The 288,358-nt window shown below is 45.9% G+C and overlaps 1 protein-coding gene across 1 annotated transcript; it reads left to right on the plus strand.

Annotated features, from left to right (window-relative positions):
* Positions 1–6,555: 6,555 nt before the first annotated feature.
* On the plus strand, positions 6,556–212,652 carry LOC144783972 (uncharacterized). The gene is made up of 2 exons (XM_078662709.1): positions 6,556–6,656; positions 207,328–212,652. Exon 2 carries the CDS (start codon positions 207,994–207,996, stop codon positions 209,557–209,559), a length of 1,566 nt encoding a protein of 521 aa, XP_078518835.1. The 5' UTR covers positions 6,556–6,656; positions 207,328–207,993; the 3' UTR covers positions 209,560–212,652.
* Positions 212,653–288,358: the final 75,706 nt, after the last annotated feature.

The following is a 288,358-nucleotide window of genomic DNA, read 5'->3' on the forward strand; positions in this document are numbered from 1 at the left end:
GTCTCGGGGCAGGATATGCAGCAGGATATCAATGTAAGCATTTTTAAGTATATTTTAGCTATTTATTTTTAATATTTTTTTAATTTTACATTAATTTTAAGAGAATCCATATTTTTATAATGTATATATATATAAACAATATTTTGGGGTCGATATTTTGGTACTTACCTGTTTGTAGATAGGAATTCGATATTTTGTCTGTCGATAGTTTGGAATCTATATTTTGGGTAGTCTATATTTTGTCCCTCGATATTTAGTGGTCCACTTTTTAGGTCTAGTGTGATGGTGCTGCCGTTTGTTCACCTATTGTTATCAAGTTGTGCATAGATTGAGCTTTGGCTCCACCCAGAAGAGAATTACCCTCTCACCTCATGCTATTTGGTGTTGTTATTCCTCCTCATATGGAATATTTGCTTTCGAATGCATAACAATCTATTTCACACCTAAAAAGTATACTGAATTATCATGTTATTTTTTTTATCTCATAGATGCATTCTGCACTAAAAGCAATCATTGTTTTGTTATTCTTTTCCCTCCAGAAGGCTTTACTTTAATGTGTTAGCCAGGACACAAAATGCAAGCAAGGCCTATTGACTTTACCAAAGATTGTTTTGAATTGATATACATTTGTTAGGTAGTTTTTGAGAAATTAAAATTTAAAAGGTAGTTAGTTATATGTGGACGGTTGATCTGGTGGAAGTACTCGGAAATTTTTAAAAACATTATAATTCAACTTGAGACTAGTCCAGCGGGAGCGAGCGATGTGACTGTGTGGCTGCAACCTCAAGACACATATTGTGGCTGCCCTTACAGGACATGGAGACTTAGTCCCTGTGTCCTGCATTTCACAAACAATAGTACATAAAGAGGCAGAGTTAGGATACCCTAATCCCCCACACCCTGCCCGGGGCCAATAAAAAAAAAATTGGGCTGTCATTCGAGATGTCTTTAATGAAGTCATTTTAACATGTCATGAGTGATGTAATGTATGAGGTCTTAACCTGTGATTGGTGGGGCGCAAGTTATGGTTAGCTCAGCAAACTATATCTGGTGAATTTCAGTGTTTTTAAGTATAAAATGTAACATTATAACTCACATTATCATCCACCCATAACTGAAGCATTTGGTTTTTGCACAGTGATCATTTGAGCACTCCAAGTTTACAGTAGTTCGATGTACAATACTCCGGTCACTGTTGATGTCCAAAATGGTCTTTATTACACCTCCAGTCTAGCCAACACGTGGTTTTCTTGATATGACTACATCGAGGCTAGAAAAGCATGCTACATGTACAAAAGTTACCATTAAAATCTGCCAAAAAATTATAGACTAACCATAACAAAAAACAGTCACCAGAACATCCATGCCAAATGATCATTTCCAGGAGTATCTAGTTATTAAATTCAAAAGCATCTACTACCCATCTGTTCACTGGTCAGGTGACATAAAAATAAGTAGAAAATAAAAAATACCTGAAATATGTCACAGCAAACAGTTTCTTTCTCGCCAGGAAGTCTGTTGTATCAAGAACCAAAAAGCCACCCCAAAAAGTGTATAACACCTGGAGCCCATGGGCAAGAAGATCACCACAACATATCCAGCATACGTGTGGAAAACTACCCACCTACAAAACATCCATGTGGCACAATCCTAATCAATTCTATTCAAAATCCATCCTAAAAATCTGTATACCATTCATACCTTTTCAAACTTATAAAACAAATATTTTATACCATGAAATACACAATCACAGTTAAAACTCAACTCCTGAATGAATGTAAGCACTCTTGCACTCTGTATATACATAGGGACTGATTTAAGATCCCCTTGCACCGCCGGTGCGTCACTTTTATGTGACTTACTGGTAGAGTAAAATATACTCCACCCTGCGACATATTTATAAAGTGACGCATCTATGCAGATGTGTCACATTGTAAATGCCTGCGATACATTATACCTGCATCAGGTATAATGTATGCAGGGTGGGCGTTCCCCCACAAACAACGGTCTTAGAAGTGGCGCATTGAAATCTATCAGATTTCACTACGTACTTCTAGGACCCCACTGCATCAAATCCTTACGCCTGCCTAACAGCAGGCGTAAGACTGATGCAGGCCCTTTCACATGGGGCTTGCCCTATGTGAAAGGACACATTTCTGGAGTTACGCCTGTTTTCAGACACACTCCAGCAAAGCATCAATTTTGCACCTACAGATACGCCAGGAATACTGACGTATCTGTAAATCCTTGCGACATGAAGCGCCGTACAGTAAATACGGCGCATCCATGTTGTCGCAACGATGGCGCTATGACAAGTGTTGCATGGCTTGTTCCCCCCAGCGATGCAACACTTTTCATAATTGAGGCCCATAATACCATCTGGGATAGTCACCCCAAACAAATATTATGTAACTGAGTGTTTAAATATTAACTTGTGCATGTGTCAAGCTACCTCTCAAATTCGATCTGAAACAGAACAAACCAACCCAAATATAAAAATTCCTTAAAATGTATAATTCTGTAAATTAAAACAACCAGCCCCCTAGTAATACCGCATTTGTGAGGGGTTCTGGATTGCACACGCAATTTTTAGGGCTCGCCCCTTGTGAAGCAATGCACAGCAGTGCTCGCGCAGGCAAGCCGTTTGTAGGGGGTTTAGAAACGGACCCTGGAATCACACACGCTCGTGTGTGCTTTTCCTTTTGGGTTCCGCGATTGTGCTTTGCGTGCTTGTTTTTTTTTAAACAGAGCACGCAATAGACCAAAGGCGGAAGCATTGCTCCTCCCATGGCCTATTGGTGTCTGTTACACACACCAAAGCCCATATGTCTTCAATTATCGTGCCCAGACACAGGCACGATAATTGAAGACATATGGCTCGCAGTGGCATGCGCGCGCACCACTCACAGCTGTGTTTTATTTTTGTACAATAGAAATCACTTTCAGATAAACAATGTAATGTGTGATGCTGCACCTTTGCTGCAACAGCCCCAAGCATTGCAATGCAAGCACTGCGCGGGAGGCAGCATTGCATTGTCACAGTCCAAGGTATGCACGTGGGTTTGCATGTTTAAATAAATAAACGCAATTCATCGGGTCCGGGGTGAGTGTTTATCAGACAGAAGCACAGCGCTAGGCGGAATTTCTGCTTCTCATTCAATTCAACGTTGTTTGATGCATCCCGGCGTGTAGAAAGGAAGTAAAGCCCACTGTGCCCCGAGCAACAATGCAAAGCTGTTCATGTGAGCACTTGTAAAGCTAGATACAAGGGTTCATCCAAATTACACGTAGTTAGAGCAACCAATAACTCGCGGGAAGGAGAAGCGATTTACACAAGATCACACGATTTGGCAAAATGGAATCGCAAAGATTAAAGCTGCTATTTCTCGGAAGCCCTAAACTTTGCTATTGGACGCGGACCTTGAAGAAAACCTCGTCCCCTCTGATTCCTAAATCCCTAGGGCCTCATTTATGAGAAATGACGCATCGCTGCGTGAAAGCAGCGATGCGTCACTTCTCAGTGCGCATTCCTTGCGACATACCTGATTCGTCATATTTATAATATGACGCAAGGAGTTACAGATACGTCAGTATTTCTGACGTATCTGTAAGCGCAAAAGTGATGCATTTCTGGAGTGTGTCACAAAAGTGACGCAACTCCAGCAATGCGTCATTTCACATGGGGCAAGCCCCATGTGACAGGGCCTGCGTCAGTCTTACGCCTGCTGTGAGGCAGGCGCAAGATTTTGACGCAACAGCGTCCTAGAAGTGACGCAGTGAAATCTCATAGATTTCACTGCGTCACTTCTACGAGGCTTTTTGCGGGGGAACACCCCCCCTGCATACATTATAGCTAACGCAGGTATAATGTAGCGCAGGGGTTTACAAAGTGACGCATCGGCTTAGATGCGTCACTTTGTAAATAGTGCGCAACAGGAGGCATGTTTTACGCCGCCGATGCATCGCAAAAAGTGACGCATCGGAAGCGCAAAACTGACGCCAGGCATCATAAATGAGGCCCCTAGATTCGTCCCCCGCGTGCTCCCAAGTGAGGTGTGTTGTGATTTGCAGATGTTGTCAGCAGGGTCTCGCGCTGCGCAGCCTCTAATTGAATCTGGTTAATTGGGCTTCTGGGCTGCTCCTGTGTTCACAGCCATCGACAGCTGTCGTTAGCGGCAGCTCCACCGTCCTGCTGCGGTAAGTGCTCCTGCCCAGAGAGGAGGGCTGCCCAGGCTCCTGCCCAGAGGTGGCTCTTGGCTGTGGGTAGAAGGGGCCCGCTGTCGATGATCCTGGTCAGACCGAACCAAGGAAAGGTCCCACTAATGGGGGTGGGTACACGGAAAAGGGAAGAAAGCCCTGCTACTGATGAGCCCAGTAAAAAGCAGGTGCTGGGAGTTGCTTTGATTCCATCTGTGTGTAGCAGACCTGCCAACTCTCATCCTTCAATTGTTTCATCTTCTGCGAAACTGACTAACTTTTCATCATCATTGGTTAAGTCAATAATTTTTTGTTGTGACAGTGCCTTTGGTATGTACACTGGTACCAGAAAGTGTTGGTACGGTGAACGGCTTCCTTGGAGTGTGTACAGGTAAAAGTAATCAGCAACACAAAGCCAAAATGGTGCAAAGTAAACAAATCCGGGTTCTGGTTCTGAACGACATGTAGAGACTCGAGAAGATTCTGTACAGACTTGAGCAAGGTAAGGGGGGGTTCACTGCTGGTGTATTTCATGTATTTGTTAGACAGTTGTTCATTCTTGTCATTGTTTGATGTCTGTGCATTGAATGTTGGAGCATTTTATGTCTTTGTCCCCAGTGCTTGAAATGAGAAAATAGAAGGGTTGGCACCCTTTAGTAGAGTGCCTACTAGGTTCTCAGAATATTGCACATCTGCTGAGAAGTGCAGGTACTCTCCTATCAAAATAAAGAAGTGCAGGTACTCTCCTATCAAGATAAAGAAGTGCAGGTACTCTGCACCTGACAGACACAGGCCATTTAAAGCACTGATTGTTCAACAGAAGACATTTCACTGCTGGCGTGTTTCCCTGTAATTGTAAGTCTGCGTGTTTGCTACTGGTGTGTTTCATGTGGAGTCATTGTCTGACATTTCTGCTTTCATTACCGGAATAGTTACGTCTGCACATTCAGTGGTGGGATATTCCATATCACTGTGCATTGTGTAAGAATGTTTACTGCTGGTGGCATGTGTGTATTTAACTCTCCTGTATTTCATTTTACTCTGACTGATGTATATTCATGTATGGTGTATTTTGTGTCATTGCCTGTACATTGACTGCTAAGGCTGTATGATATCCGAGTTCATACATGTTTTTCTGACAGCAGAGCCCGGAAACACCAAGAGGCTCTTTGTTTCCGAGATCTGCTGTGAGCAAAACATGCATTAACTAGGGGATAGTCCCTAGTTAATGTATGTGCTCAAGACACCATAAAGAAGCACACAGACCCAGTCAGCGCACAAATGATTTGTCCCCTGATGTATTTCATGTCCATGTAGGACCTCAGGTCATGAATTGCTGTAGTAAAATTTCCTCAGCACAGGGATTGCTGCTGCATTTGATGTTGTTTCATAGGACGTATGTACATTAGCTTCTGGTGTATTTAATGTCAATAAACGGTGTTAGCACGTAAACTGATGGTGTGTTTAATGCTGGTATATTATGTCTGTATATTCTTTGATGATGTATTTCATGTGTTATGACCTCTGCACTCACTGATCGTGCACTTCATGTCACACAGTATGACTTTTTGTACACCCACTGCGTTTGTATATTAAGTAAGGGTATCCAATCTGTATTTTCGGGATTGGTTTATTTCATAGCTTCCTGTGATGTCTGTCATTGTATGACATTTGTACATGACAGGCACTGACCTTTGACGCAGTGGATGTTTGCAGCAGGTGCCTAAACTGACAGACGCACACATGACAGTCATTAATCTTTCATGGACTTGGGCCTTCTGAATATGTGGTACAGCGTTCACAAGTAGTTGAGAACATTACGGCTTGCCCTAAGCACTCATTGGGTAAGGTTGAAGTTACACTGGTTGCCTCCCCGGCCGGTTAGTATGTACAAAGCTCTGAGACTGACACCTCGAGTCCATGTGCCGCAATGAGAGGATCAGTGGATGTGGTCTGCTCTCAGTCCCCCAATTTAATGCGGCCAACATGAGGAATCGGATTGGGCATCTGAGATCCATCACGGATGAAACAAACAAAAACAAGCATTTGCAATGCAATAGGTCTCGCATTATTAAAGTTTGAGGTATTGGTGTTGCATTATTTAGCAATGCCAATAGCTCAAACTTGGCAACCCTATCTGTCACATATTAAAACCCAGGCCTTTCCTGCAAACGAAAGGCTTATGTTTTGTGAAATGCATTCACGACCGTAGGCAGTTTCTGTCAGTGGACAGCAGAGAGCGCTCCTCTCCTGCTGATGAAATCCACTGAACACATTATAGCGAAGGGAGAAGGGCTTCCTCTTCTGGGTCAGCGGCGGCAGAGACAGCACCAGTGACGGATGCTGACATTACTTTCAGACACTCACAGGCGCCCCTGAGGCTCCGAACCTGCACCTGCCCCGCTCCAGCCCCCGAGGGAGGAGAGAGCCTGGGAATATCTGCACAGGTTTCTGCTCAGGTAGGAGATTGTGAGCACCTTTTGTTGTATTTGCAGAAATAGACTGAATAATCCTGGAGGAAATCTCTACCAGTAACCGGGCTGTGCTAGGCTCTTCTATCCGGAGACCTCTGGGTGAGCTTTCCAAACGGCCCTAGGGGTGTTTGTGTTCATTATTTGTGTTATAGAGGGGATCTGTGCACACTGTACTGCATTTTACTGCCCAGTGAAAAGTCTGCGCACATTGCACTGCATCTTACTGCACTCTGGCAGATCTGTGCACACAGCACTGCTTTATACAGCACTATGAGGAATCTGTGCATGTTGTTCTGCATATTACTGCACTGTGAAAAATCTGTGCATGCTGTACTGATTTTTACTGCACTATGAGGAACCTGTGCACACTGCACAGCTTCTTACTGCCATATGAGTTTTGCACTGCTTTTTATTGTACTATGAGGAACCTGTGCTACTGCAATATGAGTCTTTGCACTGCTTTTTACTGTACTATGAGGAACCTGTGCACACTCAGGGGTGGGGAATTTGTATCGCCCGACGCCCTGGACATGAGGATTCTTGTTGCGGACAAGAAGTTTTATTGCCTGCTTAGTCCTCCGGACAAGTAGACATTCTCTTTAACCCTTGTGCCTCTAATATAATCACAAAGCAGTTATTATCCGATTGGAATATGCAATCTTAGTGAATGCGCCTTTTTTTAGGTAATTATGGTAACTAAAAGCCTGGCTGCAGCTGTGAGAAAGTTTGTGCTGTTGTTTTAATCTCCTCTCTGTTGTTTTATTCTCCCCGTCGGGATGCTCTCCCCTTCGCATCTGCACGCGTATTTAACCTTGCAAGTGCATTTGCAAAAATAAACTTTTGGCATGTCTTTCTGAAAAAGCCAAAAAATACCGTTATTGCTCACTGTATCTGTAAGGTCCGTCAGGGCTGGCTCAAGGGCGGTGCGATCAGTGCCACCGCAAATATATTATGGCTTAAAAACCACCTGCTGCCTCGTTCCTTCCCTCCAGCAATTTTCAGATATCAATAAAAATGTCAAGATTACTCCGGTGATTAATGTTCTTCCTGGAGAGAGAAGGAGTTTTGTCTAGTGGAAGTTTGACTACTCGTAAGTTCGCTCAGAGGGTTACTATGCCTGCTGCTAAAAACGTGTGCCATGCAGATTTCAAAGTGCATGTAATATTAATAGGTAAATAGGTTACTGCTATTGTCAGAGAGATATTTGTTATTTTGCAGTTTATAAGTTAGAATCCTAATAGAGAATAATGAGGTATTAACTGTCATCAAAGGTCTGCATGCAAACTGCAGGGTTTATATTAGACCTACATGTCTTTTTTTGCCCGGCTTTTCCTTAACCTGATCTAGCTGAAAAGGTTCATTTGGGTAGAAATGAATTATTACTATTGAAGAAAACCCCTAACAATTAGTGTTATGTTTTAAATTCTGAATTTGTGCTTTTCCAGACCAAGGACTATATTTGCCAATCAGTAAAGTATGGATGACATGTGACTCTTACATCTTGTCATCCTGTCTTATGTAACGTGTTTCTTACACACTGATTTACACGTGTGATTGTGTATGATGTAAAGTGCTCTGACACCTCACACTGGTATGAGTGGTGCTATAAAACGAAATAAATCTGAGAGACTGGTTATGGAGATTTGAGGGGCACTGTTAGCTGGTGGTAGTGAGGGAATAGGAATCTGTGGTGGAAATGGTCACTCGAGGGCGCCAACAAACATTGTCACACAGGGCGCCACCAATGCTAAAGCCGGCCCTGAGGTCTGTGTTAGAACACCGGTTCCCATATTAGTTATGCTTCCGGGTGCTAAAAGTTGCTGCACATGCGCTCTTAGTTAAACAATAAATATATGTCAATAGTGGTGCTGGGTGGATTCCCCTGCAGTGGTAGATGCCTACGTGAGCGGGGTCAGGGAAGGTGCATGTCGTACGTTATAATTCCTTGAGAGTGTACAGGAATGCTGTGTATGCAAATTCTCGAAAAGAGTAAGAAGTCAGAGGAGCCTTGCGAGCTGAAGTTGAAGGCAAGGAAGCTGAACAAGGAGGATGGGGTGCCACTGGACGCCCTCAATTACATAAAGGGTTACGGATATAAGATGTACTTGTTTGATAAACATACAGATTTCTCACTGCTTAAAAGCCCCTGAAGTCAGCTGTGTGTGAACACCAAAGAGCCTTAAAACCAGTAATGCAGGAAATATTTGATGCACTTGTAGAGAGTTCTGAAGTCCCCGATTCAAGGAACTGCTGGGACATTCCTCTATTTACTGTGCAGAAAGATGCATGCTGCCATTTGTGATGCCATTTTCCACAGGAAAGCAGTTTCTGTCCAGGGGAATAGATAGTCTCATTTGCGTAGGCTCAGTGTCAAGGTTGATAAATATGAAATGCAGGAGCTTCTAGGAGGCACTTACCGAAAGCGCAAAAAACTCCACTAGTGGGAACAAAATCCCAACCAAGAGGCAGGCAGCAAGCAACGGAGTGGGACATTGGTCGTGTTTCAAAATGCTCAATCCTTCTTTTACTACATTGTCTTAAAGGCATATGTTTCTCAATGGAGGTGGTACTGACCTTTCTTCACTGGGAGCTCGCTGTTGGTGGTTAATGCACCCTCTGTGTCCCCTAAGGTGCCCATTCCTCCTTCTCCCTGTCTTCCCCAGTTTTCTAACTTCACTGTTTTCTGTTCCCGTTCAAGTAACCTATCTGATCAGCTGCTACAATTTGTGTTTCACCATAAGTGGCTCACTTACCCTGAGCCCGAGCCTAGACTCTCATGGGGATGATCAGGCTCCCGGGGCGAAACGCTAGTAGTCTGACCCGCTCTGTGCGCTCTCCCCCACTTTCCTCAGGTATTTGGATCCTTTTCTCTAAATACCTCCTTTGTTTAATGCCACACCATAATCATAAATGCCCACCTCAAGCTGTTCTCTAGTGCCCACATATCTGCTTTGAATCCTTCAGTTGCTTGTGCCCAGCCTGTCTCTTCCTCCCACCACATTCACTGAACTTTTAGCACCACATTCTAGTGCTATATCTCAGTCGTTCAGAAGTTCTCCCCTACTAGCCAGTACTTGTTGTTGATATTATAGTGCTTCACACTTCACTCGTGTTCTTTTCAAGCACTATGAAAACAGACTTTACCACTACTTAATCAGATGATAATCAGTGACCTTAGAAGGCTGAATGATGGAGGCTGCCCTGCCAGGGTTTTAATAATCTTCTCTTCCAGCTCGAGCCCAAAACTAAGAGAACATTTAAAGTGCCATCATCCCTCCTTCTGTTCGAGTATAATCCTGGGTGGAAGCTATCTAGATCCTAACACCTAAATGCCACAGTAATGGGACACCTAAATGCCACAGTAATGGGGGAAACAAAGGCACACAGCTTGTTATCACTTAAGTAAAAAAAGCTAAGATTTGGAGGCTGGTTTTTGATTTTCTGTAGCTCCTATATGTAACACATATGCATGCACTGTAAAAATTTCAGCTGTATAAGTACGTATGAGTATTTATAGGAATGACAAAATAAATAGCAATTCCTAACTTTTTTAATTTAATAATTTCATAGCGCTACTTATCCCACTGTAAGGTGCCTGGGCGCTTTACATCTCCAGGGGTGTGGAATTTTAAAAAAAACTGTACTTGTCCAAGGGACAAAGGGATACAATAATCTTCTAGCCCTGTAAAGAAATCCACTAGTCCCACGCACTCTATGAAACCAAAAGCTATACAGACTAGCAAGGACTTTACTAGTCAACTATAAAACCCAAAGTATACATGACTATCTCTGCCTCTTTGCCCTTGCAAACTCTCCTATTATAAAGTATTACCTTCCACACTGTTTTCTTGCTATCAGCAGTAATCATTTGCCTTTGCAATAACTTGCCATAGGGCCCATACCAATTCCACATCTTCATCATAGGGTTCATAACCCGCCTGTTCTCTTTTCTCACAACAAGGGTTTCACACACTTACTGTTAAATTACACCACTCCCTTACTACAAATATACCTTCACACTATATACATTGGAATGGATATCCCTCTGACTACCCATTCCATGACCTTCTCTCCACTCCCTCATCACAGGCTCTGTACCCCTAGCACATTTCACTACAAGTTCTCCTCCCCTCTCATAAGAGGTTTTATTCCATCTCCAGTTTCACCATAGGCTTCATCCCTTCCAAAACCCTCTCTTGTCTACTGTTGCTACCTTGCCTCCACTTATCACAGGCTGCTCAGCCTTCTTTACCCCCTCTGCGATCTCATCTAAGTGCTCTGAGCAACCGTTTTACCTTAACCAGCTCACTTTGCTTCCTGCCTTCCATCAGCCCTGCCAACTGCCTCCACAGAAACAGAGGAAAGAGTCAAAATTGAGAAGCCTGCACAATACAGCTCTGAGAGTGGATAATTCAATAGCATAATACCCGAATCAATGAAGGGAATGTTATGAGACTCACAGATGGCACGGAGGTAGACCTCAAGGGGACCAGGCTGGACTGAGGTGGAGAGAACAGACACCCAAGCTGTGAATTATTGAAAAAATCACCAGGCAATATTCAGTGAGCTATAAACTGGCATCAAGCACCTGCATGTAAACTGCAAGAGACGGGTTATGAACCTTGTTTGTTCTCAATCTGTTATTATAAGGCTGCTAAATAGTTTTTTTGAGCATTATTAATAGACCATCCAGGCAGTGTCATATTTTAAACCCCAACTTTCAATTTCTACCAGCCAAACAATCGTGGCATATAATCCCTACCACTAAAGACTGTTTATGACACTACACACTTGTGTGATTAATAGTCAGTGTATAATGTGTGTGAGATGTAAAGCGCTCAGGCACCTTACAGTGGGATAAGTAGCGCTATGAAAGTATTAAATTAAAAAAGTTAGGAATTGCTATTTATTTTGTCATTCCTATAAATACTCATACGTACTTATTCAGCTGAAATTTTTACAGTGCATGCATATGTATTACATATAGGAGCTACAGAAAATCAAAAACCAGCCTCCAAATCTTAGCTTTTTTTTTACTTAAGTGATAACAAGCTGTGTGCCTTTGTTTCCCCCATTACTGTGGCATTTAGGTGTTAGGATCTAGATAGCTTCCACCCAGGATTATACTCGAACAGAAGGAGGGATGATGGCACTTTAAATGTTCTCTTAGTTTTGGGCTCGAGCTGGAAGAGAAGATTACTAAAACCCTGGCAGGGCAGCCTCCATCATTCAGCCTTCTAAGGTCACTGATTATCATCTGATAAAGTAGAGGTAAAGTCTGTTTTTATAGTGCTTGAAAAGAACACGAGTGAAGTGTGAAGCACTATAATATCAACAACAAGTACTGGCTAGTAGGGGAGAACTTGTGAACGACTGAGATATAGCACTAGAATGTGGTGCTAAAAGTTCAGTGAATGTGGTGGGAGGAAGAGACAGGCTGGGCACAAGCAACTGAAGGATTCAAAGCAGATATGTGGGCACTAGAGAACAGCTTGAGGTGGGCATTTATGATTATGGTGTGGCATTAAACAAAGGAGGTATTTAGAGAAAAGGATCCAAATACCTGAGGAAAGTGGGGGAGAGCGCACAGAGCGGGTCAGACTACTAGCGTTTCGCCCCGGGAGCCTGATCATCCCCATGAGAGTCTAGGCTCGGGCTCAGGGTAAGTGAGCCACGTATGGTGAAACACAAATTGTAGCAGCTGATCAGATAGGTTACTTGAACGGGAACAGAAAACAGTGAAGTTAGAAAACTGGGGAAGACAGGGAGAAGGAGGAATGGGCACCTTAGGGGACACAGAGGGTGCATTAACCACCAACAGCGAGCTCCCAGTGAAGAAAGGTCAGTACCACCTCCATTGGGAAACATATGCCTTTAAGACAATGTAGTAAAAGAAGGATTGAGCATTTTGAAACACGCCCAATGTCCCACTCCGTTGCTTGCTGCCTGCCTCTTGGTTGGGATTTTGTTCCCACTAGTTGAGTTTTTTGCGCTTTCAGTAAGTGCCTCCTAGAAGCTCCTGCATTTCATATTTATCAACTTTGACACTGAGCCTACGCAAATGAGACTATCTATTCCCCTGGACAGAAACTGCTTTCCTGTGGAAAATGGCATCACAAATGGCAGCATGCATCTTTCTGCACAGTAAATAGAGGAATGTCCCAGCAGTTCCTTGAATCGGGGACTTCAGAACTCTCTACAAGTGCATCAAATATTTCCTGCATTACTGGTTTTAAGGCTCTTTGGTGTTCACACACAGCTGACTTCAGGGGCTTTTAAGCAGTGAGAAATCTGTATGTTTATCAAACAAGTACATCTTATATCCGTAACCCTTTATGTAATTGAGGGCGTCCAGTGGCACCCCATCCTCCTTGTTCAGCTTCCTTGCCTTCAACTTCAGCTCGCAAGGCTCATCTGACTTCTTACTCTTTTCGAGAATTTGCATACACAGCATTCCTGTACACTCTCAAGGAATTACAACGTACGACATGCACCTTCCCTGACCCCGCTCACGTAAGCATCTACCACTGCAGGGGAATCCACCCAGCACCACTATTGGCATATCTTTATTGTTTAACTAAGAGCGTATGTGCAGCAACTTTTAGCACCCGGAAGCATAACTAATATGGGAGCCGGTGTTCTAACACAGACCTCAGGGCCGGCTTTAGCATTGGTGGCGCCCTGTGTGACAATGTTTGTTGGCGCCCTCGAGTGACCATTTCCACCACAGATTCCTATTCCCTCACTACCACCAGTTAACGGTGCCCCTCAAATCTCCATAACCAGTCTCTCAGATTTATTTCGTTTTATAGCACCACTCATACCAGTGTGAGGTGTCAGAGCACTTTACATCATACACAATCACACGTGTAAATCAGTGTGTAAGAAACACGTTACATAAGACAGAGGATTACAAGATGTAAGAGTCACATGTCATCCATACTTTACTGATAGGCAAATATAGTCCTTGGTCTGGAAAAGCTCAAATTCAGAATTTAAAACATAACTCTAATTGTTAGGGGTTTTCTTCAATAGTAATAATTCATTTCTACCCAAATGAACCTTTTTAGCTAGATCATGTTAAGGAAAAGCCGGGCAAAAAAAGACATGTAGGTCTAATATAAACCCTGCAGTTTGCATGCAGACCTTTGATGACAGTTAATACCTCATTATTCTCTATTAGGATTCTAACTTATAAACTGCAAAATAACAAATATCTCTCTGACAATAGCAGTAACCTATTTACCTATTAATATTACATGCACTTTGCAATCTGCATGGCACACGTTTTTAGCAGCAGGCATAGTAACCCTCTGAGCTAACTTACGAGTAGTCAAACTTCCACTAGACAAAACTCCTTCTCTCTCCAGGAAGAACATTAATCACCGGAGTAATCTTGACATTTTTATTGATATCTGAAAATTGCTGGAGGGAAGGAACGAGGCAGCAGGTGGTTTTTAAGCCATAATATATTTGCGGTGGCACTGATCGCACCGCCCTTGAGCCAGCCCTGACGGACCTTACAGATACAGTGAGCAATAACGGTATTTTTTGGCTTTTTGGCAGGGCCGGCTGGGGAGCTCAGAAAGACATGCCAAAAGTTTATTTTTGCAAATGCACTTGCAGGGTTAAATACGCGTGCAGATGCGAAGGGGAGAGCATCCCGATGGGGAGAATAAAACAACAGAGGGGAGATTAAAACAACAGCACAAACTTTCCCACAGCTGCAGCCAGGCTTTTAGTTACCATAATTACCTAAAAAAAGGCGCATTCACTAAGATTGCATATTCCAATCGGATAATAACTGCTTTGTGATTATATTAGAGGCACAATGGTTAAAGAGAATGTCTACTTGTCCGGAGGACTAAGCAGACAATAAAACTTCTTGTCCGCAACAAGAATCCTCATGTCCAGGGCGTCGGGCGATACAAATTCCCAACCCCTGCATCTCACACACATTATACACTGACTATTAATCATACAAGTGTGTAGTGTCATAAACAGTCTTTAGTGGTAGGGATTATATGCCACGATTGTTTGGCTGGTAGAAATTGAAAGTTGGGGTTTAAAATATGACACTGCCTGGATGGTCTATTAATAATGCTCAAAAAAACTATTTAGCAGCCTTATAATAACAGATTGAGAACAAACAAGGTTCATAACCCGTCTCTTGCAGTTTACCTGCAGGTGCTTGATGCCAGTTTATAGCTCACTGAATATTGCCTGGTGATTTTTTCAATAATTCACAGCTTGGGTGTCTGTTCTCTCCACCTCAGTCCAGCCTGGTCCCCTTGAGGTCTACCTCCGTGCCATCTGTGAGTCTCATAACATTCCCTTCATTGATTCGGGTTTTATGCTATTGAAATATCCACTCTCAGAGCTGTATTGTGCAGGCTTCTCAATTTTGACTCTTTCCTCTGTTTCTTTGGAGGCAGTTGGCAGGGCTGATGGAAGGCAGGAAGCAAAGTGAGCTGGTTAAGGTAAAACGGTTGCTCAGAGCACTTAGATGAGATTGCAGAGGGGGTAAAGAAGGCTGAGCAGCCTGTGATAAGTGGAGGCAAGGTAGCAACAGTAGACAAGAGAGGGTTTTGGAAGGGATGAAGCCTATGGTGAAACTGGAGATGGAATAAAACCTCTTATGAGAGGGGAGGAGAACTTGTAGTGAAATGTGCTAGGGGTACAGAGCCTGTGATGAGGGAGTGGAGAGAAGGTCATGGAATGGGTAGTCAGAGGGATATCCATTCCAATGTATATAGTGTGAAGGTATATTTGTAGTAAGGGAGTGGTGTAATTTAACAGTAAGTGTGTGAAACCCTTGTTGTGAGAAAAGAGAACAGGCGGGTTATGAACCCTATGATGAAGATGTGGAATTGGTATGGGCCCTATGGCAAGTTATTGCAAAGGCAAATGATTACTGCTGATAGCAAGAAAACAGTGTGGAAGGTAATACTTTATAATAGGAGAGTTTGCAAGTGCAAAGAGGCACGCGGCGGGATGCCTGGCTTTCACCTTGCGGATACCCTGCCGGGGTTATCTCACAGGGGAATACCAGGACGGGTTCCCTAAGCAAGCGCTTAGAAACCGCTTGGTGATTTGCGCTATATAAATTCCTGTACATTTACATTACATTTACAGAGATGGTCATGTATACTTTGGGTTTTATAGTTGACTAGTAAAGTCCTTGCTAGTCTGTATAGCTTTTGGTTTTATAGAGTGTGTGGGACTAGTGGATTTCTTTACAGGGCTAGAAGATTATTGTATCCCTTTGTCCCTTGGACAAGTACAGTTTTTCAAAAATTCCACACCCCTGACACTGCACAGCTGTTTACTACACTGTAAGAAATATGTGCACGCTGCACTGCATCATACTACAATATGAGGGATCTGCACTGAATCTTACATTGGGAAATGTGCACATTCTGCACTACTTTATACTACACTATGAAAATTCTGTGCACCTTGTATCTAATTACACTGAATAATCTGTTCACACCGCACTTTTTTCTGTGTGATTGCAAAATAAGGGATGCACTGCTTTTTCCTGCATTGAAGAATCTGTGTACACTGCATTGTTGTTTACTGCGCTTAGTGTACACACTTTCATTACATTTACTAGACTATGATAAAGCATTGCACGGTGCTTTTTGTTGCACTGTAAGAAGTATGTGCATACTGTTCTACTGTTTACAACAGATTGAGAAATAAGGGCACGCTGCACAGCTTTTTGCTGCACTAGGAGACATCAATGTACACTCCAGTGCTGTTTACTGCACTCTGACGAATCTATACACACTCCAATGCTGTTTAAGTATGAGAAGTATGTGCACTATGGATTGTGCATTCTGAACTCCTGCTTAATGCACTTTGAGAAATCTTTTAACACTGAGATTTTTTCTGCACAGTAAGGAATATGTGCATATCTCATTGTTTTTCTGCTACACTGTTAGAACATTATTAGCACTTCACTCCTTTACATTGTACTCTGAGAAATCTGCACACACTGTACTTCTTTTCACTATAACACGAGAAATATGTCCACTGCACAGCTTCTTCCTGCACTGAGAGTTATTTACAACTTAAACAGGAAATCTGTTTACACTGCACTGCTTTTCACTATAACATGATAAATATGTTCTCTGCACTTGTTCTTCCTGCACTGAGAGGTATTTACAACTTAAACAGTAAATCTGTGCACACTGCACTGCTTTTCACTACACTAAGAAATATGTGCACACTACACTGCATTTACCAAACTAAAAAATCTGTGCACTCTTTACTGCTTTTTACTACACTACAAGGACATACTTAAAGTAAACTTGTTGACTGCACTGCTTTGCTTTTGACCATGATATGATAAATCTGTCACACTGCACTGTTTTTTACTACACTATGAGAAGTGTATGCACACTGCACTGCTTTATACTGCACTGTGAGAAATCTGTGCACACTGACTGCTCCATGAGGGAATTTACAGGGCACTGCTTTTAATAAGCCAGTAAAGGGGGACTTCCAGAAGAAGAAATGTGTGCATGATGCTCTACAATATATTACTACACTATGAAAGATGTTGAAAGAAAAGGTAATCTGTACACAGTGCAGTGCTTTTTCCTCACTTTCTACTTGTAGGTTACAAAAGTGGAAGTATGTGCTGTACGTCAGTCCAATTGGCTTTAGAACCGGCGTGTCATCGGGTGCCCTTGTAACTCCAGTTTGGGCTGGCTTCAGATGCTTCTGTGTTTCAAAATGTCATGATGAAAATGTTCAAGAGCATCTCAAATGTAATAATATTTCAGGATGGCATCTTGATATTTGCTGATACGAAAGAAGTTCATGACAAACATGTTGTAAGAGTGCTGTCCACCTTGGAATCCAGTGGTGTTGTTATCAGGGAAGACAAATGTATCTTTGGAGTATATTACGTTTAGTACCTAGGGGATGTATGACGTTACAACACATGCTTTTACCACGCATGCTGTTACAACGCGAGTTTTACAACGTAAACCTTTACAACGCATAGCGCTTTGGGGTGCTGGATAGTGAATCGTTTAATTTACTATTCCAACTCCAGTCCCCGTGGACACTAGGGAAGGTGTTGGATAATACATTAAATCTATTCCCTATCCTAGAGCGCCCCCCAGCGCAATGCGTTGTAATGGTTTTCGTTGTAAAACCTGCGTTGTAATAGCACTGCGTTGTAAAAGTTTCGTTGTAAAGGATGTTTCCCGTACCTAGGCCATCTGTTGACATCAGAAGTGGTTAAACCCAAACCGAGCGTTATTGATGGTATTGTAAATGCACCACATCCAATGGATAAGGGCATCTCTGTTTTTTTTTTTTTTAGGTCTTTGTGAATTCTATGCAAAGTTTATAAAAAATGTACGGACCTGACTGAATGATTTAGGCAATAGTTAAAAAAAAAATTTGAATTTGAATAGTTTTCAATATGTCAACAAAGTTTTGATTGCATCAAACAAAATATTTTCACTACCTCCCCACTACAGTCTTGTATGGAAGGATGCAAACATTGTGAGAATGTAGCTACTATTGCGTACTGCGTATGGCTGTTTTGCCACATGTGAAGAATGGCAAGGAAGTCACTGTATGGTCTGCTTGCAGAAGGATGAACGGATTAGAAACAAAAAATTCTGTAATAGAAAAAGAAATGTTGGTATGTCTTTGGGGTGTTGACAAGTTTAAGATATATCTCTGGGGTAGAATATCTTGTTTAAAGACAGATCACAGACCACTCGTTGATATTTTGTCTAGAAACAAAATCTAAAAAGCCACGGCCAGATTATCTATCAAAGTATTGAAGTTTAACTTTAGAGTGATTCACATTGCGGAAGGAAAGAACGTTAAAACTAACAAGTAAAGTAAGTAATCGTTTGTAAAGCGCAGCGAATGCCGAAGCGTCTTGGCAGTGAAAGTAGTGTGCACTTCACCTGAGAGAAGCCCAGAGTATAGTTACTGCTTACTTGGACGGTAATAACCAGGTCTTAAGCATCTTCCTGAACAGGAGTCTGTTTGATCGTAATCTAGTTAGAACTGGCAGCGTATTCCAAAGCTTAGCTGCCCTATGGGAGAGACTTCTTCCGCCCCATCTTGCCCTTCAAATTCTAGGGACCTGAACCAGCCCCCTGCTGGCTGATCTGAAGTAGCGCCGCAGGACATGCAAGGAAAAAAGTTTCTGTACCTCCCGAGGCCCTCCCCCATGTAGCGCTTTATGTACCAGACAAGGAGCCTTAAATTCGATTATTTGCTGGACCAGTGGAGGTCCCTAATGCTGTTGGAAATGGGATGACATTTAAGGATGTCCAGCAGCACCTGCACTGCGGCGTTCTGCTCGAACTGAAGTTTTGATAGTAGGCGTTTATCATTGACAAGGAAAAGAGCATTGCAATAGTCAATGCTAGAAAGAATTAGGGCAACTATTACGGTTTGTTTCAGTTCTTCTCTCAATGAAAGGGAGAATCTTACGCAGGGATTTTTAGAAGGAAGAAACATAAGGAGGTGTGGAAGCAAGTTATTGATAACCCACTGGTGCAGGGTCACCCTTTTGTCCACGGGTTCTTAACAAGTAAAGAGGAATCGACACTGGAGCAAAGTCCAAACCATATGTCATTTATTAGCATTCATGAATGGGGCCTCATCCGACAAGCACCATGGAAATACTCAAGGAGCAAGCACCCCGAATGATGGTTACATAGGTTTTTATAGCAAAGATCACAAACAAGGGACGCCCAGAGGTAAATAGAGCTTTGGGAAAAACAAACAAAGGAAGTAAAGGTAAGAATCAACAGCCTTGGTGCCTTGTGCAATTGTCGCGTACTGAAGCTGCACAACAAGATATGCTATCTAGGTAAACTTTACTTGAAGCTTTACCATTCTCTGAAAAACCCCAAGCGGGCGCCAGCTGTTCTTTTGCACTGACTCTGCATGTATACACAGCCTACAATACCCCAATTTAGATTATTTACCAATGTTTATGCAGGTGCGGTATCAAGCAGAAAGCTGAGGCTTAGATCCCAATTCCTTCATTTCTCCTTCTTGGTATCGATACAACTACAGGTCGGAGAGAGATCCAGGCACCACTGAACACGTATCCCCTCTGAATCTAGTTCTACCGATTCTGTGATCCTACCGTGTCACAGCCGAACCGTTGCACTAACTGAAACCAGTCCTCCGGTATCTCGATCTGCTCCTTCCCTTCCTTGGTCGTAAATCGTACCTTGTTGCTGAAGGCGTAGTTGATCAGGAAACAAAATGTCTTCGTTCAGAGGAGCAATACTTTTCTGAGTCTGTAAGTTGTCTTTCAGATTGTTTCTGCCTACTGGATGGAGAACAGTTGCTGGGATTCGCTTGCAGTGTGTAGCATTGATGCAATGGCGTCTGTAGGTGACACGGATAGCAGTTCGTAAGCAAAACTTTCTCTGCGTTCTTCAAGCGAGGTTCCAGATTTTTAGAACGATGGAAAATCTTTATCAAAAAAACTCCCCAGGTTGGAGACCATGAGCCGGACCTTCTGATTTGTATGGAATAGTTCATGCAAAATGTAAATAAATGTAAATGTAGTGCTTTTATATAGCGCACGAATCACCCCCGAAGGGGTCTCAAGGCGCTGTGGACATAGCGCTGTGGAAAACTTCCTGGCCTTTCCTTGTGAAGTGCCCACTCCTGGGCACCCCCAAGGTGAAGTCAGTCATCCTAGCGCTGTTGGAGCCGTTGTGGAGATTAAGCAAGCTATTGCCCAGAGTTGCAGAGTGGGACCCATGATTAGAATAGGCACTGAGGCGAGAATTATCAGGTCTGGGGAAAATGAGCCCAAGACCCGCCGAGGTGGGAATTGAACCCTAGTCCGGGCCAGACCTCTGCATCAGGGTCTGCCGCTCTAACCATTGAGCCACACTTCTCCACGTAAATCAGAGACAGCTTTTCAGTTAAAAAGATTTCAGGTAATCGCTCAAAACAGGGTACCGTATTCCTTTGATTACATTTGGCCTTGTGGGTCCCCATACATTCATAGGCTTACCAAAGACGATCTCGTGGGGAGAAAGTTCATTCCTACTATGTGGAATGGAACGAACAGATAACAATGCTAGAGGCAAGGCATCTGGCAAATTAATGCCCCTTGTTGCTTGTATCTTTGCTAGTTTTAACTTCAATGTGGCATTATACTTTTCAACCAGACCCGCTGCCTGGGGATTATTAGCAGCATGAAACTTCTGCTTTACTCCTTAACACTTCATTAGGTACTCTATTATCTGGCCAGTGAAGTGGGGGCTGTTGTCACTCCATAGGACGCTACAAATTCCGAAGCAGGAAACAAACTCTTCTATCAAGATTTTAGCTGTTGTCTTTGGTGGGATAAGCTTCTACCCACTTACTAAAGGAACAAACCACTACTAGTGCATACTTTAAATTGTTACAGCGTTCTAATTGAATATAATCCATTTGGAGTGCTTCAAAGGGAATCTGAGGTGGGGAAAATCTACCAGTAGGGGTTGATACTCCCATCCTAGTACTGTGCTGTAGACATATCATGCAATGTTTAATTAAGTTCTCAGCCGTTTTCTGAATGTGCTTATTAGACCAAACCTGTTCTAGTTGGGAGACTGTGAGCCCGATTCACAGAACTAACTTAAGACAAAATCCTAAACTTACTACTTTTGGTATTCACAGAAGTTAGGATTTTGTCTTAAGATGGACTTAAGACAGACTTAAGACAGACTTAAGTTAGTATTCTGTCTTAAGTCTGTCTTAAGTCTGTCTTAAGTCTGTCTTAAGACAAAATCCTAACTTCTGTGAATACCAAAAGTAGTAAGTTTAGGAATTTGTCTTAAGTTAGTTCTGTGAATCGGGCCCCAAGTTTTTGGCACGAATGTGAACAGGTCCATGAGCCATAGTCACAAAAGGTAATAAATAAGCATAGGGCAACTTCCATTTAGACATATCTTTTCACCTCCAACATCCCTCGTCATCTAACTTTCCTTCCTTTTGCCATTCTGCCCTTTCTTGTTCAGTGGCTGACTGGTGTATTTCTTTAATGTCTGTATATATGTTTTCCCATCTTTCAGCTTGGGATTGTAGCACATACATTTTACTGGTGGGTGCACTTGCAGTTTCTCGTGTAACTTCGTCAGTGAAAGCATTTCCTTGTCCTACTTTGTCTATAACCTTTTTGTGGGCACTACATTTGATAATGGCGACACTCTTTGCCAATGTCAAGGCAGTAAGAAGACTATTTAGCAATTCGCCATGTTGTATTTTAGAACCGTGGGAGGTTAGGAATCCCCGTTCCTTCCAAAGCTTGCCAAAATTGTGTGCCACACCAAATGCCTACTGGCTATCTGTAAAAATATATTCTGATAATCCCTGACTGAGTTCGCAAGCCCTCAAAAGGGTAATGAGTTCAGCAGCTTGGGCAGATTTTTGTGGTATACAAGCTGTTTCTACCACTGTCTGTAATGTGGTAATGGCATAGCATGCAGAGGTAGTGCCATCAGGTAGTTTTAAACAATTGCCATCCACCCATAGTTCTCCCTCAGGATCTGACAAAGGTGTATCTTTAAGATCTATTCTTCCTTTAGTTTATTCTTCTGTTAGGAAAATACAATCGTGCAACTCATGAATTTGTCAAACATCTCTTGAGTGTCATATGAGGTACCAAAAGCATAATTTCATAGCCTGTGAGCCTAGCGCTAGTCAACTGTTGTGTCTTAGTCTGATTCAGGAGTGCATCTACAGAATGTGGTACCATAGCCATAAGCTTGTTACTTAACACTATCCCCTCAGATTGTCGAGATGGCGGTAGCGGCAACCACTCTAAGACAACCTGGAAGTCCTCTGGCCACTGGGTCTAATACAGCTGAGAAATAAGCACATGGACGATGCTTATTACCATAAGGTTGTGTCAAAACTGACAATGCACATCCTTCTCTCTTGTGTACATACAGTATGAAAGGTTTTGCATAGACTGGAGTGCCTAACACTGGAGCAGAACAAAGGGACGCACCAGCTGCTTATATGCCTCCTGACATTCAGATGTCCATGGTAGAGGAGAGTGTCTTTAGTAACAAGGGACAAAAAAGGTTTAATGATAAGTGAGAAGTTGGGATCCACTGTCTACAGCAGGAAGTAATACCAATAAGTGCCCTGACTTCTTTTTTAGTACTTGCAATAGGAATTTTTAGGTTCGTTTGAATCCTGTCTTTAGTCAGAGTGCGGCCTTTTTTAGACAAGAGGTGACCCAAATAGTTGACCTCAGATTGACAATATTGCAGCTTATTCTTAGAGACTTTATGTCCCTTAACAGCAAGATGATGCAATAGAGAGAGAGTGGCTTCTTTACAGTGGACAACTGTGTCGGCGGCTAGCAAAATGTCATCAACATATTGCACAAGTGTAACTCCTGGTGGCAAAATAAGTTCATCCAACTGTTGTTTAAGTGCCTGACTGTAAATGCTAGGACTTTCTGTATAGCCCTGTGGAGCCCTACAAAATCTAAATGAGCAGCCCCGTAATGAAAACCAAAATAGATATCTACTATTCTCATGTATAGGAATAGAGAAAAAGGCGTTTTGAGGTCAATAAAAGAAAATACAATGGCTGTGGGTGGGATTAATGTCAACAAGGTTGTAATATCAGAGACGACAGGATATTGAGGAATCACTGTTTTGTTGACTTCCCTTAAGTCAATCACGAATCGGTAAACCTTGTCCCCTCTTCCATCGCCCTGTTTTAGGATGGGGAGAATGGGGCTATTGCATACATAAGAGGAAACTTCCTCAACAACTCCTGTACGTATCATGTCGTCAATGATAGATATCAATGCATCCTCACCTTCTGTTGATATTTTAGATTGTGGGACCCTTGGTAAGGAAGCATCCTCCCGAACCTGTATGTGCACTGGGGAAATGTCCATTCTACCCACATATGTATCAGCAGTAGCCCAAACACATAAGGGAATAGAATCAAGATCCGAACATAAAGAAAAATTGTATTGTTTAGGCAATGTATTTTTCCCAAAAATAACACGTACTCCAGATGGGGAACAATGTATAGTAGTATGGAAATATTTCAAAAGATCAAGTCCCATCAAATTATCTGCGGCGTGTGGGGGAAGTAGAAAAGAGGCTGAAGTGATAACATTTTAACCTGCAAAGGTAGTTTCTGAGACACAGGGCTAGGAGTTGGTGTTCCATCAAACCCTATCGATGTAATTACTTGTCCAGACAAGGGTGTCCCAGGGACCAGTTTCTGAGATATCGCTCTACTTGTCGTATCTACTATAAATTTCTGGTCCTGCCCAAGTATGGCTGCTGTTATATATGGCCCTGACTGGTCTACAGGTATCTCAACTGGTCCTTCTTGTGCTACGCTGTCCTAGGCAAAATTGTGTTTCTACAGTTTCCTCTGATTCCCAATCCTCCATAGAATATTGATTATTTCATTGATCAAAGTAATTTCCTGACCTATTTCTCTCTTGAGCTTGAACCTGCTGTGGCTGCTGTCGAGGAGCTGAAGTCCCCCGACTAGCATTCACCTGTCCTCTTCCTCTCCCACCAGCAGCTAAAACTGGGCATTCAGAATGCCAATGTCCTCTTTCCTTGCAATAAGCATATTGATCATCATCCTAATGGAGTCTGTCTACGGGGTGGCCCTACTGGAGGTGTTTGTCTAAAATTCTCACCATAGGTTTGACCACGACCTCGACCTTGGGGTCCATAGGCCTGGGCCATCATTACTTTAGTTTTCAATTCTTTTAGTTTCTCCTTTTTTTCGTTCTTGCTCAGTGGTCACCTGATTCTGATAATACTGAGCCATATTAGCTTTCGGGGTTACTGAAGCACATGTACTTTCAGAATTCTTTAAACGTACCGATATCTCGGGAAGCAAATTTCCCATGAATCGATCTACAAATAAATGTGCACCTGTAGGTAGCTACAGCCTCTCCCTGTTTTTGTTTACAAGCCGTAAGAAGTGCCCAATCTATTTTCCTGGCTGGAACCATCATTTTTAGGTCTTGGCTGGCGTTGGAGCTCGCATTCGTTCCTCGCCTCAAGACTTATAGTAAACAAGAAGGGGACTCGAAGTTCCGCCCCTCATTTCCATTGGGTAGCATCAGCGTTTATGGTAAAAGCTGGCTTCCCATTGGACCGGAGGCTTTTGCGTTGCATCCCTTTGGCTTTTTGTTGGAATGGCTCACCTGATTCACGGCTGTCATGAAGACTTTTCTTATCTGCTTGTTTATTTAACAAGCAGATAAGAAAAGTCTTCACAAAATCTGTGAAGCAGGCACGGAGCTCAGAGTCGCACGGGGTCACGGGGAGGACAAGGCAATGGTGAGCGCTTGTTCCTCTCGTGCTTAGTGTGTCAACAGTGGAAATCGTGTGGAGACCAAAATGAAAGTATCTTATGGCATTCAGCGACTCTTCTGAAGCAACGCTCTGGTATTGTCAGTGAGTGCAAGATAAATTGGTCTATATACTGTCAAGGAAATTGCTGCTGTAGGTTGCAGCACTTCTGACCTAGATGGGAGGCATATGACACCCATGAGCATATTTTGCTGAAATGACATGCAGAGTGTTTTATGATTGCCCTTGTATCGAGGCGCTGACTTCCGAGTCCATGGTTTCGAAACGAGTGTCAGAGTAATAAAAGTTGCGACTGCGGTTGACCTTCAGAAATGTCAGAACACTCAATTTGGAAACAAAAATCATACATAAAAAGGTTTCAATTGGATTGCCCATTACATGAAACCAGTCTTGAAACTCTCCTGTGTGAAATGCCACTGGAGAAAATGGCTGCCGGGCTGCGATTTTATTCTATCTTGCAATTGCAGATAGTATGCGTTTTACTTCTACGGTTGGATATCTTGGGTCCGATTCACAGAACTAACTTAAGACAAAATCCTAAATTTACTACTTTTGGTATTCACAGAAGTTAGGATTTTGTCTTAAGTTTGTCTTAAGACAGACTTAAGTTAGGATTTTGTCTTAAGTCTGTCTTAAGACAAAATCCTAACTTCTGTGAATACCAAAAGTAGTAAGTTTAGGATTGTGTCTTAAGTTAGTTCTGTGAATCGGGCCCCTTGTGGTGGCGGTGCTGACGTGTTTATATGTAACCTCGTAGGGGTTAAATCCCTGCCGTAGAGAGTCATTAGCTCGGCTGCTATTGCTGGCACTTCTCAGATGGCTGCTACGATCTGGTTTGCTATGTTATCAGCAGTTGTTTAGCACCTTCAACAATTAGTATGTATGGCACTTTAGCACTTAACCCCTTAAGCGCTGCCGTCGGCCAACGGTCGTCGCGAGCACTACCTTGCCAGTGCTGCACATGACCGCTGGCCGATGGGCCAGCGCTCGTTATTTGAACGTTCAGCACTGGGTGCTGAACGTTCGACGCAGCTATGAGGTTAAAAGTTTTGGTTGCCATTTTCATAGGTTTCTGGGATTTCATTTCATCAGCTGTGTATGGTTGTTCGGTTGGGTAAAGCTAATATAGTTTATTACATTTTCTTATTTAGTAAAGGGTTGTGTTGTTTGATGTGAGTGTAAAAGGGTTTTGATCCAGCTACTGTTTTTGTAATGTTGTGAGTATGGATGAATGTCGATAATGGTGTTGCGTTTATTGAGATTGATTGCCCCTTGTCCATTACAGTTCCAAACAGATTGTTTCCTAGACTTGATCGTTGGCCAATCAAGTGACTATGATTGATGTGCGCCTCTGGGCACGGCATGTTTAAGTTAACTTTTTCAGAATGTTTCTAAAATGTATGTTGGTGTGGTGCGGGTGGAGGGAGCTCCGTATTGTTGACCTTGCTTTGACAATTGGATTTGGTGCTGAATTGTGTGCTTGACAATTGAGGTAGACTCTCTAGCACGTGGGGGCACTCCCAAACATTTTCCAGGGGCCACAAAGTTTGGTCTGTAGTGTGCCTGAGGGCTGCATTGATGCCAGCATGGTGAACATTGGCTTCAGTAGAATGGGCAAATATCTTTTTGAGACTAGATGAGAATGCAGGTATCAATACATTAAGTAATGAAGGTGCGGAAGATCGAAAACTGGTGCATTTACCCCGTAGCAAGAAGCATAGCAGTACTTCTGAATTCATTGTTTCAATAAATATTAAACATCTTCGTTGCATACTTTTCTAATTTGCACATCTTTCAAAATGCTTACGGGTATACAGTTTGGTATACAAATCGGAGAGGGATTTTGCCTGTTTAATGGAAATTTGAACTGAGTTTATTTAGCAAGAATAATATAGAAAGGGATGCTGGTAAAGAACAGTACCATATCTATGTAGAAAAAAACACAGTAGGATTTCAGTGCGAGGAATACCTCCTCCAGCAGAAACATGCCGATATGTAAACTTTTGTCCTACTGATATCAGAGGCTCGGGTGTCAAGAATACACAAAAAAGTTCTGTCAAGCTTTATAATGGGGAGCTGGGGCTGCAGATAAATATTAAATAGAACGGGACTGTTCGCAGAACCCTGCGGCACCCCATGGATGACTGGTGATTTACTAGAAGTGAATGGAGCTAGTGTTACCACCTGATGTCGTCCAGCTATTTAAGATTGTAACCATTGCAGTGCCCGACCTTTCACTCCTAGCTTCTTTAGTCTTTCCAGTAGGATGAGATTGTTCAACATGTCGAATGCGGCCGACATATCGAGAAGCACTAGCACAGTGGCATTCCCGTTGTCGGCACGCATCCGCAGGTTATCCAACATTGTGACCAGGGCCGACTCCGTCCCATGACCTGGGCGGAAGCCAAACTGATCTTTGTCAAGCAGGGAGTTCTCCTCCAAAAAACGTGACAGTTCCCTACTAACTGTTTTTTCTAGGATTTTCACTGGGTAGGGTAGGAGAGAAATAGGCCTGAAATTAGCCGGTACTGACGGATCCAGGGAAGGCTTTTTAATCAGTGTAGTCACCACCTCCAGTTTCCAATCCTCCGAGACCACTCCTTCCTCCAGGGACTGATTACATATCTGCCTGAACCAAGGAAGAGTGTCTCGGCCAGATGACCTCCATATTCTGGAGGGGAAGGGATCATACGGGGAAACACTCTCCACCAGACTGTCCAATGCAACTTTAGTGAGAGTTTGGAAGTTGTTCAGAGATACCAGTTGTTGTTGATCAGGTTGTTGACCCTGGTCACAGGCCAGGTCGCTCCACCGCCACGTCAGCACCACCCTTGCTGCCACCTTGCTGCCTCTACTTTCCCGCCGGTTTTGCTCCCGCCTCCCGCCGCTGCCTCCCCTGCGGTCCCGCCCCCCGCGCTTGATTGGACCCCCGCTCCCACCTGCTCCTCCCTCCCTTGCCCCCTCTTAATGGAGCATAACAGGGGGTGGTGATGGACAGAGTATCTGAATTAAGCAGAACACTCCTACCCAGTCAAAAGATAAGGGCTTGATCCATCACCGTTTTTTAGCTCACTGCACCATCCCAGTTCAGAACCTGGCTATATGCAAATTAGTCTGGCCCTGGCCCAGTGCATCATGGGAACAGGGCAGACCAAACTACCAAGCCAATTCTTCACTGGAAAGGAAACAAGCTTCCAGGAACCGGTTTCTGGCATTGCAGCCGTCTTCGGCCCGGCTTGCTTGAATCCTGATGGTGCAGTGAGCAATGGACTCACATCTGAGTATACCCTTCCACACTTGTGGTGGCCAAAACGATTCATAACAGGGGGTGGTGATGGACAGAGTATCTGAATTAAGCAGAACACTCCTACCCAGTCAAAAGATCAGGGCTTGATCCATCACCGTTTTTTAGCTCACTGCACCATCCCAGTTCAGAACCTGGCTATATGCAAATTAGTCTGGCCCTGGCCCAGTGCATCATGGGAACAGGGCAGACCAAACTACCAAGCCAATTCTTCACTGGAAAGGAAACAAGCTTCCGGGGACCGGTTTCTGGCATTGCAGCCGTCTTCGGCCCGGCTTGCTTGAATCCTGATGGTGCAGTGAGCAAGGGACTCACATCTGAGTATACCCTTCCACACTTGTGGTGGCCAAAACGATTCATAACAGGGGGTGGTGATGGACAGAGTATCTGAATTAAGCAGAACACTCCTACCTAGTCAAACGATCAGGGCTTGATCCATCACCGTTTTTTAGCTCACTGCACCATCCCAGTTCAGAACCTGGCTATATGCAAATTAGTCTGGCCCTGGCCCAGTGCATCATGGGAACAGGGCAGGCCAAACTACCAAGCCAATTCTTCACTGGAAAGGAAACAAGCTTCCGGGGACCGGTTTCTGGCATTGCAGCCGTCTTCGGCCCGGCTTGCTTGAATCCTGATGGTGCAGTGAGCAAGGGACTCACATCTGAGTATACCCTTCCACACTTGTGGTGGCCAAAACGATTCATAACAGGGGGTGGTGATGGACAGAGTATCTGAATTAAGCAGAACACTCCTACCCAGTCAAAAGATCAGGGCTTGATCCATCACCGTTTTTTAGCTCACTGCACCATCCCAGTTCAGAACCTGGCTATATGCAAATTAGTCTGTCCCTGGCCCAGTGCATCATGGGAACAGGGCAGACCAAACTACCAAGCCAATTCTTCACTGGAAAGGAAACAAGCTTCCGTGGACCGGTTTCTGGCATTGCAGCCGTCTTCGGCCCGGCTTGCTTGAATCCTGATGGTGCAGTGAGCAAGGGACTCACATCTGAGTATACCCTTCCACACTTGTGGTGGCCGAAACGATTCATAACAGGGGGTGGTGATGGACAGAGTATCTGAAATAAGCAGAACACTCCTACCCAGTCAAGAGATCAGGGCTTGATCCATCACCGTTTTTTAGCTCACTGCACCATCCCAGTTCAGAACCTGGCTATATGCAAATTAGTCTGGCCCTGGCCCAATGCATCATGGGAACAGGGCAGACCAAACTACCAAGCCAATTCTTCACTTGAAAGGAAACAAGCTTCCGGGGACCGGTTTCTGGCATTGCAGCCGTCTTGGGCCCGGCTTGCTTGAATCCTGATGGTGCAGTGAGCAAGGGACTCACATCTGAGTATACCCTTCCACACTTGTGGTGGCCAAAACGATTCATAACAGGGGGAGGTGATGGACAGAGTATCTGAATTAAGCAGAACATTCCTACCCAGTCAAAAGATCAGGGCTTGATCCATCACCGTTTTTTAGCTCACTGCACCATCCCAGTTCAGAACCTGGCTATATGCAAATTAGTCTGGCCCTGGCCCAGTGCATCATGGGAACAGGGCAGACCAAACTACCAAGCCAATTCTTCACGTTTTGGCCACTATAGGAGTGGCAGGGTATGCTCAGACATGAGCCCCTTGCTCACTGCACCATCAGGATTCAAGCAAGCCGGGCCGAAGACGGCTGCAATGCCAGAAACCGGTCCCCGGAAGCTTGTTTCCTTTCCAGTAAAGAATTGGCTTGGTAGTTTGGTCTGCCCTGCTCCCATGATGCACTGGGCCAGGGACAGACTAATTTGCATGTAGCCAGGTTCTGAACTGGGATGGTGTAGTGAGCTAAAAAACGGTGATGGATCAAGCCCTGATCTTTTGACTGGGTAGGAGTGTTCTGCTTAATTCAGATGCTCTGTCCATCACCACCCCCTTTCATGAATCGTTTTGGCCACTATAGGAGTGGCAGGGTATGCTCAGACATGAGTCCCTTGCTCACTGCACCATCAGGATTCAAGCAAGCCGGGCCGAAGACGGCTGCAATGCCAGAAACCGGTCCCCGGAAGCTTGTTTCCTTTCCAGTAAAGAATTGGCTTGGTAGTTTGGTCTGCCCTGTTCCCATGATGCACTGGGCCAGGGACAGACTAATTTGCATGTAGCCAGGTTCTGAACTGGGATGGTGTAGTGAGCTAAAAAACGGTGATGGATCAAGCCCTGATCTTTTCACTGGGTAGGAGTGTTCTGCTTAATTTAGCTGCTCTGTCCATCACCACCCCCTTTCATGAATCGTTTTGGCCACTATAGGAGTGGCAGGGTATGCTCAGACATGAGTCCCTTGCTCACTGCACCATCAGGATTCAAGCAAGCCGGGCCGAAGACGGCTGCAATGCCAGAAACCGGTCCCCGGAAGCTTGTTTCCTTTCCAGTAAAGAATTGGCTTGGTAGTTTGGTCTGCCCTGTTCCCATGATGCACTGGGCCAGGGACAGACTAATTGCATGTAGCCAGGTTCTGAACTGGGATGGTGTAGTGAGCTAAAAAACGGTGATGGATCAAGCCCTGATCTTTTGACTGGGTAGGAGTGTTCTGCTTAATTCAGATGCTCTGTCCATCACCACCCCCTTTCATGAATCGTTTTGGCCACTATAGGAGTGGCAGGGTATGCTCAGACATGAGTCCCTTGCTCACTGCACCATCAGGATTCAAGCAAGCCGGGCCGAAGACGGCTGCAATGCCAGAAACCGGTCCCCGGAAGCTTGTTTCCTTTCCAGTAAAGAATTGGCTTGGTAGTTTGGTCTGCCCTGTTCCCATGATGCACTGGGCCAGGGACAGACTAATTTGCATGTAGCCAGGTTCTGAACTGGGATGGTGTAGTGAGCTAAAAAACAGTGATGGATCAAGCCCTGATCTTTTGACTGGGTAGGAGTGTTCTGCTTAATTCAGATGCTCTGTCCATCACCACCCCCTTTCATGAATCGTTTTGGCCACTATAGGAGTGGCAGGGTATGCTCAGACATGAGTCCCTTGCTCACTGCACCATCAGGATTCAAGCAAGCCGGGCCGAAGATGGCTGCAATGCCAGAAACCGGTCCCCGGAAGCTTGTTTCCTTTCCAGTAAAGAATTGGCTTGGTAGTTTGGTCTGCCCTGTTCCCATGATGCACTGGGCCAGGGACAGACTAATTTGCATGTAGCCAGGTTCTGAACTGGGATGGTGTAGTGAGCTAAAAAACGGTGATGGATCAAGCCCTGATCTTTTGACTGGGTAGGAGTGTTCTGCTTAATTCAGATGCTCTGTCCATCACCACCCCCTTTCATGAATCGTTTTGGCCACTATAGGAGTGGCAGGGTATGCTCAGACATGAGTCCCTTGCTCACTGCACCATCAGGATTCAAGCAAGCCGGGCCGAAGACGGCTGCAATGCCAGAAACCGGTCCCCGGAAGCTTGTTTCCTTTCCAGTAAAGAATTGGCTTGGTAGTTTGGTCTGCCCTGTTCCCATGATGCACTGGGCCAGGGACAGACTAATTTGCATGTAGCCAGGTTCTGAACTGGGATGGTGTAGTGAGCTAAAAAACGGTGATGGATCAAGCCCTGATCTTTTGACTGGGTAGGAGTGTCCTGCTTAATTCAGATGCTCTGTCCATCACCACCCCCTTTCATGAATCCCTCTTAATGGAGGCCACTGCGCAGCGGACGCGCGTAGCGGGCGCGCCGCTGGCGCACTAAAAGCGCGCCAAAGGCAAGCCCATCTGTGCCCGTCCGCGCCTGGACCGCGCCCAGCGCCAGAACCCCTGGCCCCCGCCAAAGCCAAGCTGCCCGACTGAGATACGACTCCGCCGCCCTCAACGCACTCAACACCGGACGACCACCCGCCTGCTACCAAGCCACCCCGAAGCGCACCCATTGACCCTTCACCTGCCAAGCCGGCAAATTCACCTGCCTCCATACCTGCACCCCCCCCACCAAATACAGCAACGACAACAACAACCACCTCAAGTGCATCCTGCTCAACACCCGCTCCGTCCACAAACACGCCGTCGAACTCTGGGAACTCCTCAACACAACAGCTCCAGACGTCGCATTCCTCACGGAAACCTGGATGAATGCCTCCTCGGCCCACGACATCGCCATAGCCATCCCGGACGGCTACAAAATCACCCGGAAGGACCGCATCAACAAAACCGGAGAAGTAGTCGCCATCATCTACAGGAACACCATCAGCGTCACGACCAATGCCAAAGACACACTCACCGCCGCCGAACACCTACACTTCCAGATCCACACCGACCCCCAGACCACCCTCAGAGGAACCCTCACCTACCGACCCCCGGGCCCACGAACACAATTCAGCGAGACCATCGCCGACTTCATCCGCCCGGACGCCCTAGCCTCTCCAGAGTACATTCTCCTAGGGGACCTGAACTTCCACCTGGAGAAAAACAACAGCAACACCACCACCCTGCTAGACAACCTCGCCAACCTCGGACTCAAGCAACTAGTGGGCATGCCCACCCACCTCGCCGGCCACACACTCGACCCCATCTTTTCCCCCAGCAACCACGTCTCCTTCAGCCACTCCTCCGGACTACACTGGACCGACCACAGCTGCATCCACTTCACCTTCAAAGAGACCACCAGACACCACAGATCCCCCGCAGATGCAGGAGCAAAGTCGCCACAGACCAACTGACCGCATCGCTGAGCCAGAACCCACCTGCCGACACCCCCGACACCAACGACGCAGCGCACAACCTCGCACAGTGGATCACCAACTGCGCCGACGACCTTGCCCCCAGGCAAGACTAGCAACAGAAAAACCGCATGGTTCACAGACGCCCTCAAAATCGCAAAGAAATCGTGCAGAACCCTCGAAAAAGCCTGGTGCCACAAGCGGACACAAGAAAACATGACAGCCCTCAAAAGCGCCACCCGCGAATACCACCAGATGATCCGCACCACCAAAAGGACATCATTCAAAGAGCGGCTGGACAACAACGCCCACAACAGCAAGGAACTCTTCAGCATCGTCAAAGAGCTCTCCAATCCCAGCGCCAGAAACAACGACATCTCACCGTCACAAGACCTCTGCAACTCCCTCGCCACATTCTTCCACCGCAAGATCACAGACATACACGACAGCTTTGGACCCCAGACCCCGCCCCCAACCACCAAACCAACGACCCCCACCTCCAGCCTCAACGCATGGACCCCCATCAGCACCGAAGACACCACCCGCGTCATGAACAGCATCCACTCCGGCTCCCTCTCCGACCCATGCCCTCATCATATCTTCAACAAAGCCGACACCATCATCGCACCCCACCTCCGGAATGTCATTAACAACTCCCTCACGTCAGCCACATTCCCTGAAAGCTGGAAACAGGCAGAAATCAATGCCCTGCTGAAGAAACCAACAGCGAACCCCAAAGACCTCAAGAACTTCCGCCCCATCTCTCTCCTCCCCTTCCCGGCTAAAGTCATCGAGAAGACCGTCAACAAACAGCTGACAGCATTCCTCGAAGAAAACAACTCGCTCGACTCATCCCAGTCTGGATTCCGAGCCAACCACAGCACCGAGACCGCCCTCATCGCAGCCACAGATGACATCAGGACCCTGATGGACAACGGAAAGACATCCGCCCTCATCCTCCTCGACCTCTCGGCAGCCTTTGACACCGTCTGCCACCGCACCCTAATAACCCGCCTCTACAACACTGGGATCCAAGGAAAGGCCCTAGACTGGATCACATCGTTCCTCTCCGACAGAACCCAGAGAGTCCGCCTCCCACCCTTCCGCTCCGAGGCCTCCAAGATCATCTGCGGCGTACCCCAGGGATCCTCACTCAGCCCTACCCTCTTCAACATCTACATGAGCTCCCTCGCCGCCATCGCACGCAAACACAACATCAACATCATCTCTTACGCCGATGACACCCAACTGATACTCTCCCTCACCAAAGACCCCCTCACCGCCAAAGCCAACTTCCAGGACGGAATGAAAGATGTCGCAGAATGGATGAAGCTCAGCCGTCTGAAGCTCAACTCGAAGAAGACGGAAGTCCTCATCCTCGGACAATCCCCATCCGCCTGGGACGACTCCTGGTGGCCCACGACGCTGGGCACCGCACCGATACCCACGGACCACGCTCGCAACCTGGGATTCATCCTGGACTCCTCCCTCACGATGACCAAGCAAGTCAACGCAGTCTCGTCCTCATGTTTCAACACCCTGCGCATGCTCCGAAAGATCTTCCGGTGGATCCCCACGGAAACCAGAAAGACGGTCACCCAGGCCCTCGTCACCAGCCGGCTGGACTACAAAAACGCCCTATACGCAGGAACCACAGCCAAACTTCAGAAACGCCTTCAGCGCATGCAGAACGCCTCCGCACGACACATCCTAGACATAACTCGCCACATATCTGCCCACCTGAGAAACCTGCACTGGCTCCCCGTCAGCAAGAGGATCACGTTCAGGCTGCTCACCCACGCACACAAAGCGCTCCACGACTCGGGCCCCGAATACCTCAACAACCGCCTGTCGTTCTACACTCCCACCTGCCAGCTCCGCTCCACCAGTCTCGCCCTCGCCACCGTGCCTCGGATTTGCAGAACCACCACCGGAGGGAGATTGTTCTCCTACCTGGCAGCCAAGACATGGAACTCCCTCCCCGCACACCTACGACTGACCCAGGACCATCTCACCTTCAGGAAACGCCTCAAGACCTGGCTATTCGAGCAGTAGCGGCACCCCCCCTTTCCCTTCAGCGCCTTGAGACACTCACGGGTGAGTAGCACGCTTTACAAATTGATTGATTGATTGATTGATCTTCAGCTCCCAACTGCCCAGGATTAAGTTGTTCAGCCTTGTTGTTAACATTGAGAATATCCACGATCTTAGCGATCTTGTCCTGGAAATATATAGCGATTTCGTCGCAAAGTTTTTGAGATGCTGCCACTTTATTGTCCATACATTTAGGGGCAGACAGTGCCTTAATGATTTTAAAGAGCGCTTTTGTCCCGTTTGATGCATGAGCAATTAAACTGGCATAGAAATCTACCTTGGCCTTAAAGATGCTCTCTTTATAGTGCAGTTGTCTCCGTCTTAGTTCAAATTTATCTTCCTCCCCATACCCCTTTCTCCATTTCCTCTCTGCCTTCTTGCGGAGCAAACAAAGCTGTTTCAGCTCCTCATTAAACGAGGGCGCCGTGGCCTTCCTCCTATTTTGTATCTTCTTCATGGGAATTGCCTGGTCTAAGTTGGCAGATACATAGTTAGTGTAGACTTTGTAATTCTCTTCTACAGTTGACATGGGATCAAAGTATGTGGCCTCTGGATCAATTACTGAGGTTCTGGTCTGATCCAGTTTTGCCCATTCCCTACCTATCCTATAGGACCTTTGCTGACCTTCACTGTCCCCCGAGTGCACCATCCTGATGCTGAAAAGGACTAAATAACGGTCCGACCAACTCTGAGGCACTACGTTTAATACCCCCGTTGTGGCCTCATTAGAAAATAGCAGATCAAGGACATGCCCCACTTCATGTGTCGAGCTTTCCAACATCTGAGTAAGATCCATATATGTACAAGTGTGTCTCAAATCTCGCAAATGGCTATTAGCCTTCCCATCTACCCAGAGATCGAAATCTCCAAGAATAATTATTCTAGTGTGAGCCAACGTAAGATTAGTAATAATATAAAAAAAATTCTGATAGTCTGTGGCGCCCCCGGGGGCCTATAGCATAGCAATCCAGTAAGTAGGTTCCCACTTAAGGAATATATAGCTAGATTCATGAAGCCAAATTGTGATCGCAATAGCTGCGAATTAGCAATTGCGATCGCAATTTGAAGGAAAGCAATTCATGATACTGAAATCCCCAAAAATGCGAATTCGCTAAATAAAAATTGCGACTTCGCAAATAAATTCGCAGAATCCTGGAAGATGGCCATTAGCGAAACTGAAATTGTGAGAAACCATGGATTCTGCGAAGTCATTTGCGAAATCGCAAAACATTCGCAATCGCTATTCATGAAAAATCGCAAAATGCGAAAAACCCAAAAATCGCAATTTGCGACGCGCAAATTAAGAAGAACACAAATCAGGTGGTAACCAGTAAAGAATTTTTTTTCTTCCAAAAAACGGTTAACAAACTACCAACAGGTGCAGGCCTGACCAAACACATTTAAGGACATGCAGCTGGAGCCTGAGGACTCTCACAATGCCAGGACTCTACATGGTGGTGAGGCGGCGAAGGCTAGAGCGAGCAGCACGGAACAGACGTAGGATCCAGGAGCGGATATTCCGCCAGCGGGTCACCCTTCTGGGCCAAACCAGGGAGCAAATTTACGCAAAGTACCGCCTGACTGGGGCAATGATCATCAAGCTTATCCGGGACCTAGACCCCCCTGATGCAGCACCCAACAAGGAGGACCAATGCCGTGCCCACACATGTGCAGGTATTGTGCTGCCTGCACCTCCTGGCCTCCGGAAGCTTCCAGGGGATGGTCGCTGTTGCAGGGGGGATATCCCAGCCCACCATGTCCCGCTGCCTAAGGAGTATCCTGGATGCTATGCTGACCCGGCTACACCACTACATCTCATTCCCCACCAGCCAACAGGATCTGAATGAGACCAAGCTACAATTTTACAATGTAGCACAATTTCCACATGTCATAGGATGTATTGACTGTACCCACATCCACATCTTCCCACCTGCAGAAACGGAGTACATGTACCGCAACCGAAAAAACTACCACTCCCTCAACATCCAGATGGTGTGCAATGCAAAAACATTCATTACGGACATTGTGGCACAGTACCCGGGGAGCACACATGACTCCTTCATATTCAGGCACAGTGGCATCCACACACGACTGGCCAGGGGAGACTTTGGGGAAGGACACCTACTAGGTAAGTACACATGCCCCAAAATAGTACACTGTGATCATGTAGCTGCGCAGAACAGGCACTCACCCTCTGCTCCTTTCATTCAGGTGACAGCGGCTACGGTCTCCGTGAGTACCTCCTCACCCCGTACCTCAAACCTGCAACACCACAGCAACGGCGTTACAATGCTGCACACATACGCACAAGAAATTGTATTGAGAGGACATTTGGCCTGTGGAAAAGCAGGTTCCGCATACTTCACAAGACTGGTGGGGCCATGAAATACGAGCCTGAGGTCTGCTGCCGCATCGTGTGTGCTATCCTCCACAACATTGCTACCAAGCGCAGGATACCTGTTGACATCTCTGGCAGTGAGTCGGAAGGGGACAACCGACCACCTGCACATGTGCGTCACGCACGCGGGGAGAATCCTGCAGAGGGACACAGGCGCCGTAACCAAATCTGCATGAACTATTTCTAGTGCACCCACTCCCCACACCCATAACTTCACTCATGCATGACAATAGTAATAATGACATGAGGCAGATTAAGTTAGACAGCATGTATGTTATTGTTACAGCACAATAAAGTGGGGATTTCCCAAACTGTTACATGATTGACATATTTCGTCATATGTCCCATGTTCCTGTGGAGGGCATGCTTGTAGCAGCAGCATGGCCCCTCATGGTAATGTTCAATTGTTCAATGCCGCCTCCGGGCAGATGCTCCCAAACTCCTTTCACCATCCTCCTCCTGATTCGGCCGTGAGGCAGCAGAGGGCCTGCTGCTGCGGCGGGGTGCTACCACCGGTGGCACGGACTGGCTACTATGGCTGGAAGTAGCCTCACTGGTGTCGTCACCCCCCCCCCGCCTGGCCATGGACAGTTGCCTGCATGGCCTGTACTGCTGTTGTCACCTGCTCCAGAGCTCTTGCGACGTCCTGACAACACTGGACCATTTGGACCTGCATGGCCAAGGAGCGTCGCGAGAGCTGGGAGGTCGCATTGCCAATAATGTAATTGGACCGCGTGTATGCTGACAGGCGGGTCAGCAGCTGCCGGTGTCTGCGCCGGTAGAGGTTGCGCTGGCTGTACATGGCCTGGGTGTTGGCCTCCAGAGCAACTGTCATCCTCTCCATGCGGTCAGACATCTGACCGACATTCCTGGCGGTCTTGTTTAATTGGAGGTGTATAGCCGCAAGATGACGGGCTTGGGTTTGATGGACATGAAGCATGCGGCGCTCAATAGAGAGCCCACCTGGTCGCACGTTAGCTCCCCTGCCAGCGCGGGATGTGTTATTGCGCTGGTCCCTCACCAGTCCGCTTGACTGGCTCCTCACAGCCGCAGGGCGGCGGGTTTGTCGGCGTGCTGCTGCTGGTGTTGTCAGCACCACTGGTGGTTGAGTGACACGCTGTGGTACTGCTGCGCCTGTTGGCGCTGAGGTGGCACTGTTCACATGGGCAGGTGGTGGAATGACCGCTGGTGCGGCAGCTTGCCCTGATGGTCCTGGCTGTGGTGATAGATTTGAGTCTCCCTCAGTGTCCTCTGGGATATCCTCGATTTGCAGGGCATCGCTGTCTGAACTGGGGAATGCTGCGCCACCTGTGATGTAAAGTGGACATTGATTAGTGACATGTTTCTTCCACATTTGATCTTCCTACATGCATGCAGGCTACCATTCCCTGACTCACTGTTGGATAGACTCTCACTAAACAGGTCTGGTTCAATGGGGCTAGATGGTAATTGTGGCCAGACTACATCTCCCACAATGCAATAGCGCTTTTGTGGTGTGCTGTGGCTGCATGACTGGGGTTTGAAATGGGATGATCTGGAGTCATGGACATTGTTAGGGGACAGGGGGCCGCAGTCGCATGGCACTTACCTTGTGTATCTTGGGTGGGTCGGGAGGAGTCCAGCTGGGTCACCCCCACGCATGCCTGCGGATGAATGGTGTCCTCGACTCGGTCCTCGAGTGGTGTGTTTGGTGGGACAGTGGGATCCCCTCCACCTGTCGCAGCACTCTTCCCCAACCTCTCTGCAATCTTCTCCTTTACCCGCCCTCTGAGATCGTACCAACGTTTCTTGATCTCGTCAACAGTGCGCTGGGTCACCCCCACAGAGTTCACTCTTGCGCGGATGCGCACCCATATCCGCCTTTTATCGGCTTCAGGCACCCTTCGGGAGTCTTTACCAAAGAGCCGATTATGGTCCTTGCAGACTCCCTCGATCAAATATTCGAGCTCTTGCTCTGAAAATTTAATTTTCCTTTTTCTTCTAGTGGAAGTTTCTCCTGCAGCCTCCTGTGAGATGCTGGGCACTTGGGTGTCTCCTGGTTTTCACCTGTAGGCACTCTGGAGGGGAGCTCTGGCAATGCTGATTCCACTTCAGGCTCTCACTGCTGAATGGGGGTGGAACCTGCCTACTTCCTGGTTGTGATGTCATCACTGTGCTCAGAATGCGACTTCCCGTTTTTGCGATCTCGCAATTAGCGAGATCGCAATTTGCGATATCGGTAATTGCAAAATCGCAATTTCAACACGGGGATCGGCAGATTCTGCGAATTTTTACCGATTTTTGGGAACTCGCAATCGGCGATTGCGGCCGATTGCGATTCTCTTTTTTTATTCGCAATTTATCATGCATGCCATTATGCGATTTCTAAATTGCGATTTGCTTTTTCTCGCAATTTAGAAATCGCAAATTTGGACATTGATGAATCTAGCTGATAGTGAGAACCCCATCACTTCTATACCATCTAATTCATTAATCTGTAGGAGTCTAAAATCCAGCTCCTCTCTAAAGATTACTCCCACTCCCCCTCCTCTGCCCGTGGCTCTAGGCTTATGAAGCATTTTATAGCCACTAGGGCAGACAAATCCCAGTACAACAGTGGACTCTACATTCACCCATGTTTCTGTTAGAAACAGTACATCGAGCCCCATATCCTCAATCAAATCTGAAACCTCTGTAGCGTGCTTCATGATTGAATGGCTATTAATCTGCCCTCCCATAACAGTCTTTCCATCAACTCTCAAGGGGGCCGAGGCAGAAATGCCCTCTGTCTTACCCAGCTCCAAAAGTCGTTCTCTACCATATGTTATCCGCCTTTGGCCAGTTTCCAAACGGGCAGCGATTCCTGCACCGTGCGCCTCTGGGGAGCGGACGGTCGCAGACGGGCTTGCCTCTGGCGCGCCCGCTACGCGCGCGCGCTGTGTGCTTGCATTCCCCCCTTAAGTATGCTGGGCAGTGGGATCCGCCGAGCATCTACAACGACTACCGCACCTCCCAAGATGGCGCCTGCCGATGGCCGTGACCCTGCCTCTCCCTCAACCAAGATGGCGCGGTGCCTGCCTGGGAGTTCGAATCACGCTAAAATAGCGTGTGGTAAGGTGAATTTACATTGTGCAAGTAAGCAAGTAGTTTTAAAAGGCAATACAGTCAACCAGCAATTAAAATAATTCAACTGTGATATTAGTAAAAAAAACGGCGATTTTTCAAAAGAAGTATGCGAGTTCCTGTCTTTCCTCTCAAGTGCAACCTTTGAGATCGCAGTGCGGTTTAAGGTCTGGGGCTGCGCGCTTGCATTCCCCCCTTAAAGTATTGTGGGCAGTGGGATCTGCTGAGCATCTACAACGACTAGCGCCCCTCCCAAGATGGCGCCTGCCGATGGCCGTGACCCTGCCTCTCCCTCAACCAAGATGGCGCGGTGGCTGCCTGGGAGTTCGAATCACGCTAAAATAGCGTGTGGTAAGGTGAATTTTTATTGTGCAAGTAGTTTTAAAAGGCAATACAGTCAACCAGCAATTAAAATAATTCAAAGGTGATATTAGTAAAAAAACTGCGATTTTTAAAAGAAGTATGCGAGTTCCTCTCAAGTGCAACCTGTGAGATCACAGTGCGGTTTAAAGTCAAAGGGACATGAATGGCTCAAGAAAGATTGAAGGAAGATAAACAAACCCCCTTGCTAAGGTCACATCACATCGCTTCGACCCAGAAGGACATTGGTTTAGATTTTATGATGATCTTTGCCTTTTTGTGGAATAGTTGGACGTTCCAAAGCAAAAGAGGGAGGCGTTCTTTTTTTTTTTTAGGGGCATGGAGCAGAAAATGAATTAACCTAGCAAGGTCCAAAATAAAACATTGCTATATGCCCTGTATCCCTGTACATGTTCAGGTTTTCTGACAATCAATCAATCAATCATTGCATTTATAAAGCGTGCTACATACCCGTGAGGGTCTCAAGGCGCTGGGGGGGCTGCTACTGATCGAAGAGCCAGGTCTTGAGTAGTCTTCTGAAGGCCAGCAGGTCCTGGGTCTGTCGTAGGCTGGTAGGGAGGGCATTACAGGTCTTGGCGGCGAGGTAGGAGAAGGATCTGCCACCGGCAGTGGTTTTCCGGATACGAGGAACTGTGGCGAGGGCGAGGTTGGCCGAGCGGAGGTTGGGGTGTGGAAGCTGAGTCGGTCGTTGAGGTATGTGGGTCCGGTGTTGTGTAGTGATTTGTGTGCGTGGATGAGGAGTTTGAAGGTGATCCTCTTGTTGACGGGGAGCCAGTGTAGGCCTCTCAGGTGGGGTGTGATGTGGCTGCATCGGGGGACGTCGAGGATCAGACGTGCCGAGGAGTTCTGTATTCGTTGTAGTCGTCTCAGGAGCTTGGTTGTTGTTCCTGAGTAGAGTGCGTTCCCGTAGGCGAGTCTGCTGGTGATGAGGACCTGGGTGATGGTTTTTCTCGTGTCGGGAGGGATCCATTTGAAGATCCTGCGGAGCATTCGGAGGGTGTTGAAGCAGGACGCGGAGACGGCGTTGACTTGCTTGGTCATGGAGAGGGCAAAGTCGAGGATGAACCCCAGGTTGCGTGCCTGGTGGGTGGGGTCCAGGGGTGTGCCTAGCGATGTGGGCCACCCAGAGTCGTCCCAGGCTGATAGGGAGGGTCCGAGGATGAGGACCTCCATCTTGTCTGAGTCCAGCTTCAGTCTGCTGTCCTTCATCCAGTCGGCGACGGCCTTCATTCCTCTGTGGAGCTGGGTGTCGTTGGCGTAGGAGATGATGTTATGGTTATGTTGTCGTGCTTCCTCCTGGCACTTTCGCATAAACATCCTCATGCCATGTTCTGATAGTTACACAAAGTCACAGTCAAAATTCAAGTTTATTTAGATCATTGATCTTTAAACCTCAAAGAATACACATTTATTTTAAAATTCTTAAAAAAAAGATTACTAAAACCGCATATCGTTTTCATAAGTACTATGAAGTTCCATATCCTCCATCATAGTTATATTAAAAACAATTTCATACAGCAATAAAATATATTCCAACATCCTAAGGGTAAATCGACTTCACTAAAAACCTGTTTTAAAATATTAAAAGAATAAAATGTAATTCTCTATTCCTCGTTACTCGATCTGATCCTCCATTTCCTATTCCATAAACAACTTTTTTAAAGCCTGGATAAACTTTTCCACCGCAATGGCGATATCAAGGTGACACATATCTGTGAGGAGCTCAATTGCTTCCTGACGGGACACAATGCTGTACTTTACAAATATCGGTCGTAAAAACTGTTTTCGCTGGACTACAAATTTTTGACAGTCTATTAATATATGCAAGCAATTACATTTCGTACCAATCCTGCATGTGCATCTACCCTCTGGACCCAACAATTCCTTTTTTATTTTGTCATTTGACCGAGCTGGGTTAATCCCAATTCTCACCCTTAAAAGTTCCATCCTAAGCCCCAGATTTGGCAGGGTGTCTAAGTAAGGGTACTAATTTTATTTCCTCCAGCTATTTATCAAGGGTTGCACAGACTCTTTATTTAACAAATATTGTATATCTTTTGATTTGGACAATTCCTTCCTTAGGAGTTTAAGCTCACTCTTTGACTCTGCAATATACAAAGACTGCGAGTCCATTTCCACTTTTAAATTATCACAGATGGAGTACAGTTTCTTTCTTATTTCATTCGCCCACCTAAGTTCACTCTTCTGAATCTCCTCCATACACCATCGTGACACTTTCATCTCTTCTCCTGTTCCCAGCCGTTTCCAGAACCTTAACAACCCTACTTGTACCTGGACATCCCACGAAGTCACATCTAGCTCTAACCTAATTGACTGTAACATTGATGAGCTAGGAAATGACAATAGTGCTTTTAAACATTTCCCCTCCTCTCTGTTCCAGGTACTTTTCCCTCCTAAGCATAGGATTTCTGCACCATAATGCATTTGTGGGGGGATCATTGCATTAAATGCCTTCAACAGTGCTCTATGGGACATGTCACCATAGCTACTATAGAACTTTTTCAGCCCGCAAACTGAAGCTAGGGCTTTAACTTTCTGGGCCTCCAGGTGCGTAGTCCATTATAGAGACTTTTCGAACCATATCCCAAGATATTTATAATGGTTAACAATTTCTAATTTCGTTTGCCCCAAAGTCCAATTAAATTTTTGATTTTTCTTAGCGAAGCACAGAATTTTTGTTTTATCCTTATTCACTGTAAGGCGTTTAGAGGCACAATATATATTGAACGCAGTTAACTTTCTTTGCAGACCCCATTCCGTTTGGTCTAAAATTACTAAGTCGTTTGGATACCGCAATCATGGTATAGGCTTCCCACCAATTTGTGGGCTTGCACTTCTATCGGTCATCAAGGGCGATGGCAGGTCAGCAAGAAATATCGAAAATAGAAGTGGGGCTAGTACGCAACCCTGTCTAAGGCCATTATTTATAGCTGTTTCCGGGGTCAAACCCCCTCTCATATCTTTATTGACCTGTGCTCAGTTTTGTTCATGCAACACTTGAATTATTGCTAGGAGCTCCTTCGGAATATTATACCCTCTTAATGTTATCCACAAGGTCAAATGCTGCACGAAAATCAACAAAGCAGCAGTATAATCTGCCCTGCTGTTCCATTGATTTACGTGCTAATGCCCATAGGGCAAAGCAATGATCTATAGTTGAGTGCCCCTCTTTGAAGCCTCCTTGTTCGACCGGTACGATCGAATGTGAATCCACCCAGTCTTTTAGTCTTCCCAAAATTATTTTTGAAAATACTTTTACTCCAATATCTAGTAGATTAATTAATCTATAGTTCTTAGGATCATTCCTATCGCCTTTTTGTGCATAGGCCTAATAACGGCTCCCCTCCAGGATTTTGGAATAGTCCCTGACTCCAGAACAGCTAAGAACATCTACACAAAGGGCTACACATGATCTCTGCTTTGGGAAGTTTTTCGATAGTTAATGCCTGCTCTCGATCAAATATCCTTATTAAACATAATGTACAGCTAGCCATCTTTGTATTTCGTGTAAATCACATTTAGCCAAAAATTCTGCTCAATCACCCTTATTTATTTTTCTATAACGTGCTTTTAGGCGAGATTGTTTTTTTTCATATTTGTCTTGTTTTTTACGGCAGTACTTTACTTATCCCCCAACTCAAATTAGAATCATCTACAGATTATTTTCTATGGCCAAAAAAGAACGTTAAAGCAACACACAAATTGCAACAGTTTCCGGAGGCTAACATAAGGGTGTAATAGTATTTTTAGCTTAATAATCCAACTTCCATTTCTTCCCAGTGATCTTCTTTGGGGGTAGCTTTATGCTATAGAATCAATTATCAAAACAGAGCAATAACTTGTAGGTAGCTCTATTAAACCATTTGTAATGATAATGACAATTTCAGTCCAGCCAGTTGATTTGGTATTACTTTGCTTTTCAAAACTGCATTAAAGTTCAGTACGGTATATGGTCGCCAAATCAATGGGTTAGATTTTTAAATGTCACTTGAAGCACTCTCCATCCTAAGCAGTTTCACTTACTTTTGAGAGCCAACAAACAGCAAGGACCGGTTTCTTAGTGAAGACAATTTGGATGGCAGCGCTCACTCCGGGACACCTTGAGTAGTACCAGCCTGGATTATCAAGTGCATTATAATACAAACATGACAAATATTTATAGCAATTTTGAACAATCCCGATTAATAACCAAAATGGAATTTAATTTGTGTGGACCAAAAATCATTTAGATTCGTTGTTACGCCCATTTTAGTCAACCAGGTGAAATTTATTGCGCAGGTAAACATGCCAATATGAATTAAAAACTGTGCAGGTAAGAGAACCCAAACTAAATGAGTTTAGCTTTCTGTGGGACACTCTCTGTTGAACGATGCGGTTCCACCTTATACATAACACTTCATACTTTTCTTCATATTCATTGTCATTTATGAACAACAAAAGAAGAATTTGATGCCTTTCTGAATCACCATTAGCTCACAACCATAGGCAAAATACAATTATACAAACCCAGCAAAGATTGACTTTGGAATCCTTGCCTATACTTCTATGTGGTGCAGAGTATTGTTAGTGGATAACAGTATTTTCAGTGATATGACCACCGAAGGCCCTGATTTTATATTAAAAACAGAGCTTTGGACTACACCATTTCCCGCTCAAAGGCAATATTTCTCTCCATTTTTTCCCATACCTGGCGTATCATGCAGTTTGGTGCTTACGTTCCCTCCATGTTAAACAACAGTAGATGTTTCAGCATCCACGCTAATGTGCTGCATAGCTAAATACGTATAAGGTCCCAAAGGTGAGACCGATGCATTGCAAATGCTTGTTTTACAGGATTGCTGATCAGGTTTAGGATACGCGTCCGGGTAACCTAAGACTTTTTGTGCTTCCACAGTTAAGCAGCAGTTGACCTCGTGAAGCCTTTTATGTTAACCGGTCAGGCAAGAGGGGTTGTTGTAAACCTTTATCCACATTTCTGGTATCCACCTCTGACATCAAATGGACGTCTCATTACAACATTGCTTCAAGATATATCTGTATATATGAACAAGGTGGGAGTTACCACCGTAACGCGTCGTGTCTTGTTGTTTTTGCTGTGAATTAAAAGAATTGACTTCAAATCTCATGGTGCCGGTGCCTGCTTTTGGAATCTGTGAGGAGTGCAACTGATCTATCTATCTATCTATCTATCTATCTATTTATCTATCTATCTATTTATCTATCTATCTATTTATCTATCTATATCTATCTATCTATGCACAACTTTTGAAAAGGCCAATACTTTATCAAATGTTAAATACAATGTTAGAGAGTAAGCCAAGTATTAATAACGGTTTGGATCAAAGTAGAATGGAGGGTTTGTTGGAACAAACCCCCACATGCATCAACCTATTTAGGAAGTGCAAACGGTGCGAATCGGTAAATTCGGCCGTTTGCACTTCCTAAATACGTTTTTGGGATGCATCAAACCGAGTGTCAAAATTCGCTATTTTTTGCATTTCTTAAAAATGCAAATGCAATTAAGGAATCGCATTTGTGCGATTCCTTAAATGCAATGCATCATTTTTTTTAAAATTGCGAATTTTGAAATTGGAAGTGCAAATTAACACGAGGTTGACCCTCGTGTTAATTTGCGAAAAAATTTAAAAAAGCAAAAAAATGCATTTTAAAACTTGCATGTTACAGACACACATGTCCTTAGGACATGTGTGTGTGAAACATGCACTTGAAAATACATTTCAGGGGTGCAATGTATCAACAAATTGCGAGTGCAAAAACAAAAAAATGCAAAACGGCATTGATTCCTATGGGCCTCTAGGCCCATAGGAATCAATGTAATGCCATTCCTTAATTGCGATTCGCAATTAAGGAATCGCATTTTCCGAAAATTAAGAAATCCTAAAAACTTTTAGGATTTCTTGATGCATAGGATTTTGCATTTCCTAAATAGCGATTCCTTAATTTTCGCTATTTAAGAAATGCAAAATCCTAGATTGATGCATGTGGGGGAAAGTGCCCAAAAAAATTACACTGTATTTGTACTTTGCAAATATATGCTTTAACCCCTTCGGGGCTAATGACGAGCTGGGCTCGTCATCGCGCTTACCTGTCCTGCGCGGATGACAAGGCCAGCTCGTCATCAGCTCCACCCTCGGGGGAAGCGCTGGCGCTCCCCCCGAGGCTCTCTGATCCTCGTTGTTTTGCTGGGGGCGGCAGTGGAAGAGCTTCCGCTGCCGCCCCCGCCCCCCCCCATGGTAATCCCTGATGACGTCAGCGCGCACAGCGCGCGCTGACATCATCAGGGATTCCCAGCGCTCAGGAAGCCATTTGCTTCCTGACCGCGCTGGAAGAAGGTAGGTTTCTCGAGGCTGGCGGGGGTTTGGGGGCAGCGAAGAGGCATCAGGGGAGAGGAAAGAGATTTTCCTTTCCCCTGATGTCTCTTTGCAGGGCATTTCTGCCTCACGATCGCGCACAGCGTCGCGATTGTGCGGCGGAAATGCCCCCACTAGACACCAGGGATATACTTTTAGTTTTTAGGAAGTGACCCCTTGGGCAAGGGTCGCTTCCAGGCTGGCTGGCAATATGTTTTCGGCCCGTTTTTTCGGCCGTTTTGCCCCCAGGGGGGGCAGAAATTCCCCACTAGCACCAGGGATATTGATTTTTGCCAAGATGGCGGCCATTGATTTTGTTTACGTTTTTCTGTCCCCCCTGGGGGCAAATCGGCCCATTTTTTTTTGCCGTTTTGCCCCCAGGGGGGACAGAAAATGCCCACTAGACACCAGGGATGTAATTTTAGTTTTTAGGAAGCTTCCAGGCGGGGTCTGAGTATGTTTTCGTTTTTTTCTGCCCCCCCTGGGGGGAAATCGGCCTGTTTTTCGGCCGTTTTGCCCCCAGGGGGGGCAGAAATTACCCACTAGAACCAGGGATTTTTGTTGGGGCAATGTGTTTGTTTTGGGAAGCGACCCCTTGGGTAAGGGTCGCTTCCAGGTGGACATGATTGTGTTTTTGTTTTTCTGTCCACCCTGGGGGCAAATCGGCCTGTTTTTTTTGCCGTTTTGCCCCCAGGGGGGGCGGAAAATGCCCACTAACACAAAGTTTTTAGGAAGCGACCCCTTGGGCATGTTTGCTGGTGGTGTGTGTGGGGAGTGGTACTTGGCTGGATGGTGTGCGTGGAGCGGTGCTTGGCTGGCGGTGTGTGTGGAGTGGTACTTGGCTGTCGGTGTGCGCTGAGTGGTGTTTGGCTGGCGGTGTGCGTGGAGGGGTACTTGGATATCTATGCACGGAGTGGTGCTTGGCTGGCGGTGTGTGTGGAGTGGCGCTTGGCTGGTGGTGTGTGTAGAGTGGTACTTGGCTGTCTGTGCACGGAGTGGTGCTTGGCTGGCGGTGTATGTGGAGTGGCGCTTGGCTGGTGGTGTGCGTGGAGTGCTACTTTGCTGTCTGTGCACGGAGTGCTGCTTGGCTGGTGGTGTGTGTGGAGTGGCGCTTGGCTGGTGGTGTGCGTGGAGTGCCACTTTGCTGTCTGTGCACGGAGTGCTGCTTGGCTGGCGGTGTGTGTGGAGTGGCGCTTGGCTGGTGGTGTGCGTGGAGTGCTACTTTGCTGTCTGTGCACGGAGTGCTGCTTGGCTGGCGGTGTGTGTGGAGTGGCGCTTGGCTGGTGGTGTGCGTGGAGTGCTACTTTGCTGTCTGTGCACGGAGTGCTGCTTGGCTGGCGGTGTGTGTGGAGTGGCGCTTGGCTGGCGGTGTGTGTGGAGTGGCGCTTGGCTGGATGGTGCTTGGCTGGCGGTGAGTGGTGCTTGGCTGGTGGTGCTTGTGGAGTGGCGCTTGGCAGGTGGTGTGCGTGGAGTGCTACTTTGCTGTCTGTGCACGGAGTGGTGCTTGGCTGGCGGTGTGTGTGGAGTGGCGCTTGGCTGGTGGTGTTCGTGGAGTGGTACTTGGCTGTCTGTGCATGGAGTGGTGTTTGGCTGATGGTGTGTGTGGAGTGGTGCTTGGCTGGCGGTGTGTGTGGAGTGGTGCTTGGCTGGCGGTGTGTGTGGAGTGGTGCTTGGCTGGCGGTGTGTGTGGAGTGGTGCTTGGCTGGCGGTGTGCGCTGAGTGGTGTTTGGCTGGCGGTGTGCGTGGAGGGGTACTTGGCTATCTATGCACGGAGTGGTGCTTGGCTGGCGGTGTGTGTGGAGTGGCGCTTGGCTGGTGGTGTGTGTAGAGTGGTACTTGGCTGTCTGTGCACGGAGTGGTGCTTGGCTGGCGGTGTGTGTGGAGTGGCGCTTGGCTGGTGGTGTGCGTGGAGTGCTACTTTGCTGTCTGTGCACGGAGTGCTGCTTGGCTGGTGGTGTGTGTGGAGTGGCGCTTGGCTGGTGGTGTGCGTGGAGTGCCACTTTGCTGTCTGTGCACGGAGTGCTGCTTGGCTGGCGGTGTGTGTGGAGTGGCGCTTGGCTGGTGGTGTGCGTGGAGTGCTACTTTGCTGTCTGTGCACGGAGTGCTGCTTGGCTGGCGGTGTGTGTGGAGTGGCGCTTGGCTGGTGGTGTGCGTGGAGTGCTACTTTGCTGTCTGTGCACGGAGTGCTGCTTGGCTGGCGGTGTGTGTGGAGTGGCGCTTGGCTGGCGGTGTGTGTGGAGTGGCGCTTGGCTGGATGGTGCTTGGCTGGCGGTGAGTGGTGCTTGGCTGGTGGTGCTTGTGGAGTGGCGCTTGGCAGGTGGTGTGCGTGGAGTGCTACTTTGCTGTCTGTGCACGGAGTGGTGCTTGGCTGGCGGTGTGTGTGGAGTGGCGCTTGGCTGTTAGTGTGCGTGGAGTGCTACTTTGCTGTCTGTGCACGGAGTGCTGCTTGGCTGGCGGTGTGTGTGGAGTGGCGCTTGGCTGGTGGTGTGCGTGGAGTGCTACTTTGCTGTCTGTGCACGGAGTGCTGCTTGGCTGGCGGTGTGTGTGGAGTGGCGCTTGGCTGGTGGTGTGCGTGGAGTGCTACTTTGCTGTCTGTGCACGGAGTGCTGCTTGGCTGGCGGTGTGTGTGGAGTGGCGCTTGGCTGGTGGTGTGCGTGGAGTGCTACTTTGCGGTCTGTGCACGGAGTGCTGCTTGGCTGGCGGTGTGTGTGGAGTGGCGCTTGGCTGGTGGTGTGCGTGGAGTGCTACTTTGCTGTCTGTGCACGGAGTGCTGCTTGGCTGGCGGTGTGTGTGGAGTGGCGCTTGGCTGGTGGTGTGCGTGGAGTGCTACTTTGCTGTCTGTGCACGGAGTGCTGCTTGGCTGGCGGTGTGTGTGGAGTGGCGCTTGGCTGGTGGTGTGCGTGGAGTGCTACTTTGCTGTCTGCACGGAGTGCTGCTTGGCTGGCGGTGTGTGTGGAGTGCTGCTTGGCTGGCGGTGTGTGTGGAGTGGCGCTTGGCTGGTGGTGTGCGTGGAGTGCTACTTTGCTGTCTGTGCACGGAGTGCTGCTTGGCTGGCGGTGTGTGTGGAGTGGCGCTTGGCTGGTGGTGTGCGTGGAGTGCTACTTTGCTGTCTGTGCACGGAGTGCTGCTTGGCTGGCGGTGTGTGTGGAGTGGCGCTTGGCTGGTGGTGTGCGTGGAGTGCTACTTTGCTGTCTGTGCACGGAGTGCTGCTTGGCTGGCGGTGTGTGTGGAGTGGCGCTTGGCTGGTGGTGTGCGTGGAGTGCTACTTTGCTGTCTGCACGGAGTGCTGCTTGGCTGGCGGTGTGTGTGGAGTGCTGCTTGGCTGGCGGTGTGTGTGGAGTGGGGCTTGGCTGGTGGTGTGCGTGGAGTGCTACTTTGCTGTCTGTGCACGGAGTGCTGCTTGGCTGGCGGTGTGTGTGGAGTGGCGCTTGGCTGGTGGTGTGCTGGAGTGCTACTTTGCTGTCTGTGCACGGAGTGCTGCTTGGCTGGCGGTGTGTGTGGAGTGGTGTTTGGCTGGCGGTGTGTGGGGAGTGGTGTTTGGCTGGCGGTGTGTGGGGAGTGGTACTTGGCTGGATGGTGTGCGTGGAGTGGTACTTGGCTGTCGGTGTGCGCTGAGTGGGGTTTGGCTGGCGGTGTGCATGGTCTGGTGCTTGGATGGTGGTGTGGGTGGACTGGAACTCTGCTGGCGGTGTGTGAGTAGTTACTTTCTGTTGGTCACTACACACACTGCTAGTTGAGTGACACTCTACGCAGTCCATCATTTTCTGTAGTTGCTATGTCAGATATGTGGGCGTGTGAAAGTGATGGGCGGCTGGCGGTGTGAATGTTTTGTATGTGTCACACGTACAAAAGGTGTATGAATGTCCTTTCTGCCCCTGTGTGATATGGGTACTGGTAGTAGCAAAAGACTGACTGGCACCAAAGTGGTCAGGCACTTTAAAAAAATTCAAAAAATTATCCAGTGTCTTGATGTTAAACCTCATCTAATCTCATTTGGTCTAAGCCCTAATTGATGGCCCATCTGGCCGAATTTTAATTTGGGGGGCAAATTTGTGTGTTGTTTTTTTAATTGTTATATTGTTTGTGAAATGTGGTAGTAATTTTTTTTTCTTCTCTATTTTTGTCTTGTTCCAGGCTTTTGCTGTTTGGATTGTTGTAGGTTGCGTGTCTGTTTGCAGCTTGTGTAGTTGCTTGTGCTTGGTAAGTGAATGTATTTTGTACTACTTCTCCTTGATGTTTGTCTTTTTGAAAAAGGTTGTACTTCTAGCAGTTTGTGTGGCTCTGTGTTTTTTTTTTCAGCATTAGTGTTTGATGTGCACTTTGTTTTCTAATGTCATTTCTTTTTTTCTTTCTAGTGGGATTTCATTTCTTTTCGCTGTGTCTCAACAGAGTAGGTGCTGGTGAGTGTAGCTATATTTTGTAAGAGTGAAATTGTTTTGGATTGTATTTATCTTTTAGTGAAAGCCTTACCTTGTTTACTTCTTACTTTGCACAGTGTAGGTTGTTGTTCACTTGTGTGTGCAGTCTTCTTGCTTTGTAAGGATAATGGCTAGTCGCAGGATTACTGCTCAGCAGGTTCTTGGTTTGCTTTTTGAGTCTTCCTCGGACCATGGTTCAGAGTCTGAGTCCGATTCGGACTCCCAGGAAGCGGCAGAAGATTCAGGCAGTGAGTTTTCTCTTCGCATGGAATCATCATCATCGGATGATGACTCTTCTTCTAGTGCTGATGAAGGGCCTATGGTACAGGAGGACATTGTGTTGCCGGTAGTGGGCCAAGAGGCACCTGTGCTGCTGCCTAGGGCCGCAAGGTTTCCTTTCTTTTTACGTCGGCAAGAGGCATGTGGGCTGGAGCCTGCACCCAAAAGGCTTCACGTTGCTGTGGTGCGCAAAGGGGCATCTGGTGCTTTTCGTCTTCCTGCTCGTGTAGTGCAGCAAGAGGCATCTGGGGCTGTTAGGCTTCCCATTGGTGTAGAGCGGCAAGAGGCATCTGGGCCTGCTGGGTTTCCCGGTGGTGTAGTGCAGCAAGAAGCATCTCAGGCTGCTGGGCTTCCCGTTGGTGTAGTGCAGGAAGAGCCCTCTGGGGATGCTACGTCTTCTGTTGGTGTTGTGCAGCCAGAAGTATCTGTGGCTGTTAGGCTTCCCGTTGGAGAACAGCAGCAAGATGTTTCGGTGCTGCAGGCTGGGGTGGCTGCTCCCCCCGTTGATAGGGATGGCCTCTGGGTTCCCCCTGGCTTGGTGCAGCCGGCATTGCCAGAGTTCACTGGTGTTCCTGGGTGTAGAGTGAATACAGAGAATTTTCTGCCAATTAATTTTTTTCAGTTGTTTTTTGACGATGTGTTTTTGCAAGAGATTGTTGAGCAAACCAATTTATATGCAGAACAATATTTGAGGGCCAACAGTGCCAGCCTTAAGCCCTATTGTAGAGCAATCCGGTGGACTCCCACCAATGTTGAAGAGATGAAGAAGTTTCTGGGATTAACTTTTTTGATGGGCTTGATAAGGAAGTCATCAATTACTTCATATTGGTCCACTAGTCCCTTGATGGTAACAGCTATATTTCCAGCAGTCATAAGTCGTGATCGGTATACGCTTCTTCTTCGGATGATGCATTTTGCTGATAATAGTTTAGCGTTGTCACGCGATCACCCTGATTGTGACCGTTTGTTTAAAATTCGGCCTGTCCTTGATCACTTTGTTGATCGTTTTTCTGAGATTTTTGTCCCTGGTAAAGAAATTGCAGTGGATGAGTCTTTGGTGTTGTTCAAGGGCCGCTTGGTTTTTAGGCAATACATTCCTAGTAAGAGGTCACGCTATGGAATCAAACTGTATATGCTGTGTGACAGTGAGACTGGATATGTCTACAATTTCAGGGTGTACACTGGTAAGGAGTCCCGCATTAACCCTCCTGGTTTCCTTCTACTTTTGGAGTAACTGAGAAAATTGTGTGGGAACTAGGTAGAGGATTATTTAACAAAGGCCATCATTTATATGTAGATAACTTCTACACTGGTGTGCAGTTGTTCAAGGAGTTGGCCAAAGTGGGCACTGTTGCTTGTGGCACAATGCGCAGTAACCGTAAAGGTTTCCCAAAGGAACTTGTTTGCAAAAGGCTTGTGCGGGGACAGTCTACGGCATTGCGATGTGGGGAGCTTTTAGCTGTGAAGTATTCAGACAAGAGAGATGTGTACATGCTGACTACTATCCACGATGAAAGTACTGTACCTGTGCCTGTTTGGGGTCAGGGTGCTGAAGTGCGCAAACCTGTGTGCATTCTAGCTTACAATAAGTTCATGGGTGGTGTTGACAGAGTAGATCAGAGGTTGGAACCTTATGCTGCTCTTCGAAAGGCTTACGTTTGGTACAAGAAGTTGGCTATCCATCTGTTCCACTTGGCATCATTTAATGCTTTCGTTGTGTACCAGAAGTCTTGTCCTGGGACGAAGATGACTTTTCTTAAGTTTCAGGAGTCTATAATAGGCAGCCTTGTACTTGTGCAGCAGGCAAGTGTTCCTAGATTTGGAGTGGTGGAGGAAGTGGCTAGATTGCAAGATCGCCACTTTCCTGAATCTATTCCTTCCACTACTGCTAGAGACTTTCCGACTAGAAGATGCAGAGTCTGTTGGCGAAGAGGCGTGCGGAAGGAGTCTCGTATATACTGTCCTGACTGTCCTTCTAAGCCAGCATTGTGTATGTCAGCTTGTTTTAAATCGTACCACACGCAAAAGAACTATTGGGAGTTTGATTGAGCTGTAAAGTGAATTGCTTGGTCTGCATTCTGTAAAACATTTTTAGTTTGTTTCAAGGATTGGCATTAGTGCAAAGTTTTTATTTTAAGAATTTGTGTTACCTGATTTGTAGGTATTTCCATTTGTTTAGTGTCATTTTCAAAAAAAGAATTCTAAATGTGTTTGTGGTGTGTGCCGGCTGGTGCTTGGCTGGCGGTGTGTGTGGAGTTGCGCTTGGCTGGCGGTGTGTGTGGAGTGGTGCTTGGCTGGCGGTGTGTGTGGAGTGGTGCTTGGCTGGCGGTGTGTGTGGAGTGGTGCTTGGCTGTCTGTGCACGGAGTGGTGCTTTGCTGGCGGTGTGTGTGGAGTGGCGCTTGGCTGGTGGTGTTCGTGGAGTGGTACTTGGCTGTCTGTGCATGGAGTGGTGTTTGGCTGATGGTGTGTGTGGAGTGGTGCTTGGCTGGCGGTGTGTGTGGAGTGGTGCTTGGCTGGCGGTGTGTGTGGAGTGGTGCTTGGCTGGCGGTGTGTGTGGAGTGGTGCTTGGCTGGCGGTGTGTGTGGAGTGGTGCTTGGCTGGCGGTGTGTGTGGAGTGCTGCTTGGCTGGCGGTGTGTGTGGAGTGGTGCTTGGCTGGCAGTGTGTGTGGAATGGTGCTTGGCTGGCAGTGTGTGTGGAGTGGCGCTTGGCTGGTGGTGTTTGTGGAGTGGTACTTGGCTGGAGGGTGTGCGTGGAGCGGTGTTTAGCTGTCTGTGCACGGAGTGGTGCTTGGCTGGCGGTGTGCGTGGAGAGGCGCTTGGCTGGTGGTGTGCGCTGAGTGTTTGGCTGGCGGTGTGCATGGTCTGGTGCTTGGCTGGTGGTGTGGGTGGACTGGCGCTCGGCTGGCGGTGTGTGAGTAGTTACTTTCTGTTGGTCACTGCACACACTGCTTGTTGAGTGACACTCCACGCAGTCCATCAATTTGTGTAGTTCCAGTGTCAGAAATGTGGGCGTGTGAAAGTGATGGGCCCTTGAATGGCGCTGTTTGCTGGTGTGAGTATTGAAATGTGATGGGTCCGCGGCTGGCGGTGTGAATGTTTTGAATGTGTCACACGTACGAAAGGTGTATGAATGGCCTGTAAAGAGGTTGGTGCCTTGACGTGGCTTTACAGCTCACGAGCTGTGAGTCAGTGGTTCAGTTTATCATACTTGCAATTATACACAGTGTATTTCATTTTTGTGAAATTACTTGCGTATACAATTGTATGTACTGAATCATCACTCACCCTCGTGCCAAATCCAACCAGTATGTGTGTGTGCTTGCGGATTAGATGGGTGTGCAGTAATAATTGTTTTTTTTCTCTTTCTGCATTAGGGTGTACCTTGTCCCTTATTGTGATTGTTGTAATGTGTTGCTTTTATTCCAGATGGTGTCAGTGGTCTTGTTTGTATCAGGTATGAAAGGTGCGTGAATGGCCTGTAAAACGGTTGGTGCCTTGTCGTGGCTTTACAGCTCACGAGTTGCGAGTCACTGGTTCGGTTTTTATGCATTTATTTATTGACAGAGCATTTCATTTTTTTGAAATATCTTGTTAATAAAATTTTATATACTGAACCATCACTCGCCCTCGTGCCAAATCCAACCTGTATGTGTGTGTCTTTGAGGAATAGATAGCCGTGCTTGAATGTTTGACTTTTGAGTAACTCTGTTAAGGTGAGGTACCCTTTTACTCGGGAGAACAAGGGGAACGCTGGGTGGTAGGACATTTTTGCCGGCACGGCGATCCCACGGCAAAATTTTTGGAAAAGTGCTATTTTTACCTAATTAAGGTTTGCAAGGAGTTCTGGGTAGGAAAACATTGGGGGACCCACGCATGCCATACCTCCCTGGACTCCCCCGGGTGTCTACTTTTCAGAAATGTGTGGGTTTGGTAGGTTTCCCTAGATGGCTGTCTCGCACGGGGCCAGAAACCCAGGTAACCCCTCTTGCAAAAGCTGGAGAATTCATGTCCACCAGCTTTTGCAAGAGGGGTTACCCGGGTTTTTGGCCCCGTGCGAGACAGCCATCTAGGGAAACCTACCAAACCCACACATTTCTGAAAAGTAGACACCCGGGGGCTTCCAAGGAGGTATGGCTTGCGTGGATCCTCCAACGTTCCTTTACCCAGAATCCCTTGCAAACCTCATTTTTTGCTTGGAAAAAATCATTTTTTTTCACACGTTTTAGTGTGGGAAAGCGTGGCATCACTGGGCTCACACAAATTACCTCCCACCCAGCGTTCCCCAAGGTCTCCCGATAAAAATGGTACCTCACTTGCGTGGGTAGGCATAGCGGCTGCTTTAGGAAAAGGCCCAATTAATACTTTGGAGACGAAAACATTACCTTTAGCCAAATAATCTTATTTTTTGAGGGGGTCACCTGAGCTTTTGGCCCGGGGCTTGGCAGGCATCTTTGGAAACTACCAAACCCAAACAGTTCTGAGAACTAGACACCCGGTGGAGTCCAGGGTGGTATGGCATGCGTGGGTCCCCCAATGTTTTCCTACCCAGAAACCCCTGCAAACCTGAAATTTTGGTCCAAAAACCAACTTTTCCATACTTTTTTGGGTGGGATCTCGCTGCCGGAACAAATGTCCTACCACCCAGCGTTTCCCTTGTTCTCCCGAGTAAAATGATACCTCACTTGTGTGGGTGGGCCAAAGGCAAGTGACTTAGGCTGGGGTGCTTAATTTGTAAAACGTAAATATGAGTAAAAACTACCTTTTTCAAAATTCATTTTTGGGGTGTTCTGCTTTGGGGCACCCACACAAGTGAGGTATCCTTTTACTCGGGAGAACAAGGGGAACGCAGGGTGGTACGACTTTTTTGCCGGCACGGCGATCCCACGCCAAAAAGTTTGGAAAAGTGCAATCTTTACCTAATTTTAAGGTTTGCAGAGAGTTCTGGGTAGGAAAACATTGGGGGACCCATGCATGCCATACCTCCCTGGACTCCCCCGGGTGTCTAGGTTTCAGAACTGTTTGGGTTTGCTACTTTGCAAAGAATACCACCGAGCCCCGGGCCACAAATTCAGATCCCCCCCCCCCAAAATCAAGGTAGTTTTGCAATAAGGTAATGTAAATTCACCACCGTACGATTTGAACCGTTTCCTGTTGCAGCCACTATGTCTACCCACGCAAGTGAGGTACCGTTTTTTTCGGGAGACCTGGGGGCACGCTGGGTGGGTGGAAATTTGTTGATCCACGCAGATTCCAGAACTTTCCACCACAGAAATGTGAGGAAAATGTGTTTTTTTGGTCACATTTTTATGTTTTCAAGGAGTTCTGGGTAGGAAAACATTGGGGGACCCACGCATGCCATACCTCCCTGGACTCCCCCGGGTGTCTACTTTTCAGAAATGTGTGGGTTTGGTAGGTTTCCCTAGATGGCTGTCTCGCACGTGGCCAGAAACCCAGGTAGCCCCTCTTGCAAAAGCTGGAGAATTCATGTCCACCAGCTTTTGCAAGAGGGGTTACCCGGGTTTTTGGCCCCGTGCGAGACAGCCATCTAGGGAAACCTACCAAACCCACACATTTCTGAAAAGTAGACACCCGGGGGCTTCCAAGGAGGTATGGCTTGCGTGGATCCTCCAACGTTCCTTTACCCAGAATCCCTTGCAAACCTCATTTTTTGCTTGGAAAAAATCATTTTTTTTCACACGTTTTAGTGTGGGAAAGCGTGGCATCACTGGGCTCACACAAATTACCTCCCACCCAGCGTTCCCCAAGGTCTCCCGATAAAAATGGTACCTCACTTGCGTGGGTAGGCATAGCGGCTGCTTTAGGAAAAGGCCCAATTAATACTTTGGAGACGAAAACATTACCTTTAGCCAAATAATCTTATTTTTTGAGGGGGTCACCTGAGCTTTTGGCCCGGGGCTTGGCAGGCATCTTTGGAAACTACCAAACCCAAACAGTTCTGAGAACTAGACACCCGGTGGAGTCCAGGGTGGTATGGCATGCGTGGGTCCCCCAATGTTTTCCTACCCAGAAACCCCTGCAAACCTGAAATTTTGGTCCAAAAACCAACTTTTCCATACTTTTTTGGGTGGGATCTCGCTGCCGGAACAAATGTCCTACCACCCAGCGTTTCCCTTGTTCTCCCGAGTAAAATGATACCTCACTTGTGTGGGTGGGCCAAAGGCAAGTGACTTAGGCTGGGGTGCTTAATTTGTAAAACGTAAATATGAGTAAAAACTACCTTTTTCAAAATTCATTTTTGGGGTGTTCTGCTTTGGGGCACCCACACAAGTGAGGTATCCTTTTACTCGGGAGAACAAGGGGAACGCAGGGTGGTACGACTTTTTTGCCGGCACGGCGATCCCACGCCAAAAAGTTTGGAAAAGTGCAATCTTTACCTAATTTTAAGGTTTGCAGAGAGTTCTGGGTAGGAAAACATTGGGGGACCCATGCATGCCATACCTCCCTGGACTCCCCCGGGTGTCTAGGTTTCAGAACTGTTTGGGTTTGCTACTTTGCAAAGAATACCACCGAGCCCCGGGCCACAAATTCAGATCCCCCCCCCCCAAAATCAAGGTAGTTTTGCAATAAGGTAATGTAAATTCACCACCGTACGATTTGAACCGTTTCCTGTTGCAGCCACTATGTCTACCCACGCAAGTGAGGTACCGTTTTTTTCGGGAGACCTGGGGGCACGCTGGGTGGGTGGAAATTTGTTGATCCACGCAGATTCCAGAACTTTCCACCACAGAAATGTGAGGAAAATGTGTTTTTTTGGTCACATTTTTATGTTTTCAAGGAGTTCTGGGTAGGAAAACATTGGGGGACCCACGCATGCCATACCTCCCTGGACTCCCCCGGGTGTCTACTTTTCAGAAATGTGTGGGTTTGGTAGGTTTCCCTAGATGGCTGTCTCGCACGTGGCCAGAAACCCAGGTAGCCCCTCTTGCAAAAGCTGGAGAATTCATGTCCACCAGCTTTTGCAAGAGGGGTTACCCGGGTTTTTGGCCCCGTGCGAGACAGCCATCTAGGGAAACCTACCAAACCCACACATTTCTGAAAAGTAGACACCCGGGGGCTTCCAAGGAGGTATGGCTTGCGTGGATCCTCCAACGTTCCTTTACCCAGAATCCCTTGCAAACCTCATTTTTTGCTTGGAAAAAATCATTTTTTTTCACACGTTTTAGTGTGGGAAAGCGTGGCATCACTGGGCTCACACAAATTACCTCCCACCCAGCGTTCCCCAAGGTCTCCCGATAAAAATGGTACCTCACTTGCGTGGGTAGGCATAGCGGCTGCTTTAGGAAAAGGCCCAATTCATACTGTGGAGACGAAAACATTACCTTTAGCCAAATAATCTTATTTTTTGAGGGGGTCACCTGAGCTTTTGGCCCGGGGCTTGGCAGGCATCTTTGGAAACTACCAAACCCAAACAGTTCTGAGAACTAGACACCCGGGGGAGTCCAGGGTGGTATGGCATGCGTGGGTCCCCCAATGTTTTCCTACCCAGAAACCCCTGCAAACCTGAAATTTTGGTCCAAAAACCAACTTTTCCATACTTTTTTGGGTGGGATCTCGCTGCCGGAACAAATGTCCTACCACCCAGCGTTTCCCTTGTTCTCCCGAGTAAAATGATACCTCACTTGTGTGGGTGGGCCAAAGGCAAGTGACTTAGGCTGGGGTGCTTAATTTGTAAAATGTAAATATGAGTAAAAACTACTTTTTTCAAAATTCATTTTTGGGGTGTTCTGCTTTGGGGCACCCACACAAGTGAGGTATCCTTTTACTCGGGAGAACAAGGGGAACGCAGGGTGGTACGACTTTTTTGCCGGCACGGCGATCCCACGCCAAAAAGTTTGGAAAAGTGCAATTTTTACCTAATTTTAAGGTTTGCAGAGAGTTCTGGGTAGGAAAACATTGGGGGACCCATGCATGCCATACCTCCCTGGACTCCCCCGGGTGTCTAGTTTTCAGAACTGTTTGGGTTTGCTACTTTGCAAAGAATACCACCGAGCCCCCGGCCACAAATTCAGATCCCCCCCCCCAAAATCAAGGTAGTTTTGCAATAAGGTAATGTAAATTCACCACCGTACGATTTGAACCGTTTCCTGTTCAGCCACTATGTCTACCCACGCAAGTGAGGTACCGTTTTTTTCGGGAGACCTGGGGGCACGCTGGGTGAGTGGAAATTTGTTGATCCACGCAGATTCCAGAACTTTCCACCACAGAAATGTGAGGAAAATGTGTTTTTTTGGTCACATTTTTATGTTTTCAAGGGATTCTGGGTAACAAAACCTGGGGGTAGGCAGACGAGTCACCCCATCCTGAATTCCCCTGGGTGTCTAGTTTTCAAAAATGTATAGGTTTGCTAGGTTTCCCTAGGTGCTGGCAGAGCTACGGCGCAAAAACAAAAGGTAGTCTTTTTGTCCGAATCGTGCTAAATTTCACTGGGAAATTGAGGTGCGACCATGCTGCGTTTTGCGCTGTTTTATGTCGCAGCCACTATGCCTACCCACGCAAGTGAGGTACCGTTTTTTTCGGGAGACCTGGGGGCACGCTGGGTGAGTGGAAATTTGTTGATCCACGCAGATTCCAGAACTTTCCACCACAGAAATGTGAGGAAAATGTGTTTTTTTGGTCACATTTTTATGTTTTCAAGGGATTCTGGGTAACAAAACCTGGGGGTAGGCAGACGAGTCACCCCATCCTGAATTCCCCTGGGTGTCTAGTTTTCAAAAATGTATAGGTTTGCTAGGTTTCCCTAGGTGCTGGCAGAGCTACGGCGCAAAAACAAAAGGTAGTCTTTTTGTCCGAATCGTGCTAAATTTCACTGGGAAATTGAGGTGCGACCATGCTGCGTTTTGCGCTGTTTTATGTCGCAGCCACTATGCCTACCCACGCAAGTGAGGTACCATTTTTTTCGGGAGACCTGGGGGCACGCTGGGTGAGTGGAAATTTGTTGATCCACGCAGATTCCAGAACTTTCCACCACAGAAATGTGAGGAAAATGTGTTTTTTTGGTCAAATATTTATGTTTTCAAGGGATTCTGGGTAACAAAACCTGGGGGTAGGCAGACGAGTCACCCCATCCTGAATTACCCTGGGTGTCTAGTTTTCAAAAATGTATAAGTTTGCTAGGTTTCCCTAGGTGCTGGCAGAGCTACGGCGCAAAAACAAAAGGTAGTCTTTTTGTCCGAATCGTGCTAAATTTCACTGGGAAATTGAGGTGCGACCATGCTGCGTTTTGCGCTGTTTTATGTCGCAGCCACTATGCCTACCCACGCAAGTGAGGTACCATTTTTTTCGGGAGACCTGGGGGCACGCTGGGTGAGTGGAAATTTGTTGATCCACGCAGATTCCAGAACTTTCCACCACAGAAATGTGAGGAAAATGTGTTTTTTTGGTCAAATATTTATGTTTTCAAGGGATTCTGGGTAACAAAACCTGGGGGTAGGCAGACGAGTCACCCCATCCTGAATTCCCCTGGGTGTCTAGTTTTCAAAAATGTATAGGTTTGCTAGGTTTCCCTAGGTGCTGGCAGAGCTACGGCGCAAAAACAAAAGGTAGTCTTTTTGTCCGAATCGTGCAAAATTTCACTGGGAAATTGAGGTGCGACCATGCTGCGTTTTGCGCTGTTTCATGTCGCAGCCACTATGCCTACCCACGCAAGTGAGGTACCATTGTTTTCGGGAGACCTGGGGGCACGCTGGGTGGGTGGAAATTTGTTGATCCACGCAGATTCCAGAACTTTCCACCACAGAAATGTGAGGAAAATGTGTTTTTTTGGTCACATTTTTATGTTTGTAAGGGATTCTGGGTAACAAAACCTGGGGGTTGGCAGACGAGTCACCCCATCCTGAATTGCCCTGGGTGTCTAGTTTTCAGAAATGTATAGGTTTGCTAGTTTTCCCTAGGTGCTGGCAGAGCTACGGCGCAAAAACAAAAGGTAGTCTTTTTGTCCGAATCGTGCTAAATTTCACTGGGAAATTGAGGTGCGACCATGCTGCGTTTTGCGCTGTTTTATGTCGCAGCCACTATGCCTACCCACGCAAGTGAGGTACCATTTTTTTCGGGAGACCTGGGGGCACGCTGGGTGAGTGGAAATTTGTTGATCCACGCAGATTCCAGAACTTTCCACCACAGAAATGTGAGGAAAATGTGTTTTTGTGGTCAAATATTTATGTTTTCAAGGGATTCTGGGTAACAAAACCTGGGGGTAGGCAGACCAGTCACCCCATCCTGAATTCCCCTGGGTGTCTAGTTTTCAAAAATGTATAGGTTTGCTAGGTTTCCTTAGGTGCTGGCAGAGCTACGGCGCAAAAACAAAAGGTAGTCTTTTTGTCCGAATCGTGCAAAATTTCACTGGGAAATTGAGGTGCGACCATGCTGCGTTTTGCGCTGTTTCATGTCGCAGCCACTATGCCTACCCACGCAAGTGAGGTACCATTTTTTTCGGGAGACCTGGGGGCACGCTGGGTGGGTGGAAATTTGTTGATCCACGCAGATTCCAGAACTTTCCACCACAGAAATGTGAGGAAAATGTGTTTTTTTGGTCACATTTTTATGTTTGTAAGGGATTCTGGGTAACAAAACCTGGGGGTAGGCAGACGAGTCACCCCATCCTGAATTGCCCTGGGTGTCTAGTTTTCAGAAATGTATAGGTTTGCTAGTTTTCCCTAGGTGCTGGCAGAGCTACGGCGTAAAAACAAAAGGTAGTCTTTTTGTCCGAATCGTGCTAAATTTCACTGGGAAATTGAGGTGCGACCATGCTGCGTTTTGCGCGGTTTCATGTCGCAGCCACTATGCCTACCCACGCAAGTGAGGTACCATTTTTTTCGGGAGACCTGGGGGCACGCTGGGTGGGTGGAAATTTGTTGATCCACGCAGATTCCAGAACTTTCCACCACAGAAATGTGAGGAAAATGTGTTTTTTTGGTCAAATTTTTATGTTTGTAAGGGATTCTGGGTAACAAAACCTGGGGGTAGGCAGACGAGTCACCCCATCCTGAATTGCCCTGGGTGTCTAGTTTTCAGAAATGTATAGGTTTGCTAGGTTTCCCTAGGTGCTGGCAGAGCTACGGCGCAAAAACAAAAGGTAGTCTTTTTGTCTGAATCGTGCTAAATTTCACTGGGAAATTGAGGTGCGATCATGCTGCGTTTTGCGCTGTTTCATGTCGCAGCCACTATGCCTACCCACGCAAGTGAGGTACCATTTTTTTCGGGAGACCTGGGGGCACACTGGATGGATGGAAATTTGTTGATCCACGCAGATTCCAGAACTTTCCACCACAGAAATGTGAGGAAAATGTGTTTTTTTGGTCAAATTTTTTTGTTTGAAAGGGATTCTGGGTAACAAAACCTGGGGGTAGGCAGACGAGTCACCCCATTCTGAATTGCCCTGGGTGTCTAGTTTTCAGAAATGTATAGGTTTGCTAGGTTTCCCTAGGTGCTGGCAGAGCTACGGCGTAAAAACAAAAGGTAGTCTTTTTGTCCGAATCGTGCTAAATTTCACTGGGAAATTGAGGTGCGACCATGCTGCGTTTTGCGCTGTTTCATGTCGCAGCCACTATGCCTACCCACGCAAGTGAGGTACCATTTTTTTCGGGAGACCTGGGGGCACACTGGGTGCATGGAAATTTGTTGATCCACGCAGATTCCAGAACTTTCCACCACAGAAATGTGAGGAAAATGTGTTTTTTTGGTCAAATTTTTTTGTTTGAAAGGGATTCTGGGTAACAAAACCTGGGGGTAGGCAGACGAGTCACCCCATCCTGAATTGCCCTGCGTGTCTAGTTTTCAGAAATGTATAGGTTTGCTAGGTTTCCCTATGTGCTGGCAGAGCTACGGCGCAAAAACAAAAGGTAGTCTTTTTGTCCGAATCGTGCTAAATTTCACTGGGAAATTGAGGTGCGACCATGCTGCGTTTTGCGCTGTTTCATGTCGCAGCCACTATGCCTACCCACGCAAGTGAGGTACCATTTTTTTCGGGAGACCTGGGGGCACACTGGATGGATGGAAATTTGTTGATCCACGCAGATTCCAGAACTTTCCACCACAGAAATGTGAGGAAAATGTGTTTTTTTGGTCAAATGTTTTTGTTTGAAAGGGATTCTGGGTAACAAAACCTGGGGGTAGGCAGACGAGTCACCCCATCCTGAATTGCCCTGGGTGTCTAGTTTTCAGAAATGTATAGGTTTGCTAGGTTTCCCTAGGTGCTGGCAGAGCTACGGCACAAAAAAAAAAGGTAGTCTTTTTGTCCAAATCGTGCAAAATTTCACTGGGAAATTGAGGTGCGACCATGCTGCGTTTTGCGCTGTTTCATGTCGCAGCCACTATGCCTACCCACGCAAGTGGGGTACCATTTTTTTCGGGAGACCTGGGGGCACGCTGGGTGGGTGGAAATTTGTTGATCCACGCAGATTCCAGAACTTTCCACCACAGAAATGTGAGGAAAATGTGTTTTTTTGGTCAAATTTTTTTGTTTGAAAGGGATTCTGGGTAACAAAACCTGGGGGTAGGCAGACGAGTCACCCCATCCTGAATTGCCCTGGTTGTCTAGTTTTCAAAAATGTATACGGTTGCTAGGTTTCCCTAGGTGCTGGCAGAGCTACGGCGCAAAAACAAAAGGTAGTCTTTTTGTCCGAATCGTGCTAAATTTCACTGGGAAATTGAGATGCGACCATGCTGCGTTTTGCGCGGTTTCATGTCGCAGCCACTATGCCTACCCACGCAAGTGAGGTACCATTTTTTTCGGGAGACCTAGGGGCACGCTGGGTGGGTGGAAATTTGTTGATCCACGCAGATTCCAGAACTTTCCACCACAGAAATGTGAGGAAAATGTGTTTTTTTGGTCAAATATTTATGTTTGCAAGGGATTCTGGGTAACAAAACCTGGGGGTAAGCAGACGAGTCACCCCATCCTGAATTGCCCTGGGTGTCTAGTTTTCAAAAATGTATAGGTTTGCTAGGTTTCCCTAGGTGCTGGTTGAGCTACGGCTCAAAAACAAAAGGTAGTCTCTTTGTCCAAAGAGCTTAAGATTTCACTGGGAAATTGAGGAGCGACCACGTTGCATTTTGTGCCGTTTCCCGTCGTAGGCACAAGGCCGACCCACACAAGTGAGGTACCATTGTTTTCGGGAGACCTGGGGGCACGCTGGGTGGGTGGAAATTTGTTGATCCACGCAGATTCCAGAACTTTCCACCACAGAAATGTGAGGAAAATGTGTTTTTTTTGTCAAAATCTGAGCTTTGCAAGGGATTCTGGGTAACAAAACCTGGTGGTAGGCAGTCGAGTCATCCCATCCTGAATTCCCCTGGGTGTCTACTTTTCAAAAATGTATAGGTTTGCTAGGTTTCCCTAGGTGCCGGAAGAACTAGGGTGCAAAAACTACAGGTAGGCACTTTGCCAAAAAAGGGTCAATTTGTAACTGCAAAATTTAGGTGTGACCACGTTGCATTTTGCGCCGTTTCCTGTCGCAGGCACAAGGCCGACCCACACAAGTGAGGTACCGTTTTTATCGGGACACTTGGGGTAATTCAGATTTGTAAATCAACTGTTATTACCAATTGAGCTTTCTTGCATTTCTCCCTTTGAATGAAAGATATTGTGTAGAAAAAAAAACTTTATGAAAAATGACCAATAATTCTCATGCTAGTATGAGTATTCCCAACTTTGAAAATGTGCAATTATATACTGTTTCTGAACTCTATAATTTGTACCCAATTCATACATACATAGGTGTCTTTCGTGCAGATTATTCCATGTGTACATTTTCCAAGACAAAGTGCACTATACCCAGTAAATGAAAAAATACCATTGCAAGTTGCTGCTCAGTTTTTGGATCTGGGTTCGTCGGGTTCTTGGTGAAACTACAAGTCCCATATATCCCCACAACAAGGAAGGTCTAACGGATGTAACGGTATATTGCTTTCCAAGAGCTGTCAAAATTAGAGAAAGTTATAGGTGAAAACGTTGAGACAAAAGGCCGTTGTTTTCAACAAATTTTCAAATATTCCAATATCTAACTGTTAGTTTCTATAACGAAACCTTCATGGATTTAGACAAATGACCCCTTTCTGAATTCAGAATTTTGTCTATTTTTCGGAAATGTAAAGCTTTCCAGGATCCATTATTGCTTTCAAACTCATTTCTACCATTAACTGGAAGGAGGTGGAAAGCTCTAAAAATAGCAAAAATAGGCTATGTCCCAGAAAAATGCCAAAACTGAGTGAAAAATTTCGGTTCTCTGACAAAACACTGTCATTCCCTAAAAGCTGAGAAAATGGAGAATTCAGCCCCACAAACCCTTTTTTTATACCATATTCAGGGAAAAAGCCAGAGGCTTTCATTTGCAGCCCGTTTTTCCCATTTTTCTGAAAAAAACAAAAAAAACACTATATTTTGGTTAATTTCTGGGACCCCTCCAAGGGAATCCACAAACCCTGGGCGCCTTTAGAATCCCCATGATGTTGGAAGAAAAGGACGCAAATTTGGCGCGGATCCCTTATGTGGTCAAAAAGTTACAAGGGCCTAAGCGCGCACTACCCCAAAACACCAAAAAAAGCCTTAGCACAGGAGGGGGAAAAGGCCTAGCAGCGAAGGGGTTAAATCAGTTCTGGCGTTTACATGAGGCACACTGCGTTCTTAGTTTTCAGATTCTTTGTTTTCGTAAATGTCTTCTGCAAAAGTTCATAGAATGCTTTCTACCAGCGAACATGTTTCGCTCTCTGATGGCATGCAGGCCTAAACTTTGTCAATGGTTGGACTTTGTATAGCTTTGTGGCTCTTGTTTGATTGTTTTGGGTCAGTATCCAGAAAATAAATTGGTCAGCATACAACTATTAGTCATAATGCATTCTGTTCCAGGGCGATTTGCAATATATGGCTATAAAAATGGAGCTCAAAGCCATGAGAAAGCCCTAGTCCTGCACGCCATTAGGGGGCGAAACGTCTTGGCTGGCGAAACGCACACCATAAAAATTTGAGGAAGAAATGTACAACTGGACAGTTTCTCAAGCAGCAGAGCCATACTTTGGCCTACAACAGAGAATTCAGAATCGTTTGGAAAGTGACCTTGAGACAACTCAAAGCTTAGCAATTCCAGACCAATGGCAGATTGTGCACTATTCTGATGCAAATAACATAAAATGTCCACCACCACTTCTCAATCATTTCTATCATGATTGGAAGTAGAAGACAGAGGATGACATGCATGACTTGCTATCTAGCCCAGCTGCATTTGCATGTTTGCAACCTCAACCTTATCGCTCATTTTTGGGCGACCTGGTATTTTACTTCAGGATCTCTGGGGAACATGTTATCCATTAATCATCAGGAAGTATCAGTTATTAATTGCTAATTGCTGCAGAGTTCTAGCTTGGAGCACTTTTTAGAATGCAATAGGTTCTTTAGGTCAGAACTCTAAAGCTCTTAAGAGCCCCAACAATCTACTAGCTGTCACCGAAAAACGTTATGCTATTGTATGGAGGCATTCTATTCTCTGTGGATCGTGCGCCCAGCATGGTGATTAATAAAGGCTGTTGCTTCAATCCAGTTACAACAAACAAAATCAACCAATATATTGCAGTTAGGGGCTCCGGCCCATAATTAGAAGTTGCCCTCATCTTTATCCATGTCTACGAATCACTTGTTATGCACGGGATTCTAAACCCTTCTTTTGGCTTCCTTCGACTCCCTCCACTATACCAGTCCAGCTCAACCAATTTCTAAGGCTGAAATAGGGATGTCTTAGTGCTTTTGTGAAGCGAAACATTTTGTATATCAATGGAGATGACCACAGCACCACTTATAGGTGGGTTCTGCGGAATCCCATGGGTGGACATTCTTAGACCCATCTGTTAAATGCGAATATGCCTTATCTTGACAAATCTTTATGCACAGAGTCGAATAATCTAATTAACTACAGGAAGAAGGGGTCTTGCACCCTGATGAGAATGAATTCAAACATAGACATCTTAACATATTCAGCGCCTTCCAGAAAGACAGATTCTTAGAGCTTTTGTGAGGTAACTCCTTAAGGAGGAGCTGACTTACCATATGTGTTATAACCTTCCTTTCCATCACTGTAGAGGGTACATGAAAGAAAATACAACCACTCATTTATTCTGTTTCGATGTGGGATTTCCAGTTAAGAACGGTACTAATAGCCCAGACAGCTTCTATTCTGAGCTAGCAAGGCAAATACACGTGCAGGATAAATACTTGGGGGAAGATTTACAATAAGTGGCGCATCCCTGCATATCAGTAGGGATGCGCCACTTATTGTGCGCCATGCCGCCGCCACCAATGCGGCGCACCAATGGGCAAAAACGGCACAGATGCGTGACGCATCTGTGCCGCAAAAGCGGCGCATTGCTGGAGTTGCGTCGCAAGCGCGACGCAGCTCCAGCAAGGCTCTGGGGGGCCCTATTTTGTTAATGCTGCGTCAATCCTTACGCCTGCTTCAAGCAGGCGCAGGGTTTTGACGCAGCATGGGCCCCAAAGTGACTGAGTGAAATCGTGTTGATTTCTCTCAGCCACTTTTAAGAGGCGTTCCTGCGCCATATGCCCCCCCCTGCGCAGGAACGCCTCTTTCTGGCGCAGGGCTTAACAACGTGACGCATCTCCCAGATGCGTCACGTTGTAAGTACCCCGCACCCTGGTACTTCTTTTGCGCCATCGCTGCGTCACAAAAGTGACGCAACTGCGGTGTAAAAGGGGCGCAAGGGGCTTGTAAATCTACCCCCTAGTGCAGACAGCACCACGGAGACACCGGGTTAAATTCTATCAAAAAAGCTTACTATAATGAACGAACAAAGTCCATGGAAAATGAATCACAAGGAGTTTGGATAGAAAAATAATTCTGCAACCAAATGATACGGATTATAAATATTGTGGTTTACATAAATGAGGTTGAGTGGTATGGACAGTAAAGCGGTAATGAGTGACTTGATCACTTCGAAGTACCAGCCGCTCAGCGATATCCTATCGTCCTGATTAGTTATATGGATTTTATTTCGGAAGCTAAACCCCCATCCATAAATGGTTCCCATGATGGACCCAATGTTATTAATTCTTGCATGTTTAAACGTGTGCTAGCCTATCGATTCGAGTTATTCTAATGTTTTACTGTTTTAGCTAGTACCTTCGTGTCATTCGCTTCTGCTTTACAAAAGTTGCACCATCAAAAACATGCTCGTCACACAGCCCCAATTTTACTGCATCTTTCAGTAGATGTCACCTGTCTTATATACTAGAAAACTCCACATTTTCCACTCCGCTAGACTGGACAGAATGCAAACTTGTAGGTCATTAAATATGGCATTCTGAATATTGTATAGGAAAATGTGATGTAGCAACTGAATTACAACACTCAAGTCAAGCATGCCTCTAAAAACTGCCACTAACCACAAAGACAGGCGTCAACATATCATAAATGTCTGAGAATGACGAGCATCAGTCGACTTCAAAGGATTTGTTTGCTTAAAGATGAATACTTGGAAAGTTGCCCGTTGAACTTTTCAGCTCTTTGTCCATGAATGTTATGGGCTGTGATGGAGAAGTCTGCAAACAGCCCAGATGCCAAATAAAAATAGCATTAACAAACAGTGCATCGGGGAGGAGCTTCGCCTGCAACCATGATGGCCGCCTAGACTCTCGGCTCCGCCGACCTTCGCGCTTTCCTCCGCGATCCTGCAATTTATCCTGCAACTGAGCCCAGCTTGAGCCCAGCTTTGAAACTGGGAACCGATCCTGAGCACAATGGTGTGTTTCCCGGCTCGTTCCAGGCGGTAGCGGCGGCGTTACACCCTCGCTTCTTCCCTGGCCCTGCGCAGCGGATGGTCCGGGTCTTTGTTTGTGCGGCACGGCCGGACCCGACCACGACAACAGCGGACATCGCAGATGAGACGGAGTCGATCGGCCGGTGGGAGACTGTCGCGCTGTGCCTCCCGCTGCAGCGCTTCATCCCGCCCCGCGATCTTGCCCGCCTGGACGCATTGTAACTACGAGACGTACATTGTATTGTCTCCCGGCTTGGAAGCGACCTGTACAGCTCCCTCGTCTGCCCCTGCTCTGTAGTGGAAGCCATTTTATACGCCGCACATACAGCGCTTGAAGGTGGAGACCCTAGACCACGGGCGAGAGTCCGGATCATTGCCGATTTCCTATCAGCCCTGTGTGTGATACCGCGATGCAGTCCGTTGCCCCTATGCCTCTGGCTCGGCTGTACCCTGCAGATTACCGGCGGGGTGGTCAGCTGCTAACGAGTGAAGATGGCGACCGGATTCCGGAGCTGATATACGTCCGTGAGCCCTGGATAAAGAGAACTGCTGCGTCCTCTCTTCCTGGGAAACCCCTGGGGCTCCGCGATATTCTGAGTGCTCTAGAAACTGTACGAGCTGCCTTGCAGGACAATGCCCGGGATCTCGGGAGTCGGCTTGCTGCCATTACTCCAGTTGGCCGTGGTTGTCCTTCGGTGCTGGGCACTGCGCCACACCCTGCGCCGGACCGCGGTGATCTGCTTACCCAGGTGCCTGCGGAAGCGGTGGGGGATCATGTTTTAGGGGCAGCCGATGTTCTGACCGCGGTGGCCCGGAGGGGGGCTGGTGTTCGTGGTTTCGTGCAGTGGTTGGGAGGTCGTCCCCGGGCGCCATATTTGCCAACTCCTTTGTGTTCTGATGGTGTGGCTCTTTCTTCCTTTTTGGAGCTGGTGCTATCGCTCGGGACTGCTGCCTCCGGAGGTCTTCTGCACTACCTTGACCCTTTTTGAGTTGTTCTCGGACGCGCGGAGGTGGTCTGGGCGGACTCTGGTGGACGTCTTCCCAATTTGTATTGGCCATACCGGGCGCCTCTGCCGTCCTTGATAGCGGCTGGACTGCCGGATTCCATCGACCATCTTGATCGCAGGGGGCAAGGTTGAGGATGCTTTTTGAATTGCTAAAGCTTACAGTGCTGGGACTGGGGGGACAAGCGAGACATTGTTTGGAGTCGGATGTTGGTATCTTCTCATCTTCAATTGATCGTGCGGGCCAGGGCTGAGGACGCTTTGGTGCTTTCTGGTGTTTGTCTGACCGGTGACAATGTGGGACACGTTTATAATGGTATCACGACTAGCGTCATGTGGCATTGAATGCCTTGCGTTACTATATATTAATTGTTTCTTATTCCCGAGCTTGATCCGTGTGGAAATTCGCGACAACTCATTAGTGCTTGAAGGGGTCTTTGTGATGGAACATGATGCTTTGAGCTGAACTTGATTGGACATTGAAGCAATGTTTCCTTTGTCTTTGTTGGGTTATATCTATGGGAGCGAGAGCTAGACGTGGTTCTGAGTGTTTGATTTCTTTGTCTGCTGTATGCGGGACGGGTTTGATGCTTCTGTGGGGCCGGGAATCGGGCGGGATGTTCCTTTTTCTGCTTGCTATTCCCCTACGAAATTTATCTTGATTTGCTATAATTTGCTTAACATTCCGCTATGGGGTGTTTGCTCTTGCCGGGGGGGCTGGGAGTCAGGGAGCTCGTATTGATTTGTTGCATTCTCCTCCTCCATCTTTTTCCCTTCCTTGGGGTGTAGTTTAGGGGGCGACAGGCACGCTGCTAGTGGGGTTGGGTCGTAGCCATCGGCAGGGGTGTGGGGTGGGGGGGGGTTATTTTTCATTGTTATTTTCTATGACCATTCTATTTCCCCTTTCCTTTCTTCACAAGAGCTGTGGCGTATTCTCCTGATTCTTATCTATAGCGTATTCGGGTGCCCCATGTTTGCTCCGTATATCCTGTACTTCTGGTGGGCGGGTGTTGGTGGGAGGTGATTGCTGTCATTGCTATCTAATTGCTTGCTTTTGGTTCACGCTGCATTTGAATTTCTGTGGCTTATGGCTGTGCATTATTTCGTCACTTATTTTGCCCGTCCACGGCTGTGCTGTAGTTCGTTTATTGCCACCCGATATGTCTATGTATATTTCTCCTCTTGTGTTATAATAATAAAAAGTTTTCAAAAAAAAACCAAACAGTGCATCTCCTCTCGGTGAGGTAAAATGCCAACCTTCCTTTTTAGGTCTCGGCTGTCGTTGGAGCATGCATGCGCTCCTTGCCTCGAGACTTATAGTAAACAACTCGGTTTGGAGAAGGGAACTTGAGTCCGCCCCTCATTTCCATTGGGTAGCGTGAGCATTTATGGTAAACGCTGGCTTCCCATTGGAAAGGAAGGTTTTTTGTTGCCTCCCTTTGGCTTTTTCTTGGACTGCCTCACCTGATTCACGGCTGTCGTGAAGACTTTTCTTATCTGCCTGTTTATTTAACAAGCTGATAAGAAAAGTCTTCACGACAATCACGGGTCATGTTTTCGAAGGGCGTCTTTTTTTTTTTTGGGCTAACATGTCGCACGCATCACTTGCAGCTATGCTCTGAGACCATCGGTCGCTCAAGTGGATCACTCTCACTCAATAATATGGTTATCGCGGGGATATCTGCCTCGAGGAGAGAAACTCGATACAGCTCCCATGATTTTGTTTGGAAATCGCTGTTTGTGATGCATGCGGTCTTGTAACATTTAGATGGCGCAAGGAAGCTTAGCCTGTTGCCTTCGCTCGCGGCAGAGGCTGAAAGAGCTTCTTCTTTTAAAATCGGGCTATACAGTCGGGATGATAGATCAATACAACATGGGCCCCCTGAACAGAATGTAGGGCAGACTACAGGGGAATATAACACTACTGCACTAGAGAAAGTCAACCCTATCAGTATAATTAGATGGCCCACATGGGTCCGTAATTTTTAAACAAGCAACATAAAGCTCACCAATATGCGACGTGTAGCCCACAGGGTAGAAACAACTACAGATAGAAAGTGTACAAAATCTTTATTTTCTTTTTTCAATTTTCGAAATATATATTAAGTCCAAATATTTGATATTGAAATTCCTAGATTAATTAGTTCATTTAAACAGTACATATATCAATAAATACATTTCATATAAAAACCTCACATCAACCTCTCATCATACACATTCATCTTCTCATCAACACACTCACAAACACCCACTTCAACATAGAACACTATATACACAATCCTCAGCGTAATCCCCAGAGTGACACATGAATAGGGTCCTGCGGGGTCTTCTCAGCAAGTTGCCAGAGAGTCCAGATCGATGTGGCAGGACCCCAGAACGTAACACCAACGCGCGTTTCGGTGCTAGGCCAAGTTCTAAGGCCACACCTTCATCAGGGCTCTCACCCAGAGGGAGTGGGGAAAGCACAGCACATAAGGACCACACCCGTGACCGATCTGTAGTAAAGAAAATTCATTTTTAGAATCTGAAGCTCCATACGATATTAAGTGACTCACTCACTTCAATTAATGCAAAGGAGGTAAATATCCATAAAGTTAAAAATTCAGATCACATTTTATGCAGACGTCATTAAATTAGATAAACAATTACATTTCACTATCCAATTTTTCATCAATGACATCTTGTCTTCAAACATCGCCTTATTGGTAGTGAGCTCAATTGTTGCTAACAAAACAATTTTTAATAATAAACTCAGATTTAAAGCGTAAACAGACAACATCCTGGAAACCCTGGAGGAGACAACAGCATCATATTTCCTTCACAGACATCCATTCAAACACTGTTCTCTCACTGCACGTTCCGAAGGTCATCCGAACTTGGCAAATCTCTTGAAAAACACTCCCCTACTTCAAAACGGGAGGGATAATTTCTTCTATAAAAAAGATTACATTTCCCTAACAACACACTCAAATTATTTTTTTATAAAAACATTCAGCTCAAAACTTTACCTATGTCCCGGGTCTGATGGTCAAGAATATTCTCAGTGGTCTCGAGACTCAAAATCATGGGCTCAGGGGAAACAGCTTGATGGCAGCAATCGTCAAATAGGGGTCAGATTTTATTCTGAGATAAATAAATAACGCGGTCTGGATGGTATCCAAATGGAGAATGTACTCCGTCAAAGAGAAACCCCACTGGTCGAAGTTAAGACTAAAGAGAGACAATCACTCAGTAAACTTACCCGTTACAAAATTCTTTCACGAAGAGCAGGTTTCTTCGTTTCGGGGAAGTCACCGCTTCCTGCTGCTCAACAGTAAGAAATTGCCTGGGCGGAATAAATACAAACAATTCAGAGACGAACACCCTTAAGGGCGTGATGCTAAATAGATTCATGGTGACATCACTCATCGAGCATCAGTTTCCCAGCTCAATGTTGCCTGACTGGTTCACTTTAAAGTGATTACATAGGATTAATAAAAAAGCTTAATATGGGCATCACAATTCGTGTGTTAGTCAAAGGGCCCAATCATACCCGGTCCATAAATTTTAAGGAAATCTCTTGAGTCAGCGAGATCCTGACCCAGGATGCACAATTCCTTAAGGTTCCCAAGGTCGGGACTCAAAGAGAAGGCATACCGTCAAACAACAGGAGCACCGTTTAGCACAGTTCCTGGCGCTGGGTCAAGGTAGTCAGCTATATAATCCGCGCATGGCTGCAGATCCTAAGTATTCTGAAAAACGATCAAAGAAACGCCCATTAAGGCCAGTGTGCGCTAGACGGAAGGGAAATAATCCAAAGTACTAGTACGCATAAATCATAAAACGCGTATCCGTCCTAGTGGCTCATTAGTCAATCCAGCCTTTAGAAACAAAAAATACATGTTTCCACAATAAACGGGACCCTAATTCAGAGATTCAGTAATATTCAAAAAGGGTCAGAATCACATGGGAAACACGGGGTGAACAAGCATCAGCACATCAGTGCTTGCTAGTCCGGACATATGCTCTCCCTTACCTGAAAATGAGATGGCGTGAACGTGACTTCCAACTCGTATTGAGTCCTCACAAATGGTAGAGGTTTCCAACCGACCCCCTAGTCGGCGTTCTTGCGGTTTAAGTAGGCCCGCCTTCAGCCTTCAAGTGAGAGCACCTGGAGTCAGCCCTTCCCGGAATCCCAGGTTAGATGTAAATCCTGGGGTGGAATCGGGTCTAAAGGATCACACAGAGGTGCAATGAATAAATCAGTGCCGCCGTCTAGTGTCATGAATCCATTCTATCCCGATCTTAATTATAAAATGGGTCATAACATCTAGGGTGGTTTGCCGCAAAAGCCGAATACAAAGATCTCAACCCTTTAAACTGAATAAGATAATGAAAAGGACGGGACAAAGGGTACGCAACAAGGTAGGGAGGGGGGGAAGGGGGAAAAAAAGGGGGAAAAGGGGGGGAGGGAGAGAAAGCGACGGGGGGGGAGGGGCCGCGCAGGGGGTGGAAAAAAAGGGGGGAGAGAGAGGGGGGGCGGAAATCATTTCAATAAATCTCATAGAGCAAGAAACTCGGGGATTCTCTAAATGGAAGCTAATATAGCAGATAGAAACCTCCCGAGAGAAGGAAAGGGCGGTACAATCTCAAAGAACCTCACAGGATGGCATTTTCTCATGGGCACAAATCATTCAGGCCGGTTTTAGAGGCATCCAAGAGGAAGATCCAAAAGACCTCTCTTTTTTTAGGTCTCGCTAGACGTAAGCAAAAGCGAAGCTTTTGCTTGCTGTCTATGCGAGACAACTATAGTAGTTACTTTTCGGGGAATGAGGACAGGAAAGTGCCACGCGCATTTGCAGGCCGAGATTCGACCTCGTGAGCGCGCACGTCGTCACTCACGCATGCGCACAAAGAAAGCCATACACACACTGCATATACACACACGCACCCCCCCTTAAACATACACACGCGCACACAGACAGACAGACGCACGCACAAACACACTCAGAGACACACACACGCGTACACCCCACCCCCACTCACCCCTCCTCTCACTCAACACACTCACCTGTTCTGGCGGTGCTCGGCGGCGGATCTGCATCTCGGGTGGCGCTTCACCACATGAGAGCCCCGCCTTCCCCATGCGCCCGGCCGCTCTTCACCCGGTCCCCCATCTCGGGACCGGGACTCAATGCGGAGCCTTCGTGGCTCCTCGGGCAGCTCTCTCTCCCTCTCGCCGCGATAGGCGGGACTTCCGGTTGGGGCCGCGCTGTGATTGGCCGGCTTCCCAACCGCTTCCGGGTCATCGCAGGCAGCGCGGCGGCCCGGCGGGGATTTGTTTTTTCATTTGCAGTTACTTTCGTAAATTTTCATACGCCAAATGAACACTTGTTAATTTAGAAATTAACTAAATCACAGTTGCAAACATTTGCAACGTTGTAGGCATTATGGATATTAGACATTGTTGATGTTACATTTGTGGTGTTGTGTAATAAACAAGCACGTCTGCTGATCAGGAGCCTTGAGCAGTATCCTGGAGAAATTAAATGGCCTTTATTATGTTTGTGATCATCAGTCGTACTTGAAATGCACAAGCACCTAAAACGTCTTTCCCTCAATGAGTGAACGGAGAATGCAACACCTGGCAGTGCAGAACTCTAATATAAAAGAATGAAAATTCGGCGGTATCACTTTAACGTTCAGAAGTTCTGCTGCCATTAACAATACAAGCATTTGCAATGCAATAGGTCTCGCATTTCCTTGAGTTTAAGCTATTGACATTGTAAATGACAATGCCTTTTATTTACGTTTTAGAAAAAAAATAATAGGCATTGTCATTTACAATGCCAATAGCTTAAACTCGCGAAAATGCGAGACCTATTGCATTGCAAATGCTTGTTCCTTACAGCGGAAACATCTTTCCCAGGGATATTGCGAATTTGTTCAAGAACCGACCATCTCAGGTCAGTATCACAATGCTTAGCTGAGTTCCAGTGTGCTACAAGTGGGGCCCCACTCTTGCGGTTGCGAATTTTGGATTTATGCTCACCCATCCTAGTTCTGCACTCACGTCCAGTCTCTCCCACATAGGGGAGCCCACATGGACATATGATGACATAAATAATGTTGGACGTCCAGCAGTTACTCATACCGTTGAGTTTGATAGTCCGATTTCAAATAAGCAGAGTGCCGCCAGTGAGTGCTTGCGGACAGGCATGGCGGTTCCCATAGCGATGGTTGCCTACCACGGGGGGGGGAGACCAAACACTCCCACTTGCTTGGGTTCCCTCGTGGTTTCTACTGTCCCTTTCACCAAGTAATTGCGCAGATTCTTGTTGCGACGAAAGGCGAAAATAGGTCTGGGTATCTGTTCTTCAGATTCGTTCGCATTTAAAATGTGCCAACAAGAGTTGACCACTTGTCGGAGTTTATTGTTCATCACAGAATGTTTTGTAATGCACACCAAACTTTCGGAGTTTGCATTGTCTCGCTCAAGGAACATACTTCCCTGTTGAAATACCTCGCTCTTTTGAACGAGTCCCTGATGAGACGTCGTGGGTATCCTCTTACATTAAACTTCTCCTTCAAGATATCAGACTGCAGGAGAAAATCACTCATCCGGGAGCAATTTCTTCTTAATCTGAGAAATTGACTGAAAGGAATAGAGTCACGCTGACTCCGAGGATGGAAACTTCCATACTCCAGCAGCGTATTCTTGGCAGTGGGTTTGTGTACAAGGAGACATAGTGTGTCTTGTCAGCATGCCTTACCAAGACGTCAAGAAACTCCACTTGCACACAGCTGGCATTTGCAGTAAAACGGAGATTTGGGTTAGCAGCGTTGATCCATACAACGAATTCATCCAACAGTCGGGATGACCAGGGAGGCTAGATGGATGCTTTTTTCTCAGCATCCCTGATTGTTTTGTTTAAATGTGCCTTGATTTTTTTTTCTTCGAGGCAAGTGAGTGACGAGTGGATGCGTTTGTGCGTGCGCCTTTTATCACTGAGGCTGCAGGAGTAGACGGATGGTGGATTTCACGCTCACCAGGCAACCTGGCATGTTTTCCTTCTCGCTGCCTCCCCTGCTGCCACCGCCTCCCCCTCGCCGCCGGGCTGCAGGGAGAGGTACGTGTGCCCCAGACATGCGGCCACGGGAAGGTGATTATTTTTTTTTACCTTAAGCCAGAAAATTTGTTTTTATTTTCCCTGCTCTCCATTGTGCCCAAGTGTCTGCAGCAAGAATGCATCTTCCGATCCCTCCTTGAGAGAGCGCTGATAGAGTTAAATGTAATTTATAGTGCCAATCTGCCCGTTCATTTCCATTGCCTGTCACACTTGTTCCGGAGGAACGCGGCCCGCGCTGCTCGAAACCAAGGTGACATTTCCTTCCCTCTCCCCAGAATTAATAACAGGCCTCGCATTCATGTGATCTTTGCTCCACTGTACACTTCTAAATTGTTAAAGCTACATGTGGTTTTAATTGATGTCGGTACCATATGTGTGTAACTCAGTGGTCGAAGTGGGGAATAAAAAGTAGGGGAACTGTGGGTGGAGAATCAAGGGGCGGGAATAACCGAAGATTGAATCAGTGGGCGGAGTCAGGGGTGTGGCTAGAAATCACAAAACATACCAATTTTAGTATGTTTAGCAATTCATTGACCAGTTACAACTTATAACGTTATTTAATTCAAACAATGGATAAACATGTTTATTTGAGGTTTAATTCAGGAAAAAGCAAATACTCATAGGGCATACAGGTTTATGTAGAGCGTGCAAAATATAAGCAGGAACAATGGCATAGGCGCAAATTCAGGATGGCGAGTTTAAAAATTCAGGACAAGGGGTCAAAATTCAGGACAAAAATTCGGGGCAACAGGTATGCTTTGCAGACACAGCAGTGGATGTCATTCAATAGTAAATAAATAAATAGGCATGAAATATAAGTACAGGTCACTTCTCCTACCCGGTCACCACTCCTTCCCAGTCAGTTCCCCTGTCCCGTAACCACTCCTGCCCGTTCACTGCTCCTGCCCATTCACCGCTCCTCCCCGCTCACCGCTCCTGCCCGATCACTGCTTCTACCCATTCACCACTCCTGCCCAGTCACTTTTCCTGCCAAGTCACTTCTCCTGCCCGTCACTTCTCCTGCCCCATCACCGCTCCTGCCCCGTCAACTCTCCTGTCCCGTCACCGCTTCTGCCCCGTCACCACTCCTGCCCCGTCACCACTCCTCCCAGTCTATCGATCCTGCCCCATACAACGCTCCTATCCATTCACCGCTCCTACCCATTCACCATTCCTGACCTGTCACTTCTCCTGCCCCGTCACTGCTCCTGCCCCGTTCACTGCTCCTGCCCCGTTCACTGCTCCTGCCCCATTCACTGCTCCTGCCCCATTCACTGCTCCTGCCCCGTTCACTGCTCCTGTCCTTTCATTGCTCCCGCCCGGTTACCGCTCCTGCTCATGCCTAATCACCACTCCTGCCCTGTCACCTCTCCTGCCCTGTCACCTCTCCTCCCCTGTCACCTCTCCTGCCCGGTCACCTCTCCTGCCCGGTCACCTCTCCTTTCCTGCTGCCTCTCTTGCCCCGTCACTGCTCCTGTCCCGTCACTGCTCCTGTCCTGTTCACCGCTCCTGCCCCGTTCACTGCTCCTGATCTTTCATTGCTCCCGCCCGATTACCGCTCCTGCTCATACCTAATCACCACTCCTGCCCCGTCACTTCTCCTGCCCCGTCACTTCTCCTGCCCCGTCACCACTCCTGCCCGGTCACCACTCCTGCCCGGTCACCACTCCTGCCCGGTCACCACTCCTGCCCGGTCACCACTCCTGCCATTCGCTGCTCCTGTCAGGTCAGCACTCCTGCCCGGTCAGCACTCCTGCCCGTTCATTGCTCCTGTCTGGTCAGCACTCCTGCCCGATCACTGCTCCTGCCCCATCACTTCTCCTGTCTATCGATTGCTCCCTTTAGGATCTAAAATGATACTTATGAGGTGCAACTTCTGTCCAGGTGTCAACATTATATAAATGACAAAATGGTGAAATAATGCTGCCACAACATGTGTAGCGTTAACATGCATTTTTTGCCTTTTATTTCCACATAAATTAGTTAACTCAATTATAAGATGTCAGCTCATTTTCTATAAATCCATCTTCAGATGCATAATTTACAGATTTCAACAAGTATTTCTAGGTCTATCGGATTAAAAAGATAACAGCTGTTTGGTCTATTTGACGAGGTTGCAATGGCAACAAGTTCAGGTAGGTTTACTTCAGGCCTGTTGAGCATGCAGCAGGGCTATACGCGACTGCCTTGCTTTAAAGTAAGGTTTTCCTAATTGCTGCAAAAAGACATACAGTGGGTGTTAAAGTCCAATCCCCAGACATATGGGATGGTGGTGCTATTTGTTGCGGTAGTGTGCTTCTAGTTTTTTGTGTAACCGGAGGAAGGACAAGCAGCATCAGAGAGCTAGTGAGATTTTCCATATATTTATGGTAGATAATGTTTCATTCTCCAAGTTGCACATGACCAATAACTAGTGCCGAATTTCGCTCAGTAAAAAGACTTCAGAATTGTTAAATCCAGCCCACAAAAATTATAATCTGAATACCACTGCAGACTACTACAACTATTCATATCTATTTCCAGTTATCTTCATTGTTTTTTAAATAACCTACTCACCTCCCAGCACAATGCTGCTTAGGCCTCTATTACGAACAGGTCAGTGTTTTACGACACCTGTGTAAACACATTTGAGAAGGTTGGAAGTTTTGAGCTGGGTGGCATTTACTACATCTGTTAATTAGAGGGTGCGATAAACTCACCATTGCTTAAATGTAGGTAGGGAAAACATGCCTAAATTGAACATAGGAAAATTAAGCTATATAAATTAACATGCAGGTTTGGTGCGGTTTAAGAACCCAATCTGAATGTTACTCCCCAAAAATTTACCAAAAGGTGCTATTTTTCACACCTGACAAATAAATGCGCCGAATGTAAAGACAGATGACACACAGTGGTAAAGAGGAAATGTACATATATGCTTGAACCTGGTATTGGCTTAACACCTATATTTGCTTCTAAAGGCAGAAGGCGGCGCATTGTCATTCCAAAGGGGATAATCGGCCTCAATCGGAATGACAATGGGCCGCCCTCAGTCTTTGCGAGCTCAGGGAGGGGCTGCTGCAGTCTCTGGAGTTCAACAGAGAAGTGCGAGCAGCCCCTGGAAGCAGAAAAAAAAAGTTGTCCTTTTTAAATTGGACTATTCTTTCCGTCCCGGGATGCTTTTTAAAACGAAAGAAGTAGGGGAACGGACCGAAATAATTTTTTTAAGTAGGGTCACGCCGTGCCCTTCCGTCCCCGCCCACTTCTACCACTGGTGTAACTGGGCAGTGTGGTGGTTAGCCTTCCATTAAGCTTGCCACCGCAGGAATCCATGTCTCCAGACCTGGGCTCCTCTTACTCTGAAGTTACTCCAGCTGTTTCAAAGTAAGAAACCCAAGACTACAATTCCCAGAACACAAAGGGTAATACATTAAAAGTCCAGCACTGAAAAAAGGTGACAATGCTTCCTTTCCACTCTCATCTTCATGCAATTACCCCGTGTGGTTTTATAGGACAGAAGGCAGGTATGTAGACAAGTTTTAAACATTGGATGTGACTGTTCTAGCGGCTACGTCGCCACCAACTATGAAATTGATTGAGTTTTAAGTAAACAGCCTTAAGCATACTGGGACTTGTAATTTCAGTTTGTAAATATAGGCCCGTCTGTTGAAAAACTGAGACTGTCTGATGAGTACAGTCTTAACATGGGTCACTCTTGCAACAACGCTGTTCCAAATCATTGCTTTCTAGTCTGCTAGTCCAGTTACTTCAACGGAAGCAACACAAGCTCATAACCCCGAGAATGCATTCGTTTAATCACTCTCTGTATTGCACAGTGAAAGGCCCATCACAAAGATCTAAAGGCCATCTTTCACTGGCTTACTTCTGTATTTGTAAGTTAAACTGGTAAAAACAAGATGACATATTTTTACAGACAGTGTTATTATGTGTAAACATATCAAAGTAATACACTAATACTATCATAAAATGCTCAACATTATGCTGCATCATTTCTATATAATTTTGCCACCTTGCCACATAATTTGGTCCTCCCCTGGCACATAATACCAGTCGCCCTGGTTATTGCTTGGTACTGGTTATTTGAATTTTCTGGTGTCAAGTAAACCATTCCAAACATTTACTCAATTTTCTCTGTGGTAGATTAATTCGAGGGAGTTGTGATCATTAGTGGGGTATGTGAGTTCATATAATGGTTGGTGGGGTGCATGGATAGGCGAGAGGAGATCACATATTGCTAGGTTTCTAGGGTATAGTTTCAGAGAAGGAGGTTGTAATACATGAGGGGTGGTGATGGCAAATTGCAGAAATACAATAACGGAGGACACGTCGTGTTTTCACCGGATTATAATTTCTACTATGGTGTTCAGAATGATGTATTACTGTAATACGTCTCATTACGGGTTGCATCTATATTGCGGGATGTCAGTTAAAGTGCCATGAAGTATGTATACTGCTCACTACACTAACCCTGGACTGCACCACACTGTGCCCTGTTATGCAATAACCAACGTTGGTAGTTGAATATAATGTAAAGGAGGGGGATGTAGGACAGTTAGACAAAAATGTGCTCTAATTGCCAAACGGATACTCATCAGATGGTATTACCTAATCTAAACAGACTGGTACCTGGTCACTCACTTAGCAAGCATTAAAAATGCTATAGGTCTTGTTAGAAATGGGATCCCTGGTTGGCCGAGGCTTGTGCCAAGGCCAGGCAGAAATCACCATTTCTAGTTAGGGTAGGGAAGTCACCCACCAAGACAACCCCTGCTCACCCCCTCGGTAGCTTGGCACGAGCAGTCAGGCCTACCTCGGAGGTCATGTGTAAAGCATTTGCGCGCGCACCCCCAGCAACAACCTCCCGGGCCCCCCCACAAAAGGAACTCCACACAAGATATATATATAAAAATAGCCTTTGTATTGAAGAACACATTTAGACAGGAATACGCAATTTACAAGGTGCCAGGGGCACGGGCAGGGTTTACAAGGGACGATATAGAGGGCAGGGCCATGGGGCCACTGCCGGGAATATGCACATGATGGAACCGGCATTAGAACACGTAACCCCTGGGAGCTTCCTCGAACTAGCACTAGAACACATTACAACCAGGAGCTTAGCATTAGAACACATCACCACCTGGAGCTCAATAGAACTAGCAGTAGAACTCACTCTAACCAGAAGCCATATACATGCGACCTAGGATATCTAGGAGGGAAGGAATGACCAGCACATAACATAACAGAGGCATCATCAGAAGGCAACACGTAATACTTTCAGAATCACATTAACATTAATCGGTACTTCCAACAGGCAATGTCACGATGTTCAGGGCAGGCTGCAGGTAGCCAACAATCAACCTAAACGGGGCAGCTGCCCACGAAGTGCTGGGCAGCTGTGGGGCAAGGATGGGGCCATTGTGGGAGCCTCGCAGGCTCGGAAGAAAAAGGCGCCAAACGGTGGAGCTTCTAGGGCTCGGAAACAACTGGGCGGAGCCTCGCAGGCTCGGAGGGCCAGGGAAACATGGTGGAGCCGCCTCGGGGGTCAGGGAATATAGCTGGAGCCTCTCGGGGCTCAGGGGGCAAGGTCACGGTGGAGCCTCCTCGGGGCTCGGGAGATAAATCATAGAAGGAGCCTCTCGGGGCTCAGGGGCCAGAAATGCGGCTGGAGCCTCTCGGGGGTAAAAATACAGAAGGAGCCTCTCGGGGCTCAGGCCAGAGGTGGAGCCTCTCGGGGCTCAGGCCAGAGTTGGAGCCTCTCGGGGCTCAGGGGTCAAGGCGGGGTCCCCCTCGGGGGACCCGGCATCACTGGTGGCCCCACGGGCCATGATGGAGCCTCTCAGGGCTCAGGGGTCACGGCTGCGGCAGGCGGGGCCCCCGGCATCACTGGGGGCCCCGCGGGCCTCTGACCACATGTCTACCCACGCGGGAGTGGAGGGGCGGCCACCGGCAATGTGGCCCGATGCCCCGCCTCCCCTCCTGCATCACTCACCGGTCGGCGAGCGCGCCGGTCTCTCTCGCTCTCCGGGGCTCCCTCTCGCTCCCGGGGGGCTCTGGGGGGGAAGCGGCAGTTGTCTTGGGGGACGCAGGGGCGCGGAGTAGGCTCCCGCCGCTCCCTGCATGCTCGGCTCTCCGTCTCTCCAGCTCCCCGGGCCGCCGGCCAATCAGAGCGCGGCCCGGGGGCGGGCCTCACGAAGGGTCCCGGGCTGCAGCGGTGAACTCGGGGGGAAGTTGACGAGGGCCAGGCTCCCTCGATCAGGCAGCAATGAAGGGGCAAGCGAGGTAGGCACTCGCTGGGGGCTCGGGCCCCCCTCCCACCAACGGGCAAAGGCCGGGTGGGCACCGGCTGGAAGAATTGAGCGCTCCCAGCGCTAGGAGCATAAAGGCAGCGCCTCCAGGCGCTAGGACCGCACGTAAGCGCTCCCAAGCGCGGGAAGCAGGAAGGAAGCGCCCGAAGCGCTAGGGCAGCAAGAATCGGGGGATAAAGCGCCTCCAGGCGCTAGGGTAGCAAAAATCAGCAGAGTCTTGGCAGGGACAAGGACAGCAGTAGTTATGGGGCTGGGCAGGGCTCAGGGAGGCAAGCCTTTCCCCTGAGCCCAAGCAGCAGCATGCCCCTGGCAGGAGTCAGTCAGGACAGGCAGGAAAGAGAGAGAGAAGAGGGCTCACCCTCCTTTTATACATGAGAGTCCTTTGTCTGAAAAGGGGCAGGCAGGGTGAGAACCAGCTAGAACTGGTTATAAGGAATTTCTTGTTACTGGCCAGGCTAGGGACACCAGACGCACCCCCAGGGGGTGGAGCCTGCACTGTGGGGGAAAACCCAGCTCCATCCAGGATGCAGGCACAGCCCCTCCCTCACATCAGCCAATCACGTGCCAGCACACTTACTGCACACACACACCGATGTCTAGAAGTGGCACTTCCCTTCTGGACACACACACGCCGCCTACATCATCTTGCAGCATTCAATCACACGAGTCCACACATACCCGACTCGAGCCTGTACCCCCCACGCACCAGGAACTATCAGGGACACACCCATTCCCCATGCATTCCTATGGGAGGGCAGGCTTCTCTCATCTACATGCACTCAGAGTGGGAATCACCATCCCCAGGACACCTATAGCAAGCAAAAACACCAGGGGGGGACCTGCCAGAAGGGCCCAGTCCAACAGGTCTCGCCTTTCATTAAGTTAAAGCCATTTGCTTTGCCATACAATACCATTAGCAAAGCAAATGGCTTTAACTTAATCAAAGACGAGACCTATTATATTTTCAATGCTTGTTATATAAGTAAGTATGTTACCAGGAAGATCCAGTATAAGCTGACAATGTTTCTGTCCAGGTTATGATGGCAGCCCAGTATCCTCCCAAATCAACAGCATGATCCTGTTTTCGAATAAGTCGCTACATATCCGATGGCAGGATCATACCAAAAAAAAAATCAATATCTGCTAAGGTCATGACACAAGAATCAATGGCTGCCTGTACATCATCATAAAATCCTCTAGGATTTTCTGTATGTCTGGTAAGGAGGCTTTTAAAGTGAGTACATCCGTCCTTTCCAGGGTGTATATATCATATTGTATAAAAAATGGGCTCTAGCATCAGGATTAATAGGGGTCATCATTATCTGCATTCCCTCTTCCAGAAATGAACTGTGGCGTGGCTTCCCTCATAGGTCTTATTCGAGGAGAGAAAGAGAGTTCATTATGATATCCAATTATCATTGCTATGGCAGTGTTAACTCTACTTACAGGGAAGGCTCCTATCTGACACTGTCGATTAATAGCTCTAACATCATCAGGGACATTTTGTCCTGTAGTTATTTCCCATTGGACCATACGTTGATGAGAAAGCTTTTTTATGAGACAAAGTAGCTCGCCCTCAGAAAAATCCTGTATTTGATATATCATTTCTCCCACCTCCATCTAGATCACTCAACCAATTTAACACCATCAACCTTATCGCATCCTGACATGATTGAGATACAGTAGATTGAAGAATTTGAGGCGTCAAGACAGATACAGAATGTGCAGGGTCGTCAGTAATATAGGGTGCAGTGGCCTGGGATTAAGGCGCAGTGGCTTGGGATGGAGGGGGTAAGGGATGTACCGGTAATGGTTGGAAAATAGGGAGCTGGACAACCGCAGGCAAAGGAGGTGTAGCTGAGGGTACAGGGGGAACGACATTTGGTGGTCCAGGGCGAAGAGGTGTTAAAGGTACATATGGGGGCGGGGGTAGTTCGATCAATAGTCCATCAATGTCTGAATCCACATCTTCTTGGTGGACCCGAACTGCTACTGTTGGTCTAACTGTATATTCCTTAGATATTAATAATCTATGCTCTCTATCTAAACATTCCTTTTTCTCCTGAACTTCCTTATCCTTCAATTCCTTATACTTCTGATACTCTGTCTGCCTTTCCTGTTTCCTTTGTACCTTCTCTGCCTTGAGCTGCCGCTCCTTCACTTCTTTCCTCCACATATGCAAACTGTCAAACATAGCTGGTCTAACCTTCTTTAAAAACAATAGTTTCTCTAAATGCTCTAGTTAGTGAGGGTCCATTGATCCCTATAATGGCCTTTGCAACTAGGGATCCCCTTTTGTATATTTGTTCCACAATGCATTATACATGATGGGACAAATACCATATTTGATGTACATCTCAAAATTTGGCCTACCTTATGGTGGCGCAGGCTGACTTGCTTCCAAAATGTTCTGCTTATCGCAGCAGCAGCAACAAAACTTCCAAAGTGTACTAAATAGAGACATGTTTATATAAGAAATAATAAAAACTTATAAACAGAGAGAAATAAACAATATTCTCACATTACCTGTAAAAAAAATGTTAGTCAAAACAAATAGCAAGTTTCCCAAAACAGATTCCATATTCTAAAACAAATTCCAAGCAGATTGCGAATGGATACCAAACAAATGGCAAGCAAATTCCAAACAAATTCCAAGCAAATACCAAACAAATCCTAACCAAATGTACCGGTTCAATACAGATTTACCTTATGTGTAGGCATCAACTCCCACCTGTCGATCCTCCCTGATCCAAAAGAATGACCGTCCGAAGGCCCCAGTCAAGGCCAGCAGCCGCCAGGAAGATCAGAGTCGGAGAGCTGAAAAATCACCTTGAACCACTAGAACACTAGTGTTTTCAGGTGGGGCGCCCCTCAGTGAAGTTCGTCTTACCGACCTGATCTCCTCCCCCTGTCTGACTGCAAGCCCTTGATGGGTAGGGTGACCAGTCATCCCCATTTTGCCAGGACGGTCCCAGTTTTTAACCAGCTATCCCAGCAAATTTTAAGAAATGTAGCTCATGTCCCCGCTTTTAAAGAGGGTCGACTGAAAACGGTGGGAGGTGTTTTTTATGTTTTACAAAGCAGGGATAGTTAGCAGTTGTTTCAAGAAAGCAATTTAATTAACAGGGAAGCTACTGGGTTTAAAAATTGCATTTTATGTATGTTGTTACTGGCTGTTCTGTAATTCTCTGCTGAGGAGCGCTGTGATCGCTTGAAGTAACATTGTAGTCCTTCTTCTATTTTTGTGAAATGTTTCGGTTTTTGGCTTTAAAATTCTGGTCACCCTATTGATGGGGCCCCATGTTGGCAGCTGTTTTTGGAAGCGAGTTACTGATAACCCACTGGGGCAGGGTCACCCTTTTTGTCCACGAGTTCTGAACAAGTAAGAAGGAATCAACACTGGAGCGAAGTACAAACCATAGGTCATTTATTAGCATTCATGAATGGGGACCCATCCGTCTTCTGTAATGGAATTTCTTATGTGATGGTTTGAATAGTATTACAGTTGCAAGCATCTGCCGGGCTCTTCTACACCCATGTTACTGGAACAGCAATTAAACTTCTCAAATGTCTACCCCACCTTGTGGATTGATGTTATTGCCCCATGGTGACTAGGCCTCTGTGTTCCAGGGCTTCTAGCCTGTCCTCCCATAGGCCCTCCACATGTTTGCTGCCACTGCCCCATACAGTAAAAATGTGTTTGAGAGTAGAGCATATTCGTTAATGAGATCCACAAAGTCCCTTATTTTTCCACCTGCCTACCAGTTCCCTAGCACTTTCATACCCCTTCTCTTTCACAACCCAGACCAATATCCCTCATGCTGGACTAGTAATAATGCCGACAGTGGGAGATCCTTCGCATAAGGAACCTTCATGTGTGTTCTCTGCAAGGCCTAGGCCCATACCGATTCAAGAGTATTCAACAGACCAGAATATTCAGCACCTGTTCTAGCATTCCGGCTAATCAGTGTGGCCAATATCAGGGTACGGGTGAGGAGAAAGCATACACCAGTCATTGTTCTCCACCCCCCCTCTCACCCCTCACGTCACCCCCCTGACAATGTCTCCAGTAAGCTACCCATTTCAGTTTTTCTTCAAGGTAATAAAGCTCCAGGTCAGGTACCACCAACCCACCTCCATAAGTGAGGAGCTGCGGTTTGGTTAATGTCAGTCTACGACTTCCCATGCCTTATATGAGGAATATCAATAGGCTTTTCATCTCCTGAAAAATGGATTTTGGGAGTCAAATTGGGCAAGCTGCAAAGTAATACAGAGACTGTGAAGGAAAACCATCTTTGTAGGCATGACCCTGCCCATGACTTATAGAGGAAGTGTTAGCCTGAAACGTATGGAAGTCTGGCCATGAAGTCAGTGCTAGTTGGAAATTGCTCTCAAGGAGATTGGCTAAGTTGTGGTAAATACTAACACCCAGGTAGCAAAATGTAACTGGATTCCAGCAGAGATTCTGACCTATTTCTGGCAGAATTTCACCCATTGTCGCAGCATGTATTGGGAATGCATTTGATTCGTGGTTCAACAACCATGGCAAATAGCACTAGTGATAGCGGACAATCCTATCAGGTCCGGTCTCTGTCTTACAGTGTGCTAATAAGACACCCCGGTTCAGACCCCAAGACAACAGTGGCGAATATAGCAGAAGTGTCCAGGTGAGGAAACTATTCCCTAGTCCCACGCTGGCCAGTGTAGTGTAAAGATAGTCCCAGCGGAGAGAGTCAAAACTTTCTCTGTCAGTGCCGATCGCTACTGCTTTAGGATAGCCCACTAATGGAGTATGGAGCATTTGGTGAAAGTTAGGGATCATACTACGTTTAGGTATAAAGCCTGGATGATCAGTGTGAATAAGATCACTTAGATGGGGGCCCAGTAACCAAAGTTTTACTAAGTATTTTATAATCCACATTTAAAATGCAGAGGGGCCTCTAGGATGTTACCTTCTAACTCTTCCCTTTTTTTGGAGGGGAACAGACCGGTACACTCCATCATTGATGGGAGTTCTCCCCTGTTCTTGCTGCCTTATACAATGTAGTCAAGATTGGGATAAGCGTGTCTACATAACATGCATAAAATTCCAGGAGCAAGCCTTCTGAGCCGGGTACTTTGCCCAGGGCTTTAATCTCCCCCTCGCTTCCTGTATTGTGATATCACCTCCTAGGGATGCAGACACTGCCAATGACATTTGCTTCATACTTACTGACAGAACATAATCCTGCATGGCACCTCATCAAAGCGCCCATAGATGTTAGACAAATAGACAGCAAAGACCGTATTAATTTCGGCCTTCCTGTAAACCAGGTCACCCTCCCTTTTTCACATCTGCAGTATTTGGAAACCCTGTCTGTCAGTATTTGCCAGCTCCAGGCGTAATCTGCTGATTTGATCACAATCTGTGTGCGCCCTAATAATATATGCTCAATAATCGTAATCCTGGAGCTGCTCCACTAGTTTGAGAAGGTTTTTCCTTTCTGCTCTCAGTCTGTCATTCAGCCCTGTTCACTCTCTGTTGGTAGTTCCAGTTTCATTAAGAGCTACTCTTAGTGTTTGATCTCAGGATGAACCGGGCCCCTACTGCAACTGAGATGCTATGACCGCATACCACTAGTTTGAATGCCTCCCACTCCACTTATGGGGATGAACTCATACCTGTATCTATACTACTATTATAAAGAGAGAACTGTGTCCTTTGAGGCGGGTAAACTCGAAAAGTACACCACCAACCACAACACCCAATACAGCGTTGGAAAGGGGAGGTCCAGGAGATGGACATAGGCTATAAATATGGACACCATATACATTAAAGGGGGGGGGAGCCCTCAGTGGTAAAGTAGTCCCTTGTGGGCGTTGGGCGTTAACATGTGAAAAGATGTGGGCGTTAACATTGTCAGAGGGGCAAGATGGGGGCGTTAACATTGTCCACGATGCGAGGAGATGTGGGCGTTAGATGTGGGCGTTAACATTTAGAGGGGCAAGATGTGGGCGTTAACATTGTCCACGATGCTAGGAGATGGTGCTAAACCAAATAGTATTACAGCGTAATTGCAGTGCATCGTTCAAAGCCTCAATATTCACTCGCACACACATTCTTCCAACATCATTCACGCTCCATTCAGATTTGCAAAAAGACTAGAACGTGTCCAGTAGGACACTACATGTGGGATCTGTTTCCGCACAAACATGAATCCACTTTGGACATAACTTCGTGTCCTGCCGATATCTGCATCATCACCTAATGAATGGTACATTTGTTGTGTTTTGAGGGTGCAGCAGTAGGCCCTCTGTCGTCTGTCGGTGGGACTGCAGCTTGTGTACATTATTTCCCATCCACTTCCACAGAGGTGCAAGGTCCTGGACCGGGAGCTTGGCCTCAGCAGCGTCACGTGCGCCTGAGCTCAGATCAAAGGAGCGGGATCCTTTCGACCCTGGAGCGGGAACAGAGGCCACTTCCGAGTCCAATGTTTAAGTTTAGAGGTGGGGGGAGGTGGGGAGGGCTACAAGATCACGCCTTCTCCATTGAGCTTGCGTGGGTCTCATAGCCTTTTAATCGTCATACCCACAATCCTTTGGGCTATGTCTGCATACCTAGGGTGCATTTACTAGATTTTCACCATTTATTTTCCATAGACTTTCTTTTTCATAAAAGCGCATGTGTTTTATAATAAGTGTATCTGCTTACTAAACTTGTTTTGTTAGTCGTTTTATCTTTCCAGGGTATATATTTTTCACTTAAAATACGGAAAGTCTCATTACAGTAAAAATAAGATGGCCGACGCGCATAGGCCTCAATCACTTGCACCTCGGGTGACAGTGGGGCGCCTGCGAACCGTTGGGAATTCTTGGAGGATTGTTTGTACCCCTTCGCAAGCAATCCATCCATTTTCACGGTATAATGTAAAAATCAACAATAGCGTCAAAAAGTCCCTTGAATGTTGGTGTGTGTGTTTGTGCAGCGAGAGTGGGGGATCATAAAGAATTGCATGACTATCTTTGCTTTTGTTTATTGTAAATTAATTTGTCTCCCTTTCATTTTCACCAATTTTAGCTCCTCAGTGTTTTGCTCTGGTTTTCTATATTTTGCTCTGGATGAAAGTTTGATGATACATGCCAGTCCCTATAATGAGTGCCAGTGGACCCCACCAGCAACCAGTGCCTCAAATTAAACGCCCCAGTGAGCCCTGGCCTAACCAGGCCATGCATCTTCAACCATGTAATCACTGAAAATCACTCACATAGAGAGAAAGTACTAAGGGGCAGATTTACAAGACCACTGCGCCACTTTTGCGTCATTTTTAACATGGGAAAAACGACGCAAAAGTGGCGCACAGGTCTTGTGAATCTGCCCCTAAAATCCTAGGAGCAATACGCTTAGGGGCAGTGTTGTAATGCCATCATATATCTGTAATGTTTTTACCTTATTTTTCAGTGCTATTACCTTATGTTTCACCATGAGTCACGTGCTTCCACGAGACTCATGGGGCCCGATTCACAGAACTAACTTAAGACAAAATCCTAAACATACTACTTTTGGTATTCACAGAAGTTAGGCTTTTGTCTTAAATTAGTTCTGTGAATCGAGCCCGTAGTCATTGCTATTGTTCCTTATGTTCCTTCCTACATTCTCAAGCGTTGCCACCGGGTTGCCGAGAATCCTAGCAACGCCGGACTGCTCCATTTAGTGAACTCCCTGTGCATTTGATTAGTCAGTACAGTCATATTCGATAGTCGGTAGTAATCAATCATCTGTGATATTTGAACTCAGCGGGGATTTACCAAAACTGATGTTCACGGAGGGCTTTCCTCGTGGTATAGATCATAGTGGGTTGTTGCAGGGATTCTGCTCATGCACAGAACTATGCGCAGGAAACCCGTACCTCTGTGTATTGCTGTGTACCAAAAAAGCCACCTCAGTGCCCAGAACCCCAATCTGACTAGCAATAGTGTCTTATTCGTTGTCCGTACTACAGCAAAGCTACCAATGATTAGACAACCTAGAACATGCGACTTAGTAAACTCTCTGGAATAGTGGGAAACCAGAACACTCATTTGTTCACACTCATACTTGTCCACAGCGCGAGTAATCAGAGACTCTGTATAGTTTAAAATGTTTATTTTTTAACTAACGTGCTCTGAGGTGCAGTACTCTACCAATACTAGCAGCATAATGCATAGAAACAATATAATCAGCATTGTAACAAGTCCATAAAGCACAAAAGGGGAAATCATATTACAATGACAGTGGAAACAGGACTATAGCGCCTTTCACCACCCTCCCCGTGCTCATGAGCTAGTTTAGAGTAATTATAGAAGATCTCTGGGCTTTGTCAGCGAGACCCCATACCTACGAGATCAGATGCTATGAATCACATCCCAGGATCAGCACAGCTCTTCTATGTTGGAAAGGTTTTCTCCAAGTACCTCCTCATACATGTAATTCCATATTAAAAGCACACGAGTTTCAGTTGGGCCGCTGCAGCTCATGTTTTGTCTATGTGCGTGGGACTGACCAAAGTGAATCAACAGCATACATTGTTATTCGACCTTAAACACGCTGTGCAGATAGAGAGCACGGTGTACAGCTGAATATGTGAAAGGTAGAAGGTTCTCATGTGAAGTCGCACCAGCAAAGCATTTACGAGAACAGAGCCATGTAGTGTTGTGGTAGATTTACAATGGGGTATCCCCTAAGGACATCCTGACCTGGGTCAGTTAAGGTAGGTATGTATATAGTGGTCAGTGTCTATTGATTATGTTCAAGAATTCATCGTAAAGAAACTATACATAATTAAATAATTTGGAAATTACTTCTGTGTAGTACAGGGAATTTTATTCAAACAGTATCAATGATTGGGTACTTAGTAGGATATTCAAAGGAATGCCACAAGTTATACATCATGCAAGCAAACAATTTCTTCATTGAGTCAAGCAGAGTCTAACGGACAATGGTCTCGGCATAATTACAAGAAAAATCCTTGTGGGTTCATTCACAAATGAAATAAATACACCAATACTAGTACAATGTTAAAATTGCGCTCAAAGTGACAAAGAAAGGAGACAGTTTGAGAGGGATAGGTGTGGTTGGGTGAAGGTGAGGACTGGGTAAAGGATGTTGTGACCATATTACAATCACAGTGATCCGGATTGTTCTCACTTTCTTAACATAGGGAGCAACCTTGTGATATATACAATAGCCTATCTTAAAGATCTACCATGGAACTAATGAACGAAATTAGTCTGTAAAGGTTGCATCATCACTGTGATTGTAATATGGTCACAACATCCTTTACCCAGTCCTCACCTTCATACCACGTTAGCAAACAAGGACCCCCTGATATGGATAGTTATCCTGGGACAGGGTAATTTCACACTATATACATACCTACATGTAGTGTTGTGGGCAAAAGCGGCAGAATGGCACCCAAGCATCTATTTCTTATGATAACTTAGCATTGTACGCGTTTAACCCCTATTCCTCACTACACCCTCCCATTGGCCAGGCCAACGGACAATGGACTCAATGGAACACAGAGTTCAAGTCTGAGGGAGCAAGAATCTTGAGAAAAAGTAAATTTTGAGCAAACAGTCAAATGTTGCACCAAGTTGTATTTAAAAATAGATATCGATAAAAAAGGAAAAAATAGAAAAAAATATCAGGCTGGTGATGGAAGTCAGCCAAGTCAATCCATTAAGGTATAGGAGCAATAAGTTGCAACAGCCTCCAAGAGGAAGTCATTGTTGTTGTCAGAAAAGAGAGTAGCCATCCATTCCAGCAAAGAGAATGAACATATATGTTCATCAACAATGGGAGCTTCTAGCACCATCAGTGGACAACTTGTGTGTTCCTCCAGAAAACTTTGTTGTAGGAAATCATGTGCAGCCTCACAGACATCCCATTCTGCTAAATCTCCAAGCGCTGCCGCGCAGGCCATAATCCCAACACCGGGACATTCCAGCTCATGCGCCACTAGAGTACTCATTAGCAGGTCGTAATCTGGGGAGAAGAGACCGTATTGGAGAGGGAAATATCCAATGCCCATTCAAACAAACATTCCAGGCAGTGGAAGACTGGTTGCACGCAAATGAAATAACCAAAACAAAAAGACAGTCCATAAGCCACGCTTAGAGTGACCAGTGGCAAAGTACCATAGCAATCAAGCATACGACTACGAAGCAGCAGCAGCCGGTTACGGCGACATAGAGGGAGCAGCCATTCTGGAGCAGGCAAATCAACAGTAGAACCCCAGCAGCTAAAGCAAGTATTAAAGGCAAGCCACCAAAGACGCTGGACAAAATAGAATGCAAAAATGTCGGTATCGCACCAAATATAGTCTGTAAAGCAGTCACAAGGCCAGAGCCCACAAGCTTAAAATAATGGGCCAAGCCTTCAGTGGTAGAGGCATTGAAAATTGTGCGGATTAAGGCACCGAAATGGAGTTGGAGGTCGGTATTAAGAAGCGCCTGCACCTCTGTCCGGGTGTTAGCCACGTGAAGGACGAATGTATCACGAGCAGATGTGAGTGAAACTTCATTTTGGGAAAATAATGCTCTTGTTCTGCTCAATTTATTGTACTCTGCCTTCAAGGTCAGAATGGACGCCAGATTGAGATATCGAGCTTCCCATGCGGGGGTGGAAAAAGCACATTTTTACAGCAAACTACACGCTGTGGGACTGTTACAGTGTAAGGTGTGCCAGCAAGCATGCTGCAGCAATCTTCATTATTTAAAAGCAAATAGCTACAGTTCGCAACCAGGGTAAATGTAGGTGTGATAGCTGATACCGGATGACCCTTAAAACACACACCAAATCCGATGCTTTCAAGTTACATGCAACTGTATACTCTTACACATAAGAGACTGATCAGGCGAGGAATCACATGATTCCCCAGTGAGGTACACCACTTTGTCATCCAGTAAGCACATGTATGTGAACGATAAAGACCACGCCTTGTGTAAAAATGCACTACCTAAAGGTTCATAACGCCCCAAGGGATAATGTTTCTTACATGAACTAAATTTAAACAAAAAAAAAGGCAGAGTTATTACCCCATGAATGAGCCAATCTGCGAGTTAGTTTCAGGAACAGAAAAAGGCAAAGGTTCTAACCTCTCAATATGTAACAGAGTGTATGTGGAATCCTTCATTGATATAAACTGTTGTTTATCTGTCAAGTTAAATGGTGAAAATAACGATGACATGTTCATGTAATCCCATGGAACTTTCCCCATCTGCAAAGTTTGCAATGTCCATGCAAACTGCATAATTGAACGCAATTGATTTTGACCATGATACAAAACACCTTATAAAGATAAATCCCCTTGATCTAACTGAACACTATGGCACATCTATACATAAATCATACAGTATCAAATGTATTAAAAAGACAAATATTTTGTTTGATCAAAGAGAAAAAAATTTCATTCCAGATTAAAAACAATGTTATACGATATCATACATAAATCGCAATAAAAACAATTGAATCATACGAAAGCAATCCAATAAAATCAAATCAAAACATCATTGATTATGACCCACATAATCACAAGAAAAGACAGAAACACGTAAGACATATAATTTGTGCAATATGGTTGGTACACTCAATATCCTATAGTAACACTTGGTATTACAAAAGGAATGAATCAATGATTGTACTGAAGTGCTGGAATCCTGAATTGTACAAGAGAAGTGCGTTGGCGCGTTTCGATGGACAATAATGATTTATACCATCTTTTTCAAGACTTAATCTTTTTTTCTGTCAAGTTAGCAGGGTCATATACAATTTTTTCCACCCTACAATAAACATATACAAAATTAGTACAATGTAACCATATCTAGAATTATAAAAATATTGCAATGTTCACAATATACTTACAATTTTTTTTAAAAAGAAAGAAAAGGGGACATTTCCTGATGATACCCATTTTGATACCCATTTTTAGGTCTCGGACTGCGAACAGATCGCGAAGCGATCGTCGCTCCGAGACTCTATTGCAATCATTTCTGCTTTCAAGGAGTCAAGCGAGACAGGAGACAAGTGATGTGCACGCGCAACCTTGGTACTGGGATCAGGTCGCGCGCGCGCTTCCTGTCTCCCATGGCTCCTTGGAAGCAGACTCACACGCACGCACACACACACATACAGACCCCCCCCCACGGCGCGTATACACACACTCACACACACACACATACGGAACCCCCCCACCCCCCCGCCACCGCGCATACACACACGCACGCACACACAGAGACCCCCCTTCCTACCTCGTCTCGGCGTGTCTTCGCGCTCCCTTGTTTAAATATGGTGACATTCGCCAAATGAGGCTGAGCACTGGGCAGACTGTCCTGCACAAGGACGGGCAGGTGCACAGTCGTCTACAGGCCCCCAACAAGTCACCAAGCACCTAAGGAGGGGCACCCTCTCTCAACAGAACACACCAGGCTTGCCCCAGTCGCGTGCCGCCCCTGCCTCTCACGCAGCGGTACGTGCGCGCTCTCCTCGCCCTGCCACTGGAGCTTCTCGCCCTCAGCTGATAATGGGATTGCGTGCCAGTGCTAACGCGCAGCCGCCTCCACGGCTGCGCACGCGCCCCCGCAGCTGAGGCAGCAGCAGAGCCTGGAGTAATCACACACCGCCTCCTTCTCCTCCCCAGCCGCTGCCATTCTCTGCTGCCCTCTCTGCACACCGGGAACCGCCGCCCTCCACCCGGGGGGACACCATGGGTGAGTACACTGTCAGTTGCACGGGGAAAGGAAGGAGGGGATGGTGACAGGCATTTTACGATACAATTTCTGCGTCCAGCTGCCCCCTTCCCCATCCATCATAAGTTGTGCGGGCTGTGGTGTTAAGGTCGGTTGGAGCTCAGCGTTGTAAATATTGCTACTGTGGGGTGGGTGTTTTACTGCGACCCATAAGTGTTCCTGACAGTATATGAGAGTGGACCGCATATGCACATCCTCATGCTCTTCACATTCACTTCCTTATGCACAGCACATCCACTTCCCTCTGTTGTACGTTTCACATCCACTTCCTCAGTGCAGTATCCCTTTTCACTTCCACTGCTCTTCCTTTCAGACCTTTATCTTCTCCTCTCTACTGACCTCCTTTTCTGCCCCCAGCCTATGCACTCGTCTCCTTTCCACTTCCCCGTTCCCACTCAATCTGCATGTCCCCACCCTAAGCAGTGCATTATCGCTGTTCCGTGTCTCTCCCAGTGTATTGTTTCTCCTCACTGTGTACTGTACACCCCCCTTATAGTCCCATGCCATTATTCGTACGTGTTTCAGTCCCAGTACACCTTCCAAATGCTCTGTCCCTCCCCTCAAATTACCACTTACTGTTTAATGCACATGTTCGTTGTGCGCCACTCCTCTCTGTGCAGTGCCACCAAAATGCTCATCACCTTTGCTCTGAACCGTACCTCTCTTTGAATGATCTCTGGTTTACTGCAAGTCTTTGCTTTAATGTGTCTCCCCTCATCCTGAAGCAAGCGTACTGTAAATAAGTACATGTTGCTGTTAATGTCTGCCTGTCTGCCCATCCTGTCTTCATTCCCTCAGCTGCTGTCTAAGGCCCTCCTACGGTGGAGCAGCCCCCTCCCATTCCTTGCTTGGATTTTTTTTTCTCTTTCGTCGTCTTGTCAGTTGGTGATGACCTGAAACTTCCTCCTCCTGTCCTTTCACCCTCCTCCTACCCAACGCGCATCCCAAGAGAGGGACCCGTACTGAGCATGCGATGCTTCTACATCCTTTACCCCTAGGGAGAACCAGCAGCAAATCAGGTTGTGTCAGGATTCGCTGCTGCCTTTTCATGCTGTGTTAGTCGCATGTACATGTTGTTGCTGGTTGGTGGGTGAATCAGGGTGACATAACAAGAAGCAGTTCCTTGCACAGGCCCGCTGAGCGCGTTTTTGTAACAACGGCGCGCACACTTTTGTCATATTTTCATTGAGTTTGATATGGAAACTTAAAACGCCTCTTCATTAACCCCACTATAATCAGCATTTATAGCATGTCTCCACACTTACAGCCCCCATACGATTTGGAATACTGCCTTTTGAATTCTTTTAATGTAAGGGAAGGTGCTAATTATCGTATGCTCCTAATTTATATTCTAAAATCCCTTATTGTAAGGGTTGCATGGAGGAGTCTTATTTAGTTTGATGGCAGTTTCTGCTTTAGTGGTACGCAGGGGCATTTAAGATGGGGTCAGCACCTCAATGGCTTTATAGCATATGGGGCACCTGTTTGAAGTCTTACATGTATGTGACAACACACGTAATATTCATTTCCTCTTACATCGCTTCTTTTGCTGTGTTGTCTGAAACCTCCTGTATAATACACAGCACCTCTAATCCATTGCGGGGTTTCTTCTCTCCCTATGTGATAGGAAAGGCCCTTGCCGTCCCATTTGTTGAATTATATTAGCTCGAGGGCCAAGTACAACAGCTGTGGGTTTTCTCTCCAATCTGGCCTTATAGTAAGGAAGCATCAGACATGGGAAAAATCAGGAGAGGACGTAGTCTCAACCTAGAGTCGTGACTGAGAACAATATGAAAGCAATTTGTCTTTAGGCGATTTGTGCATTAGCACTTCAAAACAAAGACAACTTATTTGTTCAGTGTAGCTTTTTATGGTGCAATGTAATGCACTACACTGGTATCTGTGGAATGAAACCAGTGGGTTATGGGCATTTACATTTTATTAGCTAGTGATGAGGGAGTGCAGTGTGTACCCTGAGATTTGAAGTCGGGTTGAGGGGTTGTCAAGTTGAAGGCTGATTTGTAGAGGTGATTTTCTGTTGCTTTCCAGTTGCTGGTATGTAAGGAGTGTGGTTTGAGAGTGACTTTAATTTTGACAGGTCTTGGGCAGCCACCATGAAATCAGGGCTCTGGATTCTGCAGACTTTTGCGTGTATATTTTCACTGCACTTCTGGTTAATCTGCGTCAGATTGTGGACTGGTTGTGAACATTTGCTTGTGTGCATCGCTCAGTAACTGATGTGCTAATACAGGGTTGTCGCCATCAACACAAATCCAACAATAATCAGAAACTGCACCCTATTTTACCGGCATTCCTGAAAACAGCGCGTCTGCTAAGATCAAAACTCACCGTTGGCTCTGATCTCGTTTACGGCTGACATCAACAAAGTTTTGGGAGCAGATTTGAACAACGTGTAGCTGGTGAACAAGTTCAAGTGCTTACAGCCACATACACACAGCCACACACACACAGCCACACACACACAACCACACACACACACACAACCACACACACAACCACACACAAACACAACCACATACACAGACAACAAAACACACACACACCACCACACGCACCACACACACACACACACACACACACACACACACACACACTGTCAGTGGACACTTTCACCAGGCACAGGCACCATCAGTCGTCAGTGCACGCTTTCACTGGGCACAAACACCACCAGCCATCAGTGCACGCTTTTACCGGGCCCAAGCACCACCAGCTGTCAGTGCAGTGTTAAGTACCCCGTGGTATTACACCACATGTGGAGGAAGAATCTATAGAGCTGTAAACATATAAAAAATAGTATGTTGCAGCATCCTCCTAAATACCTAGATGTTTATCGTTAGATGTCTTCGCCACCCAGACATAAGTCTAAAGGAACATACCTTGATCTCCTAGATGTTATCAATGCTTGCTATATTACTTATTTTCCCTTGATTGGCCCACTGTATCTTATTCCCGTAGAATTCTCGGAGTCTGATCACAATGATACAAAGCATACCCAAGCACACCATTGATATTATTTTTAAACAGGAGGGCGTAAAGGTATTTCTTCTGTGCCGATTCTACTACCAATTGGTCTTGGAGTGACCACGCGAAGCCTTGAAAAAGCCCTGTGGGCGAAACGCGCGTCAGCTGTTATGGTTCTTCTTGTGAATTGTGGAAATTAAACAGACCTCAAGACAGAATATTTGATTGGACTATCTGTTTTCTATATTGTGAACTCCATCAAGATACCTATATGTGCATAGGATACAGGGCGGGAGAAAGAAATTGCATATCAGTCTGAAGAAATGCCTTTACGCCCTCCTGTTTAAAAATAATATCAATGGTGTGCTTGGGTATGCTTTGTATTTATGTGTGAATTTGTTTTCATCTGAATCCAAGGACTAATTGACGCCTTGGTGGGTAGGTGTCAGATACCTTAATAGCACCCCGGCCACAGTTGCCAGGAATACTATTGGATTCTCTTTCAAAATTGGCATCATTTTGAGATGTGCGGTTCAATTTAAGCAAACCCACAATCTGTGTTTATTTACTCTGATCACAATGATGTCACTAAAAACCAAGCAATGGCATTACACACTATACAATAAGGAACTAAATTCCCCTCTTAGTTTTATGCCACGGCATCGCTTGCCATCTTTACCTTAAAAGCGGTAGTATGCTCTTTAAGCGCTGGTCATTGTCAAGTGAGACTGCGAGCTGATGCTCAAAGTTAATAGTGCTGGTCCCGATAGGCTTCTAGATATAAGAAGACAAAAGTGCCATGAGCACTCCTTCTGCTCACATTAATAATGTAATAGAATCAGTTAGATCTATGTTTTCAAGAATGAGATAGTATCCTTCTATATCAAAATGGGTATCAAAATGGGTATCCTCAGGAAATGTCCCCTTTTCTTTCTTTTTAAAAAAAATTGTATGTATATTGTGAACATTGCAATATTTTTATAATTCTAGATATGGTTACATTGTACTAATTTTGTATATGTTTATTGTAGGGTGGAAAAAATTGTATATGACCCAGCTAACTTGACAGAAAAAAAGATTGAGTCGTGAAAAAGATGGTATAAATCATTATTGTCCATCGAAACGCGTGAACGCACTTCTCTTGTACAATTCAGGATTCCAGCACTTCAGTACAATCATTGATTCATTCTTTTTGTAGTACCAAGTGTTACTATAGGATATTGAGTGTACCAACCGTATTGCACAAATTATATGTCTTACGTGTTTCTGTCTTTTCTTGTGATTATGCGGGTCATAATCAATGATGTTTTGATTTGATTTTATTGGATTGCTTTTGTATGATTCAATTGTTTTTATTGCGATTTATGTATGATATCGTATTACATTGTGTTTTTAATCTGGAATGAATTTTTTTTCTCTTTGATCAAATAAAATATTTGTCTTTTTAATACATTTGATACTGTATGATTTATGTATAGATGTGCCATAGTGTTCAGTTAGTTTCAAAAAGGGGGTGGTGATGGACAGAGTATCTGAGTTAATCAGAACACTCCTACCCAGTCAACAGATCAGGGCTTGATCCATCACCGTTTTTTAGCTCACTGCACCATCCCAGTTCAGAACCTGGCTATATGCAAATTAGTCTGTCCCTGGCCCAGTGCATCATGGGAACAGGGCAGACCAAACTACCAAGCCAATTCTTCACTGGAAAAGAAACAAGCTTCCGGGGACCGGTTTCTGGCAGTACAGCCGTCTTCGGCCCGGCTTGCTTGAATCCTGATGGTGCAGTGAGCAAGGGACTCATGTCTGAGCATACCCTTCCACACTTGTGGTGGCCAAAATAATTTCAAAAAGGGGGTGGTGATGGACAGAGTATCTGAGTTAATCAGAACACTCCTACCCCGTCAACAGATCAGGGCTTGATCCATCACCGTTTTTTAGCTCACTGCACCATCCCAGTTCAGAACCTCGCTATATGCAAATTAGTCTGTCCCTGGCCCAGTGCATCATGGGAACAGGGCAGACCAAACTACCAAGCCAATTCTTCACTGGAAAGGAAACAAGCTTCCGGGGACCGGTTACTGGCATTACAGCCATCTTCGGCCCGGCTTGCTTGAATTACAGCCGTCTTCGGCCCGGCTTGCTTGAATCCTGATGGTGCAGTGAGCAAGGGACTCATGTCTGAGCATACCCTTCCACACTTGTGGTGGCCAAAATAATTTCAAAAAGGGGGTGGTGATATACAGAGTATCTGAGTTAATCAGAACACTCCTACCCAGTCAACAGATCATTGGCTTGATCCATCACCGTTTTTTAGCTCACTGCACCATCCCAGTTCAGAACCTGGCTATATGCAAATTAGTCTGTCCCTGGCCCAGTGCATCATGGGAACAGGGCAGACCAAACTACCAAGCCAATTCCTCACTGGAAAGGAAACAAGCTTCCGGGGACCGGTTTCTGGCATTACAGCCGTCTTCGGCCCGGCTTGCTTGAATCCTGATGGTGCAGTGAGCAAGGGACTCCTGTCTGAGCATACCCTTCCACACTTGTGGTGGCCAAAATAATTTCAAAAAGGGGGTGGTGATGGACAGAGTATCTGAGTTAATCAGCTCATTGCACCATCCCAGTTCAGAACCTGGCTATATGCAAATTGGTCTGTCCCTGGCCCAGTGCATCATGGGAACAGGGCAGACCAAACTACCAAGCCAATTCTTCACTGGAAAGGAAACAAGCTTCCGGGGACTGGGTAGGAGTGTTCTGCTTAATTCAGATACTCTGTCCATCACCACCCCCTGTTATGAATCGTTTTGGCCACCACAAGTGTGGAAGGGTATACTCAGATGTGAGTCCCTTGCTCACTGCACCATCAGGATTCAAGCAAGCCGGGCCGAAGACGGCTGTAATTCCAGAAACCGGTCCCCGGAGCTTGTTTCCTTTCCAGTGAAGAATTGGCTTGGTAGTTTGGTTTGCCCTGTTCCCATGATGCACTGGGCCAGGGTCAGACTAATTTGCATGTAGCCAGGTTCTGAACTGGGATGGTGCAGTGAGCTAAAAAACGGTGATGGATCAAGCCCTGATCTTTTGACTGGGTAGGAGTGTTCTGCTTAATTCAGATACTCTGTCCATCACCACCCCCTGTTATGAATCGTTTTGGCCACCACAAGTGTGGAAGGGTATACTCAGATGTGAGTCCCTTGCTCACTGCACCATCAGGATTCAAGCAAGCCGGGCCGAAGACGGCTGTAATGCCAGAAACCGGTCCCCGGAGCTTGTTTCCTTTCCAGTGAAGAATTGGCTTGGTAGTTTGGTTTGCCCTGTTCCCATGATGCACTGGGCCAGGGTCAGACAAATTTGCATGTAGCCAGGTTCTGAACTGGGATGGTGCAGTGAGCTAAAAAACGATGATGGATCAAGCCCTGATCTTTTGACTGGGTAGGAGTGTTCTGCTTAATTCAGATACTCTGTCCATCACCACCCCCTGTTATGAATCGTTTTGGCCACCACAAGTGTGGAAGGGTATACTCAGATGTGAGTCCCTTGCTCACTGCACCATCAGGATTCAAGCAAGCCGGGCCGAAGACGGCTGTAATGCCAGAAACCGGTCCCCGGAGCTTGTTTCCTTTCCAGTGAAGAATTGGCTTGGTAGTTTGGTTTGCCCTGTTCCCATGATGCACTGGGCCAGGGTCAGACTAATTTGCATGTAGCCAGGTTCTGAACTGGGATGGTGCAGTGAGCTAAAAAACGTGATGGATCAAGCCCTGATCTTTTGACTGGGTAGGAGTGTTCTGCTTAATTCAGATACTCTGTCCATCACCACCCCCTGTTATGAATCGTTTTGGCCACCACAAGTGTGGAAGGGTATACTCAGATGTGAGTCCCTTGCTCACTGCACCATCAGGATTCAAGCAAGCCGGGCCGAAGACGGCTGTAATGCCAGAAACCGGTCCCCGGAGCTTGTTTCCTTTCCAGTGAAGAATTGGCTTGGTAGTTTGGTTTGCCCTGTTCCCACGATGCACTGGGCCAGGGTCAGACTAATTTGCATGTAGCCAGGTTCTGAACTGGGATGGTGCAGTGAGCTAAAAAACGGTGATGGATCAAGCCGTGATCTTTTGACTGGGTAGGAGTGTTCTGCTTAATTCAGATACTCTGGCCATCACCACCCCCTGTTATGAATCGTTTTGGCCACCACAAGTGTGGAAGGGTATACTCAGATGTGAGTCCCTTGCTCACTGCACCATCAGGATTCAAGCAAGCCGGGCCGAAGACGGCTGTAATGCCAGAAACCGGTCCCCGGAGCTTGTTTCCTTTCCAGTGAAGAATTGGCTTGGTAGTTTGGTTTGCCCTGTTCCCATGATGCACTGGGCCAGGGTCAGACTAATTTGCATGTAGCCAGGTTCTGAACTGGGATGGTGCAGTGAGCTAAAAAACGGTGATGGATCAAGCCCTGATCTTTTGACTGGGTAGGAGTGTTCTGCTTAATTCAGATACTCTGTCCATCACCACCCCCTGTTATGAATCGCTTTGGCCACCACAAGTGTGGAAGGGTATACTCAGATGTGAGTCCCTTGCTCACTGCACCATCGGGATTCAAGCAAGCCGGGCCGAAGACGGCTGTAATGCCAGAAACCGGTCCCCGGAGCTTGTTTCCTTTCCAGTGAAGAATTGGCTTGGTAGTTTGGTTTGCCCTGTTCCCATGATGCACTGGGCCAGGGTCAGACTAATTTGCATGTAGCCAGGTTCTGAACTGGGATGGTGCAGTGAGCTAAAAAACGGTGATGGATCAAGCCCTGATCTTTTGACTGGGTAGGAGTGTTCTGCTTAATTCAGATACTCTGTCCATCACCACCCCCTGTTATGAATCGTTTTGGCCACAACAAGTGTGGAAGGGTATACTCAGATGTGAGTCCCTTGCTCACTGCGCCATCAGGATTCAAGCAAGCCGGGCCGAAGACGGCTGTAATGCCAGAAACCGGTCCCCGGAGCTTGTTTCCTTTCCAGTGAAGAATTAGCTTGGTAGTTTGGTTTGCCCTGTTCCCATGATGCACTGGGCCAGGGTCAGACTAATTTGCATGTAGCCAGGTTCTGAACTGGGATGGTGCAGTGAGCTAAAAACGGTGATGGATCAAGCCCTGATCTTTTGACTGGGTAGGAGTGTTCTGCTTAATTCAGATACTCTGTCCATCACCACCCCCTGTTATGAATCGTTTTGGCCACCACAAGTGTGGAAGGGTATACTCAGATGTGAGTCCCTTGCTCACTGCACCATCAGGATTCAAGCAAGCCGGGCCGAAGACGGCTGTAATGCCAGAAACCGGTCCCCGGAGCTTGTTTCCTTTCCAGTGAAGAATTGGCTTGGTAGTTTGGTTTGCCCTGTTCCCATGATGCACTGGACCAGGGTCAGACTAATTTGCATGTAGCCAGGTTCTGAACTGGGATGGTGCAGTGAGCTAAAAAACGGTGATGGATCAAGCCCTGATCTTTTGACTGGGTAGGAGTGTTCTGCTTAATTCAGATACTCTGTCCATCACCACCCCCTGTTATGAATCATAGTGTTCAGTTAGATCAAGGGGATTTATCTTTATAAGGTGTTTTAACCTCATTTCCCGTGACTCATTCAAGGGGTACCTCTCTCTTATTTATATCATGATACAAAACACTTCATCATGAACAATATCCACACAGAGGAAACAACATTGTCTAATGTGTAAATGCGGGAAGATAGAGTGTTAATACTATTATCAACAACAGCAAGCACTTTTTAGGTCTCGCCTAGCGATGCAGCGCCATGCGCTGCTGGCGTAAGCGAGAAATTTTGTTGCCGACTTGCTTAGCATGAGGACAGGATAGGTGCATGCGCGTGAAAGACATCACCTGTGCACGTGTACGGCTCGGCTCGCGGCGTTATGACAATGCCTGCTCACAGCATGCGCGTGCACATCTGACAGCCCCCAGACATGCCATGTGCAAGCATGCCATGTGTCCTGGATCCTGGGCGTGATCGCTACAGCTACGACTTGATGCTTCACCCACCCGATGGCCTCCTGATTCATTCGGTGCCTTTCCTGAACTCTTTACTAGTGTGAGGTCACCACTCCGGGACCCAAGCAGGAGATCAGTGGTCCAACCCTGCTCTTCCACTCCTTTTCTGAACTAACGGAACCTCACTGCAGTTCGGGGCTCCGATTCTTCAGTCCCGTTTCAACTACACAAGCCATTTTCCACGACCACGCACTTGGCCGTACCGGCATCGCCTGCCGCAACACCAAGGAATGCCGTCGACCCAACGTACAGCGCAACTCACGGCGAACCCTCAACTTTGGTTCCCATACAAAAATATTCTTCTCCATTTATTGATGACAAACTATTGTTTCTGTACATATTGTCTTCCACTTTGTCACCTTTCGTCCTTTGCTGTGTTTTTTGATCTATCACTCATGCCGTCACTCTTTGTCTCACGATCACCAAGTGCACAAAGCTCCCTTGGGTTGCCACAGCATTTTATGCAACAGTGCTTCCACAACTGTCCTGTATAAATCGTTTTTAAATATATGATGCTACATGCACTTTCTAAAAAACTTGATACTGAGAGTCGTTCGTTCTTTTGCGATCTTGTAATGTCTTGTACATACATGTATATTTGTCTTTCTCATTAAATCCAATTGAGATATTGTTGCTCTTAATACAGATACACCCAGATCTCAATTCGGTCTATGGGTTATACTCCTGTTGTTTTCTACTATGTGCACGCTCACGGCATCTCTTTGAGACAGCCGATGTGCACGCGCATGGCGTTGGTCCGCTAACAGAATGGGCTCCGGCAATGCATCCAGTTACACACTGACTCACCGGCTCGGTCTGCAGGTTCCCTGGCCGTCTCTTGGCATGCCGTGGGGCTCTCCTCACCACTCGGGAGCCCCGTCTTGCCTGTAGTGCCATGCAGTCTGCCTCGCTCTTCACCCGGTCCCTCTGATGGGGCTGGGACTTCAGCATGGAGCCTGCTGCAGAGTTCCGGACGTCCTCCCCGGCGGTTCCTTCCTGTTTGTTTGGCACACATCCTAACGAAGGCGGCCTGATTTCCGGTTTGCAGTATGCTCATTTGTACGGTGAGACTAAGCACTTTCCCCTTAAAATTTGCCTTTCATGTTGTTTGCAATTCACTTTTAATCAATAGTGTTAAATTCACTATGGCACTCGAAAATGTATGCTTTGCCACTCCAGCATTACCTGTACCATGTGCTTTATAGAGATCGCTAGATCCAGTAATCTGCCTCTGAGGCCCTGCATTTGGCCCGACGTTTCGTACCCTGTCAGCGGGTCTCTTTCGTGCACAAGTAGTCAGTGGAGTCTGATCATGCAGGAAATCTGATTCAATGCCTGTGAATGTAGGTGAAAGTGCTTCCCCTGGAGTCCAGCGCATGTGACCTCTGTGTTACGAGTACCTTCCTGTCTGCGAGCCACCCCCTCCATGTTAGATTATGAAACTGCTGCCATGGCATGTGAAGTCATCGCCTGCAGTGGGCGGTGGCTGTCTGCACAGGCGATTAATAATTTCCACGTCCTAGGCCACAAAACACCCAGTCCACCACTGGACCTGCCCACCCTTGGTATTTACTGGAAGGCAGTCGATCAACCTTTTACTGCTTTCTAGTGCCCATCTAGAGCTAATGTAAAATAGGGCCTATCTACAGCATTGACTGATGGCTCTGTAGGAAAATATGTGAGCCTTGCATTGCATTGCACTTTGGTTCCTAAATCAAACATGGTTTTGTTACCAGCATCTCTTTGGCCAACTATATGGCAGCAGGAACCACATTAGGAACTATATTCTATGGAAATAAAATGCTTTCTATATGTATCCTGTTGAATATATAGCCTCAACAAAATTATGGTTTAACATTGAACCTGAGATGGCCGGTGCTCCTAAAAGAAAAGGCATTTGCAATGCAATAGGTCTCGCATTTACGCAAGTTAAAGCTATTGCCACTGTAAATGACAATGTCTTTTATTTATGTTTTAAAAACCAATACCAAAATAAAAGGCATAGCCATTTAGAATGCCAATAGCTCAAACTTGTGTAACTGCGAGACCTATTGCATTGCAAATGCTTGTTCTAAATTAGCTTGGGCTATTGCCCTTAGACACGAATCAGCTTCAATTTAGGACAGCTTCCAGATTTCATTGTAAGTTGCATAAAGAAATCTTTTTGATCTAGGACCAGCAGGCCCTTTTATAAAATCTGTCAAGTCAATGTCACCTGACAAAAAAGATAAATAGTGTTTTACAGACGTTAGGGTTGAGTGTTGCAACTATTTTTGACATAATATTCCTACTGAATAGGTAGTAATCGAATGCGAGTCAGAAAAACGTGGATCTGGTCTATTCTGAGTGTATCCTTGGGCCTTGCCTAAAAAACGTTGTTGGCAAGAATCTGAACTTGTTTGCCAGACCATCCAACCCAAGGGGTCCGGCTAGAAATATTAAAACTATTATTGGTAAGCAATAATTGCAAATTCTCAATCTCTAAATCAGTGTGATTGTTCCAGTTCTCATAAGGAGCTAGAGCAGGTATTTTAGGTGCATTCATTTGTTTTGAAGTGGCTAACCCCAGACAAGCTGTCTGATATATCTAACTGTTTCAGAATAGTATTTGGAGTGGGATTAGTCATGTGCGATGCAATGCTTCAGTGCCTTGTATATGCGTGGATTTAGAACCCCAAACAGATTTAAGGTCAACTGTATCTTTCCACAGCTCATAGCTACCCACGGCTAATTCATCAATAAAGAATTTGGAATGCACTAATTTAGTGTGGGTGAGCATGACTTTAGAAATGGAAGAGTATTCATTTTAAAATAAAATGAAGCTGGATTCGATTTATTAAAATCTGTGAAATATACACATTTTTTCAAAAGAGTTTTCGAACTGCCTTCAATGGGACCTGGGCAAAGTTTCCATCGTGTGTTCTTTTGAACATTTCTGAATGTATTAGCTTTATGCAGATAATGATGGCCATAGGGCTGGTAACAAAATAAATCAGCATAATTTGCAGCATTCAAATACAAATCCTCAGCATAAAATGCAGCATAATACTTTAAATCATAAAATAAAGCTTGAACGGCTTGTACGTCCCATTCATCACAGCGTATGTTATGTTTCACTACATCCCCCATAGAAACCCGAAGTACATTTGGAACATTAAGCACCTGAGTGGGACCATGAATTCGGAAGTTTACTGCATCCCAAACTATTCCATCTGCAACTGGCCAGGCAGAGATGTTTCCGAATGTCTGGTCCCTTTTCATGATGTGAGATGAAGAGTGCAGTGCCAAAGTTCCATCAATCACTTTTACAGAAGAGCTTTCAGTGAGGTAGTGACCATTTATTAAAAGGAAGAAAACTGTCACAAATCCAATTGACATAAATAAAAAAATGGCGATGAGCACCAACAAAATGTATGTCTGAGGAGGAACCAAATAATTTTGTTTAAACCAGGTGACAAAAATAGAAAATTTGGATGGGGGACTTGACGATGTAGAGTTAGTGTCAAAAGAAAAGAAGTGTGTTGTCTCACAAACCAGGCAAGGACTCCGTAGTGGGATACACATATTCAGTTTCTTCATGTAGACTGCAATCCGGAGGGACCAGCAAAGGATTAGCAACAGTAGTCATCTCTATGGACACGTTAGGCCTGTTGCTGGAAGTGGACATAACTGTATTCCTGGATATAACTGGGCAGAAAGCAGCAGGTGTCATACTATGTAGAATCGGCCAAGCGTTCTAGTTTGGCAATGTCCACTGAGATGTATCTGTTGTCTTTGCGACCAGGAAGTGGCGGCAAAAGGACTGTACGAGTACCCTTTGCGCCAAGCACTGGGACAGGTACACGATAAGAGGGGCCAAACTCTTTCTTGTTTTCCACCTTCTCACGGACCAGGTCTCCGATCTTGGGTAGCCAGCCGACTACCGGCATCTGCAGCAGCTCTTCAGTGGCGGAGGGCAAATGTTCCTTTGCAAGACTGTCACGAGTCTCCTGTGGTTTCTGTAATACATCAGAATGATTATCTACGTCAAAGGATGAGGCAGTCGCCGCCATGTCTAGACCTTCAAGGTACGGAACAAACATATTCATGTGAAAGAGCATTTCGTTTGGGGTCCGCCCACCCAGAGATCTTCTAGGGAGAATATTTAGTGCACGTTGTATGCTATACAAATGGGCGAACCAGTTCCTGCCAGTACCTATAACTCTAGCTGTCAAGAATTGCTTTAAGTCACGGTTCATTTGTTCCACAACTGAATTGCTCTCAGGCCTGTGTGGAGATGAAAATTTGACCTGCACCCCCAATGACCTCATGGAATCCTTGTACGGCTTAGAGGTGAACGCTTGACCTTGGACAGAATAAATGGTGCCACAAGCAAAAATTCCCAAAAAGACACGCAAATCCCTGATTACAGTTTGTGCGTCAGCACTGCAATGTTGCCAAACCCAAAGAAAACATGTGCACGAATCAACTTCAACCAAGATAAACTTATTCGCAGTATCTGATCAAAACGGACCGCAGTGTTCTAAATAAACACAACTGAAAGGTTTATTAGGAATGTACAGCTGTGTTTGAGGCGGGCGTGCTGCTGTTTAAGGTTTAATCTGTTGACAAATGTCTCAAGAAAGCACATAATTACGGGTTTGTTGATATAACCCATGCCACCAATAACGCTGCTGCAAGATAGAGACAGTCGCCGAAACGCCGGCATGAGCCAAGGCCATACCTTCGTGTGCGGCTGATATCAAGGCTAGTCTGGGGTCCTCGTTGGGAATCAACCTGTCACCAACTTCATTCATTCTCACATAGGGAACTTTATTGGGACTTAAATGATAAGAGTATTTTGAAGGGAAACACTGTGGGTACTTCCTTCCCTTCTTTGTAGCAGCTATAGCTGCCAAGATGTAATTATCAATCTTAGTCATGGATCTTGTAACTGCTCCTACTGAGTATGTGGCTACTTCTGTTTTAGCTGCCTCATCAACCAAACTGTTACCGACCACGTGTACTCATACGCGCTGGTGGCCAAGAGTATGAATCACTTGTGTGAGAGGCAGATGTTCTTTAAGTTCTGCAACTCGAACCCAAAGCATTTTATGCTTAATTGCGCTGCTAGAATCACGATTGTCATTCTCAGACCAAAAGAATAAGTTGTCATTAAAAGACTGAACACAGTAGTAAGAATCACTGACAATCAGGCTAGTCACATTAGGATCAGCAAACTCTAGTGCTAGCACCAGAGCACGCAGCTCCGCACTAGGTGGTACAGCCCCCTAGTGCCTGCGTGTGCACAACACTGGACTTGAACTCACCGTTCACTATGGTACCTGCCACTTTAGCGCATACTACGGAATAAGAATGTTTAGATCTAGTTGCCGGTTGCGCAGAACCGTCTGTGTAAATGATACAATGGTAGTCCTCAAGCGCATTGACAGAGGAGCAGGATGAACAAATTTATACCGTAAGGACTCCTGAGTTTGCAAAGAGGAGTCAAAGATATAGGTGACATCAGATGATGTCAATGAAGTAGCTCATTGTATCCAACACAGATGGGAAGATTTATAGTTTGGTACACTTGCTTTCGTCACTGCTTCAAGAGCAGGATATGGTGTTACAACCAACATGCATTTACCCTGCGACAATTTACGTTCCTTCACCATCGCTATCTGGACTGCGGTCAATACTTTTTCAACAGTTGAAAAATGCAGTTGAGCCGAAGTGTACAAACATGACTTGTAACCAATAGGTACTGTGTCACCTTCATTAAACGTCAAGTAGGTGAAACCAACTGCCCCTGGCACTATTCTTGTTACCAGGTTGGTGTGGTTATTACGCGTCAACAAGTATTTAGATTCAAGAAGATCAGACTGCAAGGATTGCAGAAAAACTGAATGTTCCGAAGCCAGCAGGCATTTGAAAAAGTAGGTTGTATCAAGGGATACAGTGGCTTAATAAGCTGGGCTTAATCGTCAATGTAAGTTTGTCCGAAATTTAAATATCCCAGCAAAGATTGCAATTTTTTCAGGGTTGTAGGAGATCACAAAGTGCGCATTTCTCTAAGAAATGAGGCGCCAAGCCTCTACCTTCATTATTAAGCTTATAGCCTAGGAACAACACTGTGTACTCTGCAGTGTGTTATTATGCAATGTTAAATTTGTAACAGTAGGCCGCAAACAAAACTATGATACGGTCCACGTGAGAAAGATGCGGCCATAATTCGTCGTCCGTGAGATAAATATCATCAACTACGAGTACACATCTGGGTCTATGTCATCTAACAAAGAGACAACAAGTGCTGCAAAAACGCCCGGACTGTTCTTGTAGCCCATCGCTAACCTTCTAAATTGTTTTTGTTTGCCGCCCAAAGTGAATGCTGTCCATTGATTACTTATAGAGGACAGATTGTGGCTAAAAAAGCCATTGGAAATGTCAAGTGTAGTTTCATATTTTTTACGTACAAGACTGTCTACAAGACCGGAGCTATGGGTATTCTGAACCGCACAGTTACAACAATGAGAGTTCAAATGTCGTTAATCTGGTTTGGCTACAGTAAAAAGAGGGTTGTTCATCGGTGACATACATGTCTCAATCACTCCGTGATACTCTAATTGTTCAAGAATTTCAGAAACGGGAGCTTTCGCTTCCCGCCAGAGGGGATATTGGGTTTGTGGCATAGACTGCAATGGTATCTCATGAGGGGGAGAGGTTTTATCCCAGCTCACCAGAGTACGGTACAGAGCCGGTGCAAGCACCAAGGCGCACACTTTTGCAAAAGCCATTGCTTGCTCTTTGGATATGTAGTGTGAACAACTAGGGAGGATTACTTCCTCCCCCCGCAGAGCGACTAAAACAAAAGGCGGAGGCCAGTCTGCTTCAGCTAACAAGATGTCATATGAAGAAGTCAGATTTTCCCCAAAAATACCTTTAACAACATGTTGTAAATCACCTTCAATCAGAAATACAATTTCATGTAATATGTCAGGGGGAGCTACTCTAGTGGCAGCAGTTTCTACTGTGATGAGAGTGTCAGTTGCTGTCGCCTTCAGAAATGGACGCAGTGCTTGCCGCACTATTGTAATCTCCGCTGCGCTGTCTAGCAGCTTTACTGCCCAAGTTAGATTCCGAAGGCAGGTTCTCACCGTCTGTGGCATATCTCGATGGTAAAGCAGCAACGTTCTTTTTCTGAAACGGAGGGCGCTGACGAGAAAAATCGTCTTGCTTCCGTTTGCTGTCAGTCTGTCGAGGTTCGCGTCCTTGCAGGACACATCGACCTCTTCCGTGGTCTTGGCGATCAGCTCCACCGGCTTGTGAGCCTGGTGTTTCCTGTGAAGAACGAGGAGAACGCTGATCAGGAGCCTGAAACCTGTCAGGAGACCTAATTTTCGTGCGGTTGCACAATCATAAGTGCGCTCCGGTGACTCGGGTACCGGTGACGCTGCACACAAACCTTGCTTCTGTTGTTGCTTCCCCTGTTTTTTATTTTTCCAATTCGGTTTTGAAAAATTAGGAGGGTTGTCTTTAGTAGACTGTGCCTTCTGTTGTGCAGGTACTTTAGCAAAAGTCTTAAAACCCAAACTATTGCGTCCAATGGTCTTATAAGGATTCGCAATAATTTTCGGTAGCTCTCGGGGTTTGTCCATTTCTGGGACAAGACTTAAAGCATTAGACACCTGAAAGTTAACTGCATCTCCCTTGACATTAGCAAGGATGAGATCAGCAACAACATCAAACACTCCGACAAGCCTCATCCCCAACTCCACCGCTGCCTCCGGTCCGTGCTCATCCTGAACACGCTTAATCATGGAGGGCAACACAGTCATAAAGGGAGTGCCAAAACACTTAACATATACTGCTGCGTACACTTTACCCCAATTATCACAATCGGTTACCTCTGGTATTAAGTCTTTCTGCAAACTTAGAATTAAGATCCTGTGTTTCTCCACAGGAGAGGTATTAGGAAATACCATTTCCAGCTGGTCAAATTTCTCAGCAAGCCAGTAAGATAAATCATCCTTATTCTGTGGTCGCTTGGCCACAACCGAATTAACCATGACGGGACTAATGAACATCCCGGCCTGGCCAGCTGGTTGCGCCGCAACCCCAGGTGCACCCATCTGGAGATTGCGGGAAAAATATTAAACTAGATCCCTATGCACCTCAATTAAGGAGGTGTGCAAGACATGCAATTCAGCCACAGTGGCTGCTAGATAACGTGGATGTGGTGTGTGCTCAGCCAAAACTGGCCAGGTGGCCCCTGGAATCGACAAAGGGCCTAATCAGACTCGAGTCACTGTGTGGGTGAGGGCGCCATTAAACCAAATACTATGTTGCCATTCTGTAATCGAAACTTTGAGAGTAGTAAATGGCCGATATGCTACTGGTACCGCAGTGGGAGTGTAGTCATGGAATAAGCCATCATCTCCATTCACTGCCGGATATGTTACCCAAGAGTAAAATACCTCAAAGTGGAAAGCCGGATTGGCTTCAACTACAAAAATAAGTGCTATGCCCATGTCTGGCACTCCATATGCGGCCAAATGACGACGGAGCGGTGTGCGGCTATGCGGCGCAATGGCAACTTCAGCCATAACGACTAAGAAAAGGAGAACATCTTAAAAGTGTGGCAGCGCTACAGGTTCGTAATTCATACGATTGAGAAAACCATTTAATAATATAAAGCTTAAAAAGACCTATAACGGGGGGGAGGAGCTTCGCGCGTTTCCATGATGGACGCGTGAGCTAAGGGCTCCCGAGACCCTTTCTGCCTCCCGCGATTATCCTGTGAACGATCCTGATTATGACGACAGGTACTTTTCGTTGATGCCCTGCTGATGCCCACGTCCTTTTCGAAATTCGATTTGGCACCGGACGCCGGACTTACTGCACTTTGAAGATTGCGGCCTACATCGTATGCCAACCCTGGGGCTTGGGTCCCCGAGGTACCCACGTCGCAATTGAACAACAACGGCTGATGTGCCACGCCCTCTGCCCCTGGTGTACTTTCGGTTTCGTTTTTGGTCGCTGTTGTGCACGCCCTGCTGCCGATCGGCGCTCCGGACCTGTTATTGCTGCCGACCTTCAGCCAGCGCTTGGTCCATACTCTCTAGCCGTTCCGAGCTTGCCACAACGGACATTATTTTGATCAGACCCTACTGATCCTGTTGGAGTTGGTTGCCCGTCATGGCGGGCAGGGCGGTTATCGAGAAGCGTACAACCAGAGGCCCGTCCCGGGGGGGGTCGCCCAATCCCAAACTATTGATCGATTTACTCGCCCGCGAGGCTCCCCGGGCGGGTCGAGTGGTACCCTGGAGGAAGCTGGTGACGGTTCTCCTGAGAACGAGGAGCCGACCCTGAAGGACATTATGGGCGCCATTGCGAGTGTTCAGTCCAACATGAGCCAGCAATATGAAACCTTGGCGGCTAAGATCGATACGGTGGCGATTGATGTCACCCTCATCAGGGCGGACTTGGGGAAAACTAACGAACGTGTTAAGTCCCTTGACATCAAGACTGCTAGCTTGACCACGGATGTCTCGGATCTCCAGACCACAGTCCGCAATCTCCGGACTACCTCTGATGTGCTTGCCAGTCGGCTGGAAGATTTCGAGGGCTGGGCCAGGCGCAATAACGTGCGCATCGTCGGTGTCCCGGAGAACTCTGCTGACCTGCCTGTTGATATCCTGGTGGAGGACCTCGTACTGAAACATTTGGCACCAAAGGGCCTTAGTAAATTCTTCGCTGTGGAGCGTGCTCATCGTGTTCCGGGTGGGAAGCCGAAGTTGGGAGCCGCTCCGCGACCCATAATTGCCAGGCTTTTCAACTTTCGTGATAGGGACGCTATCCTGCAAGCTTCACGAATGAATGGACCCACTAAATTTGAGAATGCATCGATTAGTTTCTATCCAGACTTTACTCAGGCGGTGCAGAAACAACGAATGGGCTTTACGGGAGTGAAACGGCGCCTTCGAGACTTGGGACTGAAATATGCTATGCTTTTCCCGGCCCGCCTACGGATCGAACGTGAAGATCGGGCGTTCTTCTTTGACCGCCCCGAGGTGGTTAGTGACTGGTTGGACACTTTGTCGACGCGCCAGGAGGACCCGGAGACCTCGAGGGGTGCAGAGGTTGGCTTGGAGGACCAGGAGCAGTGAGTCTACATCGGCGACCCTGAATCTGCGGCAGTGGCTCAGAGACTTTGTTCTGTTATGTTGTTAATGCCCAGGGGTGTGGGGGGGTTTAGGGGATCTTCCTCCTCTGGGGATTTTTTCTCTCTTCTTGTAGGTTAGGTAATGGGGCGACAGGCACACTGCAAGTTGGGGTGGCTTTCAGGTCTACCGCAGGGGTGCAGGGAGGGGGGTTTGTGTTTGGTGGGTTCACTGGGAGTGGTGGGGGGGTTCTTTCCTCTTTGTTTGTTTCGAGGCTACGCTTTGTTTCATATTGGCTGCTATGTGATTGTTCCGGGGTGGGGGGGCAGACTCTTTTCTTCTGGGATGGGGGGTAGGGGGCTTAGGGTGTGGAGCTGGAACGTTAACGGTCTCGGGGACAGGATAAAACGTGGGATAGTACTGCAATATTTGAAAAGATGTTCCCCGGATGTGGTCTTGCTCCAGGAGACTCACTTGGTGGGTAATACATGTCATGCGCTGAACAGACGGGGCTATCGTTTGGTGGCCCACTCCGGCTTCACCACCGGATCGAGGGGGGCGGGTATCCTGGTTAGAAACTCCCTCCCCCTGGAGATAGATGGCACGGTGTTGGATGACAGAGGCCGCTATGCAGCTGTTATGGGGAAGTGGGAGGGAAAGTTGATCTCCATATTGTCTGTTTACGTTCCGCCTGGTCTGCAGTCTACCACATTCACCGACTTGGGTAGGGTAATTCTTGGGTTGCCTGATGGCTTGCTGGTGGTGGGAGGGGACTTTAATTCCGTGTTAAATGGAGAGTGTGATCGTAGCCCCCCCAGGCTCCTCCCTGCATCGCAGCTATGGCTGGGGAAATTTCTGGATGCTTTTGGGTTGGTGGACTGTTGGAGGCAGCTGCACCCTGGCCGGCTTCAATATACCTTCCACTCGGGAGCTCACGGAAGTCTCTCGAGACTCGACTATATCCTTGTGCCGGTGGTGCAGTTGGTCTCGGTGCGTGAAATTAAGCACTTGGCGAGGGGGATTTCCGACCACTCCCCTCTCTGGCTTCACATAGACGTGCATCCGGGGGCTGAGGGCCGGATTGCCCCGATCAATCCATGGCATCTACAGAACCCCAAAATTAGATCGGAGGTGGTCAAATGTATGAACTTTTACTTCGCTGAAAATGAGGGATCTGGGTCCTCCCCGGTCTCCCTATGGGAGGCCTATAAAACTGTGATCCGTGGTCAAACTTTGTCACTGGTGGCTGGCGAGAGGAGGCGCAAGAATGAGGAGGTGGTGAGGTTGGAGTCTATGATTGCCGTGTTGGAGGAACGTTTGGAGTCCGGGGTTACACCTGAGAGATTGCACTTCTTGACTCTTAAGCACTCTGACTACAGGGCCTTGGTGACTGACGCGGCTGAGGCAATGAATCGTGTGCAACAAGGGCGTCTGTATGATGTGGGTGATAAAGCGGGGAAGTTGCTTGCTTGGCTGGATAAGCATGATAGACTGAATCGTGTGGTGCCTGTTGTTGAGAAAATTGATGGAACGCGAGTCGTGGACCCTGTCGAGATAGTCGATGTGTTTGCCCAGCATTTTCGGGTCGTGTATGCGCCGGTCTCGACTATGCCGGAGGAGGATTCGCACTTGTTACTTCGTGATCTTGTGCTGCCTTGTCTCTCTGAGTCGGACAGGGTGCTTATGGAGGCGGATTTTTCTATTGACGAGGTTGCGCTCGCTATACGCTCCCTTCGCTCGGGGAAGGCCTCTGGTCCTAACGGTATACCAGTCGAGTTGTACAAGCTATGCCCTGATAAGATGGCGCTGTATCTGCTTCGTATGTTTGCGGCATCGCGAGACCTTGGGTCCCTTCCCAGAGACCAGAGGCTGGCCTCCATTGTGGTTATCCATAAAGATGGCAAGCCACGCGAGAGTTGTTCCTCGTATCGTCCGATTTCACTCTTAAATGCGGAACCCAAGATATTGGCAAAACTTTTGGCAAACCGCCTGGTCACGGTGATTGGCGAGTTGGTTCACCCTGATCAGTCTGGTTTTATTCCCCGACGTAACACTGCGCTCAATCTTCGTCGTCTTCATGGCGTCCTTGCGAGGGCGGGATTTCTCAGCGAGCCGGCCATCTCGGTCTCTCTTGATGCCTCGATGGCCTTCGACACGGTTGAGTGGCCATACTTGTGGGCTACTCTCGCCAAATTCGGTTTTGGTCCAAAGTTCATTGCGTGGGTCAAACTTCTGTATGAGCAACCGTTGGCACAGGTTGTGGTTAATGGTAGAGCCTCGGAACCCTTCGTTCTTGGGCGTGGCACGAGGCAGGGATGTCCTTTGTCGCCGCTCCTATTCGCACTTGCGTTGGAACCCCTCGCTGCTTGGCTCCGCTGGGAGCCTTCCCTGAAGGGTATTCGGTGGTCCCCTGATTTCGAGGGTCGTGTGTCACTATATGCCGATGACATTTTGTTGTACCTGACGTCTCCCCGTAAGTCGCTAGGGGTCCTTTTTGATGTCTTGAGTTCTTTTGGACGTAACTCCGGTCTGGTCATCAATTGGGCCAAGACTTGTATTTTCCCGTTAACCGATGACTCCCTCTCTCTGCCCCGAGTGTGCCCGATCCCGGTCTCTAGGGAAGGCTTTAAGTACTTGGGGATTTATATTTCGCTTGACCCTGTGGTACGCTATGAGCGGAACCTGTTGCCTCCACTTCCCCGGCTTCGGTCGGACGTTGCGGCGTGGCGTAATTTACCCTTGTCCCCCCTGGGACGGGCAGCTCTGTTCAAAATGATGTCTCTTCCCCGTTTTTTATATGCCGTTCCAAATACACTTGATCTAGTGCCGGCTAGCTATTGTCGTGAAATCGAAGGCCTTCAGAGGAAGCTCGTGTGGGCTGGCCGGCCCCGTATTGCGTTGGCCAAGCTGACGTTGCCCTGGTACGATGGTGGCATAGCGTTGCCTGATATTAAACGATACTACTGGGCATCTCAACTGAGCGCCATGAACCATGCCATGTATGGTCCGGTCCCGAATCCCGCATTTGAAATGGACCGGTTGCTCTTGCCCGGGGGTGATTATTACAAGGCGCTCTATTCTAGCGGCGCCAGAAGGAACTTGACGGGGCCCACTGGAGTAGCGGTGCGAGTGTGGGGCAGCGCGACTGCGGCTACCGGATGGGTGGACAGACTGTCCAAGGCTACCCCTCTGTTTGCTACGGAACGGCTCGGTGAACTAAGGACGTCAAAGGGTTTCGATAGGTGGGATCTAATTGGAATTAGTAAAGTGGGCGACCTCTGGGTTAAGAATAGGGTTAAGACCTTCGCTGAATTGAAACAGGAATATAATCTGAATGACATGGAATATTTTCGCTACCTCCAGATCCGTCATGCCATTGAGTCAGTTTTCCCGGCCGGCTCTGATATTCCAGAGTGCTCCCCCCTGGAGGATAGAGTGCTGGACGGACATGTTCCGGACAGCACTATCTCTCTTATTTATAAAAAACTCATCAACGATAGATCGGACTTGCTTGTTCAGCTTCGTAGTATGTGGACTGACGATAGGCTGGAACTGGATGATGAGGACTGGCAGGCTGCTATATCCTCTCCCAAAGAGGTTGCGATTCCGGCGCGTCTGCGACTCGTTCAGCTGAAGATTCTGCATCTGGTCTATGTCACGGGTCCACGATTGATGCGCATGGGTTTTTCTGCGGATGGGCTCTGTCGCCGTGGCTGTGGTAGGCTTGCTACCTTCCTCCATATCATATGGGAATGTCCGGATGTAGTGTCTTTTTGGACTAGAGTGTATGCGGTGATGGGAGAGGTAACGGGTGTTGAGTTGCTGCCTGAGGCCAGACGCTGCTTATTAAACATATGGGAACCGAATGATTGCACTGCCGCCCAGACTCAATGGATCACGCTGGGTAACATGGTTGCGAAAAGGGACATCGCTCAACTGTGGGGATCCCAGAGGGCACCATCAGTTCGCCAGTGGGAAGACAATATGGACTGGTGCATGTTCAGAGAGAAAGTTGTCTATGTCTCCCGTGGCAGGCCGCGGAAATGGCGTAGAATATGGGACCAATGGAATTCACACCGTGGGGAGATCTGTGATCCCCCTCTCCCTGATCCTCCTGATACACCTAGTTCCCCTTGACTGTGTGTTTCGGCTCTCTCCTGTACTATGTAGTCGCTATGTCTCTGGCTCTGGGTCCCCCCCTTCTCCTCTCCTGGAAGTGCTCCTGCTTTTTCGTATTGTTCTTTGATTGCCTCTCCCCGTCTCCCATGGGACGTGCACAATAACCTTAGGTACAGCCTCGATCTTTCTTCTTCTTGGTTATGTTTCTTTGTTCGATTGTATAAAAAATGAAACCTTTCCATCTCCTATCGTTAAATATTTGGTTAATATCTTGCACCAATGCTGCCGGACCCTAGGTTGTCGGCTGAAGAGCTGTGTAGCCCTATATTGCTTTTATTATGTGTTGTTGGCCGGCCCTGGCGGTTGTAAGCCTGTAACTGTAATTTTTTCTTGCTAATAAAGGTTTTAAAAAAAATAAATAAAAAAAAGACCTATAACGTATCAATACAGGTAGGTTATGTCATCACCACTGTTTACCGGAAAATATGGAGTGAGGGTATTGTGGACAAGAAGAAGTATTACTAAAGCGTCTCGTAAATAAGTACCAGACCAAACGCTGGGTGCCATGTTGCAGGGATTCTGCTCATGCACTGAACTATGTGCAGGAAACCAGAACATCAGTGAATTGTTGTATACCAAAAAGGCCACCTCAGTGCCCAGAACGCCAATCCGACTAGCAATAGTGTCTCATTCTTTCTCCGTACTACAGCGAGGCTACCCATGATTAGACAACCTAGAACATGCGACTTAGTAAACCCTAAGGAATAGTGAGAAACAAGAACACTCTTTCGTTCACACTCATACTTGTCCACTGCGAGAGTAATCAGAGACACTGTATAATTTAAAATGTTTATTTTTTAACTAACGTGCTCCAAGTTGCAGTACTCTAGCCAATACTAGCAGCAAAATGCATAAAAACAATATAATCAGCGTTGTTGAAATTCCTTAAAGCACCTAAGGGGAAATCATATTACAATAACAGTGGAAACAGGACTATAGCGTATTTCACCACCCTCTTCGTGCTCATGAGTTAGTTTAGAGTTATAATAGAAGACCTATGGGCTTTGCCAGCGAGACGCCATACCTACGAGATCAGATGCTATGAATCACATCCCAGAATCAGCACAGCTCTTCTATGTTGGAAAGGTTTTCTCCAAGTGCTTCCACATGCATGTAATGCCATATTAAGAGCACCCGAGTTTCAGTTGGGCCGCTGCGCCTCATGTTATGTCTATGTGCGTGGGACTGACCAAAGTGAATCAACAGCATACATTGTAACTTTACCTTGAACACGCTTTGCAGACAGAGAGCACGGTGCACAGCTGAATATGTGAAAGGTAGACAGTTCTCATGCCGCACCAGCAAAGAATTTACACATGTAGTGTCATGTTCAAAGGCGGTAGAATGGCAGCCAAGCAACTATTACTTACTCTAACTTAAGCAATGTACCCATTTAACAAGTATTCCTTACTACAGGGTAAGACGTCACTTTCGGTCCAGTTCATTTTGTACCTGGAAAACGCTGTAAAAACGGATATGTAGAACATCAGTGCTGGCATAAAACAATCTGGAGAGGTTAGTAGAAAGGTAGTAGTCTGCATACAGCATAATTTTCAGGTTTCCAGCTATGGTTTCAGTTCCCCAAATGTCTTCTGAGGAGAATATGATAAATGCGAAGGACTCTAGGGCAATCGGGAAGAGTATGGGTGAAAAGGGACATCCCTGCCTCATGCCATGTCCAATGGGTTTCTTTCCCTTCCTTTCTGCCTCTTTTCTGGCATCTGTTTGCTCTCATTATCTGTTGTATGCATGCTCAGAATTTTGATTTTGATTTTCTTAAGTGTAGAGTCAGAGTCTTGAGTATTATGCCTTACATCCCTAGCTTTATCATCATCCAAGTTAAACGTAGATACAAAAAGACTGCACTTCACAGAACTGCATAACTACAGAGAACTGAACCTGATGCACACTAGGTCTCATAGTTGTTTTTAAAAAAAATATATTTTATTTTTGTTGTGCCAAAGAAAGCATAACAAAATCAGGTCCAGTCGTACAGTGGCATGCATATACCGTTCATATCACAAATAATCCCATATCGGTATCCCGTACGGCCACTCTATCCACCAAGTCCCACCCAATCACACAACTTTGTGGTAATATCTCATGCTTCTTCCCCTTCTGGGCTGTCAGGAAACCAGTACTTATGGTTAGGGTTGAAGGAGGAACTCCCAAAAGTCTCGCTACCCTTCGCCTAACCCTCCATCGAACCCATAATATGTCCTCCATTTGCCCCATACCCTGCAGAATTTTTTCGTGCATCCTTTTGCCTTGTAGGTGACTCTTTCTGCTGTCATGTACATGTCCGCTCCCACCTTCCACTCTCGGAGCTGGGGTGCCAGTGCAGCTCCCCATGTTCATGCTACATCCCATTTTATCACCACCAGGGCTAGCATGGTGAAAATTAGCTGCAGGCATCCCAAATCTACGTCCCCAGGTGTGCCCAGTATGAATTTGGGGTCCAGTGGTTGTGTCGTTTCTAGAACTTTGCTCAATTTTCCCAATACCTTCCCCTCAGTAAGTCTGTATTTTAGTGCAGTCCCAAAGGGTATGGTAGAAGTCTCCCTGCCCTTGACCACACCTCTGACAGTTAGGGTCGCTGGCGCGGCCCATTCAGTGTAGTCCGGCCCTATTATAATAGACCCTGTGAAGTATCTTATATTGTATTAGGCGGAGACGAGATTTGCTGGCCACCTCCAGATGATGCATCAAAGCTGCCTCCAAGTCAATATTTTCGAGGGTACCTAAATTCATTTCCCAGGTCTCCTGCAGTCTACCCAACATGTCTGGTGAATTATTCTTCAAGGTGCGATATGTGAGTGATACTGCCTTAGTAAGCATCTGTTCCTGCAGCAGACATCCCTACAGTGGTGCATATTCTGGCAGTGAGGAGGATAGGGCGCTCTCCGCCTGCCAAGCATGGCGCAATTGCATATACTTAAAAAACTGGGAAGTGTGCAACCCGAAGTCTGTCTGCAACATGCGGAAACTTTTAAGTTTACCTTTAGCTACAACGTCACCTATGACAGATATGCCTACGGCATCCCAACTCCGTGAAGCCCTTCAGCTTATGGATTTATTTTAACCAGGGACAATTCCAGAGAGAAGCGTCTGTTTAGAAGGTTTGCGCGCCCATCCCAATGCCTTCGACGCCCTATCCTCTACGGCGGGATTACGTCCTTGTAAATAAGCCCCTCAATCGGTCAAGCAAGTACCTTCTAGTGTACTGATAAACGCAGTTATCCACGCTCAAATTTACACTCCATTGAATCATGCTAGAGGGCGGCATTTAATAATGTCTTTGGATATATGAATACTATTATAATACAACCCATCTAACTACATATCTAAAAACACTACAGACCAACGCACTAACAAGCGGTCAGCAAAAAATCTCAATAGGTCGTGGACAAAGGTCCGCACTATCTCTCCTTCGCTGCGTGCAAAGAAAGAGAGGATTCCTAATCTCTTTGTTTGCACGCATGGAATGTCTCAACTAAGGGGAATACTAGTATTCGGTCGAACTTATTCAACCAGTCAAACAATCAATAACAAGTAAGAATCGAGCTTTCACGACCTTACCCGGACCGTTTCTTCGTCGTCCCCTTCCAGCGCCCGTTTATCCTCTAACTCCAACAATGCGGTGTTCCTGTAAGGTCCCAGTCAGGACCGGAGGTCACTCGAGAGAGAGGTCCGTTCGGAACTGGTGAAGTTCAGGTTGATCGGCAGCCAGACGAGGATCCTCTCAAGGCAGGTTAACCCCAATCGCTTAGTTGTTCACTCTGTTGTTAGGACCTCTCTCACTGGCCCCATGTGTCTCTGTTGGGCCCAATGTTGGTGCGCCAATTGATGAAAAGCAGCGTGACTCCCAAGACTTTCGATGGCGCTTGGTGCAAAACAACTTCTAATTCATCTTAATATTAGCTATCAAAATAACGAGGCAGGCGCCGGGACTGGAAAGCGAAGAACAGGTTTATTACTCCAGGAGGAGAACACATCACATCAGACACCGGGGCTATCGTCAGGAGGTGCTCTAACTGCATATCTGTGACAAGGCCTTTTATATACTTTTTCGTCAGTTTATTACATGGTCAAACATTCCTGGCATCAGTTTATTGCATAGTCAAATATCCTTGGAATCCCCGCCTCAAGCTAGTTCCCACACAGACCCAGCAGCAATCGTCCCCCACCCATATGTAACAGATGATCGCTATCTCGCAGCTGGACATTCCGACAGGATCTAAAAACACGTGGGATCGGTCAGATCTAAGGGTTTTGGGTTATTGATTAAGTAAGGCCCCTTTGTTGGTGAAACAAGCCCTGCCGTATGTAGGCAATAAACAATGTCCACAGGGGTCGGTTAGTGCCTGGGACTGAATGGCCAGGTGCAGGGAAGGAGGTTATCGAAGGGGCTTGCCTGTGCATGGAGGATGAAAGGACAAACGGGTTTGGCGCGGGAAGTGACTCAGGGGCTTTGTCATGATTACAATGTTTTATGACCCCAGTACATTGGTTAAGGCTTAGTCAGAGCACTGGGGGATGATAGCGAGGTCAGAGTGAAACATGGGTTACCAGCATGTATGAAATACCCGTGTTGTCTAAAATGGTTGCCGCTTACACGCACGCAGAGGCTCTTGTTAGGCAAGATGGCGCCGGCAATGTTCATGCTTGTTATTTTATTTCTAACAAACGCACTCCTGCAAATTGTCTATGAACAGTAAGATATAAAAAAAAATTATGTAGTCGTTATCAACCGAAGAAATGTTCCAAACTCCAATGTTGTTCAGATGATGTTTATATATTTTTTCAGATGATACAAGCAACATCTGACACGTGTTTCGTCACAAAAGTGACTTTTTAAAGGCTGCAATGTATATATGTAAACTTATCAGAGAACAATTCATGATACTACAGATAAGAGATTAAAACCGAAAAATACAAAAAATTCAACTTCCACAACACCAAATCTACAACAGAGCCGCCAATACCATCGCACCCATGCTTCGCCACACCATCAACCGCTCCCTGGCTAACGCCTCCTTCTCCGACGACTAGAAACACGGCGAGATCAACCCCCTCCTAAAGAATCCCTCTGCAGACCCCACCAACCTCAAAAACTACAGACCCATCTCCCTACTCCCGTTCCCAGCGAAAGTCCTCGAGAAAGCCATCAACAGCCAACTCGCCACCTTGATCGAAGAACACAACATCCTTGACCCATCACAATCTGGCTTCAGAAAAACCACAGCACAGAAACCGCCCTCCTCGCCGCAACAGATGACATCCGCTCCCATGGGACCAAGGAGAAACAGTAGCCCTCATCCTCCTCGACCTCTCAGCGGCCTTCAACATGGTATCCCACCGCACCCTAACACACAGACTCCACAAAGCAGGTATCCGAGACCAGGCCCTCGACTGGAACTACTCCTTCCTCTTCGGCAGAACACAGCGGGTCTGACCACCCCCCCTTTTCTCTCGGACCCTACACCTACCCCCTGCGGGGTCACCCAGGGGTCCACGCTCAGCTCAACGCTCTTCAACTTCTACATGGCTTCCCTTGCCCCATCGTCAGAACCTATGAACTCAACATTGTTTCATATGCAGATGAAACCCAGCTCATCTTCTCCCTGTCCAACGAAGCCAATGCAGCCAAACACAACTTCCAAGAAGGCATGGAAGCCATCGCCAAATGAATGAAAAGCAGCTGCTTACAACTCAACACCGACAAAAGAGAAGTACTCATAATGGGCCCACACCCCGGTGCCTGGAATGACACCTGATGGCCTAACGCCCTCGGCAGCCCACCCGCCCCCACGCACCACGCCAGCATACTTGCAATCATCCTAGATTCCGAGCTCAAAATGGACCGCCAGATCAACTCCTTCACATCCTTCTGCTTCCACATCCTCCGCCTCCTATATAAGACCTTCAAATGGATCCCCCACAAGCACAGAAAAACCGTCACCCACGCCCTTGTCACCAGCAGACTCTACTACGGCAACGAAACTCTATGCCGGAATACACAAAAAACTCACCTGCAAGCTACAAAACATCCGGAATGCCACCGCAAGACTGATCCTCAACTTACCACTACACTGCCACATCTCCCAATACCTGCGCACACTCCACTGGCTCCCCTGGACCTCCTCCTTCCTCTCTGACAGAAGTCAGAGCGTCCATCTCCCCCTTTCCGATCCGAAGCCTCCAAGATCATCTGCGGCGTACCCCAAGGAACGAACCAACCTTCACAAAGGAATGAAAGCTGTCGCAGAATGGATCAAGAGCAGCCGTCTGAAACTGAATTCGGACAAGACGAAGGTCCTCATCCTCTGCTCCACCCCCTCAGCCTGGGACGACTACTGGTGGCCTACTGCCCTGGGTGCAGCTCCAACACCCACCGACCACGCACGCAACCTGAGATTCATCCTCGACTCAACACTCTCCATGACCAAGCAAGTCAATGCCATCTCCTCCTGTTTCAACACCCTCCAAATGCTCCAAAAGATCTACAGGCGTATCCCCACCGACACAAGAAGAACGGTCACCCAGGCCCTCGTCAGCAGCAGGCTGGACTACGGAAACGCCCTCTACGCGGGAGCCCCAGCCAAACTGCTGAAACGACTCCAACACATACAGAACACATCTGCACGCCTGATCCACGACATTCCTCGCCAGTCACATCACTCCCCACCTGAGAGACCTGCACTTGCTTCCTGTCAATAAGAGGATCACCTTCAAGCTCCTCACCCACGCACACAAGGCACTCCACAACACCGGACCAACATACCTCAACAGATGACTCACCTTCTACACCCCAAACCGCCAGCTCCGCTCCGCCGACCTTGCCCTCGCCACCGTCCCCCGCATCCGAAGAACGCCCACTGGCAGCAGATCGTTCTCCTACCTTGCTTCCAAGTCCTGGAACTCCCTCCCCATCCTCCTATGGCAGACCGAAGACCTTCTAACCTTCAGGAAACTACTCAAGACCTGGGTGTTCGAGCAGTAGCACCCCCCCCGAACCCCCACCCCACAGCGCCTTGACACCCTTACGGGTGCGTAACGCGCTCTGTAAATGCCTTGTTTGATTGATTGATTAAAGAACCCTACGATCAGCCCAGCTCTCCTACGCCGTGGTTCCCCGCGCCAGAAAGATCAGATCAGGAGGCCCCTCCTTCTCCTTCCTCGCGGCCAGTGCATGGAACTCCTTACCGCTACAGCAAGGAAAGCTTGACCTCACACTAGCAAGGAAAGGGTGTCACCTGCCTTCTGATGGTAGAACATGGAAACGTCTCAGAAATGATAAAACACAAAAATTATATGTTGTCGTGTATTTCTATAGGTTCTGAATCAGTCCCCCTATTCCTGACCCTATTCTGGTTAAACTAACTATCAAGTTAACTAACAGTCAGCCCATGAGGCAAGAAATCCCCCATGATGCAGATACCGTTATCTGACGCAGTCACACTACGGCACAGGAACGTGTTATCTGATTAGGTCATAACGCTTGAGATCTAATTAGACAAGCGACATTCCTCCAGCCCCTGATAAGGCATACGACGTTCTCATAACAAATCAAACCTATGACAACCTGGATAATCCGTGCGGCCATTGTTTTGATTTCACAGAGAACTTTTGCAAAAGAATGTGCTAACGAGCAAGTCGTATGACATCTTTATTGACGTATCTATGTCCATCCTTACGTCAATCTCGGCACCTTTAAGGTATAAATATTGCCGACCTTGCCCTATGCAAACACACGCGTGGTGACAAGACGGAGCAGCCATACTTGCCGAAGCCGAGAGCAGAAGCAGACCCCGCTGGCAGCAGCCCCGCCTTCCTGACGCGCTGAGAGACGCGCTGCTATCTCAAGCCGAGAGACCCAGCACTGGCGCTTCTGGGCAGCCCTCGCAGGCAGCCTGGAATATCGAGAGCAGAGAAAGAGATACCATTCCTCATTCATCCTAACTTCCAGGTACAGAACTGAATAACCCCTCACAGAGAATTCTTTAGTTATTCACTTGGCAAAAACAAACTTAACTTAAACTGTAACTTTCTATTCCCGCCCACGCATTAGACTTAGGTCAGGTACACGGGGTAGGCGTATTTAGAAACACCAGTTGAGTACGTTTAGTCAAATGTATATGTGTATGTAAATATATTTTAATCATTTTAAACATCATATGGCTCAGAAACCATATCAATGTTTTTACAGTATTATTTTATACTATTGCTTTTAATGTATGCACTTTACTTAACTATAAGTATTGCAATAATATCGATCCATTTCTCTTGTACGAGAAAAGAGACTGATCAATAAATAACACCTTTTATTGAACACGCCCGTCTCTTCCTTTTCTCTACATTCTGATGAGACTAAGAATGCACGTACTGACTGAGTAAAATAATTGCCTTGTGCTCACACGACTCTTGAGATTGACTCTTGATTAGGGGAGAGCAAAGTTGTCATGTTCTATGGTTGTCAGAAACTAAATCCCTTCTTGTCTAATCAGGGAAGTTAATCCTTCCTTGAACATTCGAGAAAGTTTCTAGCGAACTCTGAGCTTAGCTGGCAAACCCAAAAATTAAGTCTAGTATCGACAGTAGTAGACCTAGTTAACGTCTGGCCTAGGCCTTTACTGCTGTAGGTACTATTCCAATGCGCAGAGCCTATTGGGAAAATAGGAGCTACACTACAATGTGACCCAAGAGAGAGTGTGGTACAGAATATATAGAGAGGAAACAGGATACAAATAAAGGCAAAATTTATTAAAGATACAATCAATATGTTCGCATACAGAAATGCAATGTATCAACAGATCAAAAGCAAATACAGATACAAAGCATATATTGTGCTAAAAAGAGAAAATCCAAAAGGAACAAAATAATTTTTGGATAATTCTTTTGACATACACAAATCAAGATATTTAGTCCCCACTAACAGAGATATCAGCAAATGGAAAACAGATTTCAAACACACAAACAAAAACTCACATTCATATAGCTACTCACTCAAACCAACTAGCATCCAGTATTTTTACAATAAATATATATACATATATACAACAAAGCAAGGATAGCGACCACAACAAAATAATATGGGTGGACAATAGGATCAGGGCATTAACTAAAAGTCCTTGTCCAAGGGTCTCAGTCCTGCACGATGCCGACGCTCGTTTCGGTGTCAAGGCAAACTTGTAGCCAACCTTCATCAGGGAACTGAAAATACAGTTCTCTGTAGTTCAAAAACACAAGTGGGGAGAACAAAAAGAATATACAAAACTTTCTTTTGAAACAAACAGCACAAAGAAACAAAACTGCTTCACAAACGTGCCAATAATCCAGAGACCGGCACGGATCCCAACGTCAGGTAACTTCCAAGTCAGGACGTTTTGTCCACAAATAAATCAGGTAGCGGTAATGCTCAAGATGAGGTCCAAAAGGTACATGAGCAGCAAACTGCAAGTACAAAGTTTAGGCAAAACAGAAGAATCAGTGGCCCAAATGCTTGAAGATAAGGGTTCCAACCAAATATCATCCAGAAGTAGTGCGTTCAAATAGCCATTTGGTATGAGGACTAGACCTCACCTCACCCGACACCAGCGCCAGTCAATGAGGCCCCGCTCTGTCCGTCATTACCTCGAGCCCCGTTTATTGACTTACCTTGTAAGATGGCAGCGGCGGTACGAGGGACCCGAGGTGATCTTTGGAGGCTCTGATGCTAGCGTGGGGGTCCTATCGCCATTCCTGCACCAAGCCAACACTTGAATCAACATTTTAAAAATCTCCTTCCACATCGCCAACCCAGGTGCATACCATGTTGCATGCTGGGAGTTGGAGTTCGGCATTTACCCTAAACTACCAACAGGTGAGCTGCATTCACCAAGGGGAGGAGTGTGTTGGCCTCAGCAACATTTAAAACAGAGGGGCAGGACTATTGGACTATTTCGACTGGCCCCACACAGTGATGGGCGCTGATGAAGGCACGAAAATCGCCGAAATGCATTTGCCGCCACTGTTATTTTGTGCACCTGAGCATTAAAAGTTTCACCAAAGGATTCCCCCTCTGGCCTCTGCTTGCTCTTTGGAGGAAGGTGTTCTTCATATTTTCAGCGCCAGCCTGCGGCGCTGTACAGATGGCCCTGCCGCAACAAGTGACCCGGACTCAGCTGGCAACCGCACTGCTTGCAGTGCTCGATTGTTCTCGAGGGATCGAATAGCCCGGTGTCCGCCATCACTCAAGGAACTGTTCCAAACTGAGCGAGGCATTTTTCCTCAAACTGGGCGTTGTGTGGCTACTCAGCTGCCCCCGTTTATTGACTTACCTTGTAAGATGGCAGCGGCGGTACGAGGGACCCGAGGTGATCTTTGGAGACTCTGATGCTAGCGTGGGGGTCCTATCGCCATTCCTGCACCAAGCCAACACTTGAATCAACATTTTAAAAATCTCCTTCCACATCGCCAACCCAGGTGCATACCATGTTGCATGCTGGGAGTTGGAGTTCGGCATTTACCCTAAACTACCAACAGGTGAGCTGCATTCACCAAGGGGAGGAGTGTGTTGGCCTCAGCAACATTTAAAACAGAGGGGCAGGACTATTGGACTATTTCGACTGGCCCCACACAGTGATGGGCGCTGATGAAGGCACGAAAATCGCCGAAATGCATTTGCCGCCACTGTTATTTTGTGCACCTGAGCATTAAAAGTTTCACCAAAGGATTCCCCCTCTGGCCTCTGCTTGCTCTTTGGAGGAAGGTGTTCTTCATATTTTCAGCGCCAGCCTGCGGCGCTGTACAGATGGCCCTGCCGCAACAAGTGACCCGGACTCAGCTGGCAACCGCACTGCTTGCAGTGCTCGATTGTTCTCGAGGGATCGAATAGCCCGGTGTCCGCCATCACTCAAGGAACTGTTCCAAACGGAGCGAGGCATTTTTCCTCAAACTGGGCGTTGTGTGGCTACTCAGCTGCCCCCGTTTATTGACTTACCTTGTAAGATGGCAGCGGCGGTACGAGGGACCCGAGGTGATCTTTGGAGGCTCTGATGCTAGCGTGGGGGTCCTATCGCCATTCCTGCACCAAGCCAACACTTGAATCAACATTTTAAAAATCTCCTTCCACATCGCCAACCCAGGTGCATACCATGTTGCATGCTGGGAGTTGGAGTTCGGCATTTACCCTAAACTACCAACAGGTGAGCTGCATTCACCAAGGGCAGGAGTGTGTTGGCCTCAGCAACATTTAAAACAGAGGGGCAGGACTATTGGACTATTTCGACTGGCCCCACACAGTGATGGGCGCTGATGAAGGCACGAAAATCGCCGAAATGCATTTGCCGCCACTGTTATTTTGTGCACCTGAGCATTAAAAGTTTCACCAAAGGATTCCCCCTCTGGCCTCTGCTTGCTCTTTGGAGGAAGGTGTTCTTCATATATATATATATATATATATATATATATATATATATATATATATATATATATACATTACCTACTGGCGGTCGCCAGTAGGTATATATAGTTAGGATTTTTTCTCTATGGGATTTTTGAAAATTCTATGTCAAATAACTTTGGCGTTTGTGGACGGAATTGGCTGAAATGTTCAGGAAAATGGCACATTTTGTTTCTGAGCAGCCCCTGAAAATTGGGGGGGGGGTTCGTCCAGGGGGGGTCGAGAAAAAAGGGGGGTCCCAAAACGTGTTTTTAACATTGAGTTTTCCATAGGGCGGTTGGCCTCACTTTTAGCCCGAACGGCTGAATGGATTTGCACGAAACTTGGCAAAATTGTAGGGACTGGTAGCCCGATGTGCCTTTTGTAGGTCTCAATATATGTGCTACAGTGGATTTTGAGAAATTAACGTTCAAAAAAAGATATATATCTGTAACAGCGGACCGGGCAGCGCTCCAGTACGCGTACTTTTCGCGCAACGGAGCTTTGTGAAGTGAAGCTGATTGGTTCTCCGGCGTCTGTAAACATTCCAAACAGTCCGTAGCGGCCGCCATCTTGTCTCTCGGTAGGATCGAGAGACAAGAGGAGGCCAAAGCGAAGGGGCAAATGACCATAAGGGGGCATAGTAGATCCTCGCTGACCCCCTAGGTTTGATGTGGAGGTTTTAAAAGGGCCCCGCGGGGCAAAAAAAATATATAATAATAATAATCGAACGGCTGAATGGATTTGCACGAAACTTGGTAAAATATTAGGGACTGGTAGCCCGTTGTGCCTTTGCTAGGTCTCAATATATGTGCTCCAGTGGATTTTGAGAAATTAACGTTCAAAAAAAGATATATATCTGTAACAGCGCTCCGCTTCGCGTACTTTTCGCGTTACGGAGCTTTGCGAAGCTGATTGGTTCTCCGGCGTCTGTCAACATTCCAAACAGTCCGTAGCGGCCGCCATCTTGTCTCTCGGTAGGATTGAGAGACAAGAGGAGGCCAAAGCGAAGGGGGAAATGACCATAAGGGGGCATAGTAGATCCTTCCTGACCTCTTAGGTTTGATGTACCATTTTGCCAAGTTTGGTGTAATTCCGTTGAGCCATTCAGGCTGTAGACGTATGTAAATGTCCTATGGAAAATTGCATGGGGAAAACACATTTGAAAGTGTTGAAATTTAGAACCAATTAAAATGTTACTTTGGTTTTGTATTTGTGTGTGATGAAAGTTAATTGGTTATGTATATATGTCAAATGAGAGGAAACCACAGCCATTTTGTGATACTACTGTCTGAGGTACATTTGTGAGGAATTTTTGGTGGTGAATTTCTGGTGTTTGATTTACACAGTACTAACACTTCTCCTACTTTTAAAAAGGTGAGTTGTTAATTTGTAAGGGGAACTATGTTGTACACTTGAAGATAATTTGAAAAATGTTTTCTGTTATTTATTTGCAGTCCTTCTGTTATACTAAATACTTGATAAAGTTAGTTTTATATTATGTATTACTAAAAACGATAAATGAAAGTGATTATTTTTTTCTGCAATTTACAGCAAGCAATTTCAAAATAAATGGCTCACAATGAAGAGACCGTGGCAATTTCTTTGTAAGGGGAACTATGTTGTACACTTGAAGATAATTTGAAAAATGTTTTCTGTTATTTATTTGCAGTCCTTCTGTTATACTAAATACTTGATAAAGTTAGTTTTATATTATGTATTACTAAAAACGATAAATGAAAGTGATTATTTTTTTCTGCAATTTACAGCAAGCAATTTCAAAATAAAATGGCTCACAATGAAGAGACCGTGGCAATTTCTTTTGAATTGTCCACTACATTGATTGAAATTGAGAGCACCAATAATGAAATATTGTCACAAGGAGGAGATGACTTGTATGATTCCATTAGATTGATTGAAATGGACAGCACCAATAATGAAATATTGTCACAAGGAGATGACTTGAATGATTCCACTACATTGATTGAAATTGAGAGCACCAATAATGAAATATTGTCACAAGGAGGAGATGACTTGTATGATTCCATTAGATTGATTGAAATGGACAGCACCAATAATGAAATATTGTCACAAGGAGGAGATGACTTGAATGATTCCACTACATTGATTGAAATTGAGAGCACCAATAATGAAATATTGTCACGAGGAGATGACTTGAATGATTCCACTACATTGATTGAAATTGACAGCACCAATAATGAAATATTGTCACAAGGAGGAGATGACTTGAATGATTTTTTTGATCAATCTGTTGATGGCGAATTTATCGAATGTTTGGAGACCATAGAGTTACAAGAATCATCATTGCAGACTTTTCATGAGGAAATTGCTGATGAGGACATGTTACTAGTTCTTTCAAATTTAGAAAATTCTGAAGAATAAATTTATATTTAGAAATCAAAAATTGTTTGAGACATTATTCATTTTTATTTTTAATTTATGAGGTTGTAGCGAAGTGATTGTAGTATAAAATGAGACTTATAGTATAGAGTGCAACATTTTTATGTTACATGGTAAGTTTACTCATATTTACTTCCCTTCTGCCACTATATTATCTCCAATGTGTATTTGACATCTCTTCTTCATCTCCGGCCTCCTTTCTCTCACTGTGTGTCTCCGATGCATCTTATCGCTGCTATTTTGTGTAATTACAGAAGAGAGTAAAATAAAATAGTTCGGAACGTGAAAAGGGGGCAAAGTAGAGTACCCCTCACCCCCTAGGCCTTTTTAGGCGGTCCCAAAAGGATCAGTTCTGCTTTCCTGAGAGATTATGGTATGAGTTCCATATACCACAATAATTTGCATTACAACATGCAAGATATCTATCTCCTATTACCAACTTTTGGAGATATTCGCGCTAAGCGCGAATATCTCCAAAAAGTAACACCTGCCCTGAGCAGTTCTTAGCCATGTTATCCAATGGGAGGTGGATAACATGGCTAAGAGCATTAGCTCGGTAATGCATGAATATCGCTGACTTTTTAGCGATATTCATGCATTGCGGCCGTTTATTATCGCATTTGCGATAAACCTTGATAATAGCAAGGTTTATCTTCGATAATTTCTGACGATGCTTAGCGGTAAAAATTCGTTGGTAAGCATCGTTAGCGATAAATATCGCTTAACTTTGGTAATATGCACCAACGTCTGTTAACGTTCGATTCGAAGGAAATGAGGAAGTGTTGAAAAACATTGTCTGCGCCATCTTGCCTTTTTTGAAATGCCACACTTTTGTCGTGCACGGCAGCCATTTTAGATGCCTTGACCAGACCCACTCTCTGCACGCTGTCGATTCGTAGCATGGCTCCCCACCCTCGCAAGCATCTTCCCCAGGCACTGGTCACCCCCGCTCTCTGTCTTATGCATCGGCAATAAACCTCCCCCCATCTGCGCTGCTCTTCCCTGAAAATCACACTCTGTGCCCGCCCGACACCTCCCTTTCGCCCTATTCACTACCGCACCCTCTGACACTCCTCTTCCTCTGTGTCCGATTGTCCAGGCTATCACCTAGCCCTGCAGATGTAGTTTATGGCCCCAGCTGTAAAGAATCACCCCTCTTCAAAGGAGTTATAGTAGATCAAGGCCCACACCCGATGAGATCCGTCACACCACACGTGTTCCTACTATCTGAAAACCATCCTGTATTGTGATTGGGGAGGGGACCGAGCCTGAAGCGGAAGATTCCAGGAATGACTCTTTGTACATCAAAGTTTTTACAATTATGTGTCACATTAAAAATATATAGCACTCCAACAAAGTAGTAGGAATATAAAACTTTAATAACATATAAATATATACAACAAAACAAAAACAGTAAAAACATTTAAACAACGAAGAGACCGTGGCAATTTCTTTTGAATTCCTGATGAGGACATGTTACTAGTTCTTTCAAATTATGAAAATTCAGAAGATGTTGCCTGGGGGTGGGTCGTCAGTAGCAGTCTGTTGTGCGAATAGTTCCAAGGCAGCAGAACGCGCTGAAATCTAGATGGCACGAAAGTGATGTCTAGTAAGTTGCCGCCCAGCAAATAACGGCGTGGGGCGCCGCGGGGGTGAGTGAGTCCAGTAGGCACCACAGCTATTCTTACCGGCATTGCAGAATTACTGCTGGGGACAATGCCTGTGCTGTAGCAGGGTCACAGCAGAAACAAAAAGGATTCTGTTGAAGATGTTGTTGGTTTTCAATTTGAAAACAGTTCTGGTGTCAACTGCTATGCTAATGTAGTGGTTAATGTTTTGTTTTCTCTAGAAAATGTAAAAGAGGGGGAGGCAGTCCAAAGTTCCGTTAAAAGGGCAAAGGAAAGGATCGGTGGTTTGAACTATCAGTCAAAAAGGGGAGGGGGTGCAACAATTTTTCCTACCGGGTTACACTGTGCTTTCACCGGAACTGAGGTCTGCAGGATTCTAGTAATTCAAAGTGAGGCTGGCGCCAGCATGGGAGCGCCGACGTCCCGCGGATACAGTTTCGTCACTCCACGGGCGATCATGGCAGTCATTCCCCATCGGGGGTCGGAGACTCCCGCGGCTCCTCTAGAATCTTCAAGGTCGTGGAGGACTACGGTGGTGGAGTCAACCAGTGACCGGGCCATTTCTTTATGCTGGGCCCGCTCTTGCCAGGTCGACAGCCATTTTGAGAGTTCGGTAGCTACTGGCGATCGCGGGGTCAAATGAGCGGACGGGCTCCACCCTGCCGGGCGAGACGTTGCAGCATGGCCACAGTGGAAGAACCCTTTTCCGGGCGCCTGGAGCGCTGAGGGTGCAGCTGGGAAGCCTCCACCTGGGGAGGCGGGAGAGGCCTGTTCGCACCGTCTCTCCCTCCCAGTGCACCCCACGGCGTCTCGCTTGAGATTTGTTATGGCCGGACCAGGCGATGAGGACGAGGGGGGGGGGTCGGAGGCATGTGCAAGACATCCCCCCCCAGTGTTGTCGCAGCCATTATTCAAGAAAGAAGAAGTGTCCCGTCCGTCTTCGGGCCGGGCTTCCGGTAGATGTCGGCCGGACGCCCCTGGCTCTGGCCCCATGAACGGGTTTCTTGGTTTATCGGCTGCAGCCGGATCCCGTCGGCCTCGGCCCCCCGACCGTTGGTGGCCGGACCGGAAGAGCATGTGGCGGGACTACCTGCAACTCTCAAGGGCCACCGCGGCCGGACTGGGAGAGAGAGGGGAGGGTCGAGGAGACATTCCCCCCCTGCAAGTGTTCAGCGTTGTAAAGGCAATCCCCTGGCCGGGTCCCGCTGGCCTCGGCCTCTCCTCCGGCTACACCCTACGTTAGGATCTCCTGGCCGAGGCGTGGCAGCAGGACCCGCCTTATATGGGCTGCTCCCGGCTGGGCGTAGCCGCAACCCTGCCCCACCTTGGAAGTTTCCAGAGTGGGGGCGGATGTTCTACTGACTTGCATTTTCCCTAGTCTATCGATTTTTTTGGCGTGGCAGGCGGTGGGACAGCGAGGGGTGATTTGGTTTCTCTTACTGTTTTTCTGGTCTCTCACCACTGGCATTTTTTAACGTTTTCTTGTTTCTAGGACATTAATAGGTTTTATCATTACGTTATGTTATCGTTTCTTTGTTCGTTGTTTAATAAAAGTTCATGTTCATCAGTGGCCTACTGATTTTCGTTTTCCTATTCTTTTCTTTCCAGGTTGTTTCATGCTAAAGTTTCTGTTAACAGGATACAGTGATCACTTCGTTATTATTGCATATGTCCTTTTCACTAGGGGTGCTCTCTGGTCGGGCCAGATGACGTATCTCTAGTAAATGGTCCGGGTGAAACAGGTGCATCAATCAGTGGGGAGTAGATAGGCATGACAGATTACAACGGGGGAGAAAGGTCCGCATTACGTACCCTTTCACTATTTGCAAAGATTTTCCTACGTATATTTGCAAACAGGGAATACCTCCAAAAAGAACCAATTCCCAAACAGTCAATGTTTGGGGAAACAATCAATCAATGAGGAACGAAATAGGCACGACGTGTTAAAGGTTTGCGTTACCTACCCTTCACTATCTGCAAAGGGAGAGAGAATATTCCTATTCTTCCTCGTTTGCAGGCAGAGAAGATTCTTAAGAGAATCAACTTCGAACAATTCAATGCTCGATTCAAACAATCAACAAGGGGTACTGTGAACACAAATGAACGCCGCTTATGTACATACACATTGGTATTATCAACAGGTTGTTCCTAATGTTTCTATTTTAGGGAGGTCAAAAAGAGATCCCATTAGTGGCCTACTGATTTTGCTCGATTCCTTTTGTTTTTTTACACGATTTTTCGCTATCTGCAAAGACTAAACAGAGTATTGCGACTCTGTGCTTGTTTGTAAATAGAGAATGAACCAAAGAGAACAATCAATCAATGGAGAGAGAAGCAGGCACGACGGATTACAACGGCCATGTCATGAATGATGTAATATGTGACATGATCAGCAGTGGATTGCGGGTGCGCGATATATAGTTAGTGCAACTAACTATATATGCAAATTTCAATGGTTTTGTGTGAGTAAAAAAAGGTTTTGTAAATGCTAATTCCTAACTATATATGGTCTATAACCTATGTTTTTTTTCAGTGAATTTTCAAGGTTTTGTAAATGCTAATTCCTAACTATATATGGTCTATAACCTATGGTTTTTTCAGTGAATTTCAATGGTTTTTTAATAGCAAATATCAAAAGCTGTAAAATGTATTCTTCTTTTAAAGGAAAAATATATTTTATATGTATTTAATATAATTATTTTATGTATATAAATTTTTTGAGGGAACGAATTTATCAACTATCATGCTGAAGAAGAGTGTGGGGAAAAAAACCAAAGAGGAGGACTAAGAGGAAAGAACAATCAGTTCAAAAATACAATTGCTTTAAAGCATGAAGTGCTTTTCCACACATTTACATTTAAATAACCCATATTAGAACATACAAAATATCTACAGAGGAGACGGTGTACATTGAATTTTAGACTCTTCATTGGTACCAACGTGTTGGTACTTACATCACCCACACAACACAACAGCTCTATTCAGAGATACCCTACCTCAAAGCACTCTAAAATATTATTTTACTATTTCCCTTGGTTTTCCCCTTGTTACGCTTTCCGGGCCTCCTCAGCCACCCTCAGAAAACCTAGGGGGTCAGGATATGTCTCCCGTGCCCCCTTATACCCATTCCCAACATTGTTTATCCTCCATCTTGTGACTAAATTCGTCCGAAACACAAGATGGCGGACTCCCGTTACGCTACCGGTGAGCTACCCGGTTCGCGTACCGGGTAGCGCTTCCACTGCGAAAAATCGAAAAAAAAAGTATTTTATTCTTTTGCCCCGCGGGGCCCTTTAATAGCCCCCACATCAATCCTAGGGGGTCAGGAGGGGTCTACCTTGCCCCTTTCATTCATTTCCCCCTTCGTTTATTTCCACCTCTTGTCTCTCGATCCTACCGAGAGACAAGATGGCGGCCACTCCGGACTGTTTAAAATGTTAAGAGTCACCGGAGAGCCAATCCGCTTCTCCTCGCGAAGTTCCGTTACGCGTCTGGTACGCGAACCGGGGCGCTAACCGGGACGCTGTCACAGATATATATATTTTTTTGAACGTTAATTTCTCAAAATCCACTGGAGCACATATCTTGAGACCTAGCAAAGACACATCGGGCAAACAGTCTCTACAATTTTGCCAAGTTTCATAGAAATCCATTCAGCCGTTCGAGCTAAAAGTGAGTCCAACCGCCCTATGGAAAACTCAATGTTAAAAACACGTTTTGGGACCCCCCGTTTTTCTCGGCCCCCGTTTGACGAAACCCCCCCAAACTTTCAGGGGACGCTCAGAAACAAAATGTGCCATTTTCCTGAAAATTTCAGCCAATTCCATCCATCAATGCCAAAGTTATTCAACATAGAATTTTCAGAAATCCCTATTCAAAAAAATCCTAACTATATATACCTACTGGCGACCGCCAGTAGGTAATATATATATATATATATATATATATATATATATATATATATATATATATAACATTTCTATGGCAAAATGAAACCCCTCATTTTGTTCCTTTGCAAATTAAATGTTTTAAGTGTTAACACTTTATTCCAATCAAGATGACTTCAGGTGTGCCATACTTTTGTCATAAATAAGACTGTTAGCGCTCTAGTTGTTCTTTAGAACACTCTGGGACATTCTGTCACTGGGCTATAGTTGGGCTACATCTGGCTGATATTTGGGCTACATTTGGGCTCTTTTGTCTCTGGTGGCCACATATCTTGAGACCTAGCAAAGGCACATCGGGCAAACAGTCTCTACAATTTTGCCAAGTTTCATAGAAATCCATTCAGCCGTTCGAGCTAAAAGTGAGTCCAACCGCCCTATGGAAAACTCAATGTTAAAAACACATTTTGGGACCCCCCTTTTTTCTCGGCCCCCGCTTGACGAAACCCCCCCAAATTTTCAGGGGCTGCTCAGAAACGAAATGTGCCATTTTCCTGAAAATTTCAGCCAATTCCGTCCACAAACGCCAAAGTTATTAGACATAGAATTTTCAGAAATCCCATAGAGAAAAAATCCTAACTATATATACCTACTGGCTATCGCCAGTAGGTAATATATATATATATATATATATATATATATATATATATATATATATATATATATATATATATATATATATATATATATATATGTCAGGGGGTTGCTGCCTGCCACGACTCTGCTACTGATGTCTGTCCTTCTTCGTTTCCGCCTCGGCGGACACAGGATGTTCGTGCGCCTTCCACAGCCGCCTGGGCTTACACCGAGGCGGCGCCTCCGGCAGCAACGTCATCGCCAGTGGACCAATCATCTTCCACGACGGCGCTGATAACGCGAGGGTTCGAAGAGAAGGGCGCGAACGCCGGAGCAGCACCGGAAGCATCGGACGTCTTCGCCGCTGGTCGGAAGGAACCCGGAACCGAAGTGCTCGAGGAAACTTCAGCAGGAGACGGGGAGAAACCGACGAGAGGAAAGCCAGGAGGCCAACGATACCACGCTTCGCCCAGCCACACTTCACCTGGAGAAGTGTGGCACCGCAAGGTACGAGCTCGTATACGGGGTCTGTTTCACCAAGAGGGAGGAACGGCTTAAAGGGGCGGCTGAGGTTACGGGGTCGGGACGGTATCACCTCGGGGTAGAAGCACTTCAGACGGTGGTGGTCCCTGGTGTTCCCTCACGCCCTTCTCCTACCCCTCCACGTATCAGATAAGGGAAACAGTCCAGTAATGTGGCTTTCTTTCTTTTCCCTTCCACGCCACGCCATCGGGGAGTAAGAAGCAGACGTACCATCCGGAATCCCTGGCCTGACGGAGGAACCTACTTTGTTTGTTATTTGAAGTTCTGTAAAGCGCCAAGCTTGAATAAATCTTCAGTACCACTATACGATCCTCTCTGGTTATTAGCTTTCCCAGCTGTACCAAACCTCACAAGTGGTGCCGTGACTCGGATCCTCATTTGAACCGTCCTCTGATACAAGATGGAAGCTTTAATTCAACAAATGAAGGAAGCTCAGACAAAACTCGAGTGGGCCATAGGTCAGACCGCTACTCAGGCTGACACCGACCGTACCACTTTCTCCAATGCCATGCAGGCTCAAGTTGATAATCTCGTGAAATTGGCCGAGGGACAGAATCAACTTTTGACAGTATTAGGACAAGGTAGAAGCCACGCACCTGGCCCCGTTGTTCCGTTGCAAAAATTCACGCCAGGTGACGATCCTTTGGCTTTCTTCCTGAACTTTGAAAGGGCTGCCAGAGCCAGTGCCTGGCCGGGGGATAGGTGGCCATTCTATCTTGCACCGTTATTAACCGGTGACGCCCAGTCCGCTTATCAAACAGTTAACAGAGATGGGACTGTAGGGTATGCTGTCGTAAAAAAGTATATATTGGATCGACTCGGCGTTGATGAAGAAACGCACAGACTCAAGTTCCGACAGGAACGAGGTACCCCAGGGGATCTCCCGAAAACTTTATTTTACAAACTCAAAGCAGCTGCCGACCTATGGTTAAAACCACACGAGGGTAATATAGAGGAAGTGATGAATAAAATCTACCTCGAACAATTTTTAGAGGCCCTTCCGTATGGTACACAACGCTGGCTGAAACAACATGCGGGATTGACTCTTGAGCATGCCATTGAAATGGCCACTTCCTACTCCCGTGCTCAAGGTCGACCCCCGATGAAAGAACCGGAAAAACCCTTGAAACCTATACCAGTGAGAAATGAGAGGAAATTTGTAAAACCCCTGTTTGAACCACAACGGCCACGTTTTCCCAAACCGGAAGTACAACCCACTCAGGGACCTCAGTGCTATGATTGCGGAGAGTGGGGACACATAGCGAGATTTTGTAGAAAGAAGCCGAAAGAGAGGGAGGAAGAACCCATGGATGTCAGTTATGCACCATATTCTCTTCTCTTTGCAGAAGAGACCGGACCAGTGTTTTACGTAAGTGTCACCATACATGGGAAAGTAGTAAGGGCCCTATTAGATTCTGGATGTAAACACTCGGTGGTCCGCCAAGAGTTAGTTCCTCCTTCGTGTTTCCTGGTAGGGAAAACTGTGCATATACGTTGTGTTCATGGAGACGTTAAGGAATATCCCCTAGCCACTGTTAATTTGTGCACGGCAGCAGGGTCCGTAACTGAGGTAGTGGTGGGGGTAATGCCTTCTCTTCCAGAACCAGTCATTATAGGCACTGACAATCCGGGTTTTTCTATCTTGTTGAAAGACGCTTTACAAAGCGATCCCCGGAATGCACTCCTGGTACCTGAACCCTGGGCGAGAGACACTCATTTTAGAACAGCACAGTTAAATGACGCTACTCTCTCTACCGCTTGGCAGATCGCCCGTTCTGGTCAAGATCCTTCTCAGAGAACATTTCCCACGTTTATTGAAAAAAACGGGTTGTTGTATAGAATAGCCAAACCTGATGATACGCCCCAACTCTTGGTTCCTGTAGACTTTAGAGACCAAATCCTGTTTTTTGCACATGCGCATTTGTTGGCAGGACACTCAGGAACCGAAAAGACAGGACAGGCTGTTTTGAAGCATTTCTTCTGGCCAGGGGTATATGCTCAAATACAACGTTACTGCCAAGAATGTCAAATATGTCAGCGCAGGAATCCATATGTCCCTCCAGCGGTTCCGTTGAACCCCCTTCCCATCATTGGAAAGCCCTTTGACAGGATTGGGATGGACCTTATTGGACCTTTACCAAAATCAACTAAAGGACATTTATATGCCCTAGTCTTGGTTGATTATGCCACTCGATATCCTGAGGCCTTCCCTCTTAGAGTAGCAACTTCGGCGGCCATTGCCCAAAAGTTGATTGAAGTGTTTTCCAGGATGGGTTTTCCTCGGGAAATCATTACTGACCAGGGAACCCCATTTGTTTCAAAACTCATGGGCCAAGTTTGTAAGCAACTAGGAGTCAAACATATCAAAACCTCCGTATATCATCCCCAGACAGATGGCTTGGTCGAAAGATATAATGGCAGTTTAAAACTAACCTTAAAAAAACTTCTGTCCGGGGATGGTAAGAATTGGGACCAGTTGTTGCCGTTAGCCCTTTTTGTCCTTCGAAGTCAGAAACAAGCTAGTCTGGGTACATCCCCGTTTGAATTATTGTTTGGTCGGGCTCCCAGAACCTTACTCGAAATAACAAAGGATAGCTGGGAAAAGGAAGGGGTTCAGGAAGCCGAGGCTCTCTTGGACTATACACGGCAACTACAGTCGAGACTCCACAAACTCAGAACACTGGCCCATGAACAGTTGTCGATAGCCCAAAAGAAGCAAAAAACCTTCTACGATAGGGGAAAGAAATGGAGGGAATTGGATATAGGTGACTGGGCTTTGGTGTTGTTACCCTCCTCCACTCACAAACTAAAAAAAGAGTGGCAAGGTCCTTTTGAAATTGTCAGAAAAATAGGGAAGACCACCTATGTGTTAAGACTGAATAGGAATAAGACACAGATGTACCACATCAATCTCCTAAAAAAATGGTTGGGTAAACCTCCCCAGTCAATACACACGGTGGAAAATGTCCCTCATACAGTGCATAGCACCCCTGTTAATTCTGAAATAACGGAAACTCAAAAGAAAGAGATTATGGCTTTATTGTTGCAATACAAGGATGTATTTTCTGACGAACCCGGGAAGACCAACATTGCTGTTCACACGATTCCCACTCCCCAGGGTACGGTAGTGAAACAAAAGCCCTACAGAATACCGGAGGCCCGTAGACAGGCCTTTCAGGATGAAATTAACCAAATGCTACGTTCTGGCGTCATTGTTCCCTCGAAAAGCAACTATATATATATATATATATATAATAAAGGCGCCTCCTACGGTATCCCTGCTGTGGCTTCTACTTTCTTTTCGGAGAAGGTTATCAGGTCATATTTGTAGCGCGAGTTCCAGTGGCGCGCCTAAGAAGCCCCCTGCATTATCACGAGGCCCTGGTTTCGCTGGTCTCCGCTCCGGTGGATTTTTGCCGTCCAGGTTACTGGAATTACCAAGGCCCACCTCCAAGCCCGGGAGGAGATGGGGCGGTGCTGAAGTCATTGGACATCACTTTGGGCGAGGTGGCATTCCAACCTTGCCCCCGCCGAATGGAGCCCTTTGGCACGGAGGTTGATGCGGTTTGAGGACTCGAGGGGGCCTTTTGCTTTGGAGACACATGGATTTTGGGGAACAACAACATCATATGTGCTACTCCATCACCCGCAATACCTGCCAGCAATTAATAGTGCATGCTAGGACCTGTAGGCGCCACACATGAGGCGGCTAAGAGGAGGTATAGGCGATTTGCAGTCACCTTGGGGGTGGAGCAACTCTGTGCAAATCAAGATGCAGCAGGACATTTAAGTCGAGATACACGCCTGCATCGGGTTTGACTCACCCTCGGCGCTGAAGAAGGCACTAACGCTGAAATGCATTCGCCACAATGGGTGTTTAACACCGCCAGGACATGTGTTCAAAATAAAGGCGCCTCCTCGGTTCCCCTGCTGTGGTGTGTGTGTGTGTATGTGTGTGGGTGTGTGTGTGTGTGTGTATATATATCTATACATATATATATATATATATATATATATATATATATATATGTAGATATATATATATATATATATATATATGTGTATTCACTGAAAAAACCATAGGTTATACACCATATATAGTTAGGAATTAGCATTTAAAAAACCTTGTTTTACTCACACAAAACCAATGAAATTCCATATATAGTTAGTTGTACTAACTATATATCGCGCACCCGCAATCCACTGCTGATCATGTCACATATTACATCATTCATGACATGGTCAGTGACATCACTGATGACATCTCAAATGACATCACTGATGACATCACTGATGACATCTCAAATGACATCCCTGATGACATCACTGATGACAACATCCAGTGACTGTATTTTTCTGTAAAGTTAAAATATGTCTTACATATTTAAGAATGAGTGGATGTATAAATGTCTGGATGAAGGATTTAGTAGGTGCATGACTGACTGTATGAGTGAGTGATTAAATGTGTCTCACTGAGTGCATGGGTTAGTGACTAAACTGTCTCAATTTGTGCATCATTATGTCTGTTGTTCTATAAACTGCTGCATGTGTTGATCATTAGCTATATGATTAACTATATGGGTTATTGATTGGTTGCCCAAGTATTTGTATGGGAGACTGAGAGTGTGTATGGGTGGCTGGGAGGTGTATGACTCTGTGCATAGATGTGTGAGCAGTTGATTCACTAGATGTATGGGTTCAAAAGTGCATGTGGAAACAGCTGTATGGGCGGTTGACTGTGTGCATGAGTGTATTGGTGAGTGAATGGATATCTCAGTGCTACATGTCAAAGTAAGTACATATGTAAAACACAGTACATGTGAGAGTTGACATATATAAATAACTGTGCAAAAGAGCCAGTGAATGTGTGAGTGGCTGTATGGATCATTGTGAACTTGTATCAGGGATTGTATAAGAGAGTAAATATGTGTTAGTATATGTTTGAATAAGTAAGGTGTGTATAACTGTATAGTTGAGGAAATGGAGGTGTGATTGATTCTTTGCATGACTGACTAGGTGTGTGAGTAACTCCATGGATGAGTGACAGTCTGTGAGTGTCTGTTTACACTGAGTGTATCTAAGGTTATATTAGAGTCTGAAGAGCTTCATCGTATTATCACATGAATGATGTCATCAGTGATGTCCTTTGAGATGTCATCAGTGATGTCATCAGTGATGTCATTTGAGATGTCATCAGTGATGTCATTTGAGATGTCATCAGTGATGTCATCAGTGATGTCACTGACCATGTCATGAATGATGTAATATGTGACATGATCAGCAGTGGATTGCGGGTGCGCGATATATAGTTAGTACAACTAACTATATATGGAATTTCATTGGTTTTGTGTGAGTAAAATAAGGTTTTTTAAATGCTAATTCCTAACTATATATGGTGTATAACCTATGGTTTTTTCAGTGAATTTTCAAGGTTTTGTAAATGCTAATTCCTAACTATATATGGTCTATAACCTATTGTTAAACCTGCTGGGGTCGTGGACAATCGATATTTGCCCGGCGGTATTGCCTCTGTGACCCACGAATTATTAATCAATGAAGAGGCAGGCGCTGGAGACTGGAAAGCAGGAAACAAGGTTTTATTCTCTCCGGAGGAGAACACAGCAAAACAGACAGCAGGTATCGTTCTGAGGTGCTCTAACTTATTTCTGAGGCCTGGCCCCTTATATACAGGGTTTTGCGGTTTTATTACAGTTTACATACTCATGGCAAAGCTTTGATGTACGGAAAGACATTCCCGGAATCCCCCCTCCGGGCCCGTTCCCACACACATTTACAGTAGAAGTCCCCACCCTGGTCACAACAGGTGATGAGTATCGCGCAGCTGGATATTCCGCCAATTCATGGAATGCGGGGTTCGATCGGATCTCATGGGGTGGGGGCTTTGATCAACTCGGGGGTCCTTTGATGAGGGAAGCTTTCTATTGTACGGGGAGGGGCAAGGAATAGTATCGGCAGAGCTGGGTGTCGGCCTGGGAACGAGGAAGACAAACGGGCACACGGGGAAAAAGGGGTTTGCATCAAAGGGCCGGGGACCATGAAAGGGAAGAAGGGAGGTGTTGCGCTGGGAACAGGATGAGGGTCTGAGGCAGAGCAGCGCTGAAGAGGGGTTTATGATTCAAGGCAGGTGCAAGCAGGGGGTTGGTCAGCGTGCAGGCTTGGTGAGGGCGAAGGGCTATGTCGGGGGCCAGTGGCATGCAAAAGGGCTTGTTCTGATCAGGGCATCTTAAAATGGCGGGTGCGCATGACAAAAGTGTGGCATCAGGGGAAAAGGCAAGATGGCGCAGATAATGTTCACCAAACCGTACTAATTTTCCACAGTCCTCCCTTTAACATATTCAAGACATCTTGCTAGTTCATTTTCTACCCAGTTCTATTATGGTGGGCATAAGAAAAAGCAGTAGGAACCCTAGGTGAAGGAGTCGTAAACATTACATTTAAGATCTCTAGTTTTAGGAGGCGGACCTATTGATAAACTTTGATAAACTTGTTTAGCAGGAAAGTCATAGTAATGCAATACAAAAGTGATTCGAAGTGAGAGCAGTGAGTACATTTCATAATGTGAACCGATGGATTGTTACATAATTAATACAATGTTGGCTGGGAGAGAAACGAGACGTGGCAGAAATGATAGTGAAGGAATGTTCGAAGTTTAGTAAGTTTTCAGCAATTTTTCGTCTTCTGTTGGCACTGTGGAGCACCGGCGGTGGAGCTACGAGTCCAGCTCTATTCTAAGTTCCGCGTTGCAGGGCACGACCTTTTCCTCGCGTTTCTGGTCAAAAAGGTCTTTTTCGCCCTGTGTCCTTTGGGATCAATAGTCAAAAGTTCAGGTGGAAGAAGAGTGTACAAAATAGTCCATAGGGTAGGTCGGAGAAAAAGGGGGATGGAGCAAGGCCAGATCGGGAACAAACTAGGGGAACGAGAGATTTCAGGTAGGCGGGCTCATGACCGAGTCTAGAGAGCGGGGACCTTTCGGCACACATTCGAACATTGAGCAGGGGCATCTGGTTGGCCCTTTCCTCTCATTTTGTTGGAGATAGTGCCTCGTCCTGCAGCTCCGTTCTGTCGCGGTCTCGCCTTGGCCCATATCGCAGACGCTCCATAGTCCGTAGTCAGGCCACGTGCTCCCACATCCGGTCCTTCTTTCCTCCGACAGCCGTACCCTTGAAGGAGTTTGAAAAGACAGTTTTTAGAGAATTTGTAGAGGAAAGTAATCACATAAGCCTATTTCTCTCCCAGCTCCAGGTAAATGAGAATAGAAACGTCCGTTATATTAGGGTTCACAACTGACATATTAATGATCGATGGTGAGCCTGCTGGATTTACTACGACTTCCCTTCACAACTGTTTACTATAGTCACGACAGTTCATCTGATGGGGACCCACCTTTTTAATACAAGCCTGACAACGCTTATACCGTTCTCTAGGGGTTTATATTTACAAAAAGGGTGTTGTGAGCTATCAACATGGTACTAATAGGCCTCTCGCTGAGGGACGAACATAGGTTAAACAGTTTTCATATTATCAATGCATCCTGCCCTTTAACTAAACATTTTCACTTTCGACAAGGTCCATCGTAATGGTTTTTCTTCGCTTCGGTCTAAACTTTAACTTTGTAACACATCATTCTGGTTCCTATGCAGCCTCTCATGGCCTGATTACTAAATTAGAAAAGACAGGGGTCTCATCGGAAGACAACTAGGGACATAGAAAACTGTGATGGGGGGGGGGCATCATCTTATTTTGGGTTATAAGGGTACTTGTCGGCAGAAGGCCACAGTTCAGTTGGTGAGCATTCAGTGGCATTTCTCGAATTCCAAACTCTGAAATTTGCCTATAAAAAAATCATTTCTAGGGGCCACAGCTGGCCTGTGTTAGTCGCGAGTCGACCCACCTTTTACAATCGGGGGATGAAGGATAGTTAAAAAACTCTTATCGGGGGGGGGCAACTGAACGCAATACTGGGTGCGTCCTGAGAAGATGGGGAGGTTTCGGTTACCTTTATGGTTTGGGTATCGCGACAATTCGGGACGGGGAAGGTCGCGTCATCTGAGGCATTTTATCTCATAATAGGAGCCGCTGACATGTAGTTCCCTCATTTCGGGTCAGATTAGGGAACCTCAGTCGTCTTACCTGTCCTTTCCCTTATGGCCAATTCTCGGTTTCATCAAAATATTTTTCGGAAAGGAGAGGTGGTGACACAGCATTAGGGTGATTTTATTAAAGACAAGTTTTGAGCAAATACTGGCGGTATTTGAAGCCAATTGGGTGGAGTGCTAGGGGTGGCAGTCTGCCAATTTCGGGGCTAATCGCTCGGAAGAGTGGGAGTGTGAAGGAGAGAGAGAGAGAGAGAGAGAGAGAGAGAGGAGAGAGAGAGAGAGAGAGAGAGAGAGAGAGAGAGAGAGAGAGAGAGAGAGAGAGAGAGAGAGTGCAACGGCAGGCTAAATAGTACACGTGCGACAGGGAGAGTGGCAGTGTATTTAAGAAAGGCTATTTAGTGCATTACACAGCAAAGGACATTCACGGGTCTGCGTTAGAATCTTGAAATCATGCAGTTTGAGGCGGACGAGCATTAGACAGGGTAGAGGGGACATGCTTTGAGGAAAAGGAAAAAGGGAGGTACCATTTTGTCGCACTTTCTTGCATTCTTGGTCCTTCGATCAGTTGGGTCAACACTTCAGTCACACACACACATTCTCTCATACGTGACATGGGTTCATTCGTGCGGTCTGGTTTAAGGGTGATCACTTTTTATCAGATCATACTAATTTTACGGGCTTGTTTGCTACGTGAGTAGTTTGTAGGCGCGCTTAGGCGCCACCTTGCAGCGCTAGTCTGCTTCGTGTATTAGACATGGCAAGGCTTCAGATCTTCGCCACACCTCGGCTGTAAACTCTGATGTAACCTGCAGAGGGAGGAAAAAAGGGGGGGGAAGGGAGGGGAACAACATTCGCGCATATCAAATACATGGATTCGAGAGTCCTTTACTTACCTCTTACTCGTCTTTCCTCCTCGGGGTAGAGTCTCCGGGGGTATGGTTTCTGGAGTCGGGGGGGGGCAGTGTGTCCATATAGGTCGTGTGCGGGGAAACGTAAAAAGGAAACCAGAGGTGCCTAGTGCGAGGTATCTAGTCAGAAGATGTATCTCACTATCGGGATCCTTAAATCTCCTTCAACGCTGTGACGTTCTAAGGTTCTTCGGTTCTTGGGTCAGCTCTGTTCCCTAATACCTTTGAACGTCGTACTTTATAACATTTACATCGTTTTATTTTACCCTTCTTTTACATTCCCTCATTTATACCGTTCGTTTTACCCATCCTTGGAAGTCGAGGTCTTCCTCCTTGCGAGAGTTCATGAGTCAGTCGCGTACCTTGAAGGCAGAGTGTCGTGTCGTAGATCCGATCCGTCCTCCAGGGTTGGGCAGCCATCTTCTTAATAACCTTAAAGAGAGAGCATAGTAGGGTGCACAGAAAAGAACTCTCCCGCCCATCCCATATTTCAAATAAAACATGCAATACCCGTTCATCATTTCGAAAAACCTTTATTTTTGCGAAATCATAGTACGTGGATTTATAAGGGTGCAGTCGTATTTGGCCGGACACGGCAATGGCTAAAGTGCGTACAGTGGGGGGTGTTGTTTTGCAGCAATAAAAACATTAGAAAGTTTTATCAATTCATTTGTAGCAAACTAAAACGTGACAAAAATAGAGAGTGGAACTCCGTGTTGTGGAAGCGGGACATTCGGCTGGGGTGCGGCTGTGATGCCCCCACCTGGGGGGGTGAGGGAGACTCGTTCGCGCCGTCTCCTTCTTCCGGTGCACTCCAGGCTGCTCTTTTTCATCGGCCCGCACGATGGTCTCTCCACACCCTGTGCTCCACAAGGCCCATACCCAGTGCTACGGAGGTATGGCCACCTGCGGCGCACATTCGGTGCTGCGCAAATATCGGTGCAGTCATTGCATATTCGGTGCTCCGAAAATATGGGCACCATTGCACGTTCGGTGCTGCGCAAGTATTGGGGCGCCATCGCCTGGCTGGGGGTGTTCGGCGTTGGGCCGGGGGCTGGGAGACCTCCTATCCATGGAGGTGGGAGAGGCTCGTCCGCGTCGCCTCTCCCTCCCAACCCGACCTGGACGCATTCCTGCAGAGGTATGGACAGGGCATCCCGCCGCCCGGAGCTGCTGCGGCTGTCACGGAAGGGAAAAGAAAGAGGTGTCTCGTCCTTTTCTGGGCCGGGCTTCCTTAGGTTATCGGCTGCAGCCGGACTCAGTTGGCCCCGGTCCCTGGCCATTGGTGGCCGGACCGGGTGGACATGTGGCGGGACTACCTGAAACTATCCAGGCCCGTTGCGGCTGGGCCGAGGAGGCATGTGACGGGACTACCGGCAACTACCTAGGGCCGCTGCGGCTGGACTCCGCTGGCCCCTGCCTCTCCTCCGGCTCCCCCATACGTTAAGATTTCCTGACCAAGGGTTGGCAGCAGGGCCCGCCTTATATGGGTTGCCGCCGGTTGGGCGTAGCCGTAACCCTGCCCTACTTTGGAAGGTTCCAGAATGTGGGGGGGTGTTCTGTTGACTTTCATGTTCTACAGTTTACCGTTCTTGTTTTTCTAGCGTTATTGTGTTTTTCTTTGCTTGTTATGAAAAAAATAAAAGTTCGTGTTTATCAGTGGCTTACTGATTTCGTTTCCCATTTCTTTCTTTCCAGGTTGTTTCATGCTAAAATTTCTATTAACATAGTTTATGTAACATGGAAGCACGTGCAGGGGGATGACGCAGATTCATATGTTACGTACACACATACTCAGACGGGGGGGGATGACAGTAAAAAGCATGATACACAAGATCCAAAGACAAACATAAAACAGTGATTGGCCATAATTTTTCTCTTTCTGTCTGTTAATTTAGAACTAGGCTGGGTTCCCGTCTTTACATTGTCCGACCTAGGAAAATTCGAACATGTCGCTGAAATCGTTCTAGCGAAATTTGTGCCATCGGGCATAATCAAACGTGGTGGTTCTATCTGGTCTGTCCATGTGAGTCTGATTCTTCTTTGCCTCGCGCTTTTTCTCATTCTGCCGGCCTGTCGTTCCTGTTGGCCCTCTGCCCCTACTCACGCTCAGTAGAGTCGGGCATTGGGCTTTCCAGTGTCCGACATATCTACAAAAAGCGCATTGGTCTTGCCCTAAGTCTGGCCGTCGTTTGCGTAGTGTCGGGGGATAATTTTTGGGTCGTGGTGCCCCGGGGTTGTCCTGTCGATATGTTTCTCTACCTGATTTGTCCTCGTCTTTTCTCTGTCGTTGCATAGCCTCTCTGCGCCACATACCGAGACTGTCGAGCATAATAGGCGTTGTCTTATTATTGCGAAGGGCTATTTCCAACGTTTCTATTTTATCAAGGTCAAAGGACCCTACCAGTGGCCACTGTTTGTCTTGACTTTCTTTGGTATACCTGTGCCACAATTTATTATAGGCTATGGTGACTAATCCATAGTTTATGAACATGTCCTTATTAGGGGTGCCTTCCAGTGGAGCTATATGATCCACCTCTAATACACGGTCCGGGCTGAACCAATTATCAATCAGTGGGGAGAAGACAGACATGACGGCTCGTAACGAGGGACAAAAAGTCAGCACTGCCTATCTTATCACTGTGCGCAAAGACTAGACAGAATATTTCTATTCTACGTTGTTTGCAGGCAGTGAATACCTCATGAACAAAAATAAAAAAGAGTAACCAATAACGAGGAATAATCAATAATAAATAAGATAGAGTAGAATCAATGGGGAGAGTAAGTAGGGCGCAAAAGTCTGCGTCCTCTACCCTTTCACTATCCGCAAAGAGGAATCTGTTATTTCCGGTTTGCAGACAGAGAATCTCCAGAAGACAATCTGCGAACAGTAGTTCGGGATCAAAGAACCCAGTTAATCAGTGAGGGAGAGGGAATCTCCCAAAAACCGTTAATAAATAATAGAGTCAGTGGGGGAGAAAAATAGGCACGACGGCTGCGTTACCTACCCTTCACTGTTTGCAAAAGGGAAAGAGCCTACTGTTTCTCCGCGTGCAGACAGTGAATCTCCAAATAAGTTAATAAAGAGTAATACTAGTATTTTTTTAAACAATCAAGCAATTATTTCGCAATTCGTCGTGTTTACACGACCTTACCCGGACCGTAGGGACAGTTTCTTGTCTTCCGAATCCAGCGCCCGTTCGTCCTCTTTTTCTCGTATTTCTCACGGCACTCCTAATGGTTCCCAGTCAGGACCGTAGATCACTCGAGAGAGGTCTGTTCGGAACTAGTGAAGTTCGGATGATCGGCTGCCAGACGAGGGTCTATTGGGCAAGAGCTCTCCCGATCGTTGCAGTCGTTCACTCGGTCGTCGGGACCTCTCCCACTGGATCCACGAGTCGCTGATGGGCCCCACGCTTGGGACGCCAATTGTTAAACCTGCTGGGGTCGTGGACAATCGATATTTGCCCGGCGGTATTGCCTCTGTGACCCACGAATTATTAATCAATGAAGAGGCAGGCGCTGGAGACTGGAAAGCAGGAAACAAGGTTTTATTCTCTCCGGAGGAGAACACAGCAAAACAGACAGCAGATATCGTTCTGAGGTGCTCTAACTTATTTCTGAGGCCTGGCCCCTTATATACAGGGTTTTGCGGTTTTATTACAGTTTACATACTCATGGCAAAGCTTTGATGTACGGAAAGACATTCCCGGAATCCCCCCTCCGGGCCCGTTCCCACACACATTTACAGTAGAAGTCCCCACCCTGGTCACAACAGGTGATGAGTATCGCGCAGCTGGATATTCCGCCAATTCATGGAATGCGGGGTTCGATCGGATCTCATGGGGTGGGGGCTTTGATCAACTCGGGGGTCCTTTGATGAGGGAAGCTTTCTATTGTACGGGGAGGGGCAAGGAATAGTATCGGCAGAGCTGGGTGTCGGCCTGGGAACGAGGAAGACAAACGGGCACACGGGGAAAAAGGGGTTTGCATCAAAGGGCCGGGGACCATGAAAGGGAAGAAGGGAGGTGTTGCGCTGGGAACAGGATGAGGGTCTGAGGCAGAGCAGCGCTGAAGAGGGGTTTATGATTCAAGGCAGGTGCAAGCAGGGGGTTGGTCAGCGTGCAGGCTTGGTGAGGGCGAAGGGCTATGTCGGGGGCCAGTGGCATGCAAAAGGGCTTGTTCTGATCAGGGCATCTTAAAATGGCGGGTGCGCATGACAAAAGTGTGGCATCAGGGGAAAAGGCAAGATGGCGCAGATAATGTTCACCAAACCGTACTAATTTTCCAAACTATGGTTTTTTCAGTGAATTTCATTGGTTTTTTAAAAGCTAATATCTATAGCTGTAAAATGTATTCTTCTTTAAATCCAAAAATATATTTTATATGTTTATTAATAATTTTTTTTAAATATTTTTTTTGTTTCGCTCCCGGTCCGCGAACCGGAAAGCTTTCCGTTAGCTCAAATTGATGCCGCGACCCGGTCCGCGAACCGGTAAGAAATCAACATCGTGACGGTATCGCGTTGCCGCGTAATGCGTCTTATGACGTACCGCGTTAGCGCACCCGGAAGTGCTCCGGGGCGCGGACCAAGGCGCGAAACGAAGCTCCCCGGAAGCGATCCACGACGCGTCGCGAAAGCGCGACGTATCGCGTTGCTGCGTAATGCGTCTTGTGACGTACCGCGTTAGCGCACCCGGAAGTGCCCCGGGGCGCGGACCGAGGCGCGAAGCGCAGCGACCCGGAAGCTAACCGGGGCGCGTTCCGCAGCGCGTAACATGAGCGTGAGAGGTCATGTGACTTGTTAATACAACTTTTCATTGGTTCATTTCACTTTTGGTTTCATAATGATGTAAGGCTAGGTCAGGTGACCTAAAAATAACACTTTTCATTGGTTGAGAACTATTGTTTTTCCCAAATGATGAAAACCCCTCCTTCTTTCCTCACTCTGACTTTCATCATTGTGAGAGGAAGACCTTTATTACTACTACTTCAGAAATGGCTTCAGTAGTTGCTTCAGCTGGTGCACCCCCACCACCACCTCCACCTCCTCATGGGAAGAGAGGACCACCTCCCCAGGTCATAACCAACACAGAGGAGGAAGAGGAAGAAATGGAGGAAGAGGAGGGAGAAGAACCACAGTTCTTGGAAGAGGTGCCCCGGGTTTCCCATAAGAAAGCCAGTTTCATCTGGCAGTTTTATTCAATCCCTCCTGGCCAAAAAAAAGTGAATGCGAGGTATGTCACCTGCCTCATCTGTAAAGGAAAATTATCCAGAGGGACGGATAAGAAATATAGTTATGGGAACTATACTATGCATAGGCATATGACCAGGAAGCATCCACTCAATTACAGCCGGGCGGAAATACGGGATTTGCAGGAAAATCCAACATCAACTCCTGTGGCCAGATCAAGATCAACAATTTCATTGACACCAGCAGAGGCACGGGAAACTGTGCCAAACATACAAGAGAATTTTGGCCACATGAAACACACTTGTATGCACTGTGGTGCGTTGATAGCATGTGGCAATATGAGTATAAATGCTATCAACCTGGCTTATGAACATCATAATTGCCCTAACCGCCCCCAGTAATTTTTTTTTTGCTCCTGTTGAGCCCTTTTCAATGCCTGTTTGTTGTTGTTTCCCCCCCCAAAAAAAACAAAAAAAATATAAAATCGTTCAAAAAATACAAAAAAAACAAAAAATGTTCAAAAAAAAATATATATATATAAAACAACAAAAATATAAAAAAAGGGGGCGTGGCCAAGATGGCGGTGTGAGCGGACGCTTCCTCCCGTAGCTCCCCCGGCCCAGCTCAGCTCGAGCCCCGGTTCCTGCGCTTCTCTCCCCCCGCGGCTGCTTTGCGGGCGAGAGAACTGTGCCGGAGTTCCTGGGGCACATTTTGATACTACTTTGACTCCTATCGCCCTGGAGGAAGTGCCCTGAAAGTTTATTCGTAGATCGGACCACGGAGAAGAGCTTGGATCGGACCACGGAGAGGAGCCTGGGGGCGGAGCGTGTTGCGGCGCTGTCCGGGCGCCTCGGCTGGGCCGAGTGCTGAGTGCTGGTGTTCCCGAGGGATCGGACCCGACGTGCTCTGCAGAGTGCGGGTCCCTCCGGCCGGAGCCTACGTGACCAGAGTCGCCGCTGGACAGCGGACCCTGGACCCTCGCTGGTGCGCTACCCCTTCACCACTGATGTCGGTGAGTGATGCGACGTGGATCCCGAACCTGGAGGCGGGAGACGGAGGCGTTTGAACGGCGGCCGATCTGGGTGTACCCGCCGGTACAACTGTGGGACACTGGCTTTGATCTTTCCTAGCCCATTGCAGCCCGGGGGTCTCCGGCGGTCTTGCCGGCCTGGGCCGCCCTCCCGGGTTCCGCTCTTCCGCCATCTTGTCACTGAGGAGCTGGAGCTGGCGACCCTCCCCGCGCCCTTGCCGAACGAGTGCCTCCTTTCGCCCTGGCTCCCGCACTACCTTCCTTGAGAGTGAACTACTGAAGGACCCTGACTTTGGCCCTGCTTACCGCTCTGGTCAGTACTATGATCGTCTCGCCCTGGCCTGAGCCGCCATTTTGTCGCCTGTGACGCATCACCCTTGTCCCCGGCGGGGCCTTCCCATCTGGTGCCCACGAGCGACTGGACGCATCTACAGCGGCCAGCCCTGAGCTTTGCCCACTGCGGAGGCCAGGATGACTGGGAGAGGAGGCGCGAAAAGGGGGGACCGCACTCTGCCAGACATGCTCAGCAGGGCCCAGCAGCAGCGGGACAGGACGCAACCATCCCCGGGGTCCTCTCGGGCCTCGGCGGACGCCACTGGAGGCGAGCCACCGGTCACGAGGTCCTTCATGGAGGACTTATTCAGCTCCCTCAGGGAGGACTTCCAGACGCTCAAGAGCGAGGTAGCCAGCGAGGTCCGAGAGGTGCGCAGAGAGGTCGAGGGCCTTGGCGAACGTTATTCCTAGAATAGTGGTAGATTATACTAGGTTTCTGGCGCCACTGGGAAAGTTACTCTTTTTTAATATATGCGTAGTTGGGTAATAGTTTAAACGGTGCTAAAAAGGAGAAGAGAACCACTTCCCTCTTCTAGTTAGGCTAAGCCACAGACATTTGTTGCTCCCTAGCACACGTAAGGAATTTATACAGTCAAATACAGGTGTTTCCACATTACATTTCATACAGCAATACACTAAAGAAAATTCTTCAAGATCCTTTTGTTCAGGGTTTTGTCGTTGTTTATTGAGGAGACGTCACAGCCAACACGTGTTTCGTCGTACTGGGGAATGTAACCCCCGACTTTTTCAAGGCTATTCTCCGTTGCTGTAGTTCGTTGTTGTTTGAGGTGATAATTCCAACCCTCAATTGGGTTCCGGTGTAGCTATCGTTGTTATTTATTGTTCCAGCTTCTTGTGGTGTGAACACCATATATTGGTTCACTCTCTGCAAGCTTTCCGGTGTATTCTTAGCGGGGATTATATTAAGTCCCTTCTGCTTCGAGTAAGAGGCAGAAGGGACTTAATATAATCCCCGCTAAGAATACACCGGAAAGCTTGCAGAGAGTGAACCAATATATGGTGTTCACACCACAAGAAGCTGGAACAATAAATAACAACGATAGCTACACCGGAACCCAATTGAGGGTTGGAATTATCACCTCAAACAACAACGAACTACAGCAACGGAGAATAGCCTTGAAAAAGTCGGGGGTTACATTCCCCAGTACGACGAAACACGTGTTGGCTGTGACGTCTCCTCAATAAACAACGACAAAACCCTGAACAAAAGGATCTTGAAAAATTTTCTTTAGTGTATTGCTGTATGAAATGTAATGTGGAAACACCTGTATTTGACTGTATAAATTCCTTACGTGTGCTAGGGAGCAACAAAGGCCTTGGCGAACGTGTTGACACGGTGGAAACGGCAGCCCAGCGCCGCGATGAGGAGATAGTCCATCTCCAGCAGGACGTTCTCCGCCTACGGGAGCAATGCGTCGAGCTCCAGGCCCACTCTGAGGACCTCGAGAACAGGTCCAGGCGGAACAATATCCGGGTGCGGGGTGTTTCATCCACAGATGAGGGATCGGACCTGGTGGCCTATTTGCAGGACCTGTTCCGGGAGATTTTGGGAGAAGACACGGACTTTCCGATTCGCATAGACAGAACGCACAGAGTGGGCCGCCAGCGCCAGTCATCGGCACCCCCCCCTGATATTCTGGCGTTCCTGCCGGATTTCCCTTTGAAGGAGCGCATTATGACAGGAGCCCGCAGGAAGCAGCCTTTAACTTTCAGAGAGCGGCCCGTGGCGCTCTCCCAGGACCTGTCCGCCATCACGCTGCAGAAGCGTAGGTCCTTCCGGATCGCTACGGACTTTCTGCGGGAACATGAGACGCCCTACTCTTGGGGTCACCCCTACCGTCTAATCTTCCGATGGAATGGAGTGTTACACCAGCTGCGCTCCCTCCAAGACATCTGCGGGGTGTTGGGACTCACAGCCACGGAAGAAGACGGAACGACGCCCGCATGGAGACGTCCCGAGAGACGGGGCCGGCGAAGATCGAGGAGACGACAATCGCCGGCGACTGCGAGTCGCCCTGATTCCCCTACCGTCAGGACGGATATGGCGGAGGCCCTGAGAGCGGCGGCCAGGAACTTGGCTGAATCCAGCGGCGTGGCCATGACGGCCTAACTTCACTCCGGGGGGAGAGATTCTTAGCCTCTACGATGCTGGGTTGGGGCTGGGGGTTGGGGGGGGACGGTTGGAGGTGAGTGGCTGAACGTCCACTTGATTGATTTCTGCAGACTTGCCCGTTCGGGCTGGACTGAGACAATGGGGTGTTTTTCTTTGTCTATGGTTTTGGCTAGTTGCCGTGGGTTGGTTCAGGGAGGGTTTAGGAGTTGGTTTGTTGTTGGTGGGGTCCCGTCCGATACTGCCCATGCACGCGCGAGGCCGGTTCTGGCCTTCCCTGCACCCCTGCCCCGCGCGCCCCCTCTGCTGATCCCTCACTTGCTGCATAGCGCTTCGATCCCCTGGGAGCGATGCCGTCCTTGAAGGTGGTGACCCTTAATGTTAAGGGTCTGAACAACCCTGTGAAGCGTAGGGCGATCCTTTCCCTGCTGGAGGGGACGCAGGCGGACATTTGCCTTTTGCAGGAAACCCATTTACTTTCCAAAGATTGTCATAGGTTGCGCTCTGCCAAGTTCCCCACTCAATTCTTCTCTTCGGCGGCGACCAAGACTGCGGGTGTAGCCATTCTTTTAGCCAGCTCCTTCAGGGGCGAGGTGTTGTATAAATATGCCGAGCAGAAGGGGAGGCTCCTAGTGTATCGCATGCGGCTTGGAGGTATCGCCTTCACGGTTGGCTCCGTTTACAGCCCGAATGACCACCAGGATCGTTTCCTGGCATCAGTGTTGGTGGACGTCACTGCCTCGCCCGATCGCCATGTTGTCCTGGGGGGAGACCTAAATATGGTCTTCGACTCAGCTTTGGATAGGTCTGCCCAACGCTTCCCGCAGAAGGGGGAGCTTTCTCGAGCGGTGCGAGACCGGATTGCTGAGATGGATCTGCATGACCTCTGGCGCACTATGCACCCCACCGATAGGGACTATTCATACTTCTCCCATGCGCACCGCACTTATTCGCGGTTGGACTACCTCTTGGTGAGCGGACCGCTTCGCTCGGCCGCCACGGCGGCAGACATCGGGGTCTTGTCCCTGTCCGATCATGCACCGGTTTCCGGAGTCTTTGCTTGGCCGGCAGCCCCCCCCTCTAGAGGGATGTGGCGGCTTCGGGATACGCTTCTACATAGGAAGTCGGTGGTGACGCGAGTGGGGGAGGTCATTCAGGAGTACCTGGTCCACAATAGCAACTCCGACACGTCTCTAGCGACGCAGTGGGCGGCCTTGAAGGCGGTCCTCAGGGGGGAATTTATTTCCATTTCCTCGGCGGAGAACAGAGAGCGGCAATGTAAGAGAGACGAACTGACGGCGCAAGTCAGGGAACTTGAGCAGGTTCACCGCCGCACGGGGGCTCCTCGGGTCTGGAGGCAGCTGAAAGCGGCGAGGAAACTCCTCTCTGCGCTAGATCTAGATCGGGCGGAATACGCAGCGTTGCGTCTGAAGCATGCCTTTTATACGGGCGGAGACAGATGCGGTAAGCTCCTGGCCCATCGGCTCAGGGCTGCGCGGCAACGCAATGTGGTGAAGGAGCTAGTGGGCGCGGATGGGGTCCCGGTTTCCGGTGACGCGGATGTGGCGGATTCTTTCCGTAGCTTTTACGAGGCGCTATACGCCGCGGAACCCTCCCCGCCGGGAGAAGCTGAGGCCTATCTGGAGTCTGTGACCCTCCCGGCTCTGGAGCCCGCCCAGGCGGACCATCTGGAGAGGGACATCCATGTGGAGGAAGTCATCTCCGCTATCGCACGATTGAAGCACGGTAAGGCCCCGGGCCCGGATGGCTACACGGCCTTGTTCTACAAGACCTTCTGCTCCACTGTGGCGCCTATACTGGCTCGCCTGTTCAACTCCTTCTCTGAGCCGGGGGCCATCCCGCCGGACCATCTTTCCGCGACGGTGTCGGTTATTCCGAAACCCGGGAAGGATCGGACCCTGTGCGGTTCATATCGGCCTATTTCGCTTCTGAATGTGGACCTTAAGCTCTACACGGGGATCCTGGCGGCCAGACTTGGACTGCACCTACCGGGCCTGGTGGAGGCGGACCAGGCTGGTTTTGTGCCCGGTAGGCAGACAGTCGACAACACCAAGAGGGTGACGCACGTGTTAGAAAAGGCCTCACGCGTCCCGGGGGAACGGATGTTGCTGTCGGTCGATGCGGAGAAGGCCTTTGATAGGGTTCATTGGCCGTACCTTGAGCTGGTTCTCGGGAAACTGGGGATCGGCGAGAAGTTCCGCTCCATGGTCTTCAATTGTTATAAGAGACCGTCAGCATCGGTGCGGGTCAACGGACACAGCTCTAGTAGTTTTGCCATTGAGCGTGGTACGAGACAGGGATGCCCCCTCTCACCGCTTTTGTTCGCCCTCTATATGGAGCCGTTCGCCCAGAGGATTCGCGACAATCCGGACGCTATTGGGGTTGAGATGGGTCAGTATACCCATACTGTTAGCCTATATGCGGATGATGTCCTGCTGACCCTGGATGACCCCAGGCGGTCACTCCCTGCCTGCGTCCGGGAACTGAACGCCTTTGCACGCGTGGCCGGCTTTAAAATGAACATGTCCAAATCGGCTGCCCTGGATGTGTCGCTCTCCGCGGACACCAGGCGAGACCTCCAGCGTCTTTTCCCTATGCAGTGGTCCTCTTCCACGGTGCCGTACCTGGGGATCCTGCTTGCACCTTCGCTGCCTGAGATGGTCAAAGCCAACTATTCTTCCCTTAGCAAGAAGATTAAAGAGGAACTCGGCCGATGGGGCAAGGGCCTGCTCTCGTGGCTGGGCCGTATCGCAGCGGTGAAGATGACGGTACTGCCCCAGATCTTGTATCTTTTTCACGCTCTACCTCTCCAGCCCCCTGTGGGTTGGATACAGCAAGCGCAAGCTGACATCTCCCGTTTCGTGTGGCAGGGCCGCAAGCCTCGGATGAAGAGGGTTCTTTCCACGCTTGCACCGGAGGCGGGGGGTCTCGGTGTTCCGGACCTCCGGAAGTATTTTCAAGCGGCGCAACTCCGGTATTTGGTGGAATGGAGCAGGTGGGAATCGGACAAGCACTGGCTCTTTCAAGATCAGGCGGTTGCAGGTCGCACCCTTCAAGAGGTTCCATTCCTGCGGCGCGCACACCGCCCGGCTAATCTCTACACCTCCTTTGTCACCCGGGTTCCACTACGAGTGTGGGATGCGGTTTGTGAGCTCCGCGAGCTAACTACTTTCCCATCACCGTTCACACCCATAGTTGGTAACCCAGACTTTACTCCGGGCCTGGAACCGGGAGCTTTTTCTCACTGGGTGAGTGCGGGTTGCAGGGCGCTCTTTCAGATTTACGGGCCGGAGGGCGTGCTCCCTTTCCAACAACTCCGACAGGACTTTGGTCTGACGGAGGTGGACAGACTGCGTTATATGCAGGTCCGTCACTGGGCTCTCCAACCCCAAGTGCGCGACGTCGCAGCCCGTCAAATCACACCTTACGAGCGGTGGCTGGTGACCCGGACCTCGGATGCCAAGCTTATCACTGATCTATATAAATTTCTCCAACCCCCGCCGTTTCATTACCACAACCCGGGGAGAGAGCGCTGGCACAGAGAGTTGGGCAGAACCCTGAGCCACAAGGAGTGGGACGGGATCGCATATCGGGCGAGGCACTCTGCGTACCACACTGGGCTGACGGAGACTTTTACCAAGGTGTCCACCTACTGGTATTACACCCCGGAGAGGCTCTACGAGATGCACAAACTCACCGACAAGGGTTGCTGGCGAGGCTGCGGACAGGAGGGTACTCTATCGCACATTCTCTGGGGGTGCCCGATACTGTCTGCTTATTGGAAGGAGGTCTTAGATGAGGTGGACAGGCACTTCGAGGTTGAACTCCCGCGCTTCCCGGCATATGTCCTGCTAGGCCTTCCCAACGACTTGATGTACCCGCTGAAGTCCCGCAGGGGTAGGCAGATTGCTATTGCGCTAGGCTCAGCGGTTCAAAATATCCTTGTGCACTGGCGCACCCCCACTGCCCCCTCTATCACTGGCTGGTTACATAGACTCTGGCAGGTACTGGGTATGGAGAAGATGTCGCTCACAGTGGCTGGTAATGTAGACCAGTTCGAGGAGCTCTGGCACCCTTTCTTGGCACTGCTGTCCACGGAATTTCGCGAGATCACATGTCCGAGGTACCTACGCCTTCTTAGGCTGACGCCGCCGGCGGCTCCAGCGGATTAAGAGGGATGGGATCGGGGGGACTGGGGGCTGGGGGTAGGTGGCTGGGGTGAATGTTTCTATAACGGGCTATTGGACGGGGATGTTGGGGTATTGTTTTCTTCTTTTTCTTTTTCTGGGGATGGGGGGCTTGGAGGGACTGTGTTGTTTACGCTGTGTTGCGGGACGCTACTCATGCTTAGCTTTGATTGGGAGGTTGGGGACTATTGGAGGGTTATTCGCACGGCCTTCTTGCCTTACAGCATCTGTCTTTTTTCCCCTCCGGGACTACCGACCTCCCCACTTTCCACCAGAATTGCTGCAACATGCCTCCTTTTGTACTGTATGTAAACTTGACCTCCTAATTCCCTTCCCCGTGTTTTTATGTTTTAATAAAATGCTTTAAACCTAAAAATATTTAAAAAAAAAGTTCTTTTCAGAACTACCTTCCCTTTCAAAAAAAATTGCTAGAATGTTTAGCACTCTGGCAAGCTCTATTTCTTTTGGTTCGCTTCCCGGTTAGCTTCCCGGTACGCGGACCGGGAGCTAACCAAAAAAAAAATTTCAACAAAAAAGAGTAAGTATAAGGAAAGTAAACAGACAGTGATGTTAAAAGAAAGACAGCTATAGGGAGTAAAGAAGAGATACTGTTTAATAGATCTATTTACCGAAGAAAAGACGGAAGAGGGTATAATTGTGAAAAACAAAATAGATAACGAAGTGAAAGAAAAAAAAAGAGAGTATAACATTAACAAAGAAGAGTTTCTTGGAGAATGTGAGTGAATGTTCAAAATAAGATTAAAACATGAGGAATAACAGAGAGAAAAAATAGAAAACAGAAAACAAAAAATAACAGAAAAAGATTAATTGAAACAGCAAAGAAATGTAAGTAACATAGAGCCATATCATCAACATAGGCAATAAAAGTTTTGCAGCTTTTATTGGCAGAAATGTGTCGCTAAAGCTGCTTTTGCGGCAGAAAACTGCCGCTAAAACCACTTTTGCACCAGTTTTCTGCCAATAAAAAGAGCAATCATTTTATTGGCTGTGTTCATAATATGCCCCTTAGTGTGCTTCAACTACACAGAGAAAGCATTATGAACAAATAGTGATACAGTGATCAGTCAAAGACACTAAGAGTAATAGAGACGGAGTGAGTGAACAAGAGTGAGGAACTATGAGAAGAGAGGGACTGAGAAAAAGAGTGGAAGGAGTTGAGTAAGTAGGTAATAGAGAAAGGAATGAGGGAAGTAGCAAAGGCAGGAAACTGAGGGTTAAAGAAATGAAGCAGTGGAACTAATAGAAGTTAAATGTGATAGAAATGTAACGAAAACAGTACAAAACATTTAATTTATAATTGTCGTTAAATTACTCACTTTTTGTTTTTATACTTTCAATCTGTGAAAGAGAGAACAAACATTTGAAAAATATTAAAACATGTATTTAAAAATTATAAAAGACAAGAGAAAAAATTGAAGGACAAACAGTTTTTCAACAACTTTGACACTTACAGAAGCTTCTGCTTCTCCAGGCCCCCTACACAGTCCTAAAGATATACATTTTAAACTAACAGTATCTTGATGCAGATGAAGTGAGGCCTATCTTAAAACATGGTGCATCTTTTGCATTGCTGTTGTCTCAGAAAAGTGTCGCAAGACACTAAAAATTTAAATAATTGCTTCAGGATGCCAATAAGATGTGTCCTATCCAGAGGTTTGTTTGAGGTGAGGCCTACTCAGGGTTGCAGATGAAATTTCGAGTTGTTGAAGAGAATAGAGGAAATAATACATGTGAAGGTCTACCAATGAAGTGAGTCATGTCCACTGCACTCTTGAACAAAGTCCAAACCTCCTATGTTTCCCTGGACAGACCTAAACTTGATCTGCACAATGTGATTCGTAATGATAGGAAACACAGGTGATGTAAATGAAATACGTACAATTTATTTTGCTCATTTCAAAATCACATCACTTGTGTTTCCTTTGCTTAGGTATCTCATTGTGCAGATGTAGTCCAGCATATGAAAGAATACGCAGAAGTGCAGCACTGCATGCAACAACTTTGACACTTACAGAAGCCTCACCTTCTCCATGCCTCCTACACAGTTCTACATATACATCATAAATGCAAACAGTACAGAATTAATTATACATGTTAAATGGTTTATTTTTGCTGTTCTCAGAATGTATCAAATTTCACTAAAAACAGTGACTTGAAGGTATTCATCATATAACAGCGGGGAAAAAAAACACAATCAAAATGATTGTGTTTAAAAAACCCATACAACATAACAAATCAGAATTCAGAACTCCTTAAAGTTAACTTACTTTCCATGACGTCAAAGGATGTCCTATGAAGAGCTTATACTCTGTTGTGCTGTTATTACTTTCAGCCCGCCACTTTCTGAAAGAAAATCTCCATCATTTTTAAAAACATGTTACATGCAATAAATGACTTCTTGCTCTCTACCACAAGTTTCCACAAGGCCAAATCTTGTCAGAGCCATTTATAACTCTTGGATTTCTTGTAAGCCAATCCCGTCATTTGGCATTTCTGCAACTTTCAGAATTAAAATGTTGAAGATCATTTTCACAATCCTGGAATAGTAATATCTTCCCCTTCTTGCTCAGTCATGTTCTACATTTCCTATGACACTGATACTGCTTACTATGAAGCAGACTTACACCACCTCTATGAGTACTACAATTATTTAATTCTCTACATCACTTTTAATCACAAAGCAATGTAAAACAGTAGACAGCATTGCAGACTTACATTCCCTCTACTCTATGTTTTGATTGGCTGCTTCAATTAGCTTATAAAAAGAAATAGTTTTTCTGAACTCATTCAAAGTGCACTTATTTCTCCATGATGTCCAGTCTTATGGTTAGAAGTTATGTCTCTGAACTACACTTATCCTCAAGGCCAAATTGTGTAGGAGCCATTAGAACTTCTTGAAATTCCACAGAGCACATCCCGAGATTATTTCCCTAAAATTTTGGTTTTAAAAACACCAGGTAAGAGTTTTTAAGGTCATACGGGAATTTTTTTTTGAAAATTAAAACAGAATCATTGCAGAATGACCAGCCATTTCTAGACTTTAAATAAGCTGTGTAATGTCCTGATGTTATTGAAGGACCGTCATGATATATAATTGCTGCAGTTACAAAAGTCCTTCCTGATATTGACAACTGCGAAGCTACAAAATTTTTAATTAAAGTTGTCAATTTTGTTCCATCAGGCCTACATCGTTGGAACATTAAAATGACATACTGGCCATATGTTCGTATAAATAATGTGGAAATCATTTCAGATTTACATTGGCTACACTCCATGTTGTGATCAGCTCCTTTTACTAGCTTATTAAAGGAGACTGATTTACTGTCTGGCAAAGTTAAATATATAAATCTTTCTGAGTCTACACTAGTAGTACTTGATACCATACAGTTCTCGCAGTCATGCTGCCATTGATAAGAAAGCCCAAACAGCTGATCTACATCTACACCTTCAGCATGCAATACATCAAGCATATACATTAAAAACTCCTGACAATCTTGCTGAATATCTTGAGAGAATTGTGTTTGGCCTGAACATCTGTCTAACAGATTTCGAATTTCAGACACACTTTCTATGTTTGTTCTATCAGTGCTACATTTCTCTAACACAGAATTTAACAAACTGCAAAATCTTTGATCAGAATTGACCACAATCTCTTCTTTTACATTTTCTAGAGAAAACAAAACATTAACCACTACATTAGCAAAGCAGTTGACACCAGAACTGTTTTCAAATTGAAAACCAACAACATCTTCAACAGAATCCTTTTTGTTTCTGCTTGTAATTTTAGGTTCATCGACTTTTCGTCTTTTTGCTACAACATCCCCAGTATTGGTCACATTTCTTCGTTTCCGGCCTACCACACGTTTCTCAAACAAAGGATACTGAGGCAAATGTGGCGCATACTCTCTTCTTAACCTATTGTATTCCTTAACACAATCTAGATCCGCACAAATGTTTGTGACATCACACTCAATCAAGTACAATCCCGATAAAGTTCTAACTCGTGACAATGCCACATATGCCATACCCTCCTTGAACACAGAACTGCCAATATTCACCAATGCACAGTCTACACTTAAACCTTGCGATTTATGGATTGTCACCGCATATGCCAAGCAAACAGGAAACTGCTTACGGCGAACATATAAGTCTTTTACAAGCAAAAATCTAGCAGAGCAACGACCAATTAGCTGTACTTCCTCAATGCCATCAAATTTAATTTTTAAAAATTCAATTCCATCTCTATTTCTGTATTTTACAAAATCAACAACATTACCCATTGATCCATTTACCAGACCTCTTTCAACCTGTAAATTCCTTCTTAAAATTATACGGCAGTTCAAGCACACATTCAGAGTCTTTTCAAAACCTGCAGTTTTAGATATACTCTTCTCTAATGAATCCAATTTTGTTTTCAGATTCTCAGACAAAATAATTGTTGATCCCATATGCTCTACTCTGTCAATAGCTTCCAGTTTCACAATCTCTTGCTTTTCTAAATGCAACATTTTGTTGTTGAATTTGGCACATTCTGCAAGAGTTGGCATCAAACATATTCCAGATTTCTTATCAGTAATTTTCTGAAAAATATTCTCAGGCACAACATCTTGTTCTGGATATAAATTTGACAGTAATCGTGCATGTAAAGCTTCTTTCCCATGCTCGGTCACTTTTCCAATTCTAACATCTTGTAGAATAGTCTTGTAAACTTCATCCTTCGCCTGACGCATATTTTCATGCAGTTCAGCATAATTGAAGTTTAACCATATATTGACGTTGCCAATGCTGCCTAGGCACTTCCTGGTATCTTCATGCGTGAGCATTTTGAACACAGGTTGCCCTTTCACTGGTGTCAGCTGCAAAAGATCTCCGAAAACAATGATGTGTTTGCCACCAAATAACACATCATACTCTGTTTTGAGAACTTCTTGCATTCTCAAATGCACAAAGGCAAGCATGACATTGGAAACCATGCTTACTTCGTCAATGATAAGAAGTTTCATTTTCCTCAAGATTCTTGAAACTTCAAAACAAGCATCTCCAGATAGCTTGTGATATTGTAATTTGTTGTCATGCTCCACTGGCAGCATCAGTAAACGATGTAAAGTAATCCCTTTAATGTTATGTGCTGCCAGTCCAGTTGGAGCGGTGACAACACAAGACAGCGATGACTCTGTCCTTTCCTGCAAATAGCATGAAATTGCTTTAATGAGGAAACTTTTTCCAGTTCCCGCTTCTCCACTCACGTACAGTCGGACAGGCTTCAACGACGTACATGAGCACTCTTTCTTGTCATGACTTAATCCATGATCAATTTGCATGGTAACTTCGTCATATATTTTCCTCTGCTCAACGTTGAGTTGTCTTTCCAACTCTTCTAAGTTAACCGCATCCTCCTGAGCATGTGCCATGGCTCTTTCCACTTCATTCATAGCAGTGGCAGCTTCATTTTCGATAACAGGTCCTCCTAGTGGATCCTGACTCAATGAAGCAGAACTCTGACTGTCCTGAGAACTGTCTCTGGCAATCTCGGCTGCAATCGTTGCTTCCTGCTCAATTTCCGCATTCAACATTTCTACATATTTGGGAAAAGCAGGACATTCTATGGTCTCCTTTGCAGCATTGAAAGAGTCTTCGTAACAGAGGAAATCTCCAAGCAGTTCCTCTTCTGCACGCCAAGGCTTGAAAAGTTGCAAAAGTGCTAAATAGAAAAACTCCTTTTTTTCAGGAGATTCGCCACTCAATTTTCGATGGTTTACCAAGTGGCATTTTCTTTGCTTGACCAGACATCCCTCACTTCCTATTACAGCATACACTCCTTTCTCAGTATCTTCTTTGATGTTCCTCTTGAATATGTAATTTTGAAGAACCTCATACAGACAAACATTGTCGAGGTGACTGCTTCTATTTGGATAATATGTATCCAACATGTTGGTCTTCAAAATGTCGGTACTGTTTGGCTCCTTTTCCGCCAAATACTCAATTTCCCGCACAGGTTTCAGAACTCGATTACGCGTTGCAGCAAGACCAAGACTCGCCCAAACGATACTCCTGGACTTGGCATAGAGACTTGCTGAAGACAACCGGTCAGAGCATTCGTAAGCTCCAATTTCTCGATGCGACAACATCTTCAGACTGAAACTGTACAACTTCTTGCTGAGGCTCTTTTCATGGGAAATGTCCTCCCACATATCCTTCAATTCTGTCTTCTCTTTTTTGGTGATGTAAGATGTCACATACCGAGCCACAGCCATACAGTTATCAGCCACAAACTGTATATCCATGTTAGCATTCCACATGGACAAAATCACCGGGTTGTAGTCGTTGATGTACTTGGACTCTTCGTTCCTCTTCAAATTGTATGTGTTTTTAGGTGATTTCTTCATCACATTATGTCGCAGCGAAGACATCAAACTGTTTACTCTTCCTTTAGAAATCACCGGTCGTGGAAAGCCGAAACGACATTTGGTGTAGAACTTGTCCTTGTTTCGGAATTTACGACGGCAGTACTTTCCACATCGATGGCTTTGGAAACGCAGAACTTTTTCTCTTAGGCTTTTCTTCTCCTTTGCGTTTGGAACAGCACACGTAGAATACTGTTGGATGAAACTCATCACTGAGTCTTCTGGATCCGTTGCAAATTTAGGTGCATCCTTGATCCACAGCAACATATGTATATGAGGAGCACCTCTTGCTTGGTACTCCTTTCTCCAGAAGAAATCCAACACCTCTCCAAGAGGTGGATTCTTCTTATTCATGATGAAAGACATCATAGCTTCAAATCTATGATTGAAGTACCTACATACATTGACTGGATCCAAAGAGCACAGTTCTCCGGGTGTCTTGAATTCGATGTTATCTACGTTAGCATTTGCCTCTCGTAGAAATTCAAGTAAGTCTTCCCAGCCATACTCGGCACAGCTCAGAGTGAGGAACCATGTGGGAGTACCTAAGTTCCTCAGCATACATTTTAAATCACCATGACGACGGTACCAGTACTCATTAGTACCACGCTGACACGCCATGAGATTAATCAGGTGAGAATCCAAAATACTGTCTTGGACATTGACTTTATCCATGAAGTCACTTGCCGAGATGTTTTGCATGTGTATACCACTTTTCAAGATGTGGTTCACTGCATATGACAGTCCAGACAGATCGCTTTCAAACAGGAGATGAAACAAATAAGGAATGCATTGTCGAAACCTAGCATCTCCTGCATACAATCGCAAAGTCCGGTATTCAGAAGCAGGAATTTGATGAGGTCGCTCATCATATCTTCCTCCCTGACCTGTTGGAAAAAGCTGTGGGAAACACCGAGCTTCCAAACTTTCCTCCCAAACACTAATGGGACTCCCTTTGGCTTGTTTCATTTGAAACAACTCAATAGCATTCCCCATGACTTCCTTGGAATGCAAAGGATGAACACTATAATGTTCATATATTTCTTCACTAGTAGAGGGTTCTACTTTCTCAATTTGACCAGCACACAAATCGCTATCCTCTTCCTCACTTACTTCCTCTTCTGCAACATATACATTCTTATAGTATTTATTATTTTTTTTCAAATACAATGTTGCCTTTTTAACTTTCCTAACATCTACTAAATCTTGCCATATTTTCTTATTCTTTGTCGGAACCCCATTAACTAAGATAACCAGAGGTTCCTCGTCCACTTTTTCTACTCCAATTGTGTTAATGTTTTTCTTCAAATCTAGAGGCAAATAAACAACTCTTCCCTTTAATCCTCTCTGTAAATCTGATGGAGGCAATTTCCCTGTCTTTGGCTCCATTCTTACAATATATTCAACTACTAGGAGTCAAGAGGGGCAGAAAGGACTGGATCGCCCTCCACTCAATCCAACACTAATCAAAAAATGACCCAGTCCTCAAGGCAACATAGGAATAAATCAGGCTGTAAACAGTTCTAGATCGTCCAAAGAGCACTCTAAATATATCTCTATTCATAGAGATTATAACACTGTTTCAGGCTGTTGCCAACGTTAAAAAATGAGCCCATCTCTGATAAACAGAAAACCGTCCAACACAGTACAAACATTCACTAGAAGGACAACATTTAAGAAAAAGGTGTGAATAGCTAGATGACACCTCACGGGCGCACCACCAATGGGGCCCCTGGTTGGTACTCACCAGGTCGGCCCTGTTCTCATCATCGGTGTCAAATAGCTTAACGAAAACGTGTCCAAAACCCAAAGTAAGGAAAATAACAGTGAATGGTGCAGTGTACAAACAACATATATGTGACACAAACTAACAACGTTCAACATATAACACACAGGTGTAATATCAGGCAATTTCTTCAGGGCCAACGTACCTAGATAAGTCCTTGACTTTCATACCGTTACCGCTCTGGCTCTGTGCAAAAATCTCAGACCCCCTTCCGATCGGTAAGCAGGGTCCCGCCTCCCTTCTTTAGGTGCCTATCCCCCAGGAAGCGGCCCTATTAGCATCTAGGTAAAGAGCATTTGTAATCCATAACAGGGTGCAATGTGGATATTTAAAAATGCAGTGTTACTACAGGCAGATGCCCACATATATATATATATGTGTGTCTTATGTTTTTGATTTCCAGCATTTAAAAGCACAGTACTGCTGGCAGTGACATCGTAAATATACGTTGGCCCTGAAGAAATTGCCTGATATTACACCTAAGGCAATGAAACATGTCGGCTGTGGGTTGAGTATGAGGCGATAGGTAGTATTCATATCTCACCCTTTTTATTACATGTTAAACTGCAATGCAACAAGAAGATATAAATAAAGTACGAGTAGTATCTTGCTGCGCAGTTTTGTGTGTGTTATATGTTGAACGTTGTTAGTTTGTGTCACATATATGTTGTTTGTACACTGCACCATTCACTGTTATTTTCCTTACTTTGGGTTTTGGACACGTTTTCGTTAAGCTATTTGACACCGATGATGAGAACAGGGCCGACCTGGTGAGTACCAACCAGGGGCCCCATTGGTGGTGCGCCCGTGAGGTGTCATCTAGCTATTCACACCTTTTTCTTAAATGTTGTCCTTCTAGTGAATGTTTGTACTGTGTTGGACGGTTTTCTGTTTATCAGAGATGGGCTCATTTTTTAACGTTGGCAACAGCCTGAAACAGTGTTATAATCTCTATGAATAGAGATATATTTAGAGTGCTCTTTGGACGATCTAGAACTGTTTACAGCCTGATTTATTCCTATGTTGCCTTGAGGACTGGGTCATTTTTTGATTAGTGTCCATTCTTACAATAGCCTGAAAGGGATGGATACTTTGAATCAAAATAGATTCATAAGTATTTAAATCCTTCAATTCAGAAGGAATCTCAATCAATTCCAGATTATTATGAACTGCTCTAGCAGGCATCTGGTTTTGATTTAATTTGTTACAACAATAAGTACACACACGTTGATCCAATCCCAAATCAAAACAATTTTCTACCATCAAGTATGTTGTGAAATCCTTCCATTCACTATTATTTTCCCTTTCACTTTTTGCATATAAATCCACTAACTTAGTCTGATTCTAATAATAAGTGCGTCGACAACACACACAAGTGAAATTTGGCCTCTCACTTGATTTGACCTGAAACGTCGCAATTTCCCTCTGGAAATTATCTGTACTGGAAACCTGTACACTATCTTCCACATTACCCGCTTCTTCTTGGTCAATTTCAACATTCTCCTCTTTACTTCCAAAGTAACAAAACTCAATTTCTTCACATATATTCTTCACATCTATTTCAGAACCATGCAAAAGAGCAGCGCATAATTGTTTAAGCATAATTGCTGGACTCTTAGCATAATACAACATTCTAACTAATTTCCTCACTTTATTATGATGCACTGCTAGCATCCTGAAATGATGAAAAACACTCTGGCATACTCTCCTGGAAAGACAAGCCAGTGAATGACCATGCAAACCTGTCACTTCTCTCACTCTGCAAGGATCTAATTCTTGCAACAACCTTATTTTCTGCTTCAAACTTTTCTTATTAAATGACCGTACAAAATCACAAAGCAAATTGATGGAATCCTGTCGCACACTACAAATACTACTACACTTCCAGGTGTACACAGGACCCTTAGCACGTCTAAAACCTCATTACCTAACACCTCTTCTGCCTCTGTTGTCACAAGTTTTTCTTTTTCAACTGGACAACCATCTTTCACTTCATAAGCACGACCACTGGTGTCAACTGCATGCACCAAATCATTATCCTGGAAATAACTCTCCTCATTAAAAAATGCCTCAGAGCTTGAACTAAGCATCCATTCTCCAGAAAAAACTTCACAAAAATTACTACGATTAACTATTCTCTTCCATCTACTATTTCTTTTGAAATCATAAATTGCCTTGTTTAGCTTCCTAATTCTATTGATTATCAAAATAAATAACTTACGTTTAATTTCAAATGCCTGACCAATAACTTTCTCAACTTTTTTTTTCTCTTATAAAAAACCACTTTCTGTTGACCTTTCTTAATATTTTTTAACAAATTGCCAATTATCCTGTTGCGGAACATTCGTTTATGAATGTCCCTAAACTGTTGTTTCCTTCTACTATCATGCACAGAGTTATCTCTTGCTCTAGCAGTAACATTTTTGATTGGCCTTTCCTTTCCATTTGAATTGCTTCTCTTTTTATGGACTGAAACATTTTCTGTGGTAATATTTTTTTTACTACACATATTTCTTATGAATGTTTTTGTACTCTTACCCGGTGCTTTCTTCGTGACTTGACAAATCTTTTTGTTAGAGGACTGCTGCTTCTTTTGATTGGCCTGCTGTCTTTGACGTTTTGCAGCCTTTCTCTCTCTTTCTTTCGTTGGCATGGTGAAATGTTGAAATGATCTGCAGTTGAATCTGTGGTAAAATATATTAAGAAATGTTATTAACCACTATTACCAAACAGTAAATCATTAACAGTGATCAAAAACTTAACACACTACTTGACATTTTAAATAGAAGATTTTTTAGTCCTTGGCAAATTTACAATACAGAAATAGCAGAAAAGAAATGGAATTTATATTCATGTTACCTGTGCTATTTTATATGTGAATCTGATCTAATTTTATGAGCATATTTTAATATTTTATTGAAGACACTACACATAACCTGTTTTTGAAGGTGTCTTTATTTTTAAATTAAACGGTTTACACTTTTACTTTTTATTTATTATAAATTTTAAAAATAAATGTTTATAGTTCCATAGGCTCAAGCAGGTCAGCTTCCCACCCTATGTCATATAATTCGGACAAATCTGCATCCTCATCACACTCTTCTTCATCCTCAGGATTTAAATCATCCAAGGGATCAACATCCACTGATGTTTCAATTACAAGTTCAATGATGAGGTCAAAATCAACTGATTGCAGATTGTCGCTCATGTTGATGTTGTCTTTATCTTTAAAGAAAGATAACAACAATGAGATGTTGCAGAGTAAGAGACAAATCTCAGAGATTATAATAGTAAAATTGTTTAACAAGAGTAACATTTTGCAGCTATTATTTAGCCATGTCCAGCGATGCTGAGCAGGTGAAGCCTATGTCTAATTTTTCAGTGAACAGGACTCATCTCTTCTTAACCTTGGATAAGCCTCACCAACTCTGTGTCCCCTGCACATACTTAAATGTAAAGGGGCAGATTTATGTTAAATGGCACATCCCCAGGCATGCACCAGTTAACGTGCACCGCTGCTCTGCCACCCATGGTGTGCCGTATTTACAATCAGATAGGAGAAAGCTGCGTCAAAACCCTGCGCCTGCTTTAAGCAGGCATAGGTCTTGACGCAACATTGTGGAGATGGGGCACCCCTGAGCCTTGCTTGAGCTGCATCGCACTTGCGATACAATTCCAGCAATGCGCCACCTTTACAGCACAGATACGTCACGCATCTGTGCCATTTTTGCCCCATGCTGCGCCGCATTGTAAATGCAGCACACCATGGGTGGCGGAACAGCGGCGCAAGATGACTGGCACATCCCTGGTGATGCGCCAGTCATCATAAATCTATCCCGAAGCTTCTTATCTTGTTACAGATGAACCGCCATATGTACCATCAAACTATTTTGCATTTCCTAAATAGCGAATTTTAAGGAATAAATAGCAATTCTTTACCATTCCTAATTTGCAATGAGCAAATTGCTAATTGCAAATTACCCATTCATTTCCATGGGCTAGGAGGCTCATAGGAATGAAGGTGCAATTTGCGATTAGCAATTAGCTCATCGCAAATTAGGAATTTTTCCAAGGGTGCATGGGTGTCTCAAGAACACCCTGCTGCACCCCTGAAAAAGAAATTTGGGGGCATATGGCGCACATACATGCCCTAAGGGCATGTATTGGCGTCATGTGGCACCTTTTGTTTTTTAAAAAAAAATTATTTTTGAAAAGAATTCGCAAATTACCACCAACTAGAAGTTGGTGGTAGTTTCCAAATCCTTAATGTCATTTTTTACATATTTTTAGTTTGATACATTGCATTTAAGGAATCGCAAAATTTGCAAATCCTTCAGTGCAATCGCAAAATAAGGAATAGCAAATTTTGCTATTCCTTATTTTGCATCAAACTTGTTTGATACATACCATTTGTCTAATTAGCATTCGCAAAGGCTGAAATTTGCAGAATTTTGATCTTTGCGAATGGCAATTAGCTTGATACATATGACCCCAAGTGAGGCCTGTCTTGCAACATGGTGCATCTTTTGCATCACTGCTGCATCGATTTCATGTGGCACGTTTTTTTTACACCATGACACATCTGCCTAAATGCATCAATTTGTAATTTTCTCGCCTCATAGCAAATCTTTTGCACCGCCACTGCATCATAAAAGTGACGCACAGTGGCGCAAAAGAGACATACACCTATCATAAATCTGTCTCTACCATTTTAAATGATTAATCCAGGATGACGATAAGGTGTGGCCTATCCAGAGGTTTGTTTATGGTGAGGCCTACTCAGGATTGCAGATTAAAGTTACGCTTGATAAAGAATACAGAGGAGATAATACATGTAAAGGCCTACCAATGAAGTAAGTAATGTCCACTTTATTGCGCCAGTCATCATACATGTATCCCTAACCTTCTTATCTTGTTACAGATGAACCGCCATATGTACCATCAAACTATTTTGCATTTCCTAAATAGCGAATTTTAAGGAATAAATAGCAATTCTTTACCATTCCTAATTTGCAATGAGCAAATTGCTAATTGCAAATTACCCATTCATTTCCATGGGCTAGGAGGCTCATAGGAATGAAGGTGCAATTTGCGATTAGCAATTAGCTCATCACAAATTAGGAATTTTTTCAAGGGTGCAGGGGTATCTCAAGAACACACTGCTGCACGCCTGAAAAAGAAATTTGGGGGCATGTGGCGCACATACATGCCCTAAGGACATGTATTGGCGTCATATGGCACCTTTTGTTTTTTGGAAAAAAATGTAGTTTCCAAATCCTTAATGTCATTTTTTACATATTTTTTGTTTGATACATTGCATTTAAGAAATCGCAAAATTTGCAAATCCTTCAGTGCAATCGCAAAATAAGGAATAGCAAATTTTGAATTAAGGACATTTTAAGTCATTTCCACATGTGCAGTGTTTTGAAATTATGATTTGAAAATCGTTTTTGGGAAAAAGGAATGGTTTGCAAATTTATGACAAGGACATAATGGTGTATGCTTCTCTATAAGGCATTTCACTGTCTCTGATGTCATTTTTCCCATATTACATTATAAGACCTTTCCTCATGGAGCACATTCCTTGTAAATATGCTCCCACCTGTGCATGGTGAATTTAGATTTTGACTGTTTGAGTCACATAGCCATGTTAAAAGTGACCCAAAAAAATTGCAAACGCTTTAAAAAAACACATTCATGTGTCTTAAGCACATTTTAAGTCATTTCCCCGTGGACAGTGTTTTGTAAGTGGCGCAAAAGAGGCATACACCTATCATAAATCTGTCCCTAGCATTTTAAATGATTAATTCATGATGACGATAAGGTGTGGCCTATCCAGAGGTTTGTTTAAGGTGAGGCCTACTCAGGATTGCAGATTAAAGTTACGCTTGATGAAGAATACAGAGGACATAATACATGTAAAGCTCTACCAATGAAGTAAGTAATGTCCACTTCATTGCGCCAGTCATCATAAATGTATCCCTAAGCTTCTTATCTTGTTAGACATCAACCGGCATATGTATCATATAACTATTTTGCATTTCCAAAATAGCAAATTTTAAGGAATAAATAGCAATTCTTTACCATTCCTAATTTGCAATGAGCAAATTGCTAATTGCAAATTACCCATTCATTTCCATGGGCTAGGAGGCTCATAGGAATGAAGGTGCAATTTGTGATTAGCAATTAGCTCATCACAAATTAGGAATTTTTCCAAGGGTGCATGTGTGTCTCAAGAATACCCTGCTGCACCCCTGAAAAAGAAATTTGGGGGCATATGGCGCACATAAATTTTAACAACATTCCATTACCTCAAAAACGATTTTCAATTCATAATTTGAAAACACTGCCCACAGGGAAATTACTTAAAATGTTCTTAAGACACATGAAAGTGTTTTTTGAAAGCCTTTGCAATTTTTTTGGGTCACTTTTAACATGGTTATGTAACTCAAACAGTAAAAACCAAAATTAACATGCACAAGTGTGACCATATTTACAATGAATGTGGCCCACGGAGAAAGGTCTTTTAATATAATATGGGAAAAATGACATCAGAGACAGTCAATTGCCTTATAAAAAAGCATACACCATTATGTCCTTGTTATTAATTTTAAAAACAATTCCTTTTCCCCAAAAACGATTTTCGAATCATAATTTCAAAACACTGCACATGGGAAAATTACTTAAAATGTCCTCAAGACACATAAAAGCGTTTTTTGATTGCCTTTGCAGCATGTTTGTATCACTTTTAACATGGCTATGTAACACAAACATTCAAAATCTAAATTTACCATGCACAGGTGGGAGCATATTTACAAGCAATTTGCGCCACAGAGAAAGGTCTTACATTAAAATGGGAAAAATAACATCAGAGACATTCAATTGCATTATAAAGAAGCATACACAATTATGTCCTTGTCAGAAATATTATAACCATTCATCTTCCTCAAAAACGATTCTCAAGTCATAATTTGAAAAGACTCCACAGCTCCTATGCAGAAAAACACCCTGTCAGTACTAATACTTCACATTTTCTCCAATTACATTTTCTCAAAGAAACAAAATCTATTTGTAAAACACTTGAGACAAAGCAACATTTGAAAAACACAACTTTCTTCATAATTTTCTCCTTAAAGCACACTATTCTCTATCTAAATTAAAGAAATATTTTCTCACCTTAGCAAATACTTTGAGTTTGAAAACAGTCTCAGAAACACACCAATTTGTCTTCAGCAGAGCAAAAGGTATGCACTCCAGAGTCTGCAGCTATCAAAAGCACAGAAATGCTGTAATTCTTCACACATATCTCTCATGTCACCCAATCAAAACTCTTCCCTCACTTTTTTTCAAATGAAAACCCTTCCCCCCTCTGCCATTTCATGCCTTTTCTGCATAGCAACCACCTCTTGCAAGACCTCTGGTGTTTGCAAGTTCACACAACAATGTTGCAATTGAACTCTGAACTCTCAGTGCACCTGCGTATCCACTGCAATCTTTCATTTAATGATTATTTATTGACCATTCAAAATACATCTTTCAAATAACTCATCCATGCACCCTAACTTTCTGTTTTCAGCAATCAAAATCCACCAATCACTGTTACTGCTTCATTAACACAGAAACTCCACAGTTTTTTTCATTTTAAACTCTCATTTTTTCAACTGCCATTTCATTGCCACACTTCATCTGACTGCAGCAGAACCTTCTCTCACCACGTTTTCTGTCTGGATTGTCGGACATAGTTATATCCACTGGGCTCACAGGTATGCTGAGAACAGAAATTTACCTAACCTCAATTTACAAGATGTGGAAATTAAATGGTTTGGCCACAGAGGATTAAAATGTCACCAATTGATACCATTGGTGAAAACCTTTATGCATTTGCCCAAACCTGACCTGTTAATTGTGCACTGTGGAGGTAATGATTTGGGCACTTTGACTGGGGTAGGTCTGGAAATGCTTTTAAAGGACACCTTTGAGCAATTGATGGCACTTTTTCCTCAGACTGCCTTGGTATATTCAAATATATGCCAAAGACAGAAATGGAGGTGGTCAAACCAATTTTGTCCACAAATTGAGAAGTCGAGGAAGCATGTAAACAAATCTGTTTCAGCTTACATGAGAGACCATGGAATGGGCTCCATGTACAACAATAACTTGCGTTACTACATGCAAAATATCTACAGAGGAGATGGAGTTCACTTCTCAGATGAGGGCAACAGAATTTTCACTCTGAATTTAAGACTGTGCATTGGTACCTACTTATAAGTACCTAAATGTACCATAAACCCAAAAGCTCTTCTCAGAGCTACCCTACATCTGATCACTCACAATTATTATTTTACTCTAACTTTTTTCACAAATTTTCAACAAAATACGCTCCCCGGGGCGCTACCCGGTACGCGAACCGGGAGCTAACCTCGCAAAATTTTTAAGAAAAATGTTTTTTTTCTCGCACATATAAGCTTCCTCAGCCACCCTCACAAAACCTAGGGGGTCAAGATAAGTCTTCCGTGCCCCCTTCTACCCATTCTGAACATTATTTGCCCTCCATTTTGTATCTTAATTCGACCGAAACACAAAATGGTGGACTCCCGTAACGCTTAAGGTTCGCGAACCGGGGCGCTCAACAGTTCGCGTACCGGGTCGCTCCCTGGGAAGCGCACCATCAAAAAAGGTGGGAAAGTAGTTTACAGAAAAAATTGAAATTAAAAAATAATCAACAAAACCAACAATCAATTAACATACAGTATTTGAAAAGTCTATCATTAATTTTTCATTGCAGTACGCAGGGCCCTTTTAAAGCCTCCACTTTAAACCTAGGGGGTCAGGGAGGATCTACTATGCCCCCTTATGGTTATTTCCCCCTTTGTTTTGGCCTCCTCTTGTCTCTCAATCCTACCGAGAGACAAGATGGCGGCCGCTCCGGACTGTTTAGAATGTTGACAGACACCGGAGAGCCAATCAGCTTCGCTACGCGAAGTTCTGGTACGCGTAAGGTCCGCGAACCGGGGCGCTGCCCGGTCCGCTGTTACAGATATATATCTTTTTTTAAACGTTAATTTCTCAAAATCCACTGGAGCACATATATTGAGACCTACAAAAGGCACATCGGGCTACCAGTCCCTACAATTTTGCCAAGTTTCGTGCAAATCCATTCAGCCGTTCGGGCTAAAAGTGAGGCCAACCGCCCTATGGAAAACTCAATGTTAAAAACACTTTTTGGGACCCCCCTTTTTTCTCGACCCCCCCTGGACGAACCCCCACCCAATTTTCAGGGGCTGCTCAGAAACAAAATGTGCCCTTTTCCTGAAAATTTCAGCCAATTCCGTCCACAAACGCCAAAGTTATTAGACATAGAATTTTCAAAAATCCCATAGGGAAAAAATCCTAACTATATATACCTACTGGCGACCGCCAGTAGGTAATGTATATATATATATGTATAACTGAGCAGTTCTTAGCCATGTTATCCAATGGGAGGTGGATAACATGGCTAAGAGCATTAGCTCGGTAATGCATGAATATCGCTGAGTTTTCAGCGATATTAATGCATTGCGGTCGTTTTTTATCGTATTTGCGTTAAACCTTGATAATAGCAAGGTTTATCTGCGATAATTTCTGACGGTAAAAAAATCTTTGCAATGCATCGTTAGGGATAAATATCGCTTAACTTTGGTAATATGCCCCAACGTCTGTTAACGTTCGATTCGAAGGAAATCAGGAAGTGTTGAAAAACATTGTCTGCGCCATCTTGTCTTTTTTCAAATGCCACACTTTTGTCGTGCACGGCAGCCATTTTAGATGCCTTGACCAGACCCACTCTGTGCACGCTGTCGATCCTTAGCATGGCTCCCCACCCTCGCAAGCATCTCACCCAGGCAGTGGTCACCCCCGCTCTCTGTCTTATGCATGGGTAATAAACCTCCCCCCATCTGCGCTGCTCTTCCCTGAGAATCACACCCTGTGCCCGCCCGACACCTCCCTTTCGCCCTATTCACTACCGCACCCTATGACACTCCTTTTCCTCTGTGTCCGATTGTCCAGGCCGGTCCTAGGCTATCAGCTAGCCCTGCAGATGTAGTTTATGGCCACAGCTGTAAAGAATCACCCCTCTTCAAAGGAGTTATAGTAGATCAAGGCCCACACTCGATGAGATCCGTCACAGCAGAAGCGTTGCTATTATCTGAAAACCATCCTGTATTGTGATTGGGGAGGGGACCGAGCGTGAAGCGGAAGATTCCAGGGATGACTCTTTGTACATCAAAGTTTTTACAATTATGTGTCACATAAAAAATATATAGCACTCCGACAAAGTAGTAAGATTATAAAACTTTAATAATTTATAAATATATACAAGAAAACAAAAATAGTAATAACATATAAACATTTTTAGGGAAAAACAACGAAGTAGCGGTCGGCTGTGCGAATAGTCCCAACGCAGCACAACGTCCAGATTTCCGGCGTGGGGCGTCGCGGGGGGTGGGTCATCAGTAGCAAACTGTTGTGCGAATAGTTCCAAGGCAGCAGAACGCGCCGAAATCTAGATGACACGAAAGTGATGTCTAGTAAGTTGCCACCCAGCAAATAACGGCGTGGGGCGTCGCGGGGGGTGGGTCATCAGTAGCAAACTGTTGTGCGAATAGTTCCAAGGCAGCAGAACGATGGCACCAAGGTGATGTCCAGTAAGTTGCCGCACTGGTTTTGGTATCCTACAATGCTGCTCCGAATAACGGCGTGGGGCGCCCCGGGGGAGGCGGAGTGAACGGGCCTCTCCAGGTGGAGTGTCATCTGTTGTAGTGGGGCGCCCCTTTACCGTTTCAGTTGCCATTCCGTCCGTTTTTGGTCCACTGTGTCAAAAGCCGCAATTCAGCTGAGTTGCGCCCACTCTTGCGGTGCAGCGATAGGCGGCTGTCACAGGACTCTCAAAATGGCGGCAGGCTCTTTCCTTTTTGGGCCTGGTCCACTGAAATGGCCCTGGGACACTTTGGAAATCGGACGCTTGTCTGCTAGGTCTTGGACCCCATTCTCGAAAGCGTCCCCTCCGCCTTGAGAATTCATCAAAAGTTTTGGGGGCCCGACTCCTGCAGGCTTCTGGTAGGGAGCGGCTGCCATGATTGCTCGCGGAATGACCACGACGGAGCTACGAGATGGTGGTGCTCTCATGCTGACGCCAGTTTAGTCTGAAACATCCAGAAACAAGGTGGGGCTTTCATCGTTTGGGAAAAAAAAAAAGTTTTCATCCAATGAAAAGTGTTGTTTTTAGGTCATATGATCAAGCCTTCCATCATTAGGAAACCAAAAGTAAAATGAACCAATGAAAAGTTTTATAAACAAGTCACATGACCTGTTATGCGGCATAGGGTATAAAATGCGGAGAAAATACGTTGGCACGTGAGGCGGCGTCAGTAGCGGACCGATGTGCGAATAGGCCGAAGGCAATACAACGCGCCAAGATCCGGATGGCACCGAGGTGGTGTCCAGCAAGTTGCAGCACTGGTGTGGCCATCCTACAATGCTGAAAGTCGGCGTGGGGCGCCCCGTTGGCCTGTGAGTTTGCGTCAGTAGCGGACCGATGTGCGAATAGGCCGAAGGCAGCACAACGCGCCAAGATCCGGATGGCACCGAGGTGGTGTCTAGTAAGTTGCCGTACTGGTGTGGCCATCCTACAATGCTGAAAGTCGGCGTGGGGCGCCCCGTTGGCCTGTGAGATGGCGTCAGTAGCGGACCGATGTGTGAATGGGGCCGAAGGCAGCGCAACAATATTTTCGGAATAGAAGACACCAGTAGGCGCTGAGATGCCAAGATCCGGATGGCACCGAGGTGGTGTGTAGCAAGTTGCCGCACTGGTGTGGCCATCCTACAATGCTGAAAGTCGGCGTGGGGCGCCCCGTTGGCCTGTGAGTTTGCGTCAGTAGCGGACCGATGTGCGAATAGGCCGAAGGCAGCACAACGCGCCAAGATCCGGATGGCACCGAGGTGGTGTCTAGTAAGTTGCCGCACTGGTGTGGCCATCCAACAATGCTGAAAGTCGGCGTGGGGCGCCCCGTTGGCCTGTGAGATGGCGTCAGTAGCGGACCGATGTGCGAATAGGCCGAAGGCAGCACAACGCGCCAAGATCCGGATGGCACCGAGGTGGTGTCTAGTAAGTTGCCGCACTGGTGTGGCCATCCAACAATGCTGAAAGTCGGCGTAGGGCGCCCCGTTGGCCTGTGAGATGGCGTCAGTAGCGGACCGATGTGCGAATAGGCCGAAGGCAGCACAACGCGCCAAGATCCGGATGGCACCGAGGTGGTGTCTAGTAAGTTGTCGCACTTCTGTGGCCATCCTACAATGTTGAAAGTCGGCGTGGGGCGCCCCGTTGGCCTGTGAGATGGCGTCAGTAGCGGACCGATGTGCGAATGGGGCCAAAGGCAGCGCAACAATATTTTCTGACTGACACCACAAGGCGCTGAGATGCCAAGATCCGGATGGCACCGAGGTGATGTCTAAGTTGCGGACTGATGTGCGAATGGGGCCAAAGGCAGCGTAACAATATTTTCTGTATGTAAGATACCAGTAGGCGTTGAGATGCCAAGATTCGGATGGCACCGAGGTGATGTCTAGCAGGTTGCTGTACTGGTGTGGTCACCCTACAATGCTGAAACTCGGCGTGGGTCGCCCCATTACCCTGTGAGATGGCGTCAGTAGCGGACCGATGTGCGAATAGGCCGAAGGCAGCACAACGCGCCAAGATCCGGATGTCACCGTGGTGGTTTCATAGTTGAGAGGCACTTCATCTGCAGTGGGGCGCCGAGATCCGGATGGCACCGAGGTGATGTCTAGCAAGTTGCTGTACTTGTGTGGTCATCCTACAATGCTGAAACTCGGCGTGGGTCGCCCCATTAGCCTCTGAGATGGCTGTTCTATGGATTTGGGCCTGGTCCACTAAAATGGCCCTGGGACACCTTAGAACTCGGACGCTTGATTTTTTTTTCCTTTCCTGTACATGCAAAAAAAGGTAAATGCCCGGTACGTTACACGCTTCATCTGCCACGATGAACTCTCCAGAGGAACCGAAAAAAATATAGTTGTGGTAACTATACCATGCATCGTCATATGGAGAGGTGGCACCAATTAATTATAGTGCTGCATAAAAGAGAGATTTGGAGGAGAACCCCTGACCTGCTAGTACATTCATCAAAGAAGTGGCACTGAGAGCTTCAGAGGCAAGGGAAACGGTCCCAAATATTTAGAAGAACTTTGGAAAGATTAAAATGACATGTTTAGATTGTGGCAAATTAATTTCATGTGGACAGATGAGTGTTACTCTAATAAATACAGCATATGAACATCATCATAGTCGATGGTTGGTAGAGACATTTTGACTATATCCTGGACCTGCCCGTCCTCGCCCAAAATGGCGCCGGAATAAATGGGACTCGTAACTCCTTGTTGTGTACTGGTTGCAGAACCTTGAAATCACGAGATACGTATGCAGTTTTGAAGCACATGGCGGGCGGGGACGAGAATTGATTGAATATTTCGACATCCCTATTGATATTAAGTTCTGATGTGTTATTGATTACTGTACTGTTGAAAGTTCGAATTAACGTCACCCATGGTACTTGCCCGCAAATGTATATCTAGATAATTTTATTGTAACTGGCCCTGTTGTATTTTAATTATAAAATGTACGTCCACCGATTCCGTAACTGTTAGACACCTTAGTTCTTGCAACCTAATGGCCCGCCCGTTACGTTCCTCTACAGTGTAAATGTCTATTCATCATATACGATTACAGTTTGCTCTGTGGCAGGCCCACGTGGTTATAGGCTCGTATTTGTATAATGAAATTTTCACAATAAAGGTTTTTAAAAGAAAACATGGTAGTAGTATATACATTGGTAAAGTTTTTAATAATAGTGACTGTTTTAGAATCATTAAAAGGCAAGTGAAATAAAGCAGACCAATTACATGAAGGGTAAAAGGTATAATACGAAGGAACGCAGTAAAGATAAATGGTCAAGGGCTGTTGTGTTTTCTATTCCTGCAACATAAAGTGATCGATAAGAATCTCATATTCAGGCGTATCGGCGACTAAGACAGCAGGTCGAGCCTCTTTTGCTCAACAGCTCCGTCATGGGACGAAGAAACGCTCTTTTTCTCGAAAAAAGAATATATTTTACTTGCAGGACAGTTGTAAAATTTCCGGGAAAGTACATTAGCCTGGAACATTATAACATATATTTAAGAAAAAATAATGTTCGGAAGTAATGAAAAGCGTAATTTTTAGGTCATATGACCAAGCCTTTCATCATTACAATAAGAAAAGTAAAATGAACCAATGAAAAGTTTTATTAACAAGTCACATGACTTGTTATGCGTACGTTACGCGCTGCGCGCCCCGGATGACTTCCGGATGCGCTAACGCGGCGCGTCATATGACGCATTACGCGACAATGCAGGTACAGAATATAGTCAAAATGTCTCCACCAACCAGCGGTCGGAACACAACCCCTTTCAGCAGGCTAAATAGTTCTGTTAAATGACAACAGAAGGGACAGGCAACAAGAACCATCAGTCAAAGAGGGGAGGGCTAGTTCTTCTCTACCGGGTTACATTGGGGCGCTACCGGAACTGATCGAATTGGTAGTCTACAGTGTTTCTGGTTGTTTCAGACTGAAGCTGGGGTTAGCATGAGAGCAGCACCATTTCGTAGCTCCGTCGTGGTCATTCCGCAACCAATCATGGCAGCCGTTCTTTATCGTTATTTTGGGCGGGGTGGGTGGCGGAGCCGAGCTGTTTTGCAGCCATCATTGTGTGGAGTTCAGTTCATCTCACTAGTTTTGTATTTGTCATGAGGGGTTGTTCCTAATGTTTCTATTTTAGCGAGGTCAAAAAGAGATCCCATTAGTGGCCTACTGATTTTGCTCGATTCCTTTTCTTTTTTTTTGCACGATTTTTCGTTATCTGCAAAGACTAAACAGAGTATTGCGACTCTGTGTTTGTTTGTAAATAGAGAATGAACCAAAGAGAACTAATTCTAAAACAGTAAATACTTGGATAACAATCAATCAAATGGAGAGAGAAGCAGGCACGACGGATTACAACGGGGGCAAAGGCCTGCGTTAACTACCTTTCACTATCTGCAAAGAGAGAGTACTCCTAATAGAAATGAGGGGGGGGGGCACCATTCAAAGCAGATCAGTGTGCATAAACACGAAAATGTTTTCACTTACCACGTACTTGACATTCAACAGCTTATGATATTTGCTATTAAAAAACCATTGAAATTCACTGAAAAAACCATAGGTTATAGACCATATATAGTTAGGAATTAGCATTTACAAAACCTTGAAAATTCACTGAAAAAACCATAGGTTATAGACCATATATAGTTAGGAATTAGCATTTAAAAAACCTTATTTTACTCACACAAAACCATTGAAATTCCATATATAGTTAGTTGCACTAACTATATATCGCGCACCCGCAATCCACTGCTGATCATGTCACATATTACATCATTCATGACATGGTCAGTGACATCACTGATGACATCACTGATGACATCTCAAATGACATCACTGATGACATCACTGATGACATCTCATTTGACATCATTCTTGTGCTAATACGATAAACCTCTTCAGACTCTAATATAACCTTAGATACACTCAGTGTATACAGACACTCACACACTGCCACTCATCCATGGAGTTACTCACACACCCAGTCAGTCATGCAAAGAAACAATCTCACCTCCATTTCTTCAACTATACAGTTAAACACACCTTACTTATTGAAACATATACTAACACATATTTACTCTCTTATACAATCCCTGATACAAGTTCACAATGATCGATACAACCACTCACTCATTCAGTGGCTCTCATGCACAGTTATTTATATATGCCAACTCTCACATGTACTGTGTTTTACATATGTACTTACTATGACATGTAGCATTGAGATATCCATTCACTCATCAATACACTCATGCACACAGTCAACTGCCCATGTAGCTGTTTCCACATGCACTCTTGAACTCATACACCTAGTGAATAAACTGCTCACACATCTATGCATAGAGTCACACACCTTCCAGCCACCCCCACACAAACTCAATCTCCCATAGAAATACTTGGGCAACCAATTAATAACACATATAGCCTCTCGTATAGCTAATGATCAACACATGCAGCAGTTTACAGAACAACAGACATAATGATGCACAAATTAAGACAGTTTAGTCACTAACCCATGCATTCAGTGAGACACATTTAATCACTCACTCATACAGTCAGTCACGCACCTACTAAATCCTTCATCCAGACACTTATACATCCACTCATTCTTCAATATGTAAGACATATTTTAACTTTACAGAAACATACAGTCACTGGATGTTGTCATCAGTGATGTCATCAGTGATGTCATTTGAGATGTCATCAGTGATGTCATCAGTGATGTCACTGACCATGTCATGAATGATGTAATATGTGACATGATCAGCAGTGGATTGCGGGTGCGCGATATATAGTTAGTGCAACTAACTATATATGGAATTTCAATGGTTTTGTGTGAGTAAAATAAGGTTTTTTAAATGCTAATTCCTAACTATATATGGTCTATAACCTATGGTTTTTTCAGTGAATTTTCAAGGTTTTGTAAATGCTAATTCCTAACTATATATGGTCTATAACCTATGGTTTTTTCAGTGAATATATATATATATCTGTGTGTGTGTGTGTGTGTGTGTGTGTATATATATATATATATATCACAACACGAGCTGTCCTGTCACAGAGGGAGCACCCCAGAGTTGGTGCCAGAAACGAGACCAGGACAGGGTCTCGTATAAATTCCACACGAAAGAAAATATTTCGGCACTCCGCTTGGTAAGTTCAATTCAATTTATTTCATACACTGTAGGCAGCACCACCTGCACACTAAAAAAGAGAATTTTGGAGCACACCCTGGCTATACAAAATGGGGATCATGCCTATGCTATGGCGAAACGCATATTCAGCAACACCAACAAGACTTGGAAGGATATTCAATACTCTGGCCTAGCAACAATACATCAACATGAACGGGGAGGAAACAGGAAATTGAAACTAAGAAGACTAGAGTCCAAACTAATAATGAGATTCAGAACCAAACAACCTACAGGATTGAATGGGGACGAAGAACTTTACTTTCATCTCTAAGTTGGAATTGTTCACAAAATAAAAACCCCTTGAACTGTAAGGAATAATCTGTAAAACCAAACCTTGAAAGGCTGGGTGTCATTGTGAACATGCGAATATCAACCTTGGTGCAAAAGATTTACTGACTACCAATAGACTCTGTAGAACAATGATATCATTGGGACACTACGCAGCCATGTCAAAGCAGTGGCAAGGGCACTCAGCCCTAGTAATGAACAATCTGTGCACGAGTATAATTTTGTTGAAATGTATATCAACTAAAAATGTCAGGTTTAACGTATAACCAGACGTGCATAGTAATCCACTGCTCAGCCGCAGATTTGATATACGAAAAGATCAAATCAAAATGCTTACTGGGATCACACATAAAATGACAATGTGCGCATGCGCGTGATTTAAAGCATGGTGCACCAGCCCGTAAATAATGAGTATCACACAATCAAATAGTGATCAAATGTATCGATAGTAAGCGTGCGAACACATTATAACCATGCCAGTCAATAAACAGGCACAGCTTAAGCGCAACACGATACTAATAAAGTTTTATACGTGATTGTGAAAACTACACATCCCAGCATGCATTTGTAATAAACATGTATAAATGCAGAAAGTGAAAAGGGACAACTGTATGACACTGCCGTGAGAAAGAATGTTATGTTCGAAACGCGTAGGCCATTACAGTGTATGAAATAAATTTAATTGAACTTACCAAGCGGAGTGCCGAAATATTTTCTTTTGTGTGGAATATATATATATAGATATATAGGGACACAGGCATCACCCGAGAACATTTTAAAATTATAAGACATCATCCACTGGAGGAACAAAATCGTAAGGCTGAGGACGCACTACTAAGACCAGAATGCCTTTAAGTTGCAGCGTAATTGAGCACCCACCTGAGGGAATTATGGAAGCAAAAGTTGGCAAGAAAAGTGGGTCTGAGTGTGTTTGGGAAGGCCATTGGATGTCAGAATGCTCCTCCCCCTCTGAAGAAGGCCTATGAGGCTGAAATGCATCAGGACAGCGGAGCGTGCAAATGGTGAATAAAACGATGTTTCCTTACCTGTGCGGAGTGCGCCTCATTTCTTTCCACGAGGAGAGCCCCTGAAAGATTTAACACGGCCTGGGCCCTGGCCGAGAGGGACACACCCCCAACAAAGCACGCCGGACTCTGCCAAACGGGACCTAAACTGACGACGGTGAAAACCAGCTGGGCAGCGGCGCCACCAAGGACTGGACTTTGGAATGGGCCCCTTAATCCTTGAAAACAGCTGTTAAGGGGACACAGGCATCACCCGAGAACATTTTAAAATTATAAGACATCATCTGTGGTGACCGTTCTGCTTCCTGCGGACTCGGACGCTCCCTACGCTGCTCCCTGACTCACCTTGCTTCCCTGCTGGGTATCGTTACGCAGCTCCGCTGCTCGCTTTGGCCGCCACTACATTGCTGCCTGATTTATTTGCATCGCGCTAATCCGCATACCATTGCCTATTTACAATTACCGATTTTCATTCTTTTCATTAATCTGCGCCGCTCCGCTGCTTGCCCTGGCCGCTGCTGCCTGCCTGGCATCACACTTGCTCTTGCCGCTCTGCGCTGCGTGTTACTGAGGTCACAATCGATTTCTGCAGGTAAAGTGCAGCTGATCGATCCTGCGAGGCCACCGGCCATTTTGTTGTTGTTGTTGTTGGTCGCCCTGCCCTAGTCTCCACCCCGCTCCCGCCTTCCCAGCTGACCCGCCCTCGCCCCTCCCCCCTCACCACCATATATGACAGTAGTTCCCGCTCGCAGCGTTCACGCGCAGCGACCGCGCCCAATCCGCGCCGAAGGTGCGCCAAAGGTAAGCCCGTCTACGCCCGTCCGCGCCTGGACCGCGCCCAGCGCCAGAGCCCCTGCCCCTCGCGCTGCCCAGTCCTCGCGCATTACCTACGATGCCGCCTCCCTCCTAGCCCTTAACCCCGGCCGCGCCCCCACCTGCGTCCAAGCCGCTCCTGGACGCACCCATGGACCTTTCTCCTGCTACTCCTGCAAATTCAGCAGCACCGTCACCAACTCAGCTACGACCACAACACAGATTCCCGACCCCAACCACCTAGAATGCATCCTTCTCAACACCCGCTCGGTCCACAGGCACGCCATTGACCTTTGGAACCTACTAGACACCATCTCTCCTGACGTCGCCTTCCTAACGGAAACATGGATGAACGTTTCCTCCGCCCCTGACATCGCCATCGCCATCCCTGATGACTATAAGATCACACGCAAGGACCGCACCGACCATACAGGAGGTGGAATCGCTATCGTCCATAAGAAAACAATCCGCATCTCAACCAGCTCTGATGCCAACCTCGCCAACTCCGAACACCTTCACTTCCAGATCCACATCGACCCCAAGACCACACTCAGAGGCACCCTCCTCTACAGACCACCAGGACCACGCGCAAAATTCAGTGAAGACATCACGGACTTCATCACCCCACACGCGCTCCCCTCCAAAGACTACATCCTTCTGGGAGACCTCAACTTTCACCTTGAAAAGATCAACGACCGCAACACCGCCACCCTCTTAGACTACCTCGACAACCTCGGACTTAAACAACTGGTCACTTCCCCCACCCACATCGCAGGTCACACTCTCGACCCCATCTTCACCTCCAGCAACCATGTCTCCTTCAGCCACACTACGGATCTCCTCTGGACTGACCACAGCTGCGTTCACTTCACCTACAACAAGCCGAAACCCATCATCCACCTCCAACCAACTCTACAAAGAAACTGGAACAAAATCACCACAGAACAGATCTCCACATCGCTCCTTCAAACCTCCCCAGCCCTCTCTTCTAACGCCAACGAAGCCGCCTCCAACCTCACCCTTTGGTTATCCAACACCGCCGACACCTTAGCACCACTGAAAAAACGTCAACACAAACTTGGCATCAAGAAGGCCGCATGGTTCAACGACGACCTCAAGAAGTCCAAGAAACTATGCCGCTCCCTTGAAAAGGCCTGGAAAAAAGACCCATCCACCAGCAACAAGGACGCCTTCAAAAGCGCCATCCGTACTCACCACCAACTGATCCGAAAAGCCAAGAAAACAGCATTCAAAGATCGACTTGACAACAACGCCCACAATAGCAAGGAACTTTTCAACATCGTCAAGGAATTTTCCAACCCCTCGGCCAACTCCAACGACATCACCCCCTCTCAAACCCTCTGCGATTCCCTAGCCTCTTTTTTCCACAACAAGATTGCTGACATCCACAACAGCTTTGACAACCAACCCGGAAGCCAACCCACCCTACCATCAGCTGACCATCTTCCCCCCGTTAACACCCTTAACGCCTGGAAGCCAATCTCCACTGAGGACACCATCCGCCTGATGAACTCCATCCACTCTGGATCCCCCACAGACCCATGCCCTCACCACATCTTCAACAAAGCAGACTCCGTCATAGCTCCGCACCTCCGAGACGTCATCAACTGCTCCTTCAACTCCGCTACCTTCCCAGAAGACTGGAAACACGCTGAACTCACCGCCCTTCTGAAAAAACCAACAGCAGACCCCACCGAACTCAAAAACTACCGCCCCATCTCGCTTCTTCCATTCCCGGCCAAAGTCATCGAGAAAGCCGTCAACAACCAACTCGCCGCCTTCCTCGAAGCCAACAAATCCCTCGACCCTTCACAATCTGGCTTCCGAGCCAAACACAGCACTGAGACCGCCCTCATCGCAGCAACAGACGACATTCGAACTCTGCTGGACAATGGAGACACAGTCGCCCTCATCCTCCTCGACCTCTCTGCAGCCTTCGACACAGTCTGCCACAGCACCCTTTTACAACGCCTCAGAAACATCGGTATCCAAGGAAAGGCACTGGAATGGATCACTTCGTTCCTCACCGGAAGAACCCAGAGAGTCCGCCTCCCACCTTTCAAGTCCGAGGCCACCGAAGTCATCTGCGGCGTACCACAAGGATCCTCACTCAGTCCCACCCTCTTCAACGTATACATGAGCCCCCTCGCGGCCATCGCCCGCCAACACAACCTCAACATCATCTCTTACGCGGATGACACTCAACTGATCCTATCTCTCACCAAGGACCCCAGCACCGCCAAAACTAACCTACACGAAGGAATGAAAGAAGTCGCCGAATGGATGAAACAAAGCCGTCTGAAACTGAACTCAGACAAAACAGAAGTCCTCATCTTAGGTAAATCCCCCTCTGCATGGGACGACTCCTGGTGGCCGGAAGCCCTCGGAAATGCACCCATCCCGACAGACCACGCACGGAACCTTGGCGTCATCCTGGATTCTTCACTCTCAATGAACAAACAAGTCAGCGCCGTATCCTCTTCCTGCTTTAACATTCTTCGCATGCTCAGAAAAACATTTCGCTGGATCCCCTCCGAAACAAGGAAAACAGTCACCCACGCTCTAGTCACGAGCCGACTGGACTACGGAAACACCCTCTACGCAGGTACCACCGCTAAACTCCAGAAGAAACTACAACGAATCCAAAACGCCTCAGCCAGGCTCATATTAGACATCCCACGCAACGAACACATCTCTGGTCACCTTAAAGACCTCCACTGGCTACCCGTCAATAAGAGGATTACTTTCCGACTACTTACCCACGCACACAAATCACTCTACGACATCGGACCAGATTGCCTCAACTCTCGACTGTCCTTTTACACCCCCTCCCGACAACTTCGCTCTTCCAGCCTAGCCTTCGCCACTGTACCTCGCATCAACAAGACCACCATGGGAGGCAGATCCTTCTCATACCTGGCTGCCAAAACATGGAACTCACTCCCCGCTTACCTTCGCCTCACCCAGAATCACCTAGCGTTCAGAAAGCAGCTTAAAACGTGGATATTTGACAAATAATCCTCCTCCCCTTCCTAAGCGCCTTGAAACCCTCTGGGTATGTAGTGCGCTATATAAATGTTATGACTTGACTTGACTTGACATCCATTGGAGGAACAAAATCGTAAGGCTGAGGACGCACTACTAAGACCAGAATGCCTTTAAGTTGCAGCGTAATTGAGCACCCACCTGAGGGAATTATGGAAGCAAAAGTTGGCAAGAAAAGCGGGTCTGAGTGTGTTTGGGAAGGCCATTGGATGTCAGAATGCTCCTCCCCCTCTGAAGAAGGCCTATGAGGCTGAAATGCATCAGGACAGCGGAGCGTGCAAATGGTGAATAAAACGATGTTTCCTTACCTGTGCTGAGTGCGCCTCATTTCTTTCCATGAGGAGAGCCCCTGAAAGATTTAACACGGCCTGGGCCCTGGCCGAGAGGGACGCACCCCCAACAAAGCGCGCCGGACTCTGCCAAACGGGACCTAAACTGACGACGGTGAAAACCAGCTGGGCAGCGGCGCCACCAAGGACTGGACTTTGGAATGGGCCCCTTAATCCTTGAAAACAGCTGTTAAGGGGACACAGGCATCACCCGAGAACATTTTAAAATTATAAGACATCATCCACTGGAGGAACAAAACGTAAGGCTGAGGACGCACTACTAAGACCAGAATGCCTTTAAGTTGCAGCGTAATTGAGCACCCACCTGAGGGAATTATGGAAGCAAAAGTTGGCAAGAAAAGCGGGTCTGAGTGTGTTTGGGAAGGCCATTGGATGTCAGAATGCTCCTCCCCCTCTGAAGAAGGCCTATGAGGCTGAAATGCATCAGGACAGCGGAGCGTGCAAATGGTGAATAAAACGATGTTTCCTTACCTGTGCTGAGTGCGCCTCATTTCTTTCCACGAGGAGAGCCCCTGAAAGATTTAACACGGCCTGGGCCCTGGCCGAGAGGGACGCACCCCCAACAAAGCGCGCCGGACTCTGCCAAACGGGACCTAAACTGACGACGGTGAAAACCAGCTGGGCAGCGGCGCCACCAAGGACTGGACTTTGGAATGGGCCCCTTAATCCTTGAAAACAGCTGTTAAGGGGACACAGGCATCACCCGAGAACATTTTAAAATTATAAGACATCATCCACTGGAGGAACAAAATCGTAAGGCTGAGGACGCACTACTAAGACCAGAATGCCTTTAAGTTGCAGCGTAATTGAGCACCCACCTGAGGGAATTATGGAAGCAAAAGTTGGCAAGAAAAGCGGGTCTGAGTGTGTTTGGGAAGGCCATTGGATGTCAGAATGCTCCTCCCCCTCTGAAGAAGGCCTATGAGGCTGAAATGCATCAGGACAGCGGAGCGTGCAAATGGTGAATAAAACGATGTTTCCTTACCTGTGCTGAGTGCGCCTCATTTCTTTCCACGAGGAGAGCCCCTGAAAGATTTAACACGGCCTGGGCCCTGGCCGAGAGGGACGCACCCCCAACAAAGCGCGCCGGACTCTGCCAAACGGGACCTAAACTGACGACGGTGAAAACCAGCTGGGCAGCGGCGCCACCAAGGACTGGACTTTGGAATGGGCCCCTTAATCCTTGAAAACAGCTGTTAAGGGGACACAGGCATCACCCGAGAACATTTTAAAATTATAAGACATCATCCACTGGAGGAACAAAATCGTAAGGCTGAGGACGCACTACTAAGACCAGAATGCCTTTAAGTTGCAGCGTAATTGAGCACCCACCTGAGGGAATTATGGAAGCAAAAGTTGGCAAGAAAAGCGGGTCTGAGTGTGTTTGGGAAGGCCATTGGATGTCAGAATGCTCCTCCCCCTCTCAAGAAGGCCTATGAGGCTGAAATGCATCAGGACAGCGGAGCGTGCAAATGGTGAATAAAACGATGTTTCCTTACCTGTGCTGAGTGCGCCTCATTTCTTTCCACGAGGAGAGCCCCTGAAAGATTTAACACGGCCTGGGCCCTGGCCGAGAGGGACGCACCCCCAACAAAGCGCGCCGGACTCTGCCAAACGGGACCTAAACTGACGACGGTGAAAACCAGCTGGGCAGCGGCGCCACCAAGGACTGGACTTTGGAATGGGCCCCTTAATCCTTGAAAACAGCTGTTAAGGGGACACAGGCATCACCCGAGAACATTTTAAAATTATAAGACATCATCCACTGGAGGAACAAAATCGTAAGGCTGAGGACGCACTACTAAGACCAGAATGCCTTTAAGTTGCAGCGTAATTGAGCACCCACCTGAGGGAATTATGGAAGCAAAAGTTGGCAAGAAAAGCGGGTCTGAGTGTGTTTGGGAAGGCCATTGGATGTCAGAATGCCCCTCCCCCTCTGAAGAAGGCCTATGAGGCTGAAATGCATCAGGACAGCGGAGCGTGCAAATGGTGAATAAAACGATGTTTCCTTACCTGTGCTGAGTGCGCCTCATTTCTTTCCATGAGGAGAGCCCCTGAAAGATTTAACACGGCCTGGGCCCTGGCCGAGAGGGACGCACCCCCAACAAAGCGCGCCGGACTCTGCCAAACGGGACCTAAACTGACGACGGTGAAAACCAGCTGGGCAGCGGCGCCACCAAGGACTGGACTTTGGAATGGGCCCCTTAATCCTTGAAAACAGCTGTTAAGGGGACACAGGCATCACCCGAAAACATTTTAAAAATATAAGACATCATCCACTGGAGGAACAAAATCGTAAGGCTGAGGACGCACTACTAAGACCAGAATGCCTTTAAGTTGCAGCGTAATTGAGCACCCACCTGAGGGAATTATGGAAGCAAAAGTTGGCAAGAAAAGCGGGTCTGAGTGTGTTTGGGAAGGCCATTGGATGTCAGAATGCTCCTCCCCCTCTGAAGAAGGCCTATGAGGCTGAAATGCATCAGGACAGCGGAGCGTGCAAATGGTGAATAAAACGATGTTTCCTTACCTGTGCTGAGTGCGCCTCATTTCTTTCCACGAGGAGAGCCCCTGAAAGATTTAACACGGCCTGGGCCCTGGCCGAGAGGGACGCACCCCCAACAAAGCGCGCCGGACTCTGCCAAACGGGACCTAAACTGACGACGGTGAAAACCAGCTGGGCAGCGGCGCCACCAAGGACTGGACTTTGGAATGGGCCCCTTAATCCTTGAAAACAGCTGTTAAGGGGACACAGGCATCACCCGAGAACATTTTAAAATTATAAGACATCATCCACTGGAGGAACAAAATCGTAAGGCTGAGGACGCACTACTAAGACCAGAATGCCTTTAAGTTGCAGCGTAATTGAGCACCCACCTGAGGGAATTATGGAAGCAAAAGTTGGCAAGAAAAGCGGGTCTGAGTGTGTTTGGGAAGGCCATTGGATGTCAGAATGCTCCTCCCCCTCTGAAGAAGGCCTATGAGGCTGAAATGCATCAGGACAGCGGAGCGTGCAAATGGTGAATAAAACGATGTTTCCTTACCTGTGCTGAGTGCGCCTCATTTCTTTCCACGAGGAGAGCCCCTGAAAGATTTAACACGGCCTGGGCCCTGGCCGAGAGGGACGCACCCCCAACAAAGCGCGCCGGACTCTGCCAAACGGGACCTAAACTGACGACGGTGAAAACCAGCTGGGCAGCGGCGCCACCAAGGACTGGACTTTGGAATGGGCCCCTTAATCCTTGAAAACAGCTGTTAAGGGGACACAGGCATCACCCGAGAACATTTTAAAATTATAAGACATCATCCACTGGAGGAACAAAATCGTAAGGCTGAGGACGCACTACTAAGACCAGAATGCCTTTAAGTTGCAGCGTAATTGAGCACCCACCTAAGGGAATTATGGAAGCAAAAGTTGGCAAGAAAAGCGGGTCTGAGTGTGTTTGGGAAGGCCATTGGATGTCAGAATGCTCCTCCCCCTCTGAAGAAGGCCTATGAGGCTGAAATGCATCAGGACAGCGGAGCGTGCAAATGGTGAATAAAACGATGTTTCCTTACCTGTGCTGAGTGCGCCTCATTTCTTTCCACGATGAGAGCCCCTGAAAGATTTAACACGGCCTGGGCCCTGGCCGAGAGGGACGCACCCCCAACAAAGCGCGCCGGACTCTGCCAAACGGGACCTAAACTGACGACGGTGAAAACCAGCTGGGCAGCGGCGCCACCAAGGACTGGACTTTGGAATGGGCCCCTTAATCCTTGAAAACAGCTGTTAAGGGGACACAGGCATCACCCGAGAACATTTTAAAATTATAAGACATCATCCACTGGAGGAACAAAATCGTAAGGCTGAGGACGCACTACTAAGACCAGAATGCCTTTAAGTTGCAGCGTAATTGAGCACCCACCTGAGGGAATTATGGAAGCAAAAGTTGGCAAGAAAAGCGGGTCTGAGTGTGTTTGGGAAGGCCATTGGATGTCAGAATGCTCCTCCCCCTCTGAAGAAGGCCTATGAGGCTGAAATGCATCAGGACAGCGGAGCGTGCAAATGGTGAATAAAACGATGTTTCCTTACCTGTGCTGAGTGCGCCTCATTTCTTTCCACGAGGAGAGCCCCTGAAAGATTTAACACGGCCTGGGCCCTGGCCGAGAGGGACGCACCCCCAACAAAGCGCGCCGGACTCTGCCAAACGGGACCTAAACTGACGACGGTGAAAACCAGCTGGGCAGTGGCGCCACCAAGGACTGGACTTTGGAATGGGCCCCTTAATCCTTGAAAACAGCTGTTAAGGGGACACAGGCATCACCCGAGAACATTTTAAAATTATAAGACATCATCCACTGGAGGAACAAAATCGTAAGGCTGAGGACGCACTACTAAGACCAGAATGCCTTTAAGTTGCAGCGTAATTGAGCACCCACCTGAGGGAATTATGGAAGCAAAAGTTGGCAAGAAAAGCGGGTCTGAGTGTGTTTGGGAAGGCCATTGGATGTCAGAATGCTCCTCCCCCTCTCAAGAAGGCCTATGAGGCTGAAATGCATCAGGACAGCGGAGCGTGCAAATGGTGAATAAAACGATGTTTCCTTACCTGTGCTGAGTGCGCCTCATTTCTTTCCACGAGGAGAGCCCCTGAAAGATTTAACACGGCCTGGGCCCTGGCCGAGAGGGACGCACCCCCAACAAAGCGCGCCGGACTCTGCCAAACGGGACCTAAACTGACGACGGTGAAAACCAGCTGGGCAGCGGCGCCACCAAGGGCTGGACTTTGGAATGGGCCCCTTAATCCTTGAAAACAGCTGTTAAGGGGACACAGGCATCACCCGAGAACATTTTAAAATTATAAGACATCATCCACTGGAGGAACAAAATCGTAAGGCTGCGGACGCACTACTAAGACCAGAATGCCTTTAAGTTGCAGCGTAATTGAGCACCCACCTGAGGGAATTATGGAAGCAAAAGTTGGCAAGAAAAGCGGGTCTGAGTGTGTTTGGGAAGGCCATTGGATGTCAGAATGCTCCTCCCCCTCTGAAGAAGGCCTATGAGGCTGAAATGCATCAGGACAGCGGAGCGTGCAAATGGTGAATAAAACGATGTTTCCTTACCTGTGCTGAGTGCGCCTCATTTCTTTCCACGAGGAGAGCCCCTGAAGGATTTAACACGGCCTGGGCCCTGGCCGAGAGGGACGCACCCCCAACAAAGCGCGCCGGACTCTGCCAAACGGGACCTAAACTGACGACGGTGAAAACCAGCTGGGCAGCGGCGCCACCAAGGACTGGACTTTGGAATGGGCCCCTTAATCCTTGAAAACAGCTGTTAAGGGGACACAGGCCTCACCCGAGAACATTTTAAAATTATAAGACATCATCCACTGGAGGAACAAAATCGTAAGGCTGAGGACGCACTACTAAGACCAGAATGCCTTTAAGTTGCAGCGTAATTGAGCACCCACCTGAGGGAATTATGGAAGCAAAAGTTGGCAAGAAAAGCGGGTCTGAGTGTGTTTGGGAAGGCCATTGGATGTCAGAATGCTCCTCCCCGTCTGAAGAAGGCCTATGAGGCTGAAATGCATCAGGACAGCGGAGCGTGCAAATGGTGAATAAAACGATGTTTCCTTACCTGTGCTGAGTGCGCCTCATTTCTTTCCATGAGGAGAGCCCCTGAAAGATATATATATATATATATCTATATATATATATATATCCGAAAAACCCTCCTGAAAGAAAGGCAGAGGTCACAACGGGGAACAATTTGAAGGCTGATTTATTGCAAGGTTCGGACAGCAAACACATATACATACTCCTACTGGGGGTGACCAGTAGGTAGTTATAGTTAGGACCTAGTTTCCATAGGAAAAGCGTTTTTTCTTTTCCCAATTACTTTGGTGCTGGTTGATGAATATTCACGAAATGTTCAAAACTAGACCCGCTCCGGTCACCTCCTGTTTTGAAAGTTTCGGGGTGATTCGTCAAGTGGGGGCCGAGGAAAACAAGGGTGTCCCAAAACGTGTTTTCCCCATGTTGACCTGCCGAACGCTATTACACCAAATTTGGCAAAAAGGTAAGGCTTGGTTCAGAAAGAGTCCTTTTTGTTAAATGGTGTAAATCCGTTCAGTAGTTCCTGAGAAATTAGAAAAAGAAAATATCTATGGCTGCAATGAGTTCGCGAATCCTCCTAACCACGAGTTTCATTATAATTGGCTGCCAACACTCCAAACCAGGAAGTGTTGGCAGCCATCTTGTCACTCTGTAGAACCGAGACACAAGACAACCGCAAAAAGAGGTGAAAATACAAGAAAAGGGGGCAGGGTAGAAACACCCTGACCCCTTAGGCCTGCTCAGCGGGTCCCACAAGGACCCCAGGGACCCTCAGGATTCAAGGGGACTTAATCTCCTAACTTAAAACGTGCCACAGGACTTCTTAAAAGACATCACTGATGACCTCATCCACGTGAAAATATGATGCACCTCCTCATACTCTAATATAACCTTTGATACAACCAATGTAAAATACAGACTACCATTTTCAAAACCATAGACACACCAATACCAGTTACTACATATGCACTCACTGATTCCTAGGTCTACACACACATTCACACATTCACCCATACAGTCACTAATACATGCAGTCACTCATCAATACAACACTATCATAAGCACTCGTACACCTATACAGGCACTCACACACACATCACCACTCATCCTTGGAGTTACTCACACACCTAGTCAGTCATGCAAAGAAACAATTACACTTCCATTTACTGACTATACAGTTATACACACACCATATCACGTATTCAAACAGAAACAAACGCATCCTTACTCTCTTACACAATCACTGATACAAGTACACACTCACTCTCACAATCACTGACTCTCACGTATAGTCATTTATATACTCCAACTCTCACATACACTGCATTTTACATATGTAGTTACATGGACATATACCACTGAGACTTCCATTCTCTTACCAACAAACCCATACACAGATTCACTCACCCATACAGCTGTTTGCACATGCACTCTTGAACCCATACACCCAGCAAATCAACCAATCACACATCTATGCACAGTCACACACCTCCCACCCACCCACGCACTCAGGCACCCAATACAAATACTCAGGCAACCAAACAATAGCCCATATAGACACTCATGTAGCTACTAACCAACCCATGCAGCAGCTTACACAACAACAGACATTCACACAGTTTAGTCACTAACCCATGCATTCAGTAAGACACGTTAAATCACTCACTTATACAGTCAGTCATGCACCTACAAAATCCTCCATCCACACACTTATACACCCACTCATTCGTCAATACACCTTGGCATATATATATATATAGAGCAAACATATTTAAACTTTACAGAAACAAACAGTCATTGGATGATGTCATCAGTAATGTCATGAGTGATGTCATCAGTGATGTCACTGACCATGTCCTGAATGATGTAATATGTGACGTCATCAGAAGTGCATTGCGGGTGCGCGAGTTATAGTTAGCTGAACTAACTATAACGGGGAAACTTCTATGGTTTTGTATGAGAGAAATGTCCAACTAACTATAACGTCCCTAAAACGTATGTTTTTTTCAATGAATTACCTACTGGCGGTCGCCAGTAGGTAGTTATAGTTAGGACCTAGTTTCCATAGGAAATTTGCAACATTCTATTTGGAATAACTTTGGCGCCGGTCGACAAATCTTTGCGAAATTCTCCAAGCAAAAATGGCCTGCTCCGCTCCTTCCCTGAAAGTTTCGGGGTGATTCGTGAAGTAGGGGCCAAGAAAAAATGGGGGTCCCAAAACGTGTTTTCCCCATGCAATTTTCCATAGGGTTCTTTAAGTGAGGCTACAGCCCGAACTGCTGAACGGAATCGCAGATTACACTTTTTGTTAAATGGTGTAAATCCGTTCAGTAGTTCCCGAGAAAATCAAAAGTAAAATCATAGATATAGCTAGAGATGAAGTACCGTACTCTGTACCTTCCCGAGCACGAGCTTCATGCTAATTGGCTGTCAACACTCCAAACCAGAAAGTGTTGGCAGCCATCTTGTGCCTGGATAGAATCGAGGCGCAAGAAAGCAGCAAAAGAAATGTGAAAAAGACGGAAAGGGGGCAGGGTAGAAACACCCTGACCCCCTAGGCCTGCTCAGAGGGTCCCACAAGGACCCGCAAGGGGTCCTTTTTTTAAAATCGTGGGATACGCGTAGGTACTTTGCCACCCCACGGGGCAAAGTAAGTATGATAGCAAGGGGGCACACGGCTCCCCCGCAGCCCCGGGGACTGCCACCCGCCGGGGCTTGCATATGAATGATGGGGGGCCGGGGCTTTATTATTAAGTATGCTGGGGGGGGGCTCACGGACACCCGCAGCCCCGGGGACTGCCAACCCCTGAGGCTTCGTTTTTAATTAAAAAAAAAAAAAACCTGTGTGGGGGCTTAAGCCCCCCACATGCCCAGGGGACCGACACCTCCCCGGGCCACTAATATTTAAATTGGGGGGTCCACGACGGGCCCCCCAGCCCCAGGGATCACCACCCCCCGGGGCTTTTAACAGGTGGGAGGGGGCCCACCCTGGAGCCCTTGATAGCCTTGGGGACCGCCACCCCTGCAGTGTCCCGGGTTGCCTACCCCCGGGACACTGCTATTTGCTATGGTAGGACGGGAGCCTTGCGGCTCCCGCCCTACTATAGCAAACTGCTTTGGTTTTTGAAAGAGAGAACAGGAAACCTGCTCTCTCTTTCAAAAATCAAATCGGATTACTTTTCTGCATGGGGAGCAGCATGTTAGCTGCTCCTCGTGCAGAAAAGTAATGTTGGCTCCCGCAGGATGCGGGGAGCCGGCAGGGACCGTGGGGGGCTTGGAGACCCCCCCACGGCCCCCAACGGAGAGGGCAGGCCCCGGGGAATGGGGTTCCCGGGGCCATAAGTTGCCCTGGGAAGGGGGCCACGCAGCCCCCCTCCACTATTAAAAAATGTAAATAAAAAAAATAGATTGGCAGGCCCCGGGGGATGGGGTCCACGGGGCCTTAAGGGGGCATTGGAGGGGGGCTGGCGCATACTGGAGGTTCCTGGTGGGCTAGTTGGCCCCCAGGGACCCCCAGTATGCAAGGGGAATTAGTTCCCCCTCTGCAAATGCGCCAGGGGGCTGCGTTGCAGAGAGGTGTAAAAAGGGGCATGGCCTCATTAACCTCTCTACAACGCAGCCCCCTGGCCCATACTGAAGGTTCCTGGTGGCTAGTTGGCCCCCAGGGACCCCCAGTATGCAAAGGGAATTAGATCCCCCTCTACAAAAAGGCCCCAGGGGGCTGTGTTGCAGAGAGGTGTCATGAGGCCACGCCCCTTTTTACACCTCTCTGCACCGCAGCCCCCTGGTGCATACTGAAGGTTCCTGGTGGGCCAGTTGGCCCCCATGGACCCCGAGTATGCAAGGGGACCTAATCCCCCAACTTAGAACGCGTTATGAGGCGAGTTTGCACAGTGATGAAGGTAGAGGGCGGAGTTTGAGGTGATATGTGTGCAAACATGCCCTGTGGCGCGTTTTCAGTTAGGGAATTAATTCCTCTTCAATCCAGAGGTCCCCTAGGGGCCAACTAGTCCAACAGGTACCTCTAGTAAGCGCCACAGAGCTGTGTTGCAGAGTGTTATAAAAAGGGGGCGTGCCCTCTGAACACCTCTCTACAATGCAGCTCCCTGGCGCATACTGGAGGTACCTGGTGGGCTAGTTGGCTCACAGGGGACCTTAGGATTGAAGAGGAATTAATTCCCCAACCTAAAACGCGCCACACGGCATGTTTGCACACATGTCACCTCAGGCACTGCCCCCTTCCTTCACTATTGAGCGAAATATTCCTTTAAATCAGCCGAACTACGAATTCCGATTTACTCACCTGTTATCAGGAGAGACCTCAGTGCTGCATCTTTCAGCCCACTACTGATCCTGAAAAGTAATTCTAATCGTAGTTACAGTAACTTGAATTTCCTTCCGTAGGCTAACACTGACTGATTTCACTTGGACATTTTTCTAAGTGTGCAGTTTTGGAACTTTAAAAAATCAGCCGAACTACGAATTCCAATTTAATCACCTGTTATCAGGAGAGACCTCAGTGCTGCATCTTTCAGCCCACTACTGATCCTGAAAAGTAATTCTAACCATACTTACAGTATCTTGAATTTCCTTCCATAGGCTAACATTGACTGGTTTCACTTGGAAATTCTTCTTCCAAGTGTGGAGTTTTGGAACTCAAAAAAATTCCTCTTAAATCAGCCGAACTCCGAATTCCGATTTACTCACCTGTTATCTGGAAAGTAAATTTAACTGTACTTACCAGTAACTTGAATAACATTTTTTTTCAATTTATATTAAAAATATGTAATGTAATTTAAAAAATAAAATATTTAAAAATAAATACTTTAAAACAATGTAGTAAATTAGTATAAAAAATATAACAATTAATACATTTAAAAATTATCATTTACAAAACCTTGAAAATTCACTGAAAAAACCATAGGTTTCAGCCACGTTATAGTTAGGAATTAGCATTTAAAAAACCTTAGAAATTCACTGAAAAAAACATAGGTTTCAGCCACGTTATAGTTAGGAATTAGCATTTCAAAAACCTTAGAAATTCACTGAAAAAACCATAGGTTTCACACATGTTATAGTTAGCTGGGCATTTCACTCATACAAAACCATTGAAATTCCCCCGTTATAGTTAGTTCAGCTAACTATAACTCGCGCCCCCGCAATGCACTGCTGATGACGTCACATATTACATCACTCATGACATGGTCAGTGACATCACTCATGACATCAATGCTGACATCTCAAATGACATCACTGATGACATCATCCTTGTGAAAGAGTGGCAGACCTCCTCTCAGCGTAATATAACCCTTGATACACACATTCAAAAATAGAAACTAACATTTTCAAAAAAATGGAGATACCAATACCAGTTACAACAACCTATTCAGTAATTCCACCATCTACATACACATCCACTCATTCACGAACTGTTCTATATAGTCACTCATATATGTACTCACTCATCATATGTACTCATACACCTATACATCCTGTTACACAGCGGCACTCATCCATAGAGTTACTCACACACATACTTACACATGCAAATAACCATTTATTTGCATATACAGCTATACACACACCACTACACTTACTCTCCTAAACAATCACTTATAGAAACACATAATTATTTATACAGAAACTCATCAAATCTCTCACATATAATCACTTATATACATCAATACTCACATATGCTAGATTAAAACATATGTAGTTACTCATAAAGATACTATTGAGACAGCCATTCACTCACTAACACACCCATACACACATTCATCCACCCATGCACACATGCTGTCTTCAAAACACATACAAACGTGAGTCACTCATTCATGCATCTATACGCTAAGTAATATCCCCCACTGACACTCATACTCAAAAAACAAACTAATAACCCATATAGACACTCATGTAGCTACTCACCAACCCATGCAGCCACTTATAGACAAAGTGAGACACTGATACAGATATTTACATATTTAAACATTACTCACTAATACATGTAGTCACTAAGATACACTTAATAGGTCAGTTATGCAATCATTTTTACAAAAGAAACATCCATTAAGACACTTGTATACCCATTTATCCTTCCATCGACCTTTAGATATACTTATATAAAAAATATTTATTTTTCAGAAAGACACACATTCACTGGATGATGTCATCAGTGATGTCATCAGTGATGTCATTTGAGATGTCATGAGAGATGTCATGAGTGATGTCGCTTACCATGTTATGAGTGATGTAATATGTGACGTCATCAGCAGTGCATTGCAGGCGCGCGAGTTATAGTTAGCTGAACTAACTATAATATATATATATATCCCGCACAAATATGATACCTCCTTCTGGAATGAAATAACAGAATGAAATAACAGACAAGATTAGTCATGTACCCTCAAATGAAATTATAGGTGGCGACTTCAGTCTCCCACTTAACACGGCCCTTGATCGCCAGTACACCTGTAATTACCATTCACCTAAATCCCACAAAATCCTAAAAGAAATATGCTCTAAATATGATCTTGAAAGACACCTGCCGGTTACAACATTTTGACTCCAGATATTACACTTTCTTTTCTGCTCCACACAACTCTTAAACTAGAATCAAATACATCCGCATTTCCGGGTCTCACACCCATCTAATAAACCAAACAAATATATTGTCAACACTAATCTCTGACCATTCTTGCAATAATACACTTTTAGCTGGAACAAACCCTAAAACGCCAACTAGGATATGCATTTCAGTAACGATAATATAGCAAATCCAGACAACATTAAGAAATTTGAAGAAACGTTATCAAATGTCATTGTTGTTAACACCTCAATGTATATAAACATACAAACTTTATTGCATGCTCCTAAAGCTACACTAAGAATCCACCTCAATGATAGGAAAGCAAAAATCAGCAAAACAAAGAACACCGCACAAGAATTCAAGCAGCTTGAAAATCTAAACAAAACTATTCTCTCCCTACTCACACAGGAAACATGATTACAACAAAACTCTTAGTGAAAATGAGTTGGATTAATACATTTAATGGCTTCAAGCTTTCCAATGCCAATAAAGCTGGCAACACCGTTAGAAAACTTAATGAGATGTTCTATTCTAAAGAACACGTAACGACACAGGAGTAAAACAAGCAACCTATACCTCGTATATCTGAATAAAATAAAATGACCCTATCAAAACCAATCTCTCTGACTGAAATCGCTAAAGTAATTGGTATACTCAATGAAAACAAGGCTCTTAGCCTGAACCACTTTACAGCCACAATTTACAAAACATTCACCCAGTCAGTTCAAACAGCTATGTTACATCTATTTTACCTCTTTGCAAACTCTGAAACTATCACTGGTACCATGGCGGAAGCCAACATAATAGTGATACCCAAAGAAATTAAGGCCCTTACACTTCCCAAAAAATTACAGACCGATATTTCCCTGTTAAACCTAGATTGCAAAATATATGCAAAAATAGTAGCCAAGCGCCTAAACCTTTATCTACTACAGTTAATAAGTAATACCAAATTCAGATTTAAAAAATATATATATATGTCCAACAATAACACCCCCCTCCTATGCCATGTTCTAGACAAGGCAAAATCATCCACATCGCCTTCTCTAGCCATTGCACTTGATGCTGAAAAAAGGTTTGATAGAGTATCCTGAATCTTTCTTTAGGAAATCCCTTAAGCCTTCAACTTACGAGAGGAATTTATAACAATGATTATGGCTTTATATAGCAACCCAAGTGCTGTATCTCCGCTAATAGTTCCCTGTCCCACCCACTTACATTAGAAAAAGGTACCAGACAAGGCATTCCAGTTTTCCCTTCTTTATTCCTGTTGGTACTTACGATATTCCCGTTTTCATATGTTATGTGTAACACTTAAATGTGATGCATTATGCATTTTGGGCTATGACATTATCAACATGTAAGATGTAAGTGTATAATGTTATGACATTATCAATGACAGCTGTGATGTTTACATCAAGTGACGTTGTGAATTAGCCATGATCCTTATACCTTACTTGTCCCTTTCCACCCATTTATCCCTCTCCACCCATGTATCCCTCTGTCTACTCAGTTTGATTCTGTTGTTGTTGTGTATTAAAATTAAATTAAAAAAAATTGTGTATGCACATTCCATAATGTTTCCATGTAAGTAATTATAATTCTCTTTACATCCGACAGAAAACAATCCTTGAATGTACAAAATGTTTCAGAATAATGAAGAAAATCCTGTAATTCTGCAAAAACACGGTTCGAAATATTGAGCTCCAGTATTCAGGAAAACATAAGCGCAGTCAGAAACAGACAAACCAGAACTTGAACTGACAGATCCTGTAAGAAGCATCAAGGGCAATTCAATGATTCTACAAGTCTGAGCTCTGCACCTCCACGCTATAAAACTAAGAAATTATGTTTATAAAATGACAACAACACTGATAATCCACTTCCTGGGTAAACATGTCCATTACCACCTATAATCGCGTGATTGGTATGATGTGATTACTCACTGCTTTCCTTTCAAAAGTGATATCAGACCACTATTCAGTGCTAGATGTGTATTGTAAACTCTTTCAGACCATTTTACAGCAACCAGAGAAAAGCACAATGGAGTGAAGCCAAACAACTGAAGGGTAAAGGAAAGAGGCATTCTGCTATCTAAAATACAGAATACTGTCCCAATTTGCACCGACCAGAAGGAGGATGGATCTTTACCCACAAGCGTGCCATACCTTTATCCAGTTTAAAGATATAATCATCCACAAAGAAGCTTTCCACACACATTATGAGTGTGGGAAGTATTTATTGGCCTTTTCACTTTATTGTTAAATCGGAAAGCAGACATGCAAAATGCCACACACATACAGGGAATGTGAGAATAATACAGGTGCTTCATCAGTGATTTTGGCACATCAAGAAAAACAGTCATCGGATGTAGCCAAATACATACCCGACTCAGAGACACTAATCAAGAAAGAAGTATCTGACACATGCAGCGAGACCTTTATTTTGTCATCAATACTAAAACGTCATCAGCAAATACACAGAGGAGAAAAACTGTTCAAATGCACTAAATGTGAAACGAGCTTTAGTGATTCTGCACTCCTTAAAGAGCATCAGCGAAAACACACAGGGGAAAAGCCATTCAAATGCAGTGAACTTGTGAAGAACTTTAGTCAGTTATCAGACATAAAACACAATCAGAGAACATATACTGGGAAAAAAACATATAACTGCAGTGAATGTGTGAAGAGCTTTAGTCGATCATCAGACCTACAAAGACATCAGCGAACACACACAGGGGAAAACCTATATCACTGCAGTGAATGTGTGAAGGGCTTTAGTCGATCATCAGACCTACAAAGACATCAGCGAACACACACAGGAGAAAGGCCATATCATTGCAGTGAATGTGTGAAGAGGTTTAGTCAATTATCCGGCCTAAAACAGCATCAGCGAACACACACAGGGGAAAAGCCATATCACTGCAGTGAATGTGTGAAGCGCTTTGGTCGATTATCAGAACTACAAAGACATCAGCGAACACACACAGGGGAAAAGCCATATCACTGCAGTGAACGTGTGAAGAGCTTTAGTCAATTATCAAACCTAAAAACACATCAGCAAACACACACAAGAGAAAACCTATATCACTGCAGTGAGAATGTGAAGAGCTTTAGTCAATTATCAAACCTAAAAAAACATCAGCAAATACACACAAGAGAAAACCCATATCACTGCAGTGAGTGTGTAAAAAGATTTAGTCCATTTTCAAACCTACAAAGCCATCAGCGAACACACAGGGGAAAACTATATATTTGTAGTGAAAGTGTGAAGAGGTTTAATCAATTATCAGACCGAAAACTACATAGGAGAACACACACTAGGGAAAAACCATTCAAGTGCAGTGAATGTGAGAAGATCTTTATACATTTATCAAGCCTAAAACACCATCAGAGAACGCACTCCGGGAAAAAAACATATAATTGCAGTGAATGTGTGAAGAGCTTTAGTCGATCATCCGACCTACAAAGACATCAGCGAACACACACAGGGGAAAACCTTTATCATTGCAGTGAATGTGTGAAGAGCTTTAGTCGACCATCAGACCTACAAAGACATCAGCGAACACACACAGGGGAAAGGCCATATCATTGCAGTGAATGTGTGAAGAGGTTTAGTCAATTATCTGGCCTAAAACAGCATCAACGAACACACACAGGGGAAAAGCCATATCACTGCAGTGAATGTGTGAAGAGCTTTGGTCGATTATCAGAACTACAAAGACATGAGCGAACACACACAGGGGAAAAGCCATATCACTGCAGTGAATGTATGAAAAGCTTTAGTCAATTATCAAACCTAAAAACACATCAGCAAACCCATACTAGAAAAAACCTATATCACTGCAGTTGAGTGTGTGCAGAGCTTTAGTCAATTATCAAACCTAAAAACACATCTGCAAACTCACACAAGAGAAAACCTATATCACTGCAGTGAGTGTGTGAAGAGATTTAGTCAATGTTCAAGCCTACAAAAACATCAGCTAACACACAGCGTAAAACTATATAATTATAGTGAAAGTGTGAAGAGGTTTAATCCATTATCAGACCGATAACTACATAGGAGAACACACACTGATGAAAAACCATTCAAGTGCAGTGAATGTTAGTAGATCTTTATACATTTATCAAGCCTAAAACACCATCAGAGAACGCACACCGGGTAAACACCATATCATTGCAGTGAATGTGTGAGGAGCTTCAGTCAATCATCAGACCTACAAAAACATCAGCGAACACACACAGGGGAAAAGCCATATCATTGCAGTGAATGTGTGAAGAGGTTTAGTTGATTATTACACCTAAAACACCATCAGGAAACACATACAGGGCAAAAGCCATATCACATCATAAAGCACACAGGAGAAAACTTATATCATTGCAGTGAATGTGTGAAGAGCTTTTGTTAATTATCAAACCTACAAACACATCAACGAACTCCCACAAGGGAAAAGCCATATTATTGCAGTAAATGTGTGAAGAGCTTTTGTCACTTTTTGACCCTACAAAGACATCAGCAAACACACAACATCACCTAACACACATAGAAATAAACATAGAGATGCAGTAAATTTGGTAAGAATTCAAGTACATCAACAATAATACTGACCCATCAGTGGACATACTCCCAAGCAAAAAAGTGCAGTTATTGTTTTATGAAGGAATTATAAAAAATGATAAAATTGCAATTATGTGGGACATTCAAATACCAGCTGTTAGAAAGCAGATGGTAAAAGACTGCACCAATAGGAGGGCATTATATAAGTGTCTATCCTCTGCTGTTTATCCTTCCCCTACATCTAGGAAAAAATATGACATACCAGGATACTTGTGCAATGGTTTTTATTCTGTGAGCGAGTTCTAATGAAGAAAATCCAAGGACACCTGCTCATGCTACCTGGAAAAGCAACACTATTGACAATGCTTGGACTAACACAGGAATTTTCTGCTAATTTGTGAGATTAGTGACAAAGCAACAGATTCAAACCGATTGAACAAGCTCTCACTGGAGAATATTCATAGCTGGTTGTGGTGTTTGGTCTTTTTATGAAAGCTTGATGATTCAGTGACAGCAGCCAGAAGTAAATGTAGAAAAGCTAGAGAAGTGAAAGTAGAAAAATTTGGGCTATAGCACTGTTGGTTAATCCTTGCAGTGCTTGCATGACATTTACCTCTGGAGCCTTAATGTGGATAAATTATGCTCATTGCTTTCATCATTCAATCAAACTCTAGGAGGTACAGGAGTTGAAACATATAGCCCAATATGTACGTATGCTGGGGTTTGCAATTACCTAATAGCAAAATCAAGCGATTCGCTATTGGTAATTGCAGACAGCGATGTTCAAATGTGAGTTCAACACATTTGGCAATTCCCAGTGGGTCGCAAATAGACAAACCTCAATAATATTAATGAGGTAAGTTTTGGGTTGCAACCCAATGTGAATGGCAAAAATCACAGAAAAAGTAGTCTGCTGGGGCAACAGACCACCATGTGTGTAATTGCTTTAAAAAAAGTATTTTTAAAATGCAGCCCGTTTTCCTTAAAGGAAAACAGGATGTGCTTCAAAATGTAAAATTAACTGTTTTCTTTTCATTTTTTAAGAGTCCCACAGACCACTGCCTGTTCTTAAAAGATATTTTCCCCAACATTCACAAAGGGGAAAGGGTCCCTTGGGGCCCTGTTTCGATCATGTAAATGGCTTACCACCATCCCGGAGTTGGCAGTAAAATGCAAATGTTTTGCAACCGCATTTCGGTCGTAAAGATTCACACATACCACTGCGAGTTGCTATTAAGCAGGGATGCCCCATACACGCCCCTTTCTAATACCGATTCGCAAACCAAATTTGCGATTCAGTAATGAATGACCGAATTGCAAATTGGGCATTAGTACTTTAAACGAGACCTTGAGCCAACCATGTTATCGGTACCACTGCTGTACACCACTCTACTCTACAACACTCTTCTCCACTCTACGCAACACCTTCTATGTCACTCCACGATACTCTATGCCACTCCACTTTACGACACTCTATTCTACTTTGACACTGTGCTCCACTCTATGCCGCTCAACTCTACACCCTTCCACTCTGACATCCTACTCCACCCACAATACTGTACACTACTCCATGACTCTTCACTTGTCTCCATGCCACTCGACTCTATGTTCTGTTATGTCAAAAGGTTTTTAAAGCGCTTTAATACCCATGGGTGTCTTGGCACTGGTTGATTGGCAGTAAGGTGAGGGTACTGGGTACCTAGAGGTTAAAAAGCCAGGTTTTTGTTAGCTTCCTGAAACTCAGCGGTGTGGGAGCTGCTTTAATGCTCATTGGTAGACTATTCCATAGGGCCGGGCTGCAGTGGTAAAACAACTGCCTCCCCATTTAAGTCTCCTAAACCTGGGACAGGACACTGTCAGAGTGTTTTTAGATCAAAGAACTCTATTTGGTGAGTACAATGAGAGGAATTATTTTAAGGTAGCTGGGACCCAGATCATGCAAGGCTTTATAGGTAAGGCATTATGCCTTGAAATTAATGCAGCTATCTACAGTCAGCCAATGCAGTTCCTTAATGGAGGTTGAAACTGAATGGAATTTAGGCAGGTCGAAGATGAGCCTGGTTGCCGCAGTCAGTACACTCTAAAGTTTCTTCATATGTTGTTTTTGAAGCTTGGTGAAAAGACCATTACAGTAATCCAGTTTTGCTAGGATTAATAAAGAAACAACAGTTTTTCTGGTGGTCAACGGGATAAAAGGAAGGATCTTTCTAATAATTCTGAGAGTTTTAAAACTGGCCAAGACAACTGAGCTAATGTGTTTATTAAAGCTCAGTTTGTCGTCTATCATTATACCTATGTTTTTTACTTTTGGTCCAGGGGTAGGAAGGGTTTCCATCTCTGTTGGCCAGCATGCCGTGCTCCAGAATAAAGGATTATTACCAAAGAGTATCACCTCAGTTCTTTCTGCATTTAATTTGAGACAATGCTTTCCCATCCAGCCACTAACTGCTCTCATGCAGTTGTGAAATTGAGAGATGGTTACTTCAGTGTTGTTAGCGGCTGACACCACTATTTGGGTGTCGTCTGCATAAGAAGTAGGGGAACAGCAAAAAGATCTGATCAAAGAGGCCAACTCTGAAACATAAACATTAAAGAGCACAGGTACTCTACTGTACCCCACTTCACACTGCTCCCTTACACTCCACTATGCACCACTTTATGACACTCCACGCCACTCTCCTTTACCCTACTGGCTTTTAGCCATGCTAAAAAGCAGCCACTCTAGTGTACAACATTGCTGAAACATTTGGCAAAACCAATAGCTCCTGTACAGGTGAGGCCTACTGGGTTTGCCAATTCTTGCTTAAGGTTCATATTTATTTCTACTTTATTTACTGGTTGTTAGATCGTGTTTTATCTAGCACATTATAGGGAGGTGGGGATGGGTCGCAGGCTAGCCCTATGCAGGCAGTGCAGGGAGAGATAGTTTGAATGAGGAGCAGCCTGGCCAAGGCTGTAAGTTCCCGTGGATCCATTAATGTGTCCCTCCAGTCTCTGCCCTCCTTAGGTCCCACCTGTTCCTCCCACCGGTTCTTGAGGTGGTCCAGTTTCCCGGGTGAATTAATAAGAGTGTGCGGTAGATGTGTGAGATCCCTCTCTATCCATGTGTCCCATCAGCCATTTGGCTTCCAGCAGACATAACTGTGACAGGGGGTCCAGTGGAAGAGAGTGGGCGACAAGTGTATGTCTGAGCTGAAGATATTTGTAAAACTGGGAGTTTGTGAGAATGTATGTCTGCTGCAGTTTGTGAAAGGACTGTATATGAGTCCCTGACTAGACATCCCCCAACCTTGTGATACCAATACAGTCCCAGGGGCGAAAGCCACTAAGGGATGCTGTTTCCCTAAACCAGGTGCCAAGCCACAGTGGAGTTTGCTGCTTAAGCGTATTCCCCCATCGCACGTGTTGCATGGTCGATCTCCATGCAAGAAATACCACCCGGGTCTCTGTAGGCATTGAGAGTGTTGCGCCAAAGGCTACATCTCAGCCTGATCGAAGCGTGGTTCCACAGGAACGAAGATGCTGTTCCCAAAACTTCAAGAAAACAGCACCTGGAGGAATATTAGGTAATACGCTCACAAGCAACTGTTAACTAAAAGTATGGGGAATAAATCATAGAGTAACCACCACGCTTTCCCAGAAGATGTCATAGGAAACTCTGTAGTGAGAGAACCGGATATGCAGAGTGCTGTAACAAAATGCAAGATTGCTCTTACTATTGATGAACAATAAACAAATCAGAGCAGCATGGAACATTAATGCAAGTCAAGTTCAGTGATATACAATCCACCTGTGTGTTTTTTTTTTTGTTTTTTTTTCTCTGTATCTGTAATTCTCTCTTTTTAATGTGTTATGTTAGTTTCACTGCAGCCTTCGTTAATTAAAAGCGCCGGGACACTCTTTTTGAGTAGCCGTGCGCTCTACAAGAGCCATTTTAACATAACATAACATAACATAACTTAACCAGAGGAAAATCCCAAAACGTCTTGAAAGAAATAGGAGGCAGTAGTTGCTGCATCAAGGCTGTGTATTAAAAGGACTCTGTTTTGTATGCTCTAAAGAATTGGGACACTCTCATCCATTCACTCATACCAGGTTTGATGGAGGATAATGGATGGTGGCGTAAAAAACAACTGATAGTGAGGGCTCAGGTGTCTTCATGTGAATTTATAAGCAAGAAGAGAATGGGGTTAACTGGGAAAAGTAAGAAGTGCCTTTTAAGTATTGTGTGCTGAACGGGTCAAAGTATGGGGCAGAGCGGACCAGCCACGCGAGTGTGCACAGGCAGTGAATTCCCCAAAGTGTAGTGAGATGGCCGGCTCAGCAAGTACATGTGAGCGGAGCAGCAACACATACGCTAACAAATACTGGCAGAACAGAGAGGGCAAAACCTAGGACACGGCAAGTTGACCGGCTCAGGAATCTGGAGCGGAGCAGCAACACGCGTGCAGATGAACTCAGGAGCAAAAAAGAATAGAAGGCTGGGGTGTTGCATGCTGGCCGGCTCTAAGGCAGGAGCGGAGCAGCAACTCAAACCGAGGCGAAGGGCAAATACTAAAATAGGGGCGAGATGCGCTGCCCGGCTCAGAAGCGGGAGGAGCGGACACCCACGTACAAGTCAACAAGAAGGTACCTCACTGGAAGGGGAGCCCAGGAGGTCCGCGGGAGTCTGAGGTCAAGCAACCGAAGACAGGGCTGGAAGCTGATCAGAACGCTGAACGTGCGGCAACCAGCTAGCACGGGTCAAGGGGGGCGTGCTCACGTATCAGGAACAGTAAGCCAAGCAACGGCTTGCGTAGGAGATGGCTTTTTACAAGCCTTAGGGGCCGTTTCCAAAGTACCCACATCGGTGGATTTCACAATCCCTTTGACCATGCATTAATGTCCTACCTATTTGTAGTACTCTGGTGGTTTGGGGTAAACCTTATTCCTAACAGAGAGGGGGTTTTGTGAGCTCCGCTCTGTAAGCAGGGTCTGACCACACCCTAGTGAACAAGTTATGGATGACGAGCTGATGTGCAGAGAGATAGTAAAGATAGAGGTAGGACATAACCACCCATGGTCCTCGCTGACAATGTACACAGGCGCATGGTCAATGTTAATGTTGTCTAGCCGTCTGTGAGCTTAGGGGGATGGGTGGCATTGCCTGCTGCATTGAGGAAAGTGGTGATGTAGCAGGGACAGATGGAACTGGGAGCATGAATTGCAGCCGTCGAGGTGGGAGATAAAGTGACTGAAAGAAGGAAAAGAGAAGCATAAAGAAAAGCAAAAGAGAGGGAAGAGCAGGAGTAGACAGAAGGGGAATGAAGAACACAAGAAACCGTGAAAAATAAAGGTGGGGACAGGGAAGGGGGCCAGGTAGGGAGGAGGCTGTCGAAAGAGAGCTGATTCAAGAGGGTAAACATCAGGACTATGTGTATGTCGGAGATAGGGTCGGAAATAAAAGCTAGGAGGCTGGAGTATGGTGATAAGTTGGTTTATTGAAGTCTTTGGGATAAGAAAAAAAATATCTGAGGGTATTTGTAAGTGGGTAGTTATTGTCCAGAATGAAATCCCATAGTCCGAGTATGGCGCAGCAGAAGTGGGATGGTGGTACGGTATGGGCTGGATGTCTTCTACTTCCAGGTTGTGGGGTTCTTCTGGCTGGTGACGACTCAGACGATACTCAGAGGAAAGAGAAACAAATAGCGGTAAGTATGATCGTTGGTTCCTATGCAACCTTTCACCTAACCTTGTGCCAGTCGTGCTGTACAAAGGTCATAACGGTGAGACATGTGAGGGAATGTGGTGCCAGGGAAGCAGAAAGGAAATTGTGCACTGGAAACCAAAAAAAACTAAACTGAATCCCCTCTTCAAGTTCAGCTAGGTGCTTCCACCCCCCGCCCCGTACTCCGTGATTGGAAAAAAAAAAACAATTAGCCGGTTAGACTTTGTAAAAGCAAGCGGATCACTTCAAGAAGTAATGAGCCTCACACAAGAAGAAAAAACAAAAAACACACAGATCTGTTATCCGATTATGGGTTCGGCCGGGTGTGCTCTTGGTTGTTTTGTGGTTACTGGGGTCCTGAACATCTCGGAAGTCCCGCGTCCCCCTCCCTTCCTTCCCTTCAAGTGTCCCCAGGTCACAGAGTACTCGCCGCCAAAAGCAGTAACTCTCCCTGAGTTACGGCTGACATCTCGCGTCTCCTGGGGGCGTCCACCAGCCTTCGCTCCACGTCTCGGATTCTTCTTCCAGGTCTGCGGTGTTCCTTCCCTCGGTTAGGCAGGAAGGCTCCTCAGTCCGACGTCTTCTTGCTTGGCTCCCGCGGCGTCTTTGGTTCCTCCGTCTCCATCTTCCGCGTTCGCGCCGTCTTCACGCGAGAGGCTGCTTTTCTCCACCTCTCAGCGGGGATTGGTCGTCCTCGTCTGCGTCATCCTGTAGGGGAGAAGGCGCAAGGAGTCTGTTAACCCCTCCGTGACTGGACTTTTGCTCATCTTTCTGCAAATGTCGGGCCCCCGGGTTTGCGGCATCCAGTCCCCGTCCAGGCACTCCCTGACAGTGTAAGATTAGGATGCGGAAGGGCACAAAGTTGGGAAGGAAATAGAGAAAGTATAAGGTTTGAAAGGGATCACGAGCAGGCAGAGGTAGGCCAAGGGAGATGGTAAGACTAAGCAGAATGACAAAGAGGGGACAGAAAGAAAGGTGACATGAGGAAGAGGCCGGGCTATGAAACAAGAGGGAGAGGCAACCGGGCAGAAGGGGGGAGAAAAAAGGTGTCATTGAAAGGAGGCATCAGACCTCTTAGACGCAGTAACAGCAATAAAAGCAGCAGCAAACCTAAACCCAGAAACCACAGTCAAAAAATCCACAGGAGTGAGATTTGAGGAAGTTAATCTGGAAGTCAATGTTTTGTCAAATAACATAGCGATTCGTTGATGTTAGACTAAACCAAAGAGAATGTTGTCACAGAAGAGTCAACTAGAAACCACTCCATACAGATATTCAACAAAATTCAGAAGCAGCCGAGGTGACAACACATACTCCAGTCTGTGTGACATGTGAACCATGGTCACACCTTTACCCCAACACAACCTATTTTCAGCAGAAGGGAGAAGGCAATGGATTGTAGTGGAAAGTAGAAAATGAAACGGATTCTAGGGCTGTGTTGCCTTCTGAATACCTGAAACTAGGGGTTGCAAGGGCAGTGTCAGTGGTACTAAAGATGAAACCATAGGTAACAGCTGCTTCCCTGGCTCCACATAACCAACATCTTGGCTGAGAGCCCGGGTGAGAACACAGCCATTAAGATCTGATGTGCTCGAGGTAAGGAAATCATGTATCTGACAGCTCTAACAATTTTATCACGATTCAGAGGAACTGGCAACAGAAACAGACCACGCAGTTTACAGGGTTGCAAATCTCTATTCCATCTGTGGCCTCCATGGACCTTGGGCAATGTCTGGCTTATTCTGCCTGCCATCACTGCTGTTTACAAGTTTTTGCAGTAGGTGTTCAGTGGCTTTGGAACACACCCCTTTTCCATGCTGTACTTTAGCACACTTTAATTACTGGGTCTGGACTTCTGTGTCTTGCTGAAGACCCAGCTGCTTGTGGCAGCTGTAACATAAGTGACTGCTTGGATAAGCAGGAGAAAAATACACACTGCTTAGTGTAACACGCAACAAGAAACCTCACATATTACTTATGATAACATGCATTATGTTTCAATTGCAATACAATGCGCCTGCTGAAAAACCTACATGGGAAGTTCTATACAAAAAAAACAATCAAGCGGTGGCTTTTGCCTTGTAAACAGACCACATCTGTCCTATTCCAAATGAACGAGGGTTAGCCATTCGTGGTAGGATCGCGTAGCCTTTGGTCAAGTTTTTCTGGGGTAGCAGCGTGAAATTCTCTTCTGCTCCAAGAAGCACTGTGTAGGGTTCAGGTCGGTGCCGGACATGCGAGGGCCGGCCAAGGCAGCCACGGCATCCTCGGTGTGCCCCGGAGCAAGTTCCCACAAACATCTCAAACTGTCTGGGGAAGCAGCAGCTCCTGCTAGGCTCCCAGCAGTTCATCTTTTCCTAACGTGCACTCTAATGGTTTAAATCCATCATTTTATTTGCTCCCCATGCCATTTCAGTTTGAACCCAGCCATATACAAATCAGTCTTGACCTTGCGCCCAATGGTAACAGTCCAGCCCGAACTATCAGACCTGGTCCTCCCTAGACTGGAAACAAGCATCCTAGGACCAGTTTTGGGGTTTCACTCCTCATCAGCCAGGATAGCTTGACTCAGTGGCATGGAGAGCATGGGACCGACGTCTGGGCATACTAGTCCCAGGATGCTTGTTTGAGGTGCAGGGAGGGCTTGGCTTGGCAGTTCGGGCTGGACTGTTCCCACAGACCCAGGGGAAAAACTGATTTGCATATGGCTGGGCCCAAACTGTGGTGGTGTGGTAAACAAAAGAATGATGGATTTAACCCAGATCCTTATGTCTGGGGGTGATTGTTTGCATTGTCCATCATTCCGTCCATCAATTGTTTCTTTTTAATATGTCGCCCTAATCGGGAAGGGTATACTTAGGCGTGGGTCCCTTGCTCACTACGCAACTGGATTCAAGTTAGCCTGGCTGATGAAGGGTGATGCCCTGAAACTGGTCCCCAGATACTTGTTTCCGGTCCAGGGAGGACCTGGCTTGACAATTCAGGCTGGACTGTTCCTACAAGGACCAGGGTCATGACTGATTTGCATAAGGCTGGGTCCAAACTGGGGTAGTGTGCTGAGCAAAAGAGTGATGGATTTAACCCAGATCCTTCTAACTGGGGGTGAATGTTTTCATTGTCCAGCATTCCGTCCATCATTTGTTTCTTTTGCACAAAGTAGATACAGCATGTCTCTCTTCGAAGCAGTGCATGCTCGCCATCTAGAGCCAAGACCTAATTAATACAGTGGAATACAATTACTAGAGTGAGGCTGACTCATTTGGTAATTTTAGAGAACCAACATATTTGACACAAAAAAATGAGATATAATAATGGTTGTATTTGTTTTTTGAATGGTTAAACCTTTTTATGCCCCTGGATCTCTTTAAAACAGATGGGAGTTAAAATGTTCATAAAGTAGGTGTGAGATAAAGGCTAGTGCAATAGGTCTACTTTTGGGAGACTGGGACGAGATCAGTTACAGAACTTGCCAATTGCACCTTTAGTTGTTAAATGCTATAAAGTACGTAGCACATCTGTGAAGACAGAGTTCGGTCCACCTTGGCACGTTTGTTATGGAAGGTATTGTGTACCAAAAACATTCAAGTAAAGAAAGACCGCTTCTTATCGACTTAGTTACCTGCCCTATACGACATTGTGGATATTCACCAAGAACTGATTTCTCAACCTAAGCTGTGGGCACTGGGGATGTTCCAACTAATTTAAAGGTAGTTTGGTTGAGCAACAAGGCAACAGTCCCTATCTTTCCCTGCAATGTACATATTAGCGAGGTCATCAATTTCTGTGACGTCTAGTGGCTGACACCGAGGCAACAGATAAGAGGTTATGTGCTGAGCTACATTTTCAATGTACTAAGGCCCTTAAAATGAAAATACTTTGGGGCAGATTTACAAGAAAGTGACGCATCCTTATAGATGCGTCACTCTCCCTGCGCCACCATTAGAAACCCTTGCGTCACTATGGATGCGCCGTATTCACAATACGGTGCACCATGGCGCAAGGATTGATAGATGCATCAGAAATTCTGATGCATCTGTTGACGCAAAAGTCACGCATTTCTGGAGTTGTCGCAAGCACAATGCAACTCTAGCAATGCAGGGGGAGGCCTATCCTCGTTGTGCTGCGTCACTCCACAGGCGTAAGAAGTTGACGCAGTGGTGTCGTAGAAGTGGCGCAGTGAAATCTTGTAGAGTTCACTGCATCACTTCTATGAGGCTTTTTTGTGGTGGAACACTCACCCTGTGTCATATAGCTACTGTATATCTTTATAATGTGTTAAGTTAGCATAGGCTCATTAAATGTTTAAACGCCATTTTTCCTTTTGCTGCTTCTGCACACGACACTTAATTGTTGATTTAGCTTTCAACCTAGTAGTTCGTTGTGGTTTACATGAGAATAATATGTTATTACTCTGATATCAGCTTTGCTTAATAAACTATGTCTGTACAGAGAGTGCTGAAGCTTCAGGAACAACACAATACAGAATTGTTATGAGGTCTGATCTTCGCGCCTTCATAGACATAACATAAGTGCAGCTTCTGCCAACTTTGGGCTTGAGGCGGGTTTTTATATTGCTTTGCTTGAGGCACAAAAACACACTTGATGCTGTTCGCATGCAGAGAGAGCTGGTGTATGCTGGTGTGATCCCTACATTCTAGGACACTAAGGTATGGGCCCACCCTGATTCAACTCAAAGAGACATTCTTAGCTAATAATATAATATGTGTGTTAGGGAGGGTGAGAAATAAGTTTTGTTAACTCTTATTCATTACAGCATGTTAGCATGCTGTCACCGTTTGCTTTCTATGGACTAGTAACTATGCTGGTAACTTTGCTTCTGATAATATGTTTACTTGTATTATCTAAGATACTGCGCCTGAGAAGACAGCATTAGTAAATAAACATTTCAAATGCTCATGTGTTCTTCTTTACTCCATGTTCTGGTTTGTAATGATTGTATAACGAAAGAGTGCTCATGTGTTCCACGTAACCTGAGGTATTGTAAGCTCATGTTCTGGTTTGTCTAAACATTGGGAGTTTATTATGACCAATGAGACACTGTAGCTAGCTCGGTAAGGGGTTTGTTGGGTACTAAGGTGAGTTTTGGGTCACCCTAATTCGCTGAGGTTCCAATCCTCTGTGCACAGTTCTGTGGGAGAACAGAAACCCTGCTACATGGCGCCCGTACGTTGGTGGTCTTATATCATGACACTCGAGTAGTATATCGTTCAAACCTTGACCCCTTCACTATCGTTTCCGGAAAACGGTGGTGTCGGTGAAACCTACCTATTTTTGAAATAGGTCTTTTCAAGCTTGAATCTATCTAAAACGGTTTACTTGACTTACTACCCAGTTGTGCTACAAAGTTTTCTTTGTTATTCAGTAGTTCCGGTGATATCATGGCTGTGGCCATTGCGCAGCATAGTCGCATTGCGGTGCGCAACCATTTACAGACTTACCAAGTCCCTTTGGAAGGCATGGCTGTGATTTTGGTGGTGTGTGCAGATCCGGCTTACCCTTTCGAGCTGTTTTACTCGTGGGTCACGTTTCTGGAGGTGGACGCGAATTCTCAAGTGTTCCTCCACTACACTCCATCCCCTGTACCGGCTGAGTATACACCGTACAGGGCACTGGAAATACCTATTGATCATTGGCAGCATCGCGTTTGGTTTGATGGCACCCTCCCCCACTCTTTGTCAGCTGCGAGGTTAGGTCCACTTTCCATTCCAGGTGCAAATTGCCCTGCATTGGGTGGCTTCACCCCGCACCCGAATCACGGCGCTTGTCCACTAGTGGATATTCGTAGACTACACGTTGTCTCGATTGCCGTGATTCGTGCATTAGTGCAATACATTGGTCGACATCTCCCGGGAGGTCCCCCGGGGGGTCCGGCCGTTCAAACGGAACGTGGCGGTTTAAGGCTCAATCCGGTTATGGTCAATTCGTTTTTTGGTCAGCGTCCCGTTGATAACGATGACTTCCCTTTCTGGCTTGCCGAGAAGTTTGACCAACTGGAGGCTGTGTTTCCGAATTCTACTCCTGCTGATAAACATAGAATGTTGACGATCACTTTACCAAAGGATTTAACTCCTGAGCTCGTTGACTGTGAAAGCTGGGGAAAAACTTTTGCGGACGTTTATACGAGGTGTTTCGGCACTCCGCCTATGACCGCACTGCCTGAGCTCGTTAAGCGTGTTCAGGATGATCACGGACCGGAGGCAGCGGTTGAATTGGGTATGCGCCTGTGTGGTTCGTTTGAGATAGCAAGCGATCTCATACTCTCCAATATTAAAGGAGATGCGGTGAACTTTCAGGTGTCGAATGCTTTGGCTGCTCTGCCCGATGCCGATAAACCCCGACAGTTAGCGAAGATAGTTGTGGCCGCATATAAAACGATTGGCCGCACAAGTAGAGGTCTGAAATATTTTCCTGTCAAGGAGAAAAAACAACCACAAGGACAGTCTGCTGCGGCAGATGTCCAACCCAAGTCCAAAAAACAAAATTGGCCTAAAAAACAGACACAGGGGAAGCAACAAAAGCAGACTCAGGATTCTTATCCTGCAACACAAGTTCCTGCGCCGACAGAAAAAGTTTATGATTTGCACGATCGCGCGATGATTAAATCACCTGATCGATTTCAGGTTTCTGATCAACGCTCTCCTCGTTCCTTTCAGGACTCATCGGCCCCGAAGACCGGTGGAGGAGGAGGCGGGAGGGGACGTGGTGGCCAACAAGGACGTGGCCAGCCCCGCCAGATTGAAGGCGCAGCGAAGCAGGAGGATTCTACGCCGAAAAGACCGCAGTTTGCGAAAAAGAAAGCCGCAGCCTTAACAGCGCATCGATATGCCACAGATAGTGAGAACGCGGCTTCGGAATCTGACGTGGGCTCTGATCTTGCTGGACAGCGCGGCGGAGATTACCATAGTCAGAGAGGCACTGCATCCACTACTGAGGGTGACAGCGACTGATGTCTACGTTGTAATTGAAACAGCCGATACGAGACTTGCTCCCCCTGAAAGACTTTATGAAATTGTCCTGTTAATTGAAGGTGACATACAGCGTACCGTTAAAGGGGTATTTTGGGAAAATCTGTCTTCTACGTATGATGTTTTGCTTCCGGAGGCTGACTGGCCCCCACCTTTTGTGCTTGCGGCGTCGCGAGGGGAGGAGGTAATCCTCCCCAGTTTCGCGAACACTGTCTCGAAAGAGCATGCGCAGCATTTTGCAGAAGAGTGGGCTCGGGCTCTAGCACCGGCTCTGTACCGTAACCAATGTGGTTGGGATAAATTGTCTCCTTGCCACGAAATTCCGTTGCGGTCTCAGCCGCAGCCTCAACCTCAATATCCCCTTCGGCGTGAAGCAAAATCTTCCGTCGCGGAAATCCTTGAACAATTGGAATATCAGGGAGTTATTGAAACGTGTGTGTCACCGATGAATAATCCTTTTTTTTACTGTAACCAAACCTGACGGATCATATCGTTTGGTATTGGATTACCGGCATTTAAACTCGCATTGGCGTAACTGTGCAGTACAGAATACTCACGGCTCTGCCCTGGTGGATAGTCTTGTGCGTAAGCGTTTTAAAACAACGCTTGACATTTCCAACGGTTTTTATGCCCATAGATTGGATGGCTTAAGCTCCCAATGGACCAGTTTTACGTGCGCTGGGGTCCAAAAACAATTCCGGCGTCTCCCAATGGGCTATAAGAATAGTCCTGGTATTTTTACCGCACGCATAGTCTCTCTTTTGGAGAGAATCGACCCAGATGCTTGCTCGTACGTGGATGACATATATCTCACGGACAACGAAATTTGGGAGCATCTGTGTCGCGTGAATTCGATTATTTGTACCTTTGCAGATATGGGTTACAAATTTAACTTTGCAAAATCGCACATTGCTGAGTACACAGTGTTGTTCCTGGGCTATGAGCTCAACAATGAAGGTAGGGGTTTGGCTCCTCACTTCTTGGAGAAATGCGCCCAGTTGCGCGCTCCAACAACTCTGAAAAAATTACAGTCATTACTGGGCTTTTTAAATTTCGGGAGGACATACATTCCGGAATATGCCCAGCGTATCAAGCCTTTGTATGCTTTGATACAACCAACTTTTTCTAAATCATGCTGGCTGCCTGAGCACTCAGCCGTCTTGCAATCTTTGCAGGCTGATCTGCTCGCTTCTAAATTTTTATTGACTCGTGATAACCAAACCAACCTGGTGATAAGAATTATTCCTGGGACGGTGGGTTTCACGTACCTCACTTTTAATGAAGGAGACACAGTACCTATTGCTTACAAGTCACACTTGTACACTTCGGCTGAAATGCGGTTTCCCACTGTGGAAAAGGTTTTAACAGCTGTGCAGATGGCTATTCTTAAGGAACGAGCTCTGTCACAGGGGAAACGCATGTTGGTTGTTTCACCCTGTCCTCATTTGGAGGCAGTCACGAAAGCCAGTGTACCTAATTCTAAAGCTTTGCACCCTCGGTGGATTCAGTGGGCTGCGTCCTTGACGTCCACAGATGTCACGTTTATTTTTGACGCCTCTTTGCGGTCGCAAGCGTACTTGCAGTATGAGTTTGTTCATCCTGCTCCTCTGGCAATGCGACCTTTGGAGGACTTCCATTGTATCATTTACACTGATGGTTCGGCGCAGGTTGCGCATGGCTCTAAACATGCCTACGTTTCCGCATGCGCCATTGTGGTCGGTGCTATGTTGAACGATGAGTTCATCTCCAGGGAAGCGCACACGTTGCCACTGGGTGATTGCACCGCACAATTGCCAGTGCTTCGTGCTCTCTTACTAGCGTTGGAGTACGCAGATCCTAGTGTGACTACTCTTATTGTGAGGCATTCCTACTACTGTGTCCAGTCTTACAATGAAAACTTGTTCTTTTGGATTCAGAATGATTTTCGTGATTCCAAGGGTAGCACAATAAAACACAAGATGATCTGGGTTCGAGTGGCAAAGCTTAAAGCTCGATTGCCGCTTGTTTTTGTAATTCATACTCTCGGCCATCAGCGTCTAGGAGTTCACGCTGTCGGTAACTCGCTTGCTGATGAAGCAGCGAAATTAGCGGTGTCTACATACTTAGTTGCAGCAGTTACACGGTCCAGAAGTAAGATTGATAGTGACATCTTGGCGGCAATAGCTGCCACTGAGAAGGGAAGTAAACATCCTGCGGGGTTCCCTTCGAAGTACGCATACCACTTAAGTCCCGAAAAGGTTCCTTTTGTGAAAATTCCTGATGTTGGGGAACGTTTGATTCCCAACTCGGATCGCAGGGCTGACTTGATTACAGCGGCACATGAAGGTGTGGCGTCTGCGCATGCGGGTGTCTCGGCCACTGTATCTCAATTACAACAACGTTTCTGGTGGTGGGGACTGTACAAACAGACGCGAGATTATGTCCTTCTTTGTGACATTTGCCAGCAGATTAAACCTTCGACTGCTGCGCGTCCGCCACAGACACAGTTGTACATTTCTAATAAACCACTTGGTTGTGTTTATTTAGATCACTGCGGTCCTTTTTCCTCTGATACTGCGTATAAGTACATCTTAGTAGCAGTTGATTCATGCACACGCTTTGTGTGGGTCTGGCCCCATCGCAGCGCTGATTCACGGACTGTCATTAGAGATTTACGCATCTTTGTAGGGATTTTTGCCTGTGGTACCTTCCATTCGGATCAGGGTCCGGCTTTCGCCTCTAAGGCGTATAAGGATGCCATGAATTTGATGGGGGTCCAAGTCAAGTTTTCGTCTCCATACAGACCTGAGGGTAACAGTGTAGTGGAGCGAATGAACCGTGATTTAAAGCAATCTTTGACAGCTCGAGTTATAGGCACTGGCAGAAACTGGCTAGCCCACCTCTATGGCGTGCAGCGTGCTCTTAATAATCTCCCTAGAAGGTCTCTGGGTGGGCGGACCCCATACGAAATGCTCTTTGGCATCAAGATGTACGTCCCTGACCTTGACGGTCTAGACTGTGTGGTTCGCGCCACTTCCTTTGACGCAGATGAACATTGCAATGTTTTACAGAATCTACAAAAGACCAGAGACAGTCTTGCGAAGGAACATTTGCCCTCCACATCGGATGTTGCGTTGCAGCTCCCGGTAGTCGGCTGGCTACCCCAAGTTGGAGAACTGGTTCGGGAGAAGATCGATAACAAGAAAGAGTTTGGTCCTGCCTATCGAGCTCCGGTTCCAGTACTTGGAGTGAAGGGCACAAGAACAGACATTTTACCACCGCTTCCTGGTCGTAAGGAAAACAGGTTTATCTCAATTGACAATGTCAAGATACACAGAGTGGCCGATTCTTCTTAGCATGACACCGGCTGTTTCCTGTCCTTCCATTGTGAGAAATTCAGTATTGCCCACTGCTTCTGATCGGGAAACTGAGGTGGCCATAGAATTACCTGCATTTTCGAGTCCTTTATTAAGTACTTTGCCCGGTACAGACCTTGTTGAATTAGACTATACTTACCCCACTGACTTGTCCATGCCTGACCTGCAAGCACGTTTGGCCACAGAATCCAGATTTTCTTTTGACACTGTTTCCAATGGCTCAAGGAAACCCTCACGTTTTGCAATTTATGCCAGCTTATTTAAAAAACATTTTTTAATTCCCCCTTGGACATACATTTGGCTGGTGCTTTTTTCGATTTACCTTTTTATGTCAATTGGATTTGTGTTCTATTTCTTCCGCTTGGTAAATGGACACTATGTCGAGGAAAGAACATGCATTCGACATCTCAATGGAACATTGGCCCCCCTGTCCTCATCACATTCTGCTCACAGACTGAGAAGAGACTTGACTTTTGTTAACATCACTGCTTGGCCTGTCCTTGATGGGATAGTGTGGGATGCCGTTAGATTTCAAATTCATGGGCCTACTGAGGTTGTTAATGTCCCTAATGTGCTTAGAGTTAATATGGGGGATGTGGTGAAACAAAACATACGTTCTGATGATTGGGATGTTCAGGCCGTAGAGTCTTTGTTTTCTGATTTGAAATACTATGCTGCCTTTGATGCTGAAGATTTATACTTAGAATCTGCTAATTATGGTGATTTGTTTTGCTTTCAACATTTTGGCAATCACTTCTTGCATAAAACAACATCCAGAAGGAGTACTGTAAATTACACACAATGGGAACATTGCCCAGCTCCTAAACAAGGCAGTTCTAGTACTTTTTTGAAAAAGTACACTTATTTTGTCATGTATTCCTATAGGTTCTGAATCGATCCCCCTATTCCTGACCCTATTCTAGTTAAACAAACCAACAAGTTAACTAGCAGTCAGCCCATGAGGCAGAAAACCCCCATGATGCAGATACCGTTATCTGACGCAGTCACACTACGGCACAGGAACGTGTTATCTGATTAGGTCATAACACTTGCGATCTAATTAGACAAGCGATATTCCTCCAGCCCCTGATAAGGCATACGGAGTTCTCATAACAAATCAAACCTATGACAACCTGGGCAAAACCCTGCGGCCATTGTTTTGATTTCACCGAGAACTTTAGTAAAAGAATGTGCTAACGAGCAAGTCGTATGACATCTTTATTGACGTATCTATGTCCATCCTTACGTCAATCCGGCACCTTAAAGGTATAAATATTACCGATCTTGCCCTATGCAAACACACGCGTGGTGACGAGACGGAGCAGCCATACTTGCCGAAGCCAAGAGCAGAGCAGACCCCGCTGGCAGCAGCCCCGCCTTCCTGACGCGCTGAGAGACGCGCTGCTTTCTCCTGCCGAGAATCCAGCCCCGGCGTTTCTGGGTAGCCCTCGCAGGCAGCCTGGAATATCGAGACCAGAGAGAGAGATACCATTCCTCATTCATCCTAACTTCCAGGTACAGAACTGAATAACCCCTCACAGAGAATTCTTTAGTTATTCACTTGGCAAAAACAAACTTAACTTAAACTAACTTTCTATTCCCGCCCACGTATTAGACTTAGGTCAGGTACACGGGGTAGGCGTATTTAGAAACACCAGTTGAGTACGTTTAGTCAAATGTATATGTGTATGTAATATATTTTATTCATTTTAAAACATCTTATGGCTTAGAAACCATATCAATGTTTTTACAGTATTATTTTATACTATTGCTTTTAATGTATGCACTTTACTTAACTATAAGTATTGCAATAATATCGATCCATTTCTCTTGTACGAGAAAAGAGACTGATCAATAAATAACACCTTTTTATTGAACACGCCCGTCTCTTCCTTTTCTCTACAATCTGATGAGACTAAGAATGCACGTACTGACTGAGTAAAATAATTTGCCTTTTATTCACACGACTCTCGAGATTTACTCTTGATTAGGGGAGAGCAAAGTTGTCATGTTCTATGGTTGTCAGAAACTAAATCCCTTCTTGTCTAATCAGGGAAGTTAAGTCCTCCTTGAACATTCAAGAAAGTTTCTAGTGAACTCTGAGCTAAGCTGGCAAACCCAAAACTTTAAGTCTAGTATCGACAGTAGTAGACCTAGTTAACGTCTGGCCTAGGCCTTTACTGCTGTAGGTATTATTCCAATGCGCAGAGCCTATTGGGAAGATAGGAGCTACACTACATGGCGCCCAACGCGTTTGGAAAGGGCGATAAAACTAACGTAAGACATTTAGAGTAACTCAGTCGTGCTTTCTCACTCAGACCCCTTTTCCCACAATACTCCGAAGACGTCTGGAGTGGGTGAAAGGTTATATCCGCCAGACCTCGCAGGAGGGAACTCCTATGTATGGTTCTTGGTATAGTCAACGTTGAAGGATAAACAGTTCCGAAATATTGTGCATCTAATCTTTGTTCCATAAGAAACCTGATCTGCAAACAAAAGACATAAGCTTCCTGTCGGTAAAATGGCAGAGAGTGATGATGAAAGAGAGGCAGTTAGATTAGCAACTGAACTCGCAGCAGCTGATGCTACCATGCAAGCAGCAGACGCGGATATAATACTCATCCCGGTCATCAAAAGGAGATCTATAACTCTAAAACTTACAGAAAATGGACTGACACCTAGAGGTGGCACAGTCATATTCGTAATTGAGGCACACGAATATCGGCAGACAGAGGTATATTATTCATGGATACATTTTCCAGCAGCAAATGCTGTAACAAAGTACTTCCACTATTACAAAATAGAGGAACCTCCTGAAACGTACACTCCTTTCGAGGAGGTGGAAGTACCACTCAAATTTCAAGAGCCTTTGCTCTTATTTGATGGCGCCCTAAAACACAATAATCACATCACCAGGCTCGGTCCTTTAGGTAGACCAGGAGCAACGTAACCGGTCCTAGCCGGATACACACCACATCCAGACATCAATGGGATGTCTGTAGCAGAGCTGTTAACACAGCTAAAACAGTTAATAAAAATACATAGACCAATATGTGATGCGGACTTCAACAATTCAACCAGCAATTAAACTTCCACAGCTGACCCCTCACCAGGGGAACACAAATAAAATTACACCACAGAACATCCAATCCTGCCTAGGTAAAGTACCGGCTAAACGGGAACAAATACCATTCTGGTTGGCACAGAAAATTACCCAAATAGAGGCGGTGTTTCCAGACACCACCCCGTTAGAAAAACACAGGATTCTGACTATCTGTCTTCCAATGGGAATCGCACCACACATTGAGGACTGTGACACTTGGGGTACAGTCTTTGCTTCCATCTACACAAAAACGCACGGTGTTCCATCCATTTCGGTAATACCAGATGTGCTAAAACAAATTCAAGACGAATACGGTCCAGAGCCCGCTTTAACTCTTGGTATGAAATTACTGAAAGACTTCAAGCAGGTCTCGGCTATATTATTAGCCAACATAAAAGGTGAAGCAGCAAACGTGGCGATCCGCCAGAGGTTAAAAGAGACAGATATAGCAGACCAACCAGCTGAAATTGCCAGAATCATAGAAAAATCCTATGAGGAACTAGGCAGAGATAGTTTAGGTGGAATACCAGTAAAACCACAACTGATTGAAAGTCCAGAAAAATTATTTTTTAATAATAATTCACCAAAAAAGAACTGGGATGGAAACAAACAATCCAATCCTAAAGAAAAGAAATTCCAGTCCCGAGGAAGGTCTCCTAGGCGAAGAGAAAAATCTCCGAACCAAAGACACAGGTCACCTCAGAGTGACCCCTCTGGGAAAAGATATAACCTTAGAAATAGGGATAATATAAAAAAGCCTGATAGATATCAAGACATTGATACCCGTCCCTCTCAATCTTTTCAGAATTCCTCGCAGAAATCGGAAAGAAGAGGACGATCAGAACAAAGAGAAGAGCACGCCAAGTCCAAAGACAAGGAACCTGCTCAGCAAAAAAAGAAATTACAATTTCCAAAAAAGAAGGTAGCCAGTATCAAGGTAGTTAACAATGCCGAGAATACTGAGGACACAACTGAAAAACGGAGAGTGGGCTCAGACAATGCTAGACAGTGCAGCAGAAGTGAGCATAGCTCGCAAAGTCCTTATGAATCATCTGGAGACAGTGGACACGAATGAATATCTTCAAGTGGAAACTGCAGACACCAGAGTTAGCAAACCTCACAAGATATACGAGATAACATTACGTATAGAGGGAGATAAGACTAGGAAAATAAGGGGACTATTTTGGGATAACCTCTCCGAGGGCTATGACATCCTTCTAGCTGAAAAAGACTGGCCACCAGAGTTTGTCAGGGAGTGCCCTCATGGCGAAGAAGTAATTATGCCTGCCTTCTCAAATCAAATTCCAATTCATAAAAAATACACACTTGCTAGAAAGTGGGCAGTGGCTCTAGCTCCTGCCTTATATAAAAATCACGTGGGATGGGATGAGGACTCACCTCCTCACAAAATCCAGTTAAAGTCACAACCTACTGCACAAAGGCAGTACCCAATTAAGCAAGAAGCTAAAAAACAGGTAAACGAATAATAATCGTGACACCAATACCAGCCCTAGAGGCGGTAACAAAGGCAAGCATTCCAAATGCTAAAGCACTCCATCCGAGATGGATACAATGGGCTAATTCTCTTGCTGCAACAGACGTATCGTACGAATTTGATCCTTACTTAAAAACACAAGAATTTCTCCAATATGAATTTGAATGTCCTCGGCCGACCGAAATTCTGCCTCTAGACCACTACGGCTGTATAATATATACAGACGGATCAGCACAACCCACAGTGGGGGGTAAGCAAGCTTACAGTGCTGCGTGCGCCATCGTTAAAGGTCGCTGGCACGAAGGAAAATTTAAACCAGCAATCACTAAAACACAATCTTTAGGAGATTGTACAGCTCAGCGAGCTGAACTACTGGCGTTCAAGATGGCGCTTGAAAATACCGATCGAGAATTCCCCACACTCATAGTGTGCGATTCGTATTATTGCGTTCAGTCTTACAATGAATACTTGCAGATCTGGCTTCAGAATGGTTTCAAGGATGCGAAAGGTGGCACAATCAAGCATAAAATGCTCTGGGAACAAGTAGTTCTTTTACAAAAAGAACTACCAAAGACTCACGTGATCCATACGCTGAGTCATCAACGTGATGGCGTTCACGTTGCAGGGAATTCATTGGCTGATGAGGCCGCGAAGGCAGCTGTGCAAACGGCTTCCGTAGCTGCCATCCCCCGGTCAAAAAAGAAAATAGACAGCGAAATATTACAAGCTGTCAGCGCTTCAGAAAAGGATTCGATAGAAACACTCCCGAAAGGCTTTCCAGTAAAATACTCATACATAACTGATGCAAACAATGTTCCTTTTGCTCGAATCCCTGGAGTGGGGGATAGGGCAATTCCAAACATGGAACATAGGTTAGGACTAATAATAGCGGCACACGAAGGGCTTGCTTCTATCCATGCTGGCGTCTCAGCCACAGTATCATTATTAAAACAGAGATACTGGTGGCCACAAATGAGAAGACAAACAAGGAACTATGTTCTAGAATGTGAGATATGTCAAAAAATGAAAGTATCAACTGTGAGACGTCCAGCTCAGACGCCCCTTCTAATCTCGGATAAACCATTAGCTTGTGTTTACCTAGACCACTGTGGTCCCTTACAAAGGGATGGTAACTATAAATATATCTTGGTCGGAGTGGATTCATGCACGAGATTCATATGGATGTGGCCCCAGCGAACGGCTGACGTCAGAACTGTTATAAAAGATTTGCGAGTCTTTATCGGCACATACGCAATTGGCATGCTGCATTCAGACCACGTTCCTGCTTTTAGCTCTCGGGCTTATAAGGAGGCCATGGTCAGCATGGGCGTGCAATTGCGGTACTCTTGTCCATTTCACCCTGAGGGGAACGGAATTGTTGAAAGAAAAAACCGTGACATAAAGCAATCTATAACGGCGACGGTATTAGGTTCGGGAGCTGGGTGGGTCAAACATCTAATAAGTGTCCAACGTAGTCTCAATAACTTGCCAAGAAATTCTCTGAAGGGTTTCAGTGCGTACAAATTATTATTTGGAACTAGGATGATGATCTCTGACATTGATAGTCAGACTTCAGTGGTGAAAGAAAAAAGCTTTGATATCAAAGACCGTTTGGCTATTTTGCAGGACTTAAACAAAACAAGAAAAGACCTGAGCAACATAAAGTTGAAACAACAGCCAACAACCACTGAAGAACCACCACCTGTCCCAGCAAGACCTGTCTGGATTCCAAAAGTCGGGGATCTAGTCAGGGAAAAGATCGCGGTAAAGAAGGAATTTGGGCCTTCTTACAGAAAAGCAGTTCCTGTCTTGTCTGTCAACGGGACAAGATCAGTTGTACTACCGCCACTTGCTGGTAAAAAGGAGAACCGAGTTGTATCCATCGACCTGGTAAAACCACAATCATGTGGCCGATAACAAACAGTAGGCCAAGTGGACTCCCAATAGGTAGCAGAACACCAAGGTTTGCTACCAGTACAGAGGTCCTAACAAAGAGGCTCATCACATTCGAAACGCCTACAGAAGAACAACAAGGACTATGCAACAATGCAATAGAACTAAGACCTCTGAAAACCCAAATAAAAACATTTAGCAGAGACACACCAATCTATAATGAAGTACCAAGTGAAAATGCAAGAAACAAAAATCCTGAAGCAATTGGAACAATTGACAGAACTGCATCCGGCTACTTCATAAACTTCGATGATTCCTCTGAAGGCTTCAGTGAATCAAAGACACAGCCATCATCAAAAAGCTTTAAAGATAAAGCTAAAGAACTTTTGAAACAACTAAAAGAAACATATCTGATTTCTCCATGGATTGAATTTTGGGTGGGTTTTGGTGCATTTATCCTCATACTTTGGCTCATCATGGTACTTACTTTGGGACGCTTCATTGAGGGAAAATATGCTAAAATGGACACAGCAAGTCAGAAAATCAACTTGATCCTCAAACCACACACATCTTCACACGTCGAGAAAAGAGAACTTTCTTCAGCCAACTTCACAGCCAATCCGATACCTGGTGGGGTAGCCTGGGACAACACTGACTATGAAATTTATGGTCCGGTCGAGATCCTGAAATATCCACACCAAATTAAGATCTCCTTGAGTGACTTTGCAAAACCAAACTCATTTGCTGATGATTGGGACTTCGAAAGCATTAATAATATGATGTCTGACTTAGTAATGTCTGCTAAATTTACCAAACATGATTATTTGCAGGGTTCTACAAATTATGATAGTATGTATTGCTATAACCACTATGGTAACCACTTTTTACATAGATCTGCACAACCTAGAAATGTTTTAAATTATAATCAATGGGAACATTGTGCAACACCTCCAAAGGGGAGCTCAAGAACCGTTCACGACAAATATTCATACTTTTCAGGTTTTAACACAAGTAATGCTGAAGCATTCTATTTTAAATTGTCGAACAAGACAGGAACCAAGACCATGATAACCAACACAAAATTGTTATATTCATACTCATTCTTTGAAAAAATGAATACTTTTGGTTTTGATTATTGGGACAAAAATGTTGAATTGAAAAGTGTTTGGGGTACAAAAGAATGGCAAGTACAGGGTATAGAAGCTTTGTTTAGAGCCTGCATGATCCCAGAACAAATGATATTTTTAAATGACACTGTTCAACAAACCACCTGTCTTGGTCTAGCCAAAATCAAAGATTTAAATAAACCGTCTATTCCAAAGCCAACAATGTTTAGCAATAACTCTGATACAGATGAAGAGATAGACGTAAACCATATATTAAACCAAAACAGAACACATCCTGATTGGAAACAATGGTTGATCTGGCCCACAGATACAAATAACTGTCAAGACAGATTCCTGAACAAAACACAGGGGTTCAAAATGACCAGGCCAGACCCTAGATATCCTCAAAGACATCACCCAGGGATAATAACAACCTACAGTGTGGGCAAATTATGCCTTCAATGGCTACAAACTTCCACACTGGCAGAAATTAAGCAACACCTTACTTTACTTACTGATGGTGCTGACTTGCGTGATTTCACTTTGGGACCACGCAAACAGCGTCAAAAACGTTTCATAGCAGCCTCTGTATATGCAGCATACAATGAGGCCTGGAAGGTTACTCAAATTGAAACAGCAGAGAGAATACGGGAAATTGACCGTATTAATTTGGAAAAATCACTTTCTGTAGTGGACAATGGGTTAATGACTCTGTCCTCCAGAATTTTTTCATTGGACAGCATTGTGTCGTCAGCAATCGATATATTATCGCAAGACTTACTGTTATTACAACACGGTCAGTCACAATTGCGTTCTATTGTACAGCTTGGCTGGACGTTACAAAATCTGCGTTCAGGCTATGTGCCTTGGCGTTTAATCAACACAACGTCACTATTCCAAATCTTTAACCTTACTGATAGACAAATCGGTATGGCACAAAAGGGTGCTGATTATACAATCTTGAGCATTGAAAAACTAGAAAGATTACCAATGACAATGTCAGAACGACCTGTCAGTGAATGGATAATACATGGAATAATAAATATTCCAATCTCAACCTTCAGGTTTCAATACTGCCAAAAATATATACAGGCTGGCATGTACGAGAAATTGGGAAAGGGGTACATTAAAACAACTTGGAACCTGCCCTATTCACATGCATGTGTCAGTAATGAAGGACAGAAAGTGTTTCTTAGTGGCAACAATTGTGCGATGTCACTAAGTGGCACACTTCTGTGTATTGGAATTAGTTTGCATGGAGCCTGTGAAGGGAATTCATACAACCTTTCATGTCACCAGCAAGGCGCACCTGCAACTGAAATAGAATCATTCTTTCAAAGACTCTATAATGGGAGTTACATTCTTATTGTAGACCGCAGATGTTGTAGTCTTATGCCCGGAACTCATTATCTAGTAACTACGACTGCGAAGGTCAAGTGCTGTGGACGCTCATTGTTCCCCAGCTCCTTCCCAGACAGGGAGGCAAGGGCATGGCCCGATTTGAAAATTACTTCTATTCGAATAGATACTTTAAGCAGAATGAAAACAGTCCTTCTTCAGACGCCTACCAGGCTCTCGTCATCAAAAGAAACGTATGATCTACAAGTCGCAAGGACGACTGCAGAGATACATACATTATTAGCAACTAATTCCCCCGTACATTTCGCGGAAATCCTAAATGAAATCTTAAATATTTCTGATACCAATGGGGTCTCAAAGGTATTTAAGACAGTATTTTCGATGGCATTAACACCATTCAAAGCCATACTGGGTATTTTTCCAGATTTCGTCCATTCGATTTTTGGCGGACTTCCCCTGATCTTGGGACTAATTGCAGGAATCCTATTCCTAGTCCTTATTTTTCGTTATGGCAACCCATGTCACAGACAAAACTCTTGCGACAAGGGAAGAAACAATCCTAGCCATTGGATACCGGGACCGGATATCAAAAATCCTGGGACTCTCCCGGCTTAGAGACCTGAACATGACTTGGTTTCTATCATTTCGACCAATGTGGCAAAGATGTGTTTTACCTGTATTGAGGTGTCTGCTATGCGGAGAAGAATGCGTGTTAGACACCTATCTGACGCTACAATCGGATGCGCCGATGGATGCAGAAACATTGTTGAGCCCGATCAAGGTTCATGCTTTGTGCTGCCCTCAAAGGCTACCAATCCTGATGACGGCATTCGTGGAAGCTTCACCACTACGATTGATGGGTAGTGAAGTTCAAGATGAAAGCAGCATCGATCAGGTACGACCTTCTGTCAGCAATGCGAATCAGAATGTCAATGGAGACAATCATGCGCATGAATGCATGATTACACCTATTTCCGAGTTAGTGGAACTTTCCCAGGAAGCTGTTGACAGTTTTTTCGAAAGCCTAAATGATATGATGTTCTCTCCAGAGCAGAAATAGAGACTTTTGAGCAAGCTCGCACACGGCGTTCCCTGAATTCGGCCTTCAACTTTAAAAATAAAGTCACATGAACAGATTTTCCCTCCAGTTCACGGACAGCAGATTTTCCAGCAGCCCCAAATATTTTTGCATATTTTTCGGGACACTATCTTCTGCTTAAAGTAAGAACTATTCTTAGAGAACTAAGGTTTCTAAATTTTAGATAGCTTATAGACATTAGCTGCCCGCTGGCATGTTCATAATTATTTTATTCTGTGATGGAATGGTCTCGAACCTTTTTTCTGTATTATTTCAAGAGCCATTTCATGTGTAATTCTGATATACCGAATAAGCAATAATGTATACAAATGCGATTACTTTGGCATTATTCTACAGCTTGAGTGCATACAATATATATGTCTGCAATTTTTCTGTATATTTGAAAAATTTCAAAATGCATTTATGTATTTTGGGGTGGTAAGGTATACACACTACTCTATAGTATGTTGTACTATGTTATACTATGCCTAGATTAGTAAATATGTCCATTGTTATCGTGGAGTGGGTGTCATGTATTCCTATAGGTTCTGAATCGATCCCCCTATTCCTGACCCTATTCTAGTTAAACAAACCAACAAGTTAACTAGCAGTCAGCCCATGAGGCAGAAAACCCCCATGATGCAGATACCGTTATCTGACGCAGTCACACTACGGCACAGGAACGTGTTATCTGATTAGGTCATAACGCTTGCGATCTAATTAGACAAGCGATATTCCTCCAGCCCCTGATAAGGCATACGGAGTTCTCATAACAAATCAAACCTATGACAACCTGGGCAAAACCCTGCGGCCATTGTTTTGATTTCACCGAGAACTTTAGTAAAAGAATGTGCTAACGAGCAAGTCGTATGACATCTTTATTGACGTATCTATGTCCATCCTTACGTCAATCTCGGCACCTTAAAGGTATAAATATTACCGATCTTGCCCTATGCAAACACACGCGTGGTGACGAGACGGAGCAGCCATACTTGCCGAAGCCAAGAGCAGAGCAGACCCCGCTGGCAGCAGCCCCGCCTTCCTGACGCGCTGAGAGACGCGCTGCTTTCTCCTGCCGAGAATCCAGCCCCGGCGTTTCTGGGTAGCCCTCGCAGGCAGCCTGGAATATCGAGACCAGAGAGAGAGATACCATTCCTCATTCATCCTAACTTCCAGGTACAGAACTGAATAACCCCTCACAGAGAATTCTTTAGTTATTCACTTGGCAAAAACAAACTTAACTTAAACTGTAACTTTCTATTCCCGCCCACGTATTAGACTTTGGTCAGGCACACGGGGTAGGCGTATTTAGAAACACCAGTTGAGTACGTTTAGTCAAATGTATATGTGTATGTAATATATTTTATTCATTTTAAAACATCTTATGGCTTAGAAACCATATCAATGTTTTTACAGTATTATTTTATACTATTGCTTTTAATGTATGCACTTTACTTAACTATAAGTATTGCAATAATATCGATCCATTTCTCTTGTACGAGAAAAGAGACTGATCAATAAATAACACCTTTTTATTGAACACGCCCGTCTCTTCCTTTTCTCTACAATCTGATGAGACTAAGAATGCACGTACTGACTGAGTAAAATAATTTGCCTTTTGTTCACACGACTCTCGAGATTTACTCTTGATTAGGGGAGAGCAAAGTTGTCATGTTCTATGGTTGTCAGAAACTAAATCCCTTCTTGTCTAATCAGGGAAGTTAAGTCCTCCTTGAACATTCGAGAAAGTTTCTAGTGAACTCTGAGCTAAGCTGGCAAACCCAAAACTTTAAGTCTAGTATCGACAGTAGTAGACCTAGTTAACGTCTGGCCTAGGCCTTTACTGCTGTAGGTATTATTCCAATGCGCAGAGCCTATTGGGAAGATAGGAGCTACACTACAATTTTACTGACTTCAATCAGTCTAATCCCGAGTACTTTTATTTCAAAATGACACAGAAGCCTATGTCCAAGGTTAGACTTACCGATACTAAATTATTGTATTCGAAGTCCTTTCTAGATCAACTGGCTGTTGGCGGCTATGAATTATGGAAGGAAGTTATTGACCTAAAATCAGTTTGGGGTTCGAAAATCTGGCAGGTACAAGGCACTGAGGCTTTGCACCGTGCATGTCTCATCCCGAACCAAATGTTGTTTTTGAATTCCACTATTTCACAGACAAAGTGCTTTGGATTGGCTACTTCTAAAAAACTAAATTTTCCTATTATCCCGGAGTTAGAAGAATATTCTGGCTGGAGTAATTGTACTCAGTTTTCGATTAGGGACTTACAGACCCTATTGCTGAATTTGTCCTTTAATATTTCCAGTATAGACCCTAGAGGTTGGCTGGTGTGGCACAGAAGCGCTGATTCATGCCAACACCGTTTTCTGGGTTTGTCTGATGGCTTTACACAGGTCAGACCTGATCCACGTTTTGAAACTGAACATTCTGTCACAACTTACTCTGTCGGTAAATTGTGTCAGAGTTGGCTGAAACATTCTAAATTGTCTGCAGTTAAATTACATCTTGCAAAGCTGAATGATGATGTTGATTTAAATGATTTCATAAAAGGCCCGGCTAGTGGTAGATCAAAAAGATGGATATATGCTATTTACAATGAAATCTGGAAGACCTCACAGATTGAGGCAGCGACACGACTTAGAGCTATAGATCAAGCAAATCTAGAGAAAGTGCTTGCTGTAGTTGACAATAGTATTAACACGCTTACTTCCCGCATTTACACTTTAGATAACATTGTGTCTTCTGTAGTGGATATTGTGCATGATGAAGTTTCTGTGTTGTACCATGGTCAGAATCAATTACGTTCTATCATGCAATTTGCATGGACCCTTCAAACGCTTAAATCTGGCAAGGTGCCATGGACCTACATGAATGTTTCTTCTCTCTTTGCACCCTTTAATTTAACTGACAAGCAGCGCTTGCTTTCTATGCGAGATGCTTCTATTTCTATGTTACATATTGAGCGATTAGAGTCCTTACCTTTTTCTGTGGCAGAAGCCTCCGCTGCAACGTGGCTTATCCACGGTTTGATAACTTTACCTTTTGCTTTGTATAAATTTACAAATTGTATGAAATATGTTGCCATAGGTCGATATGAGCCTTTAGGTAGTACATTTCTCCATGAAGTATGATCCCTTCCTTTCACTTATAGATGTTTGAAAGACGGCCAAGAAGTTTATCTGAATGGGGAGGAATGTACAGAAACTCCAGATCACTCGTTAATGTGTAGGCACATACAATTACATGGCTCTTGCAACCAGGACAGACCGAACTTAGCATGTGTTTTGAAAGGAACTCCTGTCCCAGCAATCACCCCGACTTTTACCTTATTGGGGAACGGAAGTTATTTACTTTTAAATAATGAAGATTGTAGCGGGTTAATTAAAGGTGTAGCTTATGTGGTAACCGTAAGTGAGCGTGTCGTTTGCTGCAGAAATGTCCTGTACCCACCCACACATGAAAATAGGGAGGTTTCCATTTGGCCACGCATCCCAACCTTGAAAGCACAGTTCAACGGCATGAGCAGACTAAGGGCTCTATTGTCCCAGAAAGAAGTGGCCTTGAGTTCGGCTCGGGAAACTTTCGTGCTTCACATAGCTAACACCCGGACGGAGGTTCAGGCCCTTTTAAATACTGATTTACCGTTGCATTTTGGCGAAATGATACATTCTATCTTTAACGCGTCCTCCACAACTGGGCTGGCGCATTTTTTCAAAACAGTTAGCAGCGGCCTTGTGACTTCATTTGAAAAAATATTTGGAGTGATCCCTAGTTTCTTTCATTCCATCTTTTCGAGTCTGTTTGGTGGATTCCCGGTTTTACTGGCACTAACGGCAGGCGTCCTAATTGTTCTTTGCTTCCTTAAATATGGATGCCCAACCTGTGGAAGAACCCGCCCAGCCCCTGTTGCCGCTGTTTCGCAACCGGATGCTTGAATATTTTGGCACACTGCCGTTGGCGATTTTGAGCACAGCATATGGATTACCGTTCCGATTTTCCTACTTCACCTGTGTCCAGCCTGTATTTCACTGCCTGAGCTGTGATTTTGATTGGGCCATTGATTTGTGTCTCTGCGGACCGGTTTCTCCTGACGTCGATTTTAATCAGCTGATGAGTCCTATCACTACTCACGAGTTGGTTTGTTCTGACGAAAGGATTATGGCCTTGGCAGCGATGCATGGACTAATGGGTCCCTGGAACGTATTCGCAGCAGCGCAGGAATTCTTGGAACTGAACTTTCTTGAGAACCCACCGAGTTTTCCTCTGATGGTAATAGAGGCACCGATACTTGAGGAACACATATGTTCTTTTCCGCTTTTGAATTGGATGGCTGAACTGTTTTCGGATGAAGACGGTGATTTCATGCTTGAGGCTGTTGCTGCATATTTTGCTTATACGGTCTTGTCTTAAACACTTTTCCATGGTCTAAATCCTGCCACTTGACTTTCAGCTTACATATTTTTGCGATTTTTAGTACACTGATTATTTCCCAGACCTATTGACTAGAGCAAAATGTTCAATTTTTTTACAGTACATTCATGGCTCACAGTTCTTGAACTCTGCTTTCATGAAGTTGCCCTTATCTTATCTTATCTTATGCGTCCTCGGATCATGGGGGGGGTGTCATATAGCTACTGTATATCTTTATAATGTGTTAAGTTAGCATAGGCTCATTAAATGTTTAAACGCCATTTTTCCTTTTGCTGCTTCTGCACACGACACTTAATTGTTGATTTAGCTTTCAACCTAGTAGTTCGTTGTGGTTTACATGAGAATAATATGTTATTACTCTGATATCAGCTTTGCTTAATAAACTATGTCTGTACAGAGAGTGCTGAAGCTTCAGGAACAACACGATACAGAATTGTTATGAGGTCTGATCTTCGCGCCTTCATAGACATAACATAAGTGCAGCTTCTGCCAACTTTGGGCTTGAGGCGGGTTTTTATATTGCTTTGCTTGAGGCACAAAAACACACTTGATGCTGTTCGCATGCAGAGAGAGCTGGTGTATGCTGATGTGATCCCTACATTATAGGACACTAAGGTATGGGCCCGCCCTGATTCAACCCAAAGAGACCTTCTTAGCTAATAATATAATATGTGTGTTAGGGAGGGTGAGAAATAAGTGTTGTTAACTCTTATTCATTACAGCATGTTAGCATGCTGTCACCGTTTGCTTTCTATGGACTAGTAACTATGCTGGTAACTTTGCTTCTGATAATATGTTTACTTGTATCATCTAAGATACTGCGCCTGAGAAGACAGCATTAGTAAATAAACATTTCAAATGCTCACGTGTTCTTCTTTACTCCATGTTCTGGTTTGTAATGATTGTATAACGAAAAAGTGCTCATGTGTTCCACGTAACCTGAGGTATTGTAAGCTCATGTTCTGGTTTGTCTAAACATTGGGAGTTTATTATGACCAATAAGACACTGTAGCTAGCTCGGTAAGGGGTTTGTTGGGTACTAAGGTGAGTTTTGGGTCACCCTAATTCGCTGAGGTTCCAATCCTCTGTGCACAGTTCTGTGGGAGAACAGAAACCCTGCTATACCCGACACAGGCATAATGTCACGCAGGGCTTTACAACGTGACGCATCTCCCTAGAAGCGTCACGTTGTAAATGGGCTGCATTTTTACACTACTGCTGCATCACAAAAAGTGACGCAATAGCAGCGCAAAAATGGCGCAAGGGGCTTGTAAATCTGTCCTTTTTTTTTCAGAAAGCTAGTCTGACAATCTAACTTTCCTCCTAACCTCACATGATCCGGATGTTCGGTAGTACTTAGCCAAACGTATGAAACAAACTGAAACTATAGAGTTTTATGTTAAAAAGTGACTTCATTAGCCTAGGAATTCCACCTATATAGGTTAGAGGATGCAGCTGGTAACATATTTCTGCAGTTTTCCTTTAACTATTGGTGTAGTTAACCATGAAATCTTTTTAGTCAGTCTGTGCATCTTTGAATGTTGATCAAACAGTTCATAATTTTTAGATGTGGAATGTATCCCTCTAGAATAGTGGCTGAGTTTGACTATCTTGGTATGAAACTTACAATAAACTTATGCTGGACTCCACAGGTGTAAAGGGCACAGTTGTCATTGGTGAAACAAATGGTAAACATATCAAAAATGCATAGGAAAACCATATCCAGAAGGGGGGCTCTTGGGCTAGAGATCTACAATGTTAAAGCTCTAGGAGTGGTTTTATATGCTGTGGTGATTTAGGGCCCCATTAACCGCACTTTATTTAGATTTAGCCCCCCCAAAAATTACCGATAAGATTGAGCTCAGAGTGCTTATGTTCTGGCATCGACTACGCTCTACTACAGCAGTATATAGGGTGGGCCATCGTGACCTAATGTCACCAAAATATGCAAGCAAGATCTCATGGGTCCACACTGTTAAGGCTCTTTTATAGAGATTAAGCCTTGACACATATTTGGACTTTCCGGAGTCTTTGTGCCAAATCAAAAAGTCCCGTTTTAAAGCTGTTTATTGGGGTAGTGGTGTAATGGACAATATACAAAATTGTAAAGGATCACTCTCTGTGCGCTTATTGATTGCAAACCGACCCCAATATTGCGGGGCGCTATTGGTGAAACTTATCCGCCACTAGCAAGGAACCTATATTTACAGTTCAGGTATGGATGTCTGCCTTTTAAAAGAAAGTGGTACAAAGAAATGGACATGATGGATGAGAATTGTATTTTTTGCCAAGGAGGACCTGAGACACTTGCATTAAGCATGTTTTATTTGTTTGCTCTCTACAGTCAGTCTCGAGCTAAGTAGATAGTTCCACTTTGGAGAAACCTGGGAGTCAGGAAACACCAGGAGGCGTTCAGAATACTGCAGACGGACACATCTCGTATTATTGTATTCTGCATGGCCAAGTTCGTAATGGCAATGTGGATCAGACATGCCAAGTGTTCTCTTGGTAGTCCCTAAGTTGCCACCCTCGCAAGGGTCCCTTCATACTGTATTGTGCCTTTTGGACAAACTCTAGCTGACTTATGTTTTTTTTCATTAATAGAAGATATTTTTTGTATTTTACACCTTGTTTTTAAAACAAAAGTATTTCTGTTCAACTTCTGTGGTCTTTTAAAATGAAAAAATACTTTCTTTTCTGCTGGATCAACAAAAGGGTATTTAAAAGTTGTATTTTGTTTTATTTGTGTTTGTAAGTAATTTGTTCCATGTAGTACTTTTCTGATCTACAGTGTTTGTAATAACGTTTTTTTGTATCGAATACTTTTGATGTTCCAGATCCTTGTTTGCTAGCAGTGTTCATGAATTGATTAGTTAATATTAAAATTTATTTTTGTCATTGACTTATTCTTCTGTACTAATACTTTATCAATTCTGTGAAATGTTAATTCCGAAATAAATCTTGATTGATTCTTTCACTCACTTTTTGTCAGCTCTTCTGTGATTCTTATTTATTCATGAAAAGGGAATGCTTGACATGTATGTCTAGGGTCTTCTTCATCGGGGAGGTGTGAGGGGCCCGATGCAACATTATCGGCTAGTCAAAGCTTAAAGGACAGGGCACAAAGACTCAAAGCCAGAGGATTTCAGTGTTAAACTTGTTTATCAACACTTAATCATCATCACTGACCGCAATAAGTGACTGGATCTGGCCCCCTTCTACCATGTCTAGATGGGCTGCTAGCTGGGTATATTCAACCCAGGTTTGTAAATCAAGGTTTTGTGATGTAAAACCTGAAAGTAATGGAAACGGTTAGCACTGCTAGCAATAGTGTGTACATTTATCTGCCGACAAGGCCCCTTTGTGAAAAAGGTCAGCCATGCCTTGATTCTCTCCCTGTAGACAGCTGGCAAGTGAACACTAAACACTGTTTTACAAACTCATCTATTCTACACCATCTCCAGCAGCACCTGTAGACGGCTGGTGAGTGAACACTAAACACTCTCTCACATACCCAACCTATTCTACTCCCTCGCCAGGATGCACCTGTAAAAGACTGGTGGTGAACAGTAGAACCATAACAAACCCAACCTATTTTACCCTCTTTCCAGCAGGACCTGTAGAAGAATGGCGGTGAACAGTAGACCCATCACAAACCAAACCTATTGTACTCCTTCTCCAGCAGAACCTGTTGACAGCTGACGAGTGAACACTGAACACTTTATCACAAACCCAACCAATTCTAGACTCTCTAGTAGCACCTGTGGGTGACTGGTGGTGAACAGTAGACCCATCACAAATCCAACCTGTTTTACACTCTCTCCGGCAGCACCTGTAGATGGCTGGGGAGTGAACACTCTCTCACAAAGCCAACCTATTCTACACATCTCCAGCAGATATGCTGAGTGTTCAGAGAGGACAGGCAGCCCTTGTTCTGGAGGAGCTTGGGCGGTAAAGAGCTTATGACTGGGGGTTACTCAGCCCTTTAAAAAAAATTATTGATAGTACACATCACTAGTACGTGGCCGGTGTCAAACACTTGAAGGGGTAAGGATAACATACCCTAAACTGCTGCAGTTCGAGCTGACCCTAGGAAGTCACCCAAACTTCAGCTGTGATCTGTAGTCTTGCCAAATGAACCAACATACCTGATAACAATGGTATGTAAAAGCAAAGTGCAGGAATGGGAAGGTGGTGTCCCTGTGACGTGGACCATCTGGTTGCCATACGTATGACAAAGTAAACTTTACACAACAAATTTGTGCCCTGTAAGGGCCACACAATAGGGGCGGCCATCCTAGATACGGGGCAGTTTTATTGGGGCCGGGCTTCAGCCTCGTAAGAGGGCCCAACTGATTCTACCCATGGCTATATTTTACGCAAACCTTGAACATTGCATGGGACTTTTGTTACACTGTGTGGGGTGCAGGCTCTCATGACTCCACCTTATTGCCTCAGTAGGAGCCTTTTTGAAAGCAAGAGGGACGTCTTGGGCAGGAGCAAACCCGGGCCCTTGGAGGACTCGGCTGACCTCACCCACAGGAGTCTCGTGGGTGAGGTATGCGCAGAGTGCTGGCCTCTCTGAACAGCATGTGGAATGGGGGCTCTTTTGCTTGTAACCCAATGGCTTAGTGGCGGTGAGGACCGCTTTGGGGACCGATAGTGGTCTGGTCCTCTCATCTGTGTCTGTGGAGCCCTGTGCATCGCACAGCACCTCCCATCTCAAGGACACTGACGATTACGGTTTAAACAGCCAGAGTATGAAGTGGAGCGAGGTGAACTTCATAGCCTCGTACTGGACCCAACACTCCACCCATTATGCCATGATCTAAAACTGCATAGGACAATCCATGATGCCTCTCTAGAGTAAGGGTTCACTGGCGGATCCTGAAGCGCGGCCTTCCCCCCCCTCCACTGGCACCAGTGGCATAAGCTGCATCCTCAGCCCCCATTACTCTATAAGGACCGCTTCTTGCAAGAAATCCACACCGACATCAGCTCACTCAAAGACAAGTTCAAATCCTGCCTCTGTGACATTAGGAGAGATGTCTCTGAAATTGGTGAGCGAGTGGGTGAGCTTGAGCTAGATCTAAGGATCAGTAGATGCTGTGGCAGCAAGTAACATCCCTGGAGGAGCAGAGCATCGACCTATAAACCAAGCAGGAAGATTTAGAAAATAGAAGCTTAAGCAACATTATCCGCATCTGGTGGGTGCCTAGTGGTGCGAAGGGCAGTGGTATCATGGGCATCACGGCGATCCGTGGGGGCAATGGCGCTTCTTCTCCTACTCTTGATAGGTCCCAATAGGTGACCGCTGCCAATGGACACACAGATGTAGTTCTGATATCCTGACCAGAGTACATTTCTTCACAGAGAAAGAAGCAAAACTCATGCTTCGAGGATATGTTGTACAACTTTACTAGGATCTCTCCCCCATAACCTTGAGAAAGCGGCATGATTTCAAGCCTGTCACTTTCAAGCTATGTGCCCTGGTGATCCCCAATCAATGGGGCCACCCCTTTGCCCTTCTGTTACAATGTGAAGGTTAACTCTACTCACTAAGATTCCTAACGTAGGCGAAGAATTTGCTGGGACTCACTGATGACTCTCAGAAAGATGATGTCTTCCAAACCTGGGATTCCCCTGGGAGGGAGCTCAAGCCCAAATGAACCTCTGCCAGGCTAAGCGTGACATTACCCGTCATCCGTGCAGCATTGGCAAGGGTGTCTTCCCCTGCTCACTCGACCACATGCTCCCTTTGAGCGCAGGTGCCGCCCTGCACTATCCTACACCAGCATGTGCGAGTTGACGTTGATTGGCCCTTTCCTATTCCTACTGCCAGTGGTGCTGGGCCTCTGGGCCTAGGAGGGCCCCACTGTCCCCTGAACGTCTACGACTTGCTACCTCATCTGATGGCCGCCCCTGTATACTCTCTCTTGTGGAGGGTGACTCCTCTAGCAGGTTTGGAGCATTTTGGTGCCAACCTTCGCAAGATGATTACGTCACTGTTGGACCCTGTTGGTATGTATATACCATTTGTAATGACATGTTTTCTCTTACAGTCCGCTTTCCTTTGACAGCGTTTTGGGTGGTTGTTACGGCTGCTGTCCCAGGGGTGGCCAGTGGGGCGCTGGAGTCTGCCTGATAGCCATTCCCTTCACAGCCTCCCTAGTGGACTATCAGCGTAAGGGGCTGACTAGCTTTTTTCTATTTTCGCCTCGTCGGGGGAGAGTCTGGGTGGAAATGAATCCCTCCCTAGTTTGCACTATGCGCCCCATGTAACTCTGCCTCCTCATCTATAGGACACTTTATGCACACTCCCTGGCCCCATATGGGAGAATTTAAGTCGCTATTTCTGTTTATGCGGGGTCTGTTTATGCGGGGTCTAAATTTCCCAAACAAATGTAAACATGGAGTTATGTACTACAACACAACCCGGATGTCATCCTGCTACAGGAGACCCACCAGATGGGGACTAGTCACATCTAAAATACTCTTGGCATCACTGGACATAAACAAATCTCAAAATGCTTGGGGTGGGTATCCTGTCCAAGGTGAGTTTCTGCACATCCGTTACTAGCGAGGACCAAAACAAAGAGGGTCTGTTTTTGGTGTTAAACTTTCATCTGGGGCAGCGTAAACTCACGTCACTCAACCTCTATGCTCAGAACTCTTCAGAAGACGTTTATATTAGATGTATCCTGCGGGAACAATTTGAGGTGGGTAGACGGCGACATTATAGTGTGCAGGGATTTTAATCTGTATGGGACCCCACTTTGGACCGAAGTGGGCTACTATCTAGAATACGGAGCCATGTTCTGACGTTTAAAGCAGGATATAGAGGACCGGGGCCTCAATATCGTTTGCCGCTATAAGCATCTATAACACTGGCAAATTATTTTTTTTCACATGTACATACGTCCTACTCCCACATACTATGCTTTCATCACCCCTTCCCTCCTCCGTCACTTAAACACAGTGGAGCTCTCTGACATTTCTATTTCAGACCACTCACATCTGGATCTGTCATGGGTGGCCGGCCTGCCCCCAGACCTCCTTTGCGACCAGGTGGATGTGGCTAAAATACGTAGAGGGATTACCGACTACTTTACATTCAACGCACTCCCTGAAACCCCCTCTACACTCTCTGGGATGGGTTTAGGACCACTATTAGGGGCACAATTACATCCAGAGCCATTGCGTGGGGATAGGAGGTGAGACTGGTGAAATCCAACTTGTCGGCGGAAATTAAGCACTTGGAAAAACCACCTCCTCTCTCCCAGCGAAGCAGCAGTTGGGCATGCTACGTTGGCAACTGCAAACCCACCAGACGGGTAAGGCGGAATGGGGGCTCCTGGTTCCGCAACTGCAATACAACGCCATCATGCACGTGCCAAGACACACATTGTTAATATATAGAGGGGCTACGCGGGATGGGTGACAGCGGAAAGGGACAAACTTGAGGCTTTTCATGCTTACTACCAAATGTTGTATTCCCGAGATGATCCACCCTCCATGCTGCTTCACTCCTACTTAGCTGATTGTGAATGGGGACCACTGCACCCACACCATGCTGCTCTTCTGGTCAAGGTGCCCGGGCCAGGTGGACTCCTGGTTCTCTTCTATTGGCTCTCTTTTCCCCACTGTCAGGACCACTTATTGTGACTTTCTAATTCCTTCACGCAGGAAACAGGCCTTACGCCCACGGTGTCGGCTGCCGAGATCTCTCTCATACTCAAAGCGAGTAAAGTTCCACCCTTGTTCTTCTCCAATTGCCCTATAGCCCTACTCAATATGGATGCTACTTTTTTCATCAAAATACGAGCCACTTGACTGGAACCATACCTCCCGGACCTCATCAGTCCGGATCAGGTGGGCTTCATCCACCATAGGCAGGGTGCGGACAATGTCTGCAGCATAGCACACTTGGTAGAAGAGTCACATAGTTTTGACATTCCGGTGTGCTTCCTCTTGCTCGATGTGTAGAAGGCCTTTGATAGGGTGAATTGGTCTTACCTCCATGCAGTGCTGATTAAAACAGGGCTGGGGCCGGGTTTAATCTCTAAAAGGGTGACCTCGCATGTGGCACCCGTGGCTAATGTCCATGTTAATGGACAAAGCACGAGGCCTGTATCTATCCGTCGGGCACACGACAGGGGTGCCCGCTATAAACATTACATTTTCCCCTGGCAGTTGAACCCCTCGCTATCACAATTTGCTATACAGATACCCTGATGAAGTTGCTGAAATTTATGGCAATGAAACATGTTGGCATTGAGTAAATATACATGGTAGACTTTGAACCATTTTTAACTAGGAAATCTTGCAGCATCAGAATAAAGCAGTTTTGCTAGCAAGTTTCCCCCACCCCTTTTTAACAGTGGTGGGCGATCGCCGTTGGCTTCCACTGGGGTTCCAGGTGCACACACACTTTAGTTTTACTTTTATTTCACATAAGGGAACTGAGGTTTTTTTTGTTTTTTTTTTCATTTGTGGGCACCACTTTCCCTTAGTTAGGGGATCACTATCTGCAATTTTCTTTCATTCTTTACTCACATAAAGAGAGAGTGGTCGATGATGAGAAGTGGGTAAACTGGCAATTGCTTGTCAGGAACATCCTCGGGCCCACTCTCTCAACCTGAGGTGTCTCTACCAAGTGTTGTGGTATGCTTGCAAGCCTACGAGGCTGTCTCTGGCTCTACGGTCAATATGGCTAAGTCAACCGTGCTTAATCTAAGCAGCCCTGCCCATGACATACCACCCTTGCAGCGCCTAGTTCCTTTTCAATGGTCCCCGAATGCCATCAAATACTTGGGCCTCAATTTCACCCACACGCTTACTTCCTGGTCTCAGGATATCTAAAGGGCAAGAGAAAGAGAGGGGAAAGAGTGAAAAGAGCAGAAATGGAGAAAATATGGAGTTGAAAATAAACAAGATGTGAAGATAAGATTCTGAAAAAGACTGCAAGGCACAGTAAAACGAATGAAAGAAGAGCAAAAAGTGCACAGATCGACTGTAAACCAAGCACAAAAGATAAAGACAAAGCAGCGAGAATAACAAATTAGCAAGGTAAAAGCACAAAAACAGACAGACAGAAAAGAGTCAAAGAAAAACCAGAAGCAAGATACTAACAATTAAACAGCGGCTAGAAACGCGTCTGAAAATGGAGTTTGTGGAGAAAGAGAGAGGTAAGAGAGCGACAGTGGAGAGAAGCAGCAGGAGAACAAACAGGGAGCCTTACAGCAAACAGGAGCGAGGTCTGCAAGGGTCAGGCATGGTCGAATGACCAGACACAGGTCGTTGCCGAAAGTATGGGCTTGAATCTCTGAGTTAGAACTTTGGAGCAGAACAACAAATAACGAATGTTGGAGCACTTCATGGAATCTCTGATGATCACAGTATTCGCTGTTCCACTCTATGCCACTCCACTCTACGTTATCCCACCATATGGCATTCCGCTATATGTTACTCAACTCTGCACCACTCCTCTCTATGCCAATACATTCTATGCCGATTCATTGGACGCCACTCCACTGTATGAAATTCCACTCTACCCCACTCCACTCTACACTACTCTATTCTACACTATTCCATTGGACGCCATTCCATTCTATGCCACTAAACTGTATGCTATACCCGCTACCCCACTCAGCTGTATGCCAGTTCAGTCTACACTACTCCACTGTACTCTACAACCCTCTGCACTCTTACACTTCACTATACGCCACTACAGTTTACACTTAACCACTATATGTCCCTCTCTTCTACGCTACTCCACTAGACTCTACTCTACTATATGCTATTCCTCTCTTCAACACTCTAGTGTATGCTATTCCATTGTATTCCACTGTATGCCACTCCACTGTACGGGACTCCACGCTACGCCACTCCAGTGTACTCTACTCCTCTCTATATGCCTCTGCTCTTCAAAACTCTACTACACTCTATGCCACTTTACAATACTCTATTCTTGTACACTCCACTGCCCAAATTAGTACTCAACTCTATACCTATACACTCTATTGTACAACACTCTACTACAGTTTTCAACACTGTACAACACAGCACTCCACTCTAGTGTATAAGACGCCACCCCAATTTTCTCGACTCTGATATGCCATGTCAATTTACGCTAATTTCCTATACCTTACTCCACTCAACGCCACTCCACTCTATGCCACTCCACTCTCCTACACTCCACTGAACGGTATTCCAAAGTGTGTTACTCCACTGTACCCACTCCTTAAATGTAAATGTAAATGTACAGGAATTTATATAGCGCAAATCACCGAACGGTTTCTAAGCGCTTGCTTAGGGAACCCGTCCTGGTATTCCCCTGTGAGATAACCCCGGCAGGGTATCCGCAAGGTGAAAGCCAGGCATCCCGCTGCGAGGGGCCGTTGTGGAGATTAAGCAAGCTATTGCCCAGAGTCGCAGAGTGTGAACCCGTGAATCGAGTAGGCACCGGAGCGAGAATTGTCGAGTCCATGGACATTTTAGGACTCAAGACCCCGCCGAGCCGGGAATTGAACCCTGGTCCCGGGCTGACCTCTGCTTCCAGGTCTGCCTCCTCTAACCAGTGAGCCACACTTCTCCTTGCCACTGCACTCTACGCCTCTCCACTGTACACCAATCCACTCTATGCTATTCCACTCTATGCCACTATAATCTCTGCCACCGCAGTGTACACTATTGTACTGTATGCCGCTATAGTGTACTTCACTCCACTGTACACTGCTCCACTCTGTGCCACTGCACCATACGCTACTTCACTGTATGCTATTCCACTCTCCCACACTACACTCTTTGCCATTCTACTCTTCTTCTACTGTATGCCATTCTACTCTACGCCAATCTACTCTACAGCACCCCACTCTATGCTATGCCAATCTACACCACTCCACTGTATGTTGCTCCACTGTACACCATGTCCCTGTACCATATTCCACTCTGTGCCATACCACTATACGCTATTCCCCTGTACACAATCACACTCCACACCACGGAACTCTGTGCTAATTGACCCTATGCCACTCCACTATACGCTAATCCACTCTATGCTAGTCCAATTTACGCCACTCAACTCTACAACACTCCACTGTATGCCCCTCCTATCTAGGCGCACCACTACGCTATTTCAATGAATGCTACTATACTGTATGCAATTTCAGTTTATGCTACTCCACTGTACTGTAATACTCTTTGCCACTTCACTGTACGCTGCGCCACTGCACGACACTCCTCCACTCTAAATAGCTCCACTATAAAAAAAGACTAATACATTTCATGACACTCTATTCCACTATCCCCATACACTCCCCTGTCCAACTCTTTGCTCCACTCTATGCCGTTATACTCCATTGTACAACACTCTATTCCACTATACAACCCTTTTCTGTACTCTATGACAGCACTCCACTCTGCTGTACGAAGCCCCACTCCAATTTATAACAGTTTACTACCTACAATATTCCACTCCACATCACTCTTCTGTACAACACACCAATACACTCTTTACTGCACACACTGTTAATGCCACTACTCTTGACTCTACTGTATAAGACTTTACCTCACTCTACACTACTGTACAGCAATCCACGCATTGCAGCTTCACTGTTTGACACACTCCTGTACTCTATGCAATTCTAATCAACAACATTCTACTACCATGTTTACCACTCTCCGACACTTTACTCTAGTCTATACCCCTACACTGTGCAGCACTGTACTATACTGTATGTCACTGTACAACACTCTACTCCATTGTATGCCGCTCTATGATACTCTAGTCCACAATGTGACACTCTACCCATTTCTTTGTATGCCTCCTTACCCACTTTACTCCACTCTACGACACAGTACTCCACTTTACTGCAACTCTCCACTGTATGCCACTCTACTCTTTGCCATTCTATGCCACTCTGTACTCTACGGAGGCAAAAACAACAGGTGATGGACAGAATGCAGAACATTGTCATACATTCACCCCAGTACAGAGATCTGGGCCTAAATCCATCGTTTTTTTGCACTCGACACCACCCCAGGTCAGACATGGCCATATGCAAATCAGCCTTGACCCTGTACCTCATGGGAACAGTCCAGCCGAACTGCCAAGCCATATCTTTCCTGGACCGGAATCAAGCATCCAAGGACCGGTTTCTGGCTATCAGCCGTCATCAGCCTGGATAGCTTGTCTCCAGTGGTGTGGAGAGCATGGGACTCACGTCTGAGCATACCCATCCCACTCGGGGCGACAAAGGCAAAAACAACAGGTGATGGACAGAATGCAGAACATTGTCATACGTTCACCCCAGTACAGAGATCTGGGCCTAAATCCATTGTTTTTTTGCACTCCACACCACCTCAGGTCAGACATGGCCATATGCAAATCAGCCTTGACACTGTGCCTCATGGGAACAGTCCAGCCCGAACTGCCAAGCCATGTCTTTCCTGGACCGGAATCAAGCATCCAAGGATCGGTTTCTGGCTATCAGCTGTCATCAGCCTGGATAGCTTGACTCCAGTGGTGTGGAGAGCATGGGACTCACGTCTGAGCATACCCATCCCACTCGGGGCGACAAAGGCAAAAACAACAGGTGATGGACACTGCCAATCCACTCTACCCGCACTCTACAACACAACACTGTACTGTATGCCACTCCACAAAATTCTATTAGACTGTATGTCACTCTACTCTACTGTTGTCTACAACAGTTTCCAATACTGTATGGGACGTCGCTGCACTCTACTGTACAACAGTACACATTTTGAGGCTTTACTCAATTGTATGCTACACAACTCCACTTCACACCACTATAATCTACAACACACCACCCTACTCTGACACTTCACTCCACTCTCCGCTATCCCACTCCAGTGTACTCTTGTCCATTATGCTCCACTCTAATACACTTTATTCCACTCCACGCCACTGTACCATACTCCACTATACGTCACTACCCTATCCGACACTCTACTTGACTCTATGCTACTCCACTCTATGCCACTCTACACAATTCCACTGTATGCTATCCTACTCTATGCCACTCCACTGTACGATACTCCACTCTGTGCTATTGTACTGTATCCCATTACAGTTTACCTCACTTCCATGTAGACTGCCCCACTCTACGTCATTGCACTCTATGCTACTCTCCTGTACACTATTCCACTCTACCACGCTACACTGCCGCTTCACAATTTGCCGCTCTACTGTATGCTATTCTATTGTATGCCACTCAACTCTACGCCAATCCACTCTATGCTTTTCTACTCTACACCATTGCACTGTATGACACTTCACTGTACACCACTCCACTGTACCCTATTCCACTATACACTATGCCCCTGTATGCAGCTACAGTCTACACAACTGATACAATATTTGACCCTATGCCACACCACTCTACCACACACCACTGTACGCCACTCCACTATACCCCACTTAACTCTACGCCACTTCACTATATGCCACTCCACTCTATGCTATTCAGATGTACTCCTCTCATCTCTACAGTACCTCAATTTACACCACTCCACTGTAAGCCCCTACATTCTAGGCATCTCCACTGTATGATATTTTAGTGAATACTCTACACTGTACGCAATTTCATTGTATGTTACTCCTTTCTAATCCACTCTCCTCTACACCACTACAATCTATGCTATTCCTCTGTACGCCACTCTACTTTTCCTCACTTCACCCTGCTTCACTCTATATAACTCAAATCTACGCCACTCCGTTGTTCTGTACTTTACACAACTACATTCTACACCCCTTAACTCTACCCTATTCAACTTTATCCCACTCCATCACATTCCACTGTACGTCACTCTACTGAATTATGCTCCAGTGTATGATACTCCATTTTACCGCACTCCACTCTATGACACTTCACTCTATGGCACTCTGCTCTATGCCACTCCGCTCTATGCCACTCCACTATACGCCACTCCACTATACGCCACTCCACTATACGCCACTCCACTATACCCCACTTCACTCTACGCCACTCCACTCTACAGCTCTCCATTATATGCTGTTCCACTCTATGCAACTTAACTCTACGCCACTGCAGTCAAAGCCATTTCACTATATGCCTCTCCACTGTACTCCACTTTACACACCTCCTCCGTACCCTATTCCACTGCACAATACAAGAAATATATTTCTTATATATCTCATCTTACCGTATATATATATATATATATATATCTTATATATACGATATATATTTTGTATATCTCATCTTACCTTACCCCCTTGCACGCTGATGACGGAACCGCTCCGTCATCAGCTGCGGGTGCGCTGTGCTGATGACGGAGCGGTTTCGTCTTGGACCGCTCGCCGCTCATGCGCGGCGCGAATTCCGCGCCTGCGCTGAGCGTTCTATTGAGCGGGGCGGGCCATGACGAAACCGCTCCGTCACAAGCACAGCCCAACCGCGGCTGGTGACAGAGCGGTTCCGTCACCAGCATGCAGCCGCCCCGCCCCCTTAGCACTGTGGCGGAATAGCCGCAGCAGTGAAGGGGTTAAAGTATATTTTTAGCAATCCCTCTTCAAAAATTATATATATGTGTACTTTATCTCAAAATAAGAAAGGCACAGTAAAAAATAGTGACAAAGGAGGGGGCATCGTGCTTATGGACACAGACCATTATGTGCAGAAGATGAAGTTAATGCTGAGCAACAGAGAATGCTACATGAGTATCACCACTGACCTCAGTAGCAGAGTACCAGAAAAGATACATTTAACCACAAGCCCTTAATGAGGGAGTCATATATACAAAAGAATATGAATCGCTTAATTCTGACAACCCCTGCAAGGCAAGCATCTATTGGGTGCCTAAATTCCTAAAAATCAACAGGATCTCCCTTTAAGGCACATTGGGCCCGATTCACAGAATGAACTTAAGACTCAATCCTAAACTTACTACTATTTTGGTATTCACAGAATGCACTTACTACTTTTGGCATTCACAGAATGAACTTACTACTTTTGGTATTCACAGAAGTTAGGATTTTGTCTTAAGTTTGTCTTAAGACAGACTTAAGACAGACTTAAGACAGACTTAAGACAAAATCCTAACTTCTGTGAATACCAAAAGTAGTAAGTTCATTCTGTGAATGCCAAATGTAGTAAGTGCATTCTGTGAATACCCAAATAGTAGTAAGTTTAGGATTGAGTCTTAAGTTCATTCTGTGAATCGGGCCCATTGTCACCACAATAGGGTCTGTGACTGAACCCTTTTCGAAATATGGGGACCAATTTCTACAGCCCATAGTACCTTGTGTTCAATTCTACATCAAAGACACCAGACATATGATATCATGTGTTGAGGGCTTGACTTACACTGTCACCCTAGATAATGAGGAATTATATTGTAACATTCCCCTAGAGGCAGCCTTCATTGCAGTAGACAAATTGATACAGCGTCACCTGAGAGAAGCCCCTAGAATATTCATAGTGGAATGTGTGAAGATTGTCTTACGAGAAAGCATATCTGAATTTGGTGAAGATTTATTTCTTCAGGAAAAAGGAGTCGGTATGGGAGCTTCCTGTATCACCAGCGTAGCCAACATCTTCATGAGTGATTTTGAGGCCGATATATTCACAACAAGGTAGCCCCGGTTTTTGAGTCAGTGAAATTTTGGTCACTTTATTGATGACATTTCTTTTTCATTTGGGAGGGAGAACAAGAACCCCTTTATGAGTTTATAGAATGGATTAATTTATGCAAACAAAATTTAAGGTTCACTGCAAATATAAGCCGGCAGAAGGTAGAATGTTTGGATATATGGATCCAACATAAAGAGGGCAAACTGGAAGTAGATCAGTGTGTGAATTCTACAGCACATAACATACTTTAACCCCTTGCATGCTCGTGACGGAACCATTCCGTCACGGGCCACGGTGGTGCTGTGCTGGTGACGGAATTGTTCTGTCACAGACCGGCCGCCGCGCCTGCGCGGCGCTGATTTCGCGCCTGCGCTGAGCGTTCTATTAGGCGGGCGGGGCCTTGACGGAACCATTCCGTCACAAGCACAGCCCCACCGCGGCTCATGACGGAGTGGTTCCGTCATGAGCATGGCGGCGCTGCGCGACCCCCCCCTAGCGCCGCTGTGGAATTACCGCCGCGGCCAAGGGGTTAACATTTCAACAGTTACCACCCGAGGAACCAGAAACAAGGAATTCATTTTAGCCATCTCCTCAAACTGAGACGCAATTTGCACTAATTTAGTAGACTATGATGACAAGGCAACAATCATGAGAGAGTAGTTCTGTGCACAAGGTTACTGTAGAAGACAAAGTTTCATGACTGAGACAATCATTTGTGAAGGAAAAAAGGGATCCTAAACTAGTATGCATCACAAGGCATTAATAGAAAGTAACATCGCCGCAAGATAACTTAGTGAGATCCAAACATACGACAAGTAAAAATGTCATTATAAAACAATATACATGGTGATAATCTAATTTTTAGAAATTGGGACTCTAGTTGGCAGTGGTTTGTGCCCTGTCCAAGTAGGTACCCTCACTCTAGTCAGAGTAAGGATATTACACACCCAAGGTCACCCCTGCTCACCCCCATGGTACCTTAGCACGAGCAGTCCGGTTTATCTCAGAGGCAATGTGTAAGGCATTTGCACAAACACTCACAATAACCCTTTGAAAACACGTCAAAATTATTCCACACCAGTTTAGAAAACTAGCTAATATTTATCTGAAACAAACAATACCAAAACGATATAGATCCAGTATGCAAAACTAAATATATGGTTTTTGCAAGCATGAACTCAAAATACAGTTCCATGAAGTTGATATCTGCAACCGGGGGCTATCACAGTGTTGTGACCAACAAATCCAACTGTTCAGTTCAACCGCAATGGAGCGCAGGCAGGATACTTTGTCAGAAAGTCCTGCAAAGCAGTAACTTGGAAATCCAGTGGACCTTGCAATGAAGTGCAAAGGTGAGGTGTTGCTGGCATCGTTCAAAAAGTCTGTGAGTCATTGCAGTCACACACATTGCAGATCGAACTCCATAAGGTCGAGATCAGTACTGCGGGTGTCGGCATGACCGGGGTTGCGACGTCATCATGGTTGGTGTGTCGTGGTCCTCACAAGCAGTGACCACGGCTTCGGTGCAGGCAGCGGCATGATGTGGTAGCTGAAATGCTGTTGTCGGCAGACCTGGGGTTGCCATGTGAAGCTGAAGATGCGTTGTGCTCTCCACTAGCGGTGCCCACAGGTCACGGTACAGGCAGAGGTGTCGGTTAACGAAGCTAGAGTCGATGGCTCTGTCATCGGCAAACCAGGGGCTGTGGTATGTGATGGGGCGATGCTTCGGTTCAGCATGACCATGGTGCAAGCAGTGACATCGACGGCGTTAAGAGGGGATGTAGGTGAGATAAGGGCTGCAATGTGGGACAGGATGAAGCGCTCCTCACAAGTGGTGGCCACGGTGTAGGCAGCAGCATCAGTGACGGTGTGAAGCGGGGTCATCGGTGAGACCAGGGCTGCAATGTTGTCGCCGTCGATGCATTGTGCTCCCCACAAGTGGTGACCGCGGCTTCGGTACAGGCGGCAGCATTGGTGACAGTGTTGGGATAGCTTTTCTTGGAGTTACAGCAGAACCCAGAGCCCAGGACTGGTTTTGGCCCCTCCTGTTAACTCAGGACTCACATCAGTAGAGGCAACAAGTTGTGGAGGACTTATTTGATATCCCTGAGTCTTCCAACAGTCAGCAAGCTCTACTTGGACCCTTAAAGGGAAAGCAGGATACAGAAAGCAAAGTCCAGTCCTTTCACTGCCCAAGACATGGTCAAGACTGATTTGCATATGGCTGGGTCTAAACTGGAGTGGCATGGAGAGCAAAAGAATGATGGATTTAACCCAGATCTCTTGACTAGGGTGAATGGTTTGATTTGTTATGCATTCCGTCCATCATTTATGTGTCTTTTGATTTCTCACCCTAAGTGCGCCGGGTATGCCCAGGCATGGATCCCAGGCTCACTGTGCCACTGGATTCAAGCTAGCCTGGCTGATGAGGGGTGAAACCCCAAAACCGGTCCTAGGATGCTTGTTTCCTGTAAAGGGAGGACTTGGCTAGGCAGTTCGGGCTGGACTGTTCCCAGGAAGAACAGGGTCAAGACTGATTTGCATATGGCTTGTTCTAAACGGGGTGGCATGGGGAGCAAGAAAACATGAATGTATGGCATTGATCTGCATTCTGTCCAATTGTTCTTTTTGCATCTTTACAGGTGGGTCACACCTTTTTATTCTTCTAGGGAAGTAATAAATTCAATTATATGAGTGCAGTTCAGCAGGACGTTTTTGGGTTTTTGCATGTAGCGTATACTTCATGTGTGGTCTAAGAATGCGGTGTTCCTGATGAAGGCAGTTTACACTGAAAAGCGCATTGATAGAAACATACAACGCCACAAAATATAGAGATAAGTGGTGGATGGACAAAAACTGCATTGTATTTGCGGGGAAACGGAGGAAAAAGAGTTGAAAACAAGAGCATAGTAAATGGATGGAAGTATCATAAGGAAAACTTTGTTTTCTGGGACTATTGAATTGATGAGAATGCCACTATGTTAGTCAATGGAAAATGGGGGTACTTCGAAGAGGCACTGGTTGGTATCCGCTTTTTCAGGGCACATGCCCCAGGAATGAAAGCAAGCACAGGGGAGGGGCCACAAGGCAGCATCAACCAAAACCACAGGGGCGGCAGGGTGCACATTTGGCTTCGGGCACCCAATGCTTCTCAATGGGGAATCTCGATCACACAAAAAGGCTGCCTGCTCGGACCAGGAGGCTGAATGAAGGTGGCTAACAGCTTGGTAGGTAAGTAGAGATGTTGATGGATGCCTGGGCACTGTCTGCAAAATCGGGGGTGGAGGATGCAGGGGTGCCTTTTGGTGTTGGGTTTTCTTTATCGAAGCCAGTCGCAGTCCGAGTGTCCCTTCGTATTGAGGCTGCAGGCCTCTTCGTGGGGTCACTCAGCCACTCAGACTCGGCCCGGGCCATTGGTTGCAGATTGGGCAGGTCTCCTGGTGCCAAAAGGTAAGGGAGTCCTTGGTATTTTTTCTTGTGGACAGGGCTGCTGTCCTCAGGAGATCTGGTCTGGTCTGGTGAAGAGCAGGCAGTCCTCCACAAGTATCTGGAGGTTCATTGGCTGCAGACAGGCGTTGTCTTCTTTGCAGGGTCTTTACAGCTGGAGACAGGCCAGGAGGGCTGGGGTCAAGTCAGTAGGCATCTTCAGGCTATGCTGCACGGCATCTTCTTCGTCCTTCTTGTCAGAGGAATCTGAGGATCAAGGTTTGTTTAGGGGTGCTCCGTATATACTGAATTTAATGGGGCGTTACGGGTACTTACAGGTAATACGCAATGGGCAACTTGCCGTTAGGGTGACTTGCCTTTGTCATCCCCTAACCGAACTGGCTAAAATCCTTCCATCCAAGATGGAAGATTTCCTAAGCAAGGGGTCACTACAGCTCTGGATACCTTATGGGTGGTCTTGGCTTAGAGGGGACACACCTCTCCTGACAACTAATCTTCCCGCCGACCATACCGCCAAAAGTTGAGCTTAGTCAGGGGGCAGGCATCTCTACTGGCTAGAGAGGCCCTGGCTAGCAGTACAAAGGACAGGAAGCCTAGGAGGCTTACCACCCTGAATGCTGTTACTGCTAGGGGGAAGGTGTGAAGCACCTCTACCCAAGTAGACTTTGTTCCTTACCCACAAGAGCACAAGGGCTCGCACCTCAGGGGGTCAGATGCATGTCTGTGTGTGGCAGGCTGGGGCAGACCAGTCCGCTGTACACTAGTGTGTTGGTCATTTTTCAGGGGGCATCTCTAAGATTACTTGTGAGTGCAGTTTACCATAAATCCACCACCAGCATCAGTGAGGGTTTATTGTGCTGAGAAGTTTGGTACCAAACGTCTTAGCTTTCAGTGAAGCCATCATGGAGCTGTGAGGTTCGTAAAGGCGGACACCCAGCCCAAGTACTCAATATGACATCACTGCACTTGCAATTTCTAACAATGGGCTTAGACACTGTAGGGGTATATTGCTCATGCAACTATGCCCTCACCTGTGTTATAGTGCAACCTGCCTTAGAGCTGATTTGAGGCCTGATAGAGGGGTGACTTACCTATGCCACAGGCAGTGATTCTAGGCATGGCACACATGGATGTGTGCTATATCGACCCTACAATTTTGTCTGCACCAAAACACGTAGTCTCCAGTGGCAGTGTGTGTGTTTTAGGTGAGGGGTCTATGAGTGGAGCACAATACATGCTGCTTCCCTTAGAGACCCTCTCTGGTCGCAAGGCCCTTGTTACCACTGGTACCTTTTATGTGTGCCAGAAGTCTGCCAATTGTGGATATAAAGGTACAGTTTTGGGAAAGAACACAGGCCCTGGGAACCTGATTGGTTGGAACCTGGACACATTCAGTCAAAATGCATCAGATATCAAGCAAAAAGTGGGTGGTCACCATGAAGAAAGGGGCACTATCCTACAAAATGCAGTTACCAAAGTATGAGAATGTATTACATTTCAGTGATACACATGCAGTATAAAGACCCTATAAATACTGATACGAAGCTTTTTGTATGTATGAGAATGAGTGGCTGGTGTTTAGAATGATTGAGAATGGGGGATGTGTGACGAAATGAGTAGACGTTTGCTTTTTAAGAGTCCTGCATTCAAAGTTATTTTGGCTTGTTTCATAAACTGTAGAAATGTATAGTTTGCTGTTTAAATGTTAAATTATCAATCTTGTATTGAATACATAAAATACCTAAATTAAGACACACTCGTCCTGAGCCTTGGTTGTAGGAAGCTGGCTCTTTTTATAGTGTACCAAAAAGAGGTGCTCTGTGCAGAGAGTCCAGGTAACCCTTATTAGTGCACAGGGGCTTGCTTTAACAATCCGAAAGTGCTATATTTTGTGGCAGTGTGGTCGAGCAGCCTTAGGCTTGTCAGAGGGGAGTGTTAGGGATTTGTTGCACACACAGTAAATAAATGACTCTACACCACTCAACTCTAATCTATTCAGCTGTATCCCACATTCCACTGTGTGATAATCCACTGTAGGCTACTCCACTATACTCCACTCCATATTCCTGTCTACGACACTCCACTGTACACAACACAACTGTATGCTATTTCAGTGTATGCTACTATACTGAATGATACTCCACTGTCTGCCTCTCCCCTCTACACCTCTCCACTGTACACTATTCCACTGTATCCCACTCCATGACCCTCCATGCTGTGTCAGTCCACTCTACGCCACTCCCCTGTATGCTACTGTACTTTACAGCATCCCACTGTACGCCACTCCACTGTAGAGCACTCTACTGTTCACTGTTCCTCTTTACACCACCCCACTATACGAAACTCCTCTACACCACGCAACTCTATGCCCTACCACTATATGCTATTGCACTTTACACCACTACACATCTCTCCGCTGTTCGCCGCTTTATGCCGTTCCACTCTATGGCACTCCAGTGTATGCTTCACCTCTGTATGCCACTCCACTGCACGTTATTCAGTGTATGCCACTATACTGTACTCTATTCCACTGTATTCCACTCCACTCCACTCTATGCAACTGCCCTTTACAGCATTCAATTCCACTGTACACCACTCTACCCCACTTCAAACCACTCATTTCTGTGCCACTTCCCTGTACAAGACTCTAATGTATGCTACTCCACTCTAACTCTCTCCACCATTCTACTGTATGCAATTTCATTCTACGACCCTACACTAGCCTTTTGCACTCTATGCGATTATACTCCATGCCACTTCAGTGTACAACAGTGGAGTGTATGCTATTACAACGTATGTCACTCCACTCTATAACACTCCATTGTACGCCACTCCACATTATGCTATTACTCTGTATGCTAATATAGTATATTCCACTCCACTGTAAAACACTCCACTCTAGGGTATTCCACTCTACGCACTTCTCTGTACACAACACAACTGTACGCTATTTCAGTGTATGCTACTATACTGAATGATATTCCACTGTCTGCCTCTCCCCTCTACACCTCTCCACTGTACACTATTCCACTCTACCCCACTCCATGACCCTCCATGCTGTGCCAGTCCACTCTACGCCACTCCCCTGTATGCTACTGTACTTTACAGTATCCCACTGTACGTCACTCCACTATAGAGCACTCTACTGTTTACTGTTCCTCTTTATACCATCCCACTTTACGCCACTGTGCGAAACTCCTCTACACCACTCGACTCTATGCCCTACCACTATATGCTATTGCACTTTACACCACTGCACATCTCTCCTCTGTCCGCCGCTTTATGCCGTTCCACTCTATGGCACTCCAGTGTACGCTTCACCACTGTAGGCCACTCCACTGTACGTTATTCAGTGTATGCCACTATACTGTACTCTATTCCACTGTATGCCACTCCACTCTATGCCACTGCCCTTTACAGCATTCAATGCAATTCCACTGTACTCCACTCTACCCCACTGCAAACCACTCATTTCTGTGCCACTCCCCTGTACAAGACTCTAATGTATGCTACTCCACTCTACCTCTTTCCACCATTCTACTGTATGCAATTTCATTCTACGACCCTACACTAGCCTTTTGCGCTCTATGCGACTCTACTCCATGCCACTTCAGTGTACAACAGTGGAGTGTATGCTATTACAACGTATGTCACTCCACTCTATAACACTCCATTGTACGCCACTCCACATTATGCTATTACTCTGTATGCCACTATAGTATATCCCACTCCACTGTAAAACACTCCACTCTAGGGTATTCCACTCTACGTCACTACTTTGTGCGCCACAGCACTCAATACCACTCCAATCTACATTATTCCACACTACGTCACTATACTGTACCCCACTCCACTCTACTGTACTCCCATGTACACTATTCCACTATGTGCCACTCTACGCTACTCCACCCATGGGTCCCGTGTGATTGCTTACCTCTACTGTCAGATCCTCAATGGAGGAAGGTTAGATCTTGGAAGAGAGTGGAGGCTGAATCTCTAGTCTTGACGCTTCTCTCTACTCCACCCCCAACTATGAGTGAGGGTAACCTAGACCATAAAAGTACAGCATTAATGTCTTTGTTCCAGGCTGCTATTGATACACTAGCCCCTGAACGGATAGAGAGGACCAGAGCAAAAGGGAAAGGAGCTCCCTCGTTTAATGACTCTCTGAGAGAGAAAAAACAAGCTCCGCGCCAAGCATAGAAGAGGTGGAGACTCAATTATAACCGTGCGGATTCTGACACTTACAAGCCTCTCCTGTCTAAATACAAGGCGGATATCCTACTCAGGAAGTCAGCCTTCTATGAGGACAGAATTGGTCGAGCTAGTAATAAGCAAAAAGAGATCTTCTCCATCCTGAAGGAACTCACGCAGATGGAGGGTAAAGTCCCAATAAATGATCGTCTGGACTGCGATACCTTCCAGACGTTTTTTCTTCAGAAAGTCCAGGATATCATCATGGACATTACTAGAAACCCAGCTGACCTCAGGGTACTAGATCCACCTAATCCCCCGGACCTGGGTTGGAACCTGAACAGCATTTCACGCCTCAATGAAGTGAGTTTGGTGGCAATAGCTTACCAGATCAAATCAGGCTCCAGAATGGACCCTTGCCCCCAAGAATGTTTCAAATGGCCTTGCCGGGCTTGGAAAAGCAGGTGCTGGATCTACTAAATGAGTCATTAGAATCAGGGTAACTGCCAGTGAATCTAAAGGAAGCTAGGGTGATCCCCCTACTGAAAAAAGTAGGGGCGAATACAAAAGCTTTAACAAACTACAGGCCCATCTCCCAACTCCCTTTCCTAGCAAAGGTCCTGAAAAAGCAGGTCTTGAATACTCTGGCCAGCTACTTGGAGGAACATGGACTTCTCCATCCCAGACAGGCAGGTTTTAGATCACTACTACCACCACTGGGTCTGGGCACCCAACAGCACAGCTTGCCACTGGAAAAGCCAAAAAAATCTAGAGTGACAAAACAATTGTACAAATTATCATCTTTTTGTATAAATTGTATATGGCTTTGTTGCAATAATTCAATTGTTTCAACTGAAAATAAGTGATATATTTTCTTTTCTGTATGTTTGTTATTTAAGTGTTGTATATAGTGCATTGTATGAAAGAGGAATGCTTGTTGTCTGAATGATGAAAAGTTGTCATATAAGGTTGTAAATATATTTTTGTGTTGTACATAAGGTCGTAAAATGATAACGTTGGTTTAAATAATTTTCCAAAAAAAGTCAAAATTGAATAATTGACTCAAGAAAACTTAAATAAAAAAGTGACTATATGCACAGAAAACATTGGTTTCAAGTCAGATGTTTTAGCCAAAAGAGTTCAGGCAAAAGAGAAACGATAACAGCACGTGCGCTCTGTTCTGTTTATAAAAAGGTTTTAGATCACAGCACAGCACGGAGCTGGTGATGGCCTCTGTTGTTGACAACCTGAGAATCAGGGCCAATAACAAACAGCCTTTTGCCCTGATTCTCTTAGATCTGTCAGCAGCATTCGATACATTCAGCCATGCCATCCTGCTGAACCGTATATCGAAACTGGGAATAACGGGGCAAGCATTTAAATGGCTTAGATCCTTTTTTTTTGTTTAAGATATTTTATTGAACAAAAGCAGAGTAAATGATCAGTTGGCAGTCATGATGTACAAATATTGACATAGAAGGCATACATTACAGCGGTGCATTACAAGTGCGAGTTCGGGGATGACCAGTCCTGATCATCGCCATTTCAGTTGTAGGGGAAGTACAAAGTTCGCCTCTATAAACATTCCAATGTCCCCATTTCTTGTCCCAAGTTCCAGGACACCCCCTGACCTTGTATACAGTTTTTTCAGACGACATACATGTATCCATCGTAGCAACCCATTTAATCAAGAGCGGTTTATTTGGTGAGCCCCATTGCATTGCTATTTCACGTTTTAATAGGAGAAAGGCCAGAGCCGCCCATTGTCGTTCCAGTGCAGTGAGATCTGTGGGGTCCCACACATTAAGGAGTCCGCTTTTGGGAGACAGAGGGACAGGTTTTCCTAGTGCATCAGACATCTTATGAATCGCTCGCTTCCACAGGTCTTGAATCATCGGGCATTCCCAGATAAAGTGATAGAAAGTACCAACCAGCCCGCAGTTACGAGACAGAGATCGGTTGCGCGCCTACCAATTTTGGCGAGGAGGGGAGCAGACATGTATGTTCTGTGTAATATCTTTAATTGTATAAGCCTAAATCTGTGACTGATAGCTGACTTGCGCGGAGAAATCAGTGCCGCCTGCCCTTCAGCATCTTCCATGTCCCCAATGTCGCCTTGCCATTTGTCTCTCAGAAGTTGGAAGTTGTTAGGCATGTTATTGCATAGCTTGCGGTAGGTATAGGATATCGCCTTGGCCTGAAGGGGTTCCGATAATAGTCTATCCTCAAGAGGCGAGGATTGTGGAAGAGGAGATCAGAGACATTAGAGAGTATAGCATGCTTAATTTGGAGGTAGCGGAAGGCCTCAGATTGGGCTAAATCATATTTCTCCTGGAGCTCTTCGAATGTCAGTAGCTTGCCCTTGTGAAGCATGTCTCCCAAGGCAGAGATGCTGATCATGTCCCATTTGTCAAAGCCCTGATAGTGGCAGAGGGAGCCTAGCTTATGTGAGGTCCAGAGCGGAGTGGATAACGTGAGAGTGTCAGACCAGCCGAGCCGCTTATTCGCTCGGTGCCAGATTGTTAGTGTTTGGGACATCGGGCCTCTATAGCGAGTGCGGGAAGGTTTACCATATAAGGCTCCAAGGTAGCCCTCGTGGCCCGTCTGATATCGTTCAAGGTGGAAAGCAGGATTTGTTGGTGGACCATATAACCAAGAGTTAGTGGCAGTCAATTGAGAAGCCCAATAGTAAAGTCGCATATTTGGTAAGGCAATACCACCATCGTACCACCCCTGCGTAAGTGAGGGAAGAGCAATGCGGGGAGAGCCGCCCTCCCATAGGAGGAGGCAGAGGTCTCCTTCAAGTGTGTTAAAATAGGAGTCAGCAATGGGAAATGGGCAATTCTGCAAGGCATACAAAAAGCGAGGGAGTGCAAGCATTTTAAAAAGGGCTGCTCTGCCCGGGAGAGATAGAGGGAGCGATCTCCAGTGTGATATGTCGTTATTGAGTTTTTGTAGCGGGCCCTTTAGGTTACGGTCATAGAAGATTTTGGAGTCTAGGGTGACAAAGATGCCGAGGTATTTAAATCCGTCCTGTGCCACATCGATCGAGGATCCCCTCGGGAGAGGAGGGAGTGGGCCGTGGAGCCCGTATATTACTAATTTGGACCAATTGATGGAGAAGCCCGAATATTTGCCAAAATTGGTGATGACGTGCAGTAGACTATTAATAGAGGATTTAGGGCAAGAGATGTAGACGAGAATGTCGTCTGCGTATAATGAGATCTTGTCAATTGTATCATCATTCCACCGGAGGCCTCGGATAGAGTTATCCGTTCTAACCCAGTGGGCCAAAGGCTCCAGGGTGAGCGCAAACAATAATGGGGACAGAGGACATCCCCGCCTAGTTCCCCTGTGTAGAGGAAATCGTCTGGATGTGTGACCATTGACATAGACCTGACCCCAGAGATCAGTATAGAGCAATCGGATCGCTTAGATCCTTTTTAACTGGCCGGAGTCAGAGAGTGCAAATGAGAGATCAACTATCCGCTGCTAGCTCCGTGACCTGTGGCGTACCCCAGGGATCTGTCCTCTTCTACTTAATATTTATCTGCAACCTCTAGTGGAAGAACTCACGCATAGAAACTGTCAAGTTTTACTATGCGGAAGATACTCAATTGTTAGTCCAACATGATAACACCAGCCAGGCACAAGAATCAGTAAAGAATCTTCTTAGATTTACGGTTAACTGGATGGCAAATAACCTCCTGAAGGTTAACCCAGATAAAACTGAGGTGCTCATCATCACTTCACAAGATTACCCATGGTGTGAGCTTTTCTGGCCCTACAAATTAGGGGAGGTGCCAACTCTGGGAAGAGTAGTAAAAAGCTTAGGACTAAAATTGATGCAGATCTGTCCATGGCCCCTCAAGTTTCCGTGGTGGTGGGCTCCTGTATAGGCCTACTCCGACAACTCCTGAAACTTGTTCCTATTCTCTCTGTTCCGACATTGCAATCCATTGTGTCCGCTATAGTCATCTCGCAGCTGGACTATGGTAACGCTCTTTATTTGGGTCTTCCGCGGAAGCTCCTTAGGAAATTGCAGGTGGTTCAGAATGATGCGGCCAGGCTGATCTTCTCCCTACCGAGGAGAACACGAGGGATGCCTCTTCTACAGAAGTTGCACTGGCTGCCCATCGATTATCGAGTGCAGTTCAAGTGTCTCTGTATAGCCCATAAAACCATCGATGGAGAAGCCCCTAAGTATATCAAAGACTGTCTGAGAAAGTATGCTTAGTTAGTCTGGTGTAGCTGCTGTTTAGACAGGGATTCAGATCCCCTTTCAGCAATTATTCCACCATTAATACCTACAGATCGTCAATTTCTGCAGAAGTTTGTCAGATGGAAGCCCTATTGGTTAAGACCGGCTGGTTTGTCACCTGTTAAAGAAAGTATGTTTTGCTAAACCCCCTGTTCCCAAGTATATTATCATGTGGGATGCTAATTTGGTATTGCGTTTGTTTATTTCATGGCCGGACAAGGCTGATTTATCCCTCAAACATATATTTGCAAAATGTATTATGCTTTTGTGTTTGGTGTCTATCAAGCACATCTCTAATTTTAGAGCACTAGATATATCCTCTTTCCATTATTCTTCCATAGGAGTTTATTTTTCAAGAGAACTGACGTACCAAATCTAATTTATCGTCAGTCCATTATTATTTTTTTCCCCTCCTAACCTAAATGATGTGTTGGGAATTGTTTAAAAATGTATGTTTCATGAACTGCAGATCTCAGAAGTTTCTCCTCTTCCCAACTCCTTGTTTCCTTTCAAAAACCCTATAAGCCTGTCTCTTCTCCTACTTTGTCCCCTTGGGTTAGACATGTAATGTCCTTGGCTGGCATATCCACTGATTCCTTTGGCGCTCATTCAGCCAGGGGAGATATGGCCTCTAGGGCCTTCTGGGTGTGGGAGTTTAAATGATATTCCCAGATATGCATATTGGTCAAATGTTATTACTTTGAAAACATTTTATTGTAAATCAATTGTTCATCTGTCTGACTCCGTTATATCATTGCTTTGAACAAGCAAAATATGAGCCTCCAGTCTTATAATAAAAATTGGATTTTCCTATCCTTGGTATCTGAAAAGTTAGATTTTATTAAAGACACGGAGGCGAGTATTATACCACCACAGTTTCATTAATCCTCCCTGTTGTTTTTTTTATCTGCAGTCCCAGTGCCTTCAACAAGTTTGGCTACATTCAATTAACTCAACTGGAGCATCACCTCCTCTGGAATCCTCCTCACGGATTTCTCAAGCTACTTTTGCATTTCCGGGCGTAGCTCCTATTTTCTTTATTGACATCTTTAAGGATTTGGTGACTGTGATATTAACTTAATGTTCGGTTATAACTTTGTGTCCCGAATCTCATCTTGATTGACGCTTTCAAGGAAAGAGGGCTTGTTGCTCTCAGCCAAGATAGTTATTGTTATTTTCAACGTCTTATTGGTTACACTATTGTGATGTAATGTATTAGTTCTTTCCCAGGGTTTTCTGGGTAATGAAGTTTTTTCTTTTGGGTGCTGTGTTTATTAAAGCAAGATAAGAAAGCATAATACTCGCCCCCGTGTCTTTAATAAAATCTAGCCTTTCAGACACCAAGGCTAGGAAAATCTCTGTTTTTATGATCTTAGTAGGCCAGTTGGGTCACACCTTTACATCACTAGTTACGCAAACCAATGACTAGAGGAGAGCATCAACGCACTGTCTAGCACTGCTACTTCCGCGTCTTATAGTTTGTATTTTTAACAAAAGCAATGCATTACTTTGGGAAGCATATTTTGGTGATTTAGGTGGTATTTTTTACGTTTGGTCGCCTTACATAGAGCTAAACCTAATTGTATTGTTGCATTCATTTAAAGTATCCGACTTTGGGAGGCTTTATAAAGCAACAAGAGTGTCAGTCCTTTCTCCTCCAATGGGCACTTCACAATTCAACAGGTAGAGTTTCTCGGATTGGAGCCGTTTCCAGTAATCACTTGCAGGAGTTCCCTGTTGAGTCAGCCATGTTTGAGGGCTTCTGTTCCCTTTGTTCTGCATTGACTGCTTATTTGGTCTGATTTTAGGACCTCTTTTGAAAATCAGATTATTGACCAGATAATTATTTATATCATGAAGGTCTTGCTTGATTTAATTTCTTAGCTGTTGGTAGACCTATTTTTGAGACTTTTATTCACTTCTGGTGTGGGGGTCATATGTTTGCAGTTTTCACTAGTCACTACATGTGATATGCACACTGATACAGGTGTACTATGATATAATCCTAATTATTTTTTGGCCATGCATGGATAAGGGTTCCGAACTGAGTTTTTGTTTTCTTGGTGGAGGCTCTTTACAGGTGGTTCATGCCTTTTTATTCCTTTAGGGAAATAATACATTCAATTATATGAGTGCGGATGAGCAAGACTTTGTTTTGTGTTTTTGCAGGTAACCTGGACTTCATGTAGGGGGTCTAAGAATGTGGCAGTCCTGATGAAGGCATTGCACACCAAAAAGCATGTTAATAGCAACATGTTATGTCATGTTATGTTATGTTAACCAGCATTTATACCACGCACGGCTACTCGGAAGTGTCCCGGCGCGAAAACCTAGGCAGGGAAGATCAGAAATGAAAGATGCAACAAAAGAGCTAAAAAAGCCATGTTTTTTACTGCTTTTCAAACACCCTAAGATCGTGGATGTTCCTGAGCTCAAAAGGCAGGCTGTTCCAGGCCAGGCTTGCCTTTATAGAGAGGGAGCACCTTCCCATTCTGGTGAGGCGGTAGCGAGGAACATCCGCAAGGCATTGTCCCCTGGACCTCAATTGTCTCGATGGAACATAAAACTCAAAGCGCTTCCTAATATATAGAGGTCCATTTTTGTAAAGAGCGGAATGGGCAATGGTCAATGCGTTGTTCAACCGGGAGCCAGTGCAAATCCTGCAAAGAATGCTTGATACTGGATCTGCCCGGAATGCCCAATAGCATTCTGGCAGCAGCATTCTGAATGATCTGAAGCTTTTTTTAGCTGGTAACAGGAAAGGCCTATATATGGAGAGTTAGCATAATCCAGCCGCAAGAGGATAAGAGCATGGGTCACTATTTCTTTAGCCCTTTCGGGAGTAGCGGCAAGAATTTCTTAAGGAGTTTCAGAGTGCCAAAGCACACTCCCGCCAATTTGTTAATCTGCGTAGAGAATCCAAGGTCCTCGCCAAAGCATATCCCCAGATTTTGAGCTGGGCTACCCATGGTTTTTGGCATAGGTCATCTCTAAAGTTCTGCTGGAAAGACCCATGTAGGAGGACCTCAGTCTTATCCTTGTTGCATTTAAGTTGTGCCTGCACTAACCATTTAAAAACTGCAGTGAGACAGTTTTTGCGGCGTCAGGATATACCTCATCTTTTTTCCAGGTAAAGAGCAGCTGGGTGTGATCGGCTTAAGCTATAATTTTAGCACCCAGCCCCTCTGCCAAATAAATCAATGGGGTCACATAAACATTGAAAAGTAATGGGCTCAGTGTTGAGTCCTGTGGAACACCCGTAGTGATACTTCTAGGGGTGGATGAAAAAGGTGGCAGCCACACTTACTGAGTTCTGTTAGCCAGGAAGGAATCAATCCAGTTCCACACCTGGCCTGAAATTTCAATGTCGGACAACCGGGCAAGAAGACGGCGGTGGGGGAACATGTCGAATGCGGCAGAGAGGTCCAGTAAAACCAGGGCCACTCTGCCGCTGGAGTCACGGCATTCCCTAATCGCCTCCGTCATCTCGACCAGGGCAGTCTCCGGATTGGGCCGGGTGCAAGGCACCAGATGTTTCCACAAACGCTGACAGTTGTTTGTAGACTGCCTTCTCACATACCTTAGCCACTGCTGGAAGGAGTGAGATAGGTCGTTAGTTAGCCAAAATGTCAGGGCTAGAAGAGGGGTTTTTTGAGCAGGGAGAGTAGTTTAGCCTGTTTCCATACTTTGGGCACCGTGGCGGTTTGCAAAGACAGATTGATGATACGATTTACTTCAGGGTTAACTACCTCCGCCACTGCTGCCAGCTGCCTAGCTAGACAAGGATCTGACGGGGATGCAGATTTAAGCGATTTGAGAATGGCCAGAGTGTCCAACAGCAGGATAGGAGTAAACGCTGTCAGAGAAGCATGGGCAGAGTCTAGCACACTTACAGACCAGGGCGAGTGTTCCACCGGCCCCGGATTTTCCAGTCCGAAGCTGTCCTGAATGGCCTGTATCTTGTCGATAAAGAAATCTGAAAGCTGCTCGCACCAAGAGTTGTAGGCCCGAGGGACCTGGCGTTCCGCACAGGGTTTCAGGAATCTCTGGACGATTGAAAACATTTCCTTAGAGTTATTCCTGGATGGAGCAATGCGCTCCACATAGAACAAGCCCTTGGCACTCTTGACTGCATCATAATAGCTATTCTGGCCTTTCCTAAGTGCTAATTTTGCTAATGGGCAGTAGGTTTGGCGTCAACTGCGTTCAAGCTTTTTACACACCATTTTCTGTTCTTTTAGTGCGGCAGAGAACCAGGGTTTAGACTGTGTCAGTCTTGCTCTCTTGTGTCCCAGAGGAGGAATCAACTGTTCCACTGCACTCTGAGTCCAACTATGCAGACCTCCTACAGCCTCAGACAGTCCCCCAACAACATCCGGCTGTGTCCAGGACAGAACACTGCCAAAGACATCCAGCTCCAGACGAGGGGGCGGTCTGCCACCCGAAGCCCCTGAAGATGGCTCAGAGTTTTTGATGGGCCAGGAGAAGTGGATTAGAAAATTGTCACACCAGGAGACCGGAAGGTGATCCTGCACTGCTATAGAGAAGTTAGAGCAGACCACATCAAGGGTGTGACCCCCACCATGAGAGGGGGAGTGAACCCATTGTGTTAGCTGGGCAAGCTCCAAGGATTCGATCAGCGCACAGCTGTCCGCCGTCTCTTTACAATCCACATAGATATTAAAGTCACCCAGCGACAGAAAGTTAGCAAAGTGCAAGGCCCTTGAAACAATGGCTTCATTCAGAGATTTTAGGAAGGCACTAGCGGGGCCGGGGGGACAATAAATTAGTGAGGACCCTAGGAAAAAGAAGAACTTAGTTCCAGGTAAGTATCAGTTTTTAGGAATAGCAATACTTTCCAAATGCAATATGTATAGTGTTGTAAATATAATTACTTTACAGGAGTAAAGAAATACTTTTAGGATGTCGATCAACAATAAAAAGACTTAGCATAGGTAGAAGATAGAAATTTAGTGCATTAGGATGAGAATGCTCCTCAGCTGCAGCGGCCCACAATAGCGATAACAATGATTCTCGTAGCACAGACAGATGTCGGCTCTCAGCGGCAACAGCTCCTCAGCTGCAGCGGCCCACAATAGCGATCGTGATGATTCTCGTAGCACAGACAGATGCGGGCTCTCAGCGGCAACAGCGCCTCAGCTGCAGTATCCCACAATAGCGATAGCTATGATTCTCGTAGCACAGATACATTCGGGCTCTCAGCAGCAACAGCTCCTCAGCTGCAGCGGCCCACAATAGCGATGGCGATGATTCTCTGCCCGCTTTCCCCGCAGTAGACCCTGAGACTCTGGAATTCTTAACAAAAGCCTCACCTGCAAGTAGAATCCCCTCAGTAGGAATTCAGAAGGCTGCTGGGTGAAGTCTAATGTCCCTGAGACTTAATCAGGAGGCAAGCTCAAATCAGGCAATTGGGTGGTTTCTTCAGCAGGATGGATGAAAGTTTCAAAGTCCTTTCCCTCTAGTTACAGGGACAGAGGTTTGTCTTGACATCCAGAAGTAACATACCGTGTAGGTGTTTTAGCACAGATATTTATACCCCAAAAGTCTTTGTTCTCAAAAGTCACAAGTAATTGAACCCAGCCAGAACCAGTTCAGTGTGGTCCTGGAGCACTTTGTTTACAAAGCTGCATCCTGCCTTCCAGGAAGAGGGGGTCCGCCATCAGACGCACATTGGGAGGTGGAGCCATCATTCACTGTGCCAGGCACAGCCCTGCTCAGATCAAAGGGTCATCCCTCCCCATACTCCAACTGCAGATCTCTCTATTCAATCCAGGTCGGGCTCAGCCTGCCCTGTCCCTCCAAAACCGCCAAAAAACATGACAGCAGAGCACACTGGAAGACTTAGGCAAGAAAAGACCTACTTTATAAAAGTGGTATTTTCAAACACAGAATATAAAAATAATCCTCACTAAAAGATGTACTTTAATATTCTGAGCTCAGGCATACTAAAGTCGACTTTCCTATCATGTTCATTGGGTCAGGTAGGATTATAGGATGTAATAATCGAACTGCCCATTCTGGTCTAAGGGAACAGATAGCCTTGCAATAGTGAAAAAGGAAATGGAGTGTAATTCATTATCAGGACATGCCACACAGACCAAGGCAGCTCCTACCTTTCACATACAATGCACCCTGCCATAGGGGTGACTTACATGATGCCAAGGGAAGGTTTAGGGACTGGGAAGTGGGTTCACTTCACAGTCAAAATGGCAGTTCTGGACTGCACACAGACTTTGCAATGGCAGGTCTGAGACACATTTTACAAGCTGCTTCTGTGGGTGGCGCAATCAGCGCTGCAGGCCCACCAGCAGCATTCGGCCTACCAGCCCTGGGCATGCACGATGCACTATACTAGGGACTAACAGGTAAATCAAATGAGCCAATTATGGGAATACCAGTTCAAACTGTCAATTTACAATAGAGAGTATTCACGCTGTGGCATGGAATGGCAGTGGCACAGCGCCCAGAGCATCTAACACCATCTAACACCAGCAAACACAGAGGAGACAAAAGCGAAAGACCGAAGTGAGACCCACGCCAATAGTGCCAGGTCTAACATGAGTCCCCTCCATCTGAAATGTGGGGAGAACTACCCGCCCACTTGGGAGTTCTCATCACTAAGGTGGAAAAATCTGGACAGACCACCAGCATTGGCGTGTTCTGTACCAGGGCGGTGTTCCACCGTAAAGTCCATACCCTGTAGGGAAATAGACCACCTCAACAACTTTGGATTCTCATCCCTCATCTGCATCAACCATCTGAGGGGCATGTGGTCCGTCTGAACCTGGAAGTGAGTCCCAAACAGGTATGTTCTCAGCTTCTTCAGTGCCCAGACCACAGCAAATGCCTCACGCTCAATTGCACTCCACCTCTGTTCTCGTGGAAGTAACCTCCTACTTATGAAGGCTACAGGTTGGTCTAGGCCCTCTTCATTGATCTGTGACAGATCAGCCCCCACACCATGCTCTGAGGCGTCTGTCTGGACAACAAATTCTTTTGAAAAGTTGTGCGCCTGAAGTACAGATGCTGTGCACATGGCAGCCTTCAGGGCGTCAAAAGCTTCCTGACAGGTGTCAGTCCAGTTCACAATCTTTGGCTGCTTCTTAGAAGTCAGCTCAGTCAAGGGTACAACCATGTTGCCATACCCCTTGACAAACCTCCTGTAATAACCTGTAAATCCAGAAAGGGCTTTCACCTTTGTCTGGGTCTTTGGGGGTTCCCAAGCCAGGATGGTTTCAATCTTGGGCTGTTGGGGCGCCACCTGGCCGCTCCCAACCTGGTGTCCCAAGTACACCACAGAACCCTGTCCAATCTGGCACTTACTTGCCTTGATTGTGAGGCCTGCCCTTCGCAGTGCCATCAACACTTCCCAGAGTTGGCGCAGTGGTCCTTCCATGAGGAACTAAACACTGCAATGTCATCCATGTAGGCGGCACTGAAATCTTCCAGCCCAACCAACACCCTATTGACCAACCTCTGAAAGGTGGCAGTGGCATTCTTCATCCCAAAGGGCATCACCCTGGACTGGTAGTGCCAATCCGGTGAGGAGAACGCTGACCTCTCCTTAGCCCCATCAATCAAGGCGATCTGCCAATACCCAGACGTCAAATCAAACACGGTGAGGTACTGTGCAGCCCCTAGCCAATCTATGAGCTCATCAGATCTGAATTGAGACCTCGGTAGTCCACGCACAACCAAAGTTCTGGGGTGGCACCAGGCGCTGCAGCTTTTGGTACCAAGACCACTGGGCTGAACCAAGGGCTGCTAGAGTACTCAATCACCCCTAAAGCACACATTTTGGAAACCTCCTCCTTAATGTATGCCCTAACCCGGTCAGTCACTCGGTAAGCTTTGTGCTCAACAGGAGGACTGTCCCCAGTGTCCACTTCATGGACACACCAATCAGTGACACTAGGCACCAGGGAGAACAGATCACTGAATTGCCCCAACAGTTGGTGACAATCACTCTGCGGCTCAGGGGTCAGTGTGGTGGAGAGGACCACACTCTCCACTGACCCATCTTGCTCCTTTGCACACAGGAGGTCAGGAAGAGGCTCACAATCCTCCTCCATCCTAGCATCTGTGGCCAGGAGTATGCCCACTTCGGACCTCTCAAAGTTGGGCTTCAGGCGGTTGGCATGCAGGACCCGCAAGGGGTTCCGGGGAGACCGCAAGTCCACCAAGTAGGCAACAGGACTCTTGCGCACCACCACCTCAAATCGTCCGGTCCACTTATGTTGAAGTGCACAGGGCTCCACTGGGGCCGTGACCCAAACCTTTTTACTGGGCTGAAGTGAATGCCAAACAAGTATGGCCTCAGCTTCTTCAGGGCCCAAACCACAGCAAAGGCCTCCCTCTCTATAGCTGACCAACGGTTCTCTCTAGGGGTCAGCCTTCTGCTTATGAAAGCAATGGGCTGGTCTTGACCATCTATATTCAGTTGTGAAAGTACAGCTCCCACACCCAACTCAGAAGCATCTGTTTGGACTATGAACTCTTTGGAGTAATCTGGACTTTTCAGAATAGGTGCAGTACACATGGCCTGCTTCAGGTCATCAAATACCTTTTGACAGCTAACTGTCCACTGAACTTTCTTTGGCATCTTTTTGGAAGTGAGGTCATTCAGTGGTGTCACAATGGACCCATAGTTTTTCACAAACTTCCTGTAGTATCCAGACAGGCCCAAGAAAGCTCTGACCTGTGTCTGGGTGATTGGAAGAGTCCAGTCTCTGATGGTCTAGATCTGGCTCTCCAGTGGTTGAACCTGACCCCCACCTACCAGGTGGCCCAGGTACACCACCTTGCTCTGTCCTATCTGGCACTTGGTAGCCTTGATAGTGAGGCCTGCTTTTTGCAGAGCCTCTAAAACATTCCTCATGTGGACCAGGTGGAGCTAAAGACAGAAATATCATCTAGATAAGCTGCACAATAGTCATCCAGTCCTGTGAGAACTTGATTCACCAGCCTTTGGAAAGTGGCAGGTGATTCTTCAAACCAAAGGGCATTACCACAAATTGATAATGTCCTCCTGGGGTCGAAAATGCTGTCTTGGCTTTTGCATCCTCAGCTAATCTGATTTGCCAGCAGCCTGCTTTTAGGTCAAATTTGCTCAAGAACTTGGCAGAAGCCAACCTATCAATGAGCTCATCTGCCCTGGGGATGGGGTGGGCATCTGTCCTAGTGACAGCATTGAGACCTCTGTAGCCCACACAAAACCTCATCTCTCTCTTACCATATTGGGTGTGAGGTTTTGGCTGGTTCCTGGGATGATTTATGGTCCCGGTTCATGACCCGTACGATTGATGTGACAATCGAAAGTAGGGCTGAGAGCTTTCCCTTGCCAGCCGGTATAAGAGGACGTGGCTGGATAAGGTTTCCATCATGAAGATGTCCAACACTGGTGCAGTGACCGAGTGGTGAGCTCTGATGAATCTGCCATAAAGTGTATAGGGCAGTGAAACATGTTGGCTACAGGTACTGGTATGCGACGTTAAGCTACCAGCCTTTTTAGTTCACCAGTACACACCAGATCTAGTAATAAAGTTGTACCATTGGTGTGTCTGCTGATTTTAATCAACTCTGTCGTCACATCAAGGAGCGATTCCTTGAGTGTTTTGTCTTGCACCTGTCCTTTTGCACAAACACGCATGGTTTTGTTTTGGACACCTCTTTCTTTTATTTTGTTTTGAAAAGGAATGGCGACCGATGATGAGAAAGGGGTAGGAAACCGGTAACATCTGCCAAGTGCCCCGAGGGTTGTTCGCCCGTGAGGTGCCTTCCTTTTCACCACACATTTGTATTGTGTCTATTTTCAAGTGTGGGTGGATGTACTGTCTCAGTGGAGCAGGCATCGGTGGATGTGTCGAGTTGAATTTTGCCCGGATCCTCCCTTTTTGCAATTACAAACAATGGTTTGATTTGGACGGTTACGCACAAAGAACATACCCAACTACGTGTAGAGAGGGGGTAGTCTGGATCTAAATAGTACATTTTTTCCAGTAAACAATGTTTTGGTGCCGAGTAGATGAATGCTAACCAATGTCCAGGGTACAGGGATTTTTTGGTATTGATGTGAGGTTTTGGCACAAGGACTACTGGACTGGCCCAAGGGCTCTCTGAGGGCTCAATAACTACCCAGGAGAAGTTAACAACTGCCATACTATGGGAGGTAGTGACATTGCTAGCGTTGGTCACTAGGTAGGTTTCAGCTAGTATGACCTGATCAGGGTTCACAAAGTTAGGTGTCACCATAGTGACACTGGCACATGTGTCCCTGTAGGCCTGAGCCATCTTGTCATTAATAAAAGGTGTCTGTCTGTACTTACTCAGATTACTGGGACTTACAGTAGAGGACATTGCTATGTCTCCATCACAGACAAGAACAGCCTGAGTTGGTACTCTGACTAGGCCAGAGTCCACCTCAGTTCCCAGGGTCAACCCTACTACACCCTTTTGCTGGGAACCACCACTAACAGCTGGACTAGGGGGAACAGTTGCCTTAGGGGCAATGGTGGTTGGTGCTGTGCCCTTCTTGATGCACTCACTAAACCAGTGAGAGACTGATTTACAGTATCCACACCAGGGCTTCTTTGGACCTTCTTGTTTCTGTTTGATCTTTTTGGAGCCACCCTCCCCCTGTGCCTTTTGGGGGCCTGGTGAAGACTTCTGGTCTTTTTGTTTCTGCTCATTACCCTTCTGGTCTGCCTTTTTCTGATCACCCCCTTGGTTCTGGTTTTTCTGCTTAATCCTGGTTCTGACCCATTTGTCTGCCTTCTTTCCCAATTCTTGGGGAGAGGTCAGATCAGAGTCAATAGCTGGTTTTGACAGTTGCTAAGGATTTGCTCTCTCATGATCAAATTATACAATCCTGTATAGTCCCTAACTTGACTTCCCAATAACCAGCCTTCCAGAGCCTTAATGGCACAATCAACAAAATCAGTCCAGTCCTGAGTCTGTGTCTTATGGGTATCTCTGAACATCAACCTATACTGTTCAGTGGTTCCGCCAAACCCATCAATCAGAGCACTCTTCAGGACAGAGTAGTTGTTAGCATCCCCATCACTAACTGTGAGGAGCCTATATCTACCTTTTTTCAGAAAAGGAGAGCCATAAGATTGCTGCCCACTGACTTTGGGGTACCTGCTGCACTTTGCAGCCCCTCTCCAAAGCAGTGATCCATTTGTGGATGTCATCCCCTTCTTTATAGGGGGGTACAATCTTGCTTAGGTGTCTATTTTCATAGTACCTATCTTTATCCTTAGGTATATTGCTGCCACCATTGGGTTCTAACCCACTCTCTCTATGCTCTCTAGCACGAGCAAGCTTCTCTTTGGCCAGGGCAACCTCAAGTTCCTGTCTCTCAATCCTAAGAGCAGCTTCTCTAATCTTTGCCTCATGTTCCCTTCTCTGAGGGGAAGTCATCCCTCTCTGAGCAAGGTCATGAGAGCCATTTGAAGCCTGAGAATGGAGAGAGACCCTGGAGTGGGATCTCCTTCTTCTCTGCCTCTGGTTAAGCCCACTTGGAGGTCTGTATGAGGGCTGCCCATACTGACTCCCATGTATGCTTAAGTTAACCTGGCTAAGTCTTCTGACTGGGACCTGGCTGTTTGTCTCAACATCAGAATCATCTTCTTCTACCCCCTCTTCTTCTTCTTCTGGTACAGGAGTATCAGTATTATCATCAGTAGAGGGAAAGACTTCATCTGCACTACCTGTGTCACCTGTCATGGGTGGCTGTTGAGCATCATACTCTTCTAAGAGCTCAACCAGGAACTTGAGGGTAGTGTTTGACCCCTGTTTTAGCCTTCTAGAAGTACACAATTGCCTCAATTCTTGGAAGGCTAAGGCTTCATATCTTGAAGCAGTCCTCAAGGGATCTACTTCTTCAGGCAGAGAACCACTGAGGTTCACTGGATGAGACATTGTTTCTAGTGAGGTGGGGTGTTGCACCTGCCTACACTATGTGTTTTCCTACAGAACCGGTCTAGGAGTTGTAGTCAGGGTGTGCTAGGCCCAGGCTCTACAACAGCTAAGTTCAGTAGAACTTAAGTATACTAAGACTTGTTTTTATATGTACCTACAGGTACCTATGTGATATTTCAAATGATATCTCAAGATTCCAAGTGGTAAAACAACAGCAAGCTCTAATCCCAACCGCTGCACACCAATGTGAGAAGTTGGCTTGGTATATGATGTTCACTATTCTAGTGAACACCTTGCACCAGTCCAAACAACCCTTATGGTGATGGTTGTAAGTCAACCTTATAGACCAGCTATCCTAGTGGTAGCGTGGACAGAACAGTCTTAGGCTAAAAGGGCGTGTAAAGCCAGCTGTTTTACCATATGTAACCCCTTGAATACCAAATGAAAGGACACCACACAGGATATATATAAAATATATATGTATTTATTCACTAACACACTCCTCTGAACTCTTTATGAGATCAGAGGCAAAAGCACATAACAAGTTACTCTTAGAAATACTTTAAATAGCACAATTTACAGTTAGGCCCTAGGGGCGTGTAAAACCATATACTAACCAAGTGGTATAAGAACCACGACTTGTGAAAATAGAAGGCCGAGGGCCTAGGGAATCGCTGGGGCTTCACTATCTGACCCTTATGTTAGGAGTAGGAGGCCCACAGGCGGCGCGTGCAGTGTCAGTACACTCACGCGAGAGTCAATAGAAAGTCAATAGGAACTTAGAAGGTAAGTAATTGTAGATTTAGGACACTTCCGGTCTAACTAGGAATGTACAACTAACAAAACTAGACACTAGGATAGTCAATCCCTACAGGAGCACCAAAGTACTCGCGTTACCTCACCCACGGGCTGCGGGTGCATAGGTGTCAAAGTGTGTCGGGTTTTCTCGTTGATTCCTATGGAGCCTTGGAAGAAGATGCTGCAGGCGACCAGGACGAAGATGTCCAAGGGTGGATCGGAGTTGAAGAAGACCTGAAAGAAGAGGAGACAGAGTCTAGGTCACTAGCCAGTGACCGGGTGGAACCAGATGTCGTTGAGGAGCAATCAGGTGCTGTCGTGAAGCTTGTCGTTGCAGCCACGCGGACCAGAAGGCGTCGAGTACGACCAGGTGCTGGAGAGGAGCTGTCCCACGAAGGTTCTCGCAGATGGAGGGGTCAACTTCAAGATCGGAGCCAACAAGCCTAAGCAAAGGCAACCCACGCAGGATACACAAAAGGCTTCTGGTGTAGACCAGGAGGGTCTGAGGTACTTCACCTTTTCAGGGAAGCAAATGCCAGTCTGGAGCAACCAGACCAGCGATGGATTTTCAAAAGGATCGTCGTCACAGGGCTACTAGCCAACTGGCCAGCAACCGGTACAACGCGTCAAGCAGAACACAAGCAGAAGGGCCCCACGCAGATCTTGTGGAGTGTGGAGGGCTGGTCTTCGGTGCAGGTGGCGCTCGGTGTCAGGGTGTATCTCCAGGCAAGAAACCTATTGTCTAAACCTCTGTGGCTGGAAGGACTCCCAGCAGCAAGAGGTCAGACTTGCGTCTGTGGCAGCAGCGTCCATTTTGTGACGCTGGGGCTATGGTTAACTTTAACCGGGATAGTCAGCAACAACATGTCTTCTCCCTCTAGAAGGGTGGAATGCTACCCCCGTCGCCAGAATTGGCGAGGGGGTAGTATTCCAAAGCGTTTGACACCTTACACGACATGTTTAGATAAAGCCAAACCAAAGTTAGCATTCAACCGCGAGGATTATAATGCACTTAAGAGTATATGGTATGGCGATATCATAGAACAGCTATAAGGACATGGTTCCGAAAGCTGCAGACAGGCTCAGCTCATGCTAGAGCACCATCTCACACATAACCAAGCACTCTGCCTCCAGGATTGTTAAGGCCTGCCATAGGAGTGACTTATAGGTTACTGTGTGTCTATATATAAGGTTAGATATAGAAATACTATACCTAAGTAAGTGGTGATTACACGACCTTGCCCCAGCTGAGTGATCAGCCAGTTGTGTCAGTTTGAGTGGCCAGCCAGGGGTGGCATAATACATGCTGCAGCCCCTGGTAGGCCTTGGTTGCACCTATGCCCTGAGTACCTAGGGTACACTTCTACAGGGGCTGATAAGGTGAACCAATTCCCAATTGTGGATGTACCTAGAGTACATGGTGTGAATTTAGAGAGAGTGCATCTGGGTTGTGGGTCTGATTAGCAGGCCCACAGCCACATCTAAGTCAAAAACCAGTAAAGCAAAAGCAAAAAGTGGGGGTGACCATAGGAAGCAGACCCTACTCTCCTACATCGGGTGCCTAGGCGGGGTTCAGCCAGGTCTCCGTCAGGAAGGCGACGTCTGGGGAGGTTGAGTCGATTAGGTCCCAGAGTTCAACGTCATGTTTTCGGGCAGAGCGGGTGTTGAGAAGGATGCATCTGAGGTGGTTGGGTTCTTTCCTGGTCGGCAGCATGGTGGGGCGGATGCTTGTGAAGCTGCAGTTCCGGCAGGTGAAAGCTCCGTGGGTGCACTTCGGGCGGCCAGGAAGCAGGTGTGTGATCGTCAGGTGTTGAGTGCGTGAAGGGGTTCTGGCATCGTAGCGGTGTCGGGCGTCGTGGCGTTCGTGGTGTCCAGGGGTCCTGGCGCTGGACGCGGTCTTGTTAAGGTTAAACCTGGAAGAGTTGCCAAAGGCTGAAACAAGTTTAGAGGTCCTTATAAGGTAAAACAATCTTTTCCCAATTACGTTGTTTTAGAGAATGGGGAAAAGTGGAACCTTCGCAGTGTAGCTTTGTTTCAGAGATCAGGTTCTTCTTCCTGTTCTAATCAGACTGAACCTGATTCTTTCATCGAACCTGAGTCAGGTTCAACTTCTGGTTACATGTTGTCTACTTCTGTGGAGACATTACCTCCTTCTTCCTTGGCTGTTTGCAGGAAGGAAGGTGGTGGCAGCGTCGGATTGGTAACGTGGGCATTCGGGCAATGCCCGAGGGGCCAGTGTCCGAGTGCTGCTGTGGGCCTCTTTTTTTAGCAGTCTGGAGAGCCATTTGGGCGCTGTCTCTATTGTTCGAATACAGCCGTTGGCGCAGTAGGTGTCTGAGTGGCCTTTCTAGAGGCAGATGGGCGCTCATTACCTCCGTTTAGCAAGAGGTGTCACTCCCTTTGTCTCGCCGTCGGACCATTAACGTGTGCACATATTAAGTGGGGGCAGGGGGCCTGAGTAGAAGTGGCCTAACTTGTTTCACCACTGTAAACTAACGCGTGCATTTTTTATTAGCCCCCCCTAAAGTTTTTTTTTTTTTAATAAGATTACGCCAAAGCAGTGATTTGAGGAGTGATTATGCAAATGTGGGCCGATTTTTTTTTTTTTGCGTGCCCGGGCTGATTTTCAATCCCAATCCAACCTTGGGTGGTGGTGATACTTTTCTCAATGGGTGTCCTCAAACTTACTCTTCACCTGTTCAGACATCTCCTGTGTTTAGAACTGTTAGAACTCGTAGACCTCCTATTTATTTAAATGATTATCTGTGTTAGCAATATCAAATGTATCTTCTTTCTTGTTTAATTTTTGTGCTATTATTACTTTGTTTTATTGCAATGTTAAAGGGGCAAGATGTGTTGTAAATATGTATCTTGCCTTTTATGTAGCCCTTCCTTTGTGTCTTATCCCTATACTGTTCTAGAGTCCTTTGTGGTTCTAAGCTCTTGCCTGACTCAGTTAGATTCCAGGGGCCTTATTTATGAAGACCCTGCGCCGCCGGTGCGTCACTTTTTCCCATTTTAAAAGTGGCGCACCGGCGGCGCAAGGCCTTCATAAATAAGGCCCCATGTTTGTCAGTTGCGAGTTGAGTCAGCTGAGAGATGGTTTGCTTCTACCTTACTTCTTCAATAAATTACCTTTAATGATTATTACAACATCGCTGGTATCCTTAAGCATTTATATACATCACTATGCCTGGCCTGCGGATGTGGTGCAAGGATCTGCCACAGTGCGCTTGTCAGCGATATTACTACCATGCTTCTCATGTATTTAGCACCCTCAGCACTTCCAAGCAGCGATGACGCATGGGATGGCGACAAAATTAAGATTACGTTTGATGTATTTTATCGAATGTCGACTGTGCCCTTAACTGGTATATCAATCCGAGTAGTAAATCATCCTCGTTAGCTAGTACGCAACAAGCACAAACTACATTCATAGAATATGTCCCCGCCTGATACTGGCAACATGATTCTGATAATTACGCGTGCCTTTATTATTCCTTCACACATCAAGGAATCTATAATACATCATCGAAAGACGGCGCCCTAGGTGGAGACGCCATACCATCATCTATCACATATTTATTGTTACTGTAATCTCACTCCACTCTAAAATGGCGCCCGATAATCGCAAGACTAGTGTAAGCGTGACGGTAGGACGTCATATCGCGAGAGTAACGGTTCTCCCGCTTACACACTTCCGCTTAAATGTGGGCCTCCCGTTATGGTTTAATTGGTCCAGAGAGGGTGACGGCAGCCAATAGATTGAAGCATCAAGCATTATGGCTGACTCCAGGTAAGACCCTGTGGCCAGCGCGAGCCTCCGTTCAGGTTGTTCACCAGGGCTGCAAGATCTCTGCGCTCAGCAGTCAGCATAGCTGCCAAGGTTTCAGATTACTACGAGTGACATTTTCATAATTTCAGTGAAATTTTGAGTGACAGTTCAACGATTACGAGTGACACTTTCTCGCAAGCAAAATCAAGTAATTAAGACACGGGAAACATATAAATATCATACATTATATCAGTTTGACTGTACTCTGTACATGTGTAACATGTCGCAGATGTTGTACAAATGAATCCGAAGAAGGGCAAGTATTCTGTGATTACTAAGTATTTTCTAATTGACACTAGGGCTATTACCAGTAAATGACCACCGCAAAAAGTAAATGACCATTGTTTTTTGAGGTGCAAACTGGACTCCTGTTCGTTGCTTTTTGTTGCAGTTTTTTATAGCGTGCATTGGAGCACTTTACATGAGCACCAGTTAGATTAGTGAAGGTCAGATTTGGTTTTAGAACCAGTCACTTGTGAATATTTACACGATGTTGAGCCAATGCTCAGTCTTGAACCTGGGTTCTTAAATTCTAAAGTCTGCAGCTCTACTGGTAATACCACATGCTCTCCAATGTCTTGTGTTTGATTTAATGGTCTATGTTACTCCAGCTGTAACAGGAATGTAGTTTGCATGTAGGACACATGAGAACTGACTTAATGGTCCTCCCATCTCACAGCCAGTAGAAAACACGCAATGCATAATAAAAACAGTGCTCACAGTCCCATGAAGTGAATGCTTCTTTTCTGGTGTTCCCTTTTTAATTTAATGACTGCTCCCCTTTGTGTCTTCTGCTCCTGCCTCTCTTTCCATTATCTCAATGTGTGCTTCCCACTGTACCCACCGGTGCACCACCACTGCTTTCCTTACTACTGTTGGGAGGGAGCATGTGATAGCTATCTCGGTAGTGCGCTGTAAAAATCGACTGATGGCATGCTGCCTGCCCGACCACCTCTTCACAGTACACTGCGAGGGGTCGCACCACCTCGTCTCGGGTACTGGGGGGGTCAGGTGTTTAGCGAGGTACAGGCATCTATGCAGAGAGTATTATTAAAGGATACTATTTGACACATGGTTTGTTGATTCTTTTGTCTGGACATCACCAGAGAAACAGAGCACCAGAACAAATCAAACCGGTCTCCAAACTGAACAGTCTAGCCAAGATAGTCACTAGTGACCAAAGCCTCAGTGTCCTGTGTCGCCGGCGAGTGAAATGTATTCACTCTGGGTCGGTCAGTCACTCTCCGAGTCCCCCCGGTCATAGGGGCTGGCAAATTATGTGAACACGGGCACGCAAGGGGTTTAATTAAATTGTGGCGCTGCCTGCACACTGCAGAATGAAGAGTCAGCACAGACTACGCACCCGGCGAAGAGGACTTACTGACTCCGATTGAGGCCCCTGCCGTTCTGCCTCACTTCCTCTTCTTCCGGACGTGACGGCACTGGGTCACCCTGGTGTACCACAGTGATTGACAGCCATTAGCGTAGACTGCTGAGAGGGCAGGACCCCGGCGTCGGTAAATCATTGGCAGCACTGAGAGCGAGAGAGAGAGTCAAAGGAAAGCCGTGCGGCGCCAGCCAGGCACGACAGTCTGGGCAGAATTGTTTCATTGTAGCCTTCTCAGCCACTCCAGAGCTGAGAGCAGAAGGCTCTTTAACTATTTAGTGAACTCAGCCCAGCAAGCTGCAGCTGTTGGCAGCACGTCCCTTGGAGTAGCAGAGCCATTGCACAGGCGCCGCTGGTGGCGCGCCCTGGCGAGTGGCATAATGCGTTACAATGCATTTCAGTACGGTGATGCGGAACCCCGCACTGAAATGCGTGAGCGTCACACCTGAAGCGGGATACTTGGCAGGACTGCAGCACCGTTTTGGAACGGTACAGTGGTTCTCTATGAACTAGAGAACTTTCATGCTTTACACATGTTTGGCGTTGTTAGTAATGAAGGTTATCAACTAAAACTTCTTAATAAGTGAGAATTTCCGCCAAGGTTATTCCGGATATCATAAAAAAGAGGAGTGTCCATGTGGACGGATGGACGGATCACTTCCTTCCAGCTGAAGGTTTTCTGCGTCAGACTCCTGGGTGGAGCACGGTTTGGTAACCTTAGGTTAGTCCCCATCATCCAGGAACTGTAAATTTCAAACAAAATGCCTGGTTAGCATGGGTGTGTCCTCTAGTTACAGAGTCTTTATCTGGTATTGTCTCGTTCTTTAGAATTTACAGACGAAACCAGTAAGAGCAGCCATAAGCAAAACAAGCGCAAGTTATCCGACGGGGTTTGTCTCTCGTAATCCAAGTGGCCACAAACAAAGGAAGCGACACAGACCATTCTCATGATATGGCAACTATTACTAGATAGAGCCTCCACCTAGATCATGCATGGTTATTTCCCTAAGTTAACAGAGTATTCATCTGGCATTATTAGACTTTGTAGAACTTATTGTCGGTACCAGTGAGAACAGCCAGTTCCGATACAGGCTCGAGCAACCCGTCGGGGCACTGTCTTTCCCAATACAAGTTGTGACAAACATAGGAAGTGATAACTTCCTATGACTTTTAACCTACTAACTTTTAGCTCTGCTGAATAGCAGACACTCTAGTGTACAACTTTGCTGACACATTTTGGCAAAGCCAATAGCTCCTTTACACATGAGACCTACCAGATTTGCCAATTCTTGCTTACGGTTCTAATTTATTGCTACTTTATTTACTGGGTGTTAGATAGTGTTTCATCTAGAACAACGGTGTCTCAGATGGATGTATAATGAAGGAGACGAGTACAATGAGTTTCTCAGAAAGTTACGAGTACCATTTTAAGGGTGAACAGTTATATAGCTAAGGTTATTTAAGGGCTGGATTTTTGTTGAAGTGTTTATGCAATAGTAATTTCTACAATTTCATAGTATGGAAGGCTGTTCCTCAAATCCTCTGTAAAAACATGCAATGCTGAATTCTGTGCAAAGGCAGTCTACGGAGCCACTCCAATGGTGTACTGAGTAGGACGTTTGAGCTGTAAAAGAGAATTCTGTGGGTTCCTTTGGGGTATAATAATTCTATAGTGCTATGGTGGCTTAACTTTAACTGTATAAATGAATGTAATGGAACTTAAAGCACCCCTTTACTAGGCCAAGATATGGGTAAGTAAGTAGTCTGTGCTGATGTATGTGTTTGTTACATAACAAAATCTGCTAAGATTCTGAGGAGAATGTTCACTGAATTATTTTTAGTATCTTTGTTGTCATGGAGTATAAATGACTGGCACAAGGATCATGATGATCTCTCAGTTTATTCTGCTCATATAGGTGTATGTATTTGTGCTAAAATGTCCTCATTTTGGGTGCATATTCATTCCAATACGTCTACAGTCTGGGCACCATATCTAAAAGCAAGCATTGGCTGGCCACTCTGCAACTTGAAAGCTATGGTCTTTGTCAATGGTTTTGAGATAAACACGCTTTTA

Source organism: Lissotriton helveticus, chromosome 1_1 (genome assembly GCF_964261635.1).
Source record: "Lissotriton helveticus chromosome 1_1, aLisHel1.1, whole genome shotgun sequence".
NCBI lineage: Eukaryota > Metazoa > Chordata > Amphibia > Caudata > Salamandridae > Lissotriton > Lissotriton helveticus.

What these genes read in the sequence shown, in the direction of transcription:
- LOC144783972 (XM_078662709.1), top strand. Translation starts at nt 207,994, where the DNA reads ATGCCACACACATACAGGGAATGTGAGAATAATACAGGTGCTTCATCA.